Consider the following 280,357-nt stretch of genomic DNA (forward strand, 5'->3'; position numbering starts at 1 on the left):
CAATGTATTACCTCTAAGTAATGATGATTGTTTATTATTTGTATTTTTTCTGTTCCGAATTTAATTAGTGTCTGGAGTCACGTTTCGAAGCAATTGCACATTTACTAACTAGTCACGAGCTAGCCACGTAACTAAGAGGCGGTATCTGGTGGGAAAAGCAGTAATTAGTAACAGCTTTCGCAAATCCAGAGAGTAGTGAAGTTTACCGAGAATATTGGTCGAAAGTGGTGGTTTTGTGATAAAGTACGTGATAGAATACGGGTAGGGCCACAGTTCTTTTTTTTTCCTTAATATTTATCTCTCACTGATGGGGGTATTCGGCAGAAACAAAAAAAGTGGTTCGCATTCCACGTTCACCTTTTCATGGTTAAAATCCATATTGCATATATTTGAAAAATAGACGGTCAAATACTGGTCTTCCTTTGTGATAAATAATACAATTTCACTAACAAAAAATTGTAAGATGGCCGATTTTGAAAATCGTTGATGTGGGTCACATGTATCGCACGAACCTAATTAGATCCATGTTTTCACGGGAACCTAGGATTTTTGGGGTTAAATTTTTAATTTTAGAATGATTCTATCATGACGGCAAACGTGAAAAAGTAGTATACGAAATCAGTACCAAATACATTTGTTCGCCTGACAATGAAATAATGAAATATCGCACACAATTTTTCAACGTAACACTAGAAGATGGCTTTGACATACCACACGCCAATGTCTTCTACATACTTCGAAATTTTATGGGGTATATACGTCGCACTACATACAAATTATCTACAAACCAGCATAATGACTGAGGTTTGTAGTGATGTTTAAAAACAATATAAAAAAATGGTTCAAATGGCTGTGAGCACTATGGGACTTAACTTCTGAGGTCATCAGTCCCCTAGAACTTAGAACTACTTAAACCTAACTAACCTAAGGACAGCACACACATCCATACCCGAGGCAGGATTCGAACCTGTGACCGTAGCGGTCGCGCGGTTCCAGACTGTAGCGCCTAGAACCGCCACCCCGGCCTACCCGGCCACCCCTGGCGGCAAAAACAATATCTATGACGTACGAGAAAACACAGTTATTTACTTCAGATATTTGTGGAATGGAGAAGATGTGATTTTATCTTATTCGCGTGAAGCAGACGCACTGTACCACGTATAAACAAATGCCGCCCCATTTGATCGTTCACAGCCTTCTACATATCCATCCCGTGGTTCTTAGTATTTTCCCAACACTCAAAACTACGTGTTACTACAGTAGACATATGTGTCTCATTAACCACGCCGGGGCAAACTATATGTCCCATTTCCACAGCTGGATAAGAGGGGTCGGCTAGGAACAAGGAAGTAGCTGAAGTGGCGTCCATGTCATTTAGCCACACGAAATTATTATTACCATCTGTACATCTGTACGTATCTTCATCTTCTATACATAAATTAAAGTCCACCGCCGCGATATTTTTTGTGTGTATGTGAAGGCTTACGTTAGCAATTACTGAAAAATTTTGATACGGTTTTCACCTATGTACTGACTGATTCACGAGAAAGGTGTACATAATTTATTACTGTTACTCCAGGTAAGCTTTCGTCCGCATACATTTAGCGTTGCCTATCCGAATGCGGGTCGAATCGACACTAAAATTATAGAACATGATCACTCTAGCGTCATTTAAAACTTTCCCGGCGTACAGATTGTTCTATAAGATTTCGGAAAGACTGCCGGATGTCTGTAACTTGCTGGTACGTTATTTCGGCTCAGAGTCCTCCGTCCATCTTCAGGTGAATAGCGACGAGCAGTACACTAAGCTCCCCTATTTTAGATCCCGCCCGCACACGCATGGTTTTCCAAGTTGGCATTGCGCATGCGTTGCTTGAGCGCATGCGTCGCTTGAGCGCACGCGTTTCTGCTGTAAGTCTGTGCACTGCTCTTCGCGCCTTCAGCGGTGATAGCTCGTCTTTTCAATATCTAAGTGATTGCCCTACCACGGTAAGATCGCAGGACGACGCCAGTTACACACAGCACGAAGTTTTCCTATAATCGTGTACCATGCAGAATTTAACTGGAAACCGCCGTCTCGGTTCATAAGGGATTGAGACAGTCATATTTCCATTGAGCCATTCGTGATTGACCTCTAGAAGTTTGACTTAAGGGCCACAGTCTGTTTCGTTACATTTCATCAGATGACTAGCGGAAATACAGTGTCCAGCGATAGCGGAATTATTTGCATGGAGAAGACGAGTATGCCGCTGATGGTCTATATTGCGATCCTTCACAGTGCTCATCGTTTGCCCTATATAAAATTTGCCGCATTCACACGGAATCGTGTAAACACCTGCCTTGCGCAACGCTAAGTCGTCTTTAACAGATCCTAAAAACGCTGATATTTTGGAAGGACGTCAAAAGCATATATATTGGAAATGTTTCAGGTAAAATAGCCAGAATATTAAGAAGATATAAAGTTAAAGTAATCTTTCGGTCTCTTTCCAAAATATCAGCGCTGTTGGGCTGTGTTGAAGACGACTTAGAGTTATACAAAGCAGGTGTTTACACGATTCCGTGTGAATGTGGCAAATCTTTTATAGGGTAAACGACGCGCACTTTATAGCATCGTATTCTAGAACATCAGCAGCATACTTACCTTGTGCAGGTAAATAAGTCTGCTGTCGGTGAACACTGAATTTGCGCTGCCGGCCGTTGTGGCCGAACGGTTCTAGACGCTTCAGTCCAGAAGCGCGCTGCTGCTGCGGTCGCAGGTTCGAATCCTGCCTCGGGCATGGATGTGTGTGATGTCCTTAGGCTAATTAGGTTTAAGTAGTTCTAAGTCTAGGGGACTGATGACCTCAGATGTTAAGTCCCATTGTGCTTAGAGCCATTTGAACCATTTTTTGAATTTGCGCTGATGATTCGAAGAAATATAATGAAACAAAAATTGCAGCCCATCTGGAGCTCAGTCATCAATGAATCAGTGGATATAAGACTGTCTGAACTATTTACGAATCGATACGGTGGTTTCCAGTAAAATTCTGCATGTAACCCGATTGTAGAAGAACTTCGTGCACTGCGTAACCGGCGTCGTCCTGCGATCTTACTGTGTGAAGACAACCGTTTCAATATTGAAGAAGCGAGTTTTCATCGCGAAGGGCGCAGAAGAGCATCAGCTCAAGCAACGCGTGCAAGATGACAACTAGGACACAACGCACACGCCGGCGGCATCTTAAATAGTGGAGCTTAGGGTACAGCTCCTCAGCCTCACCTGAAGACGGGCAGAAGACCCTGAGCCGAAATGTCGTATCAGCAAATTACAGATATTCGGCAGTTTTCTCGAAATTTTATAGAACAAGATCACTGTCCCCAAAGTGGAGGACAATCAAACAATTCAAAATCAAATATGGTAAAACAGTCTATATTAAACTGAGTGAAAGTCCAAATCCGCAATAGCTGTTTATTGTTTTTTCCGGTGTGACGACCGGTTTCACACCCTGGAGTTATGTCTTCAGGTGATATAAAACTAGTACTTCATGTGCCACGACTTACAAGATGTAAAAGCGCATAAAAACATGTCACTCCTCGGTAAAACCATACATGAACCGGCATCCGATCCTAAATGCGGATTTTGACGAAGGTTTTATCCTGTCAGACGTGGATTGTCATGTGCTGTCCGGGATCGTCTTTTGACAGAGTTATGGAGATGTTTTACTTATCATGCACGGTTTGGATCGGATGCCAATATGCCGATTCATCTATGGTTTTAGCGAGGAGTGACACGTTTTTATGGTGCACTTGGACCTTGGAAGTCATGGAACATGAAGTATTAGTTATATATAACCTGAAGATATACCTCTAAAGTACGAAGCCCGTCGTCACACAGGGAAAAACACAATAAACAGCTATTGCGAATTTGGACTCACTTTAATAACTTTTCGGGGTGCACTCAGCCTCGTGATGCCAATTGAGGAGCTGCTCGACCGAATAGTAGCAGCTCCGGTTAGAGAAAACCATCATAACGACCGGGAGGGCGGTGTGCTGACCACAAGCCCCTCCTATCCGCATCCTCAACTGAGGATGACACGGGGGTCGGTTGGTCCCTATGGGCCACTTGTGGCCTGAAGACGGAGTGTGTGTAACACTATTTTACTATCCTCGATTTTAAATTGTTTGACAGCCCTTCACATTAGGAAATTTGGAAATTTGTGGTATGGTCTTATGGGACCAAACTGCTGAGGTTATCGATCCCTAAGCCTACACACTACTTAATCTAACTTAAACTACCTTACGCTATAGACAACACACACTCCCATGCCTGAGGGAGGACTCGAACCTAATTCACATTAGGTACAAGTTCTTTAGCTGTGTTTACCCTACCTGTAAGGTTATTTGTAAGAGCGCTGTTATTTTCCTTGCGACGGAATTCGTCTTTCTGTAAAAATGTAACATATATTGTGAAAAGCACGATGGTGGGGGAGACTATATGGAAAGGCGGCTGGGTGAGGGAGGGAAATAAATCAGATGTTTCTGCCAGGAGCTCAGGATCACTTCAGAACGGCTCGGCTGATAGAAGACAAACAAGCCTCTCCCACAATGAGAACAAGTTTCGTTCGCGAAACGGCGCACACTGGTGAGGCAGATGTGACGCCACGTGGACCGATGGAAGTCACGCCGACGCGGCTGCACTCTCCTCGGCGAGGGGTGGCGGCGGGCACCGGGGGAGGGTGTGAGGTGGCGCCAGATGCGATCCAATTTGGGCCGAGATCCGCCCCCGTGATCCGGCCGCCCGCCGCCTCGTATCAATTAATACGGCGACGGCCGCTAATCTGCGCCGGCCCGCATTGTCATTCTAATGGCGTTTTCAGCCCATTAAAGCGACTGCCGTCCAGGGGGCGCCGCCGCTGCGGGATTACGGCACTCTAAACGCAAACATCGGTGGGATTTGCATGCTGCAGTTTCTGATGATCTGCTGCCACTCTTCCTATTTTTAAAAGAACGGCAGTGGGAGACCGAAATGGTCGTTTCCGGAGCACGGCGCTGATAAATGTAAATTGGCGCGTCCGGTTCGTTTTGTCGGTTGCCCTTTCTGATGAACACCGCTCGCACGACGTCAGCGCAGTAAGATATAATTTATCAGGAATGTTTCGCTAATGGCTGAGAAGTAACTGAGTGCGGCCCATGTCCACCTGACGGTGCTCTCCGCTCCTTCTCTCACCTCTGGTAGAGGTGAAACGCTACGTATAGACCTGGAATCTAAAGATAGCGAAATACTTCCAAACATTTTTCTAAGACGCGTAATTTATTGTTTCTATCCGAAACACAACGGAATCAGCTATTCAGTAAAATAAATAAAAGTGCTCAAGTACGTACTTTGAATTCGAGCTCCTTACATTTTTAATATCTAATTTACGTGTGTGGATTCTGTATTTATACGTATACTCTGCAAACATCTTTGAAGTGGATGGCTGAGGGTACGCCCCATTGGACCAATTTTTAGGGCATTTTCCCGTTCCATTCATGTATGGAGCGCGGAAAGAATGATCGATCGAAGGCCTATGTGCGCCCTGTAGATAGTCTAATCTGTATTCGTGATCCCTCTGGGTGTGATACACAAGAGGTTTTGGTGTATTCCTTAACTTAATACTTGCCGGCCGCTGTGACCGAGCGGTTCTAGGCGCTTCAGTCCGAATCCGCGTGACCGCTACGGTCGCAGGTTCGAATACTGCCTCGGGCATGGATGTCTGTGATGTACTTAGGTTAGTTACGTTTAAGTAGTTCTAAGTTCTAAGGAACTGAAGACCTCAGATGTTAAGTCCCCTAGTGCTCAGAGCCATTTAATTTATCACTTAACGCTGGATCTAGTAAATTTCTAATCGGGCTTTCACAGCACAGTCTCTGCCTATCTTCAAGAATATGCTTGTTCAATTAGTTCAGTGTCTTTGTGGCAGTTTCCCATGCACCACACACTCGTCACCATTCGTGTTGCCCTTCTTTGTAGCCGTTAAGTATCCCCTGTTACTGCTATTTAGTATCGACTCTACACACTTGAGCAATGGGTTGCACGACTTTTGTAGGCAATCTCCTCAGTAGATGGACTGCCTTTCTGTATTCTACCAATGAACCGCAATCTCTCACCTGCTTTATGTACGACCGTGTCTATGTGATCGTTCCATTTCATATCCCTAAAAACTGTTACATCCAGGTATTTGTATGACCGGGCCGATTCCATCTGTAACTCATTGATATTGTATTCATAGGATACTTCAGTTTTTCGTTTTCTGAAGACCACAATTTTAATTTCTGGACATTTAAAGCAGGGCTGTAAATTATTTACTTGTGTAGCCAGTACGCTGAAATTAGTGAAGATAAGAAATTAAGCCCCTCTAACAGTTTCTCAATTCGTGCACGTACGTGAACTATAAATCTACCAACCTGTGGACGCAGGTGAAACCCTCTCATGACTCACTGTTAACCTTTTCTCCAACAGAAAGAAACGATTAAAAACAGAAATTCAAACAGTCTTGCTGGCATTATTAAATATTTATTAAAATGGTAAGAGGTTTCAATCGATTATCATCATCTTCAGACCAACCACTGAAATATAGATGATGCTACAATGTTCCACTAATGTTTTTGGTAATTAGAAACAAGCGAACCAAATTATTTTTTCTTCTGTCTTTTAGCGTTTATTTGTAGACACCGGAACTCGGTATTCGGTTCTTTTATTTACAATGCGTATAGTATGCAGCTATGAGATATAATGCAATGCCTGAAACGTTAAGGACAATTGAATCAACGTTCCTCGCAAATACGAATTTCGTTCCTCACTGATAGTCGAATACTCATGTTATACCTTTGTCCAGATTCCAACTCCAGCTCGACATTAAGTTTTAATCTACCAGAAAGTTTTATTCTGGGAACTTCAGTAATGCACACCGTAGAAAGATAGGAAACGAGTGAATGTAATTTGATGTTAACAAATAAATAGAAGCAGTATAGCGAGAAGAAGCAATATTTGAGACGTGCTACAACAGGCGACATTTCGAATATTTATTCAAACAGATATCGTATGAAGATATGTATTTTACGTAAACAAATATGGCATCTTGGTCAGATTAATTCTACCTAAGGAAAGATGTATGACATAGAAATTTCCTGCAGAACATTTTATAGAAATGTCATTTTTCCGACACACTGATATATGCGCATAAAATATTGGGAATTTGGCTCCTGCGTTCACATCTTTGGGTTAGTATCAGCGTAAATACTTTACTGATAGTACCTTATAATGGATCCTATTGGCGGCAGGTTTCTGTATAAATATTGAATAAAATATTAGTTCATAAAAATATTACTCCTAGATGGACAGATACAGATACAGATAGCATGAAATTTACAAGGAGATCATTTTATGTATGTGAGTGGTGACCGTAAGTTAAAATGTAATATATGACGCTTGATTAAAGAGTAGCAGATCTGGATTGAGAAGTTCATTTGCTTTACTCGGAAATTTTGTTTGCTGGATAACGAATAATTACCAACTTATAGCAGCTAATTCAATGTTAATTATAGATTAATGCTAAGCAGTTTTCAATGCCGTGAACCTAAATGGAAAATGTGTAGCTGATAAAATAATTGATAAGACTGAAGAAAATTTCAGTTGCCTCACTAATAAAAGCTACCACGTGATCATCAGTTTGACGCTAATAAGAGCGACCAGACTAAATTATATTCTTTAGTTTCTTATTTACTTTCCTTCTTTCATGTATTGTTGAAAGGCTGATTTGGTTTGTGAACCTAGCGTGTAATTATGTTTTCTGGAACAACTGGTATGAGAATTCTTATCCAATGAAAACTGACCAAATCATACCAGTGACACCTGAAAACATTAATTCAGTATGCCTGAAGAAAAAAATATTTTTAAATTATGAGTTGAATATCCCCCACAGTTGTTATCTCAACAATTACGACAATAATTAAAGTTTTCTGCTGTTACATTACCGCTGCTTGAAGCATTTCGCTTAAGACGTCAGTTAAATCAACAATTAAACAAACGTAAAGACTTTTAATTACCATTTTCTAAAGAATCACAACACCAGAAGCGTATGGAAGCTACAGTTTTTGGTGGAATGAAAATTACATATGAAATAAGGATCTAATCTCTAGCAAGGGTTTTGAGTAAAATACGTAAAATATTGCTGTCATATAAAGAACACAATTAAATAGGAATAAATTAATATATTTTTATGGAAATTTCGAAATAACTACGGGACTATGCCTTGGATGGCCGATGTCTCGATACAATGCCAGAGAAATTTTGCTTTGTTGGTGTCCAATTGCCGTATCGGCTATTCTGTACTTAGACACATGTCTTGAGTCTCAACCAAGTCCAAAGATTTAAGTAAGATGTTCAAATGTGTATGAATTACTAAGGGACCAAACGGATAAGGTCATCGGCCGCTAGACTTACACACTATTTAAACTAACTTTAACTTATGCTAAGAACAACACACACCCCATGCCCGAGGGAGGACTCAAACCGCCGGTCGGAGGAGCCGCGCTATCCGTGACATGGCGCCTTAGACCGCACGACTACCACTCGCGGCGCCGCCATATGAAGGAAAGTATGAATACGTGCGCAGTCCCACAGTGAGAAACACAATTTCTAGTACCAGTAAGAGCTGGTTTACGCAGTTATAGATGACAGCTACGTGTTGAGTCTGATAACTTAACCGTAAATGGTACTTAAAATTTAGCAAAACCCAGGGAACATTAAAAAACAGATAAATAAATAAAAAGAATCGTGGAAGCTGTGATGAAGGCACGTAATGAAACGCCTACGTTACTATATAAAAGCAAATAGAACAATCATTTGCGTCAATCAAGGGATAATAACACCCATGAAACGCTTCGACTGGTTATGTACTGGAATTATAAATGACTGGTAACGTGTACATCGAGCACTGGACCGGCTAACTGCCTTTTATCGTATAATAATACACAAAAACGGCCTCCGGTTCAAGACTGACTTGCAGCAAGGTGTACTACCTGCTACAAATCCGAATAAGTTTTAAGAATGTTTGGCGGCACAGATATGAGGTCCAACTAAACGGCATGTGATACTTGTTTGCCTGCGCTTATAATCCCATTCTGCGCTTATGATCCCATTCAGTGGATTCCCAATGATTCTTCATTATTCTGTTGTTACTAAGGAAAATCCGCAGCACAGCTTGACCTTTTAACATGCAGATTTGGTGACCTGTTCCCGGTCACCATTCTTCTCAAACTCAAAATACCTTCGGGGCTACACTCTTTCCTGCTTATGTTTACGTAGTACGCGAAGTAAAAAACAAAAATGATAATGCCATAATCTGAGCCATGTGCTTTGAAGGTTCGAACACATAGCTTGCAAACAAAGCGAAACTGACACATAATGGCCGTCTTCCTCTTTAGGAAGTGAAAGAGCTCATAATAATTTCCATCTCCTAATATCTAAGACAGCTATTTTCTTCGCGAATAATCGTATTTTTACTGTCGAAGTTTTCAATAGTAAACAAGAAGAAATCAACAGTAAAGGCCACAATGGTGATACTAGTAAAAACTCATCGGTAAAGCAAGTACTGTTCTTTTTTTTACACTTAACACGCCATCATGCATCACTGTATACGAGTATTTTTTCCCTTCTTGCCGAGACTTCACAATTGGTTTGTAGAAATACGCAGATCGCGCTGCATGTGTAGAACATCTATTCTTGTGTTGTTATGCAATTCTTGTAACCAGCGGCACTACTCGTCCACGTGTTGTAGGCTCAAGACCATTTTTTCTCAGCTACGCCTAAAATGAATAAAAAATTGATAACTTTAGCTCTTTGACATCTTATCATATATGTCGCATTATTGAAGTATGGGTACATAAACAACACATTTATGTTTTCTCCTTATCTACACAGAAATGAGCGCTTGTAGCCACGTTAATTACCATAAATGATGAGAAGAGTAGCTCATTAATACGCCTACGAGTAGCGAGTAGCCGTGAAAGGAAATACAGAGATATGCAAATGTCAACACCTCGTAAGAATGCAGAGTCTCAAGGCGGTAACATTTAATAAAAAGTATACTACTTGACTATGGCCAAGGAGTGCTTGGCGAAAATCTCGTGTAATTTTCATCACTTGACACGGCTGGAAACGAGAAAATATTTTATTCGAAACAGATCGTGTTCTAAAGCATATAGTGCAGTAATCAGTTTGACGTGCGCTAAGAGCCTGAACGGATCCTAGATGGAACTGAGCGGCTGATAAACGCGTAAAAGAGCATCGAGAATGGTGTGCACATCTCGTTTCTTCTGTCTCCTGGAGCATTTTTCCCTACATTCGAACTGTTTTGAAAACTTTTCCCTAATTCCATTAGTTATCGATCGTAATGGACTGCATTTGCAGCGATTAACAGGTTGAAGCGAACGCCTAACGTAAGAAACGCGCTATTGTTCATGTCACGCAGTTAAAGATTTCAAGTAATACTAATCCCATTAGCGTGAAAAGGTTTGTTAACGCTATTAAAAAGAGTGTTTGGCTTACTCTCAAGGGAAATAATTCTTTTTCAGTCGATCGTTAGTAAAGAATGCTCTCTGAAACAAATCTTGAACTTTGGCCTATTTTGCAATTTTTATTCTACTCTCACACAACATGTTTTTACAGCACTAAGGTACTTCCCGCTCTGTAGCATCGTACTGCCAACACATAAGCTCCTCAGCATCTTATATCCTATTAAATTCGACTCTAGCGATATCCGGCATTATTCTAATTTTCGAGCTTCTGTGTACCTGGATCAGTACTTTGAACTTTGGTCGTTGTCTGCTCCGTCTTAATAAAATATCAGGGAGGTCACATGCATTTTATTGCAGACTCATTGTTTAGTGTCTTCTTCTACTTTTATATCGCTCTTCTGCTGTATTTTGAGTACGAGCGCCACAAGAAAGTTCTCCACTTGGCAGTGAAAGACTGTTAAAAATTAATCTATTTTGGGACATTTTTAGTCCACTATGTTCGACATTTTTCTCCCAAAAATACAAATATCGTTAGCATACCCTTTTCATTTTACACAATATGTGTTGTCGCTGTAGTTCGCGTGCTTAGCTCAGTGGTTACGCGTTTGCCTCCCATGCAGCGGACCCGAGTTCGATTCCTCGCCGGGTTGTAGATTTTCTCCCCCGTGGACTGGGTGTTGTGTAGTCCTCATCACCGACACGCAAGTCGCCCAATGTGGTACCACCTGAAATAAGACTTGCACTCGGCGGCCGAACTTCCCCGAACTGGGGCCTTCCTGCCAACAATGCCACACGATCATTTCATTTTTTGTAGCTATAACGTTATTTAGTAGAGGGAATATATGTTTGTCTGAATGTGCCAAATCTGGCGAGTGGAGCTGATGTTCGCTCTGTCCGTGCTTGATACACCTTAGTTTCGCAATTCCTGATGGAACATAATTATCTCTCTTTTGCACTCAGGTCTCAGGTATTTTTCTCATATAGTTGATACTGAAGAGATATTGGTCTGTTATTGTTTTACCCTTGCAGAGTAATCAACAAGGTATATGGAAATCCTTAACGTATATGGAAATGTTTTTACTCTTTCTGGTGCAGAGCGAGCATATAACGGCCATGGCTTTGCCCGCTCTTCCGTGTCTGCCGTGAAAAGAGTGACTCAGTTTTCGTCTACAGAAACAAAGTAGTGCACGAAATGAGTCAGATTCTTTACAAAATTCACCAAGCAATGCTGACAGTTTAGAGAAATGTGATCCCCTTTGGAGACGATCTGTGATTATGATATCCAAATAAAATGTTGAGCTCGTGGTCATGGACACCTTTTGATTTCTTGAACAGATTAACCGTTTCGGCTATATAGCCATCGTCAGATCTTATAAAGTCAGCCACAGACAGGACACGCAGTCCTTAACGATCACTCGACGTCTGTCACCCTGCCTTTATGGGATCTGATGATTGAATAGCCGAAATGTGTTCAAGTACGTAAATGAATAAAAGAAATTAAAACTAGAGCAAGATTGCGACTTCTACGTCTGACAACTGCGTATTCACATCTGCATTTTTGCATTTGCTTTTGGCGCCACCCACCTTGTAGATACGTTTCGCACAGCTGATGTTTTCTTGTAAAATGCACCTGAAATTATCTATTGCACGCACTTTTAATTGGATTTCATTCGAACCTATGTGATGTTCTTTTACAAAGTTTCAATTTGTGTGTACGTATTTGAAAAGTCCTCCGAATGGATCTTTTTTCAAGTGAATGACGGCCAAGGTTGAATTTAGCCGCCCATTCCTTAACTAACGTAATTAAAGGATGATACTCCTTATAAATCATCACCAAATTAGGATCAATTTTTCGTTGCCGAAAGCGTCCCTGAAAAAATAATTTTTATGGTGGTTAGATAGTCTTGTTCATCAATTCGAAAGAAAATCACACAACATGACTGAAGTAAATGGCAGCACACAGAAAACCGTTAGTGGGGTCAAGTTTATGTATAAATTCATTTATTTATACACGTATTTCATCTGACAATATTATGGTCTTCAGGTCCTCTCTTACATATGACAAGAAATACTTTAATAATTATTATCATTACTCTTATGTTATTTGCATTTATATATGCGTAGTACACGAACTGGGTATAATAATAAAAATAATAGTAATAATAGATGTAGTAAAGAATAAATAGCACTCCAAAAATCTGTCTAATTGACAATATTAAGTAAATGCCTCATAATTTTTTGTCAAATGTGGATAATTTCTTGAAACAGAAATGTGTGACATCATTACAGAAGGAATGAAATGTAAAGTTGATGTGCCCGGAAAAGAACTAGAAGTAATAGGGTAAGGTTGGAGGTTCAGATGCGAGAAAACAGGTGCAGAGGTAATGAAGGTATGTGGAGTGTTGACGGTGTAACAGATATACTGGTTCACTGTTGCGCAGAAGGAAGAAGCCAGCTGGGGTATGACGCGGTGGAGTCCACACCAATGCTAACAGCTGAGCCTATAATTTGTTCTGGAATGCAGAATTCTTTCGGATAAGACAGAGTGGTACATCTGAAATGGAGAAGAAGATGGAGAAAGATTTTTGGTATTGAGCATAAGTACAGCCATGCTGCTGTATTTCATTTATGGAGCTATAATATGCATGAAGTGCTGAGAACACACAGTTAAGAAAGTGTACCAACATGAAAGAAATATAATAATATTAACAAATTAACAGTACAGATAGTCTGCAAGAATCAGCAGAGTCTTCTAATCGGGGAGGTATCGAGAATGGTGTCCCACAGGGTTCAGTCTTGTGTCATCTATTGTTCTTAGTATATATTAATGACTTGCCACTCTATATTCAAGAAGATGCAAAGCTAGTTCTTTTTGCTGATGATGTAAATATAGTAATTACATCCAACGAACAAGAATTAATTGAGGAAATTTTAAATAGCATCTTTCACATAATTATAAAGTGGTTCTCTGCAAACGGACTCTCACTAAATTTTGAGAAAACGTGGTATATACAGTTCTGTACAACAAATGGCCTAACGCCATTGATAAATATAGATTTTGAACAGTAGTCTGTGGCTGAGGCAGAATATTCAAAATTTCTGGGTGTTTGCATTGATGAGAAAGAAAGGCATTGATGATCTGCTGAAACATTTAGAAAATGTTGAAATACGCGTGGATTCCTATGGGACCAAACTGCTGAGGTCATCGGTCCCTAGAATTACACATTACGTAAACTAACTTAAACTAACTTATGCTAAGAACAGCACACACACCCACGCCCAAGGAAAGACACGAACCTCTGACGGGAGGGGCCGCGCAGTCCGTGACATGGCGCCTCAAACCGCGCGGCCCTCAGCGCGGCTGAAACATTTAGGTTCATTACTTACGCTATTGGTGTTATTGCACATTTTTGTGATAAACATAACAGTAAATTAGCGTACTATGCCTATTTTCATTCACTGCTTTCATATGGCATCTTATTTTTGGAGTAATTCATCATTAAGAGAAAAATTTTGATTGTGCAAAAGCGTGTAATCAGAATAATAGCTGGAACCTGCGCAAGTTCACCTTGAAGATATTTATTTAAGGAACTCGGGATATTCGCAGTATCTTCGCAATACACATATTCACTTACGAAATTTGTTATTAATAACCTATCCCGATTAAAAAATAACAGCAAAGTGCATAGTAACAACACTGGCAGAAAGGAATATCTTCACTGTTCTGGGTTAAACCTGACTTTGGCATAGAAAGGAGTCCATTATGGAGCCACAAATATCTTTGTTCATTTACCAAATAGCATTAAAAGTCCAGAAAGAAATTATCACTCTGCAGTGGAGTCCTGGCGGACTAAAACTGTGTGTTAGACCGAGACTTGAACTCGGGCCTTTATATTTCATGGACAAGACTCACGACTCGTCTTCACCGCTTTAATTGCGCCAATACCTCGTCTCCTATCGTTTAATATCAGCGCACACTCCGCTGCAGAGCGAAAATTCCATTCTGGAAACATCCCGCAGACTGTGACTAAACCACGTCTCTGCAGTATCCTTTCTTCCAGGAATGCTAGTTCTGCAAGGTTCGCAGGAGAGCTTCTGTGAAGTTTGGAAGGTAGGAGACGAGATACTGGCGGAATTAAAGCTGTGAGGACAGGTCGTAAGTCGTGCTCGAAAAGCAAAGGTCCCGAGTTCGAGTCTCGGTGCGATAAACAGTTTTAATTCACCAGGAAGTTTCAGCATTAGAAGTCTTGCACATAGCCACTCACCATTTAAAAATAAATTTAAGAAATTTCTTAATCGCTACTCCTTCTACTCAATCGATGAATTTTTACTATGAAATAGTAGTTGTAGGAAAAAAGATCATATCGCGCAAAGAAAACTTGTGTTAAACTGACACTTTCAATATCATTACGATAAGTCGTATTCATAACAAGTGCTAATGTAATGTAATCTCTTAGAAAGGACATGAACCTTTCACATTAGCTTAGTCCATCACGCAGTACTCAACACATGATCTAGCCTAGTTCGGGGTACGCCGCGCCTGAAGCTTTCTGGCTTTGAGTAAGGAGGCAGTGTTCTCTTCATCGGAGAGTTAGTGAGTGTTTATGACAGCTGAGGCCTTCGTCTTCCAGCTGCTGTGCGATCCTGGGAGGTGGCTCCTTGTTTCCCAAAGCGGGCGGCTGCAGCAGGTGCCGTGGCAGGTGGTGGGCACGAGCGGCGCGGAGTAAACGTGTAGCCATTAGTTCCAGTGAAGCGCGGTAGCGGCTGCCGCTTGTAGCGTCGGCGATGGCCGCGCCGAGACGAGCCGCGGGCCTCGCTGGCTGGCCTGCCCACACGCCACTTCCGCGGCGGAAGCGGATTTCACGCGCACGCAGATCGTGCCGCGTTTCGGCTGTTTAATTACGCCCGCAGGTGCTTTAGGGCGTCATTACCGGCGGAACGCGGGCGCGCACTGTTTTACTACCGTGCGGAGAACAGAACAGCGCGGCGCGTCTTCCGCGGCGCTGCGGCTGGATTAGCTGCGGACCGTAATTGATATCCAGAGGGCCGATGCGCATGCCGAAGGGTGACGAACGGCGGCGGACCCAAGGCGAATACGGTCGCGGCCGCACAACACTGTCCGTCACTGACTCTTTATGTGGCTTACGACACCCCTACAGGTTTGCTATCTACATTCCGCAAGCCATCTTGCATTGTGTGTCACCCTTTCTTCCAGTCATGAAAAATTGGCGGGAAGAACGATTGCCAGTAAGCTTCCGTGAGGGCCCGAATATCTCTAATTTTATCTTCATGGTCCCATCGAGAGATGATATACACAGAGGTGATGAAGTCATTGCGTAACGATATGCGGTAGTATCGCTTACACAAGGAATAAAAGGGCCGCACGACGGGAATTAACAGACTTTTAACGCAGAATGGCAGTTGGATATAGACACATGGGAGATTCCATTTCGGAAAACGTTAGGGAATTCAACATTCCGCGATTCACAGTGTCAAGAGCGTGCCGAGAATGCCGAATTTCAGACATGACCTCTCACTACGGACAAACAACGGCCGATGACCTTCACTAAACGGCTGAGAACAGTGACGCCGGCCGGAGTGGCCGTGCGGTTCTGGGCGCTACAGTCTGGAGCCGCGTGACCGCTACGGTCGCAGGTTCGAATCCTGCCTCGGGCATGGATGTGTGTGATGTCCTTAGGTTAGTTAGGTTTAAGTAGTTCTGACCACAGATGTTAAGTCCCATAGTGCTCAGAGCCATTTGAACCAGAACAGTGACGTTTGCGCAAAGTTGTCGGTGCTAACGGACAAGCAACAGTGCTTTAAATAACCGCAGAAATTAATGTACTGTGCGTGACGAACGTGTCCGTTAGTACAATACGGCGAAATTTGGCGTTAATGAGGTATTGCAGCAGACGACCGACGCGAGTGCCTTTGCTAAAACCACGACAGCGCCTGCAGTGCCGCCCCTGGGCTCGTGACCATATCGGTTGGACCCTAGATGACTGGAAAGCCGTGGCTTTTCAGTGAGTTCAGATTTCAGTTGGTAAGAGGTGTCGGTAGAGTTCGAGTGTGGTGCAGCCCCCCCCCCCTCCCCCCCCTCCCCCCCTCCCCCCGCCACGATTAGACACACAATACAGTTTGTAAGGAAATGGTGCTTACAAATTTCCTGTCCTTAGATTAACTGTCGCCTGTGGCGACAGGATTAGCATCTGGTCACAAAATTAAGATAAATTTGTCAAGTCATGAGAAGCAAAGTACCCTTAACGTTGGAATAAACGCTAAGAAAGAGTGGCAGTATTGTAAGAGACAATACTTGTTCATTTGCAAACATTCGTAATGTCGCTTCAAACAGCGTTTCTTTAAGACAGAGACACTTTCTCCGTTAGGCAAACGTAGTGGGATATTCTCACATTGTCCTAAAACGTATCTCTGTGACCATAGTTCACTGAATATATTGCGCTCGTCTGCTGTTTTGCTGCTGATAGATGTCTTCGACTGAGATTTTGTTTTTTTTATTATTTTGAGTTTTTCCTCATTACAGAGGCTTATCTCCAACATAATAATTTACTTGGAAATTACAATACAAACAATAAACGTTCTTAAACTATATTTTCAAAATATTCGTCCAGGTGTTTCGATCTTGTGTGTCCTCTTCCTCTGCGCCCGTTCTCCTCATTGTGTGCTGTACATTTTGAACCGAGATGGTCATAGGTCGTCCTCTTCTTCTTCTCCCCTCCGGTTCCCACTCCAGTATCAATTTTTGTATTCTGGTTTTCTCCATTCGTCGTACATGCTTGTACCACTGTAATTTATTCCCATCCATTACGTCATATATTCTTTCTTTTATTTCCATTCTCCTTATTATTTCGGTGTTACTTTTTCATTTTTTATGCGTCCATATTGGCGAATGTTAGGAGACCAGAAACGTGCGAAGTGATTTTTGCTGATCTCATTGCTGCGACAATTTTAGTATCAGTAGTGATGCGACAATTCAGCCATATGAAGGACACGTGGGATACCATCGAACTTCAATCCAGAGTTCATAAACCATGTTCTGGTAATCACAAATATTAAAGTCTATGTTTTAGACATCTGGTAACCCGTATATTTTCTATGGTAACTCTGACAAACTAGGTTCAAATCAATCTTTTCGGTTTCCTGTTTTATGTTTGCCACAATTTCTCAAAATCCGTTCAAGGAGCGCCATGCCCTGTTCCTACTGGTGTAGTGTTTTGCCATTAATGAGTTCGACGTCGACACGTCTTTTAAGTCTAGGCTTCCTTTCTTTTTCGTTGCGGTTGCCTGAGGGCCGACGACAAGAGTACTCCGTGGGGTAGGTCCCTGCCCCTGTTGTTTTTCTGTGAGTTCCTTCAGCACTTCCTCCTCGATGTTTTTTTTTTTTCTTTTTTCCAGTCGGCAGTGGCGCAGGTCCGTCATCGGCGGATAATGTCATTAGCGGGCAGGAAGCGCCGGCCAGTGCGATTTCATTAGGTCTAGCGGGCCCGGCTCCTTTGTTTACACGCCGCTACGAGTTATGATTGATGGGCGGGCGGCGGCCCGCGGGAGGCCTGTAGGCGGCAAAAACCCGCGGCGGGCAGAGGAGAGGAGGAGCTGCGGCCCCGGGACCAACCGCAGCTGCCGCCACCGGCCGACACGCCGCGCCAGCTGCCGCCGTCTGCTACTCTCTCTCTTAACACTTACAGCCGCGAGCCCTAAACCAACCCACACTCTCCAGTATCACAATAGTGGGCCATCTTGAGCGATATGGCAGGAAAACGCAGAAAACGAAATGATCGTTTGCTATTATTGGGTGGTGGCCGGGAGACCTCTTCTAGGGTTGTTCGACAGTCTGGCGCTGGTCTTCCTTTTAGACGCCACTTCAGCCGACTTGCCCATCGACGAAGATGAGTAGAAATGATGAGGGCAACTCAAACAGCCAGTTCCCCACAGAAAGAAAATCTCCGACTGGTCCGGGAAGGGTGCTTGCCCTTTTCTCACGTGGTATACTATGTATGAAAGGTAATAAGCAGATTCGATATTTCTAGATTTCCGAAAAGAATTTGACACGGTATCTCACTGCAGCTTGTTAAGAGAGATACGGACATACGGGAAACGTTTCCCGATATGTGAGTGCCTTCTAATGGTTCAAATGGCTCTGAGCACTATGTGGCTTAACATCGGAGGCCATCAGTCCCCTAGAACTTAGAACTACTTAAACCTAACTAACCTAAGGACATCACACACATCCATGCCCGAGGCAGGATTCGAACCTGCGACCGTAGTGGTAGCGCGGTTCCAGACTGAAGCGCCTAGAAACGCTCGGCCACTCCGGCCGGCTGTGAGTGCCTCGAAGACTTCTTAGGTAATAGAATCCAGTATGTTGTCCTCGATGCCGAGTGTCCATCAGAGGCAAAGGTATCGTCAGGAGTGCCCCTGAGAAGTGTGACAGGCCCGCTGTTATTTTCTACATACGTAAATGATCTGTGTGACAGGACGCACAGCAATCTGCGGTTGTTTGCTGATGATGCTGTGCTATACAGTATGGTGTTGAAGTTGAGTGGCATCTGTGGGCACAGTATCACGAGGGATCAAATGTTCAAATGTTAGTGAAATCTTATGGGACTTAACTGCTAAGGTCATCAGTCCCTAAGCTGACACACTAATTAACCTAAATTGTCCAAAGGACAAACACACACACCCATGCCCGAGGGTGGACTCGAACCTCCGCCGGGACCAGGCGCAACTAGATTTGTTACCGGTAGGTCCAGCCAGTATGCAAGTGTTACGGATATGCTTCGGCACCTCAAGTGGCTGGAGGCAGGAAGACATTCATTTCGAAGAACACTACTGAGAAGGTTTAGAGAACCAGCATTTGAAGTTGAATGCCCGCATCTCGTGGTCGTGCGGTAGCGTTCTCGCTTCCCACGCCCGGGTTCCCGGGTTCGATTCCCGGCGGGGTCAGGGATTTTCTCTGCCTCGTGATGGCTGGGTGTTGTGTGCTGTCCTTAGGTTAGTTAGGTTTAAGTAGTTCTAAGTTCTAGGGGACTGATGACCGTAGCAGTTAAGTCCCATAGTGCTCAGAGCCATTCATTTGAAGTTGAATACAGAACGATCCTACTGCCGCCAACATACATTTCGCGTAGGGATCACGAAGATACGGAAATTACGGCAAATTCGAAGGCATATGGGCAGTCGTTTTTCCCTCACTTTATTCGCGAGTCGAACAGGAAAGGAAACGACTAGTTGTGGTACAGGGCACCCTCCGCCACGAACTCCATAGTACCTGACGTGGTATGTATGTAGAAGCAGATGACCACCGGACGCCACGATCTAGAGGCGGTGCCGCTGACCACTAGATTTCGGGATCTGGACAAAAAATGTAAATGACGTCGTAGCAAATTATGACATAAAAGTAGTAAGGTTTCAGTTCTGATACCTTGAATGAAAATATCTCTTTCTCTTGAATAAGATAACAGTGTAAACTGTAAGTTTCCACGACCGCGAATGTTACACTTACTTAAATATACGCGGCTATTATGTCGTGATGTACAAGGTGGATGCACTAGGGACTTTCGAAGCCATTCGAGGAAATTTAAAAGCAGTCCAATGCCGAAAAGGGTGCCTATGTATCTTCAACCCTCCTGTGGCGTATTCACTGTTGGGGGATGGGGAAGGGGGGTGGCGGTCTCAGGCAGGCTACTCTGTTACTCTGCAGAATCGGATGGGTACAAGGGGTAGCCGCCTGCAGGGCCTTAGGACCCCGTCACTGGTTGTCTCGGTGCAGGTACAGGTATAGGATGACACAGAATAACAGGAATGTTTGAAATGAGTAGTGGCAGCCATGGGTAGGTGGCGGCACTGCGGGTTTGTGACAGTAATCATGGATCAGTGGAACTAACAACAACGTGCGTTAGCCACAAAGATGTTTTACAAAAGCAATGACAGTTTGGTAGCGGTGCAGAGGGAGTTTCGACGTATTTGTAATTTAGGATGCCCTGATGCCGTTCCTTCGAAACACGCGATAAAATGTTGGATTAACAACTTTGAAGAGACTGGATCTGCCCTCGAAACCAACAGGACGACCAAGAAGTGTGGGTTCTCCAGCGGAGATTGATGTTGTACGCAAGTCTGTGTTACAGAGCCCACGGTCTTCAATTCGTAAGCAAGCAGCAATGGTTGGATTGTCCTGGAGGGGAGGAGGGGGCGTGTTCGCAGAATTCTTAACCTTGATTTAAAATTCCATCCGTACAAACTACAGATGGTGGCAGAATTGAAGGACAACGATTAGCGATTACGATTAGGATTCTGTCAACAACTGATAACAAAAGTAAACAATGACGATGAATTTCTAAACAAGTTGTGGATGTCGGATGAGGCACAATGTCATCTCAAAGGTTATCTGAATAAACAGAACTGCCGTTACTTGTCAAACAAAAATCCTAATGACGTTTATCGGCTATTAAAGTGACAGTATGGTGTGATGTTTCATCGCATGGGATTATCGGACAGTATTTTTGCGCACATGAACAGGGAAACATAACTGTCAATGCCGATCGTTACATGGAGATGTTACGAACTTTCGTTACACCTGCATTAAACAACTTTACAAACGTTCATGAGGCCTGGCTTCAACAGGACGGAGCGAAATCACACACTACACGGCAATCAGTGGCATATGTGCGAGAACTGTTGGTCGAGTCGTGCAGACTGTTCTTTAGGTAGCCCCACAAGGAAAAACACAAATGGATAAATCTGGCGATCTAGGGGTCCACGGAATGTTACCGAATCGTCAGATCACACGCTTACCAAAGAACCCTGAATCAGTTAAAACAGAGAATTCGGGATGCAATTCACAGCATCCCAGCTGAGATGTTGCAGCGGTCAATGAGAAGTCACAACAGCAGATCTCACGAATGCTTTCGTACAGGAGGACGCCACCGAAGTTCGTAATTTTTCAAAAACGATAAATACCATCAACGTTCCGTAAATGGCAAAGTTGTAAGATTTTAATTACTATGAATGCAATTTCTTTCCTTCATCACTTCTAGTTTTATTGGGTTGTGGAAATGTTCACGATTTTCTGTGTCGCCCTGTACAACACAGTGGTCTTAGAGCGATCCTTTGCTGTTTTATTCATGCATGTGTGAGTGTTTTACACCTACGTTATTGCGCCACAGGAGGACTAAAATAGGTTCACAGTCAAATTTCGTAGAATAGTTTTGAACGATCCCTACCGTTTCATGCTATACATCAGAGCAAAAATTGCGGTCACACTCTAGACCAAAAGGGGGGGGGGGGGGGCGATCACGTTCAGAGGGGTTGCTAGCTCACGATGTCCTTATGGGTTGAATCACCCAGTATGCGTCAGCAGAGCCGGAAGTTGTCAAGAACGTCATCCTGTTGCTCATCTCACTGCAAACTGTCGTTTCCGCCCGCGAAATTTATGGAATTCAACGACCCAAGGATAGGGATCGTCTCATTGACAACATTTATGCCACGCCCTGATGCCTTTCGTACCGATTCTAAGTGACTGTGTGTCTGAAATGTTTTCCTTGGTTTCCACAAGAGACACATGTGCTTCCAAAGCTGGGGGTCGCGGTGCTGACCTTCATCGCAGAGGCGTCAAATGAAGGACTCTGGCCTTACCTTCCGACGTGTCGACGCCTCGGTGTATGAAGCGTTGCCGAGCGTGAGCGTGACATCGCAGGGTGCAACGCTTTTACAGAGGAAGAGTGTAGCGACTTTTGAACCAAATTTCACATTCTGCGTCACAATGGGAGACAATTACGGGGTTTCAAAAAAGTGACTCTTTAACTGTGCTGCACAATGTATTATCACCACATCTTGAGAGAATGGCATCACACATTCCCAAATCAGCTACAAATTTAATTATGTGCCCTCCATACTATACAGGGTGTTACAAAAAGGTACGGCCAAACTTTCAGGAAACATTCCTCACACACAAGTAAAGAAAAGATGTTATGTAGACATGTGTCCGGAAACGCTTAATTTCCATGTTAGAGCTCATTTTAGTTTCGTCAGTATGTACTGTACTCCCTCGATTCACCGCCAGTTGGCCCAATTGAAGGAAGGTAATGTTGACTTCGGTGCTTGTGTTGGCATGTGACTCATTGCTCTACAGTACTACCATCAAGCACATCAGTACGTAGCATCAACAGGTTAGTGTTCATCACAAACGTGGTTTTGCAGTCAGTGCAATGTTTACAAATGCGGTGTTGGGAGATGCCCATTTGATGTATGGATTAGCACGGGGGAATAGCCGCGGCGCGGTACGTTTGTATCGAGACAGATTTCCAGAACGAAGGTGTCCCGACAGGAAGACGTTCGAAGCAATTGATCGGCGTCTTAGGGAGCACGGAACATTCCAGCCTATGACTCGCGACTGGGGAAGACCTAGAACGACGAGGACACCTGCAATGGACGAGGCAATTCTTCGTGCAGTTGACGATAACCCTAATGTCAGCGTCAGAGAAGTTGCTGCTGTACAAGGTAACGTTGACCACGTCACTGTATGGAGAGTGCTACGAGAGAACCAGTTGTTTCCGTACCATGTACAGCGTGTGCAGGCACTATTAGCAGCTGATTGGCCTCCACGGGTACACTTGTGCGAACGGTTCATCCAACAGTGTGTCAATCCTCATTTCAGTGCAAATGTTCCCTTTACGGATGAGGCTTCATTCCAACGAGATCAAATTGTAAATTTTTACAATCAACATGTGTGGGCTGACGAGAATCCGCACGCAATTGTGCAATCACGTCATCAACACAGATTTTCTGTGAACGTTTGGGCAGGCATTGTTGGTGATGTCTTTATTGGGCCCCACGTTCTTCCACCTACGCTCAATGGAGCACGTTATCATGATTTAATACGGGATACTCTACCTGTGCTGCTAGAACATGTGCCTTTACATGTACGACACAACATGTGGTTCATGCACGATGGGCTCCTGCACATTTCAGTCGAAGTGTTCGTACGCTTCTCAACAACAGATTCGGAGACCGATGGATTTGTAGAAGCGGACCAATTCCATGGCCTCCACGCTCTCCTGACCTCAACCCTCTTGACTTTCATTAATGGGGGTATTTGAAAGCTCTTGTCTACGCAACCCCGGTACCAAATGTAGAGACTCTTCGTGCTAGTATTGTGGACGGCTGTGATACAATACACCATTCTCCAGGGCTGCATCAGCGCATCAGTGATTCCTTGCGACGGAGGGTGGATGCATGTATCCTCGCTAACGGAGGACATTTTGAACATTTCCTGTAACAAAGTGTTTGAAGTCAGGCCGGTACGTTCTGTTGCTGTGTGTTTCCATTCCATGATTAATGTGATTTGAAGAGAAGTAATAAAATGAGCTCTAACATGGAAAGTAAGCGTTTCCAGACACATGTCTACATAACATATTTTCTTTCTTTGTGTGTGAGGAATGTTTCCTGAAAGTTTGGCCGTACCTTTTTGTAACACCCTGTATACGCAAAAACTATAAAATTTCATTACTTGCTAGCCTTCCTGGCGTTGCGGTTCTAATATCTAACAGCATACTATCAATGATTTTGTTGTTCTTGGTACAACATTCGTTGGGACAAAATCCGCACCTGAAATGCAGATAGTGGTAGTGTTGAGCGTGAGAAGAGTAACGTCCGACGCGATACGGCTGTGATTGCGTGCCGCGGTGAAGGCGTCGGCGTCGATGAAGCGAGCGGCGATTCTCGGCGCCGGCCCATCGCTCGCAATTAGGAGCCGAGCCGTCACCCTTAACTCCAGCTCGGCGTCCCACCGAGGCAGCCGCGCCGCGGCGCTGTCCGCCTACTGGCCGGCCGTGAAGCCGCTGTAGCGTGGCCGTAATGACACAGACGTGGCGAGCCGTAAGGCCGTGTTTTACGGTGCCCCGCGAATTAATATTGTGGAGTTAGTTAATTGCGGGAGAGGAGTGCAAGACGAGGGAAGGCGCGCTCGCCGCATCCGGCCGCGCCGCCGCGACGCCGCATTACGAGGCAATGGTAGCGGGTGGTTTGCCGCGCTTATTAGTGCTGGCGGGTTACTGTCCGTGGAAAGGGGACATGTTGGACTGCGAGTACTGAGCCTGGCAGTTCCTGCACATCCTTACAGACGTTCCCACACTGATGGTTGGACATAGCTGGTCAAACGAGCTAGATGTCCTCTGGCTTAAGCCGTCCTCTCACGGGACGTGAAATCGTACGTGGACGAGAAGCGTGCCACGTCCCAGAGAGCTATTCCACGTTTCACCACTTTGCGAAGCGTGGAATTAAGAATCTACCATGTCATATTTTTGCTTCGTGGAGAGGAACGTGGCCAATTAAATGCGGCGTCGGTTTTACGTCACTAGCAGAACCAGGACCCGCAATATTGTATGAAGATAAACTCAGTATTTGGTGGCTTCTTTTGCTACAGAGTAGTTGTTATGAATGTTTCAAAGTATCAGCACATTGAGGATCTCTCGAAAACGCGTCTTTCTACGTAAAATTTGTTATAGCAAAATGAAAGTAAACTACATATCAGGAGTTAAAACCTTCCCGTGTTTGATGCTTTTAGTGTTATAACGTGTGCCATGAAAGTATATCGATTCGATGCTACGGAACAATCATCTATGCTAACGCTGTCATTTTAGGAACCATTTGTCGCATTTAAATATCAAATAATGACATTTTTAGATACATGTTTCACACAGTGTATACCATATAACTGAGACAATCCAGCCATGTCAAAACTGTGGAGTTGCTGATAGGGCCGAGAACAGTAAAGAGCGAGGTAGCAAGTTTGCGTTTAGCTATTTCGATTTTTTTTCTTCACCTTCTGTTTTCTGAAAGAGAAATAGTTCCAAAAATGAATTTTCCAAAACATGTAGGTACCTTTCTCCCGTCAATCGCTGATATTAGACCTATGTAAAGGTACCGATCATGCACAAAACATTATCCACTGAAGCGTGTGTATTTTCCCGTGACCATCGATGATTATTGCGTGTGTTGTTTATTCCATGTCGTGAAAACTAGGCTTCGCCAGTAAATAGTATGCATGGAAGCTAATGACTATTCTCAATTACCCAGTGACAGAATTGAAGTCGTTTGGCACTTTCGCCAACGTAGAGATTTTGGACACGCTGTATGTGAAATGGTTACAGGTTTTCCGTATGTAATGTTTCCCAAACACGTGACTGTGGGACATGGATACGTAGGGACATTCTTCGTATGTTCGTACCGGGACTTGCGCTAATTTCTTCCTGTTCTTGCAAAGTTTGTCGACGTGCACGCTTGGACGAAAAATGTCTACTTGGAAGACAGCCTGTTGCACGCAGCCGGCCGGTTTGACCGAGCGGTTCTAGGCGCTTCAATCTGGAACCGCGTGACGCTACGGTCGCAGGCTCGAATCCTGCCTCGGGCATGGATGTATGTGATGTCCTTAGGTTAGTTAGGTTTCAGTAGTTTTAAGTTTTGGGGGACTGATGACCTCATATGTTATGTCCCATAGTTTTCAGAGCCATTTGAACCATTTGTTGCACGCAAAATTATATACACTTTGGTGAACACCATGCGATCAGGTAATCGTCTTGTAGGAAAACGCCTGTGGTATACTTCTCTTGCAGCGGTAATACTACCGTCGCAGAAGCCATAAATATACACCATATCTGCGTATTCCTCATTACTGTAGATGTGTTGCATTTTTAGCAGCGCTTGTACGAACACAGTTAACACCATACACTACACAGCTAACTGATCCGTTGCCGGAACACTACACAATGCGGCTTACACGGCACAACTGCACAAACAAAGGGGGACTGTACTACGTGCTACATACGTCACTTGACCATAATACGTGGTAGGTTATATAGCATAAACGTGGCATGTACCCGTGCATTGTTTGCAAGAAAATGACGTTACGGTCCAGTTGTATTGCGTATACGCTGACATTGTCCACATAAATTTTGCAGAATTAAAGTTCCTTTCAATACCGACACCTTCCTAAAGAAGCATTTGCGGACCAAAGTTCATATAACATTTTCTGTTCATAATTACTTATACTACCACTGTTTAAAATATTATCCTTTCCTCCCCAAACATCCTGTATACAGGAATCTCTTAGTTTTATGGACTGCCTCATGTTTGTATCTTGCCAGTAAATATCTTTTTCAATGATGGTGACCAGTTTCGGAAACATCTGCTCTACCATTCGAATAAAATGAAGAAATGAATCCCGACCTTGATACCTGCGTGAACTACGGTCCTTTAGAGTGATGGTAGTCAATACAACATTCGAGAACATGGATATTATGCATGTGCAAACTGATTTTTTCTTTGTTCTTATTTCATCCTCCTTTATCACATGTGGACGAGAAACACCAAAAGAACACTAAATACCTGAAAAAATACACTTGAAAAACACTGAGAGAGACAGTAGATAGACTGACCATTCAAATGGAGAATCCTGCACCTTTCCTAAAACTGGAGAAGGACATGCCCTGGGATAGTATACATATGAAAAGAGGGGTAGTCACGGAGGTAGATAGAGTGGTGGTGATGAGGGCTGAGGACTGGTAAAGGGTGGTGAAGACGCAGTGGGGGCTGTAGGAGACAAGGAGAAACCGGTAACTAGTATTTGTTTCTATAGATTCGAGAGAAAAAAGGGTTGAAAGGGCCGACAAGAAAGGGGAGAGGACGAGAAGGGAGTGCTTGGATTGGTGGTTAGGGTAGGGTGGATTCAGAGTTGATAGGACGGGCAGATGTCGGGTCAAAGTTTGTGGCCCGGGAGAGGCAGACGTTTGAAATTTCTTCGGGAGAGGACGTGGGGGGTGTGCAGGTAAAGGGTAGGTGGGATGTGTAGGTAGAGGAGGGGCAGCGCACTTGGATTGGAAGGGAGAGGGGACACAATAGGATTGTTGGAGTCGAGTTTACAGATGGTGTAGGTTATTTGGAGACGTTCAATGTGAATAAGGAGATGTGTGCATTTTGTGAGTTGGTAAAGGATCCTTGTGGTGGAAGGTAAGCGGATGCGGAAAGCTAGATGGAGAGCATGGCGTTCGTGGATATGGAAGGACTCACAGAACCTAGGAGGGCGGGTATCCATGCAGCATTTGCATAGCAAAGAATGAGACGGATCAGGATTGTGGGATTTTTGTTGGACGGTCAGTGGGTTACATCTGCACATTAGTTGCCAGTCGAAGGTTAATACAAGATATTTTAATGTGCTAGTTGGCTGGATGGAACGGTTGTAAATGGTGAGGTAGAAGTCATGCAGACGGTATGTGGGGGGGCGGGGGGGTGCGTCCTACAGTTAGTGCCTCGGTTTTGGAGGGATTAATCTTAAGGAGCCATTGGTTACACCAGGAGGTAAACAGACTGAGGTGGATTCGGAGGATTATTGGCGAGGAAAGCGGTGTCATCAGCATACTGAAGAAGGTGGGTGAGAAGAGCCGGTTTGGGCATATAGGAAGTGTAAATGAGGTAAAGGAGAGGGGAGAGAATACAACTTGGGGGCACTCCTGCAGTGTTGTGGAAGATACGGGAATTGGTGTTGTTAACAATGAAATAAGATGGGTGATTGGAGAGGAAGGAGCAAACTAATATTTGACACTATACTTTAACTATATTCAATTTAAAACCGAAAATGAGATGAGATTCAGTTGAGTTAACGAATAACTTTAGCTAGTATGTATCTAAGATCGTTCTGCAGCATTATATAGTGTTCTTCTACCAACAATTCGCTGTTCAAGCTATCGACGAATTCAGAATCTTTTCCGCGATTTCCTCTACTCTTCTCCGACTGTGTGATTTGTCTGCCAGATGCTGCCAAGAACTACCGCTGGAGAGCGAGGCGGTCGGAAACCACGATGACGAGCAAAAATGGTTCAAATGGTTCTGAGCACTATGGGACTTAACTGCTATGGTCATAAGTCCCCTAGAACTTAGAACTACTTAAACCTAACTAACCTAAGGACAGCACACAACACCCAGCCATCACGAGGCAGAGAAAATCCCTGACCCCGCCGGGAATCGAACCCGGGAACCCGGGCGTGGGAAGCGAGAACGCTACAGCACGACCACGAGATGCGGGCAGATGACGAGCACGTTCCGTGAGACGTAGCAGGTCATCGCAGGAAGCACGACGGACACCGCGTCTTGCGTGCTTTCCTATGAGAAACGCGTCCCGTGTGAGGATGGCTATAGTTGAGGTCTCTTAAGTGTGCGCTGGTGCGGAGACGCTCGAATCCCAACGATGAAAGAAATTTGTGGCAACGGTATTTTCCCGGCAATGTGAGGGCAGAGGCAACATGGAGTTCATATCCAGCAGTCTGTATGCCACTGTAGAGAGCTAAATCCGAAACCTCTTCTGAAGTATGTGCACCTCGATCTATCTTTAAGGTGCGAAACTTTAAATAAGAGTGCGCAGGATCAGACGAGTAAATAGGAGAAGTAATAAGGATGTACTGAATCGACGGGGAGGAAACAATTTACGGAACCACTTGGAAAAGAAACTGGTTGAGGACACATCATGATCATTAAGAAACAGCCAATTTGAAAGCGAAGGGAAGTGGGAAAGGTGTGGCCGTTAAAAACTGTACAGGAAGATCAGGGCGTGTTTAGGACGATTGTTGCAGTAGCTACGTAGAAATGAAGAGCCTTTTACAAGAAGAGCTGCATCAGACCAACCTTCAGACTGAAGACCACAATTCGGCAATAAATAATACGATAATCAGGTTTTGTAATGTAAGCTGCTCTGGCTTCATAATGTGTAGAAGTAGCACTGAACATTCCGACGTCGGTACGTGATCGTAATGATTTACCATTAGTTGTGGAATTGTGGATTTTATGTCGTGTGAACTGCACGAGAAACTAGTTCAGTATTTGTTGCCGTGCTTCTCGACTTCCTGATCTGTGAATACCGTCATGGGGTATTCTTAGAAATTTGGCCGAACAAGTCTTAATTCTGCCATTCTTTTCGCTCTGTCTCAGCCAGGAGTAGAAGTTACACTCCCACAAGGTTGTACGATGTCAGAAAATTGGAGACTGGTGGCGACCTCCTGTCGTCGGCTGTGGTTGTTGAGGTTGTGTCCCACTGTAGTGATATTCGAAAGTAATAGGTCATGTGCTGAAACCTCTTCATCACTCCCCAGTCCACTATCCATATAAGACTACGCTGTACAAGCAGTCTTGCAGTCATCTATATGATACATCTATATACTCACACCATACTATTAGAAAAGGAAAATTCAAACCGATGACTAAGGACATAATTTTTTGTGGTTTCTATTTGGTAGAAATCTGTCTACAAGCATTGGTTAACAAACTCGAAGTACGACACATCAAAGCAGTCCATGGGTGCGATATTAGTAAATGACAGAGACCTATACAGTGTAACTCTTCGTCAAACTCTGTCGATCTCGTGTCTTAATCCGTTGTCTTGGCATGAATTCTTCGATAACAGTGACTGCCTTTCCCTTCCCTCCTATTGTACACATCTCAAAATTTTCAGTAATTTTAGGCATTTTATAAATTATTTAATATCTTTAGGTATTTTAAATAGATAAACGTCACCTACACCTTACTATGTAGTAACGGTAAGTTATACGTGGGCATTCAAGAAGTAATACAACATTTATTTCTCGGACAGTTTTGGTTGCAAATACGCAGAAAAGGTTGTGGAACATCGTGGAATACACCCGCTTCAGCCCGAAAAGTTTCATGATGTTCCGACAGGTCGCGGCACTATTCGTAGCCTTGAAAACGTCGCCTATAACGGAGGTAAGTTCCAGGCAAAGAGCTATCACTGAGTTTCTTTTGGCAGAAAACCAGAACATGGCAGACATCCATAGGCGTTTGCAGAAAGTGTACGGAGACCTGACAGTGAACAAAAGCACGGTGAATCGTTGGACAAGGCGTCTATTATCATCGCAAACCTGTCCGATCTCCCGCACGCGGGCCGGCTGCTCACAGCTGTGAGACTGAAAAAACGACTTCACCGTGTTCGTCGCCACAAAAATTCAAACCAGCTTCTTCTTGTCCACAACAACGAAAAGCCTCACACAAGTCTGCGCACCCGAGACGAGCTCTTAAAACTTCATTTTAGTGTTCTTCCTCATCGACGCTAAGGCACGGATCTTGCACCTTACGTCTTCCGTCTGTTTGAACCAACGAAGGATACACTCCGCTGGAAGCAGTACGCAGATGATGGGGAGGTTATTGATGCAGCACGACGTTGCCTCCGACGTCGACCAGTGTAGTGCTACCATGCGAACATACGGGCCTTCTCAGTAAGATGGCGTAAGGACCTCGCACTGTACGGAGACTATGTTGAAAAATAGGGTTTTGTAGCCAAAGGACTGGGGAATAACATGGTCTATTGGAATCCTGAATAAAAAAATGTGGTGCACTAATTATGGAATCCCCCTTGTATTGATAGGCTGTATCGTTTCAGTGCAAAGAAAAAGTATCTACAAATAGTCTACCAGTACCATCGTATCGGTATATTTTGTTCTTTGATCTTTATGATGTAATTAAATCAATTGTGTCATTAGCTGATATGTTAATTATACTATAATTATTTATCTATGAGGACCTTACGTCTTCTAATTTCATTCTGTGAACAGCTGAAGCGGTCCTACCCATCTGTTGCTCGAAATTTTTCTATTCTCCGTAAAATTAAATCTTTTAACAGTGCGCTTTCCAACGTTGATTTCATTCATTTTCTTCCAGATAATCTTCTGTTTAGTCCCAAGCGGTCGGTGGAATGAAGGGGAAACAGTGTTCGGCTGCCACTGTGAATATAGTAACGTAGATTGTACCGTAAAAGCTCCGTCCGAACAGACCTTGGAAGGCCCCCACGGTACCGACCGGCCGCCGTGTCATCCTCAGACCACAGGCGTCACTGGATGCGGATATGGAGAGGCATGTGGTCAGCACACCGCTTTCCCAGCCGTATGTCAGTTTACGAGACCGGAGCCGCTACGTCTCAATCAAATAGCTCCTTAGTTGGTTTCACAAGGGCTGAGTGCACCCCGCTTGCCAACAGCGGTCGGCAGACCGGACGGTCACTCATCCGAGTGCTAGCCCAGCCCGACAGCGCTTAACCTCGGTGATCTGACGAGAACCGGCGTTACCACTGCCGCGAGGTCGTTGGCAGATTGTACAGTGAACTTCCGTATTGTCAACCATTGCCTCAGCGCGTTGCACATTGTGATAGTAATGTTCAGCATGAACATATCCACAGTCATCGCTATCGAGAAGTGTTTACTTGCTTAATATCGCCGTGAGAAATAGTGTAGAATACCGGAGCAAATTCGTTTACTGTGCAGTTTCTTCTTCCGTTGGTTCCGCTGGATATAAGGTAGGTAAACTCAAAGACGCGCACAGATAATGGTTTATTGTAATGATGACCCTGAAGGAATGAGGGAGGAGGACAAACTAAACTTTCTCTTCAGGCGCACTCCTCACTTTGGAGTACAGAGAGGAGTACTGGAGGAGTCAGCCGTGGCACAGCCACAGCCGCTAGGTGCTGAGCGTCTTGCCACGGTCTCTCGGCTGTCCCTCCTCACGGGCTACGAGGTTGGAGCCCGCTGACTTACGGACACGAATGACAATCCAGCCTGTATGCCCCTCACAGTCGATTCATCGCCTTCTCGCTCTTTCGGCAGGAGGCTGGCCCCTGAGTGAAATCGAAAGAAGAGAGGCGGGCCGATGGAAGAGGAGACGGAAGGAAAGAAAGGGGAAAGTGGCAGGAGCGGCGGCACCATTTCGTGTTCTATTTAGGGGGGCTGTTCCCGGCTTAGTGCTGCCGTCCGGCCAGATTACGTGATCAATACAGCGGCGGCGCCCTTCTGCCGGAGAACGGCCCCGCCGCCTCACAAGTCTCCAGATAACCAGATGGTTGCACCACCGCTGCTCTGGTGGTTATAGAAACGTTTATGTCATCTGTGTTCCCAAATCTGTGAGGAGCTACGCAGTATTGTGCCAATTTTACAGAGCGCTAGATGGCGTGTTTTGTGTTTCTTCATGCTATTGGCTAGTTTTGGACAATCCGATATCTGAGAACTCGGTGTTTCCGAAAACTGATTAGAATAAGTATGACGACAGATGTCGAACGAATTTAGAAACTCGCTTCTAGGTTCGTAACAGGGCAGAATAGATTGTGCTGAAGTATGACAGAAATGCACGGGGAACTTAAATGGGAATTCTTGTAAGAAGACGTAGTTTTCACGAAAGCCTGTTGGATAAATTTAGAGAGCATCTATTTCAAGAACACTGTGTGATCACCTGCTTTCAGCAATCATCGTATATCTTGCGTAGTGAACGCGATCATATGAGAGATTGGGGTTTGTACGGTGTAATATACGCAATTACTTGCCTCACGCTCAACATGCAAAATGGAATAGGACAGAAAAGTAGCTAACATTCCGTCAGTTCTCCCTTATCAGTATCGTCCAGGCCATTTGTGTCATTTAGTTAAACTAATGTCTGAATAAACTATCATCATACCAACTTTTTATAATGCTCTACCCATTCCTTCTCTCCTTGATATGCATACGGAAACTCTAAAACCTAGAAAGAGTAGGAAAGCTATTGTTTTAGATGGTGTTAGTATGGAACTGTGGAAAGATGGAGTGTTATCTTACATCAAAAGCTTTTTCACAGTTTTGATAAATAGTTGAGAAGTGAGAAGGTACCAAAAGACTGGCTAAAACCCAAAGTAATATCAATATCTAAAAAAGGTGACAAAAATAACCGTAATGAGTAGAGAAGTATAAGTCCCTGGATTCAATCTATAAATTATTTGCCAAAATTCTGAAGGCAAGACTAAATAATATCATGGAAAAACAAGTATATCCGAAGAACAATCAGGTTTTAGAAATGGACGATCAACTACTGATAATGCTTTTATACTACAACAAGTTAGAGAAGAATTCAACAGGGAAGCTCATATTGCTTTTACAGATTTTTAAAAGACATTTGAAAATCTGAACAGAGAAGTGCTATTGAATGTAATGGCTGAATTCTGTTATCCATATCATCTCATCAATGCTGCTAACCGTCAATACACAAACACCTAATTTGTTAGATACATGGGAAACATAATCACAAATCCGCTGAACACAAACCTAGGTTTAAGACAAGGAAGCTGTATTTCCCCGACACTCTTTACTAAATATATACATCAAGTGATGAGTAAATGGAAAATGATGACTAGATAGAGTAGTTTGAGATCGTGATACTAGACTAAATGCGATACTGTGTGCAGATGATCTAACATTGACTGCAGATAATGAAGATGACCTTCAGATGCCAGTCTAGAAGCTGCTGCAGATGACCTCAGAATTCAACCTAAAACTGTCTTTTGATACGACGAAAGTTTTGTTATTTCATGGCATACAACCAGTAAAATCAAAAGTACTCTTCATGAATGGAATTATGGAGCAAGTTAAACAGTTTAAATATTATAGGATGCGACATCACAAATGAATACAACGATGATGTGCACCAAAAATTAAATAAATTTGCTTCCATGTGTCGCACGACAGTAAAAAATATAAAGAATAAAGGTAGCAAAGAAACCCAGCTGAAGTTTCATAAAACCATAGCAGTACCAATCCGTACTTATGGAAATGAAGGGAGGGTGACAAGAAGACATCAAGAAAGTAAAATAAAGGCTCAAAAAGTTGGGTTTCTAAGAAGAGTGAAGGCATGCACAAGACCTCCAAAATAAATGAGGATATAAGGATTTAGGAATATATAACCCAAACGTAAAATAAAACTTTTCGTTTCACGTTTTGGCAGTCGAGACGCGAAAGCGAGAATACTTGTTGGCTGTTCACGCAAAAGTTCTCGGTTCTCGGATGCGTATCTATTTCTGTCTGTTTCCAGGTTCTTCTTACTAACGAATTCGGAAAATAAATTTCGCGTGTCCATCTGCAACATTGAAAGATGTACTTAAAATAACAATGCTGGTTTGGCTTGCACACATTTCACAATAAGCGAAAGAATCAGTTTTTTTTTTTTTTTTTACCAAATAGCATCCTTAAAATCTCTTGAGAAAGACAGCATAGCTAAGAAGTCGTACTAATCCAAAAACAGTGGCGTTTTTGTTTACACACATAAAATAGTCATCTGAAAAACTAGCTTTGAAAAAGGCTGCAACTTTCCTTTATTTAGATAAAACTATTTTCCTTTGAAGCACACCTTATGAAATGAAGTCGCACATTATGCACGCAGGCTCGCTAAATAGACACCCGAGGACCTCAGTTTCTTTTACTGCACGAGGGTACAGATCTCCAGTCCCTGAAATTACAGCTTCTATCTATCATCGAAGTGACTCAGCTGCAGAAAAGAACCATGCATTATTTTCCGACATGGCGTACCTAAAAACGAGGAACACAGACTTCTTGGGTACATGGTTACTGGTAGGGCTTGATTTGTAAAAAATAAGGTTCCGGTACTGTGGGCTTCCGGGGGGGAGGGGATGTTTTTTGAGGTTTAGGCTTCTTAAACGTTATTTTAGTGCTTTTCCTGATTATTTTGACAGTGTGAATTTGTACTTGTAAAAATAAAACTGCAATATGCATCAACAATCTTTTATCAGTATTGGTTAAAAGCTGTTTCTCAGTTTACGATTTTCTACAAAAAGAAATTACTGTAAGGTAAACACACGCAAATTTAAACTATAAAGGGGGGAAAATTTTAATGTTTTTACTTTCAGTTTATAAAACTGCCCAAAGCTTTGAAAGGTTTTCGTGGCATGTCCCTCTTTGTACGCTTGCTGTTGGTGTCCATAGCAGAGTGCCGTCCACGAAGCAGCCAGAATTCCACTTATTTTCAAAGGTCAAAACGAGTCACTGGTGGGCCATTCAGCTTCGGAAAAGTAGTGAAGAAACAGTCTTTGTTAACAGAGACTCTCTACTGTGAATAATAGATTAATTTGGGAAAACTCTCTTTCACGTTCACTAGATGGCACTAGAATTATTTTGATGGTATTTGTCAACGGAAAGTAATTTGTGGGATACTTTGTTTTGTTTCCACAATTCCCACTAAAGTTCTCACAGCTGTCAAGACATAATCACGAAATGCTTTAATCTTACCTCGTTTGTTCAACTGCAAGCTAACAGAAAGTGACTCAGCACCGTTTTACCATAACGTTCTGTCGTACTACATCTCAAAATCTGCGGTTCTGATTTTTATGCCGGTCGCTTCAGTCTGGAACCGCGCGACCGCTACGATCGCAGGTTCGAATCCGGCCTCGGACATGGATGTGTGTGTTGACCTTAGGTTAGTTAAGTTTAAGTAGTTCTAAGTTCTAGGGGACTGATGACCTCAGATGTTAAGCCCCATAGTGCTCAGAGCTATTTGAACCATTTGATTTTCATTCGTCAGCGGTACAGTCCGTGAAATCACAAATGAAGCATTGGTCGCTGATAAATCCGACATGCATCGCTCACATTTAACGAATAGACTTCAGTCAGTCGGGCTATAACTGCAGCTAAACATCTTACGTAAACAAGTGCGCTACCTCGTAATAGCTTGACAGAAAGTACACCAAGTTTGTCTCTAAAATAATTCGCCACTCTCTGAAAATTTTCAGTTACAAGCACAAATTTATATTCGTAACTGTATAATTAGAAAATTGGCGCCACTTTAAACACATTTCACTAGTTTATATTTACTCAGTGACGAGCATTCCAATGTTGTCCCGTTGGTGTATACCGTAAGATATCGGGTGCCTTAAATTAGTTCCTCAAACAAGTCGTGAAACTAGTTAACAGAATCGTGGTTCCTGTTTGTAACTGATTCTTCAACAAAATTGTGCCACTAAAAACACACTTAGCTGTATTATCACTCATTTATGAGCATAACAATATTTTACACCCCCCATCGCTTAAGTCAGAATATTTTTGAGTTGACTGTAAGTCATTATAATATGTTGCTTCTGTTAATGGGTGAAAGTACCTGAGACTACTCTATCTATATCCGAATCCCGCTCTAGCTACTGCCGGGTTTGGGTGCTGACGAGTCCTCTCCATTTGGCTCGGTCCTCCCACCACTTTTCTTCCTCCACTTGTTGCCAGGTCACACCTCTCCTTTCTACAGATATTCTCACTCCCATTTTCCACCGTGTTCTTAGGTGCCCTCTACGTCTTTTCCCATCCATCTTTAGTTCTTCCATAATTTTGGGGAGTCTCTGCCCATGCATCCTCTTAATATGCTCATGCCATCTTAATCTCTTTTTTTCAATTTCTTCTCTCATACTGTCTTGTTTAAGGTCCTTTCTAATCTCTACATTCCTTACTCTGTCCATTTTTGTTTTTCCCTTAACTGCTCTGAGAAATTTCATTTCCCTTGCTTGCAGTCTGCTCCAGTGCCTTTCTTGAAGATAGGAACAATGTCTCCTGTTCTCCAATCGTCAGATATTGTACTATTTCTCCACAAGCTTGATAGTACTCTATACAGCCACTGCATTCCCACTGGACCTGCTGCTCTTATCATGTCCACTGATACTTCATCAGGTCCTGGGGCTTTCCCCCCATTTATCTTCTTCACAGCTTTTTCCATTTCTTCCGGTGTAATTTATCCTAATTCTGCTTCCCAACTTCTCTCAATTTCTCCATTATTTGTTGTTTCCTCATGTACCTGCGCCTCAGCGTTTAACAGCTTCTTTTAAGAAGCCTGAGACTACTAATACCTGTAAAATTAGCGTAACTTAAATGAACGAAAAATTTGACGCGACCGATCGACCAACGATTCTGTGAAACGTAGATATAGCAAATTCTGCAAGTGTTTCCACAAATCACTTTAAACACTGTCACACAATGTTGTCCCTTAATGACCCGTGGAATAAACTACCAGTAACTTTGCTCCCTTTACACTCCACAAGGAAGCAGAGCTCTGGTACTGGCTGCTCTTCCTAGGCAATAATCTTCGAAAAAGTGTTGTACAACAACGCGGTGCCGGTCTGTTCATCAAACCCTAACAGATCGTACGGATGATGGCATGCAAACTTCCCTAAGCCTCCTACACAGTGAAATCTTAGGTGAAGGCTGTGACATTGTGTCCCTAGATGTCCACGTAACATGGAAAGCTTCCCACGGATTGAAATTTCCCATCTGTCCACGAAAGACAGCCAACGAAACATGCAGCGACTTAGGAAATTTCGTTCCGCGGTGTCCGACGTTTCGGGCTGTCCACGTGAGTTCGTCGTCAGGGAGAAGAACGGTCCGCCCGCTGCAGCATACGGCGTGCGTGACGGCCGGCTCTGTGTCTCAATTCCCGCCGACCGCCGGCGCTCGCTCGCAGCGCAGGTACAGGATACACGGAACGTGGCTCACTTTATCAGAATTAACCGGTCACACGCCACTCTGTTGCCACAGAATTTGGCGTTTCGCCGCGCAATACTTTGTGATTACAGCGCATAACTCTTTAGCGCGAACAGATACCAGGGCAGTTATATGGTTCGGGCGAACTTAACACCGCATTTTATTGTGGGTTTTAGGAACTTTAAATAGGAATCTATTCAGTGCCGGGTTTACGTGTCACGTGGTGGAGCAGGCGGCCGGGAGTTTGCGTCACGCTAGCACAGAGGGGGAAAAAATGTGAGAGCAAGTTACTAGCGACATTTATTGCCGTGTGCCTTTCCTTGTGAGTCTTATGCTTAGATGCTTTTATTTAATTTTTTTTTAAAGCGCGACACTGTTATGTAGTTGCCATCGGTATCACTTTTCCAGTAGTGGCCCCTAAATGAATCGTCATCTGCAGATATGATGTCTTCTTTGCCTCCTCAAGACGAAGATTATTTTCAGTGTATAACGTAGGGGCAAATACAGAGGTCTTTGAGGATATATTACTGTCGAATGTACGGTATTACCGAGAAAGGATATAGTGATGGCTTTGTCTATCGCACCTAGGCAGAGGTAATATAAAAATAATGTCTCGTGGGACTATCGAGAGGGACAAACAACCTAACGGCAAAAAGTTTCTTCCTTCGCGTGCATTGGTAACTTCCAGTGATTTGGAATTAAGCTCTGAGCACAGATTTAGACTCTGCCGACGGACCTTTGAATCGGAATTATTGACGAAATACATGACGAAAGTAAAAGGAATTGGCTAAGTGTGTGGAGTATGTGGACTATGCAAATGACCGAGTTATTGGTGTAAGGCTGCAAGGAACACAGAAAGATTTACTGATCGTCCAACTTCAGAACATGATGACCAAATTGTAGAGGAAACGTACACTGTAATAGACAGAATAATGGACGAAAATAAAAAAATGCTGCAAAACAGTAATGGGAGACTGGAACGCCATTGTGGGAAAAGGGAAAGAGGGAAACATACTAGGCAGTCATCGTCTTGGAAAGAGAAATGACAGAGGTGAATCGCTAATTGACTTCTGCGTGGAAAGGCAGTTGATAGTTGCAAATACATGCTTCAAGAACCACAAGAGGAGGCTTTACACTTGAAAATTACCAGAGGATAAATACAGAAACCAAATCGATTTTATATTGGTAAAAAAAAAAAAAAGATACAGGAATGGAATCAAGAAGGTGCACACATTACAAGGTGCAGATATTAATAGCGACCACAACTTACTTATGCTAGAAATAGAAATAACAACGGAAAAACCGAAGAAGACAACCATGGGGAAGCAGTGGGATCTAGAGAAGATAAGATCCAACAAGGAACAAATTACAGAAATGCTGTCACTTGAGTTTCTAAACACATTACGAGACAAAGAACCACCTGATAATGTCAACGAGTACTGAAATATGCTGAAAGCAGGACAGCAAAATATAGGATATGTAAAAGGGAAAAGAACAAAAAAACCGTGGGTTACATAAGAAATGATTTCCAAGATGGAGGAGAGAAAAAAATTTAAAAAAAAAAAACACTGAAGATGCAAGAAAGATGTACCGAATGTTGAATAATGAACTGCGAAGAGAAACAGCAGGCTAGTAAAAAATGGCTAAAAGAGGAATGTGATGCAATTGAAGAACTAGACAGGAAGGGAAGATACGACTTCCTATACAACCGAGTAAAGACTATGACGTGGGATCAAAACAGAGCAGGAAGTGCTACTACGGAAATTTTGAGTAAAGACCAAGAGGTAGTGTAGAAAGATCGTGACGATGTTCTCCAGAGATGGGAAGAATATCTAAAAGAGCTATATGACACAGATCGCAAACCAGAAACTCTGGAACTTGGAGCACTCAGCAGTGTAAATGATGACGAGAAAGGACCAACCATCATAATGGAAGAAATAAAGTCTGCCATAGCTGCAATGGAAACTGGTAAAGCAGTAGGTACAGATACGATACCGGGAGAAATGTTAAAATGCTTGAACCAAGATGGAATAAGAGAAATATTGAGGTCATTTAATAAAATATATGATAGTGGTGAATAGTCTGAGGACTTCCTGACAACAGTAATGATTCCATTACCGAAAAAATAAGGAACCAAGAAATTCAGTGAGCACAGGACAATTAGCCTTATTTCACATGCAGCCCGAGTGATGTTAAGAATAATTAATAACAGACTTGAAAAAGTAATTGAGGAGCATCTTGCCGAGGAGTAGTTTGGTTTCAGACGGAATACGGGCACCAGAGATGCAATAGGGCTCCTACGAAACTTGGGAGAAAGGTTTACTGAAAACGGAAGAGACCTCTAGATGTGCTTCATCGATCTAGAAAAGGCATTTAACAATGTGGCTTGGGACAAGCTGGCGACTATAATGAGGGAAACAGAGTGGACTGGTAAACCAGAAGACTTGTAAACTCATTATATCTGAATCAAAAAGCCTCATTTGAAGTGAGAGGAGAAAGTACAAACTGGATCGGACTAGGAAAAGGAGTAAGACAAGGATGCTGTCTATCACCTACCCTTTTCAACCTACTTGAAAAACATGATTGACCAATGCTCATTAGATGACAAAGGAGTAGAAATTGTAGGAAGAAGAGTAGGGTGTTTGATGTTTACTGGTGACATCGTCCTTCTAGCCACAGGAGAAAAAGGAATACAGGATTTAGTGAACACCATTGAAGTTAACGGGAAAAATTATTGAATGAAAATTAACTCAAAGAAAACAAAGGTATTGGCACTAGGAGGAAATAAAGATCAGGAATTATGCTGAACGGACAAATATTAGAACAGGAGCAAAATTTAAGTATCTTGGAAACAGGATAGACACCGACTGGGAGAACAGCACAGAAATTAAAACAAGGATGGCAAGGGCAAAAAGAGGCATTTTATAAGAAAAGGAGAATTTTCTGCAGCAGTCTGGACAGAGAACTGAGGAAAAGACTCATAAAATGTTTTGTATGGAGTGTTCTTCTGTATGGCGCTGAAACATGGACTTTGAGGAAGAGAGACAGAGCAAGGCAGGAGGCTTTTGAGATGTGGACATGGCGAAGGATGGAAAGAATAAATTGGATGGATAGCGCAAAAAATGAAGAGGTACTGAGAAGAGTGGGAGAGAAAAGACAGTTACTAGATGTAAGAAAAGGAAGGAAAGAAATTGGATTCTGCATATATTAAGAAAGAATGACGGACTGATAAAAACAGTTTAAGAAGGTTATGTAGAAGGGAAATGGAAGCGAAGAAGGAAGAGATTCCAGATACTGGATGACGTGATGGACGGTACAACATACAGCAGCCTTAAGAAGGAAGCAATACATCGCAGAAAATGGAGAGGCAAAGGACCTGCTAATATAGCGGAAAACTGATTATGATGATGATGACATGACGAAACTACAAAAGATCAAATAAAAATGACTGCACAGCCTTTTTTTTCCTTTTTTGTTTTAATTTCACTTCACCGGTTTCAACGAATTAATACTTTAGTTTCAGAATTTTGATAAAAACTTAACTGATAGGTAGCCGAGGTCAAGTAGAAGTCGGACGATATGGACGTCCTTCGTTAAAGAACTATAAACTATGTTATACAATATACACAATAAGTACGTAATACGTGCTGTGAACAGCAATAAACACCGCACGTATCGTATACATTTTGCATGTGACACAGTTCATTACTCTTTAACATTGGCTTACCTGTTCCTTAAGCCCGTATCACACTTCATATGACAGATTAGTTTTCTTGAAACAGGTAAAGTGGAAAAGTGGAGCTGATTTTTATTTTCGTGAAAAGACTCTCCCAGTAATGGATGTACACTCTATGATCTCTTTGTTGGCTATATTGCATTCCTTGATACTGGCCATCCGAAAAAAATATACCATTCTTTACCGTTCGCTCTCTGGTAATTCTCGTATAGTGGTTAGGTGTCAGCCACCTCACGACACAGGCTGAAATGCCTGTCCAGAACTAGCAACATATTGCCTCTTTGCATACCGTTCACCAATTGACTATGTCTGTACAGTTGTGCTATAATATTTGACAATTTCACTGACTCCCAAGTATTAGTTAAGGGAAAGTCACTGATGTACGAAAAGGAACGGACATATTATCCGCGATGTACCATCCGAGCAGGTAGTACTACGGTTTTGCATAAAGGAGGAACAGGCTGGGAATCCACTTCCAAGCAGATACAAGCCGAGATGGTTCCTCTAAAGAGGAGATGATTTCCTTCCCCGTCTTTATGCATTCTGAGGATATATTATATCGCCTCGTTGTTAACGGGACGTGAAACCCTCACCCTTGGTTTGCAGCCGAGGATATGCAAGGCGAACATCGCATAACTGTTGTCCTTCTCATTGCGTAACAGTACCACGAAACAAAGGAATGTAATTAGTCGGTAGCAAAGAGTACCGCTTATTCTTACATACATGGAGAACACGCCAGAACTTAAATAAGGTATTCGCGAACCGCTTCGTCGCTACGGGCCCTCTAGTAGGAGGGTAGGGAGGAATGCGTACACTGCCTGCCATCCTGGTAGCGATCAGAAGTGGAGCGGAAACTGACGTTTAGTCGTCATTTTATAGCGTCTAACGTAGGAAACAGTACCAATATAGATACACTTTACATTGAAAGATTGCTATCGTTTAGCTTGATGTGCAGTGACTGTGAGCATCTATGTAAGTTTGTGAACTGCTGTTTCACACGCTCGTTCTTTGTTCGCTAGCAGCTTTTTCTCTGCTTCTCAGACAATGGCGGGTAATGCGACAAAATTGTAGTTCTGAGGAACACGCAACACGTAGTCGCTGAGTTTTAGCTTGTGTCGGTATCTTGCGTTTCAGCTTCGGTAACGACATCAAAGACTTATCGCAGTTGATTGCTTGTTATTATATCACTGGTAGGTAATTTCTTAAGACTATGAAATAATAAAGCTCTTTAACCCATTTGCCACCATACCTGAGCGTAATTGCTTATTTAACGTGTAACAACGATGGAATTCCAGAGGTATGTCATATATAGGATGTTTCAAAATGAACAGAACGGTTTTACGGCGTTGTAGCATTTATTACGTTCAACTTACAATTTTAAATAGTACACCAAACGAAAGAGCAGCTCAAACAGTTTTGTATCTATACCTGTGCCCACTGGGAAGAGTGTGGAATGACGAAGAGTGACTGAAAAACGTGTTGAACAAGTGCGAGTCTTTCACGCTTAGCCCCAAGAAATATCCCCGCGGAAAGTTTATGGGCCTTTCTTTTTCGGTGAATCAACTATAACTGATGTTTCTTATCTTGATATTCTGCAGATATGGCCCGTACCCCAATGGGAAGAAGCTGAACAACACGTCTTTATTTGGGAGCAAGATGGTGCGCGCCTCACTGGCATAGCTCAGTTCGCGACTGGTTAAACGACGTTGTGTCCGACCGGTGGATTGGGCGCAAGGGGCCGGTTGACACAGCATTTTATGCGCGACCACCACGTTCACCCACAATCTGACTGGATCATGTGTTTGTGCCTCCGATACCAGCTGATCTGTCCGACTTTAGAAACAGACTTATTGCAACAGTTACTCCTGACACATTGATCAAGGTATCGGAACAATTCGCCTGTCTGCTCGATGTGTGATCGGTTTTCACACTGAATAATTGAACGAAAACCTGTTTGTGTTTCTCTTTCAAATTCAAATGGCTCTAATCACTATGGGACTTAACATCTGAGGTCATCAGTCCCCTAGACTTAGAACTACTTAAACCTAACTAACCTAAGGACATCACACACATCCGTGCCCGAGGCAGGATTCGAACCTGCGACCGTAGCAGCAGCGCGGTTCCAGACTGAAGCGCCTAGAACCGATCTGCCACAGCGGCCGGCTTTCTCTTTCATTTGGTGTATTGTTTATAATTGTAAGGTGAATGTAGTATGTGCTACAAAGCCTTAAAGCCCGCATATTCATTTTGAAACACCATGTATTTTTGTTTTTAAGATTTTTCCATTGCTAGGAAAAACTGGAAAATATCCCAGGTGATTAATCTTAGTGGGCAAGAATCATGTTACTATTCCGAATTGTGATTATTTTTTATCGTCACATAAGGGTGAGAGAAATGAGTCTGTTTGAAAAGATTATTAACGAGTCGTCCTCTTTGAGAAATTCACCACACCTTCCACGACTGGAACAAATATTTTCAAGCCATTTGAAATTAATTAACATCCCCTTTCCGGCAACAGTTACCACAAATTTACGTAGAAGCCCACTCCTGAGTAGAAGTGATTAATTTGATCGCTGAAGACGACGATCAGCTATGAAACTTGGAATATATTTATCAATCCTTAATTTTTTTTGCAGCGGTGGTCCTACACATTGGACACCAGATCGAACGAAACAGGGAAGAGGATCATACCAGCGGATATTCCTTACTGTTCTCAATGGATGTCCTTTTATTTTTTCATGTATCGTGTACGCATTCGTAAGCTGCCATCGCGAGAAGTGCTCACTTTCACTCTTGGTGTAGATGTCTTCAGGTTATTCATACCGTGCAAAGCACACTAATAAGCTCTTTTGGGACACGACCGAGGTTCCTAGTCACAAGTAAAAACAAGTTACACTATGCATCAACCCTTGCCATTGTACCAAACCTCATTAATATTGTCAGAGTAGTGTTTGTCTTCACCAGTTTCGTCAAGTATGGCACCGTAGCCGTATATTTTTAGAGGACATTTTGAAATTGTCCACCTCGGCTGTTTTCGCAAGTATTCAGTTTATCTTGCGCGATTGATCAATTTCCCCTTTACAGGATGTTTTAAAGTGCAGTGGATGTACAGTTACCCCATTACTAAACGGCAGTGTAGCCGATCTGAAAGCCGTTTAGTAACAGGATAATTATACAGGGTGATTCAAAAAGAATACCACAACTATAGGAATGTAAAACTCTGCAACGACAAAAGGCAGAGCTAAGCACTATCTGTCGGCGAATTAAGGGAGCTATAAAGTTTCATTTAGTTGTACATTTGTTCGCTTGAGGCGCTGTTGACTAGGCGTCAGCGTCAGTTGATGCTAAGATGGCGACCGCTCAACAGAAAGCTTTTTGTGTTATTGAGTACGGCAGAAGTGAATCGAAGACAGTTGTTCAGCGTGCATTTCGAACGACGTATGGTGTTAAACCTCCTGATAGGTGGTGTATTAAAAGTTGGTATAAACAGTCAACTACCTGAGGCGATGGATCGGCCGCCAGGCAGCCCGTGACAGAGCACTTCATCACTGGCCTCCAAGAAGCCCTGATCTTACCCCCTGCGATTTTTTCTTATGGGGGTATGTTAAGGATATGGTGTTTCGGCCACCTCTCCCAGCCACCATTGATGATTTGAAACGAGAAATAACAGCAGCTATCCAAACTGTTACACCTGATATGGTACAGAGAGTGTGGAACGAGTTGGAGTATCGGGTTGATATTGCTCGAGTGTCTGGAGGGGGCCATATTGAACATCTCTGAACTTGTTTTTGAGTGAGAAAAAACCTTTTAAAATACTCTTTGTAATGATGTATAACAGAAGGTTATATTATGTTTCTTTCATTAAATACACCTTTTTAAAGTTGTGGTATTCTTTTTGAATCACCCTGTACAATACGTCGACACCTACTGCACTTTAAAATGGCCTATAAAGCAGAAATTGGCCAATCGTGCGAGGTGGAAAACTTCAAAATGATCTTTAGCTGCCTTGTTCTGGAAAGTTGACTCTTTGCAAGATTGTCAGTAGCAGCTTGTTGCCTGCGGTTACAAAAGCAGTACTGGGTTGTAGTACTGGCTAATAATGACTAAGACTGACGAGGATAGGGTAGAAAATCAGTATGACATTCATAATATAAGTAGTGCTCTACAGCGCATAAATCTTGTCAGCCATTTTGCTAATCAGCGAATTTCTTTTGTCGATGGGCGACCGCTAGTAAGATTGTGTCATCACTAACATCAGAACTGAAACGGATAAACAAATACGGTTGTAGAAGCTAGACGTTCCATTAAAAGTGAGTGCGCCAACGAGCCGTTTACGAGATAATTCCGACATTCTGACTTTAGTGTGAAATACTGTCTTAGTACAATTGTACTTGTAGGGGAAGTTCTAGATTAAGTCTTCATCAAACTGGGCTCAAATATCACCCATTACCTACCTCAACAATAAGTAAAATACTACTTCAGTACGTTATATACTACAATTTTCTGAACACTTCTTGAAGAACGTTAACACGTGTCGCCCCCATATTTAAACACAATGCTGCACTCTTACTGCAATGACTTACGAACTCTTTCAAACACCCACATATCATCTTCTATATCTTCACAAGACTGTAGAGTACGCTGCTCTAGTTCTGCAGCCGTATCAACGAGAATGCCCCCATCTTTCAGGTGACCCCCAGGCGGAAATGCGCAGGACTGACGGCAGGGAATTGTAAGTAGGCTGTTTAGGTTTTTATGTTGGTAACGCCACGTAGCGCTCTATATGAAAATCACTGACTGTGCTGTGTGAAGTCTGTGGCTGATTTGCATTGTTGGAATATTTGCTATTGTAGTTGGGCAGTTGGATGTGAACAGCGCGTAGCGTTGCGCAGTAGGTGAGCCGCAAGCAGTGGTGGATGTGGGGAGAGAGATGGCGGAGTTTTGAGAGCGGGAGCGGATGATCTGGACGTGAGTCCATCAGAGAGAGAAATTTTTTAGATCGGATGTCAAGAGCTGATAAGTATATTATGACTTTTGAACACTATTAAGGTAAATACATTGTTTGTACTCTATCAAAATCTTTCATTTGCTAACTATGCCTATCAATAGTTAGTGCCTTCAGTCGTTAGAATCTTTTATTTAGCTGGCAGTATTGGCGCTCGCTGTATTGCAGTAGTTCGAGTAACGAAGATTTTTGTGAGGTAATTGATTCATGAAAGGTATAGGTGATTGTTAGTCAGGGCCATTCTTTTGTAGGGATTATTGAAAGTCAGATTACGTTGCGCTAAAAATATTGTGTGTCACTTTAGTGATGATCAGAATAAGTAAAGAGAGAAATGTCTGAGTACGTTCAGTTTTGCTCAGCTGTTTGAAAATGAAATAACGTAAGGGGTTTACCAGCACAGTAATTCATTAATTTTTCTAAGGAGACGTTTCAGGATATTAGCGGCCAAGTCACAGACCTTCCACAGCCTTTGATCTTGGACCATACTGCTGCGTTACGTGTTGTCTCAAATCAACAGTAAAATGTACGTTTGCACAACATGCATCTAACACATTCCTCAGTCATAGGCCATGGGTGAAATCTGAATTCATTACATGGGGTCATAAGTGCAGAATTTACTCTGACCTTTTCTTACAACCTCCGATAGGCCATTAATAAATGACAAGCGTATATAAAAAATTATTTTATTAATATTGTTACGGTTACTTTTCGACATAATGATCGAGACGACTAAGGCATTTGTCGAATCTGTGGACAAGTTTTCCAATACTTCCTTCATAAAATGTTGCCACCAATGAACTGAAACTTGTCTTGAAGCTCTTCCATTGTTTGCAAGTTGTGTAAATTTACAACCTTTGCGGAGAGCCATTCAAAACGAAAAAAGGTGGACACTAGCTTTTGGAATTTTTCTGATCCATGACAGCACCCGTCCTCACAACGCAGGTGTAAGCTAATGGGTCCTTGAGCAATTCCAGTGTGACATTTTCGATCAGCCGCCGCAAAGCCTGGGCTTAGAGCCAGGTGATCGCAGCTTTTCCCTACACTGAAGAAGTGGCTAGAGTAGCTCCATAACAAGTAAGAAAATAATTGTTTTATATACACTTATCTTTTATTTATGGCCTGTCGAAAGTTAGAAAACAAAAGGTCCACGCAAATTTCAAATACATTTGTATCAGCTATGATAAAGCTTGATACTGCAGTCAGTAATACCTAATAACATTAGCAGTTATCTCGCCAACGGTTAGTTTGTGACTCCACCTTTACTGGAACGTTTTTGCTACTGCTACTTCGTACGAGGCCTATTGGGAAGGGACTGATGACCTCGCAGTTTGGTCCCTCCCCCCCCCCCCTCCCTCTTTGAAACCAATCAACCAACCAGCCTATTCCGAAAGTAATGTGTGGTCGGGCGTGAAATGGAAATCACAGTGATCATCCGATGAAGCTTTGCACAATTTGTTGAGCAGTGTCTCTGGTATTCCCGTCGGTTGCGTCACGCCGCTTTTTTCAGTTCTGAGAGCACAATGATCACGTAAAGATGCCTAGAAAATTGTGTCTCCCACCAACTATGAGGACCTGGTGAGAGACATCGCCTGATGTCATGCAGCCTGCATAACACAACTGTCATGCACTTCCTTCTTGATGACAGTTCTCGGCCGCACCCTGCAGAGGCAATGAAGATCCTGCGGCGTTTTTGTTTGGGAAGTGTTTGATGACCCACAATACAGCCCGTAATTTGCTCACCCTGAGTTTCATCTCTGCACATAAACCGCTGGCTATGAAGAAAACATTTTGGCAAAGACAACGAGCTGAGACCAGCGTAAAGAATTGGCGGAAAGCCTTCTATGCCGAGGGTATTGGAAAGTTGGTACAACGCTACGACAGATGTATTAGTAGGAGCCGTGACTAGGAAGAGTTGTAGCTGGAAGGTGTAGCTAACTGTTACAAATAAAACGATTTTGATTTTCACAGTGATTTCCATTTCGCGACCGATCACAGGTTACTTCCCGAATAGCCCTCGTATATTCACTGAGGTGCGAAAAGTCATGGGACAGCGATATGCACATGCACAGAATCGCGTACACAAGGTGTAAAAGGGCAATGCAAGGGCGGAGCTATCGTTTGTATTCAGCTGATTTATGTGGAAATGTTTCCGACGTCATTATGGCTGCACGACGGGAATTAACAGACTATGAACGCGTAATGGTGGTTGGAGCTAGACGCATGGGTCATTCCATTTCTGAAATCGTTAGAGAATTCAATATTTTGAGAAGCACAGTGTCAAGAGTGTGCTGAGAATACCACACTTCAGGAATTGTCTCTCACCACGGAACAACGTAGTGGCCCACGTCCTGCATTCAACAATAGAGAGAGTGCTGGTTGTGTAGAGTTGTCAGTGTTGACAAACCAGCAACAGTGCGTGAAATAAGAGCATAAATCAATGTGGGACGTACCACGAACGTATCCAAAGCGATATTTGGGGTTAATGGACTATGGCAGCAAATGTCGCGTGTCACGGCCTTTGCTAGCAGCACGAAATCCCTTGTAACGCCTCTCCTGGGCTCGTGATCAATCGGTTGGGCTCTGGACGAACAGAAAACCGTGGGCTCGGCAAATGAGTCCCAGTTTCAATTAATAAGAACTGATGGTAGCGTTCGAGTGTGGCGCACATCTCACGAAGCCATAGATCCAAGTTGCCAACAAAGTACTGCGCAGGCTGGTGGTGGCTCCATAATAGTGTGGGCTGTGTTTACAGGCAATAGACTGGGTTCTCTGCTCTAACTGAACCGATCGTCCAGTGTAAATGGTTATGTTCGGCTGCCTGGGGATCATCTGCAGCCATTGATGGACTTCATTTTCCGAAACAACGATGGTATTTTTTTTTATGACAATGCGCCATGTCAGTAGGCCACAACTGTTCGCAAGTCGAGCGAATGATGTCGTCCTTCAGATCACCTGACATGATTCTCATCGAACATTCATGGGACGTTATCAAGAGGTCAGTTCGTGCATAAAGTTCTGTACTGGCAATACTTTCGCAGTTATCAACGGCTACAGAGGCAGCGAGGCTAAATATGTCTTCGGATGCATTCAACTACTTGTTGAGTCCGTGCCACGTCAAGATGCTGATCTGCGCCGGGTAAAAGGAGGTACGACACAATACCAGGAGGTATTCCATGACTTTTGTCACCTCACTGCAATCACACTGTGTCACATTTCGCTATTAATTACCATACATCCTCTACAGGCACAGATGCTTGAAACTCACAAACTAAGCTAAACAGTAAATGCCGCTGGCTCCAGCCAATACTGCGATCACCCTTTATATGACTTCTCCACCACAGAAACCTGGATCAGGCATCTGTTTTTCGTAACCAAATTCAGGAAGAATAGACTTTGATGTGACAGAAAGTGTCGTACAGTGTTCTTAAGTACATCGCTCGCTTATAGTCATTTAAGTTATTCATTAAATGAGAATTAAGTATGTGAAGGTTTCCGCAGTGTGTTGGTCCAATAAAATCCTCTCCATCTACTAAATGTGTCTTCGCGTGGGATTAGGAAGTGTAGGCGGAGAGCGGAGAATGTTTCTCGTAATATCGAGGACGTCCTCAGGGGTGACGCGGTTAGTTACCCGAGAAGATTAAGTTGAAATATTGAGCAATCATTTACTTCTTTAGTGGGGGTTCCTGTTTACAATTATTCCGACACGTTTGGCGCCGCTCTTGCCCGGAGTCTGACGACGTGTCTCTCGCGTTGCAGAGAAGCTGGTGGAGACGACGACGACGCCGACGCCTACTCCATCGTCGGTGGGCAGCAGCGACGCGGAGGGCCGCGAGACGCCGCCCGAGATCTCGTCGTCGACGGCGGACGGCGGCGTGTGCACGCCCACCGGCAGCGGGGGCGGCGGCGGCGGGGGCGGCGGGGGCGGCAGCGGCGGCAGCAAGAGCTCGTCGCCGCCGCCCACGCGCAACCCGCTGCTGCAGGAGCGCTGCAACAGCGAGGAGCTGCGGCACGTCGTCTGCCACCTCGAGACCAAGGAGCTGTGGGACAAGTTCAACGAGCTGGGCACCGAGATGATCATCACCAAGTCCGGCAGGTGAGCCAGCCTCTCACTTAACGCTGCTTGGCTGCAACGTTCTCTGACGTGCAACGTAACGTATCCATTTCGAACAAAATGACCTTTTTCTGGGAAACTATCATCGATTCCAGGAAAACCGACCAGACTTAATTCAGCTCGCGCTATTGATTCAAGCTTTCCATACAGTTAACGATAGAGGCAATGATAATAATAATAATTTCACGTCGCTCAATGGTCTGATGTAAGTCTTTCAATTGTACACCACTTTAACGCCTTGCGTATCCCTAACCTATCACAATAATCCTACCAGGGAAACAGACATTGCAGTTTAATGTAGAATTCGAACTATGTATGGTTCGTGGAGAATCTTCACGTCATTGTGAGGTTAAGTGTAGATTAACGGCGGACTGAAAAATTTCTGTGATTGGACCGGGATTCGGTCTTACTTCACCACTAGACCACCAGACTCGACACAACAGATGTAGCGAGGTGTGTTTGATGTATCTAGGCTCAGCAAAATTTCTTGGCAATTGCAGTTTGCGTGTTTTAGGTTGTGTCACAAGGAAGTGCGCAGCACAAGACGTAACAGACACTACTATTTGTGACTTCAGATCTCTCCCAATTGACGCGGTTACCTCTGCTGAAGTGTTATCCGATAATCATGATAGTATGTTACTCATAAGTGAACAAAAAGTCAGTGCAAGAATATTTTACCTTGCCCTTCACAAAAATTTAAAAAAAAATCAGTAGCCTTTGGTTGCATGATTTATGAGTAGCACCTGGAGTCTAGAGTCATTTAAACAATGCGTGAAGATATGGAGCTAAGCGATCACTTAGGCTAAGTTGTATGTAGGGTAAGTGGTAGACTTCGGGTTATTCAGAGAAAACATATTCTGAGGAGGAGTCATGCTTTTGTGTATGACGTTGTCTGACGGCTCGTCACTTAGTGAGGTTTTCACAAAGACAGAGTTGCTAGGACACGACATGAGCTGTCTCCCTGAAACATTAATAATGTAAAAGAAATCGGTATCACCTACCTGTTTTGGGCGTTCAGAGATTTCAGCCGCTGCACTTGAATATTTGTGCAGGGCCAAGGCTCGAACCTGGATGGCCTGCTTCTCTAGAACGCTTGCCTTAACCGGCTCGACCACCCGGACGCGCTTCACGTCCGACCGAAATTCCCAAGTGCTGCTCATCACTGATACTGTGACCCCACAGATTTTCCAGATTGCTTGCAGCCTAACTGCAGTCCCTCAAGGGAACGACCGATGGTACGCATGCGCAATCAGATAGTCGTATGCTGGTCGAACCTTATCCGAGGTAGCTAAGACAACCGTTTTAGAGAAGAGGAGCATCCAGGTTCGAGTCCTGGTCCGATACAAATTTTCAAATGAAACTGATGAATTATTTAAAATGCTCGAATCAGCTATGTTATACCAATTTTTCTTCAATAATGATAGTAACACTGGACCCACCAAGATAGCCGAGAGCGCTAACTCGCTGCTTCCTGGACTCGGGCAGGCGCGCCGGCCCCGGATCGAATCCGCCCGGCGGATTAACGACGATGGCCGGTGTGGCGGCCAGCCTGGATGTGGTTGTTAGGCGGTTTTCCACATCCTACTAGGTGAATACCGGGCTGGTCCCCACGTCCCGCCTCAGTTACACGACTCGCAGACATTTGAAATACATTCACACTATTTCACGATTTACACTAGATGCAGACAGCTGGGGTACACTGATTCCGTCCCGAGGAGTATGTGGTGGTGGAAGGAAGGGCATCCGGCCACCCCTTCAACATTAAACATGCCACATCCGTACTTAACCCTGCCGACCCTGCGCATAATGCGGGATAGAGGCAGTAGCGAAAGAAGAAGAAAGAAGAATGACAGTAACACTGGATAAGTCGATCATGGGTGTTTCTCTAAGAGTCATAAGGTGTTTCTTCTCTGCTGTTTCGGCAGATATTTACAATTTCGTTTTCCAATCTGCAGCTGGAGACATCCCAAACAAAAACTGCTCATCACATCTTTCATATGACGTCTAGTGTGGACGGAAAGCATCGGTTCGTCTCCCGTTACAAACAAAATGATTTTTAAAGCGAAATTTTACCTGCCCATTCGATACAGCGGTCCCAAATTAACACGGGCAGGGAAATACGAAGAATAACCAGTAGTCCAGCAGCGACTGAGCAGCGCTGCTACTGCATGGCGACAGCGGTCAGCGCGAGCCGGGGCAGTGCTGTCGATGCTAAAGTACTAGGTATTCTTCGTGCTTTACTGCCTTTGTTAATAGACAAATGGCCGTTAAAATTGCTACACCACGAAGATGACGTGCTACAGACGCGAAATTTAACCGACAGGAAGAAGATGCTGTGATATGCAAATGATTAGCTTTTCAGAGCATTCACACGAGGTTGGCGCCGGTGGCGACACCTACATTGAGCTGACATGAGGAAAGTTTCCAACCGATTTCTCATACACAAACAGCAGTTCACCGGCGTTGCCTGGTGAAACGTTGTTGTGATGCCTCGTGTAAGGAGGATAAATGCGTACCATCACGTTTCCGACTTTGATAAAGGTCGGATTGTAGCCTATCGCGATTGCGGTTTATCGTATAGTGACATTGCTGCTCGCGTTGGTCGAGATCGATGACTGTTAGCAGAATATGGAATCGGTGGGTTCAGGTGGGTAAAACGGAACGCCGTGCTGGGTCCCAACGGCCTCGTTTCACTAGCAGGGCATCTTATCCGCATGACTGTAACGGATCGTGCAGCCACGTCTCGATCCCTGAGTCAACAGATGGGGACGTTTGCAAGACAACAACCATCTGCACGAACAGTTCGACGACGTTTGCAGCAGCATGGACTATCAGGTCGAAGACCATGGCTGCGGTTATCCTTGATGCTGCATCACAGACAGGACCGTCTGCGATGGTGTACTCAACGACGAACGTGGGTGCACGAGTGGCAAGACGTCATTATTTCGGATGAATGTAGGTTCTCTTTACAGCATCATGATGGACACATCCGTGTTTGGCGACATCGCGGTGAACGCACATTGGAAGCGTGTATTCGTCATCGCCATACTGGCGTATCACCCGGCTGGATGGTATGGAGTGCCATTGGTTACAGTCTCGGTCACTTCTTGTTCGCATTGACGGTACTTTGAACAGTGGACGTTACATTTCACATGTGTTACGACCCGTGGCTCTACTCTTCATTCGATCCCTGCGAAACCCTACATTTCAGCAGGATAATGCACGACCGCATGTTGCAGGTCCTGGATACAGAAAATGTTCGACTGCTGCCCTGGCCAGCACATTCTCCAGATCTCTCACCAATTGAAAACGTCTGGTCAATAGTGGCCGAGGGAGTGGCTCGTCACAATACTCCAGTCACTACTCTTGATGAACTGTGGTATCGTGTTGAAGCTGCATGGGCAGCTGTACCTGTACACGCTATCCAAGCTCTGTTTGACTCAATGCCCAGGTGTATCAAGGCCGTTATTACGGCCAGAGGTGGTTGTTCTGGGTACTGATTTCTCAGGATCTATGCACGCAATTTGGGTGAAAATGTAATCACATGTCAGTTCTAGTACAATATATTTGTCCAATGAATACCCGTTTATCATCTACATTTCTTCTTGGTGTAGCAGTTTTAATGGCCAGTAGTGTATATATCGATTACACGAATATCGCACTAGACTTGCTTGGAATTGCTCTGTTGAATCGGCACGTAAAATTCAGCTTTAAAAATAATTTTCTTTCTAACGGGCGGCGAACTAACACTTTCCGCGCACACTGGATGTCGCACCAAGACTTGATTGACAGTGTTTTGTTTGGGCTGACGCCATTTGCACATTCAAAAAACAAAATTTGCAAATATCTGCCGAAAGACCAGAGAAAATGCGCCTGGCGGCTCTCTGGAGAGACACCCCGTATAATTGTATTAACTATTTGTTGTTAATATTCTCGGAGTTTATATTCATTCCATATGGACCCTCAGATTTTCGGGAACATAACCGTATGTTATTACGGAGCTTGTGAACTAAATGACAAGAAGTGCTCCTTCCAGTTGGGGAGCGTAATGGGGGATAAATTATTGCGTGATGGGAGAGCAAGTGCCACGATCCCCGCCCCGACAAATGGGGCTGGAGCTGTCAGAGTAGCGGAGCGAAGGCTGTTCCATTTGGCGCAGTCCGCGGCGCGGCGCCTGGAAGAGCGCGCCTCTCCAGACACGCAGCCAATTACTGCGCTACTCGGCACAGGTGGCGCGCGCCCTGTCAGCCGGAATGAGCAGCGCGGCCGGCTCGCTCCTGACGGCGTGGGAGCCCACACCTCGCGCCGAATCGCGCCTTACTGATTCACGGGCAATCGATAGCTGCGCTCGCACCTCGCCTCGCGCACACCTCGCACCGCCTTCTCGCACGAGGATTAGTTTCCCGCGTCGGTCGATAGCGAACCGTCGTAGACTGCGATGCGGGCAATTTTCCTTTATTGGATCCGTCCTCGGATCGGCAAATGCACACTCGTCAGGCGGCGACAAATGGTACACAATGATTTGTCTGCTGAAGTTATCGACGCTTGAAAGGTTATTGCGGTATCTACATTACACGTAACTAGAAAGGTTTACAGTGAAGTTTTCAACTAATCGGTCAGGAGAATGTGGTCAAACATCATGGACAAAATAAAACTGGCCCGGAAAAACTCTATATACATTTCCTCTATGTTTCTTACGGCTTATCTCAGACACTACAGTAGCGACATTCATACGTTTCCACAAACAGACAGACTGATTCCGGAGGAAGGTCTGTGTATATAATTTCATGTTTACAGTAATGATGACAGTATCCGCAGGAGAAGTGCTGGCAACAGCATAAGTTTTTACTATTTGTGGCCGGCCGAAGTGGCCGAGCGGTTCTAGGCGCTACAGTCTGGAACCGCGCGGCCGCTACGGTCGCAGGTTCGAATCCTGCCTCGGGCATGGATGTGTGTGATGTCCTTAGGTTAGTTAGGTTTAAGTAGTTCTAAGTTCTAGGGGACTGATGACCTCAGAAGTTAAGTCTCATAGTGCTCAGAGCCATTTGAACCATTTGAATCCCTTCGATACAGTGCCCAGAGAAGCTATGTGAGAGGCGATAAAAAGTTTCGACTACTCTGAACACTTGTTCAGTCGACTCCAGCTCTCCGTGATGGCATGTTTGGGCGCATCTGACATATGTCCTCAAACAAGCGTGTGTTTGCTCTGTATCTAGATGCCGTGCTTTATAAAACAACATCTATTAGCAATGCATTAGTAGAACTTAAACGCATATTTGAAGAAGGGCTCTTTAAAGAGTCCAGAGTACACATCGTAAGGTTCACAAGTGTCACTCAGGTTACTGAACTGCAGTATGCTGACGACAATGCTTCTGTAGCTCACACGCTCGCAGAGTTGCCAGTGTCTGTACATTGTTTCGGTACTGCATGTAAACGGCTTGGTCTGACCATCAACATCCAAAAAACAAACACAGCAAGCTCCTGCGGCTGCCTTTCCGAATTTCAATATCTCTGTTTCCAGCACACCATTAGAACAAGTAGATTACTTCCTTTATCTAGGAAGTACATCAACTACTTACTCATCGGAAAAGCTTTAGGACGTCTCCTACATCTTGTCTCCTTGAATAAAAATCTGACGCTATGCACCATACTAAAAGTGTACCGAGTAATTGTTGTTTCTACTCTGCTCTATGGTTGCGAAACCTCGACATTGTATCGCCGTTATCTTAAGAAACTAGAAAGCTTCAACCAGCAGAAGCTTACCTACATTACGTACATCAAATGGTATGACTTTATAACAAACGTTACTGTTCTTGAGCAAGCAAGGACATATAATATAGAAGCCACCGTTATCTGCCACCAACTCAGATGGGTTGGGCATGACCAGCGGATGAAAAATAACAGTTTCCTAGACAAATTTCGTATAGTAGAAGGCCTCGTGGTGCATTCTCTGAAGCGCTATATGGACCAGTTTGAGAAGAACCTAAAGCGTTTAGACGTTGACCAAATTAATTGGTGCAAAGCAGCAAAATACCATGAACACTGGCACACATCTGCGTCAGCTCCTGTCTTAAAATTTGAGCAGGGAAAACGGGGACACGAAAATGAAAAACGTCAGAGATGCAAACTTTGCCACGGCCTCCACCCTCTATTATCGGTAATACATATGGCGACATGTTTCATGCCATGATTGTTCTATTAAGCCAAAGGCATCTCCATATTTGAACTGCGATGCAATAATAGAAATGCAAGAGGAAAATGAAAACTCGGATACGGGTACTAGCCGAATATTCTATAATCAATTGGGGTTTGGAGTAACAGTCACCGCAAATCCAGAGAGCTACAAAAGCTTGATCAGAATCTGCAAGGTGTTCCAGGGATATGACAAGAACGATCATTCGAAGTAAAAACGTCTTATTGACATGCCTCTCAAATGCATACCTTAAGAGCTAGGAGCATATCTTCATCTTCCATACCGTGAAACAATCTCCTCTGCCGCATGTTCTCTGTTTTCCATATTCTTTTGGAAGAGGTACTATGGATCAAAACAACAGAGAAGTTCAGTAAACTTGGGCTCTATAGGGCAAATTTTAAGAGCTATGAGGACTCGTTCATCTTCGCTACTGTGGAACGAATTTCTTCTGCTGAACAACTGGTCACAGTTCTCAAGCTATGCATTTAGGTCTTATGTTTAACAGACAGCTTTTTTCCGTGTTTTCGTCCATCCTACCTCCTTTCAGAATGCGGGAAGCAAAGAACTTGCAATAGAGGAGATTTGTTTTACAGTATCGAAGAAGAACTCAGACCTCTTAAGATGAGTATTTTACAGGTCTTGTGTACTAGAATTCTTGGTTCGAATGATCGTTCGTTGTCATATCCTTGAACACTGACCATTCCTCCAGGGACACGCTTTATACATATTGTAAATTAAAGTCACCGGCCGTGTTTTTCTTCCCATGTGTGAAGACTAATCTCGGAAACTACTGTAGGAGTTTTCTTACGGCTTTCGGTAATAAACAGAGTGATTCACGAGGGTTTGTGTCTATATTCAAACAAGTCATCAGGCCGTAGATACGAAACCGGGTCGAGTTGCAAGTTTACACTATGACTGACGTGGGTCTAATCCTTGTTAATGAAAACCATGCAGCATGTTGCAAATGACCACCGTTGATGTCAATGCAGCGATGTACTCCATTTTTCAAACTGTGAGACAAGCCTAGCAGCTGTCCGTGAGGTATAACAGCGAGAGCGTTTTCAGTGTTCTGATGTCGCTCTTCCAGAGTGGAAGGATTATTTGATTACAACTGGCCCGTCAGTTAGCCCTTAGGTAAAGACCACAGAGAGGCGATCGAGGTGGCCAGAAGACGGCACTGCCTATGATGATTATCATTCCCTCAGCGAACACCTCACGCGCTCGTAATATGGTTGTCAATGCGGCGTATGCTATTGCTCTGTCTTGCTGAAAATATCCATAGTCGTCTATCTTAAGTAATTTGATCCACATATGGATTAAATGGTTTCTGGACGTACTGGTTAGCATCAACAATTTGATGAAAGAATCGTATTGCGATCCTGACGCCAGAAATTGTACACCAAACACCAATCTTGAGATTATACAACTACTCTTCAAATTATTTTTGGTGATTTTCTGATGCGTAGTCAGTCATGTGCTGTAAGTTCACAATCCCGACAGGCTGAACCAAGAAGAAATGGAAAGACCTAACTCCACTTCACTCCAGAAACTACCGGCAGAACTCAACACCGAGCGAGGTGGCGCAGTGGTTAGACACTGGACTCGCATTCGGGAGGACGACGGTTCAATCCCACGTCCGGCCATCCTGATTTAGGTTTTCCGTGATTTCCCTAAATCGCTCCAGGCAAATGCCGGGATGGTTCCTTTCAAAGAGCACGGCCGACTTCCTTCCCCGTCCTTCCCTAATCCGATGAGACCGATGACCTCGCTGTCTGGTCTCCTTCCCCGAAACAACCAACCAACCAGAACTCAACAAGCGGCCGGCCGGAGTGGCCGTGCGGTTCTGGGCGCTACAGTCTGGAGCCGAGCGACCGCTCCGGTCGCAGGTTCGAATCCTGCCTCGGGCATGGATGTGTGTGATGTCCTTAGGTTAGTTTGGTTTAATTAGTTCTAAGATCTAGGCGACTGATGACCTCAGAAGTTAAGTCGCATAGTGCTCAGCGCCATTTGAACCAATCAACAAGCGAAATATTTTCTAGTCGCCTTAACTCAAGCACAGCAGTAAATTAGGAAGGATGCAGATACAGCACCTTTGTGGTAATGTGTCGACACGATGATCCCTTAATTCCCATTTACATAGACAAACGGCGTTGAAATTTCGTAGGACTTTATTCCAGACTTTTCTTCACTCGAGCAACGGTTCCGTGTGTCCAAACCTTCTTCCGATATTTGCCGTTTTTATTCGCCACAGAGCCTGTTTTATGCCACTTTACCACGAAGCTTTACATTGCAGACTTTGCTGAAGGTTTTGCCAAAACGCCGAAATCACGTTTTCCTGCATTTTCTGTGATGGACCGTTCTCCCATTAGTTTTCCCGTTAATTAACAAGGGCCAGTTCTGTGTGAGTCTTACAAATATTTTCTGGGCCAGATTTATTTTTCCCACCATATAAAATGCTTGACAGCTCGGAAGGGCAAGCAGAGGGGACGGAAGTCTCTGTGATGTTGCTAAAGAAATCATCCTGTTAACTTTCTGAAGTGATTTAGGGGAAGATGGGAAACCCAAATGAGGATGGCTTGTCCAGGGCTCTACTGCCCATCGTTCCGAAAGAGTCCAGTGGCTGAAGCTTCTGCACCTACATCTATGTTTATACTTACCATCAGACGTTTCGGCTAGAGACGGACAGTACGTCGTATACCATTACAGTGTCCCATGCCCTTTCCATCTCGACAGCGGTGCAGAAGTTTGTCAGGCATCGTCTATTGGCGGCGGAACGGGCCTTTGCGGTGCTGTTCTTACTATTTTATGGCGTTCCAAATGTGACATGTCGTTGAAGTTCTCTTCGAAGGCACCGAAGTATCTACGTCCAAATCGGTATGATTTGTGCTTGCTGTAGGGTTCATAGAACTACTCCAGAGGAGCACATGTGAGCTCTGATTTCTATTGTTACATCATGACGGTCATTTCTCCTTATGCAAGTGCGAGTAAAAAAATAGTACTGGCATTCGGAGAAGAAGGTTGGTGTTTGTAATTTCGCGAAAAGATCTCGCCGCAATGAAAACAGTTTTTGCTCTAGCAATTTCCACTCCGACTCGCTTATTTGGTGATAAAGCAAAACGCGCTGTACTTATTTGTATTTTGTGTCCCCTGTCAGTACTGTCTAGTAAGGATCACATTTCGCGTAGCAGTACTACAGGAGAGAAGACGGACAAGTGTAGTGTCGACAGTGCCTTGACTAGATTCGTTGCACTTTCCATGTGTTCTGCCGGTAAAACGCAGTCTTCAGTTAACGTTCCCTGCAACGATTTTTGTGTGAGCGTTCCAGTTTAAGTTGTTTGTAATCACTAGATATTTAAGTGAACCGACAACATTCAAATTTTTATCGAGCAAGATGGAGCATTAGTTAGTACACAGGAATCGCATTCGATGAGAATGTTCAAAACTGCGTCAGGCCATCCTGACTTAGATTTACCGTGATTTTCCTAAATCGCTTCAGGCAAATGCCTTCCCTAATCCGATGGGACCTATGATCTCGCTGTTTGGTCCCCTTCCCCAAATCAACCAACCAAAATTCAAATTTTTGTTATTCGTCGTTCAAAAGAAATTAATGGAATTTTTTTAGATCTCATGTGGAAGACATCTCAGCTTTTATTGTTCAGGTTCAATTTTCAGCTTTGCATCATGGAGATATGTTGCCTAATTCTTTTGTAAAAGACAATATCATCTACAAACAATCTAAGAAGGATACTGCGGTTGCACATACAAGGGACGTTCAATAAGAAATGCAACAATTTCTTTCTGAAATCAGGTTAACTATGCTCCAAAACCCTGTTTTTCAAAATAATCTCTGTTCAGTGCGAGGGCCTTACGCCACCTGACTGGGACGGCCTGTATGCCCACATGGTGCTATTCTCCTGGTCCACTTCGGAGCCAACGTCTTGCTGCATCAATAAGCTCCCCATCACCCACGTGCCGCTTCCCGCAGAGTGCACCCATCCTTCATTTGGCCAAACAAATAAATGGTTCAAATGGCTCTGTGCACTATGGGACTTAACTTCTGCGGTCATCCGTCCCCTAACTAACCTAAGGACATCACATACATCGATGCCCAAGGCAGGATTCGAACCTGCGACCGTAGCGGTCGCGCGGTTCCAGACTGTAGCGCCTAGAACCGCTCGGCCACTCCGGCCGTTGGCCGAACAGATTGGAATCGGAAGGTGTGAGATATGGACTGTAGGGTGGATGAGGAGGAACAGTTCAGTCAAGTGACGATTTTCGAGTAAAAATTGTGTAACCTCCTCGTGATAATTACTAAAGACAATACTAATGAAAACGTGTGTCAAATGTTGACTTCCCACAAAATTAACGCTAAAATGAACCTGATAAATTTTATAAGGGCAGCTGCGCTGACCCTCGGCCCTGTGCAATTATTAAATCTGAACAAAAAAACCAAAATTCTTACATCAGTAAACTCCCTCAATATCTGCTCTTGTTTTTCGGCACAGCTCCGTGCAATGCTGGCGTATATTTAATTCTGATTCTTGGAGGAAATGCATAGGAAAAATTCTTTAAATGGAAATGATTGCTTTTCTTTAGAAGATTTACTTTATAAAAAATTATTATTGGGGCAATTCTTCAACAAATTAATTACAATTAACATATGTTATTAGCTGAGCGCAATGCTGCTTCATTACCTTCGATAACAATATACCTCGTCCAGAACCGTGACCAGAGACCCATGTCGACGCCCGCCGACTCCTCACACACAACTACTGATCCTCTCAGACGCTCTACTGCTCTCCAACTGAACTACATGCTCTCGCGACTCGCTACGTACAACTACTGCGTCCAACGCGGAACTGCACACTCGCGCGGTCAAGCGCAGACTAGCAACGATAGATAAATAACTCTCTGGTCAGAGATTCTGTCATGCCTCGCCATCGCTGGTTGAAACGTACGCGTTTCAATTGTTACGATCAGCTCGTAACGCGTAAGTAATTCCGCACATATGGTCCTTAATGATAATTGTCATCTTAATGTTAATTTTAATGTTAATTGTGATCCGTCGATCGCCTCGAATGAGAGTACACGTACTTTCGAACGATGCAGCTGCGTGAGACCGGCCGGCACGCGGGAGGTAGGACAGGTTTGCGTGACCTTGTTGTGATGGTGACAGACTCACAGACTCAGACAACGACTGTCTGTGCTTTTGTTCACTGCCTGGTCTCAGTAGACATTCTGCAAGCGCCTATGGCTGTCTACGGTGCTCTGGTTTTCCGGGAAAAGAAATCCAATGACAAAACTCTGTTTGGAACGCACCTATGTTACAAAAGGCATTTTGAAGGTTCCGTATGGTGCTGTCGCCTGTCGGAACTTCACGAAACTGTAGGGGCTGAAAAGGGAACATTCTGCGATGTCGCACAACAAATTCCGCATTTTTCAACCGGAACTGACCGAGAAAAAAAGTGTTGCATCACTTATTGAACGCCCCTAGTAGCTTCAATTTTTAAAAAGTGAATTTCTTGATTTGCCAGCTATAAGCATTAAAAATTACTTGCATACATCAGAAAAGTCTCCACGTTGTCTGTTATGTCTTGACAAAAATCTCTCCTTCACATATTTACACGTTCTGGATGTAGTCTGTCTCGCCTGCCTCATCTTAGGTGTATTATGACTTCAGTCGCCATGCTTCAAATTGTTCGTTATCACGCTGTTGATTAACCGGTGTTTGGCGAAAATATGTTGTTTTTCTACTCATCCTCCGCTTTCGGTCATTGTGACAAGGGGAGGCCAAAAAAGAAAATCGTGAAGTTTTAATTTCCTGCCTTTTGGTGTCGTGGTTGCAATAGCGACTTTGCCTACCTTAAACGAAGGATTAACTGAAACGTTTATTATTAACTATAATATGTAACATTAACAGGTATAGCTTGATCAATATTGTGCCTGGATTCGTTGCAGATTATCTTTACTATTTATGACACTAATTTTTAACGGATTTCATTCTCTTAGAATTCCTCTTTCTTTGCGCATCGGAACAAGTGACAAATAAGCAAGTATTTTGTTTCCGCCCTCTCCTTTGACAGTCTTGCGTAAGAATGCCAACAGAAGCGGCGGAATGAAGCGACGAAATGAGATCGCTCTGCTGCAAAGGCTGTCGCAAGTTTGCCACGCACTTTTCAGTCGTAAACGTCGTCTCCCTTTCACGTCAGACCGATGAGGATTCGCGCGAGCCTTTGATGTTCGCGGAACTGGATGGCTGCAAATCAAGAACGCGTCGCAAGAGTTCGTTTGATGTGCTGTGTAAGTTCGGCGTGTAGAGGTTGCACACATTCGCATACCTGAGCGGTGCCAGGCGTTTCCTTGCCGAAAGGCCATACCATTTCAATGTCCCTTCAGTGCCCTGCAGCTAACAACCAGGTCCCGGAGAGACTGAAGTGCGTCGTCCACACACGATTGCGTGCAGCACCTCTCCGGATCGAGTTCGCCAAGAGGTCACAAGCAAATACTGACCTAGTTGTAATTTACTTATACTTAATTTCCCTTTGTGAAGACTTGAAACGTCATTATCACAATCTTGGTAAACTTCTCAAGGTCATATTAGCCAGCGATATGCCACAGTTGCAGCGATATAAATTATGTACCGTGACAATGGAAAATCCATGGCAGAGCGCCGTTCGAAACCGGATGTCCTGGATATCACGAGAATGCTTCCAGGACTGACTGGGTCAGTGATGTTTCCTCTTATTGAAGTAACGAGCTCAGTGAACTGTTTACATTCCTTTGATTTCAGTGTTTGCATTGATATTAACATGGATGTATCTGTAGTACAGCTCGGCGCCTCCCTCAGTGGTTCCCAAGTACCTCTGGCTGGCAACTTATATGTTGCCCGCCAAAGGCAAGGTTCATAGTTTCGAGTCCGATCCATCAAGGAATTTTAATCTACCAGAAAGTTTCAAATCAGTGCATTCGGCGTTGCAGATTGAAAAATCATTTCGGAAACAGTTTACTAGTTTCGAATCTAATGAGTCATTATCAGAAGCAGTGTCTTGTTACAAACAATAAAACGTCGAGCAGTCAACTAGTGCCCAACTTCCACACCTGACAACTCTGCTGACATCCAAGTGACCAGGCTGAGCGCTAGCTGACGGTTCGAAGCGTTGATTTTGCAACAAAATACTGTATCTGATGATGATTCATAGAACTGAAATCGGTAAACTGCAGTAAATTCATCCAATGCAATGTAGAGCATTATGCATAAAAAGTATATTTCGAAACAGCTGCGTGCTCTAATAAGACCGTGAGAAATTTTGTGGTGGCTTCTGTTGACATGGATTCGTCCACAGCGATAAATTTCTACAGCACCGCGTAGTTAAAGCGCGCGTATCCCCTTGTCGTTCTACAACTACACGACTACTCTAGAAATCACACTTCCGTGCCTGGCAGTGTGTTCTTTGAACCACCTTCAGACTATTTAATTATCGTTCCACTCTCTAACAGCATGTGGGAAAAATCTTTCTGTGAGAGATCTGGTTTCTCTTATTTTATTAAAGTGGTTCAAATGGCTCTTAGCACTATGGGACTTTATATCTGAGGTCATCAGTCCCCTAGAACTTAGAACTGCTTAAACCTAACTAACCTAAGGACATCACACACTTCCTTGCCCGAGGCAGGATTCGAACCTGCGACCGTAGCGGTCGTGCGGTTCCAGACTGAAGCGCCTAGAACCGTTCTCCCACTCCGGCCGGCTCTTCTTTTATTATGAGTATCATTTCTCCCTACGTAAGTTGGCGATAGTAAAATACTCTCACATTCAGAGGAGAAAGTTGGTGATTGAAATTTCGTGAAAATATCTCGCGCAACGAAAAACGCCTTTGTTTTAATAATCACCGTCCCAACTTACTCATCATATCTGTGACACTCTCTCCCCTATTTTGCGATAATACAAAACGAACTGCCCTTCTTCGAACCTTTTCGATGTCCTTCGTCAGCCCTATCTGGTAAGGAGCCCTTACAGCTCAGCAGTACTCTAGCAGAGGACGAACAAGTGCAGTCTAGATGGTCTCTTTAGTAGACCTGTTGCATCTTCCAATAAAACGCAGCCTTTCCCACAACATTATCTGTGTGATCGTTCAAACTAAAGGTATTCGTTATTACAATTCCTAGGTATTTAGTTTATTTGACGGCCTTTAAATTTGTGTGATTTAACGTGTACCCGAAATTTAGTGTATTTCTTACTGTAGTCTGCTCACGTGGATGACCTCACACTTTTTCCAATTGAGAGACAGTTGCTTATTTTCGCGCCATTTAGGTATCATGGTTAAGCCATTTTGCAAATGGTTTTGATCTTCTGACAACTTTACTGGACAGTAAATGACAGCATCATCTGCAGACAATCTCCTAAATTATTTACGTAGATTAGGAACAGCAGAGGACCTAAAACACTTCCTTGGAGAAAGCTGGATTTCACTTCTGATTTACTCGACGATTTTCCGTCGATTACTACGTACTGTGACCTTTCTGAGGGTAATTCGCCGGATCCATTCGCACAACTGAAGCGATACTCCATAGGCACGTCATTGGTTGGTAGTTTCTTGTGAAAAATGGTGTCAAAAGACTTCTGGAAATCTAGAATTATGGAATCCATTTGAGATCCCCCCTGCCGCGCGGGATTAGCCGAGCGGTCTCAGGCGCTACAGTCATGGACTGTGCGGCTGGTCCCGGCGGAGGTTCGAGTCCTCCCTCGGGGATGGGTGTGTGTGTTTTTCCTTAGAATAATTTAAGTTAAGTAGTGTGTAAGCTTAGGGACTGATGACCTTAGCAGTTAAGTCCCTTAAGATTTCACATACATTTGAATATTTTTTTGAGTTCCCCTGTCGACAGCACTCATTACTTTGTGCGAATACAGAGCTGAATCCGTCCTCGCCGTGTGTCAATAGATCGTTACCTTCGAGATAATGCATAATGCTCGACCACAGTATGCGTTCCCAAATCCTACTGCAAATCGACGTCAGTGGTATGGGTCTGTAATTGAGTGGATTACTCCTATTTCCTGTCTTCAGTATCTGTGTGTTCTGGCAGTTTTTCATTCTTTAGGTACGGATCTAATGTCGAGCGAGCGTTTGCACATGACTGTTAAGTAGGGGGTAATTGTGTCAGCATACAGTGAAAGGAAGCTAATTTGTATGCTATCTGGACCGGAAGACTTGCCTTTGTTAAGTGTTTTAAGCTGCTTCGCTAGACAGAGAACATCGACTCCCAAGTCACTCATGTTGGCAGTTGTTCTCGAGTCGAATTCTAGAATATTTACTTCGACTTTTTTGGTGAAGGAATTTCAGAAAACTGCTTATAATATGCAGACCTAGTACCCTCGATGAAGATGAAATGGGATATATGATACTGTGTGAAGAGTTTGACAGAGCACTGACAGATCTGAGTCGAAACAAGGCCCCCGGAGTAGACAACAGTCCAATAGAACTACTGACAGCCTTGGGAGAGCCAGTCCCGACAAAACTCCGTCTGGTGAGCAAGATGTATGAGACAGGCGAAATACCCTCAGACTTCAAGAAGAATATTATAATTCCAATCCCAAAGAACGAAGGTGTTGACAGATGTGAAAGTTACCGAACTATCAGTTTAATAAGTCACAGCTGCAAAATACTAACACGAATTTTTTACAGACGAATGGAAAAACTGGTAGAAGCCGACCTCGGGGAAGATCAGTTTGGATTCCGTAGAAATGTTGGAACACGTGAGGCAGTACTGACTTTATGACTTATCTTAGAAGAAAGACAATGAAAGGCAAACCTACGTTTCTAGCATTTGTAGAATTAGAGAAAGCTTTTGACAATGTTGATTGGAATACTCTCTTTCAAATTCTGAAGGTGGCAGGGGTAAAATACAGGGAGCAAAAGCCTATTTACAATTTGTACAGAAACCAGATGGCAGTTATAAGAGTCGAGGGACATGAAAGGGGAGCAGTGGTCGGGAAGGGACTAAGACAGGGTTGTAGCCTCTCCCCGATGTTATTCAGTCTGTATATTGAGCAAGCAGTAAAGGAAACAAAAGAAAAATTCGGAGTAGGTATTAAAATCCATGTAGAAGAAATAAAAACTTTGAGGTTCGCCAATGACATTGTAATTCTGTCAGAGACAGCAAAGGACTTGGAAGAGCAGTTGAACGGAATGGACAGTGTCTTGAAAGAAGGATATAGGATGTACATCAACAAAAGCAAAACGAGGATAATGGAATGTAGTCGAATTAAGTCGGGTGATGCAGAGGGAATTAGATTAGGAAATGAGACACTTAAAGTAGTAGATGAGTTTTGCTATTTGGGGAGCAAAATAACTGATGATGGTCGAATTAGAGAGGATATAAAATGTTGACTGGTAATGGTAGGGAAAGCGTTTCTGAAGAAGAGAAAGTTGTTACATCGAGTATAGATTTAAGTGTCTGGAAGTCGATTCTGAAAGTATTTGTATGGAGTGTAGCCATGTATGGAAGTGAAACGTGGACGATAAATAGTTTAGATAAGAAGAGAATAGAAGCTTTCGAAATGTGGTGCTACAGAAGAATGCTGAAGATTAGATGGGTAGATCACATAACTAATGAGGAGGTATTGAATAGAATTGGGGAGAAGAGGAGCTTGTGGCACAACTTGACTAGAAGAAGGGATCGGTTGGTAGGACATGTTCTGAGACATCGAAGGATCACCAATTTAGTATTGGAGGACAGCGTGAAGGCTAAAAATCGTAGAGGGAGACCAAGAGATGAATACACTAAGCAGATTCAGAAGGATGTAGGCTGCAGTAGGTACTGGGAGATGAAGAAGCTTGCACAGGATAGAGTAGGATGGAGAGCTGCATCAAACCAGACTCAGGACAGAAGACCACAACAACAACAACAGTACCCCCGATGACGATACCGGGAACGCAATGTAATTTAGCCGCTTTGAAGCGTCGCGACACTTGTCAGTATTGTTCGCAGCAAGTGCGCGCTTCGGTCGGCACAGGGCGAGCAGAGCGCGTGTCGCAGAGGGCGGCGGCCTGGTCCCACCTGTCGGCGTGGCGGCGCGTTTGTTTGGCGGCGTCGTGGCCACAATATTGATCTGCGCCGACGCGGCTCGTGCCACAAAGCGACCGCTTTGTCAAAGTCGCAGCCCCCACCGTGGGAACATCTGCTGGAAACGCTCACAAACTGCACGCTGCGACGCGGAATTGCTGACCTGTTGACAGAGGCGCTGCAGTTGGTTCGCAAAATAAGTGCGGCACATTTAAGTTGCCCCTCTTGGCTGGCCTTTCATTGCATCCACTATCCTTCAATAAAAGACTGAATTGTCTTTTTCTCGTTCACGTCAAACAGTCAAACGTCCTCAATTATTCAAAGGGCTCTGAGTACTATGACGCTTAACTTCTGAGGTCATCAGTCTCCTAGAACTTAGAACTACTTAAACCTAACTAACCTGAGGACATCACACACATCCATGCCCGAGCCTGTGACCGTAGTGGTTGCGCGGTTCCAGACTGTAGCGCCTAGAAACGCTCGGCCACCTCGGCCGGCTCCTTAGTTATTCGTTGGATGTATTCCAGTCTGTCTTCTCCTACAGTTTTTAACCTCTACAGCTCTCTCTAGCGTCATGGAGGTTATTTCCTGATGCCTTGATTCATGCCCTGTCCCTTCTTCTTGTCAATGTTTTCCATATGTTATTTTCTTCGTCGGTTCTGCGGGGAACGTCCTTGTTTCTTATATTTTCAGTCCACCAAATTCTCGGCATTTGTCTATAGCACCAAATCTCCAGCGCTTTGATTCTCTTCGGTCTTGGTCTTCCTAATGTCCATGATTCACTGACATACACGTACATTTGATACTAGTCGACTTCTTTTGGCCAGGAATGCCCTCACGCCTGTGCTAGTCGGCTTTTTCTCTCCTGCTTACTTCATTCGTCGTAAGTCATTTTTCTTCTAAAGTTCCAGAATTCTCTAATTTCATCTACTTTTTAATCGCCTTTTGATGTTAAGTTTTTCTCTGTTTTCAGCTTCGGGAACTGCTCACTACTTTTATTTGTTACCGCTTTGTTATCAGTCCATGTAATCATTAGAGCGTCCGCCGGGGCTAGCGCGCGGTCTCAGGTGCCTTGTCACGGTACGCGCGGCTCCTGCCCGAGGTTCGAGTCCTCCCTCGGGCATGGTTGGATGTGTCGCCTTAGAGTACTTAGCGTAAGTTAGTTTAAGGTAGATTAAGTAGTGTGTGAGCTTAAGGACCGATTACCTCAGCAGTTTGGTGCCGTAAGACCTTACCACAAATTCCTAGAATTTTTTTCCTTAGAGTGGTCATTCCATTCGGCAAATGCTGTAATAGCAATGTCATCGGCGAATCTTATCGTTGATATCCTTTCACCCTGAATTTTAATCCCACTTCCGAAGATTTCTTTTATTTCTGTCATAGCTTCTTCCCAGCCATCACTGGAAACAAAAATCTATGGACACACTAAAATTAAATGTAATGAAATTATTGACGTTTGAGCTAAGAGCGCACTTTGAAATATTTACTTTATATAAAATAACATTACGCTAGTGGGGAGACGAATATCGTTTATCGAAAAGCTAGTATTGCAGCAAAAGTCGAACATATCTTCGAACCCTAGTTCACATCCTTAAAGTACATAGTAAATTTAAAACTATAGCCGACATGTTCGTCACAAGAGAATATATATATATATATATATATATATATATATATATATATATATATATATATATATATATATATATATATATATATATATATATGTCTTAGATGTTTCGTCAGACATTCGCAATTCGACGGAAAGCATCGATTTGTTTCCTGTTACAAACAAAATGATTTCTAAAGTTGAATTTTATATGCTCATTCGACTGACTGTTACCGCCATGCTGCTCGGTCGCTGCTGGAGAACTGATTATTCTTCGTGTTTTACTGTTGCTGTTAACACATGTCGATAAAAAGAGAAGCACATTCGACTAATTTGGGACCGCGCCTTCGAATGGGCGTATAGAATTTCATTTTAAAAACCATTTGTTTGTAATGGGAAACAAACCGCGCATTCCTTCGGCGCTGGGCGTCGTATGAGAAACGTAATGAGCAGGATTTCATGCTTGTTTGTATAAATACAAGTGAGGGAAATATTATTTATGCCTCCTATTGCCACATTTGCAATAAGAAATGTTTAGTCCGTGTATTACATGTGGACGACTGGGGAACGATCCGTGATTAAATTTCATGCAATTTATGGAATTTATAAATTTGCTTTTTCTTTAATTTTTTGTGTTTCGTTTATTTATCGGTCCCAGTTGCACCATTTTTGCAGTATGACGAGTTTCGTGGTCCCTGGACAATCTTCAGATCTAGAAACAGTGTAAAACGAAACATGCACTACCAATTATTTTACAAAAAATGGAAAGGATATACTTTTCATTTTAATAATACATTTTTACGTAATTTTACTCTCTTTTTTTACGCAAGTTACTGTGACGTTTTACGGAATGTAAATCCGTCATGCTCATGACATCTATCCCTGCCCCTTCCATGTTTTCTCTTCCCTCTCCCAATCTCCATCACTCCACTTTCACTCCTGTCCCCTCCCCCCTCCCTTTTCCATCCTTTGCCCCCTCTCGCCTCCCTCCTCTACTTACCCATTTAAAACACAACCACAACAGCACAGCGCAATAACCTGACGCGGGAACACTAAGAGATAATAAATTAATATAAAACTGTGCATGTGCTCTGATGTTAATGGCGCCAGCGCCGACCGGAAGTTAATGGCTAAACTTTTTCCCTAGTGCCCCATGAAGACCTTCCTCCTAATCCTGAAAATGAAAGTGTAATTATTTATAAGGAGAATGAACTTGTAGTTCTAGTTTTGCACCTTCGTATTCCGCTGGATGGATCTTACCTTTCTACAAAATCTCTGTCGTTCCCTTTAGACATAGATTTTATGTTGAGGAAGACAAAGGTCTTGTTAAATAAACTCCAGCATCAGTTACTATATTTTCATCGATTAAAGTGTTCGAGAATAATAATCGTTGAAGCAGATTTTGAAGAATGACATGACGTCGATGTCATTAGAGACGGAGCACAGGTTCAGTTGGAAGCACATGGAGGAAGGCAGCGTCACCTTCTGGGGTAAGATGAACTGTCATAGGAACTACACGAGAAATAACGATGTACCATACAATTAAATACAGCAAACGAACCACTGCAGTACATTCACTATAAATAGTGAATTATTACAAGGAACTTGTTTATCATTATTTTTTATGCACAACCCCATGTCAACAAAGTGTTTAGACAATTAAGAACATTCGTTACTTACATAGGCTTAGACTTGTCATGTGATGCCATGTAGGCGATTTTCGAGTCAGTTATGACGGTAAAAAGATATGGACAACCTCCGAAGTGAGAAGAATCCTCCGACCTAGCTAGGAATCGAACCCGGGCCCTTTCGGTTAGTAATCTGTCGTGCTGCGCCCGCATCTACGGAGAGGAACAACGTACAAGTTTTAAATCAGTGTAAAGGAGCAGAAGGAACTATTGGATTATGGTCTGTTGATTTAGGATGACAGTACAGGCACGTCACTAAGAACAGCAAGTAAGAAAATTACTGCTTTAAGAGAATACCGCCATTTATTACCGTAGCTCGGGTTAGAAATGCGTTAACAGTTTCATCTGGTACTTCCATGGCGTCCCGTACTATGTGCGTTGCGAAGGTGAAGTACATGCTATCTGATGCGGAAGGGGATGCGTGGCAGGTACTAATGTCTGGCTAGGGCCACACCATGTCGCACTTAAGCTTCATCAAGTGTCAGCTTTCTAATTACGTCGCGGGCCAGGGGACGGGAAACATGAGTTATACGTTTGGAATACGTTTACTCTTCCCAGCCTGCGCCCCTCCTCGTCTGCTTACCTGCCAGCTTACGCGCACGCTCCGAAGCTTCAATTAATTCACACGTCACAGCAATAAATTCTCCAACTTTGTCCACTGACTTGTGCGCTATACAGGCACCTCATTTACGACGCACCCAATCTTCTTAATCATTTTCGCTCCATCTTCCGTATCAGATATTACATCCACGTCTTGGCACCTAACAGGGTTTCTGCATAGTACTGCCGACAAATTACGATTACCATGCGCAGGTGCCGACTTCACTGCTTCGATTCTTTTCGGATTTATTTGACCATGTACAACTGCCAAGGAGAGCAGGATATTTATTTGCTACGTTGACTCTGATTGGTATTCTCGAATATGAACACACATCCGCACTAGTAAGATTTGTTCTTGAGTAGTAATGTCGCAGTACCGCACCTGTTCCTTGTGTAGACTCATAATCCTCATAAAACACTTTATTCTGTAACTCAGCAATACATATTCTCCGTATCGCATTGTATCGTATATGAAATCCTCCACTTTAGACAGAAATACTTATGGCATTTGTAATGAGCATCTTATTTTAGGCACCCAAACGCACATAAATCGAAGCTAATCACCACACTGTCTTTCATGTGTACTTTTACAACTAATACCAAAACGTAAGATCGTGTTTGAGACACACTGCACACCTAAAAAGGCAAAACGCGTTATGTCATTGTAACTCCAGGCACTACTTCAGCGTGTTTCTTGTATTTACTTTACTGAGCGAGGTGATGCAGTGGTTAAAATTCTTGAGTCGCATTCTGCAGAAACGAGACTGAATTCCTTGTTCAGACACACAGACTTAGGGTGAAATGGGTACAAAATAGTTCAAATGGCTCTGAGCACTATGGGACTTAACATCGGAGGTCATCAGTTCCCTAGAACTTAGAACTACTTAAACCTAACTAACCTAAGGACATCACACACATCCATGCCCGAGGCGGGATTCGAACCTGCGACTGTAGCAGTCGCGTGGTTCCGGACTGAAAGCGCCTAGACCCGCTCGGCCACCGCGGCCGGCTGTGAAATGGGAAGACAAATGCTGTATGCGGGTTTATTAGACGAATTGTAAGGAAGTATAGTTCACAAACGAAACAGATGAATGACATCGCCGTCTTTCAGATAGTTATTGAATAATGTTAGATGGTCTGGGACCAGTACCAAGTTGTATTATTAGAGACGAGACAAGCTTTGAGCTTCTAAACAGGAACGAGGTCAGATACTATGACGAAAGTAAAGACGACAACAGAAAGATAGAGCAAGACGAAGTAAGCTTTTCGTCAAAGATCTTGGCCGCCTGTAGAAAACATTTAAATGACTTCGAGGAAAATATTTCGACGGCAGAGTTGTACGGAAGTGACACTGTGAGAAAATCTAAAGGTAAGGAACTGGAAATGACGCGAGTCAAAAATCAAGTGTCTACTTCAGGTTAATCAGAACATTATCGTAAAACATTATGTAAAAAGAGACTGTTTATAATTCATTAACATCAGTTATTCTATACAAGTCTATATGCCGTCCACTTTAAGGCGACTAAATACATAGGAGCTGAATTAAAAATATTAATCCGCTACTCGTGACTGCATCTTCTGCATGAATGATGATAAAAGCTTGGCATAAATTTTAACTTGCACATTGGACTAAATAAAAGTTTTATTTTCAAAAGCAACTTCCGATTTTAGAAGGGTAAATCTTCTACATGCATACGAATACAACCTTGATGTACTTTTTGTTTTTGTTTGCCTTTCACTTGACGAGTGGCAAACATCCAGACTGCAGTTAAGCTCGTCCCATACTTTTCCGAACGTGTCTTGCGTTATGACCTTCATTTCTATTGCTGTCCGGCGTTGCAGGTCGTTCAAAGCTGTTGGAACGGGAGGTAAGTAAACGGAGTCGTTCTCAAATCCACACAAGAAATCACGTACCTTGAGAACATGTGACCCCGGAGGTCCGATGGTGCAATGGGAGATCCTTTCACCCGTTATGACAGATCCATCACTGACGCAGCCCTTTGTTAAGAAAGGATGTTGAAAAATGAAACACCTTCTGTTGCAGTGTTGTCGCCAGCTTCCACTCATTAGATAATTAACGAGAGAACGAGTCACCGAGCAAGTTACAGACAACTACACGAATCGGCAATTAACAACTGACGCCAAGAGAACTTTTAGTTTTTAGTTTCGACGCGTTAGTCAAAATCCACACAAAGTTATCATCTTTATTCATGTCAAAGATATAGTCTTGTAACATGGGATGGGTCCTTTTGGAACTCCAGTTTATTTAGGAAACAGCAAAGTTATGAAAAACAGAAATTACGAGGGCTGATCAACAAAAGGACTGAGACTGAATTTACTCTAGCTTCCTATTTGTAACATGAATATTTGGAAAGAGCGGGTTCTTAAGTATAATGTCCATTCTTGTATGGGTAGGTTGGTAGTAATACTATGTTTTGTAGACGCTCTTTGCATTTCGCATACCAAACAATGGAGGTGATGCGAGAGGAGCAGTACGGTGCAATAAAATTCTGTGTTCGTTTAAACTACACAGCTAATGAAACTTACGATAAGGTACAGCAAGCGTACGGTGAAGACGCACTACCTTGTCCAACAGTGTTTAGGTGGTTCAAATGGCTCTGAGCACTATGGGACTTAACTTCTGAAGTCATCAGTCCCCGAGAACCGTAGCGGTCGCACGGTTCCAGACTGTAGCGCCTAGAACCGCTCGGCCACACTGGCCGGCTGTTTAGGTGGTTCAAAGACTTCAAAGAAGGCGGACTTGTCTTTGTCAAGCAAGGTGGGCATCATGTTTCGCTTTCTGATGTCACTGAAGACAACATCAACACAGCTACTGTGATTGTCCGTGAAGGCGGATAACATTACGTAACCTCGATGAAAGGCTGACAGTTTCAAATCGTGATGTCTTTACGATTATGCATAAACAACTCCATATGACGTGTTTGTGCCCGTTGCACGCCACGTTTGGTGACTCCCGTAACAAAAGACTGTGCGAATGGAGAAACGCCGTGAAGTGCTGCGTCTCTATACTGATAAGAGGGGACGTGTTTCTGGAATCCATAATCACCGGTAATGAGTTATGGTTGCACCATTACGATACTGAAGGAAAACGAGCCAGCACAGTCTGGAAGGCGGAAGTTGTTCCATCTGCAGGGAAAGTGATGGCGATCACATTTTTTATAGCCATGGATTGTTTTACCAGTATGCAGTTCCACTTCACACTACTGTTACAGCAGAATGTCACACGTCAGTCTTGGCTAAACTGAGAAAGCACATTCAAGGAAACAAACAGAATTTGCTCGGACTGGGTAGCGACTTCATCACGGCAATGCGCAGCCTCACGTTGAAAATCGAGTGTTGCAGTTTCTGGCTCAATTCAACATTACATGTGTACCGCATCCGCCTTACAGCCCCGATTTTGCACCCTGTAATTATTCTTATTTTCCATCACTAAAGGCAAAGCTTCGGGGTATACGATTTAAGAAATCTGAAGCAGTTCTGGAAAAGTGAGGCGGTTCTCAAAGCCCTGACAAAGAATGGCCTGCACCAAGTATTCGAGGACTGGAAGAAAAGCTGTACAAAAGTGCATTGAATTACGAGGGGTGTACTTTGAAAAAGATAATGTAAACACTGAAATGGAGTGAAAAAAAACAATCTCAGTCTTTGTGGAGAAGTCCTCATCATTTTCAGTTCGCTCTAAGAGAAATTTAAAGTTCTCGCGGATTTTACGTCATTGGATGTTCTTCGAAAAACGTTTATCGTCACTTATTTTTCTCTACATTTTGGACAAAAATCATCCGTCAATTAAGAATAATGAAGGACGGAATGAAACGGGTATACGGTATTAGATGACAGGGCGTTGACCCACGATTAAATCTACTGTATCTTGTGGAAGATAAATTTTTCGCTTGCAGCGAAGGTTGGAAAGAACGTTTACGTTTATTCGTCCAAAATATCTCTTACCATTACAAAGTAGGGGTTAGTGCAACATGCGTAGAGGCATTCACGAATAAGCTGTGCATCGTCATCAAAACGCTGCATAGCCAACCACTTCTTCATTGCTGGGAATAAGTGGAACACTACAGTTGGACAGAATCAGTTGACCCGCCAGGTTAGCCGAGAGCGCTAATGTGGTGCTTCCTGGAGTCGGGTAGGCGCACCGGCCCCAGATCGAATCCGCTCGGCGGATTACGAACGTGGGTAGGTGTGCAGGATAGCCAGGATGTGGCTTTTAGGCGGTTTTCTACATCCCCCTTGGTGAATACCGGGTTGGACCCATCCCGCCTCAGTTACACCACTCGCAGACATTTGAAATACGTTAGCACTGTGTAACACCTCCGTTTTTATCCAGACCTGATCTGATCGAATAGCAGTCCAATATTTATTATTAACATGACCGTGAACCCAATGGGGCTGGTAATCGTAATTGACTGCTACGGAAGTTGTTACTTTCCAGTTCGTCCTGTTCAATACTATAATACTGAATGTATGTTAATAAGGAACACCAACACAGTTTTACTAATTATGAACTTATATTCTTCTCAAAACACAAAACGGAGACAGCCACTGCCTTCGTCATACATATCTAATTACGGCAAATCTCAGCAAAGGCTTTCTTCATTTGCCATTATCGTCACACGCTAATCCATCACTGCATCCAGCACTGCAATCCAAGGTAAGGGCGGCGCGGTAGACGCGAAACTAAATATCAGCACTAGTAACGTCACTGATCACTTTTATAAAGATACTTCATCACTTTCCCGGTATGTATTTATTATTTAGGGGTCTAACCACGGCGATGGTGACACCCTTCTCGGTTAAAATACCTGTATTTGTATGGCCTCCACACACTCACACCATTCCCGCCAACCACTCTGGCGCATCTCGACACTCGCTCTCGCAACTCGTCACAACCGATTGTTCGCCCTATCGACCTGTGCCGAGTGCAAAGTTATAGTAAGGGCCTACGGACCCCTTACAACTGTATCATAGTTTACACTAGACGCAGACAGCTGGAGTACACTGATTCCGTCCCAGGGGGTATGGGGTGGCGGCAGGAAGGACATCCGGCCGCCCCTTTAAATTAACCAAGCCAAATCCGTTGTAACCACGCCGACCCTGCGAAAACTGCGGGACAAAGGCGCAAGCAAAAAGAAAAAAAAAGTAGGAAAGAGTCAGTTGCGTGGTAGGGTTGATGAGGGAAGGAAGGGGGCGAGGTGGAAAGGGGAGGAGGGATATATTGCAGGAACAAGCAAAGTTCAGAACATGTAAAAAAGAAAAGACTGTCAAGGACGTTGAGTGAAGTACCTTCGCAGATGTAAAAATGTGAGTAGAGAACATAAAAGAATGTAGACTGTAAACAAAACAGAAAAATAACAGCTCTCTTCAGCATGACGGCAGTCATTAGTTACACATACCGTGACAGTCGAGTAGTGGGATGGAGGTCAAGTTCAGAGACAACCTCTTTAGCAACAGCGGCGGCGCTCGGGCATAGTGACGGAGATGCCTGGCTGGGGATGCCTCGCAGCACAAAGCTGAGCGCGGCGCCAGGTGCGTGCAGAACGCGCGACCTTTCTACCGAGGCGGTGACGGCGTCGCCGGAGGCCTGGTCGCCGACCCAACAGGTGACGACGGCTGTCCGGACCACCCCGGCACCGCTGCCAGCCCCAACAACCGCTGCCACAATTCACCCGCTACCTCTGGCTTCCACTAGCGCATTTCACCCGGTAACACCGCCGAGAGCTATCGTCCAGGTTGAAATTTACTTTAAGAGATGTGAGTGGATTCGGACATTTTGAGACGCCCACGTTCGCATCCCGGCTCACTCGCCACTGCAGTTTGTGTCAGCTTGAGAGAAGGTGCAGAATTCGTTGCAGGCACGTGACCCGTACAGCTGCTTTTAGGCGGACAGAATCAAAGGGATTGTTCTGCATCTAGAAATGGCAGCGCTTAGGCGACGAAGGAAGAAACAGACAAGGGCTCAGATTCCAAAGATGGCGTTGTACTATAACTAAAATACAGCCTGGGAAATACGATAAAATGCAACTCTTCAAAGAGAAAGAACCGCGTTACGGATATATTTACTTACAACACGATCTCTCCAACATGTCAGTGAATAATGAAGATTATCGTGAGATAGAAGTGGGAATCCATTTATGTGGGAAACCATTGCGAAAAAATACCGAAGAGATGTAGGACAAAAATACTAGCTGCTTCAAATTGTGCCGCGAGGTCTATCTATAGGGCGTATCACAATTCCTGGTACAACCTTCTAACAGACTTAGTAGATAACATTTTGATAAAGAAACCATATAGGGAAATGTACTATTTGGGTATATAAGGAGCGATCAAAAAATTTTAGTTTCAGAGTTTTGCTCCAGCGTATGTGCAACGTAGCCCTACTCCGATGCGGGTATATAAGCACCGACATGTAGACAGGCGGTTATTGTGGCGTCGTGTCTTGCCGAAGCGCTTGCGGTAAATACAAAACGTGTACTATGGCGACGTTGTTACCAAATGTGTCCAAACACGACCGACGTGCTATTTTCTTTACTTGGCTACCGAAGGTGAAACGACAGTAGACATCTACTGCAGAATAAAGAACGTGTGTGGGGAAAAATGTCTGTCGAAATCTTCCGTTATGGAGTCATGCGCCAAGTTGCGTGCTGGTTGCGTTCAACACAAGACCGCGGTTGATCTGGTGGGCCATCCTCATCCTAGTGTCTCCCACTGAGGAACGGTAATGCGCAAGCTGTAGAAATTATGGCGTGCAATCAAAGCGGAACCGTGAGGAAAAAATTGCTGCTAGGGGTGGTGCTGCTTAATGATAACACACGTAGTCATATCGCAAGTGTAATCCAGAAGTTACACCAACTGAAGTGGGAAACGCTGGAGCACCCGAAGTATAGTAGTGCGATTTCTCCATGCTGTTATCACGCCTACGATCCCTTGAAAACGGCCTGGATTAGTCAACGGTTCCTTACGGAGAGGACGTGCTGCAGGCAGTTAGGGTCATCTTCAAACAGCAGGATACGGTGTTTCTACTCTAATCTGTTGCGCCGTTGGGATGATTGCGTCAGTGTTCACGAAAATTTTACCTGATTGGTATACCCATTTTGAACTGTACGACCTTCGAACGGAGACTTTTTAGAAGTCCCTAATAAAATAAGTTTGACAATCAGATTGCTTTCAAATTTTGGGGCTTAAACGTACGATACGTAATGGTAGACCTGCAAAACGCACGTATCGAGAACGTTTTCTGGATCGCTTCAGTCCAACTTTTATGATTTTCGTCCGACTACTTTAAAAACTGCGAGAAACCGGTACGTTCACAACTACGAAGGTTGATTGTGATGTTCCACGGCGCACCAGGGTTTGTGGACCATGTGAATGAAAGCACGCGTCTCAGATACACCTCGTACCCTTCGTGTACATTTCCGGATATGGGTCCCTTATCAAAACTTTATCTACGAAGTCCCCTCCACAATCCCTGGAAGCCTCTAATAGAAAATGTGAAACATCGTTTATGCATGCATCAGACAAGTGAGTTTCTGTGCTACTTACACATTAGTACAGTTTTTTGTGCAACTGTAAAAACTGAGTTTTTCTATTGCATAAATAACAAATGTTGCTTGGTATCTGAATGTTACTAACTCTTTTGCTTACGTACATATTCCTTTCAAAGAATTAGTGAGACGAGATAAGGAATATCGTTGAAAAAATAAATTTATGCCTGAATCCATAACGTTTCTTTAAATTTGTTTGTGTTAACCACAACAAACTGCGCTTACAGAAATATTTCTTTAAATTTGTTTGTGTTAACCACTACAAACTGCGCTTACAGAAACGTTTGTTGATATTTCAAACTCGTCATATGAAATTCCTCAGGTTTCTTTTTCTCTTACTTTTCCAGTAAAAGCAGGAAAACATTATAGTACCAAGAGGACAGTAGTCGTCTTTCTTCCCTATTCTTATCCACAGACACACCGTGACAACGCCTGAAAATGATTCTGTTCCTTCTAATGCTGTCCATAGGCAGATCATTGTTACAATGAAGAACAGATAAGAAAATAACGGACTGCAATAACTTAGATTTAGCTCAAATATTCCGTAAATTTACAGTTCTTCTGTAGCAGAAACTTGTGTGTGTGTGTGTGTGTGTGTGTGTGCGTGCTGCGTTAAGCAGAGTCTTTATATACAAGCCGTATTAGGGTTGCATATACTCTACAGTATTTCACGAATACAAACAAACAACGTTCCGACAAAATTACACGGGATTTTGGACGGCACCACTATTCCATCGATCTTTCAACACAAGGGGAATAAAGAGCCAAAAACTAATGTCAGCTTCAATAAATGTGCATCTTGATGTGAACAGCCGTCTGAAGATGAGCCTGTCCGTTCGAAATCGGTTGCGGCGCTATTTACGCAAATAAGTAGCGCTATCAGTAGTGGCTGTTCGCTTCTTCTTATTTGAGAGAAACAGCCTTTATTTTCTACACGGCAACGGTCTCAATACACCAGTTTTCGACAAAATGTTATCCTGTCTGTTCGCTACTGCTTTGCAGAGGGAGTTATGAGGGGAATCTAGCCTAAAGTTAAATGTGAGTAAGATTTTCATCTAAGCGGGAACCTACTTAAGTAAATGTTCAAAATTAGGATAATCATTATGAGACTTCAAGTGATCCGACAGAAAATTACACTTCGATGTAATGACAAAAGAGCTATCTGAAAACCGATACAAACTTTGGATAGACTTCTTACAAATTTCTGAAGCTACTTATCATTTTATTTTTTTATAGAGATAACCTTTTTAAAGGCGGCCTGCACACTAGTTATGCCTTTTTATTGTTACAATAGCGTTCTCTACAATTTTAGATTAAACGTTAAGTTAAAGAGAACTGGCTGCTGGACTATAGAAATCTCAGCACGCGACGTTTCAATTTGGGCCGAGGCCTGCTACGTTCTTGGAGCTGCATTTGTGGTCCGTTTTAAATCTCCGAAAATCCTCCGATATTAGTCTCCAGTCGACGGACGGGATCTGGGTTTTACTATGTTCGAAGTTACGAACAAGTTTATCAGGCGAGCAGCCCATTTTACGTCCCACAAATAAGCTAACCGTAAAGCTCCTTTCTCGAAGAATTCCCGACTATAATTTCATTTAATGGACGAACATAAAAATACTTGAAATCCCTTCAAAATGGCTGCCGATCCTTTCGGCGAAAATAAATGCAGGAGTGAAATTCTTTTCAACGGCAGCAGACCATATAAATCTAGGTAACGAGCTACTGTTACGGAGCGAAAATAAAATCGGAAAAAAGCCAACATTCAACGTGTTAAAGCGTTAACGATTTTATAGGTGAAGCATCCGTTGTCAAGAAAAATTTATGTTTGTGTGATTTACTGCAAGGCGGCAGTGGCAGTGCAGCGTAATATTTATGACCGGAGCTCCATCAGTGCTGTGTGCTAAAGTAGTCAGCGAATAGGCTCTTCATCGTGCATACAAATACATCCCACGGCGCATAGACAGATGAGATGGGAAGCATTTTCCTATAACGTGCATAGGCAGTTTCTATTCGGGTTCTTCGATGTGACTCCGAAAAATCACTGTGCCACAGTGAAGAATAATGGAAGACCTTTTACGCATAATGTTGGCCAGCACCGTTTTCCTTGTTCGAAAACAGTGCTATTGTAAATGTAGTGTTTTAATAGCACGCATGGTTAATATTAATTAATTTCTGACTCAAATGTAAAACTAACTGAGGAAATTTTGGGATTTAAGTTACGATCGACTTTCACTGACTAAAGCTAATTCTTTATACTACGTATAAATTTCAGTGCGTTGATTTACACCGCCAAGGTCAGTTTTTACAACATGACGCCGCCCTTTTATATTAAATAAAAAACCTCAGATGAATGATATTTTATACCTGTTTCCCTCCGCCGATGTGCGCATTTAATGTTATGATTACGTCTTTATTCTTTAAGACAGCGTAATACTCTTGGTCACTCCCTGGCACGTACGGAACATTGTAGTAGTTTCACAGCAGTATCTTCAGAAATTATACAAGCGGCGTTCAAAAATTTTAGGTTTGAGTGCGTTGATACAGCGTCTACGCAATGAAGCGTGACTCCGATGCGCATGTATAAGCACCGACATATGGAGAAGCGATTGGTGGGGCATTCGTGTCTTTCCGACTTGGGTGCGGCAAATGCAGTAACGTGTATTATGGTGACGTTAGTACCAAATGCGCCCAAACAGGACCAACGATCTGTTATTCATTTCCTGGCTGCCGAAGGATGTACGGCCGATCCCGGCGGAGGTTCGAGTCCTCCCTCGAGCATGGGTGTGTGTGTTCGTCCTTAGGATAATTTAGGTTAAGTAGTGTGTAAGCTTAGGGACTGATGCCCTTAGTAGTTTAAGTCCCATAAGATTTCACACACATTTGAACATTTGAACTGCCGAAGAAATCCACCCATTCAGCACTTACGTAACACGAATGTCAACAATAAAATGCCACTCGTAAATTTCAAAACTGACGTTTGTAAATGCAACGTAGAACTCGGAAAAAGTACACCTAATTCCTTCCCATTATGTTTATCGATGGGCCTCCCTCGGAGGATAAATAATATGGGACATAAAAAAATATGGGACAGGACATCCGTCGAGAATCACGGCTATGAAATTGTCCTGATCTCTCCCCATGCGATTATCAAGCGTTCGGTCCCTTAAAAAACTGTCTCGAATGGTCGACAGTCCTTGACGGTCAAAGAAGTGCAGCAGGCAATTACGGACTTCTTCACGCAGCAGGACAGGACGTGGTGTATTACGAGACGGGTGTCTTCAACCTGGAGCATCAGTGGGATGATTGCCTCAATGCCTGATTGGCGTACCGGTTTTGGACTGTACGGTCTTGTAACAGAAAGTTTTTGATCGCCCTTTATGTTGTGAAGAAAATACGTAAGCGGTAAGAAATGTGCGTAAGGAGTAGAGAATGGGATGCAGTAGAGCGTACATGGGAAGAACAATGCCACTTATCGGCAGTTAAGGTATTATTGCAGAGAAGAGTTTCCTGCTATGTACCACTATCGGCTATCTCTCTCTCTCTCTCTCTCACTCTCTCTCTCTCTCACACACACACACACACACACACACACACACACACACACACACACACACACACACATACATACACACACACACACACACACACACACACACACACACACACACAGACAAACAGAAACAGAGTTGATGACAAGCGATAAGGTAAATCCTGCCGGACAATTGTGTCGAATCCATTGCACATACCGGTCATGGGAAAGGCTTTTCCATTTCTAAACCAAACGAATTCGCCTCTGGGACGGACGTAAGATTTCAAATAGTCACTGGCTCCTCTCGATAACTTATTTGCCATCTATGTAAACTTTACATGAGTCCTGATTCAGGTATTTCCAGTGATTTGGGTCAGTCATTTAAGTCGAATTCGATTGGCCCACTGCACAAGACCTAGACCAGTCTCTCGCCCCCCCCCCCTCACCTACTTGTCCATTCGTAATGAATTATACGACGAGATAAGATTAAACCCATTGCATACTGGACATACTGCTATATTAAGAATTAGAATGGAAGAACCCTCTTTTCTTGTCACACGTATTTCGTATCTCGTTCTTGTCATTACATGCGAATCACAAAACTGGACTCTGCAAAACCAAGAAAATAAAATCAAAGTGACTACAGGACAAACAAAAGAAGCACGCTAAAAATAAATGGTAGAGTTACAGTGGCGTTGAATCGTGCACAGATACGCCACAGAACTTTCCTTTAACCTCGTGTGAGGTTATGACATGAAGATGGCAGCTAGACTGAAACTGGTTGTTTGTGTATAAACAGCAGCATTTTTGGTCCCATGGTGTCATTCTTTACATATATGTACGTGATTCCACGTGGCTTCAACTCTATGCCAGAGTCCATCAATTACAATGTCCAGTATCCTGGCAACCTACGACCAGTTGTTTATTGTGAATAGGAGATCTGGAGAACATGCTGGCCAAGAGAATCAGTGGTACACCGTCTGTGTCAAGGCAGTAGTCTGTAGTCTGTAGTTCAAGGCAGCAAGGGAAACTTGCGATCTTGCGTTATCCTGTTGAGAGATAACGTCACGGAGACTTGGAAGAAAGGCCACAGCCATCTACCTCACAACATCAGAGATGTAACGGTGGCTGTCTAAATTACCGGTTATATCAACCAAAGGTGATGGCGTAATCTGCCCAATATTACCCGACACAATAATTCCAGGTCCTGGAGCAGTATGATGATAACGAAAGCAATATGGCGGTTTTCGTCCTCCTCCGAGCTTCTGTACATGACCATGTCCATTGTGATGCTGTACTCAAGATCGGGACTAGCGGGGGAAAAAAATATGGTGCCACTCCCGTGTATAGTGTTGTTGGGCGCTCACTGTTGGCATCCCCCTCTCTGCTCTCCACGTAGAGCGAAACCGAAACAATGGTCGCCGTGCTGACAGTCCATGGTGCTCCAAACGTCATCGTATTGTCCGTGTGGATACCTGTTTTCCTATAAACAAGTGGACGTATGATCTTGTACGGTCAAGCGAATAATATGTATGTCCTCTCGGGTGCCAGTAGCGCGAGACGTTTGAGATCCTGCACGATGTTATGGCCGTCTTGAACCCTACGGTTCCAATTCTCATGACAGTTGTGGGAAGCAGAACAACGCCAGCAGCGATATCGCGGAACGATGAACTACAGTCTGGATAAATAAGAATCCTAGCGCTGTCGATTTCAGACACGTGCTGGTAAGAATTCCTGCTTCTTGCATGACCTCCTCAGAAACACTCAACATTAAAATGCGAGTTTTGAATGATAAACCCGCTGCATAATCTTTGCTCACACATAAGATGTGTAAGCGCAGTCAAAGGAAGACGAGACAAATGGTTCAAATGGCTCTGAGCACTATGGGACTTAACATCTGAGGTCATCAGTCCCCTAGACTTAGAACTACGTAAACCTAATTAACATAAGGACATCACACACATCCATGCCCGAGGCAGGATTCGAACCTGAGACCTTAGCGGTCGGGCGGTTCCAGACTGAAGCGCCTAGAGCCGCTCGGCCGCTGCGGCCGGCGAAGACGAGATAGATAGAGAAAGTAACTAAACTGTTTCTTATGTCAAAAGTAATGGCCGTAACTGCTGTTTTTTATCCTACTGTGAGAGAAGACGGTCAATCCATCCGCGGGAAAATGTCTGCGGTTGCCTACGGAACCATGATTGTACCCTGGCGTGGGCCCACCCATATGCTGTCAAGGTTGTTTCGACTACGCTGCAAACTTCTCGCTGGGAACCCTTTACGCACTCTCCATACAATCTCCATCCCTCCCCGTGCGGTTTCCATATTTTTGGAGAAAGGCATTCGTGGTCGTCGGTTTGCTTCGGACAAAGAGGCGCACGCCTGGATACAATCACGGTTCCGTAGAGAACCGCAAACATCTTTCCAGGAAGGCTTTGACCATCTTGTGTCACAGTAGGATAAAGCTATGAACAGTTATGGCTATTACTTTTGAAATAATAAACAGTTTACTTACAGATTTCCCATATGTCTAGTCTTTATTTGAGTGCCCGTCACACGAGCCGTTGCTCCTATCCATTCTGTGTGGCCGCTCTGAAATGCTAATTACTTGCATATCCGAGAATTAAATATACTCAACTGGCATTTGCAGCTTGCTGTCTTCATGGTATAGCAATTTTAATGGCTAGAAGCATATAAATAAACGGTACGTGGCTCTGCGGAGCTGTAAGTGTAATAAGTCGACTAGCTTATGATAATCATTGGAAATGGACGCGATTGCGAACGACTCTGGAATACGAAGCGGCGGAGGGTTGAGGAAGCCCCCGCTTCGCAGTTGCGACTGAATATTACTTGCCGGCAATTTTCGCTCGCAGCGCGCCCTCCGGCACTTGTCCGGACTGTGCGCGGCGCGGCCCCGGAACTCGAGCGCTCCTCGGGAGTTCTTCTTCTCGCCGGCGACTGGCTCGCGGGCCGCGGCGCCAGTTTAATTGAGTTGGCGGCAAGTTGGGACCTCGAGCAAGGCGAAGGCGGCGGCATTATCGCCGCAGGGGCAAGTTTTAATCACTTCCCGGCCGGCGCACCGCAACTTTGCAAACGGACCCCGCTAGGCTTCGGGAGGTCTCCGAGACGGCAGGGGTGGGTCGCTCGTGTCTTAGCGACACGGCACTGGCAACAGTCAGCAGGACGAGGCAGGGGGCGCACTCGGCGGGAGGCGTTTCTGACAGCTGCCTGCGAAGCGCGATTACTGCCGAGGACCACCAAAGACAAGAATCCATCCACTCAGCACTTACATAACAACACGAATGTCAACAATAAAATGCGACTCGTTGTAAATTTCAAAACTGACGTTTGTAAATGCAACCTAGAACTCGGAAAAACTACATCAAATTCCTTCCCATTATGTTTACCACTGTACAAATAATTGTCACTTGATCACCAACCTTTCGTTTTAACCGATCTGACACCACACAACACATTATTCTCATTTCGTCTCACGAGGCTGAGTGAAAGTTCCCAGTTTATGATTTTCCAGTGCCTGGGTTATTCCGAATTACGATGCGATGTTCCTTTGGACATTCATTCATCGTAATTTGCAATAACATAGGTACTGCAATATCGTATCTATCCGCCGATATCGGGCAAGCGACTCTAGTCTGTACGGGAATATACGTAATGGATGTACGAGTAAAGGTTGTAGACACATGGATGACGTCATATGGAAGTTTGGGTCTGGCATTGAGTCGTGTTCGGATAGCCCAATGGTAAGGCGACAGCTCGCAATAAGCGAGGAATTCGGATTCGAGTCCTCGTCCGGTACAAATTTTCATTCTCGTCATTACATTACACACTGATGGGTCTCCTTAGTTGTAGTGGCGAATACATTTAATTTAGTTCCTCATTTGGTCTCACAAGGCCGTGTACCCACGGATAAAAAATATTACGCAAATCATCGCTTTAAAGTTATTTGTTATTGTTTCGATCACATGCGGTCTATGCCTGTTCAAAAATTAGACCAATGTATTATCTTGCTATGGAGAACAGACTATTCTCTTAGTATTATTATTTCACTGAGCTGTGTTTATCTGCAATCGGGCGAAGCGACAACTGCTTTAACTTCCGGCAAAGGTGTGATGTAACACCGCAAGTACGTCCTGCTAATGTCCCCTAGCAAGCTCTAGAGTCATATTTGGAAGGCTCTAAAGTTCATCTACAAATGAGAAGATGACACGCATTGAGGGATGTTAACGAGATATATTTGGGGTGCTTTATCACACCTTTGCCGGACGATGAAGTCGTAGATGCTTCAAAATCTATTGCAAATGAACACAGCTGAGAGTAAAAAAGTAATAAGGCAATAACTTCTTTTCCCCCTAACAAAATATTTAATAGCTGACGACCCATTTTGCAGCGCAACGAAAGCAGCAGGGCTATGTGTTAATTGAGTGGTGCAGGATAGAATCCTGTCAGGCGACAAATAAAATTCATTAACACGTTCAGGCCGGAACTGGAAATTGTATTTCTCACTGTAGGACGGCGCACGTATTCATGCTTTCCTTCATATGGCGGCGCCGCGCGGGGTAGCCGCACGGTCTCGGGCGCCTTGCCACGGTTCGCGCGGCTCTCCCTGTCGGTGGTTCGAGTCGACCCTCGGTCATGGGTGTGTGTCTTGTCCTTAGCGTAAGTTAGTCTAAGCTAGATTAGGTAGTGTATAAGCCTAGGAACCAATTACCTCAGCACTCTGCTTCCATAGGAACTTACCACAAATTTCAAAACAAAAATTCATATCTCGGCGCCGCTTCTCTCGTTTGGCTCCGTGGGGTGGTTGTGGTATTCAGACGCCCTAGGGTGCTATTTTAATATATTGACTTTTTATTTTAAAAAAATCAGATATCATATAAAATAGTTTTACACTAAATCAATAACAAATTACCTCATATCTCATTTGTTCGGAAAGTTCTCTCGTTGAAGGGTCACACAAAATTATGTTGAGATCTATTCGTGGCGCCTGACTGACAGGCAACACGTCACACATTATTGTTTCGTAACAGTATAACTGGTACATCCGAGCGTGAACCAAAGGTGGTAACGGCATCCTATCGGATTGTATAGCGTTAGCTACCTATCACACATGCCGAAGTGAACTTCTTAAAGACGAGAAGCACTTGGTTTCTGCGTGTGGGATTTCTGTGTATGGCAGTGGGCAGAGAGCGGTGGAATGGTGGGTGATGGTGGTGGTGCTGGGGTGGCGGGGGGGGGGGGGGGAGAGGGTGTGGGTGCGACCGCCTAGCAGCACCATTTGCAGATCACTGATTCTGGGAAACGACTACACAGAATGCAGAACATTGGTGTAGGTGGGTTTCCGCAAGTAGCTAGGACACCTAACGATCCTTCACGGGGGCCGCTAGCAAAGAATGCGAGCCAAATACTGTCTTAGCTAATTATAGAATAGAGGTAGCTGAAATAACACATTAATAAGTAAAACTAACGTTTAGAAGAAATAAGTAGAAACTTTAGAATAGAGACAAGTCTGACTAAGGCAAGGAAACTATGACTGAGTACAAACAAATATTAAAAATAATAGTAAAAGGAGACAGAGTGTGGCGACGGCTGCCGTCCGAGCGCCTGGCATTTCTTGAAAAGTGTTAAGCAAGCAGAATGTGCCATCCGCCCAGTATCCTCTCTCACATCGCAGGAAAGCGTGGTGCAGTTAACTGCTGGTGCAGATTAGGTGACTTTGACATCCCACGTAGGTTCGATGGAGTGAAAACGGCCTGGTGTTGTGCCGTTTTGGTAATTAGTAGTGCTGCGGAAACTCATTTTTGTTCTTAAAATTTAAGTCATCTTTATATTTATGTTATAACTGTAAGGTTTTTGTGGATAGAGTTACTGTACTATCCAGTCACATTAATGTGACCCCCTGCCAGTAGCGCGAGTAACCCCTTTGGCATTGTGGACGTGTAGGAAGGGAATCAACGAGGTTCTGGAAGGTACCGACAGGGATGTGGAGCCACGCCGACTGCTGTACCATGGCCAGTTGCGTAAGGTTTCTCGGTTGAGGACACATGACGCGAACAGTCCAATCAAAATAGTCACACAGATTCTTGGTTTGGTTTAAATTCAGGTAGTTTGGTGGGCATGGGAGTACGGTAAGTTCATCTTTGTGCTCTTTGAACCACGCCCGTAGACTGTGAGCTGAGTGACACATTACTGTCCTACTTGTAGATGTCACCGCGCTGAGGAAAAACAAAACTGCATATCAAAATCTTAAAGATGCCTGCGAAACAGCATATCGAAACCTAGGTCAAGGGCTAATAAAGCTTTGTTTTCAACTAGTTGGCTGATTTTTCAACCTCGTCTACATTGCATATAGGAGTGCATATGGTCCAGAAGGATAGATGCATACTTGTGTTAATCCATTGTGCCTCAAACGATCGTTGTATGGGCGTAAAACCAACGGCCATCTGTTCGATGGAGCATACATTTGATTCATCCGAAATGGCTCAACAGTTGCATGTCTATTCCTCCAGTCTCCAAAGCCGAAGTTCACCCCTCTCATCTATGGCCCATGGTACATCACAGTTGCCTCGACGCAATTTTCGAGTCCGCCGCTCGTGGTCTCGCGGTAGCGTTCTCGCTTCCCGAGCACGGGGTCCCGGATTCGATTCCCGGCGGGGTCAGGGATTTTCACCTGCCTCGAGATGACTGGGTGTTTGTGTTGTCCTCATCATTTCATCATCATCCAGGAAAGTGGCGAAATTGGACTGAGCAAAGATTGGGTAATTGTACGGGCGCTGATAACCACGCAGTTGAGTGCCCCACAAACCAAACATCATCATCATCATCATCAGCCATTTTCGAATAGTGCCATTTTGCCATGCACAGTATACTTTAAACACGGCCGCACGCGAACGGTTTACGAACCTAATCGTGTCGGTAATGTTTCCGTTCTTGGCCCGAAAGCCAATGACGGTGACCTACTGGACGTCAAATGAATCGTGCCGTGTTCGCATTACAGTACAGTACAGGAGGTTCGGCGCAGAATCGGAAAGGAAAGAAATATGTGGGAAACACTGATAAGGAGAATGGACAGGACGATAGGACAGCTGTTAAGATATGATGGAATGACTCCCACGGTACTACAGGCAGCAGTAGAGGGCAAAAACCGCAGAGCAAGACAGAGATTGGAATAAATTCAGCAAATAATTGAGGACGTAGGTTGCAAGTGCTAATCTGAGATGAAGAGGTTGGCACAGGAGATGAATTCGTGGTGGGCCGCATCAAATCAGTCAGAAGAGTGATGGCTCAAAAAAATAAAATTACTGTCGACTATACGTTCAGCCAACTTCCTCTCGTTGCGTATCGCCAGTTGTGGCCAACCTAGATATAAGTTGCCCGGAGTGGCCGAGAGGTTCTAGGCGCTTCAGTCTGGAAGACTGCTACGGTCACAGGTTCGAATCCTGCCTCGGGCATGGATGTATGTGATGTTCTTAGGTTGGTTAGGTTTAAGTAGTTCTAAGTTCTAGGGGATTGATGACCTCAGAAGTTAAGTCCCAAAGTGCTCAGAGCCATTTTGAACCTAGATATAACGTAGACACAAGCAGCTTGTCTCACCCAAGCCATTTAAATTTACGGTAGACTTTCGAAAATTCAGACTTATGATGATGGGAACATTTCGCTGAAAGTTATATGGGTATAAGTAGAGTAGTGAATGTATAATTGGAGTGTTTTTGCTGCGGTTTATTGGTGTATAAATGTGGTAGACACCTGCTCTCATAAACAGCAGATGCAGAAGTGGCGGAGCACGCTGAAAGCCTGACTGACGCCTGCACAAAAAGAGGCGCGATGCGCGCGCAGGGAGTGCCCGGCGGCTCCTCCCCCGGCCGCGATAAGGCGGCCGCAAGAAGCGCAGCTGCCGGTGGGCCGCGAGGCCCGCCTCGTGAAATATTCGCTCCGCCTCGGTGCCATCCAGTGCGCGGGAGTGGCAGCCCGGGCAAAAACAACGGCGCGTAAATCACCGCCCGGCGGACGTTAATGCGCGCCGCCGATGGAGCCTGTTTACAAGCCGCGCTGTCCATTAGGCTGCCCTGTTGACAAAGACGCGTCAAAGCGCGCACAAATTCCGCGCCACCCGCCGCAAATCTCGGCTCGCTGGCTCACTGTCCGCGCCGTAAAGTCGACCCAAATAGCCGGAGGAGCTCCGGCGGCAACCGGCGAGCTGTGTGTGTTACCCGTTGCCCAACCTGACAGCTTCTCTCGTTTCCGTGACGCGCCCGAGCAGCTGACTCACTTCCGTATCTCCATTTCGTGTGGTGGCGCTTGACCCGGGCTGGAATAGTGGTTTTGGAACAATTTACAATACTTCAGGATCGTCTGGGGACCTGCCATCAGACAAGATGTTGCAGATCAGAAACGCAACAGCTATATTATAAAAAGGAATGAGGAACTCTTGCTTAAGCTGAATTCACTGACGGTTAAGATATTCAGTTTATGAACTGCAAGCCTACAAGAGTGAGAGACAACCAAGTACAGGCCATACATCCGGAAGCAGTGAGGAAACGAGCCTCGCGGAGATCTAGGAAGGATTTCCTGAATTCCTGGCAGCTGTCCCCTGGCACTGAGTGGCGTTGCAGCGCAGCCCCTGTGCACCTCTGCGCCCTGGGGGATAACCATCAAAAAATGGTTCAAATGGCTCTAAGCACTATGGGACTTAACATCTGAGGTCATCAGTCCCCTAGACGTAGAACTACTTAAACCTAACTAACCTAAGGACATCACACACATCCATGCCCGAGGCAGGATTCGAACCTGCGAACATAGCAGCAGCGCGGTTCCAGACTGAAGCGCCTAGAACCGCTAGGCCACATCGGCCGGCGGCTAACCATCCAGACATATGAGAAATCCAGTTTAGTTCTGATACCAAGTACAGTGTAGTGTTGTATAGTTGTGTAATTTAGAATTATAAATTACGAAAAGTGTGCTCTACCAACGCTGCATAATGTAATAAACCAGTAGCGTGCGTCTTCTGGATTCTGGATGAAGAGATATCTGTGTTCCAGATGGCCAAATGGTAGCATGCAGACTATTTTATGCAGTTGCATTTTTTAGGTTTGTTACCTGAGTGGCCGAGCGGTTCTAGGCGCTACAGTCTGAAACCGTGCGACCGCTACGGTCGCAGTTCGAATCCTCCCTCGGGCCCGGGAGTGTGTGATGTCCTTAGGTTGGTTAGGTTTAAATTGTTCTAAGTTCTCGGGGACTGATGAACTCAGAAGTAAGTCCCATAGTGCTCAGAGCCATTTGAACTATTTGAACACTGCTTTCGAAAATAATGGTTTTCTATGCCTCTCTGCGTAGCTTTCCATCTGGAAGGACCTATATTGTGTATATTCATATATGCTTTATTATGTTTTTACCTATTTCTTAATTTATTCGTTATTATCTGAATTTTACATTCGCCGGTATCACACTGTACACACGACGGCAGCGCCGCATATTGGCTAACATTACTACTAGTCCAATGTTTAGCATGAGTTCCTGTCATTCATATGTACGCACTACATGAACACGGATGGGTCTCTCGAGCCGTTCTCGTGTAAGGCTGCGTTTACAGTTTGCGCGGGAGCTCCTGTTCTGCCCTGTTCAAATGTTCAAATGTGTGTGAATTCCTAAGTGACCAAACTGCTAAGGTCATCGGTCCCTAGACTACTTAAACGAACTTATGCTAAGAACAACACACACACACCCATGCACGATGGAGGACTCGAACCTCCGGCGGGAGGGGCCGCGCGATCCGTGACATGGTGCCTCAAACCGCGCGCCCACTCTCCGCAGCTTCTGCCCTGTTAAGGCCATCGTCACCTCCATGAGGTAATACGCCTTTTTCGGTTTCTCCTTCGTTCTCTACTCATAACTGATCCCGGTGATTTTATTTCATTAATTTTCATATTTTTTTCCTTATAGGTTGCCTTTTAGTACGTTCTTTTCGGTATCTTGCCTTCTTGGAGGATGCTTTTTCTGATTTTTAGCATAAGTTACGATTCTCCATATAATTTTATTCGGTCAGTTTCTGAAGCTTATATTGTTTTTATGGTAGTCCAGGATCGGACAACGCCGGATTTATTGTAATGTCGTCGTCCTCTTATATTTTCAGATACCCTGTTGATACCCTATGCAAAATGTGTTGTTGTGAAGTTAATAAAGAATACTGCGCAACGTACAAACGTTTTTCAATAATAGCAACAGAAGGTTGCTGTACCACCATGAAAATATGGAATGAAATAATTTTCTTTAGATATTTTTTTCTTTTTATACTGATATTCTATGTAGTTTCTTTCCACCCCTCAAAAATCATAATGCTTAGTTATTACTAATACATTTGAAATTATGCCAAAATGTTATGTGCTATATTCATGACAATTCCTGTGCAACATTCGGTCTGTTCGTTTACACAGGTAACACAATGAAAGAAAACAGCTAACAAATAAATAAATAAACACCTCAGGATAAGAAAGAAAGGTGTTCCTGATCATCACAGGCTGGAGTTGTAAAGCTAACATAGGCTACCATAGACTACCGTAGTTTTCCTAGAACGTTGGTCAGCTAAGGTTGTATCCGCATTACCTGTTAATTGGGTGTGTTGCATACCTATCGAGCGTTAGCTTATAACGATAGCTTTCTTAACATAGGCAACCAATGTCTTACTATGTTCTCCTAAAAACCGGAAGCAGTGAACCGTTCAGAAACTGGGTGAGTGTATATAAACGGCGGGGTAACCAGTGGAACATTTTTGTTCTATACTGTATAATTATCTTTCTGTCCTTTATTTAAGGATAAACAGTATATATAGCAAAACTGATATTTTCAGTGTTAAATTCAGGTTTTATTCGAAAATTGTTGATTTGTAACTTGAAACAGACGGATATTGTAGCAAAAACAAAACAAAAAACAAACAAAAAATACAGTTTTACCACACAGCGCTAGAAAACGCAGCTTTCTCAACGAAAAGGTAAAATAAAAGAAAATGTAAAACAAAACTATAACAGACATCGCTTCAATATTTCGTTGAATAAAACATGTTTCTGTTAATCATACAAAACTTTCGCATTTATCAGTAATAACAGGAAACTCTTACGTTTGCTGATGGTGAAAAACATTCTATTGAGTAGAAAACAACGATAATAATTATACATATATTTTACCTTTCTGCTTAACTGTAGTTGCGTCGAAAGTAATTGCTTTGGTTGCATAAAAATACAGAAGGTATGCGTTCAACTAATTTTTATTACTTATAAATTGCTATTTATTATATTCTGTAAGGATATAAAATACACAATGGACTAACACTGAAACTTGTGCGAGTCTAATTATGTGAAGAAAACGCAACACTAATAGAGGCTGTATCATTGTCCTGGGTTATGTTCCAAATACCTGTGCGTTGTGTCAAATAACGAGCATTTGTCAGCTGTAGGACATGCAAGGGGCAGACTTCAGTTCATTGGCAGGGTACTGGAAAATGCAAACGGTTCACAAAAGAGATAAGAAACAGAACACTCATGCTTCTTATCCTAAAATACTGATCGAGTCTTTGGGCCTATATCAGACAGAACGTACTGAACACACATAGGGTGTTCAAATAAAAGTATCCGATATTTTGTGAGGTGGTAGTATGGACAAAAATAAGAAAAACAATGTCCAGAAACCTAGGCTGTAAAACAAATGCCTTAAGAGATGTGAGTACTTGCTCATCCACACTACTTTGAAACACATGTCTTGCAAGCTGTCTGCTGTTACGAATGACCTACAGAATGCATTAGGTAAATGGAGACACACTCCTCTGTAACTTTTCGCTGTGCAGTAAACGTCTGTTCCCATTATTACTGTAAACCGTATTCGCAGTTAGCCGTAGGTGCAGCGCATACATTACCTCTAATGGAACTAGTTTGCGTTTTGATAAGTTTGTAAAATGCTTTTACATACTAATTTTATCTTTGCACTTACTAGCATAATGGAAGAGTATTATTCCACATGGTAAGTGGCGGACATGACCGTCTGTTATCGTCTGGAAAATGAAAGTAGCCGTGCAGTACAATAATAGTAGGCTTCCATTACACTGGCAAGTGGAAAAAAAACACAGAATTGTGAAAACATTTCACAGAGATACCAAAACACAGGCTGGTTTCATTTGAACTAATGTATCACAGCACGCTGTATCTATGGAGTGGATCAGAGCAATGTGTCCTCATTTGTGTAATACATTCTGTAGATCGTCCGTAATAGCAAAGAGCTTGCAGCAGAAGAAATTTATTTCACAGTAGCGAAGATGAACTCATGCTCATAGCTCTTAGGTGTACAAGGTGATTTCATGATGATGTTACAAACTGTCAGGGACGATGGAGAATGCATCAATACGAGGTAAGGGTCCCTGGTTCTGAAACGACCGAGTCGAAAGTTACAGGAGAAAATCGTTCTTATACCTTTGACAGTGGACCTCTTCCACTGTAAGTTCTTCGCTTTCTGTGTTTTGGGAGGAGGTAGTATGGACCAAAACGACAAGAATACGTCCTGCATACAAGGGATGTGAAATGGGTACCTCACGCGGTATGTGCACTTGTTCATCTTCCCTGCTGTGAAACACGTTCCTCTTTTAAACAGGCGCCCGTAGCTCTTAAGATAGCTAGAGCCCATGTTTACCGGACAAAATTTTCTCATGTTGACCGTACTACCTGGTAAAATATGGGGAGCAAACAGCTTTCAGTAAAAGAGATGCTCTTTCAGAGGTATCAGAACGCTTTTTGCTTATAACTTTCGACGCGTTCGTTTCGCGACGAAGGTTCTTCACCTCACACTGATACATTTACCATTCTCCATTGTTCCTGGAAGTTTTTAACATTATCACAGACTGACGTTGCGCATTTTACAGCGCATGTTTAATGGAGATTTTAATTTTGTGTTGGTCTGCTTCAAGACTGCTTGTGTCGCAGTTATAGTCATATGTTATTCCAAACTTTCTTTAAGTTGTCAAGGCTGTACGCCTGTTTAGTTAGGAAGAAGTTGAAGTTTGTGATGCCTGAAGATGAGTGTAATCCCGAAACGCGTAACATGTTCTAATAAAAGAGTCAGTTGAACATCTTATGGCTTTATTGCGATTGTACAGCATTAGTTGCCAATTATTAACGTATCCATTAGGACAGTGAGACGAAATTTGGCTTTAATGAGCTGTGGCAGCAGACAACCTACGCGGGTGCCTTTGCTAACAGCACGACATCGCCTGCAGCCCCTCTCCTGGAGTTTTGACTATATCTGCTGGACCTAGACGACTGGAAAACCGTGGCCTGGTCACATGAGTCCCGATCTCAGTTGATAAATGTTAGCAGTGTTCTACTCGGAGCAGATCCCATGAAACCACGGGCCCAAGTTGTCAACATGGCACTGTGCAATCTGATAGTAGCTCCATAACGATGTGGCCTGTGTTTACATGGAATGGACTGAGTTCAAAAATGGCTCTGAGCACTATGGGAATTAACATCTGAGGTCATCAGTGCCCTAGAACTTAGAACTACTTAAACCTAATTAACCTAAGGACATCACACACATCCATGCCCGAGGTAGGATTCGAACCTGCGACCGTAGCAGTAGCGCAGTTCCAGACTGAAGCGCCTAGAACCGCTCGGCCACTAAGGCCGGCAATGGACTGGGTTGTCTAGTCCAACTGAACCGATCATTGACTGTAAACGGTTACGTTCGGCTACTTGGAGACCATTTGCAGCCATTCATTTACTTCGTGTTCCCAGACAACGATGGAAGTTTTTGGGTTGACAATGCGCCATGTCACCGGGCCACAATTATTCGTGATTGGTTTGAAGGACATTCTGCACTATTCGAGCGAATTTTTTGGCCGCTCAAATCGCCCGACATAAATCCCAGCGAACATTTATGGTGCATAATCGAGAGGTCAGTTCGTGTACAAAATCCTGTACTGGTAACACTTTTGCACTGCGGACGTGTAAGGGCAGAATAGCTCAATATTTCTACAAGGGAATTCCAACGACTTGAGTCCATACCACGTCGAATTTCTCCACTACACCAGGCAAAAGGAGGTCCGACACGGTATCAGGAGACATCCCAAGACTTTTGTCACCTGTGTCCATAATGACAAGGGAACCTCCCCATCGCACCCCCCTCAGATTTAGTTATAAGTTGGCACAGTGGATAGGCCTTGAAAAACTGAACACAGATCAATCGAGAAAAGAGGAAGAAGTTGTGTGGAACTCTGAAAAAAAATAAGCAAAATATACAAAATGAGTAGTCCATGCGCAAGATAGGCAACATCAAGGATTGTGTTAGCTCAGGAGTGCCGTGGTCACGTGGTTAGCGTGAGCAGCTGCGGAACGAGAGGTCCTTGGTTCAAGTCTTCCCGCGAGTGAAAAGCTTAATTTTTTATTTTCGCAAAGTTATGATCTGTACGTTCGTTCACGGACGTCTCTGTTCACTGTAATAAGTCTAGTGTCTGTGTTTTGCGACCGCACCGCAAAAACGTGCGATTGGTAGACGAAGGACGTGTCTCTCCAATGGGAACTGAAAACATCTGATCGCAAGGTCATAGGTCAACCGATTCCTTCACAGGAAAACACTGGTGATGGCATATGCGTCACATGACAGGAATATGTTGTCGACCCACCTAACTTGTACACTTGGCGGATGGGTAAAAAGATTCTTCTACCTTGTCCGATTTAGGTTTTCTTATGGATGTGATAATCACTCCCTAAAACGTGATGAAAACATAAGAGTTTGTACATAAACTGCAACAAATGAATGCAACAGTTTCACAGTCGCACAGTTTTCCCTGTGCTCTGTCATAAGTTATGTTTTTAACGTTTTCAAATTTTTCCGTGTGTAGACCGTCAAATCCTGCATATGTCCAAGCAAATCCGAACATGTCCTAGAATTTTGGAGAGGGAAGTTGATTATGTGTGAGTGCCTGAACTGAAAATCGTCTGAAAATAAAAAAATTAAAACTTCTCACTCGAGGGAAGACTTGAACCAAGGACCTCTCCTTCCGCCGCTGCTCACGCTAACCGCGGGACCACGGCACTCCTGAGCTCACATTATACTTGATGTTGTCTATCTTCCGCATGGACTACTCAGTTTGTATATTTTGCTTATTTTTTTCATAGTTGCATACAACTTCTTCCTGTTTTCTCGAATGATCTGTGTTCAGTTTTTCAAGGACTATCCACTGTGCCAACTTATAACTAAACCTGACTGGGGTGCGATGGGGAGGTTCCCTTGTGAGCAAGGCTTGTTCGTGATCGTGGTAGCCTGCTGCCACGACGGTAGACAACCTGGAGACGTTCGTAGCGGCTCTCTCATTCCGGAAGGCGCACTGACAGCGGGAAGAAGCACGTCGGGGCGGTTCCAGAGGCAGGGCCACACGTTTAATTGAGGGGTCCGCCACGCGCCGCTGTCACTAATGAGGCGGTCGCTCGCACCGAATCATCCGGCGATGAGCCGCGTTTGATGAAGACGGCAGGCGGCGGCGCATCGCGGCGCCATCTGTCACGGCGGCGGGGCGCGCGCAGACTTATTTAGTGGCCGGCGCTGGCGTCGCGACGCTCCCTGCCGTGATGGACGGCGCGCCCGTTATGAGCGCTCGCCGGCCGCCGACTTGGCGAGAGCCGCGATGACGTTGGCGCCCCGCCGTCGTCTTTTTCTTTCACCAGCAGCCTCTGCTACAGCCGCTGGCAGCGCTCCAGGCGGCGGCGGCAGCGATGCATCGAGCGCCATCAGCAGTCACTAGCGGGTGTGGAGCAAAGCGGCGGCGGCCCTCTTCAAGATGCCACCCTGTGTAACACTACTCCTACACCACTGATATACTTATTTTTGTATTCTGTCCGTCACATATGCCAAACGAGAGTCCCGCAACGCGGTGCTCGGGTTCACGTCGAAAACCACTGAATACTGATGGAGTAGCTGGAGTTGCATTCGGTGTTTAGTACCTGCCCGGAAAGGAGATGGCCGGGGTAGGGGCGCCGGCCGGTGTGGCCGAGCGGTTCTAGACGCTACAGTCTGGAACCCCGCGAACACTACGGTCACACGTTAGAATCCTGCCTCGGACATGGATGTGTGTGATGTCCTTAGGTTAGTTAGGTTTAAGTAGTTCTAAGTTCTACGGGACAGATGACCTCAGCTGTTGAGTCCTATAGTGCTCAGATCCATTTGAACCATTTTTTGGGGTAGAAGTTTCGAGCCAACTGTTCCGTAAACAAAGCAAAGTCCGTCAACAGCAGAGAATGAGCAGTCCGGGGAGAAATCCACAACAAAATACATGTACACACAGCGAGAGGGCTGTCCTAACAGGCTAGAGGATGTGGCCAGCGGCATGTAGCGCTAAACGCGACTTCCGTTGGTCTCTGGCTCTCCTATGTCACTCGTATCGATATCCAGGAGGTAGATGAAACATTTCAGCACCGTAATCGCTGCCGGATGAGGATGTAATACTTTTTACGCTTTAATTGTCGTCAACATCTACATTTTCCTCCCTTGCCGAGCATTTCAAAAATGGTACATGCGAAGCAATACTGTTTATACTGAACCACAATAAGCTGAAATTACTTTGATTTTAATTTTACCGTCACTTTCTCAGGATCGCCCCACCCATGTCCTATCAGTTCTTGCAGATACTGGAATGCCATGCACTTTGCCTCGTTTTCCGCATCCGTTTACCTTCCCTTACAAGCATCCTTTACAAGTTAATTAACTTTCCGCGTCTCCTCGCAGCACTTTCGAACAATCTACACCATCTGCAAACTCGACTCCAGTAATTCTATCGCTTTCCCCTCTACTTTCCAATCCTCATATGCTACGGAACATTTACCGACACATCCCACCAATCCTCCACTTACACACCCTCAGATGATGGACTCCGTCCCCACATTTACCCCACTTACCCTTCCTTACAGCTATAGGTCCATCCTATCCAGTTCACCCTATCAGGGCTTCCTCCACTCCCCACATTTCGTTACCTCCTTTTTACCCCATCGATCTTTCTATCCCCACCCTATTTTCCCAACAACTATTAGTGTCAGCAGTTCCCCTCTCTACTCCACCCCCTCTTCCGTCCCAGCAACCATTCCAACCACATCGCTGCTCTACACCAGTCCTCCATCCTTATATCACCGGACTCCTACCCTCCTCAGCAGCCAATCTTTTCCCCTTCACCAACTGTCTATTCCAAGCATGTTCTTCCAGTTTCTAGAGACAAGAAAATGCTTTTTTCACATATCTGTGTTCTGACAACATGTTTTAAATGTTTTGAAAGTGCGCTTATTTTGTTTAATTTTACCTTTTATTATTAATGTTTTAACTGCCAGTGTAAGAACCCATCTATTATGTATCTAAAAACTTTCATTAGTTTTTCATATTCAAAAGTTTTAAATTCATTGTAAATATCTCCACTAGATGTCTCTTGTTTTGCGTCTCATTTAATTTTAGATTGTCAGTTGTCTGAATCGCGCGTTTGATGAAATACCACTAAAAAAAAGGTCAGTTTGGAAGTGCGCCCTCGATGGATTACAGATAAGGCTTCCTGCTGATGTACTGCGCCTTTCATATGCACTGAAGAGCCAAAGAAACTGGTATACCAGCCTAATATCTTGTAGGGCACGCAGAAGTGCCGCAACACGGCCTGGCATGGATTCGATTAATGTCTGAAGTAGTGCTGGAAGGAACTGACAGCATGAATCCCGCAGGGCTGTCCATAAATCCGCAAGAGTGTGAGGTAGTGGAGATCTCTTCTGAACAGTTCGTTGCAAGGCATCCCAGATGTGGTCAATAATGCTCATGTCTAAGGAGTTTGGAGGCCTGCGGAAGTGTTTAAATTCAGAAGAGCGTTCCTGGAGCCACTCTGGACGTGTGGGGTGTCGCTTTGTCCTGCTGGAATTGCCCTAGTCCGTCAAAATGCACAATGGGCGTGAATGGATGCAGTTGACCCGACAGGATGCTTACGTACGTGTCACCTGTCAGAGTCGCTTCTAGACGTATCAGGGGTCCCATATCACTTCAACTACACACGCTCCACACCATTACAGAGTCTCCACCAGCTTGAACAGTCCTCTGCCGACATGAAGCGTCCAAGGACTCAGGGGGTTGTCTCCACGCCCGGACGCGTCCATCCCCTCGATACAATTTGAGACGAGACTCGTCTGACCAGTCATCAGCAGTCCAATGTCAGTGTCGACGGGCCCAGGCGAGGCGTAAAGCTTTGTGTCGTGCAGTCATCAAGGGTACGCAAATGGACCTCCTGCTCCGAAATCTCATATCGATGCTGTTTCAATGAATGGTTCGCACGCTCACGCTTGTTGATGGACCAGCATTGAAATCTGCAGTAATTTGAGGAGGGGTTGCACGGTTCTCTTCAGTCGTCGTATGTTCCGTTCTTGCAGGATCTTTTTCCGGCCACAGCGATTTCGGAGATTTGATGTTTTACCGGATTCCTGATATTTACGGCACACTCGTGAAATGATCGTACGGATAAATCCCCACCTCGGAGATGCTGTGTCCCATCGCTCGTGCGCCGACTTTAACACCACGTTCTAATTCACTTAAATCTTGATAACATGCCATTGTAGCAGCAGTAATCGACCTAACAACTGCGTCAGACACTTGTCTTAAATAGGCGTTACCGACCGCAGCGCCGTATTCTGTCCGCTTACATATCTCTGTATTTGAATACGCATGCCTATATCAGTTTCTTATCGCTTCATTGTACAATGTTGTAAGAGAACTCGTTGAGCTTTTCATTAGCCCTCTGGTGCTGCCTAAATGAATGTGTGACTAATCCGTTAGCTGTCTTGACGCTATTCCCTGCTGTATCCATTTACATAGCCGGAAACTGGCACACAATGATCGGTCTATTGGGGTTTTCGTGGGTGGCGCCCTCGCACCCCATGTTATATGAAGACAGTGCCCTGAATGTGTTGACTTCATATCCGTGGAGACTTTAATACGCAAAATAGATCCTTGCTTTATTGTGGCAACGTTTAATGGTTCATGACCAGCCGCACAGTCCACGACTGCAGCGCCCTAGACCGCTCGGCTAATCCCGCGCGGCGAAGGACATTCTCTTCAAATTAGGATATGCGGCGCGTGCGTGTAACACCACACTCAACCTTCGTGGTTGCGAAAGCATTTCTCGTAGCCATTGTTGTTTGTAGTCGGACGAAAATGGTATGTGATGCCATTAATTACGGCGGGGTCTGACGACGGCGTCCTTTTCCCATGTGCGTACCGCTAAGCGTCTAGGTTTGCGTGTGATTCAGTCTTTAAACCTATTTTATGCCGAAACGACACATATCCATACATAGACTTCTTAGCAAAACCTTTATCTACAAAGCAATCCCTACAGCCTCTGAAGTCTGTAACAGAAATTGTGAAACACCCTGTATATTGTTTCTCTCATTTTAACTGCAATGAGTAATTGTTAGCTTTTTTTATATTGCATGGATGTCAGTACCTCCAGAAAAATTGCATACGTACGACGATATTGCGGTGGTGAAAACTCGGCTTCTTTTTGTAGTTTTAACAGTCACGATTCATTTCTATTATGGAACCAATGAAATCGTAGTGGCTTCATAAGTTAAAAAAAAACTGATAGATATTAGCTACACTTGTTTCACAAGCTGCGACATGGTCGCGAATTAAACAGTGACCCGAATATAGAATAAATTTCCTTTATTTCACGTCTATGGTCACAAATTTTTTGTCATCAGACTACTGGTTTCGGTCTATAATGACCATCTTCAGAGCTGTTTTGTAAAAACGTGTCCTAATACACTGGAGCCATAGTGGCATCGTCAAATGCTAAACACAAAATCAGGGCCGGCATCATCAAATATATATAAATAACAGTTATTTATATACATTTGACGATGTCGTCGCTTACTTTCTGTTCAGCATTTGACGATGCCAGCACCAGTAAATTAGGACATGTTTTTATAAAACAGATCTGAAGGTGGTCATTATAGACCGAAACCGGTAGTCTCATGACAAAAAAATAAAAATTAAATTGTGATCTCACATGTGAAGTAAAGGAAATTGAAGCTAGACGTGTAACATTAAAAACCGTTTATACACGGAGTCTTTCCAGTTATATAGTGACTGACACAATGATTTCTGGTCGTTTTATTTTACGTCGAAATGGTGCGTGTATTCGGAAACAGTTTTTTTTTTCTCCCTTACATTCGTGAATGTATTTAGTGGCAGATTTGTAGAAATATACTCATAATTAACTTTTAAATTTTGCCCTAAAAGTTGAGATGATTACAAAAAAAGAACCGTAGAGAATAACTAATGCTCTGAAATTGTGTAGTTTCCGCAGAATTTCTAATTTAAATTTTAAATATGTTCGGTGATTTATTATTTCGTTCCTGTTTTTCCCTCAGTTTCTGTTTTAATATCTCTTTTTTCACCGATTGAAGCACATTTATTCGTTACGAACGAAATATGAAAACAGTTTATTTCCCACCTTCGAAATCAATGGGCCATTTGTGAAAATGAATGTTTCGCATCGGAGAGTTGGCCCTTGGCAATATTCGCCAGCAATATACGGTTACGCGGCACGGAAGCCGAAAATAGCAGGACAGCCGCGATCGGGAGGCGGTGCAGAAGCCATCCGTTCCCGTGGGCGTTCAGCAGTCTCTCCATTAGGTAATGAGAGGGGCTGGCGAGTGCTTCAGGAGCTGCGACGGACTCGGCGCTCTTTCGGCGCCGCCGCGGCAAGTGGCAGGGGAGGCAACGGCGGCCCGCGTTCCGCGTATCAGCGCGGCTGAAATATTGAAGCTCGCGACTCGCCAGGCCGGCCTGCCGGAGTAACCCCGCGACGTGGGGGTGGCGCGTGTAGCCATAGTTACGGTCTATCAGCGCGCGACGCCTCCGGAGCGGTCGATACGACGCGTCGGGATTCCGCGGGCGAACGCCGTCCGGCAGAGGAATCCGACTGCGCCGCGCGGGGGAGTGCCGGCCGTCGAGCTCCCCCTTCGTGCCAGCACATCCGACAGAGGAACGTAATTAGCTGGTAAACGCAGCAATACGCTAAGGCGTAACGCAATAGGTAATTAATGGGAAGCCAACACACCGTGGCCACGTACGAGTGTCTTTTTATACATCAACATAATTCGCTAGTCACTGTACATTATATGGCAGAGGATACCATGTACCAGGTGTACCGGTATGAAATGAGCGTCTTTTTGTGAAAATTTTGAATTGAAAAGTAAAAAAAATTTATTCAAAGTACTGACCATTGCTTTCTATACATTTTGACCACCTTTCTGGCAATTTGTGGACACCACGCCAATAGAAATGTTCGTCTTTGGACGCAAACCAATCAGACAACCAATTTTCGACTTCTTCGTAGGAATCGAAGTGTTCCTCAGCCAATGCGTGTCCCATTGATGAAAGCAAATGCAAGTCGGAAGAGGCCAAGTCTGGTGAATACGGCAGGTGGGATAGCAGCTCCCAGCCAAGTGTTTTGATTGTATCGTGAACCAGTTTTGCTTTGTGTGCAAGTGCATTGTCGTGTAAAAAATTACTTTGCCATGTCTTCTGGCCCATTCTGGTCTTTTTTCGATCAATGCATAGTTCAAATTGATCATTTGTTGTCTGTAGCGATTAGTATTCACAGTGTCACCGGATTTTAGAAGCTCATGGTACACGACACCTTTCTGATCCCACCTAACACAGAGCATTGTCTTTTTGCCGAATCGATCTCGTTTTGCAGTTGATGTTGATGGTTGTCCCGGATTAACCCATGATTTTTCCCGTTTAGGATTCCTAAAATAAATCCATTTTTCATCGCCAGTAACAATTCGATGCAAAACTGATTTTCTTTCATGTCTTTGAAGCAAAATTTGACAAATGGTTTTTCGGTTGTCCATCTGTCTTTCATTCAATTCATGTGGCAACCATTTTCCACACTTTTGGATCTTGCCCATAGCTTTCAAACGGTCAGAAATTGTTTGTTGTGCAACATTTAGCATTGCTGCCATTTGCTTCTGACTCAAAGTATCATCTTCATCCAATATTGCTTGCAATTCGGTGTCTTCGAACTTTTTTGGTGGTCTTCCACGTTCTTCATTTCTTACATCAAAATCATTATTTCTGAACAGTTGTATCCATCTTTTGCATGCTGCTTCTGATAGAGCATGATCACCGTATGCCTCGACAAGCATTTGATGTGACTCTGCAGCACTTTTTTTGAAATGAAAACAAGAAATTAATGCTTTCCGCAAACCATCACTTTCTGGTACAAAATTCACATTGTTAACACGATGAAAACATATGATGTTGTTTGTTCCAAGACTTGATGTACACTAAATATCTTTGACAGATGTCATACCAACCAAACAAAAGAAAATTAAGGCTCATTCACAACAAATGTTCCCTATCGACACGTTTGTATCTTAACGCTCATTTCATACCGGTACACCTGGTATCGTGACTAGTCATTCCCGTTCTTGTACCACTCGCAAAAGGAGCGAGGGAACACGACTGCCTAGACGCCTCTACATGCGCCCTAGTCCATACATATGTTCCACATATTCTGCAAAGTCAGTGGGCCTGTGGGACAGCGGTTTAATTATTTTATTCGCTGTCTTTACAAGAGCCGTAAAACTATTTTTGCGGTCAGACAGAAAGCGCTGGAGAACATACTGACCATTATTTCCAGTCTGCAAGTCCACATTCTTGTTGTGCTCACTGAAAGGAAACGTTCCTACTAGCCGTTTACACAGCGCAATCAGGAATTATGACTATAAGTAAAAGTTTTGAGTTCTAACTGATTAATACGTGGGGTGCCCAGAAAGTAATGCACGGCATTTTTTCTTTAACAATTCTGTATTGAACATAATGACAATTACACACACGAAAGAATGGTTTTCTAGCCGGCCGGTGTGGTCGAGTGATTCTATTCGCTTCAGTCCGGAACCGCGCAGCTGCTACGGTCGCAGGTTCGAATCCTGCCTCGGGCATGGATGTGTGTCATGTCCTTAGGTTAGTTAGGTTTGAGTAGTTCTAAGTCTAGGGGACTAATAACCTGGGATGTTAAGTCCCATAGTGCTCAGAGCCATTTGAACCCATGGTGTTCTATCTACACACCCTATTTTTGTGCGTAATCTCCATCCAGTTCTATGGTCTCCCTCCAGGGTGAGACAAGGGCGTGTATACCATGTCGGTACGAATCCTTGTCTTGGTGGCGGAGCCAGTGTTTCACTGTGTGAACTTCCTTTGCTGATTGACAGATGCAGCGCCAACTGCCGAGTCGTAATGCGTCTGTCCTCGCGAATGACATCAGCTAGCTGCAACATGTCAGGTGTGACAGCCGTGGATGGTTTTCCCGACCGCTGCAAATCTTGAAGCCTTCTGATGACCTCACCCTGCGTGCCCAGCGACTAACTGTACTACTCTCGGCAACAGATGCTCCATAGACTTTGCACAAGCGTTTGTGAATATTTCCCGCAGTTTCTTTCTCTGCAGTGAGAAAGTCAATGACGGTACGTTGCTTGTAACGTTCATCAGCTACAGACGCCACTTTGAAAGCGTCCTGCAGCTACGCTATCTGTCGGAAGTGACGGAAACTTTTCGCGCTCACTCAGCAGACTTCAGATAATACATAACGTAATTGTGTTTCGCATTCGTAGCACTGTTTTCGGCTGAGGAAAAGGATGCGATGCATTACTTTCTGGGCAACACTTGCATATTCAGTAAAAGTTCACACGCAAAAAATTATAATATTCCTGATAATAATAACGACGTCCTTATCAGAAACAGCATTATTAACAGTTCAGAGTCAATCTCTATTCTAAGTTAAAAGTAAAATGGTCTATCGTCCTGATTTCTAATCATCAAAGTTAATTGCTCGCCACAATAGTGCAAAATAATCTCATCGCTTGCCACCTAATTCTGTCAATATTACGGGCGGCACACAAACAGTTATTTCCGTAAAGTCTAGGTGATTCAGGACAGCGCTGTCCTCGATAGTTCACTTCCTACTATTACCGAAAACGCGTTTGGTAGTTACCTGGCTGCGACGTCATATGAGGTAGAGCGTATGCCGACGTTTGAAGGATGCGGACAGATTGGTAGCTCGGTGCCAAGTGTCTCCTCACTGTCTTTTTTTCCTTTATTGCATTTCAATTCCCCATCGGGGCGTCTCCTCACTGCGTCTCTGGCCGTATTTATACACGGGCGCAGCGGACCGCCGATCGGAACATTTGCTGTAAACCGATCCAGGCACATTCAGCAGCCCCATTATTTAATAACTCTGTTGTGCAACAATTTACAATCTTCGTATTTTTCATGTGAACGAAGTTAAGTTGGCTTTAGTTACTGCAAAAGTTTCAGCTTGACTGCATTTAAATTTTGCCGGCTAGAAGTTTTAGAACTGAACCGATAGTAGAACATGACCTCTGATCTACCACTTAAGAGTCCTAGTATTGGCTGTTATTTACACTAAAGTTTTGAAACTTGGTACAGACGTATTATTTCCTTAATATAATCGAGTACTATAATTGGAACTTTCTATCATAAGTACAAATGACAATCTATTACGAATTAGGACGTTTCTGTTCTAAATTTAGTTTTTGTAAATTTCTTGAAGATTATTGGAGGTAGCTTAATGGAGTCACACAGTTAATGTTTTTATGTCAAACTGATGCTACATGCCGGCCAGTGTGGCCGAGCGGTTCTAGGCGCTTCAGTCTGGAACCGCGCGACCACTACGGTCGCAGGTTCGAATCCTGCCTCGGGCATGGATGTGTGTGATATCCTTAGGTAAGTTAGGTTTAAGTAGTTCTAAGTTCTAGGGGACTGATGACCTCAGATGTTAAGTCCTATAGTGCTCAGAGCCATTTGAATCATTTTTTTGAGGCTACATCCGAATTTTCATCTTTCTAGGTCGGATTGTTAGCACCCTCAAATTTTCTTAAAAATCGCTACTTTGACTAAAATATTGTACCGAACAAGTTGAGACTTGTAACTTTTGATCGTGACATACATTTGCACATTCTGAACTAGTTTTAGTTGTCTAATTGCATTATTTAACATCACTTATTTCTTTCATAAAGTAATATAGTTAGCAAATCTTACTCATCTGATCATTCTGACAGTTAACAATTTAACATTACTATAATGAAGCATATATTGAAAAAGTTTGAAAAAGCTATTTCAATTTTTAATTTCGCACTTGGATTTTGGCGCAACAGTTTGTATGCCACATACAGGCGCGTTGTGATGACGTGGCGACTGTAGCATTAAACCGATTTAATTCCCGGCACACTCGCTCGCCTCCGTATTTCTCACAGTGATACAGCGTTTGTTTCACCAGAGGCCGACTTCAACCAAACGTGATACACTTATCAGTTACAATCTGGAGAGAATCGCTGCGGGCGTAAGAACCAGCTACCCATCAAAAGGGTGGAATGGGGATGAAAAAGCGGTGCAGACCATGACGCGCGAATTCACTCACTTTAGCCATCCACTATTTGAGAATGTAAGAACATAGTGACTTGCAACAAACTTCACACACAATTTCAAACCCTTACGAAACTTTTTATCGCTGATAACCCCCCCCCTAAATGATAAAGGAAAAAATGTATCACTCACTACATCTCCGCTCTCATGCTGTATAACTGCAGCAAGAGGCATAACGTTTTAATTTATTACTTATTTATTACTAACTTCATCACGACACAGTTTACACACAGTATTTGCCCATACAACTGAAAGTAAGAGCAAATTACACTCCTGGAAATGGAAAAAAGAACACATTGACACCGGTGTGTCAGACCCACCATACTTGCTCCGGACACTGTGAGAGGGCTGTACAAGCAATGATCACACGCACGGCACAGCGGACACACCAGGAACCGCGGTGTTGGCCGTCGAATGGCGCTAGCTGCGCAGCATTTGTGCACCGCCGCCGTCAGTGTCAGCCAGTTTGCCGTGGCATACGGAGCTCCATCACAGTCTTTAACACTGGTAGCATGCCGCGACAGCGTGGACGTGAACCATATGTGCAGTTGACGGACTTTGAGCGAGGGCGTATAGTGGGCATGCGGGAGGCCGGGTGGACGTACCGCCGAATTGCTCAACGCGTGGGGCGTGAGGTCTCCACAGTACATCGATGTTGTCGCCAGTGGTCGGCGGAAGGTGCACGTGCCCGTCGACCTGGGACTGGACCGCAGCGACGCACGGATGCACGCCAAGACCGTAGGATCCTACGCAGTGCCGTAGGGGAGCGCACCGCCACTTCCCAGCAAATTAGGGACACTGTTGCTCCTGGGGTATCGGCGAGGACCATTCGCAACCGTCTCCATGAAGCTGGGCTACGGTCCCGCACACCGTTAGGCCGTCTTCCGCTCACGCCCCAACATCGTGCAGACCGCCTCCAGTGGTGTCGCGACAGGCGTGAATGGAGGGACGAATGGAGACGTGTCGTCTTCAGCGATGAGAGTCGCTTCTGCCTTGGTGCCATTGATGGTCTTATGCGTGTTTGGCGCCGTGCAGGTGAGCGCCACGATCAGGACTGCATACGACCGAGGCACACAGGGCCAACACCCGGCATCATGGTGTGGGGAGCGATCTCCTACACTGGCCGTACACCACTGGTGATCGTCGAGGGGACACTGAATAGTGCACGGTACATCCAAACTGTCATCGAACCCATCGTTCTACCATTCCTAGACCGGCAAGGGAACTTGCTGTTCCAACAGGACAATGCACGTCCGCATGTATCCCGTGCCACCCAACGTGCTCTAGAAGGTGTAAGTCAACTACCCTGGCCAGCAAGATCTCCGGATCTGTCCCCCATTTAGCATGTTTGGGACTGGATGAAGCGTCGTCTCACGCGGTCTGCACGTCCAGCACGAACGCTGGTCCAACTGAGGTGCCAGATGGAAATGGCATGGCAAGCCGTTCCACAGGACTACATCCAGCATCTCTACGATCGTCTCCATGGGAGAATAGCAGCCTGCATTGCTGCGAAAGGTGGATATACACTGTACTAGTGCCGACATTGTGCATGCTCTGTTGCCTGTGTCTATGTGCCTGTGGTTCTGTCAGTGTGATCATGTGATGTATCTGACCCCAGGAATGTGTCAATAAAGTTTCCCCTTCCTGGGACAATGAATTCACGGTGTTCTTATTTCAATTTCCAGGAGTGTATATTATTGTACGACACGCTAGTTCCGGAGATATGACGTTATGAAGACTGAGGTGAATGAAAAACTGCCACATCTTGCACAAGGTTATTTATTTCTTTGCTACTAACTCTGTTCGCAACACACTGAGCAGACAGTATCCGCATTTTCTGCTCAATGTACCCGCAAAATACTTCACTGTAGTACACATCGTACAGTAGATATGACGTCAAATACTGAGATCATAGAAAATTGTTCAAAAATGGTTCAAATGGCTCTGAGCACTATGGGACTTAACTTCTGAGGTCATCAGTCCCCTAGAACTTAGAAGTACTTAAACCTAAGGACATCACACACATCCATGCCCGAGGCAGGATTCGAACCTGCGACCGTAGTGATCGCGCGGTTCCAGACTGTAGCGCCTGGAACCGCTCGGCCACTCAGGCTGGCTTGGGCCCCTATGTTAGCCTCAGAAGGCAAGTAGTAAATCTGCTGTTATGGTATAACTTGTCGTGTTGATGAATTCCTCTTTCGTTGCTTACAAGAGAACCTCCCCATCACCCCCCCCCCCCCCCGCCAGATTTAGTTATACGTTGGCACAGTGGAAAGGCCATGGAAAACTGAACACAGATCAATCGAGAAAACAGGAAGAAGTTGTGTGGAACTATGAAAAAAATAAGCAAAATTTACAAACTGAGTAGTCCATGGTAAGATAGGCAACATCAAGGAGAATCTGAGCTCAGGAGCGCCGTGGTCCCGTGGTTCGCGTGAGCAGCTTCGGAACGAGAGGTCCTTGGTTCAAATCTTCCCTCGAGTGAAAAGTTTACTTTTTTTCGCAAAGTTATGATCTGTCCGTTCGTTCATTGACGTCTCTGTTCACTGTAATAAGTTTACTGTCGGTGTTTTGCGACTGCACCGCAAAACCGTGCGATTAGTAGACGGAAGGACGTGCCTCTCCAATGGAAACCGAAAACATTTGATCGCAAGGTCATAGGTCAACCGATTCCTCCACAGGGAAACACGTCTGATATATTCTATACGACACTGGTGATGACATGTGCGTCACGTGACAGGAATATGTTGTCGGCCCACCTAACTTGTACACTTGGCGAATGGGTAAAAAGATTCTTCTACCTTGCCCGATTTAGGTTTTCTTGTGGATGTGATAATCACTCCCAAAAAAGTGATTAAAACATAAGAGCTTGTCAGATAATAATTCTCCGAAAATAAAAAATTAAACTTTTCACTCGAGGGAAGACCTGATTGAACCAAGGAACTCTCGTTCCGCAGTTGCTCACGCTAACCACGGCACCACGGCGCTCCTGAGCTCACAGTGTCCTTGATGTTGCCTATCTGGCGCATGGACTACTCAGTTTGTATATTTTGCTTATTTTTTTCATAGTTCCACACAACTTCTTCCTGTTTTCTCGATTGTTCTGTGTTCAGTTTTTCAAGACCTATCCACTGTGCCAACTTACAACTAAATCTGAGGGGGGTGCGATGGGGAGGTTCCCTTGTGAGCAGGAGAATCACTCGTTCACGGAATAAAAACACAAACTGTGAATTTTCTACCGTTTTTTTAACCAGTTTACGGCATAACAAGGTCATCGGTAGTGTGACAAAAAATATATTACAGCGGAAATACGTGTTTCAAACTGCAGTGTTGTTGAGAGTCAGTCGACGGGTGTGATAAGCCAGTGAGCGGCGGCGCTTGCAGCAGTTAGCGGCAGTGCCGTGTTGTGGCCGCACGGTTTCTCGGCTTCCGGCACTTCGCGGAAGGCTGCCGCCAGAGTCCGCAGTACGCCAGTACGCGGCGGCGCAGCGCACAAACAGCGCCGTGCACAGCTCGCCATAGCGCGCCACACAACGGCCGTGCGCTGTTTACTGCGAAGGTATTTCGGGAAATTCGCTTTGGCGGCGCTGTCTGCCACGCGGCGCAAAATAAATGTGAGACTTCTTTGCAATCGACCTCTTTGCTTTGTACTTGTTTCTCAGCAGCAGTTGTGTCATCCTCTGACGGATGGAAACTTCAGCTGCAGGAAACCCTCCTTCAGCCTGTAAGGTGCAGCTCTAACGTAGGGTGAAATACGCTGAACAGATGTTCCTTAGGGCAGTCTCATGTACTCAGCTCGTCTTTCTGAGAGTTTACGACTTCCGGAAAGAGAACCGCCACATGGGAAGGTAGAAGAAGGGGCATTCATAAAATAGAAGAATTCAGTGTCAAATGAAAACATGTGGAAGGAGAAACAGTTGTGAACGAACGCCATTGTCAGACTAAGACTGAGAAAAAACTTACTAAAGAAGAGGCACAAGGGAAGTTTGCGAAAGCACTAAGATACTTATCTAAACATTCCCAACACAAATGAGGCACTTGTCATGTTTACATTCGTGTGCCACTGAACAGTGCCATTTAGGACTGTAACCAATTAGTCACATATGGTTATTTATCAGCTTAGCCAATTGTTAGTCGGCTATAGGAGTTGGAGTCGTTTTAATGGCACGCAATATTTCCTTGCCTAATCGCTGACGATTCGTCTTGCCGAATCTATTCTTCCAAGAGGGGAATTCCCTCACATTTTCAACCCATTGCGTTTAACTCAGCAGAAATATCTCTCATGCCAAGCGTTCTGCAACTTAACACGACATGACTCCGTGCCACCCCACATCGCCTTGTATTCTGCTTCACGCCAAGAAATGTTGCGTCACATTTCTTCAGTCCTTATAAAGATTAACGGAATTAATAAGCGATACCACTCCCTCTTGTGGCGTGGTATCTGAGTTTAACAAAGGTTAAATTGATGAGGGACATGAAAGGGAAGCAGCGGTTGGGAAGGGAGTGAGACAGGGCTGTAGCCTCTCCCCGATGTTATTCAATCTGTATATTGAGCAAGCAGTAAAGGAAACAAAGGAAAAATTCGGAGTAGTTATTAAAATCCATGGAGAAGAAATAAAAACTTTTAAGGTTCGCCGATGACATTGTAATTCTGTCAGAGACGACAAAGGACTTGGAAGAGCAGTTGAACGGAATGGACAGTGTCTTGATTAACATCAACAAAAGCAAAACGAGGATAACGGAGTGTAGTCGAGTTAACTCGGGTGATGCTGATGGAATTACACTCCTGGAAATTGAAATAAGAACACCGTGAATTCATTGTCCCAGGAAGGGGAAACTTTATTGACACATTCCTGGGGTCAGATACATCACATGATCACACTGACAGAACCACAGGCACATAGACACAGGCAACAGAGCATGCACAATGTCGGCACTAGTACAGTGTATATCCACCTTTCGCAGCAATGCAGGCTGCTATTCTCCCATGGAGACGATCGTAGAGATGCTGGATGTAGTCCTGTGGAACGGCTTGCCATGCCATTTCCACCTGGCGCCTCAGTTGGACCAGCGTTCGTGCTGGACGTGCAGACTGCGTGAGACGACGCTTCATCCAGTCCCAAACATGCTCAATGGGGGACAGATCCGGAGATCTTGCTGGCCAGGGTAGTTGACTTACACCTTCTAGAGCACGTTGGGTGGCACGGGATACATGCGGACGTGCATTGTCCTGTTGGAACAGCAAGTTCCCTTGCCGGTCTAGGAATGGTAGAACGATGGGTTCGATGACGGTTTGGATGTACCGTGCACTATTCAGTGTCCCCTCGACGATCACCAGTGGTGTACGGCCAGTGTAGGAGATCGCTCCCCACACCATGATGCCGGGTGTTGGCCCTGTGTGCCTCGGTCGTATGCAGTCCTGATTGTGGCGCTCACCTGCACGGCGCCAAACACGCATACGACAATCATTGGCACCAAGGCAGAAGCGACTCTCATCGCTGAAGACGACACGTCTCCATTCGTCCCTCCATTCACGCCTGTCGCGACACCACTGGAGGCGGTCTGCACGATGTTGGGGCGTGAGCGGAAGACGGCCTAACGGTGTGCGGGACCGTAGCCCAGCTTTATGGAGACGGTTGCGAATGGTCCTCGCCGATACCCCAGGAGCAACAGTGTCCCTAATTTGCTGGGAAGTGGCGGTGCAGTCCCCTACGGCACTGCGTAGGATCCTACGGTCTTGGCGTGCATCCGTGCGCCGCTGCGGTCCGGTCCCAGGTCGACGGGCACGTGCACCTTCCGCCGACCACTGCCGACAACATCGATGTACTGTGGAGACCTCACGCCCCACGTGTTGAGGAATTCGGCGGTACGTCCACCCGGCCTCTCGCATGCCCACTATACGCCCTCGCTCAAAGTCCGTTAACTGCTCATACGGTTCACGTCCACGCTGTCGCGGCATGCTACCAGTGTTAAAGACTGCGATGGAGCTCCGTATGCCACGGCAAACTGGCTGACACTGACGGCGGCGGTGCACAAATGCTGCGCAGCTAGCGCCATTCGACGGCCAACACCGCGGTTCCTGGTGTGTCCGCTGTGCCGTGCGTGTGATCATTGCTTGTACAGCCCTCTCGGAGTGTCCGGAGCAAGTATGGAGGGTCTGACACACCGGTGTCAATGTGTTCTTTTTTCCATTTCCAGGAGTGTAGATTAGGAAATGAGACACTTAAAGTAGTAAAGGAGTTTTGCTATTTGGGGAGCAAAATAACTGATGATGGTCGAAGTAGAGAGGATATAAATGTAGACTGGCAATGGCAAGGAAAGCGTTTCTGAAGAAGAGAAATTTGTTAACATCGAGTATGGATTTAAGTGTCAGGAAGTCGTTTCTGAAAGTATTTGTATGGAGTGTAGCCATGTATGGAAGTGAAACATGGACGATAAATAGTTTGGACAAGAAGAGAATAGAAGCTTTCGAAATGTGGTGCTACAGAAGAATGCTGAAAATTAGATGGATTGATCATATAACTAATGAGGAGGTATTGAACAGGATTTGGGAGAAGAGAAGTTTGTGGCAAAACTTGACTAGAAGAAGGGATCGCTTGGTAGAACATGTTCTGAGGCATCAAGGGATCACCAATTTAGTATTGGAGGGAAGCGTGGAGGGTAAAAATCGTAGAGGGAGACCAAGAGATGAATACACTAAACAGATTCAGAAGGATGTAGGTTGCAGTAGGTACTGGGAGATGAAGAAGCTTGCACAGGATAGGGTCTCAGGAGTGAAGACCACAACAACAACAACAACAACAAGAAATTGATGACATGGGCTGCATGTCCTGACATATTATTGTTCAGAAGATAGCCTTCACGATCAAATTGAATTATACTGCGATTATTAATTTCACATTGTTTGGGGAGCTGCGCTTTGACAACACGATTACTGCTTACCTAATCTCGTTCCAAGTTTTCCTCAAGGGGCTACATGGATTTCCCTTCAGTCCTCCAAACAAGTACAGCTCGTTTTAGTAGTGCTATAGTACTACTGTCTCGCTTCCTTTTTCGTTGAGATTGATCACTCCGCTACGAACACGAAAAGTAATGCCTCCGTAATTTTTATATAAAAATTCTTAATGTTCTGGCGTAACCACAAGTGCCGGAACGAACATGCGGAGAGCAAGACCAGAGAAGGCGGCGAGGAAACGTCGGCCAATGGTGCGGCCGGCCGAAGTGGCCGAGCGGTTAAAGGCGCTACAGTCTGGAACCGCACGACCGCTACGGTCGCGGGTTCGAATCCTGCCTCGGGCATGGATGTGTGTGATGTCCTTAGGTTAGTTAGATTTAAGTAGTTCTAAGTTCTAGGGGACTTCTGAGCACAGCAGTTGAGTCCCATAGTGCTCAGAGCCATTTTTGAACCAATGGTGCTTGGAAATGGACCGCCCCGCGCCAAGAGCGACACCTGGAAGAAGTGAATACAAGCGCTGCTCCTGCTAGCATCAGCCTCTCAGATCCCAAAAGTCTGCAACGGATATTAGTGCTACGCTATCACATTGTTGTGATCCTTATCAAGTGCTTACGGGGACGTTATGTACAGCAAGAACTTTACTGTTTTCATGTCGCTAGCGACAATTGCTGTAATCAAAGCTAAGTATTGTCAATTTGCTTTATAGAAATAAAACTACTAAAATTATTTGTTTGAACTGTTGTATAACATTTCGAGAACGCTGCATCCCTTAGGCACCCTATTAGCGATGAGTGGGTAAGACCCCACACTTAAAGCTTTTTCAGATAAAAACTTTATTAACATCTTCATGTGTACATATTTATTTCTCAACAGAGTCACCCTGGTGGTGAACGCATTTCTTCCAACGGGAGGCTAGTTTAATGATACCGTCTCTGTTGAATGTTTCGCTTTGTTGACGGAGCCGCCGGCCGCGGTGGTCGTGCGGTTCTAGGCGCTGCAGTCCGGAACCGCGGGACTGCTACGGTCGCAGGTTCGAATCCTGCCTCGGGTATGGATGTGTGTGAAGTCCTTAGGTTAGTTAGGTTTAAGTAGTTCTAAGTTCTAGGGGACTGATGACGTCAGATGTTGAGTCCCATAGTGCTTAGAGCCATCTGAACCATCACCTCTACTTGCACCACTTCATCGCTATCAAAGCGAAATACTGGAAAGTGTTCTGTAAGTTATGGAGACAGATGAAATCGGATGGGTCCAAGCTGGGACTGCGTGGAGGATGATCGATGAAAGTGACCCTAAGGCGTCGGACTGTTGCAGATGTCACAGAGCTCGAGTGTACTCTGGCAGTGTCATGCTGAAGAAGAAGGTGCTTCACATATGGGGGAACTCTTCAAATTCTGAACTCGATTACAGCACTCTGTTTCTCACGCATTGGTGTAGCTGCGTTGCACACGGCCATGTTACACGCTACAATTCGGAGCCCTCTAACGGCAAAGGCTACAAATAAGTAGACATGAAGAATGAAAATGCTGAATGTTAACAACGTTTATTTAAAAAGCTTTAAGAGTTTTCACATAAACTAGGAGGCATTGCTTTTCAGTACTCCCTCCTACTTACGTTTAGTTTCAGTAGATGGCTACATGCTAACCATTTCCTACGCAACACACTAGCCTCAGTTTAACATTACTTTTCAGTCCAGTTCATGCAACTACATTTAAAACAAGTCTTTTTCTTACTTTTTTTACAGGCTACCAGATTTTAAATAAAAATTGCTCTCTGGAGTAGTAGGAGAATTTTGTTAGATTTAAAACTTGCTTTTCCACTTGTCAAACGTCTTACGTTATAGAGAAAATGATCAAAAACTTTTGATTATATACAGGGTGGTCCATTGACCAAATGGTGGTGGTCCGAGCCAAATATCTCACGAAATAAGCATCAAACGAAAAAACTACAAAGAAGGAAACTCGTCTAGGGCGGTTAAAATTCCAAAATATTACAGAATTGCTCAAACAATTATGTTCAGATACTTTTGCTCTTCGTACAATTGCTAGTCTTCGAAACACACCACACAGTCATATATTGTAGTATATGTTTGCATGCTAACACCACGTAGTATTTTGAGAGATAACACCACGCATTATTTTTACTGCTCGCCTCTATATAGTCATACCATCTTTTTAAATGATGAGTTACCCCAGAAAATTATTTCATAAAACATTATTGAGTGGAAATATGCAAAATATGTTATGACGTTGATTCCTTTGTTTCCAGGGCTAACAATTTTACGAAAATCAATTTCTGAATGTGTTGGTTTGAGCAGCTCAGTAAGAAGTTTCATCTAATCCATGTTTTCATCATCTTATATACACTGACACCTGTTCACGTGCTAAGAAATTGTCCGTGTTAATATTTGTTGTACAGCACTGAAAATAGTGTGGTTTCTCAAAGTCAAGGGCGAGTTCACGTTCAGAGAACCATTTAACACCTCAGACAGATTTATTATCCGTCTTGATTGCATGATTTTGAAGAGTTAATCAGTCTTGGCTGCAAAAAAAGGCTTTCCTATTTTATATTTTGCCAGTAACACGTTTCGCGCTGTTTAAGGCACATTCGGATTGGTTGACATAACAGGGGTTAAACACATAGGCTGCCGTCCCTGCAAATGTCTTAGCAGGCAAACACCATTTCCAATATTTCAAGAACATTGTGTGCTGCTCTGATATAAAATAGTACTCACTACATGGGAAGTCAGGTTTAAAATACATAAAAGACATCAGTAAGTAGTCACCCTCGTCGAGTTCTAAGAGGCTTCACGCAGCGCAGTATATGGTACAGTCCAAAAGACGCCAAAAACTACTTCAGGCCTACAGAAATCCATTAAGAATGTGAACACTGCATTAATTTTATTTTAAATAACATGTTTCGATTCAACAGGAACAAGGGAAATTTTATTACATGACGTAACACGAAAATTTGCGGGTGCTGGATGGGTTACTCTTTTAACCCGTATGTTCAGATCTAAGTATGATTCATGTTGAACCGAAATCGTTCATCATTTAAAAAAAAAAAAGATTGCAATTAAGGGAAATCATTAATGTGTCTCAATGCCAGTGATGGCGGATTTGTTCTCCGAGGACATTATGTCAGTTTTTGCATTTAATTATATATGTATCATCCACATGTACTGTGCAGTAGCTTAGACAATACGTATGTAGCTGTAGGAGTGTGCAATATACTGCGCTAGAGGTTTCATCCTAAGGCTATTGAATAATCGCTAAAAAGAGATTCAGGCGCTATAGACATTTTCTAACAATTTTCTTAGTCTCCTGTCTAATTTCTACAACAAGAACAAAGAAGGAATTTCACTGTAGCCGACAAATTCGTCTTGTGAGAAACAGCAACACTATTGATACTTAAGATCATTCTCATTTTTAGTTTGCCCTCAACTCTATATTTTTAGTTAGATTACATGTTTCGAGCGTTTGGGATTATCTTTAGATCTAAGTAGTTTCGTCAGCAATCTCTCTTGTCTATTCAGAATCACATGGATGATCTACTCTGATATGTGGTTTTGAGTAGACAAGATAGTTCGCTGACGCTATGCTTATATCTGATGCTCTACTTAGATCTGAAGATGATCCTGAGTGATCGAAACATGTAATCTAATTAAGAATATGCAACTGAGACGGAACAGCAAACGAGAATTTTTTTGAAGTTATTTCACGTGGTGTCAGATGTGAGCGATGCTCGTATGAAGTACAAAGGAAGAGCGGCAGAGGTACTCAGCTATTCGTGTAGCGCAGTACTACACTCGCAGCCCGCTGCTGGCGCGGGGGTGGCGCCGAGCACGCGGCGCAGCTCAGCTCGGCGGCAGTATATGGCGGCCGTTAGCTGCCACTGCCGGCAGCCGAGGGCCGGGGGAGATTTCACCGCCACGCCGCGGCATCAATATTTATCAGGCCCTGTATATTGCACGCGGTCGCTGGCGAGCGCTCCGACCACCGCTCATTCAGACTTGTCGCTACTCGCGCTTCTGCACCCGCAGGTACGCTCTCTCTCTCTCTGTCTCTGTCTCTCTCTCTCTCTCTCTCCCTCCCTCTATCTCTCTCTCTGTCTCTCTCTGTCTCTCTCTCTCTCTGTGTGTCCTCCCACCTTGTCTCTATCTCTATTTCTCTCTCCCTCTCATTTTGAAAGGGAGTCAGATGGAGGAAAAAATGGACATGCAGCGATGGGGACCACGTCGCTGTGGATTATGTACGGCTGTGCGCACAGCGTATCACATTTGCATAGCACATCGCTATGCCGCGTGTTGACTCTGTTACGAAGCTACTTCATGGATTTCAGTGCCTCACAGCCGGTACAAAATTTCTCTGTTCACTTCCGTAAGGGGTGAATCTTCCTTTTGAGGGCGTTGTTCCAGCGTATAAGCAACGTAGAGCGACTCCGACGTGTGTATATAAGCACCGACATGTAGACAAGAGATTAGTGTGTCGTTCGTGTCTTTCCGACGTATGGGCAGTAAATGCCGCAGTGTGAACTATGGCGATGTTATTACCAAATGTGTCCAAACAGGACGAACGTGCTGTTATTCTTTTCTTGGCTGCCGAAGGGCAAACACCGTTAGACATCCACAGGAGAATGGACAACGACTATCGGCCAGACCGTCTTTCGAAGACGACCGTTGTGGAATGGTTCGGCATATTCAGTGACGATCGCGATTCGACAAACGACGTCTGTCGATCTAGGAACCCGAGGGACCTGCTCTATACTCTGTTCTCATACCATGCAATTATTCCGCCTTCGGTCCATTAACGAATCTAAAAGACTAGTGAACACAAGTCGCTATAGAAACAATACAGACCAATAGTACCAGCAATATACATGAGTAGTAAAAGACGGTTCTAGGCGCTTCAGTCCGGAGCCGCGCGACTGCTACGGTCGCAGGTTCGAATCCTGCCTCGGGCATGGGTGTGTGTGATGTCCTTAGGTTAGTTAGGTTTAAGTAGTTCTAAGTTCTAGGGGACTGATGACCTCAGATGTTAAGTCCCATAGTGCTTGGAGCCATTTGAACCATTAGTAATAAAAGAGGTATTATTTGCCGAAAAGTAAACACTTTCTTGAAACAAGTCCACTACTGACACAGCCATATTGCCGAAAACAGAAGTTCCTGATTTGTCGCACATTCTTTCCGTCTACTAACAGGTATATTTTTTCTTGCAGGTGTTAGGCTTTTGGCAAATGTAACCTTGTGTATCTGGCGGCAATAATTGTCTTATTTTGTATTGTTTCTTCAGCGCCTTGAGCTTTTAAAGTATTTAGTTTCATTAACGAACAGACATCAACGGCGCAAGAAAAAAGCACGTAAATGAGCCTGATGTGTAATAGAACAGACACAACTCCAAATTTTAACGTCATTTTTATTTATCTTCAGCTATTCGAACAGTAGTTCTTGTAATAGAAACGTGAGACATATTTATACAGGGCGTCTCTCCTCAGAGTCGTTCAGGCGCATTTTCTCTGGTGTTTCTGCAGATTTTTGCAGTTTCGTTTTTCCAGTGTGTAGCTGGAGACACTCCAAACAAATATTGATCATCTCGACTTTAAAGAGGTGCCCAGTATCAACAGCAAGCGTGTTTTTTTCCCATTACAAACAAAATGACTTTCAAGCGGAAATCGACGTGCCCATTCGATAGAGCGGTTCCAGATTGGTCTAGTGCCATACTCGTTTTACCGATATGTATTAACAGGGACAGTAATATACGAAAAATAGCCAATACTTCAGCAGCAATAGCTTTGCCCTGGTGCACGCTGATGCTACCGCCATGCAGCTGCAGTGCTGGTTGATTTTCGTGTTTTACTGGCCCTGTTATTGCACATCGAGCCAACAAACATCGCACTGGACTAATACGGGACCGGTACGAACTGGCACGAGAAATTCCGCTTTAAAAATCATTTTATTTGTAACGGGGTACAAACCGAAGTTTTCCATCGACACTGGGCGTCTCTTGAAAGACGCCATGAGCAGTTGTTGTTTGGACTGATTGCAGCTGCAGATTGCAAAAAACGAAATTTTAAATATTTGTCGAAACACCTGAGAAAATGCGCCTGAAGACTCTTAGGACACACATGTGATGTGTTTATACAGTGGAAATTTTCGTTTATTGCTTCCGTGAACTGTGTCGTGAAGTTTCAAGGCATCAGTCTTTTATCGTCTGTGTAGATGCACCAAACAACGCTGTATGGATGGCCATTATCACGCGCTCTAGAGTAAACATACATCGAAAGTCCTTCGTGATCAATAGTTACTTCTCCAACATGTCCATCAGAGTGACGAAATTTGAGTAGTTATGCACTGTAAATCAAGTACAGGAGAATAAAATCACATTCTTGCGATATTGTATTATTACCTACAATTATGTCCTACCGCCACTGAGCATGCAGTCCAAGCCGGCCGCTGTGGCCGAGCGGGTCTAGGTGCTTCAGTTTCGAACCGCGCTGCTGCTGCTGCGGTCGCAGGTTCGAATCCTGCCTCGGGCATGGATGTGTGTGATGTCTTTAGGTTAGTTAGGTTTAAGTAGTTGTAAGTCTAGGGGACTGGTGACCTCAGATGTTAAGTCCCATAGTGCTTAGAGCCATTTGAACCTTTTTTTTCGACTCTCAAGATTAGTTTTTCGAATGAATATGCGAGAACGAAAGCCTACGAAACAGAAAGGTTCCTACGAGACGAAGTTAAACTTGACTACAACGAACTTATCGGAATACACCTCTCCATAGTGAGCAGTGTCGTTTACGTCAAGCTGATTAACGATGCAGTATGTGACAGAATCATCAGAGATACTAAACATGGACTCAAATTTCGTCACTCTGATGGACATGTTGGAGAAGTAACTATTGATCACGGAGTACTGGGATTACGAAGTATACGTATTTTCGAACTTCCCTTCGAGGTTCCGTCTGACTTGGTCATTTACGCCTTACGCCCATATGGAAGAGTGCTTAGCCACGTCGAGGAAAAATGGTCCAACTTCACGACTTACCCCGTTCTCAATGGGGTGCGTCAAATCAGAATAGAACTACACAACATGTGCCCTCGTACTTGTTCAAATGGTTCAAATGGTTCTGAGCACTATGGGACTTAACATCTTAGGTCATCAGTCACCTAGAACTTAGAACTAATTAAACCTAACTAACTTAAGGACTTCACACACATCCATGCTCGAGGCAGGATTCGAACCTGCGACCGTAGCAGTCCCGCGGTTCCGGACTGCAGCGCCTAGAACCGCACGACCACCGCGGCCGGCCCGTACTTGTTCATCGGCGGATGTAGAGCTATAGTCATCTACGATGGACAACCCAAAACATGCTCAGGCTGCGGGAAAGAGGGCCACGTCTGTTTCGAATGTATGCAGCGGAGGATAGTGCAAGTTCCAAACGGCGAACCCGTGCCTCCGTCCACGTTGACGCCGCTGACACTAACGTAATGCGGACGCATTTCGAACAGATCCCATCCCGAAGAATGACCAGCTACAGAATCCTGACAGCTTACAGCAACCGACTGCAGCAGAGAGCGCCTACAGTGACGAAACGACGCACACTTCTCCCGCTCCGGTGCCGACGACGCCCTTAACAGAGCGGAAAGGATCGGTAGGAGGTATGGAAATTGATCCTGTGGTTGTGCCGACAGCTGCTTTCGTCCCTGAGCACCGGGAGTCACTTCCGCACTCGAATACGGAGGCGCACACGCGCAAACAACGATCGCCGAAGCGCCACAAGAATCGACGGCTAGCGCCGTCGGATACCTGCTTACTGCAGTCCACGTCAGACGGACTTGAGTGTAACGTCGATTCAGTGCATCCGGATGCGCAACGGGAGGTTCTACCTCCCACACACCAGTACGACGCGAATCATGCTAGACAGGGGTTGAATACAGACACACCGGACGGAAAGCCGACGGAAGGAGTCTCTCCACCCACCGCAGCAACGCCACCGCCTTCGGTCAGCCAGGCCGGAGAAACACGACGGGAACTGGACCTCCAGCACAGGAACTGGGCCGACGAATCCGATACTGACCCACAGACCGACGACGCACCCGCAATGGCGAGTGCTGCGTCCACCGGATGTTAACCACGCAGAAGATGCAGACCGACGCACAGACAGCAGGTCGCCGAGCAGCAACACACAAATTAACATAAGCGTTCATGTGCACTTTACGCACTGAGGAACAGCGGCAGGCATATCGAACAGCCTCTATTAATATTAATACGATCAGAACGCCTGTCAAATTGCAGTTATTACGAGACATGTTGCATGCGTCAGACGTCGACATCGTTCTTCTGCAGGAAGTATGTGTTGAGAGCTTCCCCGACCTCTATGAGTACGATACGTACATTACACCTACTACCGACGGCGGCAGCGGAACAGCGATACTCCTACGTATCGGCGTAGTAGCCGAGGACGTGATGTACGTGCCGTCAGCGCGAGGACTGGCGCTCACAGTGCTGGGAGTACGGGTCGTTAACATTTACGCACCGTCGAGGTACGACAGACGGCGCGACCGATCCCGATTTTACGCAGAGCAGATTGCAACACTATTCTTAGGTCGGTATGAACATGTCTTATTTGGAGGCGACTTCAACTGCGTGCTCGCACCAAGAGATCAACACCCACGTTATACTTCATGCCCGGAGCTGCGGCAACTCATACAGGACATGAATCTCATTGATACATGGGAGACGATACAAGGCGAAAGACGTGGATACACCTACGAGTCACTCTGCAAGTCGTCTCGATCGCATTTACGTAACACGTCGTCTCGAACCTGCGATCCTCGATGCGGAATTGTGACCTGTCGCCTTTTCAGATCACATAGCATATATATGCACGGTCTCCCTGCGTCGTCAACAAGTGTGGAGGAGTCGCAGTGTTTGGAAACTGAATACAGCACATCTCAGGGACCTGAATGCAGACGCTTAATCGAAGAAACTTGGCACGTGTGTGAACGAAGCCTCCCGACATATCCGACGACGTTGCAGTAGTGGCTGGAATGCGTTAAGCCTGCATTGCGCCGAGCGTTAATTGCATACGGAAGAGAGCAGATGATGTGGAGGCGACACACGACGGAATTTCATTTCACGATGCTCCGCGAACTTTCTGTACAAGCACCTTCACAGGAGCGTCGGGCCGGTATAAAGCGAGCAGAGTCCCAAATAATTTCCATAACGCGCCGCCGTCTGGAGGGTGTCGCAATCCGTGCAAGGGCCTTTGAACGAGTCCGTGGAGAATCACCGTCGATGTATCACGTTATCAGAGAAAAACAACGTAGCCGCAGCACCTTAATACAGACGGTCGTACTGCCAGATGGTCGCCGTATGACAACGCAAAAAGACATTACCAACGCATTTGTGGAACACTGCGGTCATCTCTATGAAGAAGCGGAACACGATCAGGCAGCCTTTCATGAGGTCCGACGTACGCTCTCTGCGTGTCTCGACGAGACGGCCAACCTGGAGTTAACAAGTGAAGTCACAATTGACGACGTAATGGAAGCGATTAATAAGGGAGCGTCGCACAAATCGCCGGGGCCCGACGGGTTTCCGTTAGAGTTTTATCGTACGTTTAAAGATCTCATGACTCCACGATGGACCGCCATGTACTGCGAATTGATGTCTCCCAACGTGCCTCTTCCACCCTCCTTCGTGGAAGGAATGATCATCCCCATCCACAAACCATGCGGCGGCACAGGGGTGCAGGCCTACCGGCCACTGACCCTTCTTAATTGGGACTACAAGATCTACACCAGGATACTTGCAGCACGCTTTAAACACGTAATACGCCAAGTGATATCACTCGACCAAACCCAGCTAGGAGGAGATAGCAATATACAAACGGCACTCAGCGACTACCGCGATGTTATCGCACTGGCATCAACATGTCGTCTCCGGGGTGCATTGGTATCGATAGACTTCGATCGCGCATTTGACAGGCTGAGCCATGCTTATCTCACGGACGTGATGATGCAAATGAAGTTTCCGGAAAGTTTTGTCACCGTCGTCATGAGACTACTCCACGGAGCCGCATCCAAAGTGCTCATCAATGGACGCTTGGTGGAGCTCATCACCATCTCACGATCGGTCAGACAAGGGTGCCCGCTGTCAACGATATTGCATGCCATCGCTGTCGAGCCGCTGCTCTGCGGGCTCCGGAATCGACTTCAAGGAATGACCATAAGGCACAACAAGTTTATATGCAGAACGTACGCGGATGACGTAGTGTTTTTAGCACGGTCAGCCGACGAGGCAAGAGCGGCCTTACATTGGATTAATTTGTATTGTATCACTACGGGAAGTCGCCTGAACATGGCAAAGTCGGGAGCGATGAACATCGGGAGAGGACTCCAGACAGGAAGTGCAGCACCATTACAGCCGATCAACAAGATGAAATGCCTAGGAATTATCTTCATTACAGACATTCGACGCACGGCGGCACTGAGTTACGGACATCTTCTGCAAACAATTCGTGCGAGTGTCCGAAGTCACAGGTTAAGGGCACTTGATATGATACAACGGGTCACCTTTGCCAACACTTATCTGGCTTCTCGCATCCCCCACCTGGCACAAGTTCTTCCTATGCCGGTGGTGTTGGCCCGCCGAATCCTGGCGGCACTAGGATATTTTGTGAGCACAGGTCTGCTTTTTAAGGTAGGATACGAAACCCTCACCCTTCCTCGTAGTCGTGGAGGTCTTGGACTAGTCCACGTACGCGACCGAGCAGTGGCTCTTTATGTAACCACAATGATAAAGATGTGGACACGCCACCAGACAAGTCTGACGGGCACCTTGATAGACGAACTCGCTCCACCTTCTCGTTCGGCTCCGGTAGCGGTGTCTCACATGTCACCATCGCTTGCCCATATGCGAACCTTTTTTGTGGAACGCAGTTATTTACATATGGAACTACCGACTACCAGGACGGCAACGGCACGTGATATATATCACATCTTACCTTGACGACGGCCGAATAATGCCGTAGAGCGCCCCTAACCAACAGTTACGTGGTCAGTGGTATGGCGTACAGTGCAACACCCACACCTTGATACGGGAACGCGCGCACTGTGGTATCAGGTGGTGAATGGGAAATACGTGACTCGTTCCAGGTTGCATACAATTCATATGGCGGACGAGCCACTGCGTCCGCAGTGCAATGTTATAGACACAGAGGAGCATCGCCTGATATGCGGACCTTCGGCGGACGTATGGTGTTTGGTCAAAAAAATGATCACCTTCCTCCTTCGGGTGGGGCCGCAAACAATAGCACCACGGATACTACTTCTCCCAGATAGGACATATTATCCCCGAACAAAGACAAACGCAGTGACTTGGATTCGAGGTTTGACTGTGCGTTATCTTTTCCGAGACGGCAGTAAGAATGTGCTCGACTTTTGGGCCTTCCTACAAGAAAATCACTCACAGCTTAAGATACATCCGAGATATCGAACATATTACGTAAATTTTTTAGGGAGTGCCTTGCTTGATCCCCCACCCAGTTGGGGTGTCCCGGATAGGAGAATGTAATTATTGCCTATAAGTATCAGAACAAGAAAGGACCAGGACAGTGGAGAGGATCCACAACCACACGTGAAGACGTACCCGACACCAACGCGAGGTACAACGAGATTAGCGAGGTACGCACCCAAAAGAGGAACGTAGACCGTTATTGTTTTGTACTGACAGAAGCAGGATTTTTTCACTATTATGTAAAAAAAGAAGTCCATTTATTTACGTTTCCCAGAAATATTTTCTTTTATAAAGGTCATCGTCTTATTAAAAAAAAAGTGGTCAGCGCGACAGACTGTCAATCCTAAGGGCCCAGGTTCGATTCCCGGCTGGGTCGGAGATTTTCTTCGCTCAGGGACTGGGTGTTGTGTTGTCCTAATCATCATCATTTCATCCCCATCGACGCGCAAGTCGCCGAAGTGGCGTCAACTCGAAAGACTTGCACCAGGCGAGCCAACGGGAGGCCCTCGTCACACGCCATTATTATTATTATTATTATTATTATTATTATTATTATTACCGAGAGCTCTGGACCTGATGGGATACCAGTTCAATTTTACACAGAGTACTCGAAGGAACTTGCCCCCCTTCTTGCAGCGGTTTACCGTAGGTCTCTAGAAGAGCGTAGCGTTCCAAAGGATTGGAAAAGGGCACAGGTCATCCCCGTTTTCAAGAAGGGACGTCGAACAGATGTGCAGAACTATAGACCTATATCTCTAACGTCGATCAGTTGTAGAATTTTGGAACACGTATTGTGTTCGAGTATAATGACTTTTCTGGAGACGAGAAATCTACTCTGTAGGAATCAGCATGGGTTTCGAAAAAGACGGTCATGTGAAACCCAGCTCGCGCTATTCGTCCACGAGACTCAGAGGGCCATAGACACGGGTTCACAGGTAGATGCCGTGTTTCTTGACTTCCGCAAGGCGTTCGATACAGTTCCCCACAGTCGTTTATTGAACAAAGTAAGAGCATATGGACTATCAGACCAATTGTGTAATTGGATTGAGGAGTTCCTAGATAACAGGACGCAGCATGTTATTCTCAATGTAGAGAAGTCTTCCGAAGTAAGAGTAATTTCAGGTGTGCCGCAGGGGAGTGTCATAGGACCGTTGCTATTCACAATATACATAAATGACCTGGTGGATGACATCGGAAGTTCACTGAGGCTTTTTGCAGATGATGCTGTGGTGTATCGAGAGGTTGTAACAATGGAAAATTGTACTGAAATGCAGGAGGATCTGCAGCGAATTGACGCATGGTGCAGGGAATGGCAATTGAATCTCAATGTAGACAAGTGTAATGTGCTGCGAATACACAGAAAGATAGATCCTTTATCATTTAGCTACAAAATAGCAGGTCAGCAACTGGAAGCAGTTAATACCATAAATTATCTGGGAGTACGCATTAGGAGTGATTTAAAATGGAATGATCATATAATGTTGATTGTCGGTAAAGCAGATGCCAGACTGAGAGTCATTGGAAGAATCCTAAGGAAATGCAATCCGAAAACAAAGGAAGTAGGTTACAGTACGCTTGTTCGCCCACTGCTTGAATACTGCTCAGCAGTGTGGGATCCGTACCAGATAGGGTTGATACAAGACATAGAGAAGATCCAACGGAGAGCAGCGCGCTTCGTTACAGGATCATTTAGTAATAGCGAAAGCGTTACGGAGATGATAGATAAACTCCAGTGGAAGACTCTGCAGGAGAGACGCTCAGTAGCTCGGTACGGGCTTTTGTCAAAGTTTCGAGAACGTACCTTCACCGAAGAGTCAAGCAGTATATTGCTCCCTCCTACGTATATCTCGCGAAGAAACCATGAGTATAAAATCAGAGCCCACACAGAGGCATACCGACAATCCTTCTTTCCACGAACAATACGAGACTAGAATAGAAGGGAGAACCGATAGAGGTACTGAAGGTACCCTCCGCCACACACCGTCAGGTGGCTTGCGGAGTATGGACGTAGATGTAGATGTAGATGTAGCTCTGCTGTGGTCTAGGAGTGTCTTCTTCCTGGACAAGCCCTGAAAGCCAGCGCCGCTCGAATGCACTTAGAATCTGAGATGAGTAAACTACTCTTTTTAGAACACAGTGACCAAGTGATCACTAGTGGATTTGTATATTTACGTTAGTACTTTTTATAGAAGTTAGAAATTTATTAACGGTAAATGTAATAAATGTTGTGACTTAGATTCGATTCTGTCATTCTGTTATTGTGTATCCACCTTGATAAACTGATATAATAACTATAGTGTGCAATACATCATATGGGATGACAGTCCCCGGAATATCCAGCGGTACCGACCGACCACCGTGCCATCCTCAGATGGCAGCCATCACTGGATGCGGATCCGGAGGGACATGTGGTCAGCACATTGCTCCTCCGACCGTTGTCAGCTTTCATGACCGGAGACGGTAGTCACAGCAGCTTCAATACTTTGGTGTGGGCCCTATTATAATCGTCTAAGATGTAGACGTAATTTTTTTTAAAGGGCTTGATCGAATGAATTTTTCTGAGACATCTGATACAAATTAAGTCAACATTCACCTATAAATAAGTGTGCTGCTTCACGCCAAATTCCCAGTGGTGACCAGTCAAATGCATGACAGTTTAGCTAGCAAAATTGCTAAGACTTTTAAATGAATTATCAATGGAATTTTGGCAGTCTGAAGTTATATTATGAGTAACTCGAAAAATATGAAGTGTGGGGGCAAAACTTATAACCAGTAAGGTTATTTAAAACTTTTATTTTAATTATGATTGCTTGGGAAATTATTCTGTGTAAATTAAGTTTAAGTTGATTCTTGCTCTCCTTTTGATGTTGTGCATATGCCTAAAGAAGATGTTTGCTTATAGTTACAAAAAAAAAAAAAAAAAAAAAAAAAGCTGTCTGGAGCGCTGCAGTCATGGACTGTGCCGCTAGTCCCGGCGGAGGTTCGAGTCCTCCCTCGGGCACGGGTGTGTGTGTTTGTCCATAGGACATAGGTTAAGTTGTGTGTAAGCTTAGGGACTGATGACCTTAGCAGTTAAGTCCCATAAGATTTCACACACATATGAACATTTTTTAAAAGTAGTTTATCTATTGCAGGTTTAAAAATTATTTTGCTTGTTCTGTTTCCATTTCTCACCTGAAAATCGCATTTGTAGTGAAAATGCATTTTCTACAGATCGATATTTTGTGCCGTTTTCGTGGTTTTGACAGCAGGTCATCTACAAAGTATACATGAAGAAATTTTGTGCATTTTTGAAGTACCATTTAGTTGGTAGTGGTTATGTATGTGGCTATACTTACATTTTCCATCTTGTCGTGTTATCTCTGGTGGATATCCCTTTTACTGCTATTGAATGCAATATTTTCACAAGGTTTTTTCGTTTTTTACTCTTTTTAAAAATAATGTCACTCTCACGTTTACTGCCGACGTATTTTCCACAAAGCCTGATTTGAGCAGACATTTCTGTCCCCATACTCGCTGAGAGGCACTATTTTATTGTCGCTTGTCACTTTGCTCATTTGTTCACCGTTTTGCCTTATATTTAGTGTGGAGTTAATTCTCAATGTTTCGTGAGAACTACTGTGGTATATCTGCTGGGTGGAATTTATGTGATGTGACGTTTGTGTGTGTTTGTTTGTGTGTGTGTTTGTGTGTGTGTGTGTGTGTGTGTGTGTGTGTGTGGGTGGGTGGGTGAATGTAAGAAAGAGAGAGAAATTGAAGAATGAAACAGAACAAGAGAAAGAAGAAGAAGAGGGAGTGAGTACGAGAGAGTGCGAGACGAGACTTCATTTGTCGCGCCTTACGTCAGTATCACAGCAGAGAGCGACCAGCGATGTCCACCGTCAGACCGCTAATGCAAAGTGTCGAGCGGAGAGGCGAGCGACGGCGGCTTGGAGATACGTCAGGTAGGCGGCTTATCGCAGGCTGGCTAGGCGGTCTGGCAATGCCTAGGCGCCGCAGCACGCCTCGCCGCTAATGGTGGCCTTGAGTGGCCGTTCGGCAGCAGATGGACCGCTATTTACATACAGCGGCGATAAGGATGCAGCCGTAGCCGCAGGCACAGGCGCCACCGTATGGCTGATGTGTGTGTGTGTGTGTGTGCGTGTGTGACATACGGAATAACCAGAGCTTCTCGCTGTGCTGCTGGCACGAGAGCACGCACACCATCTCCGGTAGTGTTCCTTCCTCCCTTCAGTCACTACGACGACATACTGAGGCTCGAGAAACGTGTCTGCAAGCGAATTATCCGCGGAAACAGAAAATTACTCTGCTGTCGTTTTTACTACACTGAATTTCATCTCACGTCTCTGTACAGCATGTTGATTACTTCGGGAGTCCCACGTACCACATCGACTACTAACGAAGATGCCAAGATACGGAGTATCTTCGCTGATATGTCGTTGGATAATAGAACCAACAAAGCCCAGAACGTTATACAGTGCAGCGACTGTCCAACAGAAACTAAAGTAAAATCGTGTGAGCCCAAAGGTATTGTCCTCGATAACTAATGTTCTCACTGTACATAAATATAAGGGGCGATCAAAAAGTTCCCGTTTGAGGGCATTTCTGCAGTGAGTATCCAGCGTAGCGACACTCCGATGCGTGTATAAAATATGTAGACGAGGTATTATTGTGCTGTTCGTATCTTTCTGACGTGCGTGCGATAAATGCGGAAAGGTGAGCTATGGCGACTTCACTGCAAAATGCGTCCAAACAGGACAAACGTACCTCGTCTCCTACCTTCCGAACTTTACAGAAGCTCTCCTGCGAATCATGCAGAACTAGCCATCCTGAAAGAAAGGATATTGCGCAGACATGGCTTAGCCACAGCCGGGGGAAGTTTCCAGAATGAAATTTCCACTCTGCAGCGGAGTGTGCGCTGTTATGAAACTTCCTGGCAGATTAAAATTGTGTGCCGGACTGAGACTCGAACTCGGGACCTTTCCCTTTCGCGGGCTAGTGCTCTACCAACTGAGCTACCCAAGCACGACTAGTTCTGCTAGGTTGTCAGGAGGGCTTCTGTAAAGTTTGGAAGGTAGGAGACGAGGTACTGGAAAAAGTAAAGCTGTGAGGACGGGGCGTGAGTCGTGCTTGGGTAGCTTGCTTAGTGCCGGCATGGTACCTCAGCTCAGCGTGGCCTCGGTAATAAAAAAAATGAGTGGAACGATCTACAAAACGAACTTTAACGGATGTCATGTGACGTCCACAACGACCAAACACAACGATCAAAAATAAATAAATAAATAAATAATTAATAAAAGTTGGTAGAGCACTGGCCCGCGAAGGCAAAGGTCCCGAGTTCGAGTCTCGGTCCAACACACAGTTTTAATCTGCCAGGAAGTTTCATATCAGCGCATACTCCGCTGCAGAGTGAATATCTCATTGTTTGTGTTAGGGGCGCTCAGCGAAAAGTAGCAGAAAAGAATGTGGTTAAAACGTAGAAAATTCGAAAAAATGAATAAAAAGCAGCCTGATATAAAACTGGACCCACTCTCTCCCAATCATATCCATGGTTGCCCGCATACTCATACTAGAACACTAATGTAAGACAGCGTTAAATGGTAAGCCGTTCTGAAACCTTCAATTAAAACATTAGAGAGACAAGAAGAAAACTAGATTCACAAGAATATGCGGCTGACTGATTACTTTAAAATAACTGGATGAGGCAGTCGTCATGATAATACATTGAAAACTTCGCTCTAAGATTTTAGGGAACAAGTCGGACACTGTAAAAATCTTTAAAAGGAGTACCCCATTCGTGTCATTGTCATTTAAAATATAGTTTAGGTGTACCACTCATACACAATAGGAAAATGTTTATGACGTTAATTTAGTACTAACGTGAAGTATGACAGGCTTTGAATAGCTGGAAGTACGCTGGGAAGGCACAGTGCAACCGTAAAGTAAATTATAGTAAGACGGTAGTGCAACCTACTCTTTATAACTGTTTAAGCACTTGGAATCTGTCTCACGTAGGAGGTAAAAATAGTCTTCGAAAGAATGCAGAGGCGCGCTGCATAACAGTTCGGTGTAAGCCATATGAACGTATAACAGAGACTCACGCGGAACTTGACTGGGATTCTTCGGAACAAGGACGTCGTAGTTTTCGAGTAACTCAGTTGAAGCAAGCTTAGAGAACCGGTATTCGAGAAACGCGGTGCTACTTACCTGCTCCTAGCATCGTATATACGGTGCTTCACAATTCCTATTACAGGCTTCTATGGTTGTAGAGGGGACTTAATGGATAACATTTTGACAAGGGACCCACGCCCGGAATTGTAGGTTTGGATATAAAATAAGTTTGAAGACTGAATCACTTTAAATCTCCAGCTTCACGGAACGTGTACAAACTGAGAAGAAGGCTCACAGTCGCTGCTACAATATAGTGACACCATTTTCCATTTTTGTCTGACTAGAGCAACGGTACTCTCGACTTTTGAAGAGGACGTCGTTCTGCACTCAAAAGAGAACCTGACGACGGGCACTCCAAACTGCCTATGCCATGGGCTCCCATATAGCACCCAGGCCAAAGATTACTGCCTCCCCTGTGTGCGTACTGTGACTCGGGAAATTTGTAAGTGAGCTGGTCTTCAAACTTATTTGGTATATACCTGGACATGGATTACTTATCAGAAGCCCTTCTACAACCCCTAGAAGCCTGTAACAGACAATACGGAACAACCCGTATATCACGTAGGAAACATGTGAATCAGATAACAGAGTTTAGGTTGCGAACAGTCATATATGTCATTTTTTTTGCTTACTGTTTCACGAATGGAATAGGACAGAAAATCACTAATATTGGAACGAAATACTCTCCATCATGCACAGTACAGTGACTTGCCGAATATCTACAGTATGTCGTTAGCTGCATTTTCTCTAGTGTTTCAGCAGATGTTTGCAATTTCGTTTATGCACTGTGTTACTGGAGTCAAGCCAAACAAATACAGCTCGGCACGTCTTTCATGCGACGGAGGCGTCGGTTTGTTTCCCTTTACAAACAAATTGATTTTTAAACCGATATTGAAGTCCCCATTCGATAAAGCGGTCCCAGATTTGCCTAGTCCGTTAGTCGTCGGCAAAACTGTCATGGCCCGCGCTGACTGCCATCACCAAGCATCCAGCGACAATGAGTCGCTCCTAGATTTCTGTTTATTCTTCCTGTTTTACTGTCCCTGTTAATACACATCTACAAAACGAATATCGTATTAGACTAATTTTGGAGCACTATATCAAATGGGTACGTAAAACTCCGCTTTAAGTAAACTCTCCGTATTTACGTAACTGGAAGAGGAAGATAGTGTTACAGCTAAGAGAAACACAATAAAGACACTATTTGTCTCTCACCATATTGGGATATATTTTTGCTTACATTGTGATTTCCGAATATTTGCGACATGTTAATAGAATTTCGTTTCTCTACGATGTGAGAAAATGTTACTTCTGTCGTATCATACACACAATAAAACATAGAAATAACTTTACGGATGTTAAAGAAACGTTGTCAATGTGGTATTCGAGAAATTTATGGAGTCTCTCTAAGGAAATAATGCAATGACATCATAAGCGCAAATCACTTACGCTGCTTCCTTATGGCTACAGTTTGAATAGTAACAACTTTCTGAAATATTTTGTAGTAGAATCACCGTCAACGAAGATCACAGATTTACGCTGATGACTCGTTGTTCAGCATGGAAGCGGCATCACTCTCTACAAGACAGTAGTTTCCAGTAAATTAAACACAATTTCCATCAGAGGAGCTTCAGGGCTCATATAGTAGTTGCGTTATGACTGTCTTTACGAGAGCTCTTATGGCCACTGTGTTAGTTTCCTTAGAAATAATACGCACAACTGTAAAAGTTAGGAAGAGAAATCTTGTCTCATAACTTACTACATTAATGCAGTTTAAAAAATGTAATTAGTCAAATGGATGAGCTTATCCGACACATAACTCTGTTTAACAGCATTGTTCAATACTCGAAGCTTCTTTTTCAACGCTTGAAATCACTTCTACAGCAAGAGAAGACAAAAGCGGGATATGAAATAGTCTGCCAGTCTGGAAGCTCGTAAACGGGACTGACATAAGCCGTTGATCTAGTGATAAGCGCGTGTACAATCGTATGCAACGCGCCCTTAAGGCAATGAAGTGCAAGACTGTTTAACATACTGACGAGGTGAGACTCACCTTCCGGCTGTCTGGTATCTTTAAGTAAGGAGAGTGACCAGTGGACGAATCATGTGCTTGGAATCATGTGAAAAAGACGCGTAGTGTAAATTGATTAATACTGCCGCTAATTGATATCAAGAGTGTATACTTAGTTAAGAAAATCAGGTTGTGCAAAACATTCTCAGTGCCATGAAAATTTCCACTACATCAAAACATGTGAGGATCTTCATATTCTCTGCATATAAAGTCTGTTTACAGAAATGACACAGCAGGGGGTTTGTTTTTTGCTCTGTGGTGCTGGCGTGACACAACTATAATTTATTCTGAGGACACTGCAGTAAACAGGGAAACAGAACTTCGGTGCAAGGCAATGTATTTTCAAACGCATCCAAACAGACGAGCAAGATCCTTTGCGTAGAAACCCAAAATTATGCATTTTTCAGGGTAACCCAAAAGTTCGTTAACATTTGAAAATAGGCAGAGTGGTAGAACTTGGCACACTTGCCTGAAATGATATTAGGTTGTATTGAAACCAAAAACGAGTGAAAAAACCGGCCAACAGATGGCGATAGACAACGGGGTGCATCAGCGTGACGAGCCGAGGTACGCCGATATGTTAACAGAATCGCATCATACCTGGCCTGGCTGGTAAACACCTGCTGGATGGTACGATTTCTATGCAGAGCGGCGCTCCACCTCTTATTTTAAACGTATCGAAGATCTCTTGCGCACGTCGTTCCGTAAGGATAGCGTACTGAGCCGCCACTTCCGTCATGCGTGACCTCGCCGATCCGCAGACCTCAGTGCCTGTGATTATTGGTCGTGGTTTTATGTGACGTCACAAGTCTACCACGATCGTCCGATCTTATTCGGAATGTTAAAAGATATCATCCGGCGGCAGTTTCTCACCATACTTACTCATATGCTATACACTGCTGTTCACAATGTTGTTCCTCGACTACAGGTATTGTTGATGAATGACGGCCGACATGCTGAACATTTGGTATAAAGAATATCGTCTTTGCTAAAAATCATATGTTATGCTAATTATTGATTAAGAAGCGCCATCTGATGGTAATTGTGTTCAACTTTTTGGTTTCAATAAGACCACATGTGATGTCAAGCGTGTGTGTCAATTTTGTTCCCGTCTAATTTATTGCATGAAATATTGCGCTTTCAAACTAATCGACTTTTGGGTCACCCTGTACAGTCTTTCCGTCCCTCCCCCCTCCCTGCCTCTCTCCTTCTCTCTCTCTCTCTCTCTCTCTCTCTCATTTCATCATGCGAACCAAGTAGTTTTCGCATCACAGTCGATAATGAGTGGAACGACATCCAGAGTGCGCCCGAGCCTGCCAGATATGGCTGACCCGGATGGTCCGTACGTGAAGCATTGCATTAGTTGTGTCATTAAACGAAATGCCGAAGCCACATTCAGGATGTCGAGTGCGCCAAGACAAAGAATCTCGTACAGGAGATTGTTTGGCTTTCAATGTGTGAGACGCTGTGGCAGAGGTAGACGTTGTGTGGAGTTTAAAACCTATGTAGTCGAAAATGGTAGAACTCCAGTCAATCTTTGCTGTAAAAACTGATTTACATATTTTCTGGCCTCTCTGCAATATATTCACTGTCATACTTTGAGGAGACATCCTTCGTCGTTTTCATAATAATATCAGTGTATTTTAGTCACTAATTGCCAAAACAATTAATTTTCGCAACACAAAATTTGTTCGGAACTAGATTGAATCAGGAATGAAAACTCTAATATGTGGCTCTTCAAATCGAAACTATAAACTGGAATCTATAACGAATGGAAATATTGTTTCAGGAATGTAAACAAATACAGAAATATTAAGTAACCTAAATCCATGTAGTGTTTACAGATGAAAATAGCTCCCTCACATACGCTGGCTTTACGTGCAGAGCACAAAGACTCTATCCTTCCTCAGGAATGTTGTTGTTCTTGGTTTTCGCTTTACAGATATTTGCTTCATATGATAAGTTCCTGAAGTCATTGATATGTTGCTATAGTGTCCATCCGCTCCTCCCCTCCTATCCTCTCCCACTTTACCATTCTCAGTATTGTGACGATATTTCAGAGTCAGAACGCATAAATGTGGCAGTGACAGTGACAGTTTAGCGAATTACTGACCTAACGATTTAGAGCTGTAGGGGCAGCGGATTTGATTATTATCTTCCCTTTCGATCTATTAAGCTCTTATGGTGGATTTCGTAAAGCATTGTCCTTTAATGGGATTTCCCCTACGACAGTCACAACCAGTCCATTCCTACAGATTTCTCTCTGATACAGTCAACATATCTCAGTGCAGCCGGTAACAGAAATAGCGGAGCTGGTACCTTCACGTGTATACTCGGCGTCGATACGGTATTTTCCACGGAGACGTTATCTCACACAGGCCGTTTAATTAACGAGCACGATTTCGAGGAAGACAGTTGCGTAACAATCTGTCGTAACATAAGGCCTTGTCTTTCGAAAAGAGATGTATAATTTCGCGCCCAGAGGGAAACTGTCAGCAAACGTGGTACATAATTTGGCATATCACGTTTCCAATTGTCACGAGCGTCTGGCCACGTTTCGAGAAACGGAGACGGCAGTTACAAACTGCGTACTGTCGGCCGTACCAATGACACGTCGCAGTGCGAGCTGCCCGGCAGAAACGAGCCTGTCTCCCAGAGCGTAAGCCCGCGCGCTGGTCATTGGCGGCTCGCCTTCTGGCGTCGCGAGCAGAAGGCCTCATGTCAAGCATAGTGTTACGTTATAAAATAGGTAATCTCGACGGGTTGGAGAGGCAGACAGTGCAGCTGATGAGAAAGAACGAACAGTAGCCTCTGACACTCCAGTTCGATGAAGCTACTCTCAGCCGACTTTATTGTGAATGTGTATTTTTCACCAGACATTCGTTTCGGGAGGTTTGCGGACCGTATGCCCGAGTGTAGCCCAGAGAAATCGTTGTGAATGCAGCAGCCCATAACATGGGGTGGACCAAAATTACAAAGTATTAACTGTTCCCTGCCACGTGTTGCTGTGGCTCTGTCTGGTTAAACAGAAAAGAAAGAAAAGAGAGACCATACGTTTCTAATATGCTTGGGAATCTCCTTCTCTCCCCTGTCTCTGTCCATCTCCACCTCCCTTTCTCTTCGTCCATCTCCTCCTCCTCCCCACTCTGTCCATCAGCTGCTCTCCCTCTCTCTGTCCATCTTCTCCTCCTCCATTTCTCTCCATATCCTTCTGTGCCTTTCTCTCCCTTCTTTCTGCCCGTCATCTCCTTACTCTTTCTATGTCCATTTTCTCCTCATCCCTCTCCTCTATATTCTCCTGACCCCTCTATTTCGTCCTTTCTGCTATCTATTTCCATTTCCTTCCATCCCTCTGTCCATCTCCTCTTCTCCTCTCTCTGATCTTGAGTATTGTTTATCTTTATTGCATGTTCAGATTCTGTAGTAATATTCTAATCATAAGCCAGTAAGCCTTATATACAACCTCCTAACAACGTTTCACTATTTTATTTGTGTAGGCAGCGTCTGTGCAAATGTTCATCAGAGAATTAGAGAACTGTGTAAAAATTTAAAATAAATCGGTCAGTAACTTTCCGAGATTTTTTGTAATAACAAAATTGTTCAGATGGCTCTGATCACTATGGGACTTAACATCAAAGGTCATCAGTGCCCTAGAACGTAGAACTACTTAAACCTAACCTACCTAAGAACATCACGCACATCCATGCCCGAGGCAGGATTCGAACCTGCGACCGTAACGGTCGCGCGGTTCCAGACTGAAGTGCCTATAACCGCTCGGGCACAACGGTCGACTTCGTAATAACGTTTCCCCTTTCTATATTACATATCTTTAATACATTACATATATTAAAAATATATATATACAAATACGTACGTATTCGGATGCAACGTTGTGTCAAAATTTCAAAGCAATCGGTAAAAAACTTCCGGGGATTTACCGTTTTGTACAAACAAACATTTACATTTTATTGATTCGTACTCGAATTATACATATGTGACGCACTAGTAGGTATATAAAACACGTGCGTATTCGAATGCAACGTCGTGTCAGACTATAAAAGGAATCGGTGGAGAACTTCGGGAGATTTAAGAATTTGAGCAAAAGAACATGGGGTTTTTGCTAACAACGTATCCTTTTCTGTATTTTATATATATTTGTATACAAACCGCATGGTACTCCAGTCGGTATTAAAAAACATGCTAGTATTCGAAAGCAACATTACGTCACAATATCAAAGTAACCGGTGAAGAAGTTTCAGCCATACGCGATTTTGAACAAATGGACATTTACATTTTTATTTGTTTGTATAATAGACTAAAGGTTTTAATAATAAGAAATGAACAGGAAGTTAAGATTTATCAAAAAAATGGTTCAAATGCCTCTGAGCACTATGGGACTCAACATCCTAGGTCATAAGTCCCCTAGAACTTAGAACTACTTAAACCTAACTAACCTAAGGACATCACACACACCCATGCCCGAGGCAGGATTCGAAACTGCGACAGTAGCAGTCCCGCGGTTCCGGACTGCAGCGCCAGAACCGCTAGACCACCGCGGCCGGCTAAGATTTATCTTCCAATGACTTGGCGTCATTACAAACGAAGCAATATGTCAGTTGCATAAACACCTTTCTTTTTTTTTAGTTCGTTTTGTTATGTAGCACGCGTAGTAGAGCGGTCTGTGCGGTATCTCATTCAAGAGGCCACTGCCTTTCCGCCAACTGGCAGGCGAGTTGGCAGATTGCGGGAAGGAGCCTCAGTTGGTAATATTTGGGAGCAGGTTTCCAGTTCTGGCCTTTTGTTATTACAATGTATGTTTGCGTATGTAAGGAAGTCGTTGACTTGTTCAACATGTAAATTCTACCTACCATATTTCATCGGCAGATAGGTATGCTGTTCTTTTCACCACCAATATTTAGCCGGAAAGAGAAGTGAGATAGTACTTTGGAAATTTGTGGTAAGTTCTTATGGGACCAAACTGCTGAGGTCATCGGTCCCTAGGCTTACACACTATTAATCTAACTTAAACTAACTTACGCTAAGGACAACATTCGCACCCATGCCCGAGGGAGGACTTGATCCTCCGATGGGGAGGGGGGAAGGAGGGGGGAGCCGCGCGAACTGAGGCAAGGCGACTGAGACCGCGCAGCTACCATGCGTGGTGGAGACGGTACTGTAAAGTTCCACATCATCAAACTCTGAGCCAGAGTCCTAGATTAAATTACGAACTTCTCAGCAGCGTCTCGTGGATTGAGCGAATGTGACACTGTTCTTGGTGATTTGACTGTCGCGTGGGGATTTATTTCTTTTCCTGTCAGTGGTGTGATGACAAGCAAAAACTGGAATCAGATTAGCCAACTGAAGACAACTTTGGCTTACAGTAAAGTAAGGTACCCAAAACATTAAATTGAAATGAAGTGGAAGTAGTGCAACTGGACACTGTAACAGCGAACCATGGTACAACTAGTTCATATTGGATTAGCAACGTCGTTGAGGGAATCTGTAAGGCCTAGAACGACGCATGTGGTCTTCGAACACCCTCAGGCAGCTCTCTCTACCTCGACAGCTCCGAACTCGGCCTTCAAGCTCGCCAGGAAGCGGATACGAAGCGCATCACTGCCTGCTCCGGCACCTCGCCCGCTGCTCTGGTTCCAGCTCCGGCTCCAGGACCGCTGCCGCCGCCGCCGCCACCGCCCCTGCCGCCCCCGCCACCTGGCGGCTGCCCCCGCACGCCGTTTATGAGTCGTTAGCCCGCGCAGCCCCGATAATACCCGGCGTCGCACACCACCGTAAAAATGGCGACCATGCTGGCGGCCGTGGCTGGGGGCAGCCGTAATGGCGGCCATTACGCGTCGCCAATCGCTTTACTGCTCCGCGCCGCCGCCCTACTCTCGGCTGGCGCCGCCCCTGCCGCGTAGCCTGTACCGCGAAACGCATCCAAGCCGGCGCAAGGCAGCAGCGAGCCGCGGCGTGACAGACCTACAAGGAGTCATCGTCAGTGCGCAGTCATCAGTCACAACCGGGAAGCCGAAATGCAGTCTGGAAGAAAATGCAGTCAAATAAACCATTAGGACGGTCTTGGATCTGCTTTGAAATATTAGGGTCTGGGAAAGGAACATAAGAAAGTGGGAATGTGCCACGATTCGCTCTCCTTCATTGTTAAAAGCTTGAAAAACCTAAAAAAAAAAACAAATATAAACTTGTTGCTGTTCTTTTTACAACTCTTAAGCAGTTACAATTTTCAAAAATACGTTCCTCAATAACTATTGTGAAATGTGAAATTCTCATCGTTATGTTCATTTCCAAATTTTTGACAACAAAGAAGAGCGAATCATGACAGATTTTGCAATTTATCGCAGTTATTTGTGGCAGAATAGTGGAACAAACTGCTGAGGAGTTGCTTATCTGTACCCTGTCGTAGAGACGATTATTTATATATGCATATTCACTGAACATGTCGAAATCGTTGGATTGTACGAAGAGGACCTGTATCTTGGAAGGCCCAGTCACCACATTTGAACATTTGATACCCTCAGATTTTTTTTTCTCTGGGGGAAAGCTAAAAGATACCGTTTACAAGGGCACATCGACTACACCAGATGGTACAGAACGACGTATATTTGCCACCTGCGCTGAATTTCTGATGAAAAGCTAGAATATGGGTATCAGTCTCAACATATCAGACTGGATTCCTGTATACAATCAGATGATCGGCATTCCGAACATCGTCTTTGAACTCCACAAAATTCAAAGCATTTCATTTTTTTTTTTTAAGTTAGTGGTGACACATGTTACGAAACAACTGCCGGAATTTGGAATCTTCAAATTGCGACTGATCGTGGATCACTAGTATTAGAATTCTGGGATAAACATTACCATTCAGTTTCTGATTTACTCTCGCTTCATTTTGTTAACGTCAATAGGTATTGACAAAATTTTTTCGGGCTTTCACCCGCGTGCAGTGATTTAAAAACCACTGGAAGCCCGAGAAAATTTTATCAGTGTATATCGCCGCGAAACTATGCATTCGTATATGTCAATGGGTATTTTTCCGTTTAAAAATATAGCTTTCTAAACTAAATACGTATTATAGTGGTCATTAAAATCCCGTATACGGGATAAATTGTGGGTTATGGTTGCACTTCATTTCTGTGACAACAGCACAGCAACAGCATCTTCAGCTTCAAATTAACCTGGGATGGAACATTTAGGTGATTCATATTGCTCATACTACAGTGAGTACGTTAGTGTTTATATGTTTGTACGGATATTTTTCTTCTTTTCAGTTGTCCTGCTTGCTTTTCTGGCAACATGGCCTGGTTGCAAAGCTAGTGGTCTGCCGAAAACAGTAGTGAGCACATCTCGAGGAGACACTTCCTGCTCCCAATAGGAATATCTCGGCAACTGTTTGAGCAGTCGCCATCTGAAGATGACGTCAGTAATGCACGCTTGGATGTCATCAGTCAACCCGGTTGTCATCGATTAGAAACCTGGCGGGGGAACAAATTTTCATAATTACTGTTCCACCGGGAAAGTAGTGGTGCATGTTCATTACTGAGCGTCCTAGGTCTTGGTTAAAATAGAAAGTTGACCGGAACATTCCTATAACAAAATGTTTCCTTACTATTCTGCCTAATTGAGACGAAGGATGGCACTGCCCACATGTGGGAGGAATGCCCACAAACAGTTCCTTCTCCTCCTAATCATGTTACGGTACATAGAATGCCATAATGAATCTTCCGACTGAGCAAGAACTCTAGAAACATTCTATTAAAGTAATCTTCCGGCCACCTACAAAGACCTATGCTCTTCTCGTATCGGTACTGGATTACTTGGGTTTGCGAAAGGATAGAGTCTACTGGTTACCAAGCCAATCTTACAAATCGTGCATTTATCAAATCGCCCATACAATACATGAAAAGTGCATGGAACATGATCGCCACAGTCACCTTCAACAAGTCAGCCAGAGCCAACTATTGTGTCTCCACAGGACATTCTACGTATTATTCTGCCACGAAAATCTTGTTCACGACGATACTCTTCTGGGGTTAAATAATTAAGGTATATGTGGATATACGTTTGGCAAAAGATCTTACTACACGTAAAAGCGGTTTTCAAATGGATAAATGGATAGGACGTGAGTAATGGTGATTCCTTCAATACCTTCAGATAGACAAACTTTTACGCTTATTGACACGTCTAGTGACAGTTAATTATTTTACTGTGAACACTGAATTTTTATCGCGGGTCCGTAATACGGTAGAGGGCATGTGCGGAATTTTAACTATGCGCTGGCGCCTTTGCACTCCAGACGAAACAATATTCGATAAAGGGCACCAAGTTACAGAGGCCAGTTAGGCAGCGGTAACTCGCACATATGCGCCACCGCTCCAAGTCATTGAGGTGCATCAGCAATAAGCAATTTAAAACTCACCTAAAGATGACTGAATGGTTTTTAGACGCAATATCGCGGAAAGATGTCGACATCATTCAACTGCAATCTCGAAATCTCGTGGAGAACGAAAGTTGTCAGATTTTATTCGCCATTGTTCGTACGGGCTCAGCACCTGGGATGACGACATGGTATCCATCTGGGTAAACGACGCGATCACCTCTGGTTTCCTTCCGCCCCGATAGCTGAGTGGTCAGCGTGACGAATTGCCGTCCTACGGACCTGCGTTCGATTCCCGGTTGGGTCGGGGATTTTCTCCGCTCAGGGACTGGGTGTTGTGTTGTCTTCATCCTCATTTCATCCCCATCCGACGCACAGGTCGCCCAATGTGGCGCCCAATGTAATAAGACCTGCACCAAGGCGGCCGGACCTGCCCCGTAAGGACCTGCCCCCGCCAATGACGCCAAACGCTAATTTCCATTTACCTCTGGTTTCCGCGGCCAGCGTATCTGACCTATTAAGACTGGTGTCTCTGCCCTGTTTTCGAGGAGTCCGTAACATTGTCTTTCAACAAAATAACACAATGCCACATATTGCCAGTGCTTTCTTGGCCTATCGCCATACAGAGATGCTCAACTACTGTTCTGGCCAGCGTGTTCTCCAAATCTCTCGCTCATTGTTAATATGTTGTTACGGCTTGCACTGAGACTGGGGGATCACCACACGCCAGCCACTAAAATTTACGAACATTGGCGTAGAGTTGAAGCAGCATGAAATGACGTATCCTAATCCCTCATTCAGTGTCCAGTAAGGTTAGAGCCAAGTTGCTGCCAGAGGTATGAATTGTGTGTACTCCATTTTGCATCATCTATACTGCGATTCACGTACAAATTAAGTCACGTTTTCCTACCTGCTCTACAATGTACGCTTAAGTTTAATTTTTTATTTGCTGTCCTTAGCGACATTCAAAATTTATTGGCCTGCATTGTAGATATGGGGTCATCTGTCTCTTCCAAAGGGCAAACTAACTTCATATCATGGAGGATTATATCTATGCCCTCTTTAATATCATGCCGTGGTTTTTAAAGGGTCATAGGGGTCATAAATACGCTTAATTCTCGAGTTATACGTAATGTACATTATTGCAAACTTACTCATTTGTTGTGTTATATAAACTTTCGTGGCCATTGAACTGTACACTATGTGATAAAAGTATCCGGAAACCCGCAAAAACGTACGATTTTCATATTAGGCGCATTGTGCCAGGTACTCCATATCAGACATCGTGAGAGAGAAGAATGGAACACTCCGTGGAACTCATGGACGTTGAACGTGGTCAGGTGATTGGATGTCACTTGTGTCATACGTCTGTACGCGAGGTTTCCACATACCTGAACATCCCTGTTTCCACTGTTTCCGATGTGACACTGAAGTTGAAGTGGAAACGTGAAGGACACGTACAGCACAAAAGCGTACAGGCCGACCTCGTCTGTTGACTAACAGAGACCGCCAACAATTGAAGAGGGTCGTAATGTGTAATAGACGTCTATCCAGACCATCACACAGAAATTCCAGACTGCATCACGATCCCCTGCACGTACTATGACAGTTAGGCGGGAGGCGAGAAAACTTGGATTTCATGGTCGAGCGGCTGCTCTTAAGGCACGCATCACGCCGGTAAATGCCAAACGACGCCTCACTTGGTGTAAAGAGCATAATCATGGGACGATTGAACAATGGGAAAACGTTGCGTGCAGTGACGAATCACAGTACACAATGTGGCAATGCGATGGCGGGGTGTGGGTATGGCGAATGCCCGGTGAACGTCATCTGCCAGCGTGTGTAGTGTCAACAGTAAAATTCGGAGGCGATGGTGTTTTGCGTGGCACTACCACAGCACATGCCTACATTGATGTTTTAAGCATCTTCTTCCTTCCCACTGTTGAAGAGTAACTCGGGGATGATGACTGCATTTTTCAACACGATCGAGCACCTGTTCATTATGCATGGCCTGTGGCGGAGTGGTTACACGACAATAACATCCCTATAATGGACTGCCTGCACAGAGTCCTGACCTGAATCGTAGAGAACACCTTTTGGATGTTTTGGAACGCCGACTTCGTGTCAGGTCTCACCGACCGATATCGATACCTCTCCTCAGTGTAGCACTCCGTGAAGAATGGGCTGCCATTCCCCAAGAAACCTACCAGCACCTGATTGAACGTATGCCTGCGAGAGTGGAAGCTGTCACCAAGGCTAAGGGTGGGCCTACACCATATTGAATTCCAGCATTACCGATGGAGGGTGCCACGAACTTGTAAGTCATTTTCAGCCAGGTGTCCGGATACTTTTAATCACATAGTGTATGTGTTGCTTCTGGACTGCACCAGGGTGCAATCGTTTACGAAACACGATATTTCTGTAGCTTTCAATGCCGTCATTTTCAGATGAACGGAGATCTAGCTACGCTGATTCTCCATTATACTCTTATGGCACTCAAACCCTTCCCTCAGCACTCTACCTTACGCCGTTTCGGTTGGCATGTTGGGGAGGACGTGATCGGCAAATACGAGCGCCAACTCTCGTCCCTCATCCACTTCTGCCGTTCCCATCGTGCTTGAAAGTTGCTCTGGGTCGATGTTGCGAGCCCAACAGGCTCAGCAATAGGTATCGCGATTACTGAGAGTCAAGAAACTGACGCTTTTGAGTAGGCAGCCTCCTTTACAACACAATTTCAAAACGAGGTCTGTGTTTCACCGTATCTAATAGTGCACGGTTTTTGTAGGGGGACAGAAAAAGCATTTAATTTTATGCTGAGCCAAGGTTCTACCAATTGTATTCGATGTTTTGCTAGAGTGCAACAGATACGCCATTGTCTTATCCTCATCGTCGCGTTCTATTTCCTGGGTTTGAACTTTTTGCTTGACAGCGCGCCGTACTCTTTCTTCTTGAATGCATCCTTCAGGCAGTTGAGGTCTCTTGGTGGGTTTTCTTCGCTCAGTTTTCTACGAGCCCAGTGCACACACAACGACCTCACGCTGTGAGGAATGTAGGCAGCTGGAGGTGTGCAGGTACAGCTCCATGTGTGTGGTTTTCTTGTACACACTGCGCACCATAGTGCCGTCCACTTCGTGCTTGGCTAGGACGTCCAAAAACACGATTTCGCCATTGTCTTCCAAGTCTATAGTGAATCTGATACTGGGATGAAGAGAATTCACAAGTTGTAGGAACTGTTGAACATTTTACGCCCGTCTAGCCAAACCACAAATGCGCCATGAACATATGTTCGAATCCGTCCGTGAATAAGTTTGCCACAAATGGTGATGAAGGGCACTGCGTACAACCCGATGTCTTAATGACGCTCATGCTATAAGTACACTACTGGCCATTAAAATTGCTACAACACGAAGATGACGTGCAACAGACGTGAAATTTAACTGACAGGAAGAAGATGCTGTGATATGCAAATTATTAGCTTTTCAGAGCATTCACACAAGGTTGGCGCCGGTGGCGACACCTACACCGTGCTGACGTGAGGAATGTTTCCAACCGATTTCTCATACACAAACAGCAGATGACGGGCGTTGCTTGGTGAAACGTTGTTGTGATACCTCGTGTAAGGAGGAGAAATGCGTACCATCACGTTTCCGACTTTGATAAAGGTCGAATTGTAGCCTATCGCGATTGCGGTTTATCGTATCGCAATTTTGCTGCTCGTGTTGGTCGAGATCCAATGACTGCTAGCAGAATATGTAATCGGTGGGTTGAGGAGTGTAATACGGAACGCCGTGCTGGATCCCAACGGCCTCGTATCCCCAGCAGTCGAGATGACAGGCAACTTATCCGCATGGCTGTAACGGATCGTGCAGCCACCTCTCGATCGCTGAGCCAACAGATGGGGACGTTTGCAAGATAACAACCTTCTGCACGAACAGTTTGATGACGTTTGCAGCAGTATGGACTATCTGTTCGGAGACCATGGCTGCGGCTACCCTTGACGCTGCATCACAGAAAGGAGCGCCTGCGATGGTGTACTCAACGACGAACCTGCGTGCACGAATGGCAAAATGTCATTTTTTCGGATGAATCCAGGTTCTGTTTACAGCATCACGATGGTCGCATTCGTGTTTGGCGACATTGCGGTGAACCCACATTGGAAGCGTGTATTCGTCATCGCCATACTGGCGTATCACCAGCCGTGATGGTATGGGGTGCCATTGGTTACAAGTCTCCTTCATCTCTTGTTCTCACTGACGGCACTTTGAACAGTGGACGTTACATTTCAGAGGTGTTACGACCCGTGGCTCTACACTTCATTCGATCCCTGCGAAACCCTACATTTCACCAGGATAATGCACGACCGCGTGTTGCAAGTCCTGTATGGGCCTTTCTGGATACAGAAAATGTTCGACTGCTGCCCTGGCCAGCACATTCTCCAGATCTCTCACCAATTGAAAACGTCTGGTCAATGGTGGCCGAGCAACTGGGTCGTCACAATACGCCAGTCACTTCTCTGGATGAACTGTGGTATCGTGTTGAAGCCGCATGGGCAGCTGGACCTGTACACGCCATCCAAGCTCTGTTTGACTCAATGCCCAGGCGTATCAAGGCCGTTATTACGGCCAGAGGTGGTTGTTCTGGTTACTGATTTCTCAGAATCTATGCACCCAAACTGCGTGAAAATGTAATCACATGTCAGCTCTAGTATAATTTATTTGGCCAATGAATACCCGTTTATCATCTGCATTTCTTCTTGGTGTAGCGATTTTAATGGCCAGGGTGTATCTCCCGCAGATGATGGTAAAGTACGGTGTCGAAATATTTGAAGCGTCATTAATTTGTATCCCATGTTGAGTGGTTAGCGTTGAAACGTTAGTAAAAGTTGGGATGATAGGGAAGGGTGGCGTAGACGCAAGTGGCTGCCCGTTATTTTTATCCCGCGCGGCGCATGCTGGTGCTCGCAGACGACCGCTATATTTAGTCAGAGGCCAGGGCGCTAATGACGGCAGCCTCACACCCGCCCCCGGCCGTGCAGCCCGGCTGCAGCAGCCCTCTTGGCAGACGTCGGCGTCGGCGTCGGCAGCGTCGTCAACGTCGCGGCGCTTGCCGCGCCACGCCACGCACCATTTGCCGGCTGGTGAACGGCGCGGGCAAATTGCTCTAATGGCCGGACGCCGGCACAAAGGCCCTCGTCGGCCCGCAATTAAAACGAGCCTGCGGTGCGGACGCCGCCTGGGGCAGGCCAACGCCTCCGGGACTGTGCAGCTACCACTTGCCCGCAATGCGGCGGACCATCTCAAACTCACAGAGTGGAAGTCCAAGAAAAGAAACCACGTTTCCATATTGCCTGTAAAGGACAATTATTTTCCCCTTATCCTCTTGCATTCGCTGATTAACGGGCGAGGTGAGGCTGAATGAATCATTTCAACTTTTAGTGCCCCAAAAAGGTAGCAAATATTTTACTACGTATGTTGAATTGTAATGGTGAATAGATGAGAGTTAAAAGTTTTACTATATGATAAACTTTCATTGCTTCGAGATGTAGTCCTCTTCACGGTAAACAACAAAATTTTAGATGTGGGACAACTGAAAAATTAAAAACTGTGAGCCTGTTTGAATCGAAAATGTGGGCTAAGTGATTCATTGTAAGATGTCATACAGTTATACGCAGTATGAAAGATTGCGCTTTTTAGCAGTTCCAGTAACCGTTACATTCATTTCCCACAGCAGAAATGTTTACGACTAGCAGCTCCCACATAGATTTCGTGAAACAGCCCCTAGCACGTACAGTATCACGTCTGATCCATTCCCCTTCCTTCACAGTTCTGGGGCCGTAATGTTTGGTGCTGGCAAAAAATGGTTCAAATGGCTCTGAGCACTATGGGACTTATCTTCTGAGGTCATCAGTCCCCTAGAACTTTGAACTACTTAAACCTAACTAACCTAAGGACATGACACACATCCATGCCCGAGGCATGATTCGAACCTGCGACCGTAGCGGTCGCGCGGTTCCAGACTGTAGCGCCTATAACCGCTCGGGCACTCCGGCCGGCGTTTGGTGATGCAAAAACAACAAGGTACGTTTTCTTCCTGCTACACAGCTTCAGGTGATGAAGAATCTTCTTTCGGATTGAAGATTTGTCTTCAACATCCAGCCCTACTCTGCAACTCTTGCGATTTTTTCTTTGACTATTCTAAATGCAATTGTCTCTTTCCTCTTTCAAGATTGAGGTGAACTGGTGAAGTCAGGTGGCAAGCTGAATTTTTCTCTCTTCTCCTACGTGTGGTACCGTTGGCTTTCGTTGGGGTTGGAAAAATACGAGTGATGTTCAGTAGGTAATGCAACACATTTTTTTCTGAAAGCAGATTGGTTCCATTCAATATTCTAATACACCATATTATTCCCCACTCTTTTGGCTGAAAAACCCTATTTTTCAACATAGTCTGCGTTGATCGTGACGGGCTTACGACACCTTACTGTGTGAGCCTGTATGACAGCATGGTACCACAATATTGCTCGACGTCGGAGGCAATCATACATGTACTGCTTCCCGTGGAGTGTATTCTTCATCGCGCCAAACAAATGCAAAGCCGAAGGGCGTGAGCCGGGGTGTAGGCAGGGAGAGGAAGGACTGTCCTTTGATGCTTTGTGAGCTCGTCTTGAGTGCGCAGAGTTGTGCGAGACCTTGCGTTATCATGGAGAAGAACACAAAGTTCCTTTGCATTTTTATGGCGATGAACATGCTGGTTTCTTCAATTTCCTGAGGGGCGCGGCCGGCCGACACGAGAGAGATCAGAGAGTACTGCCCGACCTTGTTCCGATGACGACAGGCGACTCGCTAAACGACTCATCCTGCTTTTGGTCGCTGTCAGGTCTCCGTTTATATTCTGCAAGCGTCTGTGAATATCTGCGATTCTCTGGTTCTCTGCCAAAATAAACTTAATGACAGCTCTTTGCCTGGAACGCATCTCCGTTACGGAACCATTTTGAAGGTTATGCGTAGCGCCGCCACCTATCGGAACTTAGTGAAACTATGAGGCTGAAGCGGCAATATTCCACGATATCCCACAACAAATGCTACACTTTTTCTGCAGAAACTGGCCGAGAAAGAAATGTCCTGCATTACTTGTTGAACGCCTCTCGTAAATGAAAATGATGGTTCAAATGGCTCTGAGCACTATGGGACTTAACATCTTAGGTCATCAGTCCCCTAGAACTTAGAACTAATTAAACCTAACTAACCTAAGGACAACACATACATCCATGCCCGACGCAGGATTCGAACCTGCGACCGTAGCAGTCCCGCGGTTCCAGACTGCAGCGCCAGAACCGCACGGCCACCACGGCCGGCCTGAAAATGATGAAGGCTATGTTGCTGAGTTCTGACTTTCGAATTTTTTGAAGGATTAAAGGAAGTTGCCGGGCCTGGGCTTACTTCTAATTCAGTGGTAATAGCTCTCAGGAATGCGGACGAAGGAATGAATCCGTATTATGGTATTTTGTTTGGACTGAAGGGGAAAATTCTCGTGCACTCAAATCCCTTCACAGTATTTCCTATATTGCCTCCACGTCTCCAAACGACGCCGAAAATTTTACCAACAACAAATTTTGTAATGGAGGCTGATTGATTATTGTGTACAGTTAAGCTACGTCAATATTTTAATAAAGAAGAAATAATACATACTATATAATCTAATTCAGAAAGTCCCACAAATGCTCATTCGCATAACCCCACTTCGTTATTATTTTTTAAATATAATCAACTGTTCAAATTTATAACAGATGTCGCTCGTTGCTCTGTTGACCAATCTAGTGCTTCCTAACAACTCGTAGCGGAAATATTTACAATTAGCGTTCATGTATTTCAACAATATATTTGATTTTAAACAGACTTAATATTGCATGGCGGATTGTTATAAACGGTACTGTCTTATCTCTTCTATACGCTTATTGATTATTGCTGCTTGGCTTAAATATTGGGATGGTGCATAAGTTCATAACGATTTTGTTTCGCATGTTGGTATTCCTGTTGCTATGGGTTTATTTACCGATTTTATTTTTAGTTCACTGTTTCTATTTGAGTTTACATATCTCCATTTTGTCATTTGGAGATAGTGGGTGGACCTGTGGACGCTAGAAAATGCAGTGCCAGATGGATAAATTGGAACATTCCCGACATATGTTGCTGTTTGTGCATGGTGGAGACATGACAGGAGCCAAGGCAGCCAGAAACTTTTGCGCCGTGTACGGGATAATAACGGCGTGGTGTACTACGAATTGCTTCCCCGAGGTGTAGTCATCACTGCTGATATTTATTGTCAACAACTGAGACGTCTTGCAAACGCATTCCAAGAACAAGGACGAGGACAACTGCGTGAAGTGATGCTACTCTGTGATAACGTCCGCCCACATTCTGCTAGACTGTGAAGAAACACTGTACAGGAGTCCTGCACCCTGATGGCGTCCGAATTGCGTACACGGGCGGCGCAGTAGAATATTACCTTATTTATATCCACAGAGCCTCATGATTGAGAAAACCTCGCCCTACCCTACAGTATGTGCCCCTCTTCAAAAATTTTAATTTCTTTAATTTTGCTGTAGTGCTCATTATGAAAGACAAACACCGCTCTTTGAAAAAGTTCCGAGACTAATTTTATTCCTGGCGTATAAGCTACGTCAGCGCTGTAACTAGGCAGCTTGAAATATCAACTGTAAACAAAAGATATGCATTCGACCAGTCAGTTGTGAGCAAGTAGTGGACGGGCGTTCGTAGGGTGTCAGCATTTTTGTGCCACAAATTGCAGTCTCTAAATCAAGCGTTGAAGACTTTCTCGAGAGTGTTTTGAAGGAGGGGAAAAGTGTATGCGAAACTGGTCCCGATCACCTTGACTCCTGAACAAAAACAACGACGCTACGTTGAGAAAAAAACACATAAACATGAAGAATAAAAGTGTAGAATGTTAACAAAAATTTGTTTTATTTAAAAAGCTTTAAGAGTTTTCACATAGAAATACGAAGGCATTACTTTTCAGTACACCGTCGTATTTACATTTAAGAGAGCTGTCAATCTTTGCAGGAATTGTTCATCGTCTAATAGTGTATTTAATAACAATTTTTTTACTGTGGGTTTAGTCCAACAAGTCTCGAGCAGCTTGGCTTATAAAACTCAGACAGCCCGGGACGCTGTAAAAATACTGGCAAAAGTCTTGATCCAGATCCATTCATAATGTACCAAGAAATTCCTTGTCCTCATTCGGTATGTATTATTTCTTTACTGTATTGAATGTAGGAAGGTTTCTTGCACAGAGATCTCAATCACTACTGCTACTCTACTATGTAAAGAAGGCGGCTGGTTTGTACGTGAAACCGCGCCAATGCGAGATTACTGCCTGATTTTGACACCTAAGCGGATGCGAGATAAGATGCCATTGTCTTGGGACGGTGTTGCCCTTTCGTGGACGCGAATATTACTGCAAGGCGTTATTTAGTGCTCAGAGCGCGCATAATGCGGAGGCCGTAAAAACAACCGCTGGGGCCGAGGTGAGGCATGCACCTGCCGCCAATGGGTTCGCGATCTTTACTGTCCGCGGACCAGGCACCGTAACGCGCTATTAATGCCGCGCCGATAAGACTTACGACGAGATTAAGGCCGGCGTTCTCGTGATTATTGACCTATTAATTTAGTCACCTCACCTGTTTATGGAGGTCTTGAGAAGTACGGAACGGTGCGTGGTGAGCACCGAGACGGATTTGCCTTGTGGTCTGACCTGGTAAACTGTATCCGTGTTTCCAGATCTTTGTCTTAACAAGCTATTAACTCACGTCTGTTACAGCAGACCATCTCGCCTGCTGTAGCGAGATGTTTGTAAGCGTAGCTGCCTGAAGTTTTATAAGTTTTACTGAACAACTGAAAGTATGTAGCAGGTAGAGAAGAGAATAGAAGCTCTTTAAATGTGATGCTACAGAATAATGCTGAAGATCACATAACTGATGAGGAGTTACTGAACAGAAATGGGGAGAAGAGGAATTTGTGGCACAACTTGACTAAAAAAAGGGATCGTCTGGTAGGAAACGCTCTGAATCATCAAGACATCTCCAATTTAGTACTGGAGGAAAGTGCGGATGGTAAATATCGTAAAGGGAAACCAAGAGATGAAAACACTAAACAGATTCTGAAGGACGTAAGTTGCAGTAGTTACTCGGTGACGAAGAGGCTTGCACAGGATAGAGTAGCATGGAGAGCTGCATCAAACCAGTCTTTGGACTGAAGACCACAACAACAGCAACTGGTGGAACTGACATTTGCAAATTTCGCAAAATTCAACGGGTACAAGGAGAAAAATTTTCAGCAATAGCTTTCAGAAGATATCATGAAGGTATAATTGCTCAAAATGCTCTAGAACTGCGTTCATATCAGACGAATATCCCGGCAGGAGAATCAGAACTGCGAATAACAACTGATTGAACTGGGAATGTTTGGGAGACGTTATCCAGTTTCAGCACTGGTCGGCTTGGGGAATTGAAGCTAGTTAAAGTTATTTCTGGGAGAATGCTGCACAGCACCAAGAATCCTGGAAGCTTAGCACAAGATAGAAAACCTAGCCAATTCCCGTTAAATATGTCGTTAATTTATTGTTTCTCATGCAATCGAAAATAAGAATGCCTTTAAGAACAGAGAAATAGTTGAGGGTTAGGCCCTCTTGAATGTATGAGAAATAGGTGATTTTCGTGTTTTTTTTTCAAATGAAATAAAAGCTAATGCTAAATCTGATGATACAGTGTTATTTCTTACACTTTTGTCTTGAAGAAATCGTTTTTGTGTCCCCTTGGGACGCCCCCTGTAACCCCTGCACCGGAGGGAAGGAATCTTTGCAACCGGAACACTGAGGAACTACGGCAATTCCCGAAGCCCTCCTATTGAACCTGTAACAAAATAATCTTGTAAAAGTCATTTTAAATATATTTTATATCAACTTTCATAGGGTAACAGAAATATGTTAAGTTCTAACAAAATGGTGATATGTTGAAACAAATGTCATTTCCTTCGGCCACAAAATCGAGACAAAAGCGTGTACCGAAAATAAACTTTTGAAGACAACGTAAAACGGCTAAGTGCGCTGATATAGAATTCAATTTAGAGTACCAGCATCAAATTCAGATAAAATTCGAACGTCCTGTCCTCAGGTTATCTTTCCTGTCAATTTGAAAAACACCGTTTCGAAAAAGACTCTTTTAAACTTTACGGTTATATTTTTGGTAGTTGAGTTAAAAATACTTCTGGTTGACCATCCCTGGACCATACAGTAGTTCTTCCAGATACAAAAAGTGATCCTCCTCCACATTCTTCGTGCCTATTGTGGTCCTACGGGCCTTTTTGGCAGCTTTTATCATCCATCGCTGTGCTCGCTCGACACGCTTTTCGTCCGTTTTTGTGCAGAAGTTGTAACAGCTGCTCAACTCTAAGGTTCGAGCACGTTCTTGATTTCAATAGTGCATGTTAGGCTGTCGTTGAAGTGATAATTATTATTTTTCACGCCTCGAATGGTTTTCAGGGACACTTCTTCACAAGTCGCCTTGTAGCTTGATAATAGAGTTTCTAGCGAACTCGGGATGGACACTACAATAACATATTAAGCCTAAAACAAGAAAAATAGAGTTAAAACATCGGAGAGTAAGACTTCCTCAAGGAAGAAATATGCGGAATTCCGACGAAATATGATGAAACTATGAGATACAGAGACGGTCAAAGTTCATACTAGCATTACCAATTTACAAACTTTATTTTCACGTTGCCGTTTACTTAAATTAACAAACCACTTCACCATCGGTCTCTTCAAGAAATGGTGCATTTATTTTAAAGAGAATGAAACAAATATTTTTATGTTAAGTGCTCTTTTTCATAGAAACCCATCAATCAATTAAATCCTACCTGCTCTCCTCTCTCTCTTTGTTACCGTTTTTTACGCACATACGGGATCCGTTGCTCTGCTACATCGCCCTAATTTCGCTCGTTTGTTGACATCTCCGTGATTTCAATCACACATTATGTTGTCGGTCTACTACTCTGTTGACCTAAGACGTGTCTGTGCCTCCAGCGAACGAGTGATTTTTCTCTGCTTTTTCATCTCTGGACGGCATTCTGTCTGTTTAATGCCTTCTCGGCGGACAACGTCTTTTAATCCTCTACCATCTAAAGGCAGAAACTTAAAAGACGATTGTGTGTTGGAGGGGTGAGGGGGTATCTTTGTATCTTTTTATCCCAGAGGATTCTAACTTCTCTACTTGAGCCAAGCTGGGTACACCCTAGTCCAAGTATCAGAGGTGTCATCCCGTACAACCTAGCCATTCAGAATGGATTGTCTTCTGCAGATCTTGATCATAATGCCATTGCTCCGTGAGTCTCATTCCAGGTATTCAGCCTTAACTCATAATTCACTATAAATTTAACGAAAGGGAAACTTAAAACCTCCAACATCTCAGAATAGATTGTAAATACGCTAGACCATCGTATTTCTCTCATACCCAAATTTCTTAAGGTTGGTTCACTAATAATCTTACACAATTTTTTTAAATTAGTGCCTACAAGAAGAAATCGAGCTGAGGACGTAGAGCGTGAAACGTGGATGTAAAAAGTAACATATAAATACACAATAAAAGGTACTGTAGCATACAGCCAGCAGAAAACCATTCAAATTGACTCCAATTTGTAGAGTTGATAAGCTTGACTGGGATACACTCCTTGAAATTCTGAAGGTAATAGGGGCAAAATAGAAGGAATGAAAGGTTATATACAACTTGTACAGAAACCAGACGGAAGCTGTAAAATTCGAGGGGCAGGAAAGGGAAGCTTTTTGAGAAAGAAATGTGGCCACGGTGCAGCCTGTCCCTGATGTTATTCAATATATACATTGAGCAAGAAGTTCAGAAACCAAACAAAAATTTGGAGAAGGAATTGAAGCTCAGGGAGAAGAAATAAAACTTTGAGATTTGCCGATGACACTGTAATTCTGACAGAGACAACAAAGAACTTGGAAGCGCACTTGAACTGAATGGACAGTAGATATAAGATGAACATCGACAAAATCAAGACATGGGTAATGGGATGTAGTCAAATTAAATCGGGCGATGTTGAGGGAATTTGATTAAGAAAGTAGTAGATGAGTTTTGCTATTTGGGTAGTAAAACAGCTGATGATGGCTGAAGGAGAGAGGACGAAAAATGTAGATTGGCATTGGCAAGAAAAGAGTTTCTGAAGAAGAGAAATTTGTTAACATGGAATATAAATATAAATTAAGAAGTTGATTGTGTGGAGTATAGCCTTGTACGGAAGTGAAACTTGTACAATAAACAATTCAGACAAATAGAGACTAAGAGGTTTTTAAATGTGATGCTACAAAAGAATGCTGAAGATCAGGTGGCTAGAACATGTAGCTAATGAGAAGGTACTGAACAGAACTGGTAAGAAAAGAAACTGTGGTGTGACCGAGCAGTTCTAGGCGCTACAGTCTGCAACCGCGCGACCACTACTGTCGCAGGTTCGAATCCTGCCTCGGGCATGGATATGTGTGATGTCCTTAGTTATGTTTAAGTAGTTCTAAGATCTAAGGGACTGCTGACCTCATAAGTTAAATCCCGTAGTGCTCAGAGCGAAAAGAAACTGTGGCATAACTTGACAAAAAAGTAGGGGTTGGTGGGTAGGACACATTCTGAGCCGTCAAGTTTTCACCAACTAAGTACTGGAGGAACGTATGGAAGGGGGAGAGGGGAGGTGGGTGATCAAAATTGTAGAAGGAGGCCAAGAAATGGATATAGTAAGCAGGTTCAAAAGGATACAGATTTCAATCAAACTTGGTACACATGTCATTTACCATCCGGGAAGAATCGCAGTGGCGGTAAGAACCACCTTCCTGTCATACAGAGCAGCGCAGATACGAAAATGAAGTGTAGCCAGAGACACGCGAGTATTCAGACTTTGTAAATCCAGTATTTGACAGTGAGAGTACTACTAAGTTTGCAACAAACTTAAAACATAATTTCAAACCTTAACGTCTTTTCTCTGAGAACGGCCACAAAATGACGAAAGGATAAACGCTTATTGTTTACTTCATTGTCGCTGCTCGTACAATAAAACTTTCACATCAGGCAAGACGGTTTCATTTTTTATTTCTTCAATATTAATTGTAACTCATTTTGCAGGCGGTATTCACGTATACCACTGAATGTAGCTGCAAAATTATATCCGTGTATGACACATAGTGCAGGAGATATGACGTCATAAACATTGAGCCGCGTGTAAACGAAACCTCAGGGCAAAATCTGCTGGAGGTACAGCTCAACTATGTCTTCCAATCTATGTGAAATATGTTAAATAAATGTGACATGCACGTACGAGGGCAAAGTCACAGGATCGATTTCAACCAAAGCTTATACACCTACTATTTAGTACCTGGAAAGAGGTACTGTGCGGGTAAGAATCAGCAACCTCATACTGGGATGGGAGTGATAGCTTGGAAGTGGGAGAGAGTAGGTTGGTTCAAATGGCTCTGAGCACTATGGGACTCAACTTCTGAGGTCATTAGTCCCCTAGAACTTAGAACTAGTTAAACCCAACTAACCTAAGGACATCACAAACATCCATACCCGAGGCAGGATTCCAACCTGCGACCGTAGTGGTCTTGCGGTTCCAGACTGCAGCGCCTTTAACCGCACGGCCACTTCGACCGGCGGAGAGGGTAGGAGGAGATGAATGAACAGAGAGGGGGAGAAGGAGATGCACAAAGATAGGAAGCAGGAAGAGATGTACACGGAGGGGGAGAGGGCAATGGACAGAAAAAGAAGAGGAGGAGAAGTTGGATAGAGGGAGGGCGAGGAGATGATGGTTGGACAGAACGGGGGGGGGGGAGATGGACAGAGAGAGGGGTGAGGAGGAGATTGATGGAGGCGAATAGGAGATGGCCAGATGGGAGATGGTCAGATAATCAGAGAGGTGAGGAAGGAGGAGATGGATTAATTGAAGATTGGAATGAAAGCATACCCTGCTAAGGCCAGGTACTCTCGTGTGTGGTTGTGTGTGTGTGTGTGTGTGTGTGTGTGTGTGTAAAAAATGTTGAAATGTGTGTGAAATCTTATGGGACTCAACTGCTAAGGTCATCAGTCCCTAAGCTTACACACTGCTTAACCTAAATTACCCTAAGGACAAACACCCATGCCCGAGAGAGGACTCGAACCTCCGCCGGGAACAGCCTGTGTGGCTGTGTCCATGACTACAGCGCCATAGACCGCTTGGCTAATCCCGCGCGGCTGTGTGTGTGTGTGTGTGTGTGTGTGTTTACGTTTCTGTCCTTACGTAGAGAGTATACTATGTACGGACTCATGATGATTATGATACCTAGGATGAAGTACCCATGTGGAGAATTCTCCTATTCGCCTGGAGATTCGTGTGACGATACAGCAGAGGCGTTGCTGGAAGAAACGGCGGGCCAGTTGATAGTCAGCACGTGAGCTGTGCGTCGTGTGAGGCAGCAGCGGCGGCGGCGACGGCGTTACGGGCCGGATAATGTGTGTTATTAGACGGCTCGTGACGTCGCTGGCCGTGCATCCATTAGCGCGCTGCGCCAGACGGCAAAGTATCGCCTCCAGGCCTAAAGTGGACCCTAATGTCCGGTGAGACATACTATCATGGGCGGAGAAAGGAGGACTTTCAAAGCATTGTCGTCGACACATTGTGCGTGAAAGACTAAATAACACATGTGGCTGTCCATCGAATATCCTACTGAGCGTTGGCTAAGTCACCATTCATACTGTAGTTAAGCAGTATAAATGTCATACATTTGCAGTGTTTCATGCACGGCAATAACTCTGTGAAGTAAGGATTTGTGACCACAAAACACTAATAGCCCATGTTAATAACCGAAATTTGAAATTTATGATGTGAGTAGAGAATGAATTAAACATTAGGAATAACAATATACGTTAACTGATTTTTCCATTTTGTCCCGGTAGAACAACTCCATAATCATAAATAAAAAACACTGTATTGTGAATGTTGCACGACAATCACAATATTATTAATTAATTATTATTAATAACCTTTTATGTCATATTTCATCCCCAGCTACACTGCTGAGGTGATATTGATGCCAACATTAGCAGGGTACTAGCTCTATGGGCTTTATCTCTTTTACAAAGAAATAAAATGAGTGGCACGTTGAAGGCCTGATTTGGTTCATGAGACACATCCTGACACAATGTTAGCTTCTCTGAAATTTTCGTGTTTTCTCCACGCGAAACATAAGAAACATTTACGGGTGCCCAAATAAAACGATTTTTTTCAAAAGAGAAATGCAGTCGTTAACCTGCTAGTGATTCAAGAAAAAATATATTGGCTCTGATCACTATGGGACTTAACTGCTGTGGTCATCAGTCCCCTAGAACTTAGAACTACTTAAACCTAACTAACCTAAGGACATCACACACGTCCATACCCGAGGCAGAATTCTAACCTGGGACCGTAGCGGTCGCGCGGAAAAAAAAATATTCTCCACCCATATCACTCCAACTGCAAACGCCCCATACCATTATAGAGCCTCTACCAGTTTCAAGTGGTTCAAATGGCTCTGAGCACTATGGGACTTAACATCTATGGTCATCAGTCCCCTAGAACTTAGAACTACTTAAACCTAACTAACCTAAGGACATCACACAACACCCAGTCATCACGAGACAGAGAAAATCCCTGGCCCCGCCGGGAATCGAACCCGGGAACCCGAGCGTGGGAAGCGAGAACGCTACCGCACGACCACGAGCTGCGAACTCTACCAGTTTGAACAATCCCCTGCTGACATGCAGGGTCCATAGATTCATGAGGTTGTCTCTGTAACCGTACAGGTCCATCCGCTCGATACAATTTGAAACGAGACTCGTCCGACCAGGCAAAATGTTTCCAGTCATCAATAGTCCAGTGTCGATGTTGACGGACCAAGGCCAGGCGTAAAGCTTTGTGTTGTGCAGTCGTCAAAGGTACACGAGTGGCCCTGCAGCCCGGAAAGCCTATATCGATGATGTTACGTTGAATGGTTCGCAGACTGACACTTGTTGATGGCCCAGCATTGAAACCCACAGCAATTTTCGGAAGGATTGCACTTCTGTCACGCTGAACGATTCTCTTCAGTCGTCGTTGGTCCCGTTCTTGCAGAACCTTTTTCCGGCCGCAGCGATGACGGAGACTTGATGTTTTACCGGATTCCTGATATTCACCGCATACTGGTGAAATGGTCGTACGGGAAAATCCCCACTTCATCGCCACATTGGCAATGTTGTGTCCATCGCTCGTGCGACAACTGTAATACATCGTTCAAACTCACTTATATCTTGATAACTGCTATTGTAGCAGCAGTAACCGATCTAACAACGGCGCCACACACTTGTTGTCTTTTATAGACTTTGCCGTCCGGAGCGCCGTAATCTGTCTGTTTACATGTCTCTGTATTTGAATACGCATGCCTACATCAGTTTCTTAAGCGCTTCAGTGTAGTTACTGTCATCAATTTGTTTTTCAAGAAATCCCCTTCGTTTTTTAGCTACTCTCCGCAGATTCGCTGTAGGTGTGACGTACTTTGTACGTAAGGGTTGCGGCGTGCGCTGTTGCAGGCGCATGTTCCCGACGTGCCGCGTGTCGTTCACGGGCGTGCGCGCCGAGCAGCGGTACGCGGTGCTGATGGACATCGTGCCGGTGGACAACAAGCGCTACCGCTACGCCTACCACCGGTCGTCGTGGCTGGTGGCCGGCAAGGCGGACCCGCCCGCGCCCTGCCGCCTCTACATGCACCCCGACTCGCCCTTCACCGGCGAGCAGCTGCGCAAGCAGGTCGTCTCCTTCGAGAAGGTCAAGCTCACCAACAACGAGATGGACAAGCACGGACACGTAAGTCTCCTCGTCCAAGAGCGTTCATCTCTACTGCACGGGTTGAATCGTGGGCTACTGGGCGAGTAACTGTTAAGTCTCTAGGTGAACTGTCTCACTACTTCGATACGAGCGCCCTCAAGCCTAACACTCGAGGGCACGGCCTCCAGCTGCTTAATTGTAAAGCAGGTAGTTTCGAACACGCTTGTTCGAGATCCCGCAAAAATGCGCTCAGCGTCTATTAAACAAACAATGAAATAGCCACAAAAGAATGCGCAGTTCCCGGAACAACGTAAACTAGGCGAGTCGATGTGAATAGCCAAACGTGATGAGAGAAGAACTATACCAGAAAGTCCTTATCAGCACAGCAATAAATACGAGGGTTGATCAGCAAATGTATAGACTAATTTTTCACAGATGTTTACTTCTACATTTCAATGTTTACATGATCTTTTTCGAAATGCTCCCCTCCTACTTGAACGCACATTTTATAGTGTCTCTGCCGCTCCTGAGCTCTGTTCGAGTCGTCTCAAATCGAATGCTTCGAAGCCTTGCCTTTAGTGATGGGAATAAAAAAGATAGAAAAACCCCAGGGAGCAAGATCTGAGCTACAAGGCGGATGCATGACATGATTTGCGAGATGAGGTCGCGCATTGTCATGATGAAGCCGCCACCGAAACCGAGAAAGTTCTGGTCGTTTCCTAGTACTGTGCTTCCTCAGTTTAGCCGTGTAGTATGCTGCTGTAGCAGTAGTGTGAGGGGGAGCTGCAAGCTTGGTATTCAATCCATGACAGTAAAAAAAAGTGATCACCATCACTGCCCTTGCAGATGCAAGGACTTCAGCCCATTTTGGTGTTGGAGAACCTGGCTATTTCCACAATGTACTGGTTCGTTTTCCTTCAGGATCATAATGATGCAGCCGTGACTCCCCACCGGTGATAGTTTTCCCTCTATCGGCAAAGAGGCGCAGCACTGCACTGCTTATCCCCATTGACACAACCTTTTGTTCGGGAGTCAACAGACGTCGCGTCCAACGGGCACGAACACGGGTCACAAGGAGATGATCATGCATAATCGTACAGATGCTGCCCCGTGAAATTCTCAACAGTTCACTGAGCTTACGTAATGCTATCCGCCTATCCTCACGGACAATCACAGAAGATGTGTTGATGTTGACTTCAGCCACGGAGGAGCCGAAAGACCAGACCCACCTTGCCTAACACAGACAAGTCAGCCCTCTTGGAACTCCTTGAACCACCTAACACTATTGGAACAGGTTGTGCATCTTCACCGTACGCTTGCTGCAGCATTTCGCAAGTTTCAGTGGCTGTATGGTTTAAACGAAAACAGAACTTTATTGCGCCGTACTGCTCTTCTGGCGTCAATACCACTGTTTGGTATGCGAAATGCAAGGAGCGTCTACGAAGTATAGCATTATTACCAACCTGCCGATAGGAGAGCGCTTCCGTCTATGGGCATTATACATAAAAACACGCTCTTTTCAAATATTTGCGGTACAGGTAGGAAACTATCAAGGAAGCTACGGAGAAAAGTCAGTCTCAGACTTTGCTGACCAGTCTTCGTAGTTCTTAGAGCATTGAGAAGTCTAATCCGGTAGCAGACAGCCAAGTGAGTCTCGAGGTTGAAGGGTACAGTCTTTACTCGGCGAATGATGTACGCTGGAGCTCCCAGCCGCTACTGCCAATGCCTTTAGGGCTATAGGTGGCGTCTGGAGTGCCCCCTATCGTGATCTGCCTGTCTTTGCCACCTCTTTGCGCCTCTAACATCGTCATTTTCGTTGACGGTATCAACGTTGCTTTCCAACAAGAAACAAGAGATAGGATGCTGAATATAAAACATTATCCATTACGGGCCGTAGAATATTATTTGCTGTTGACCAATATCGACTTTTAAGTCATTATCAGGCACCTTGTAAACACACCAACGCGCAGACAGAATAAAATATTTAGTGGGCGTAAAAGAACTTAAACGAAAGAATAAATGGCAGAGGTGTCAAATTAACATAGTATACAGCCTAGTACGTACTTTCAAATAATCTCTATGTAACTTGTACCAACACATATAGCATGCAAATGAATTAACAAGCCTACAGGTCGTTACAAAGTCAGGTAAGTGAATATAATCACAGCCTACAGCTGTGTTTTAAGACGGCGTGCCACCAAATTTTTTACGCGAACACTCTTAAAGATTCCTAAATAAATCAAAAGCTATTTACATGTCCACATATTTATAGGACTTTGCCGCTGGAGGGCTACGACTCTGGCGTGTAACATGACGGTGTGTAACATAACTATATCGGTGCTTGAGAAACAGCGTGCTGTAATCGAATTTTGAATTCCATGAGTTAGTCCACACAAGGAGCACCCCCTCCTTCAGTACGACACTGCAGTGAGTGCTGCGACACCTTCAACAATCCGACGCCTTGGGTGCCTGTCATCGATCCTCTTCCATACAGTCCCGACTTGGCCCCATCCGATTTTCATCCGTTCCAAAATTTAGTGAACGTCTTCGAGGACTTCACTTTGATAGTGATGAAGCGGTTCAAGAATAGGTGAGGTTATCGTTCCGACAAAAAACATTCAACATATAAAAACTCATTTGTGTCAGCATTGGGATACAGTTACATACACTACGTGATCAAAAGTATCCGGACACCTGGCTGAAAATGACTTACAAGTTCATGGCGCCCTCCATCGGTAATGCTGGAATTCAGTATGGTGTTGGCCCACCCTTATGCTTGATGACAGCTTCCACTCCCGCAGGCATACGTTCAATCGGTTGCTAGAAGGTTTCTTTGGGAATAGGTGCTGGAAGGTTTCTTGGGGAATGGCAGCCCATTCTTCATGGAGTGCTTCACTGAGGAGAGGTATCGATATCGGTCTGTGCGGTCTGACACGAAGTTGGCGTTCCAAACTATCCCAAAGGTGTTCTATAGGTTTCAGGTCAGGAATCTATGTTGGCCAGTCCATTACAGGGCTGTTATTGTCGTATAACCATTCCGCCACAGGCCGTGCATTATGACCAGATGATTGATCGTGTTGAAAGATGCAGTCGCCATCCCCGAATTACTCTTCAACGATGGGAAGCAAGAAGGTGCTTAAAACATCAATGTAGGCCTGTGCTGCGATAGTGCCACGCAAAACAACAAGGGGTACAAGTTACCTCCATGAAAAACACGACCACATCAGAACACCATCGCCTCCGAGTTTTACTGTTGGCAATACACACGCTGGCAGATGACGTTCACCGGGCATTCGCCATACCCACACCCTGCCACCGGATCGCCACATTGTGTACTCCACACAACGTTTGTCCACTCTTCACTCGTCCAATGTTTACGCTCTTTACACCAAGCGAGGCGTCGTTTGGCATTTACCGGCGTGATGAGTGGCTTATGAACATCCGCTTGACCATGAAATCCAAGTTTTCTCAACTCCTGCCTAACTGCCATAGTACCTGCAGTTGATCCTGATGCAGTTTGGAATTCTGTGTGATGGTCTGAATAGGTGTCTGCCTATTGCACATTACGACCCTCTTCAACAGCCGGCGGTCTCTGTCAGTCAACAGATGAGGTCGGCCTGTACGCTTTTGTGCTGTACGTGTCCTTTCCCGGTTCCAATTCTCTATTACATTGGAAACAGTGGACCTATGGATGTTTAGGAGTGCGTAAATCTCGTGTACAGACGTATGACACAAGTGACACCTATTCACCTGACCACGTTCGGAGCCCGTGAGTTCCGCGGAGCGCCCCATTCTGCTCTCTCACGATGTCTAATCACTACTGAGGTCGCTGATATGGAGCACCTGACAGTAGGTGGCAGCACAATGCACCTAATATGAAAAACGTATGTTTTGGAGGGTGTCCGGATACTTTTGATCACACAGTGTAATTTGCGTATGTCTGAAAACCACTAATCTGACATCCGTGTTGCAAAACATGAAAGCGCACCAGTCCAGCTGAGGAGGCTAAATCGAGGAAACAAGGAAGGAGTGTGTGTAATCACATGTATAAGTGAAGACCTCCTGTGCGTAAACACAAGGAAGACCTATGACATAATACATCTTCACATGGTATCATGCAACACAGGAGCTGTTGTAAATAAAAAAATCTATGGAAATCAGATAAAGCTAACTCAAGAGAAGAAGCATGGTGTACAGCAGAAAGCACGTCCATTAGAACCCAACTCACAAAATCTGAGACACCTCATCACCGAGGACTTCATGCTCGCTGCTTTCGTTCTTTTTAGCTAAATCCGCTGTTTCCTTGTGGATCGCATCATTTCACGCTAAGCATGCTGACACAGCCCTCAGTTAACAGGTGCACCTCATTAATGAATGTCTCAAGCTAGCCTCAATCTACCGATTATCCCCCCGACCCCCTCCCTGCTGGCCTCACTCCACCTAACGTAATGATGGAATCTGTCGCGGATACAGAGACCTATCACGCCCTCTCTATCGTCAACCAGTTGACTAAACAATAAAAAGTGTAGTCCTCCACATGAGTACGATAAAATTTTCGTTAAGTATAGGTTACACGATAAATAATAGATTTTAAATATTTTAGATTAAATACGTAGGAATTGCAGTTACAAACAACTTAAACCGGAACCATCACGGAACAAAATGTTGTGGGGAAGGTGAACCAAAGGCTGTGTTATTGGCGGCTCACTTCGTAAGAAGGAATAAAACTGCTAAAGAGACTAGCTTCATTACTCTATCCGTCAGGTATTAGAGTATTGCTGCGCGTTATGTGATCTTTGCCAGACAGCACCGACGGAGGACATCGAAGAAGAACAAAAAGGGCTATCATATTTTGTATATCGCGAAGTAGGGGAGACAGTGTCACGGGAATGATAAGGAAATTGTGGTGTCAATTAATAAAACAAAGGCATTTGTCGTTGTGCGGGAGACCTTCTCATTAAATTGGAATCACAAACTTTGCCCTCCGGACGCCGAAATATTTTGTTTACTCCTATCTAAATAGGAAGAAACGATCGTCTAATAAGAGATAACAGCGCTCGCACAGCAAGGTTTAGGTGTTCATTTTTCCCGTGCGATATTTAAGTGTGGAACCGTTGAGAAATAGTCTGAAAGTACTTCTATGAACCGTCTGCCAAAACGTTAAGTGTGAATTACACAGTAATCACCTACATGAAGAACCACCTACACCCTATCTCAGTTCACGCCCCATATTTTTTAAGGACAATAAAAGAGCCTGTCAATGTGGCTCTGCACAGAGTAGACGCTGTGGATATGTTGTGATACAGATTAATGACTTGTAAAAATGCTTTCAGATCTTTCGTGTGCCGATGTTGCATAGTTAAAATATTCTCGCTGATGAGTGTATTTCACTGTTTTGAAGCTGTGGGTTCATATTGCTTGTGTTCGATTTGAGGAAATCTGTGGTGCTGTTGGCAGCTGGTGCTGAACTCGATGCACAAGTACCAGCCGCGCATCCATCTGGTGAAGCGCAGCGAAGCCAACGCCTCGGTGCCCATCACCGACCTCGAGAGGGAGGAGTTCAAGACCTTCATCTTCCCAGAGTCCGTCTTCACCGCTGTCACTGCCTACCAGAACCAGCTGGTAAGTGGCCCTGAGAGCAGACAGTTGCACTTTTGACAACACTCTGTTCTGTAGCGGCAGTTGAGATTTACATTCAATAATAACTGTTTTTCGTATTCGTTACTGTAACGTCGTGACTAAGCCTGACAGAAAACTTTACAAGACCACGAAATGGCCTACAGAAAACTATTAGGACCAGGTATGGTGGTGTTATGTGGAAACGCAGTGAACATCTAAATGGAAGGTTTTTGGAGTTCTTCAAGACTGAACTGAGATAAAAAAAGTATAATTAAGAGAACAACATCGTGATGTGACGCCTTTCATCAGCACCTCTGCTGTTCCCGGTACCGCCGCAGCTGCTACGGAACCCGACGCCTCGCAGCTGTGATACTCGCTTTGACACGAACTCCGTCGCGCCAGGACGGCGTGCTGACACACGCTACTACTGCTGTCGCTCCTTTTGACACGAGAAACTTCCGGAGTTGCATATGCCGTCGGTTCTAAAATTTGTCAAGGGATGCCAAGGACGGACGAGATAGTTACAGGTGACAACAGTATAACTACGTTGAGCGGGATGGGCTTTTTAGCAGAAGGACGCAAGGTCGACAGAGGTGGAGGCAACCTGCTACTGCAATACGTTGTCCTGAGTGATGACGGCGACAACGTTTTTAAGCATATACAGGAAAAATTAAACAATCTTACAGGAAATTCTGAAAGTCACTTGTTTCCAAGTTTACTCATTCTAGTGCAGAGAAAACGTAGCACAACTGATACTAATGAAATGTTTTCAAATAACAGCTTGATGTACTAGTTTCATGCTTTTCGTTTGCATTCGAGATATCTGTTGAGTGAAGATAGGGTCTTTAGTAACAATAGTCCAGACAAAACACGGCATACCTGAAAATGAATAAAATATATCACAGTGTAATAAGAATTATGGTTTCAAAAAAATCCTAACGACTATTTCTAATTTAGTAAGGATTTAAAATGAAGAGTTACTTTCAAAGGAATCAGTCGGACGATACCGTTCTTCGACGGTATACTGCTCTACACTCTCAGAACTGAGAACTGGGGAACACCTTTCTGTTGATGTATGTTACATGGACATACATTTTGTTTTGCAACAAGAAAGAAAACACGGTATTGACTAAGAGTTTCCTGCAGAAAACACATGATAATTCAATTCGTTTGCCCATAAAAGAGTGTTATTTGAAAATGTTATAACTCTCATATTGTCGATTTTGAGACACTTGCGTTCCATCCTCAGACACCTGCAAGTAAAAGGAACTCTTTCAGTGTCTAGAAAGGAACATAGAATAACAACACACTCAAACAGAAACATTGATGTATCCTATTAAATGGTCAACACACAGAACAAAAGTTCAGTCCACAAGGTACCGTGACAATTTCCAGTGTATAGGAAGAAAAAAATCGACTAGGATACTTCCTTAATTTTTCTCTTAACCATTTTCCAATCTTTTCTAGACCATTTTCAGTTCTATTAATGACGGATTATTGCGAAGTGCAGGTAGTCAGTAGGCAAAGAATCACTTGAAACGAATTATTCGATTAAAATAAAAAAGTGACCTGGACGGTGTTTTTCTTTCTATACATTCTCATTCGCTTATGATTTCCACATTACATTTAATAAGTGTATTGTTCACGTAAATTTCTGAGAGAATAAATGTCCCAGAGATGGAAAACGGAGAACTTCATATATATTCTATATTTTAGTTTTTTATTGGGGTTTTCTCCATACGTATTTGTACTACACTGTTGAAAGGGTATGTAGACGGTAAGTGAGTCTTTGGCTTAGCTATATTAAAAGTTTACTTCATTTATATCTGATTTATTTTCCTTCTATTCTTAGATTATTAGGACTATGGTTTCGTCTAAGTTGTTTCGTATTACGGAAATGTGTTTTCTATCTAAAATGTACGCTGTGCTTTTGTTGTAAGTTGACTGCGCAGTACGATGTGAAATGATTTTAGATATGTAGTTTCTCTTGCCTGTTCATTCGAAGACACTGAAATACAGTGTTACAGAAGGTACCTGAGAAAAAGTTTTAAGGTATCCAGAACTCGATTAAATAGGAATAAATACATTTTCAAGACACACAACTGTAGGAGCTAGCAAACTGAATACACAAAGTTACCGCCTTTCTAACTTGCTATGGAATTCGCAACAACGTACCATGATACTTCATTTGTATTTATCCACTTACGATGTGTAGAAGAAGATGCTACATGTATCCCCTCCTCCAGCCACTCGATTATTTCTAGCAGCGTTATTCCTGTCAGTATCTCATCTCCTACCTGTCAGACTTAACACACGTTATTGCGAACCTCAAGGGGCTAGCCTTCCTGGAAGAAACTGCCCTGCGGTAAAATACCTTAGCCACAGACTGGGTGGTTGTTTTCAGAATGAATTCTCACTTTGCACGCAGTGTGCACCGATTTGAAACCTCTGCGATGCCTGGTCGTGAGTAATGCTTGGATGGCTCAGTAGAGCACTTGTTTGCAAAAGTGAAAGGTCTCAGATTTGAATCCAGATCTAGCACACTTTTTTAATCTCCAAGTAAGTTTCAGTTGTTACTGCTTTTGTCGTGGCGTTTTAGATACTTTAAGAGTAAGTCCATGATACACTGATCCTCTCTATGAAGTCTACCAATGGAGTTGTTTGGGAATGCTCTTGATGCTTTCGCACTAACTGAACAAAACACGGAACTCTCTGTTGAAATTCCCCTAATTCTGTAGTTCATGTACCATTTGCTAGCTGGTAACAGCTACAGACTGACGAACAGTACTCGCGAATCGAGTGGATGAATACATTGTCGGCAACCCGCTCGAGGGCGTGCTGAAAAACAGTGCCTCCGAATTTTTTATTCTGTTCTCAGTACCGGTTGAGGTATTATATGTCATGCGTATTACTCGCTCGACCTTCCCGCTTCGCTAGAGGTCCACGAACTGTAGCGTGTAACGTGGCATTGTGTAGCCTAAGTATGCTGGTGAGAGAGAAACAGCGTGCTATTATGGAGCTTTATAACCGCAGAAAATTGACTCCAATTGAAACAGAGGAGACTAGACATATTTCAACAACTTATTTTACGTTCTCCACGTCAGACTGATGAGTTCCTTAACAAGACTGTGAAAGGCGAAGAAAGCTGGCTCGCCATTTTGATCCCGATAACAAGAGAGCATCAATGGCGTACCTACTGACACAAAGGATCACTGACGACAAAGAAGTTCAAGATCGCGCCACCAGCAGGCAAACTCATGCTCACTGTGTTCTGCGGTGTGCAAGATGTGGTGCATTTGGAATTCATGCCTAAAGGAACCACTATAAGCTCTGGAAGGTTCCGTGAAATTCTCAGAGAACTAAAACCACGACTTCGAAGAGTTCGGCCACACTTGGAGCCCCCTCTTACTCAGCGTGACAATGCTAGCCACACAAGAGCGCTGCGACACGTCCAACAATCCGACGCATTGGGTTCATTGTCATCGATCATCCTCCATACAGTCCCGACTTGGCGCCATCCGATTTTCACCTGTTTCCAAAACTTAGAGGACACCTTCGGTGAGTTCAGTTTGGTAGTGATGAAATGGTGCAAACAGAGGACAGGTTCTGGCTCTGTCATCAGAGTCAAACATTCTATAGGGACGCTATCAACAACCTGGTCTCCCGCTGGGAGGAATGTATTCGTCGCCAGTGTGTTTGTATTGAGAAACAGGTATTTAGACATGAAAAATAAAGACGTAAAATGTTAATAAAATTACACTACTGTCCATTAAAACCGCTACACAAAGAAGAAATGCAGATGATAAACGGGTATTCATTGGACAAATATATTATACTAGAACTGACATGTGATTACATTTTCACGCAATTTGGATGCATAGATCCTGAGAAATCAGTACCCAGAACAACCATCTCTGGCCGTCATAACGGCCTTGATACGCCTGGACAATGAGTCAAACAGATCTTGGATGGCATGTATAGGTACAGCTGCCCATGCAGCTTCAACACAATACCACAGTTCATCAAGACTAGTGACTGGCGTATTGTGACGAGCCAGTTGGTCGGCCACCATTGACCAGACGTTTCCAATTGGTGGGAGATCTGGAGAATGTGCTGGCCAGGGCAGCAGTCGAACATTTTCTGTATCCAGAAAGGCCCGTAGAGGTCTTGCAACATGCGGTCCTGCATTATCCTGCTGAACTGCAGGGATCGAATGAAGGGTAGAGCCACGGGTCGCAACACTTCTGAAATGTAACGTCCACTGTTAAAAGTGTTGTCAATGCGAACAAGAGGTGACCGAGACGTGTAACCAATGTCACCCCATACCATCACGCCGGGCGATACTGCAGTATGGCGATGACGAATACACGAGTCCAATGTGCGTTCACCGCGATGTCGCCAAACACGGATGCGACCATCATGATGCTGCAAACAGAACCTGGATTCATCCGGAAAATGATGTTTTGCCGTTCGTGCACCCAGGTTCCTCGTTGAGTACACCATCGCAGGCGCTCCCGTCTGTGATGCAGCGTCAAGGGTAACCGCAGCCATGGTCTCTGAGCTGATAGTCGATGATGCTGCAAACGTCGTCGAACTGGTCGTGCAGATGGTTGTTGTCTTGCAAACGTCCCCATCTGTTGATTCAGGGATCTAGACGTGGCTGCACGATCCGTTACAGGCATGCGGATAAGATGCCTGTCATCTCGACTGCTAGTGATACGAGGGCTTTGGGATCCAGCACGGCGTTCCGTATTACCCTCCTAAACCCACCGATTCCATATTCTGGTTACAGTCATTGGATCTCGACCAACGCGAGCAGCAATGTCGTGATACGATAAAACGCAATCTCGATAGGCTACAATCCGACCTTTATCAAAGTCGGAAACGTGATGGTACGCATTTCTCCACCTTACACGAGGCATCACAACAACGGTTCACCAGGCAACGCCGTCCTACAGCAGTTTGTGTATGAGAAATCGGTTGGAAACTTTCCTCATGTCAGCACGTTGTAGGTGTCGCCACCGGCGCCAACTTTGTGTGAATGCGTCTGTAGCACGTCATCTTCGTGGTGTAGCAATTTTAATGGCCAGTAGTGTACTTTTATCTAATAAGCTTTAAGGGTTTTCGCATAAAAAAATTCGAAGGTATTACTTTTCAGGACGCTCTCGTATAATGGCTAGCGGAGAAAGGGCAGAGGACGGCTTAAGAATCTCGTATACATAAAAACCGCCTCCGTAGGATTTATCTGAGGTGGGGAGGTCTGGAATAAGGTCCACTCACTGAGAATTGTTTGAATATAAAAGCAGGGCCATCATGAGAGTTCATCTACAGGCAATAACGGTTGGAGGGATTGGCGACATGTTGATCACACGTCCTACAATCGTAGATGCCTAAGGCCTAACCCTCTGTGATGTTCGCGTTTTACATTTAACACAAATAGTGAGTACAATCTCTTTGTACAGAGGACTCGTTAAGTACAGTTGCTGATTTTTATTTCTTGGTTGATAGTTCTTGTTAACATACACTACTGTCTCTGACGACTGAAACGGATCTTTTAGGAAACGCAAGTTTTGGTAACCAGAGTTTTAGAACGTGCGACAGTGTACGTAATACCAAGCAAGCAGGGAAAAATCTGATTCGGTAACGCCTCCTGTGTTGACGATGTACTTGCCGTATCCGCCTGGCCGCGGCCGTTTCACACGGTGGTGATTGCGAGGTCCACAGAACGAATTTACCGCGTCGGTGGCGGGCGTACCTGGAACGCTTATGGGCGGGGTACCGGCTGCGCGGTATCAGCCGCACACACCGGCACATAGTGGCGGCCGGCCGTATAAGCCGCTATCTTTACGCTCCATCTGCGATGATAGTCGTGACGAGAAGACAATTGTCCTGCGCCCGCGCGCCGCCTATCTCGCGGCCGCTACCGGCCTTATCTTAATACGATTTAATGCCCGCATTAAGCGCCCGCAGCCGATTCCGCCGGCGCCTCCTCCCCCGCTCCACTCTGTTCCGCCTCCCTCCACCCCCTCCGTCCTGCTTTTGCCGCCCCCGTCCGGCTTTTTTCCCGTTTCCACCTTTCCGTCTTCTTCCCCACGCCGCCAGTTAGCGGCATGTGCGGCCTCGCCTCGTCCGCTCGGACGCGTCTCGGGAGGTTTACACGGGCGAGAGCTGCTCTCCGTAGCGACTGTCGGACGCTAACTACCTCTCTCCCCGCGCTGCCAACTGTGTCCGCTTGAATAAACAGGTTTATGGCAGCGGCATGCCCGGCGCGTTAAAGCCAGCAGCGCGTGTAACGTTTAGCACACTGAGCGCCCGCCCTTATCGGGCCGCTATCGCGCGCCGCCGCTGTTTTCAACTCGCGCATTCGGGATGCTTCATTATCCCGCATTGCTGTGGCGGCTGCTGCTGCCCGCCCGTCCGCAGTCGGCTCGCACACCGCGTGCGCGCGTTCAAAAATTACACGCTGCCTCCTCCATCGCTGCCGCTTCGGCTGAGTGCAAACAAAACGTGGCTTCTTCCCTTTTTATGTTACCGGCAAGCACTGCTAGTGTGGAAAAGCAGAAGGAATAAGAATACGGTTCGCTGCCTCGAGATCGTGCCAATGAGACAACGGTACAAAGAGAGTTTGCTTGCAGTTCTGGGTTCTTGGGGAAAATTTCACTCAGATCTTTTCGTTCCGAAAAGTTTTCTCTCAATCTTGGGCATTCATCACGTCCCTCTGCGGATGCTCTCCATCCGCAGAAAATACGAAGGGTGTCATTGGATTTTAACTAGCACCTCGAAAAAATAATGTTGCGTACGTTAATTAATCTTATTTAATTTATAAGTAAATGTCTGCGGGCCGGGTACTCATTGAAATCGCCGCTGAAGGAGGAAGAACAAAATCGCACAACTCACTGATAACGCGGTACATCATGTGATGCTTCGTTTTTGGTAATAGATGACTTCTTCAGTCGTCTGTACAGTTGCAACATTCCTGCTAACGCCGAAAATGAATTACGTCAGGTGGAATGTAGAAAAGCGCCCGGGTAACCGCGCGTATTAACGCGACCGCTTTCGGAAAACTAAGGCATACAAGTTTCGAATCGAATCCTCCACGTAAATTAACGGTGATGGGTCGGTGTGCCGGTCAGCATTGACGTTTTTAGGCGGTTTCCCACATCACAATAGGCCAATACCGTGTTACGCCTCAGATAGACGCTACGCAAACATTTAGGACACATTCTCACAGTTGCACACATAATTTACGCTATACGCAGGCAAATTGTGTATACTGCTTCTGACCTGGGTGGTGAGAGGAGACTGGCAGCCGTTGCTGTTGGGTCTCCTTAAACACTTAAGCAGCATCAGCGCCAGAAATTTATGATCACGTGAGACAGTACTTACCGTAGTACTTATTTCAGAAGATGGATTGAAGAAAGGCAAACCTCCGTTAGTAGATTCCCTAGATTTAGACAGAACTTTTCAGAACGTTGACAGGCCTACAATTTTCGAAAATTCGAAGGTATCAGGGATAAAGAGCAGGGAGCGAAATGTTTTCTATAGCTTGTACAGAAACCGGACTGCCGAGTGAGGTAGCGCAGTGGTTAGCATACTGGACTCGCAGTTGGAAGGACGACGCTTCAGATTCACGTCCTGTCATCCGGGTATAGATATTCCATGATTCCCGTGCTCCGTTTATAATGACACCTTTGTCGGCGGGACGTTAACCACCCAATCTTCCTACCATGCAGATGTCAGACTCCAGTTACAAGAATTGAAGTACTTTAAGAGGAGAAGTGTTTGAAAACGGATTGACAAAGGATTGTAGTCTATCACCAATGTGGCTCAGTCTGTGCCTTGACCACTAGTGAAGGAAATCAAGGAGAAATTTGGAAAGGGAATTAAAGTTCAGGGAGAATTAATAAAAATTTAGAGGTTTACTGGTAGCACTGTAGTTTTGTCACAGACATAGAAGGACTTGGAAGCGCAGTTGAACGGATTGGTTGGCGCCTTGAAAAATATATTGCAAGATGAACAACAACAAAAGAGAAACAAGGGTAATGGGACACAGTCGATTTAAATCAAGACATGCTGAGTAAATGAGATTAGGAAATGTGGCACTGAAAGCAGCTGACGAAGTTTGCTATTCGAGCAGCAAAATAACTGATGGGGACTGAAGTAGAGAGGATATAAAATGCGGACTGGAAATAAAAAGAAAAGAGTTTCTAGAAAAAGAGAGATACTTAGTAACATCTAATATAAATTTGAGTGTTAGGAATGTTTTGTGAAACCATTTGTCTTGTTGTAGCCTAGTGAGGAAGTGACAGTAAATATTTCTTTAAAGTCAGTACCGTTATTAGACTGTTGTTTATTTGCAGTGTTACATTTACACTTACACAATCATGATTTCGGCTTCAAAGTGCCATTATCAAGTGTTTTAAGTGTTATACAATGCCTAAGATGTATACAGTGCCTAAGGTGTATAACACTTAAAACAGTTGATAATGGCACTTTGAAGCCGAAATCATGATTGTGTAAGTGTAAATGTAGCACTGCAAATAAACAACAGTCTAATGGCGGTACTGACCTTAAAGAAATATATTACGACTGTGGCTCCGCATTATGAAAAAATTATTGACGGTAAACAGGCCATGCAAGAAGAAAACAGAAGTATTTGAAATGTGGTGCTACAGAAGGATGATGGTGATTAGATGGGTAGATCAAATAACTAATGTGGAAGCACAGAGTCGAAACTAACTAAAAGAAGGGACCCGTTGATAGTATGCATCCTGATACATCAAGGAATAGACAATCTGGTACTGGACGGAAGTATGTGGGGGTAAAATTTGGAGAGCGAGACATGAAAGCGGTAAGGAGGTTCAACTAGAAGTAATTATAATAGTTACTCACAGATTAGGAGTCTTGAACAGGACACACTGTCGTTCAGAACTGCATGACACAGGTCTTAAAACTGAATACTGAAGCAACTCTCCTTCATCATTGCATTACATTGTCTTGGTTCCTTGCTGATAGTTAATACTTCATGACAACGTCTCCTAGCTGTCTCCTTTTGGGACAAGATCCTAATTACAAGGAGACTTCTCAGGTTCTTCTCTACCTGCCAAATTTGCTACCTATGTGTTTCATCGTTGTAACAATGAAAAAGTCAACCGCTGAGCTTCGTTTCGGGTGAGTGGTGTTAAACCGACTCAGGGAAAGTTTTTTCTGTCTAACACTTTCCATTGACTATCGTTAAAGCTATTACCAGACTACATAAATTCCTACAGTGACGGCATGATAATTATGAATTTTACGAATTACGCTGCTTGGAACCATTAATGATTATTTACTAAATTATCTCATGTGCCATGTTTCGGTTACTGCCATCTCCGGCGCCAAATGTGAAACTTCCGAAAAAGGATTTACTGTATAATGACACAGGATATTTTGCAAGTTGCAAGTTGGATTACGATGATGAAAGTAACCAAAACATGATACCTTAAATACGGTTAGAAAAAATATATATTCAGTGACCGAGGCACCATCATTAATTAAGTGCATGAATTATATTAAATAACTTTGCTTACGTTGGTAACAAAGTTTAGTCTCCAAGCATGTATCTGCAGATAGCTCGTAAACCACTTCAAACGATACCCCAAAGTTCGCTTCTTTGACATGAGCATCAGATAATTTTCCTGTGTAAGTGGAGTGTTACATTATCTGGAAGCAAGCAAGCAGAAGCTATCATAGGTTGACTACGTTCCTTGAATTTGTTTAACGGAGAGAAACGTCAATACTACTTACTTCATGAGTACCGTACGCATTCCACTCATTGACATACCTATTACTTTACTTCATTCTTAAGATTAGACTGGCCCATTATAGTGGGACTGATTCATACTAGTAAACTGATTACAACAAATTTCTGCATTGAATGTTGTCACTGAGAGCGTAGGGCTTTTGATCTTGTAGCTTTTATAGTGATGGAAAAGGTGGTGACGTCAGATGTAAACTTTTACACGGTGAAAGATAAATACTTTTTGTTCCCTCTTCAATTCTACATTCAAATAGCTGTATCTGTTGCTTCCCACTTTAATTGCGATTAAAGCCGTTACATAATGATTTCTGGAACATTTTAATCGGCGGAAACTTGAGTAACATTAAATTTTTGTATTCTCAAAATGCAGCAGAAGACTATTAGTTCGTTAGTCTGGTGTGGGCAGCTTGCATTCCGATTATACTCTCACAGTCATCTGTTCTTCAATTCGCAGACGAAAAGCGAAAGTCATAATTGTCACTAAGACCCGTATGGAAATTTAAGTTACTTCGTGTCAGCGGAGGTAAGAGTTGCTACATATTTATCTCTTGTACGCGGCACGTTGGGGAGTCGCGAAACCGCGTCGCGCAGGTTGCCTACAACGGTCTCGACAGGCTGTGGCTGCCTGCGGGTCACGCCGCTACCCGTCGTCCGATATCATTTCTGTCGATTAAATCAAATATAAAGATAAATCCTTGTAAAGCTGCAACACGCTGTTTATAGACAACGGCGTCTAGCTCATTGTGACAATTGTAGGACTTGTACAAGGAGTGTCATGAGTAAATGTAAATATTTTACGAGGGGCGTTCAATAAGTAACGAAACACTTTCTTTTCCCTTTTTTTCTGAAAGCAGGTTGGTTGTATTCGGTATTGCGTTACACCATATTATTCCCAACTCTTTTGGCTACAAAACCCTGTTTTTCAAGATAATCTCTTTTCAATGTGACGGCGCTGTACCACCTTATCTGGAGGGCCGGTATGCCCGCATGATTTCACTCTACTGGTCGACGTCAAAGCCAACGTCTTGCTGTATCAACAACCTCCCCATCATCAACTTACTGCTTTTCGCTGAGTGCATCCCTCGTAGGGCTACACACACATGGATGTCGGGAGGTATGCGATCCGGGCTCCAGGGTGGATGAGAAGAACAGTCCGATGAAGTTTTGTGAGCTTCGGTCGGATGCGCAGACTTTTGTGAGGCGTTGCGTTGTCATGGAGAAGGAGAACTTCGACATAAAAGTTTTCTGGTTATCGTACCGCGTCATAATGTAAAAAACTACTGCTGCTGGAGAAAAACCAAAGTTTCGGCCACGGTTGCAACGGCCTTCTTCTGGGTCTAATGGTGCGTTCTAGCTATGCAGTGTCCTTTATATTTTGTTGTTACTGTTCACTGCACATGTCATTACGTCATAATTTTAAAAAGGTAGTTAGTTTCATTGGTCACTTAAGGAAAATGGAGAGGGAACTTTATTTTAATAAGTTATTACGGTGGAGAGAGAGCGTTACCTCTGTTGTCTATTGGCTCTTGAGTTATGTAGCATGATTGGTGGCCACCGTCGAATGAGAAATTGGTTGCTGTTTACCAACTGCTGGACGTCGGCCGCGCGGCGGCAGTTACTCGGCGGTAGTGCTCGTGCCTCGTGTTGGCAGTGCGGTCGGTTGAGCTCTGATGGCTAGCCTGAGTCCATCCTCCCTGTTCATGTTATTAGGATGTTTAAGTATTTAAATGGCCCCTCTGATTTTGCGTTTGGTCGTAATTGGCTGCTTGGCCAACACACAGGCTTCGGTGTATTTTATTTCTTTTCCGCAGTCTTGCTGATGTTCTGCCATTGCGGATTTGTTGTGTTGCCCTACACGAATGTAGCGACTTTTCAGGTATTCAAAAACCGACTAAAAATGGGAAAAAATAGAAAATGACCTGAAAGTTATTGTTGTTCAAGCCGACGAGCTACATTTAGTGCGTTGCAACACATCTGTTCCTGTCACAAGTGTGACACGTTTGTTCTGTTCTATGCGACTGTTAAATCTTTTGATAGCGAAAAATAAATAAATTATATAAGTTTTTGCTTTTACTTACTGCTTGGGATTCTTTTTCTTTTCTTTTTTTACAAAAAAGAGCAGATTCTAAATGTGTAGCACTAATGTAAGTATCGAATACTGTATGTCCGCGATGCAGTACTACTTTAAAACGTTCACTAATGACTTGCATGTAAATAATCACAACTTCATTATTGATATCTACACTTTTGGTGTTCAATCATTCGGTCTCTGTAACAGCAGCCTGCAGTTAAGTTCTTTAATAGAAATTCGTTACTTCAAAGATTATTACAATTACAAAACATAAAAATGTTGATGTCCTTCTTTACGAACAAAATATTTCCTCCTTTCAGGAACAAGTGAGGAAGGAAGATTAGAGTTTAATATTCCGTTGACGACGAGATAATTAGTGACGGAGCATAAGTTCGGATTAGGAAAGGATGAAGAAGGAAATCGGCCGTGCCCTTCCCAAAGGAACCATCCCGGCATTTGCCTTAAGCGATTGAGAGAAATCAAGGAGAACCTAAATCAGACTGGCTGACCAGGGATCTGTACTGTCGTCCTGCAGATTGCGAGTCCATTGCGTTAACCACTGAGTCACACTGTGCCACCTCGCTCGGTTCCTCCGTGTTTCGTTAACCTCTCCTATGAACTTCGTGTGGAAGCGAGTGTGTGTAGGTCTCCTACTATTACATTTACGGTAACAGCATTTCTTTTTCTCTTCGTAGGTATGTACGGTGATTTACGTGCTAGCTTCAGTACTCATTTTATACCTTACCAAATCATTTTGTGAGGAAATTGAACCAAAGACTGTGTAGAACACTTCGAAGATGCAAAAAATCCACTAAAGAGCTGCCTGTATTGCGCTTGCCTGTCCTTTGCTAGAATACTACTGTGCGGTAAGGGAACCGTAGCAGATGGTTTGACGGAGGAAAAAAATGGTTCAAATGGCTCTGAGCACTAAGCGACTTAACTTCTGAGGTCATCAGTCCCCTAGAACTTAGAACTACTTAAACCTAACTAACCTAAGGACATCACACACATCCACGCCCGAGGCAGGATTCGAACCTGCGACCGTAGCAGTCGCGTGGTTCCGGACTGCAGCGCCTAGAACCGCACGGCCACCACGGCCGGGGCTTGACGGAGGACATCGAAAAAGAATGGCAGCTCGTTTTGCACTGTCGCAAAATAGCGGAGATAGTGTGGCGGATATGGTACTCAGGATCGGGTGGCAATCTTTGAAACAAAAGCGTTTTTCGTTGCACGAGATCCTTTCACGAAATTTCAATCACCAAGTTTCTCCTCCGAGTACGAAAATACTTTGCTACCGCCAACCTACACAGAGAGAAATGATCATAGTAATAAAATAAGAGATTATAGTTCTCATGGTAGCAGTTAAATGTTCGTTTCTCCTGCGCTCTGTTCGAGCGTTAAACGGTAGAGAAACAGTCTAAAGGTATGACGTCTATTCAGAAAGTAACGTTCGATCGGTCGCGAAATGGAAACCACAGGGAAAATCAAAAATGATTTATTCGCAACAATTTGCTACACCTTCCAGCTACTTCTCTATATAGGCGTTCGCTCCGACTTAGACATTGGTCGTAGCGTTGTACGAACTTTCCAATATCCTCGTCATGAAAGGCAGCTGCCTGTGCTTTCCAACACTTCTCTTAGCTGACCTGCAATTCGCTGTCAGCGCGTAAATGCCAAAATGTTGTCTTCGTAGCCAGCACTTCATGTAAGCAGAGATGAACATCGAGGGAGCCAAGTCCGGAATGTATGGTGGGTGGTTAAACACATCATATCGAAAAAGCCGCAGAGAGGATCGTAATTGCTCCTGCAGTGTACTGCCGAGAATTGTCATGAACAAGGAAATGTACGACAGGTACATTATGTAAGGTTGTGCGAAATCAGGCGAAACCATGCAGCGGGCACCCATACTTCGAGAGAGGCGCTATTGTTTTAGGCATCTTTACGTACCTATTGTTTTCTCAGGACTGAAAAGAGCGACGTGACGCAATCGACAGGCATACTAAAGATACTGCCCAACACATCTGTGCAAAGCTTCATCGGATTTTCAATGTCGGTTCCATTTCACGACCTGTCGGACCTTACTTTCTGAATAGCCCTCTTAGTTTAACGAAATCTCTGTTAAGCGAATAATTGTGAATGGCAGAGTAGTCACGTAGATGTTGATGTATATGTAATTGTAGATGTAGGTAACTGAATCTTTGAACTTATTAGTCAGAAAAATGTTTTTTTATTGCTCTCCGTAAAGCATCTCGAACACCAGAGCTCATCTTCATGTGCTGCTTACATTTACATTTTTACGTCTGGTCTTGACAGCTGCTTTGCCTATTTCGGGAAGAAAACGAGATTACTGTTTACTTTCACTTTCGAAAGTTCATGAAATAAATTTAAAATAACAGTTGGAGATACAGTTTTTCTGTGTTTTTTGTAACCTTTGCGGACACAGACACACACACACACACACACACACACACACACACACACACACACACACACACACCGCCAATCCGCCATTGCAGGCATTAGACTTTGCGCAATCCACGCTGTCTGACTTAGCTACTACGAATATTTATTTCCCTTTACAGCTCCTTTTTAAAGATGCGGGAAGATCCGTAAGTTTAGAAGTTTTCTATTCTAAAAAAAAAGCTTTTTTTGTAATGAAGGTAGTATCTGATGATCGCAGAATAAAAAGGATGAGCATTATCAGAGGTAACAAAGTGCAATATATTATTAGGTAGAACTAGGATTTTCAGAACGAGAACGCCGCTTAGCGTTCTGGTACTTCAGTCGTAGCTGGCACGTCATCGGAAAAAGTGTCTCTTCCAGAGAGAAGGATGTGCTAGCAGAGGCGCAGGGACAAGAACAAAATTAATTCCCCGCAACTACGACAATTTATATTCCGACGACCGGCGCGTTTATTATGCAGATACGATTCCGTTTTGCCGAAGTTTAGGGTGAGGTGCCGCCATTCCTCAAATTCAGCGCCCGGCCGATAACGCGGGATGTAAATAAGGCCTGAGAAGCTGTTTGCACGCCCTACGCATCAAGATACAGACGGCGTTACGGGCGAGCCCAGAGTTCAGAAGACGCCGGTGCGGCGGGCGCTGAGCGTAGCGGCGGGGGAGTGGGGCGGCACAGATAAGCGGGCGTCGGGGCGGCGGAGACGCCGAGGCAGGGGGGAGGAGAAGAAGAAGAGGAGAAGAAGGAAGAGGAGGAGAAAGAGGAAGAGGAGGAGAGCGCAGGCAATCTGAAGCGGCCGTGAGTGTCGCCATCTTGGCGGCTGCATGGCGACAGTTTATCGACCGCCGTCGCGCGGCGGCTGTCAGCAGCAAGGCCCGTTGCGTGGGCGGTGGCGGGGCCAGCGGGGGCGGCGGTGGCGGTGGCGGGGGCGGTGGGGGAGGCGTTCTGCGCAGGCGCGAAGACCGCCTGCGTCGCGCGCAGCGTCCTCTGGTGCGCTGCCAGCCGCACTCGCAGCTCCGCTTTCGTACAATGCTTGACACCAACTAAAGGGCACGTCATCACAAGCTACCTTCATTCTACACCACGTCCGAAACGTCCTAAGCCGTTGGCAACGTCGCAATAAATTATGAGAATTTGTTTTTGGCTCTTTCGGTAAATCACATTTTCTTCTTGTCTTGATGCACATGTCCTCTGGCACCACGAGTACAAACATAAATTTGTTCAAACATAACTGATTAAAACCGGTCCACTACGAACAAAGATCTGAGCGGGAACGAATTTTACATATCTGGAAATTACGAGGGGCGTTTAATACGTAATGTAACACATTTTTTCAGGAAACAGGTGGGCTTCATTCAGGATTCCTATACACCATAATAGCCCCCACTTCTGTGGCTATAAAACCCAGTTTTTCAACACAATCTTCGTTCAAAGAAACGGTCTTAGGCTACCTTACGGATAGGGCCTATATGTCTCCATTATACCACTCTGTTGTTCTGCGTCGGAACCAACGTCTTGCCCCACCAACAACCTCCCCATCATCCACTTACTGCTTCCCGCGAAGTGAGTTCTTCGTTGAAACAAACAGATGAAGTCGGAAGGTGTGAGACCCGGACTGTAGGTTGGATGAGGAGGAACAGTCCAGTGAAGCTTTGTGAGCTCGGCTGCGCGGACTTGCGTGAGCCCTGGCGTTGTCCTACAGAAGGAGAAGTTCGTTTGCATTTTTGCGTTAACGAACACGCTGAAGTCGTTTCTTAAATTTCACAGCTGTGTGAGCCTAGGCGACACGCGGGAGATCGGACACGTTTGCGCGAGGTTGTTGCGATGACGGCAGACGGCTCGCCCAATGACTCGCCGTGCTTTTGTTCACTGTCAGATCCCCGTAAACATTCTGCAAGCTTTTATGAACATCTGCTTCCGTCAATAGACGATCAATGACAGCTCTCTGCGTGGAACGTACCTCCGATACAGATGTGAGATGACATTTTGAAGGCTACGTATTGCGCCACCGCTTATCGGAGGGTCGTGAAATTATAGGGACAGAAGCAGGAACACTCCATAATGTCCCACAAAAAGTTCTGTATTTATTCAACCGAAATCACCCGAGAAAAAAAAGTGTTGCATTACTTATTGAACGCCCATCGTAGAACAGCGCGATCATACATTCTTTTGGCGAACGAGTCCTCTGTGCTTTGGAGAATGACAACTGCTTGTGATAATGTTCATTTCCGTTTTGGGTTTTTGTCCGAATCGGTTCTCCATAACATTTACAATTTTGTGAGTAACTTGAGAAGACTAGAAAGACATTCATACATTCGGCTAATTAGTGTCGGCTCTATTTCCCAATCAAAACTGACAAGAAAAGTAAAGAAAGGCAAGCATTCAACCAGAACAAACTTGTCTATAGGCAAAATTGGGAAATGGGCAGACGGCATTTATTGAAGTAGCTTCGTACAAAGCTTCACTGTTGTCATTAGCTGAAAATATTTTTTGAAGAAACATATTTCAAATCGAAATTTATTATTACAGTCTTTACTTTCTTTAAACATATCGTCGTCTTCCTTCTATCAGTTACGCTATTTACGATAATAATTTCTCTTTTTTAAGGAAATTTGTCGCGAAATGTAACAATACGTTTTATATTAACATTGATATATTCCTAACGTATAAATTACTGACGTGTTGCTGGCAGTATCCAAGAAAAAAGTCATGTATTCAGTGCTAGTTGCAGACTTCAGATACTATCGGCAATTGCAGTTTTTGAATAAGTTCGCGGGATTCGGGTATGGAGCAGATCAGAATTGAGGAGTTCGTGCCAATTCGTGTTTATTTATAGCTATGAGGTGATTAATGGTATTCAGAATATCTTCTCAATTTTTTGGATACAGATAAGTTGTGTACAAAAAGAGATACTCACTTTTTTCATGATGAACATATCCGCTCCAGTTGCACTTGACTAATCCTCTGTTTGGATAAAATGTTACACACGACCCGGGTTTCAGGATGTAACTCTGCAGTTACCATGCCACTAAAAGAAATCTACTGCTCCATTATTCTCTGACTTACTACGTTACATCTGATATCCGTTGTGTGTTGTGACTCAAACTTTACGTTATTGTTCTCAGTTATATATTCTCAGTAATACCTTAGGGTATAAGGAACCTCATCACTGACGCACGTTTCAGGGAACTGCACATTTTTTTGAGTGTAATGTCGTTCACGTCATTAGGAATAGCAGAGTCTTCTCGTGTGTCTCGTATATTCCATATCTGGCAGCGATAAGATACTTGTTAACTGTTGTCAACCTTGCTTCCGATGCAACTTCTTATTAAGATATTGTTATTCAATATACACTCCTGGAAATGGAAAAAAAAACACATTGACACCGGTGTGTCAGACCCACCATACTTGCTCCGGACACTGCGAGAGGGCTGTACAAGCAATGATCACACGCACGGCACAGCGGACACACAAGGAACCGAGGTGTTGGCCGTCGAATAGCGCTAGCTGCGCAGCATTTGTGCACCGCTGCCGTCAGTGTCAGCCAGTTTGCCGTAGCATACGGAGCTCCATCGCAGTCTTTAACACTGGTAGCATGCCGCGACAGCGTGGACGTGAACCGTATGTTCAGTTGACGGACTTTGAGCGAGGGCGTATAGTGGGCATGCGGGAGGCCGGGTGGACGTACCGCCGAATTGCTCAACACGTGGGGCGTGAGGTCTCCACAGTACATCGATGTTGTCGCCAGTGGTCGGCGGAAGGTGCACGTGCCCGTCGACCTGGGACCGGACCGCAGCGACGCACGGATGCACGCCAAGACCGTAGGATCTTACGCAGTGCCGTAGGGGACCGCACCGCCACTTCCCAGCAAATTAGGGACACTGTTGCTCCTGGGGTATCGGCGAGGACCATTCGCAACCGTCTCCATGAAGCTGGGCTACGGTCCCGCACACCGTTAGGCCGTCTTCCGCTCACGCCCCAACATAGTGCAGCCCGCCTCCAGTGGTGTCGCGACAGGCGTGAATGGAGGGACGAATGGAGACGTGTCGTCTTCAGCTATGAGAGTCGCTTCTGCCTTGGTGCCAATGATGGTCGTATGCGTGTTTGGCGCCGTGCAGGTGAGCGCCACAATCAGGACTGCATACGACCGAGGCACACAGGGCCAACACCCGGCATCATGGTGTGGGGAGCGATCTCCTACACTGGCCGTACACCACTGGTGATCGTCGAGGGGACACTGAATAGTGCACGGTACATCCAAACCGTCATCGAACCCATCGTTCTACCATTCGTAGACCGGCAAGGGAACTTGCTGTTCTAACAGGACAATGCACGTCCGCATGTATCCCGTGCCACCCAACGTGCTCTAGAAGGTCTAAGTCAACTACCCTGGCCAGCAAGATCTCCAGATCTGTCCCCCATTGAGCATGTTTGGGACTGGATGAAGCGTCGTGTCACGCGGTCTGCACGTCCAGCACGAACGCTGGTCCAGCTGAGGCGCCAGGTGGAAATGGCATGGCAAGCCGTTCCACAGGACTACATCCAGCATCTCTACGATCGTCTCCATGGGAGAATAGCAGCCTGCATTGCTGCGAAAGGTGGATATACACTGTACTAGTGCCGACATTGTGCATGCTCTGTTGCCTGTGTCTATGTGCCTGTGGTTCTGTCAGTGTGATCATGTGATGTATCTGACCCCAGGAATGTGTCAATAAAGTTTCCCCTTCCTGGGACAATGAATTCACGGTGTTCTTATTTCAATTTCCAGGAGTGTATTTTTCGCCTGAAACGAAAGGATGGACTGCCGAGTGGTGTTTTCCACACTGAAGCGCCAAAGTAACTGGTATAGGCATGCGTATTCAAATGCAGAGATACGTAAATAGGCAGAATACAGCGCAGTGGTCGGCAACGCCTGTATAAAACAGTTTTCTGGCGTAGTTGTTAGATCGGTTACTGTTGCTACAAAGGCAGGTTATCAAGATTTAAGTGAGTTTGAATGTGGCGTTATAGTCTGTGCACGAGCGATGGGACACAGCATTGTTTTTTTTTTGTTTTTTTTTTTGGAGGTAGCGATGAAGTAGGAATTTTCCCGAATGACCGTTTCACGAGTGTACCATGAATATCAGGAATCCGGTAAAACTTCAAATCTCCGACATCGCTGCGGCCGGAAAAAGTTCCTGCAAGAACAGGACCAACGACAACTGAAGAGAATCGTTCCTGCGTCAGAAGCGCAGCCCTTCCGCAAATTGCTGCAGATTTTAATAGTGGGCCATCGACAAGTGTCATCGTGCGAACTATTCAACGAAACATCATCGATATAGGCTTTCGGAGCCGAAGGCCCTCTCGTGTACCAGTGATGACTCCACGTCACAATTTTTTACGCCCATACTGGGCCTGCAAACACCGACATTGGACTGTTGATGACTGGAAACATGTTGCCTCGTCGGACGAGTCTCGTTTAAAATTGTATCGAATGGATGGACGTGTGCGGGTATGGAGACAACCTCATGAATGCATGGGCCCTGCATATCAGCACGGGAGTTTTCAAGCTGGCGGAAGCTATTGTAATGGTGTGGGACGTGTGCAAAAATAACTGAGTCAACGAAAGAACCTAAATGGGTGTCATCGGACGTCCGCCTCGAAAAAATTGCACGAACAATATAGCACAAAATGAGATTTAAAAAAATAGATGGATAGAGCGTCTGCCATGTAAGTAGGAGATCGCGGGTTCGAGTCCCGGTCGTGGCACACATTTTCAACTGCCGTTTTGATATTTATTAACACCTGTAAGCAGGTAAAGGTCTGGATTTCATTGTAATTTTATACTTCAGACTTAAGTCGAGTCCATGACATGTCGTGTTGCAGCACTTCTGCGTGTTCGCGAGGACACTACACGACTTTAGGCAGGTGTATCAGTTGGTTTGGCTCTTCAGTGTATATTGTGAAGCCACAACTTGACACTGACATTGACTTGGCTTGTGTTACACCGTGGTGTAGGGGGGAGGGAGCTCGGCTTTCCTCGCAGGTGACGACGACGACAGAGCGGCTCACACGGTGACACCGGGGCGTCTGTCAGCTAGCGCACGCGCTTCTCCGGACACGCCGCGCCAACAGTGGCAAGTGTCTCCGTCTGCGCGGTATAGGGTTACTGCTTTGCATTTGTCATTCGCCCCCGCTGCAGTTCCGTAATGGTGTCGTTCTGCGCTGTCCGCACGCTCTTTTGATCACTGGACGTCGTTAGTCGTCGGCCGTTGCCAAAGCCGGGACAGCTTTGTCAGTGTCTGGAGGAGCGCCAGCGGACAGGCAGGCTGCCAGAGTTTTCCACGGGCTTTCCGAAATATTATTACGACACTAAATAGCACCGCACGCTTTGCGAACCTAAAGATACAATTTCTTCACTTACCGCCTTGTTTTAGGCTGTATTCCTTAGTAAACTGTAGGACTCTCACTTCGTCGTGATACGAACGTTTTGATACCACACAGTCGGACGTGCGCTAATGAGGCAATATTACGTATTTACAGATGCACCTACAAAACAGTCAGCTACTCCAGGAAAAGCAGTACTGATTCAAAGAAAACCGTGCGACTTCATCTGGCACGAAGTACGGTGTCATATTGTAAAAAGGCTATTACTGATGAAACTAACGATTCGGTCACGGATACAGTGACCTTTTTCGGGGTCTACTGGTGTGTTTTTTGCCTCTCGCAGTCACTTACACTCTTGTCATCATTTACTGTCGTAGTGTTGAAAACATTGATATAATTGATCTCTTTATGGTAGAAAGAGCGGGACCCGCCAGGGTAGCCGAGACCGGTAATGCGCTGCTTCCGGGGCTCGGGTAGGCGCGCCGGCCCCGGATCCAATCCGCCTGGCGGATTACCGATGTGCTGGCCAGTCTGGATATGGTTTTTCGGCGGATTTCCACATCCCACTAGGTGAATACCGGGCTGGTCCCCATGTTCGGCCTCAGTTACACGGCTCGCAGACGTCTGAACACATTGGCACTATTACATGAATTACACTCGACGCAGACAGGGGGGGGGGGGGGGGCTACGGGGTGGCGGCAGGAAGGGCACCCCTTAAACATTAACGTGCCAAATCCGATTAACGATGGCTGAACCTGCGAAACTGCGGGACAAGGCTCAAGCGATAGAATAGGTAAAATGAGTGGGAAACTTTATTTGAACAGGTTAACCTGGTGGAGAGAGCATGGATCTGATGGCTTTTATTGCTTTGTACAGTGTGTGCCATGACTGGTACAAGAAGCAATAGGATGTAGCAGATTCGCACTCCCTCCATAACAATAATATATTACAATAAAGTTTCTCACTCCTTCTGCTATAAGTGATCAGTGACATCAACGTTCTTAAAACTATGACGTGATTTCAAGCTCAGTAGAGCACTCATGAAAAAATATAACGCGGTACCATACCCAGAAACCTTTCATGCTAACTGACTCTGTCTACAGAACCCTACGTAATTACATTGTTCTTGTATTTGAACGCGAAAAAAACGGAGAAGGACAGAGACTTAATGCTTGTGTTTTTAGATCTTTAAAACGGAAGACCACACAGGAAAGCCTAACAAAGAATCATGCGCCCGCAAGGCTAATTCACAAAATGCTTTACGAAGCTACTGCAGCTGCGAGCAGACAGCGAATAGAAACTCTGATTGGTTCCGAACGCCTAAAGGAATTCAGTAAGGCTGTGCCATTTTCCCGTTACCACTTCCTCACTATTTCAGATGGAGCTCTGGAAGGAATGGAGGAGAACACAATAAGGACATCAACGTACTTGCAGATCAAGTAGTATTCTGGAGTAATAGAGAGAAAAAAGTCCAGGAGGGCGTAGCCACCAGGCATGAGCATCCAAAAGCATACGGATTAACAATAAATAAATAAAAAACGGTTGCAACGTTAATGAATAGGCAGAACAAGAAAGGAAAAATACGGCTGGAAAATACACAGCTGGAAACGTTGACCACTGCAAATATTTCGAGTGCATCATTACAAGCAATAAAAGGATACAGCTTGAGATCAATAACTGAATTTCGAAATCACATCAGTTTTTCCATCAAGTTCGGAATCTGCTGAAATGAACGAGGACCCTTAAGAGCAAAACAGTCACACCTTATCCCCGTAATAACATGTGACCAAGAAACCTACACAACATCCAAACAAGTATACAAAAACTGCAAGCTGCAGAATTGAAATTCTTACGTACTATGGTCCACAAAACTAGGAAGAATAAGGTTCAAATGGCTCTGAGCACTATGGGACTTAACATCTTTGGTCATCAGTCCCCTAGAGCTTAACACTGCTTAAACCTAACCAACCTAAGGACATCACACACATCCGTGCCTGAGGCAGGATTCGAACCAGCGACCGCAGTGTGGCGGCAGGAAGGGCACCCCTTAAACATTAACGTGCCAAATCCGATTAACGATGGCTGAACCTGCGAAACTGCGGGACAAGGCTCAAGCGATAGAATAGGTAAAATGAGTGGGAAACTTTATTTGAACAGGTTAACCTGGTGGAGAGAGCATGGATCTGATGGCTTTTATTGCTTTGTACAGTGTGTGCCATGACTGGTACAAGAAGCAATAGGATGTAGCAGATTCGCACTCCCTCCATAACAATAATATATTACAATAAAGTTTCTCACTCCTTCTGCTATAAGTGATCAGTGACATCAACGTTCTTAAAACTATGACGTGATTTCAAGCTCAGTAGAGCACTCATGAAAAAATATAACGCGGTACCATACCCAGAAACCTTTCATGCTAACTGACTCTGTCTACAGAACCCTACGTAATTACATTGTTCCTGTATTTGAACGCGAAAAAAACGGAGAAGGACAGAGACTTAATGCTTGTGTTTTTAGATCTTTAAAACGGAAGACCACACAGGAAAGCCTAACAAAGAATCATGCGCCCGCAAGGCTAATTCACAAAATGCTTTACGAAGCTACTGCAGCTGCGAGCAGACAGCGAATAGAAACTCTGATTGGTTCCGAACGCCTAAAGGAATTCAGTAAGGCTGTGCCATTTTCCCGTTACCACTTCCTCACTATTTCAGATGGAGCTCTGGAAGGAATGGAGGAGAACACAATAAGGACATCAACGTACTTGCAGATCAAGTAGTATTCTGGAGTAATAGAGAGAAAAAAGTCCAGGAGGGCGTAGCCACCAGGCATGAGCATCCAAAAGCATACGGATTAACAATAAATAAATAAAAAACGGTTGCAACGTCAATGAATAGGCAGAACAAGAAAGGAAAAATACGGCTGGAAAATATACAGCTGGAAACGTTGACCACTGCAAATATTTCGAGTGCATCATTACAAGCAATAAAAGGATACAGCTTGAGATCAATAACTGAATTTCGAAATCACATCAGTTTTTCCATCAAGTTCGGAATCTGCTGAAATGAACGAGGACCCTTAAGAGCAAAACAGTCACACCTTATCCCCGTAATAACATGTGACCAAGAAACCTACACAACATCCAAACAAGTATACAAAAACTGCAAGCTGCAGAATTGAAATTCTTACGTACTATGGTCCACAAAACTAGGAAGAATAAGGTTCAAATGGCTCTGAGCACTATGGGACTTAACATCTTTGGTCATCAGTCCCCTAGAGCTTAACACTGCTTAAACCTAACCAACCTAAGGACATCACACACATCCGTGCCTGAGGCAGGATTCGAACCAGCGACCGCAGCGGTCGCGTGGTTCCAGACTGAAGCGCCTAGAACCGCTCGGCCACAGTGCCCGACGAACAATAAGGAAAGAAACGAAAAAAATAGGGAAGAAGGAACAGTGCAATCACTATTGAAACTGAAAGTGGCAGGAGCCCTTCTAGATGGTTTGCCGACGTCAGACAAATGGACGAAAGAAGAACAGCAAGCCAATGGACACAGGGATGTGATTTGTGGAATACAGGTAGGAAGACCATGGAAGAGACAGCCGGACCGAGTGAAAGACGACATATTAATAAGAAGAGCCAGCCGGGATAGAGGCTTGATAGAAGAACGGTACATGGACACACACTGGCGGGAGCGCTCGTAAACCACACCCGTCAAACTGGAGTGGAAAATCGGTGACGATGATGAGGGGGGAGATATCGGAGGAAAAGCGAGGCGGACACTTGCCGACACACGGACCTTGGTTGCTCATCGGGACGGCTTTGCGCAATGGCCGTTTCTTGGGACAGTAGGTGAGAGTGAGGCCGCCAACTTGGAACTAATGAGACGAAGGTGACGTCAGTTACAGGCCTTGTGCAAAATGACCTTGTCAGGAAAAGTAAAGTAGACAAATTCTTCTGTCTTTGCTGAGAAAAGAGCGTACCCACAAGACGAATTGAGTTGTCAACATGGAAGTAGCCATTGCAAGAGATTCTCGGAAGCCAACCGCGAAAGAAAACAAAAGAGGTTTCTTCTAGACTGGCGGTGTTAGAGAGGAGAGATGTCGTGTGTCCTCACCGTGAATGATGAGCCGGTGCTTCCGACGCTAGGTCCGTACACCAGTGAGGTAAATGTCGCGGCAATAAAACACGTTGCAGTGTGCAGGTAATCTGACCGGCGTATAAAAACAGTGGCGTAGTTCTCTCACGCTCAACGGAATTCGGTACGATTTTCTGCACTGGAGATCAGTAAGAACATATTCTTTTTGATCCAAAGTATCTGGAGACCTCTGTGTAATGCAGAGATGACAACTGAAAATCACGAGAGGCGGGCCCGCCGCTGTATAAGGAGACCTGGTGTATTACAATGTCAGTAAATAAACAGCAACAGCAGAATGGCTCTGTCAGGACAGCTCAGTCTCTTCGGACGTGGACCAGTCATTCCTCACTGGCGTTTCCACCCTCCTAAAGCTGCCAAAATCGACTGTAAAGTCGAAAAGACTGAGAAACAACTACAGCTAAACCAAAATCAGGCTGACCTCTTGTTCTGACAGTACAGTTGAGCATTGCTGAGGGTCGGTGAAAAACTTTGTGTGAAATAAACGCAAGGAATCACTCTTGAGTTTCAAAGTGCTACCAGGAGTCCAACTAGCACAATGACTGTGCGCAATGAGTTAGAAAGAATGGAGTACGATGGTCGAGCGGCTCTCCCTAAGCAACACGTTACAATAGTCAGTTCAAACCGACGCATGAGGCGGTGATAAGACGACACCACTGGACAGTGGATGACTAAAAACAAGTAACGATGAACTACGCTATGCACTGTGGCTGTCCGACGGAAAGGGTTTGGATTTGGCGAGTGCCTCGACTGTGTTACCTGCCGCCATAAGTAGCGCAACACTGAAGTGCGGAGGAGGTGGTGCTACGTTCTGGGAGTGTCTTTCGTGCTTAGGTTGCGACCCTTTTATTGTTCTTAAGAAAACGCTAAATGCGGAAGTATATGAACATATTTTACAACATTGTGTACTGCATACGGAAGAGGACCAGTTAGGAGGCGATGATTGTATCAACATGACAATGCGCCCCATTATAATAGAGCCGAAGTGAGGCAATGGTTTGTGGACAATAATATAACTGAAACGGACTCGGCTGTCATAACCGAGTCCTGAACCCAGTGGGGCACATTTCGCATGACTTTCAGTAAGATCGGGAAGATGCCGTTTGATTCAGATAAATTGACGACTCAGCTGCAAACCTCAGAGTTCAACGTTACCATATCTCTGGTTCGGCTCTTGAGGAAGAATGGGCTGCCATTCCTTCATTGACATACAGTCACATTGAACGTGTCCCCAGCAAAATTCAACTCATCATGAAGATGAAGGGTGGACACCCCCACATAAATGTCTACTAATAGGTGTCCTGTTACGTTAGACCAGAGAGTGTGTGTAGTGTTTACCAGGCTCCCTATGTTTATTACATGCTGTGTGTTGCTGTCTTTGTTCATCTTGCAGCTCTTTAATCAATCCGTGGCCACATTACCGGTCTAGCACGGTTTCAGTAAGATCGCACAGATGCCGTTTGATCCAGATAAATTTTGTGAATACTACACTGAAGCGCAAAGAAATTGGTATAGGCATGTGTATTCAAATACAGATATATGTAGACAGGCAGATTACGTCGCTGCGGTCGGCAACGCCTATCTAAGACAACAAGTGTCTGGCGCAGTTGTTAGATCGGTTACTTCTGCCACAATGGCAGGTTATCGAGATTTAAGTGAGTTTGAACGTGGTGTTATAGTCGGTGCGCGAGCGATGGGATACTGCATCTCCGAAGTAGCGATCAAGTGGGGATTTTCCCGTACGACCATTTAACGAGTGTACATGAATATCAGGAATCCGGTAAAACATCAAATCTTTGGCATCGTTGCGGTAGGAAAAAGATCCTAGAAGTACGGGACCAACGACGACTGAAGAGAATCGTTCAACGAGACAGAAGTGTAACCATTCCGCAAATTGCTGCAGATTTCAACGCTGGGCCATCAACAGGTGTCAGCGTGCGAACCGATCGACGAAACATCATCGATATGGGCCTTCGGGGACGAAAGCCCTCTTGTGTACTCTTGATGACTGCACGACACTAGGCTTTACGCCTCGCCTGGGCCCGTCGACACTGACATTGGATTGTTGACGACTGGAAACGTGTTGCCTGGTGGGACGAGTCTGGTTTCAAATTGGAGACAACCTCATGACTCCATGGAACCTGCATGTCAGCAGGGCACTGTTCAAGATGGTTGAGACTCTGTAATAGTGTAGGACGTGTGCATTTCGAGTGATACGGTACCCCTGATACATTTGGATACGACTCTGACAGGTGACACGTACGTAAGCATCCTGTCTGATCACTTGCATCCATTCATGTCCACTGTGTATTCCGACGGACTTGGGCAATTCCAGCAGGACAATGCAACAGTCCACACGTCCATGATTGCTACAGAGTGGCTCCGGGAACACTCTCCTGAGTTTAAACACTTCCGCTGGCCCACAAATTCCCCATACATGTCCGCAGCTCGTGGTCGTGCGGTAGCGTTCTCGCTTCCCGCGCCTGGGTTCCCGGGTTCGATTCCCGGTGGGGTCAGGGATTTTCTCTGCCTCGTGATGACTGGGTGTTGTGTGATGTCCTTAGGTTAGTTAGGTTTAAGTAGTTCTAAGTTGTAGGGGACTGATGACCATAGATGTTAAGTCCCATAGTGCTCAGAGCCATTTGAACCATTTTTTTGAACATTATTGAGCATATCTGGAATACTTTGCAACGTGCTGTTCCGAAGAGATCTCCACCTCCTCGTACTCTTACGGATGTAGGGACAGCCCTGCATGATTCATGGTGTCAGTTCCCTTCAGTACTATTTCAGACATTAATCGAGGCCATTCCACGTCGTACTGTGGCACTTCTGTGAGATCGCGGGGACCTACACGATATTAGGATCTTCAGTGGATTTGGATGTATGGGAAGGAACAGCCTTTCATAGGAGTAGTAGTAGTGCTTATCTGGCGACAGTGTTATACTCAATTATAAGAGGAGATCAAAATGTTTCCGTTCCATGGCCACACTCACCGCATCAGAGTCGCGCTTGGTTGCATATAGGCTGCAGCAGCGCCCTCAAATGGAGACTTTTTGATCGCCTCGTACATTTCAACGAGCCATACGGGAGACACATCGGTCGATTTAATCAGTGGAGCCATGGGCTATCAATCTCAGGCAGAGACTGCCCTACTTGGGGCATGGGGAGGGGAGTAGGGCTGAAGGAGGCCTTATTTGATTATGCCATTCATGGATTTTGATGATTCCTGTTGTAACATTTTAATTTTCGTTTTCACGGCGTACACACTCAGTACCATGTTACAATCGAGTTTCTGTGCGGCTGGGAAGCCAGGCGCCGACACACAGCAGTACAGTACGGCCGCCGCCGTATTTCCGGCGGCAGGGCCCGCGGCTGTGTTTTGTGGGCGACTTGCCCGCGCGGCGCGCCGGCTGTTAATTGACAGATGAGTGAGCGCGCGTGTGTGGGCCACTTGATGAGGTGCGAAGCGACGCCGGGCAGCCATTAGCCGCCGCGCCACGCCACGCCACGCCGCGCAGCACGCTCCGCCCACGCGGCTGGTCGCGTCGCGGCCGATACGCCGCTCTATCACAGCTGCCGCTGGAATTAGCCGCGCTGATCGCCTGGAGGACCGCCACGCCAGCGTGTCAATAAATATGACGCGCTCGGCCGCCTGATGGCGAGTGACCGATGACAAGCGGCCTTCCGACGCGCCCGCCGTTGTTTCGCCACACGTCGCCGGCTCCATTAGCTTAACACGTCTGCTCAGCCGTAAGTCCGTGCGGTTGCCCCGAGGCAGCTGCCTGGCTTCTGTCAATTGAACCTACCGATACCGAACGTCTGTTTCCACCCGTGACTTAATGATCGGTGTGGTGTGACGTCATACGTGCACAAATTGGAAGAGAACTGCTCTGGAACGTTCTCAAGTCTGTAAGTTCACGCTCCAGGATAGTGCATTGGTATCCAGGGAGACGTCGCCATAAAATGCGAGTGTACCTTCCAAAATAAAATGACGAGTGAATGTGTGACTACTAAACGAGCAAGATTTACAGTTACTTTGATTTATACCAGTAAAATTATTGATAAGCAGTTTGTAACCCGTCGCATCATTAATAGAATCATGTGACAAAAGTGAAGGGATAGCTATATGTACATATACAGATGGCAGTAGCATCGCGTACACAAGGTGTAGAAGAGCAGCCGGCCGGTGTGGCCGAGCTGTTCTAGGAGCTACAGTCTGGAACAGCGCGACCGCTACGGTCGCAGGTTCGAATCCTGCCTCGGGCATGGATGTGTGTGATGTCCTTAGATTAGTTAGGTTTAAGTAGTTCTAAGCTGTAGGCGACTGATGACTTCAGCAGTTAAGTCCCACAGTGCTCAGAGCCATTTGAACCATTTTTTGTAGAAGAGCAGTGCATTGGTGGAGCTATCATTTATACTCAGGTGATTCAAGTGGAAAGGTGTCCGACGTGATTACGGCTTCACGACGGCAATTAACAGACTTTCAACGGAGAATGATGGAGTTAGACACATCGGATATTCCACTTAAGAAATCGTTTAGGAATTCGGTTTTCCGCTATCCACAGCGCCAAGAGTGTGCATCTTCAGTCATTAGCTCTGACCACGGATAACATAGTCGACGCCTGCCTGCACTTAAACGATCGCGAGCAGCGTCGTTTGCATAGAGTTGTCAGTGCTAACAGACAAGCAACACTGCGTGAAATAAGCGCAGACATCAATGTAGAACTTACGGCGAATGGATCCGTTAGGACAATGTTGTAATATTTGGAGTTAATGGGCTATGGCAGCACACTACCGATGCCAGTTCCTATGCTAACAGCACGACAACGCCTGCAGCGCCTCTCCTGGATTCGTGACAGTTTTGGTTTGAACCCAAACGACTGGAAAACCGTCGCCTGCTCAGATGAGTCCCGATTTCACTTGGCAAGAGCTGATGGCAGTGTTGGAGTGTGGCGCATGGACACGAAGACATGGACTCAGTTTGTCACCAAGACACTGTGCAAGCTGGCGATGCTCCATCATGATATGTTCTCTGTTTACAAGGAATGGACTGGGTGCTCTGGTCGAACTGAAACGACCATTGATTGGAAATTTTTATGATCGGCTACTTGGAGACTATTTGGAGCCATTTATGAACTTCATGTTCCCGAACAACGATGTCATTTTATATGGATGACAAAGCCTCATGCCACTCGGCCACAATTGTTCCCGTTTGGTTTTGACGAACATTCTGCATAATACGAACGAATGACTTGGCTTCTCATTGAACACTTGTGGGACATAATCGAGAGGTCATTACGTGCACAAAATCCTGCACCGGCAACACTTCCGCTGATACGGACGGCTATAGAGGACGCATGGTTCAAGATTTCTGCAGGGGATTTTCTACGACTTGTTGAGTCCATGCCACGTCAAGCTGCCGCACTACGACGAGCAAAAGAAGGTTCGGCACTATATTAGGAGATGTCCCATGACCTCCGTCACCTAAGTTTGTTATTCGAACAAAATTATAGACAAATCTATTGGCAACCTGTACCAACATTAATGAAATAAGGCCTTGGTGTAGGTGACATTGTAACGAAATTTTTTGTTTTAGCATGGTGGGGAGAGAGACTGGAATTGCTGCAAAAATATAACATTGAAAGATTATTTGAATAAACATTCTTATACCCCTGTTCCAAAGACATCAAGAACGTGTGATCATGGGGGTATCTTATTGATCACTCTGGCTTTCACCACTCAAAGATAACTTTGAGACAAATACATATGTTTACTGCTAAAACAATTTCAAATGGTTCAAATGGCTCTGAGCACTATGGGACTTAACATCTGAGGTCATCAGGCCCTTAGACTTAGAACTACTTAAACCTAACTAACCTGAGGACATCACACATATCCACGCCCGAGGCAGGATTCGAACCTGCGACCGTAGCAGCACCGTGGTTCCGGACTGAAGCGCCTAGAACCGTTCGGCCACAGCGGCCGGCTACCATTATGATCAAATTATGTTAATTACCACGCCACATTTTGGCACCATACACTGAACGTGAAACCGGGACAGCCCGGAAGCCGACAGTCATTAAGAAATAGTTTGTCGAGTGCTGATGACGATTAGATGATCGAAACAGTTGTGAATAAAGATTTGTTTCATCAGCATCTCTCACCGATTCGGCAGTACGACTCTTTTTACTTCCTATCTTTATTAGTGTTGTTATTTACTTTTCATGTAAAATTGTGTGCTGTAGGACAGTTGACCTGAATCTGTGTAGAGTACACAGTATTTCTCTGCCGCCGCGCTAGGAAGAAGAAGGGGTGCGTCCATCGTCCCGGCAGCCTTTAATGCCAGGAAAAGATCCCCAGTACTCATCTGATAACAGGCTGAGAGGGCTTTGGTCCGTCCTGTAGAGGGTGCAACGAGAAAAATTTACAGAACTCCTTGGCCGGAATCTAGCGCTCTGACCGCTAACCCACCACGGCCAATCTTTTCATATACAGGTCGTATATTGAAATGTTCTTCGATCGAGCGCCAGTGTTACGTTACTCGTACAGAATTCAAAAATAATTAAAAACGAAAAAATACACAGCGAATCTAGGACTGTTACGACAACGTTGATATATGTAACTTCTAAGATTGATGGAGGAATCTTTTCACCGGAGGTGTTGTCTTTAGTGAGACGGGCACGGAACTCTTCTAACAAGCGGTTCTTCTTCTGACGACAGAAGGAGAAGCGCACTTATATGGTGACGGGCGATTACGTAGCGGTTTATTTCCGCCGACCGGCGAACAAAATACGGGTTGTTCAATTCATTACGGGCCATTCTGGCGGTAATGGTGGCTCAGCCGACCCGGCCACGCCCACCCTCTCCGCCTTAAATCAAGCCGCTCATTGTTGTTTCACGCGCTCCGCCGCCGCCGCCATCAACGAAATTTTGATTAATGCGGCGCCGCGCGCAGCGCTCCTACCTGACAATTAAGCGCTGCGCCGCGCCGGCGCCCGCTTTGCGATCCTAATATTTCATTCGCTGTAATTCGCGTTACAAAGCGCGCGCCGCACATTCATTTTTGAGGAGATTAGCGCCTGTATTAGCGGTGGCAGCGGCGCAACACTCGTGTTGGCTGCCGGAGCTCGTGCTGTACGGACTTTCGCTCCTGACGTAACAGATTCTCCGGAAATCACAGTATCGCCTTACATCACACTTTTTTTCTTGGGGGGGGGGGGGGGGGGAGATTGTGGCTTTCTTTAGTCCTCTGATTGCTTTCATGTGGCCTGCTTCGACTTTCTCTCCTGCATCATCTCAAAATATCACTAGCACCCGGTGGCCTTATCTGTTGGGCACATTGAGTATTTGTCTTCCCCTACACGTTTCAGTCGGGAGGCAAGAGAGTATCTCAATGCTGCATATCCAGAGAGGCTCATGGGTCTTTATAAGTGAAGTGATCGACCCATTTTGGCACACTCTTACGTTTCCTTATTTCCTGTACAATGGCCCGATTTATGATCAGACGGAAGGCGTTGCAGTGCGTAGCCCATTATCTCCAGCTGTTGCAAACCTCTTCATGGAAAGTTCTGTGGATATTGCCTTAGACACAGCGCCATTAAAGTCTAGTTGTTTCTATCGATATGACAACGACACGTTCGTCATTTGGCTCCACGGACGTGAGAAACTTGACGAACATCCACTTCACCATGGAGGTATCAAACGTTGACGCATTGACCTTCCTCGACATCCTAGTCCGCCGCAAATGAAATAGGTGCCTCGTTCACATCATATATAAAAAACCCTCCCACACGGATCTGTACTTGTACGCCTTCAGCCGTCATTACCCGGCACAGAAGCGCACTGTTTTACAAAAAATGGTACATCGTGCAAGAATGATATCAGACGTTGATAACCTGCCCCTTGAGTTGAGCCACCTAAGCAAGGTCTTCAGGAACAAAGTCCATCAAATAAATGGAGTGATTTATAGGAAGACTCACAATAGGACCACCGACGAGGAGCAGGAACAGAAACTTGCTTTTTTGCCGTCCTGTGGCCCCAGTCTGGCAAGATAAGTCGCCAGCTAAAACGAGACAAGATCAAATCGATCTTCAGGCATCCGACAAAAATCCGTCATTGCTGAGATCAGTTGAAAGCGCAGCAGGTATCAGAACACCTTCTAACAACCCTACCGCAACAAAAGTAAAAAATTAATTATGATTGTAGTGTTGCTCAAGCTGCTAAATATTGCATTTTCTTGCAACAACAAAGTTATATTATGTGGCAGGTGTCATTAGAGCACAGTTAATAGAGTCATTTCTTGAAATATTGGATAAACTAGGCACTCATCGTTTCGTGTTTCCCACGCTGGTCTCGTTGTGAACTCATGGCTCAATCGTCGAAAATCTAGGTAGTGATGATTCCAAGCTGCGATATTCAAAAGTTTTATAGATGTGTTTAATAAACCATCCTTGAAGATGAAACTATTGCAAGTTAGGACAATGGTGATGTAAAAAAGTAATCAGCACTGCGAATTTAAGTTACACTTCCTTTTTATTATTTTTGTTGCAATATCACGTAACTCGTTCCAAAACATCACTTCACAATATAAAACGTACTTGAAATATCTGCCCGCATCTCGTGGTCGTGCGGTAGCGTTCTCGCTTCCCACGCCTGGGTTCCCGGGTTCGATTCCCGGCGGGGTTAGTGATTTTCTCTGTCTCGTGGTGGCTGGGTGTTGTGTGCTGTCCTTAGGTTAGTTAGGTTCAAGTAGTTCTAAGTTCTAGGGGACTTATGACCACAGCAGTTGAGTCCCATAGTGCTCAGAGCCATTTGAACGATTTTTTTTTTAAATATCTTCCTCACTGTTAAAGTTCAGATTTCATAAACTGACTACAATTTGTGTCTTTTTAACATGACGACCAAAGCTTGACTCTCTAATAACCGCTTACGCGCCCAAAAATCAGAGTTACAAGTACGTCAAAGATCATAGTGACAAAAGAAAGAATACACATAAGAATAATATCATTACAAAATATACATATCGATGCATCGAAGTACCTCTACATTAATGAAATCAAATCTGAATGTTGTCACAGAAATATGTTAACTATTTTACAGAAACACAGTATAATATTGCTGGTATCGAGAGGTTGAGGTGAGGTGCCGTAATGGTTACGTAATTCAAGTACCATTACAACCTGAGGTCTACACGGTACCTTGCGAGTGAGGCCAGTCTTACGTCGAACAAACAGCACGCCTGTGGCATAACTCAGGAAGGAGCATGAGACGTTTTATCGCCTACGATACCCCAAGAAATCTGCTTTAGAAAATGAACACCGGATACAATTTGATGAAACGCTAGCGGCTTCTGGGGTTGTGTAATTAAAGAAGCCACTGAAATAACAGTTACCGACAGCATCCTAAATAAACACGGTGGCCTGCAGCTCAGCACAGCGTGGGATCCAGCGATCGTGGGTTCGAGCGGGCGCATCGAACGCCGAGTCAGCGTATGCCTGTATGTGGCGATGCCACGGGCACCAGTGACGTCACAGCCGGCAGCTAGTGTATATAAGGGAAATACCACTGGCAGTCATACCCTTTGATAATGGCCAAGGAGTACTTGGCCAAAAGCTCGTGCCATTTTAATTACCTGGTACTGCTGGAAACCCGAGAACTTTTTATCCTGTTATAAACTGCTTCAACTGTAGAGTGAAAAGTGCTCGATAACCAATCATGGCTTAAATCACTTTGGGTACGAGGTGGGAGGTCCTCGGTGGTGACAGGAGTTCAGTGGACTGGAACTAGCTCGACCCCTCTCAGATCGTGCACCTCAGAGGAGAAATAGGAGCGGAAGAGGGTTGGGGGATTTGGGAGAGAGAGGAGGGGGAGGGCGGTGTGTGGCGGTGAGAAGATTCGCACGACCGTTCCGGTGAGCGCGGCTGTGCCGGGGTCCCGTTGCCAGGGCGTAAGGTGCACTCCGTGGCCGGACGGGCGTCGGCGGAGCATCGCGCGCAATGGCGCGTGACGTAGCTGCATCGTGACGTGGCGTGACGTGACAGGTACGGGCGGCCGCTTCCTCGACGCCGGGACCCGGTCACGCGAGCCGCCGCCTCCCTCCTAATAAGGAACTTCCGCTGGGAAACCGCTGCCATCCTCAACTTGCGCCTACTGGTACTCGGACGCCACGCCAACCATCACGTTCGCGTGCAACACAGCTTGTGCAAGGCGAATAGCGTCTTCTTTTTCTTCCTCTTTCGTGCTTTATTCCCCACATCTATTGGGGTCTGCCCTCCAGGTCTTATTGCACGATTCTGCATGTGTTTGCATCATTTCAGAGGTCGTTCTTTGGGGTTCACGTATTCGCTGGGCTTCTCGGGTCTCTTTTTCCTTCCTTTATACCAAGTACTGTTTTTTTCATTCGATTATATTCACGACGCTTGACATGTTCGTCTAACAATCAGTGCAGGCAATTGTCTTGAAGCTTTTATGTGACGTTTACTATCATAAACGGGCGTCGGAAGTGGTCGATTCTCACTCTATGTTTAAGTGGCACCACTCCGGACTAGCATCCTATTCATGTCTCTGTAACACGGAGCTTCTGTTCAATCGATTGGCGCCTGTGGAAGAGCAATATCGAATTTAGGAAACTCACTTTCACTTATATCTGTTAGAAAGTACCTTCAGTACACTGAAGGTGATCTGCTGCCAAGCGGACGCTGGAAAACGCGCAGTAGCCTACAAATTAGTAGAAGGGGTATCAAGGCATACGTTTGGAGTGTGGGAGACCATGACTCTGGTGACCGAGAAAAGGAAAAGACCAAATTCTTTTTGAGATGTGGTGTTACGGATGCATCCTGAAGGTAAAATCGATTGATGAGATCAGTAATGGCGAAATCCTTTGAAGAGTGGGAATGAAGAGAAGTTTATGGACCGAGACCGTAAAAAGGAAAAGTTCAGATTATTGGTCATGTAATGCGACGTGATGGGTTACAATAAACTATAACAGAGTTTCATGCCAATGAAAAAAGAAGTAGAGAAATACCACGGCCGTAGTACACAGCACAAATTCTGAAATACGTTCACTGCAGGTCCTATACCAGAAATGAAGAAGGTAGGAGGATGTGAAGACAGGTAATGTGCTGTCAACCAGCCTACTTCTGGATTCAGCGCTAAAAGAAGATCTCCATATTAGTTTGCTAGCACGAACAAATTCCTGCCTTTCGAGAGACAACTGCATTGCGCGAATGGTCTCTGTAAATCAGACGTTCCGATTTCGTAAGCACAGTAAAGTGAAAGCAGTACTTTCGCAATGTTTTTGATAATGACAGAAAATATGATTTCTTTAACGACGGCAGTGAACCATAAGGAAAGGAGATATTATTTAAGAAGAGATGTTTGCAAACCTTGTTCGTGGAGATTAACACGAGGGAAACTGCTCAAATATACCCACCGAGACATGCGCTTTGTGGAAGGAAATTATGAAGTAGTGACTGGAGGAATATAACTGTACTACAACATTTTCGAGACTGTGAATGACTTAAAGAATACGTTATGAGCAAATTCACAGTCCTGTCCCTGTGGAGAGAATTAGCAAATATGATTTCACCAGCTACTGGTTTCCAAAATCTTATACGCAGTGGTTCCTACACCATGAGAAAACTAAGACAGGTTGGATACTGAACTTCAGACAAGAACTGGTAGTGATTGAAGAAACGAATCGTCACTGACGCCCAACGTCCTTCTGTGTTACCTCTATAGCAACAGTACTGTGGCCCCTTTTTTCAACAGCATAATGCTCGTCAACAGGTGATACGTAACTCTATGAACTATATGCCCGATCTTGAGGTGGTCATGTGGCCAGCGAGACCCCCAGATCTCTCCCGAATGGAACATGTGTGGGACAATATGATGCCAACTCTGTCCCAGTTCCACTACCCAATTACGATCATGGAGTACCTTGTCTCAGGAGAGGAAAACTTGGTGACTGATTGTAGTTTTCCAACCTTTCGACAAACATTACGAACTAGCCTTTTCCCCACAGCTTCGGCGATGTGTGCATTCAACACAAATATTGAACACACTTCCTCCTGTCCCCTCTATGTCCACCTCTCCCCCCTCTCTCTCGTCACTTCATCCTCTCACCTGTATCTACCTCCTCCTCCTCACTCTCTCTCTCTCTCTCTCTCTCTCTCTCTCTCTCTCTCTCTCTCTCTCTCTATCTATCTATCTCATCCTTCTACTCTCATTGTCCATTTCCTCCACCCCTTCTGGCAATATCTTCGTCCCCATTTCCTCTGATCATATTCTCCTGCCCTTTTATTTTCATCTGTGCCACCTGGCCACTATCCCTCTACACCTTCCACCTACCTCATGCATCCCCTCATCTGTCCTTCTCTAGATACATTTCTGCCTCCCCATCAATCTCTCCATCTCCTGATCCATCCATCTCAGCCTACCTCGATCCATATCCTTCATCCACTGACACAGAGTTTGGTAAGGCAGGCCGATACTATTCCCACAACACAACTGTCATGCAGGGGAGGCTAAATAACAGCGAGTTGAAAAATCATTTATTTGCCTATGATTTGCAGGCTGCCACGCAAAGCAGGTCGATAAATCAGGCCGATACTACTTCAACACAACATGACTTTCATGCAGGGGAGCGCACATGTCGGGATCCTTGACATTTAGGCTGCACTGAAAAGCAGGTTGATTGGGAAAGCTGTACTGTTTCCACACGCCGGACGTTCAGGGCAGCCTACATGCTAGGAACTAAGCACGTATCTCTGCTCCTCTCGTAATTATGAAGCTGGAAACTCACAGTGATGATACCCGTTAGGCCTGCTGTTCCTGTGCCGAATTTGGTTGAAATCGGTCCAGGGGTTAAGGAGGATATGCCAGACGTAAACATATACACTCTGGCTTCATATACGTAAGAGATAAATCCTATACCGAAATTTTATCTCGCGGTCAGTGCCCGCGGAGACATGCATGGCAGGTGTGCCACCCAGACCGAATCGTTTAGCGTCGGTGTCGGTACAGAGAGCACCGCATTGAACTGTAGCCCTTAATACACGACCCGCTTTCCCTCCAGACAAGTACGCACGTCTAGACTGTATGCTCCTCGCGCCAGCTCGCTGGCGGCGTTTGCTGATCCTCGATAACCTCGTGCACAATTCTCGGCTCTCCCCGCATTTCTCCGTCCGAGCCGCACAATCGGTGAGCCGGCACAAATTTTTGCCCCGGCCGTCATTAAATTTTCAACAATCGCGCGGGCGTGGCGCGCGTGGAAATTACGCACCGGCGGGCGCAGTCCATTAAACTTAACCTTAATGGCCGCTTCTCGCGCTGGGCGGCGCTTCTGGGCGCCCAACACGCCCCATAAATACTGACGGCGCTTTACGGCCGCTCCTAATGAACACATCGCGCCGTCGCCCACGGCGCGGGGACGCGGCGCCGCCCTCTGTCAGCCCAGCCGTCTGGCCGTCTGTCCTCACACGGAATGGGAGAAACTCTTCTCGCAGGCAGCGGTACAGGTCTGACGGTATTCCACGAGGTGAGCCCAAATAGCAGCGTGAATGTTATGATTTCGTAGTCCGATTCACTTGACTTTTTCGTTGTTGTTTTGATGAAGCTGCCTGAAATGTAACATACACTGAGGTGACAAAAATCATGTGATACCCCCTAATATCGCCTATGATCTCCTTTCGCCCGGAGTAGTGTACCAGCTTGACGTCGCACGCATTCAACATGTCGCCGGAAGTCCCCTGCATAAGTTTTGAGCCAAGCTTCCTCTACAGCCGTCCGCGTTTGCTAGTGCAGGATCTTGGGCATGAACTGCCCTCTCTATTATGTCCCATAAATGCTCGATGCGATTCATATCGGGCGATCCCGGTGGCCAAATCATTCTCTCGAAATGTCCAGAATGTTCTTCAAACCAACAGCGAAAAATTGTGGCCCATCAGTGACTTGGCACACTGTCACCCATAAACATCCATTGTTGTTTGGGAACATAACATCCATGAATGGTTGCAAATGGTCTCCAAGCAGCCGGACATCCAGAGCACGTTGTCCATTCCACGTCAACAAACCCCACACCATAGTGGAGCCACCACCAACTTGCACTGTGACAATTTGAGTCCATGGCTTGCTGAGGTCTGTGCCACACTCGAAGTACACCATCAGCTCTTAAAAACTGAAATTTTTACACATCTGACCAGGTTACAGTTTCCCAGTCAATTAAGGTCCAACCGACAGGGTCACGAGCCCAAGAGAGACGCTGCATGTGATGTTGTGCTGTTAGCAAAGGTACTCGCGTCGGTCTTTTGCTGCCACAGCCCATAACGGCAAATTTTGCCTCACTGCCCTAAAGGTTACGTGCGTCGTACATCCAACATTAATTTCTGCGTTTATTTCACGCAGGATTGCTTGTCTGTTAGCGCTAACAACTCTATGCAAACGCCGCTGCTCTAGGTCGTTAAGTGAAAGCCATCAGCCACTGCATTGTCCGTGGTGAGAGGCAATGCCTAAGATATATTGAATTCTCTAACGATTTCCGAAGTGGATTGTCCTATGCGTCTGGCTCTAATAACCATTCGGCGTTCACTGTCTATTAATTCCGCCGTGCCGCCATAATCACGTTGGAAATCCTTTCGCATGTATCAACTAAGTACAAATGAAAGATCCGCCAATGCGCTGCCCTTTTGTAGCTTGAGTACCCAATACTACCGCTATCTACACTCCTGGAATTTGAAATAAGAACATCGTGAATTCATTGTCCCAGGAAGGGGAAACTTTATTGACACATTCCTGGGGTCAGATACATCACATGATCACACTGACAGAACAACAGGCACATAGACACAGGCAACAGAGCATGCACAATGTCGGCACTAGTACAGTGTATATCCACCTTTCGCAGCAATGCAGGCTGCTATTCTCCCATGGAGACGATCGTAGAGATGCTGGATGTAGTCCTGTCGAACGGCTTGCCATGCCATTTCCACCTGGCGCCTCAGTTGGACCAGCGTTCGTGCTGGACGTGCAGACCGCGTGAGACGACGCTTCATCCAGTCCCAAACATGCTCAATGAGGGACAGATCCGGAGATCTTGCTGGCCAGGGTAGTTGACTTACACCTTCTAGAGCACGTTGGGTGGCACGGGATACATGCGGACGTGCATTGTCCTGTTGGAACAGCAAGTTCCCTTGCCGGTCTAGGAATGGTAGAACGATGGGTTCGATGACGGTTTTGATGTACCGTGCACTATTCAGTGTCCCCTCGACGATCACCAGTGGTGTACGGCCAGTGTAGGAGATCGCTCCCCACACCATGATGCCGGGTGTTGGCCCTGTGTGCCTCGGTCGTATGCAGTCCTGATTGTGGCGCTCACCTGCACGGCGCCAAACACGCATACGACCATCATTGGCACCAAGGCAGAAGCGACTCTCATCGCTGAAGACGACACGTCTCCATTCGTCCCTCCATTCACGCCTGTCGCGACACCACTGGAGGCGGGCTGCACGATGTTGGGGCGTGAGCGGAAGACGGCCTAACGGTGTGCGGGACCGTAGCCCAGCTTCATGGAGACGGTTGCGAATGGTCCTCGCCGATACCCCAGGAGCAACAGTGTCCCTAATTTGCTGGGAAGTGGCGGTGCGGTCCCCTACGGCACTGCGTAGGATCCTACGGTCTTGGCGTGCATCCGTGCGTCGCTGCGGTCCGGTCCCAGGTCGACGGGCACGTGCACCTTCCGCCGACCACTGGCGACAACATCGATGTACTGTGGAGACCTCACGCCCCACGTGTTGAGCAATTCGGCGGTACGTCCACCCGGCCTCCCGCATGCCCACTATACGCCCTCGCTCAAAGTCCGTCAACTGCACATACGGTTCACGTCCACGCTGTCGCGGCATGCTACCAGTGTTAAAGACTGCGATGGAGCGTATGCCACGGCAAACTGGCTGACACTGACGGCGGCGGTGCAGAAATGCTGCGCAGCTAGCGCCATTCGACGGCCAACACCGCGGTTCCTGGTGTGTCCGCTGTGCCGTGCGTGTGATCATTGCTTGTATAGCCCTCTCGCAGTATCCGGAGTAAGTATGGTGGGTCTGACACACCGGTGTCAATGTGTTCTTTTTTCCATTTCCAGGAGTGTATATGTGTGTATATCGATATCCCGTGACATTTGTCACCTGAGCTCAAATGTACAATGTTAGCGTTGTCGGATATTTACCCTGTTGTACACCCAGTTGACGTCAGCTGTTTGTGACACATGAAAATTTGTGCCGGATAGGTTCTCGAACCCGGATTTCTCGCTCATTGCGAGTAGTCGTCTTAAACACTACAGGAGAATGTCCGGGACCTATCCAAATTTGCACATATCATGAAGTCCACAACTCTTACGCTGTCACATTTCGTGATTCTTGCACAGGGAGAGCATGTCTTAAAGAAGCAGTGTGAACGTATATGTAGACACTGTACAAGCAGAGACAGTGTGACCACCCAGAATTTACTCTGTTGTCAGCTGTCAGTAGCTTTACATGTGAGGGAAGTCATTGCTGCCATTCGACTTTACGTTTTATTACTTATTTATTTCACTATCGTGATTTCGGCTATAGAGCCATTTTCAAGTGCAGTGGTGAGAAAAAAATCCGTAAATATCAGACACTTCAGAATGACATGTTGTCGCCGAAATATTACAGAAGATATTCGTTCGTGCTTACTACAGAACGGTGTTGGCCAGTACTATCACAGCACTCTACATTATAGTGTGTCTCCGTGGGTAACGTCACCGGTAATCGCTTATTCGCGATTTTATGGTTAGATGACCGGTATTCGAGAATCAGCCGGGTGTATGTACTGTCGGCTGCATGCTTCAGGATGAAATACTTTTACTTAGGATTCTTCTTGTGGAACTCTGTCTGGTCGTTTCTACAGCTTTCTTTTTCATAAACAGGGCGTTTCAAAGTCTTTGCGCCAAATATCTGGGGGGTAATAGATCACTTACCGGAAACAACTGCTGTTAGAGCCAAAATGTTCGCTGACTCCTCGTGGAGACGCTGGGCGACCTTTCATTTGTTATGTCTCTAAGAGACGGTGGGGTGCAGACACTCTGCAATATGCGTATGCAACGCGTGTTGCCTATAATCCAGTCACCTGCTCCGTGTAAAAGGAGATATGCCAAGCCGATTAAAGCTGCTCATTCACTCCCACAACAGCTTTATCCACTTAGAGACACTCATTCTTAAGGGTTTATAGTGTAAAATCACTCTATTAATTTACTGGGGTAGGTAGAATGCAGCACACCTAGGCAGTACACCTTGCTAATTCTTTGAAATCTCGTCGTCTCGGGATCGATGAGTGGCGAAAGGCCGTCTAGCGTAGACGGTAAGCATCAGGGAACAGTTTGTCTCTAACAAAAGTTGTTCCCAGTTACGTGATCTACTACCCCTAGACATTTAATGCAAATATTTTGAAAAACAGTGTTTATGTCAACATTTGGACAATTATATGTCATTCAGACATATTTGAAATGTACTGACTTTTTTCACCATTGCAGTTTAAACTGGCTCTATAGCCGGAATAACGTTTTTTAGTAAAATAGATATATAACAGAACTTGCATTCAAAAGATGGCGATGATTTCATTCAAAAAATTCAGTGTATTGCTACTGTGGTTCCTACACAAGGAAAAATCATTAGATTCGCATATATTTTGATACCGGTAATATTGTCGTTTATTAATTTTGTATAAAATTGATTAGAGAATCTATTAAATTTTCTATAAGACGCAAAAGAAAAGTAGCAAATTTTTCGAAATATTAGGTATTGGTTTTGGTGAGTCTGCTATGAGTTAAACAAAGATTTACCAGGGGTATAAGCATTTTCGGAGAAGACCGTGTGTGCCCTGGATGTGACGAGCGCCATGGACATCCCAGCACATAATCAACATATGAAAAGGTGTGAAAAGTGAGAGGAATGAACATGTATGTTGTAGAATCACAATCACTGAAGTCGCCGATCATGGTGGTATATCGGTTGGCTGATACCATGATATATTTGATTGTTTTCGGGATTATGCGTGAAACAGGAAAATTTGTTCCAAAATTGTTGACTTTGGAATAAAAACATGCGCGATTGCGTGTTGCTTAGGAGTTGTTAGATGAAGCTAAAAGTATGCAGGGCTACTGAAGCGTGTCATAACAGGTAGTGAAACATGTTTTTACTGATATTACAGCGAAATTAAGATCCAGTTGTCCCAGTGAAGCAGTCTGTATCGCAACGACCAAAGTAAGCTCAACTCGACAAATGTGGTCAGATGTGAAGATTATGCCTACCGTGTTGTTCGATTTTAGCCGCATAGTGTAGTGTGCGTTCTTGCAACAATGTCGTACGACGAATAAGGAATATTTGTTACACACTCAACTCAGTTTGCGTAAAGCGGTAAGAAAAAAAAATCCTGGGTTTGTGGAGAAACGATTCGTGTCATTTGCCACTGCTTACATTTCGTTGGTGGTTCGTGACTTTTGGCCTACAACAATAGTATGATGATATTTCCTTCGTGGGGGAACACAGTCATATAGAATTTTTTCAAAGAAATATGTTATCTATTCATTTATTTCACACAATCATAATTTCGACTTTATAGCCATTCTCATGTGCATAGTGAACTGAAAATTGATAAAGTGTGCAAATCGTACAGTACAAAGCATAGGAACAAGCAGTTATTACGCATTTGAAAACATTACTTACATGTTAAACTTAGTCTGACCTGTCTGTGTGATGTCATCGTCGAAAAAACATATTTCTTGTCTTACAGACCATTTGTCGTATTATTAGATATGAGTAGATAAAAAGATAGATAACATGACTGACATTGTGCGCAGTGAAAAACCATTGATACACAGTATGGCGCATTCAACAGCCAGTGACTTGCATTCGTCACTTCTGTTCATCAGCTGACGTTAACACGTGCAACAGCTTTTGTATATGTCACCATCAATCAGTGAAATGCGATTTTATAATGTTGCAGCCACGCTATCGTTGTGAGATCAAGATTTTACAATGAAATGATAAACACTTAGCTACATAAATATCAACCTCCTCTTTCCTGATAATACCTCTGGTAAGACAAAGATCATGTGTCTAACATCGTGTTGCCGCTTTGTTACGATCTCTGCCACTGTTTTGACATATATTAACGTCAGCTGATAAACAGAGGTGACGAATGCAGGTCACAGGAATATACTGGCTGTTAAATACGCCATACTGTGTGTTAACGGTTTTTGACTGGCCACCATTTCAGCCGTACTATCTGCCTCCGATATCTACTCATATCCAACAATGGAAAATCCAGGATGGAATGTAACAATACCAGATAAGGAAAGTTGCTACTCACCATATAGCGAAGATATTGAGTCGCGATAGGCACAGTAAAAAGATTCACACACTTACAGCTTTCGGCCATTCAGTCTTTGTCAGCAGTGGACACACATACACACACGCGCACACACACTCACGCAAACGCAACTTTCACACACGTCTGCAGTCTCAGAGAGCTGTGGTTTCATACTCGAGTGGCCAAAACGGTTAAGATGACTGCGCGCATGAAGCAATAAATCTGCGTTCGAGTCCCTGTCCGGCACAAAGTTTCATCGGCGTCATTCCAATACACAGCCGAAGGTGGTTCATATTCGCAACTGTGAATACATTTTGTTTTAGAGCAGGGCTTCCCAACCTGTGGTCCGCGGACCCCTTAAGGGTCCGCCGGCTCTTTCTAGGGGGTCCGCGGCCACCTTTCACCAAATCGTGTAAAATAATGAGTAAAATTATTGAATGAAAAAGTGAAAATCATATTCATTACTTTTTTCTCGTGTGAAAAACATGTGTACTTTTACTTCAGGTCGTATTCCCAAGCAGCCTTTGCGGTTCCTAAGTGAGAACGTATACACAGTTTAGGGCCGGAGAATGTGGCTTCTCTGATCTACCGTTTAGCAACAATACGGGGGGTCGTTTGTGCGCCGGCTCACGGCGCTAGATGCGCTGAAACCTTTTACGCATGCGCGGAGCGAGCTTTGTCGACCAATCACAGCGCTCGCTGGCACGTATGCGGCCCCAGGCATCATTAAATGTTAAACTTGCCTTGTCAGCGCACTACCTGTTTCATAAGTCGATTTTTGACCAGTTTATTACTTCTAACATGGATCGGTGGCTGAAGTCAGGATCATTGAAGAAGGGTGCAGTTTCTCCATCGCCTTCACAACAAGGGAAGTTTCCAGTTGAAAAGAATGAGGAGGGAGGACGACCAAAGGAAGACTTTACATACATTTGAACATTTTTCTTCGGATTTCACGAAAAACCACACACACGCACACACACACCCACACACACAGACACTCACACACACACACACACACACACACACACACACACACACACACACACACACACGACTGTTATGAAATATGCATGCTTCTTACACAACAGTAGCCAAATAGTGGAAGTGAACAGACCATAAGCGACAGCTTGTCAACAGCGAACAGTTCGGACGTGACGTTGATTGCTCTTGGAGGAAGAAAGCTCCATCGTGTGAAATTTCAATTACCAAGTAATTTTAATCAGGCTATAGTGTGTTGAACAAAGGGAGTAAATCCAATAGTATGTGTCTAGATACAGTGGGAATTCAAATTGGCTCGTTAATTTCAAGTTGTTTTCATTCATCTCTAAACCAAAGACTATTGATACTTCGGGGGGGAAGGGGTGGAGTCACTGGGAACATGGCACCTGCATTAAGAAGCTTTCAGTTCCCATGGGTTTTGCTCTGTAATTTGAAGTTACTGTGCTCTTGACTGACTAGAGGTCCGCCATGGATTTTCGACTGAAGAAGGGATCCGCCAGCTGAAAAGGTTGGGAAGCCCTGTTTTAGAGATTTCCCTGCGTTTGTTGGAAACACCGACTATCAGGCGAACTACTCTTCTTGAGAAGAACCTCATGGTCCCCTATCTATGTCCATTTTGGAGGACTACGGACAAAAACGTCTCCACCTACAGCTGGAAAGTGGCTGAGGCGATTTCCAAACTGAAAACTGCCAGCACATTTGGGCGGCCAGGAAAGTATGTAGCGTGCCGTTGATAATCTTATATTGCCATGGGAGGCAGATAAGGATATTATTAGTCGGATTCAGAGTGCTAAGCTCAACAGAGTAGTGTCGAAAGACTCACCACTGCGGGGGAGTGTCGATTTCGGCGTCGGCGTCGGCGACAGACGGTGCACCGGCGCGTCGTCGAACCGGACGCATAAATACTGTCAGCGCGCGGCCGTAATGAGGCGCAGTGTGCCGCTGGGCGCTGGCACGGGACGCCCAATTACCTGCGGCGGGCGCGCTGCCCGTTCAAACAAGTTGTCTTCGCGGCCGGCCGGGTGGCGCTAAATCACCGCCGCGCGCTGACAGCCATACGGCGCCGCGACGCACGCGGGTCGCCGCCCCGACACCCGCAGAATCTCTACTTGGGTGGCAGCATCGCCCGCCTCGCCGCCGGCCACTGCTACACCGTGCTGCTGGGTCCTTCACACGCACCGACGAGTCGCAACAGTATCGTCATGTAAAGTGCGCCGGGAAGTCTCGGTATCACTGGGCCAAACAGTATATTGAACACTGGATTACTAACGTACATTAACGTGACCAGCCCTGGAAGACCTAAATATGGACCCCAAGGATAGATGCATACTTGCGTTGACCCATTGTGCCTTCCAGAAATGACGAGACCACCCAGCAAATATTCAGCAGACCATAACGCTCCTTCCTCTGGCCTTGACTCTTCTGACGATTATCGTAGGGTCTTTAATTACAGGTATTTCACGCCGTACACATCAGCGCCCAACGGAAGAATATCCTTAACTTCGTTTTGTTACAGGATTCTCGAACATATTCTCAGTTCGAATATAATGAATTTCCTTGAGACAGAGAAGTTGCTGTCCATGCATCAGCACGGCTTTAGAAAGCATCGCTCCTGCGAAACGAAACTCGCCCTTTTTTCACATGATATCTTGCGCACCATGGATGAACGGTATCAGACGGATGCCATATTCCTTGACTTCCGGAAAGCGTTTGACTCGGTGCCCCACTGCAGACTCCTAACTAAGGTACGAGCATATGGGATTGGTTCCCAAATATGTGACTGGCTCGAAGACTTCTTAAGTAATAGAACCCAGTACGTTGTCCTCGATGGTGAGTGTTCATCGGAGGTGAGGGTATCATCTGGAGTGCCCCAGGGAAGTGTGGTAGGTCCGCTGTTGTTTTCTATCTACGTAAATGATTTTGTGGATGGGGTGGATAGCAATGTGCGGCTGTTTGCTGATGATGCTGTGGTGTACGGGAAGGTGTCGTCATTGAGTGACTGTAGGAGGATACAAGATGACTTGGACAGGATTTGTGATTGGTGTAAAGAATGGCAGCTAACTCTAAATATAGAAAAATGTAAATTATTGCAGATGAATAGGAAAAAGAATTCCGTAATATTTGAATACTCCATTAGTAGTGTAGCGCTTGACACAGTCACGTCGATTAAATATTTGGGTGTAACATGGCAGAGCGATATGAAGTGATACAAGCATGTAATGGCAGTTGTGGGGAAGGCGGATAGTCGTCTTCGGTTCATTGGTAGAATTTTAGGAAGATGTGGTTCATCTGTAAAGGAGACCGCTTATCAAACACTAATACGACCTATTCTTGAGTACTGCTCGAGCGCTTGGGATCCTTATCAGTTCGGGTTGAGGGAGGACATAGAAGCAATTCAGAGGCGGGCTGCTAGATTTGTTACTGGTAGGTTTGATTATCACGCTAGTATTACGGAAATGCTTCAGGAACTCGCGTGGGAGTCTCTAGAGGAAAGGAGGCGTTCTTTTCGTGAATCGCTACTGAGGAAATTTAGAGAACCAGCATTTGAGGCTGACTGCAGTACAATTTTACTGCCGCCAACTTACATTTCGCGGAAAGACCACAAAGATAAGAGAGATTAGGGCTCGTGCAGAGGCATATAGGCAGTCGTTTTTCCCTCGTTCTGTTTGGGAGTGGAAGAGGGAGAGAAGGTGCTAGTTGTGGTACAGGGTACCCTCCGCCACGCACCGTATGGTGGATTGCGGAGTATGTATGTAGATGTAGATGTAGATGTAGTCTAATGCTGCATAATAAGTGATTCACAGGACACATGTCGCCTCTCAGTGGACGTCCAGTTGCGGTACTGGCTTGCAAGTTCCAGCCTTTGGAGCCGATTAACAGCAATCAGCATGGGTGCATGAAGAAGGCGCGTGCTGTTGCAGCCCATACGCAGCAACATTCGCTGAACTGTTTCAGAGGAGACACTGTTTGTAACCACCTGGTTCATTTCGACAGTCAGTTGCTCAATAGTTGCCCGTCCATTCGCAGTTGTCTTACAAACCTGTCACCTTTGGCCCATGGTGCACCATAGTTGCCTCAGTGCCGGTTTTGTATAGCGCCATTTTGCCATGTGCGGTATTCTTAATCCGTGGCAGCGCATCCGGCACAGAAGAACGGAGTGCTCAAAACTCCTCTGTCAGACCCCAACAGTTTGGCAATGGAAATAGAACACTTACAGTGGGTGTTCAAAAAGAATGGATTCTCATCTAGAGACATCCAGGAGGCCATTGAACCACAGGATCCACTAAGAAGAACCAGAAGAAGCGAAGAGGGTGACATACTTGCCATGTTCAACCACAGGATCCAGTAAGAAGAACCAGAAGAAGCGAAGAGGGTGACATACTTGCCATATGCTGGACCGATCCCTGCTAACTTCAGCAGAATTCTCATGAAACATGACATCAAGAGCGTATTTTGCCCACCCACTAAGACTGGGACAGTGTTGAGGAATGTAAAGGATGACCTAGGTTTACCGAAGCCAGACATTTACTACATACCATGCGAGTGTGGGATGTCATACATCGGCCAGACCATCAGGACGGTGGACATCAGGTGCAAAGAACACCAGAGGCACACCAGAGTCAGAAGGCAACCAAATCAGGCATAGCAGAACACTGTCTAGAGCTCAGTCACTCGATGATCTACAGTGACACCAAGATTGTCACACAGACTCCTAGATATTGGGACAGTGTCATAAAAGAGTCCATCGAGATCAACATCACGTAGAATCTCATCAACGGTGACACTGCATACCAGCTCAGCACGACCTGGGGTCCGGCTCTTGAACTTCTAAAAACTCAACGCAAAACGCACCAAGATTTCACAAGAAACAGGAGTGGGGACCGAGAAAACAGCCAAGGGACAGAGCACCAGACACTACAGATTTGTCCTGACACACCTGAGGTGACGACCACGACCCTAGAGCACGTCCAAGTCGGACGCCAACATCAGTCGGAACGCCAACGATCAGAGGGAACCATTGGAGCCGCGCCTGGCGGGCGCGGACCGTAGACGGAACACTCGACCCGGTGCGGACCGATTACAGAGCGCCCAACTAGAGACGGAAGTGGAAACCGAGGAAACAGCAGTAAGACAGAACACCAGACATTGCAGACCAGTTTTGACAGACCTCAGATGACGACCACTACCCCAGAGAGCGGCCGAGCCGGGCGCGGACGGCAGTGGGAACACCAGCGACCAGAGAGGACCATAGGAGCCGCGTCTGGCGGGCGCGGACCGCGGAAGGAACACCCGATGCCGCGCGGACCGACTAAGGAGCACCCTACAGGCATAAAAACTGGGACGATCCACCCAAGGACCATTCTCGGGGAACACCTGAAGAAGACAGCGAGTCACGCCGTCGAAATATCGTGCGAGAACGATGCGAACGTCCGGCAGAAGTCCCGTTTTTTTTCAAAATGTCTGGTTGATTATTTTTATTTTATTTGCTGTCATTTACAAATTACCTGCAACCTTGTTACTAAGTTAGGTCGTGTTTTCACAATACGGAACTGTACATGTACAGAATGTTTATTTGATTTTTTCTCATTTTAACTAAGTTTAACAATCTTGCAACTCTAAGTAGTTGTAAATTTAAAACTGATTAGGAAAGGGAAACACTAGAAATAAACAGTTTATGTATTAAGAAGATAAAAATGTAAATGTCGTGTGATTAGAGCCTCCCGTCGGGTAGAGCATTCGCCGGGTGCAAGTCTTTCGATCTGACGCCACTTCGGCGACTTGTGCTTCGATGGGGATGAAATGATGATGATTAAGACAACACAACACCCAGTCCCTGAGCGAAGAGAAATCTCCGACCCATCCGGGAATCGAATCCAGGCCCTTAGGATTGACATTCTTTTTTTATCTCATTTTGTTCTATCTTGTTTGTTGAATCTGTTCGTGGCGGACGTCCGATGACACCCGTTCAGGTTGTTCGTTGATCGGTTCACTCACTTTTTTTTATTACAGAAGGTAGCTAAACCCTCTGACCGAACACGCTGAGCAACACTGGCGACTGTTATGAAGATAGAAAATTAGAAAAATAAGAAAGAGTTCAGATTTATAGAACGCTACCACAGATGCTGTCCAGTTGGGTGGGGGTCTCAGGAAGGTATCGAGCCTCTCGCTCCAGGGCCGCCACTGCCCGATCTACTATTATTCTTTACATGCTTTGCCCTACGCCCGCTTCTCTCTTACAGTCTAATATTAATGTCTTAAGAACAATTGATTTCCTAACACTTCGGTGAATATACATTTAGTCCTTATTCTATGTTGTCTGTTTCGCTTGTGCCAAGGTTGACTGTGCTGTCACTACTGTGCTACCACTACTACTGTCATCTGTTTCCCTGGTACTGTCTGTGGAATAATTTGTTGCCTTTGCTCATTGCTGCTCGTACTCCTACCTTGCAAGTAGTCTTTATCAAGTGCTCTAAATATTCTGTGTACGCAGTCGTTGAGATCGGGCCACAACGTCTACTCTCTATGAAATATCGTCGTGTGATTGCACTAGTCGTCTGCCCTGTGAACAACGGTCATAGTACAGAAGTATGTGTTCTGGGGTTCTTTGTCTCCACAGCCTCAATCAACCTCCTCACCGAGATTTACACACAGCAGATGAGTGGAGTATGGCCCATGGCCGATTAAGAAATGAACCATGCCTGCCTGTATTTAACATGTTTCATTCTCAGTCGCTCCCAGGTATTGGGGAACGATGCGTACAACCTACGGCCTTTTGACAGTTTTCCCACTCCCTTTGCCATGAATTCACTCTCCAGCGTTTGAACACTCTCAGGGTCCGAATTTCCTCCCCTAGGAGGTCTCTTACTGTTTCTGGTATGCCTGTTTTCAGTTAATATGCTGCCACTCGATGCATAATAGTTATTCTATCGGTATATCCAGAACACCATGCATGAATAGGTCCTGAGGAGAGGAGGTAATCTACCGACTAGAAAATACATACTGCCATTTAAAAAGGAGCAACTCCTCTTCATGTCTTTGTAACGAATAAAATTACAAGAAAGCCAGTCATGCTATTTTCTGTCCCTTTGGTAGCTAAAGACATTTGCTAGAACATTTTTTTCTTCTGGACAAAAAGTTATTTGGGATGGTTAAAATAAATGCAATACCTTATATTCAACATGCTGATGAAGCTTGTACGTTGCGCTGCCGAAACTCTCTGCAAAATCCCCGATAATCGTAAAGAAGTGGATTCTGGAATTTTTCCATGGCAACTCGATGAAACTATCACTGTAGGAACAAAGAGAAGAACGAAGAGTGGGTTGAAAATACAGTTATGCAGCAGTAGACCTATCAGCCAGTATTTCACTTAGTCAGGAGTCGGCGGCTCTCGAGAACGAATGGAGGCGCGCGCGGAAAGAGGGAGAAATGAGCACTTGTTGTGTCGGGGGTCCGTCACGGAGACGGATTTGACGTGGCTGCACGGCGCGGCCCACTTGCCGCCCAGCGGGCCGGCACTAATGGCGCCAGCGTCGCGGCGTACAGACTTTGTCGCGCGCCGCCGTGATTTAGGACCTGCTCAGCACCCGCGGCTAAGTATAGCCGCCAGTACAGCGGCCACGGCACCTGGTCACGTATCGCCAGCAAACCATCGGCCGGTGTCCAGTAGCGCTCGGTCAATCAGACAACTGCCCAACCATCCAGATTTAGGTTTACAGTGGTTTACTTAAGTAGCATTGGCCAAATTCCGGGAAGATTCAAATGTGTGTGTGAAATCTTATGGGACTTAACTGCTAAGGTGCTAAGCTTACACAAAACTTAACCTAAATCATCCTAAGGACAAACACACACACCCATGACCGAGGGAGGACTCGAACCTCCACCGGGATCAGCCGCACAGTCCATGACTGCAGCGCCCCTGACCGCTTGACTAATCCCGCGCGGCCCGGGAAGATACTTTTAAAATCGGGACGTTCGTTTCCTTTCCAGTGCTTCTCAAAACCGAGCTTGTTACCCATCTCTAATGGCCTCGCTGTTAAACACTAATTTTCAAGATAATTTTTCTGATAATTTCCAGGTCTATGGCACAGGTAACATGTTGTAAGCTTTGACCTCACGTCTGATAACCTCCTTCACACCAGTTTCAGCCAAACTGTCACTCGTGGATTCCTTCACTTTCCCACTGTTGTTAACGCCGTCGGACAGCGTAGTCGCGATGGTTATAGTAGCGGGCTGTTTAACTACGATGCGGTTTCCAAAAGTTCGCGAAAACCATTAATTAAAATTACTAAGTCCTACTCAGAAGTAATTCTGCGCCATCTTCATCAAAGTAGTTCCCTTGCTGGAGCGTACACCATTCTCAACGTTTCTGCCATTTTTGAAATGTGTCCTGGGAATCTTTGTTTGTTAAGGTATTTAGTTCACTTGAATCTCCTTTCACCGTATCAAATCTTCATCCTTTCACTTTGATTTTCGTCTTGAAGAAGAGGAAGAACTCAAATGCAGCTAAGTCTGGTGAGTACGGCTAGTGGGGAACAACTGTCATTGGTGTACGCCTGCAGGCTTTTTTCATTGGCGTGTTCAGTCAAGCGTGGACACCACAATATCCTGAAGAAGATCCCAGCAGGGGAGCCAAAACGTCGATGGAATAGAAGAAATAAGACGCGGCCTATCAACCCAGAAGCTTTTACCTGCAGTTAACTATCACTGAGATTCTAGTCAAAACTTCCTGAATAAAGTAGACCGTAGCCGGTAGAGGCTGAGGACCCAGTCGTTCGTGCACCACTTTCGTGGAATTTCCTTATTCTGTGTATTGCTAATAAAGAGTTCATCCCTCTTGGTCAGGATTTATGTAATGCCTGACAAAAATAGTAAAGAATATGCAAGACAACATCGGCTGGCAGTATAACTTCATATACGTACACATCATCGGCGATAACAGTTGCATTTCTCTGTGACGCGGAGAACGGTCACCAGTAGTGTTCAGTGACGCTACTAGGCCTCGTGGGGTGTACAAAGGACGTGAACATCATGAGATGTTCAGCGATCATTTTGAACAACACGGAGATCCCACGTACTCGTCTGAGACACCATTTTCAGCAATGGACAGAGTTTGAAACGGGCCTCATTGTAGGTCTCCATTTCGCCACCTGATAGTATCATGCAGTATCCAAATTTATGGGTCATTCGGACGTGACAGGCGCCCCATGTTGGACTGTGTGGGAATGTGAGGAGAATGTTTCAGTCGACCACGTCTGGCCAAAATTACGATTTGTGAACCAGTCACATCGTAGCCCCTTCACATATGCGGCTGCTATCCTAGATCAAGTAATGGACTCCCTGCAGCCGTTTAGTGTCGTCTATCACCATTAGGCGGAGTGTGGCGGCATGCACACTAGTGAATTATATCCTATGTGAAAGCTGCTGTTAACAGGACAATTTGTATTGACGCCGTGACCGAGGGAAATGAATGGCGGTGCATTGTACTCAGCAATGAACAGAGGTTTTGCATTACGCCGGATTGCCATCCTCGACGAGAATGGCGACAACGTGCGGAGAGGTTTCATTCTTCCAATATTTTGGAGAGGCACCGCAGTACGGTATGGGGAGTCATCGGGCGGACTTCACGTCACGTCTGGTGGTGACTGAGGTAGCTCTGACGGCACGAAGGTATGCGTTATCTCTCATATTACAGCATCTTGGTGCCATTTTTCAACAGGACAATGCTCGTGCATGCATCGCACTTGTCAATATGAACTGGGGATGATGCTGACGTACTCACGTGGGCAGTAAGATCCCCCAGTTCTGTCCCTGTCGGATTAGCTCAGACGCCTACTCTTTTCCAACCCAGTATCCGCGATATCAAGGACCACATACCTCAGTTGTGGGACAGCTTGCCCAAGAACAGGACACAACAGCTTCAATGGCACGCTTCCCAACCACACCAGCACGCGAAGGGAATGGTATGCTAGACATTCGGGCGTCACACATGCACATCATCAAACGGAACAAATTTTCGTTTGAATTTTGCCTGCTGAGTTTATTCGCAAGATACGCTTTCACGATTTATACTTCGCTTGAAGTATAATTTGTGAACGTTTACGTACGAGTCGCGAAATACACACAGCGTCGCGGAGCTCAGCACCCCAGACGCCGTGACTTGGCGGGGGTCAGCAGGCCGCACGAGTTGGCGACCGGCCGGCGGTGCTGGCGGCGCCCGCCTCCCCCCCCCCCCCCCCCCGCCCCGGAGATTTACCGCCTCCTTAATCAGTGGCTCCGCCAGCTCCTGCCGCGCTGTATTTGTTGTTTTACTTTCGGCGCTTCATCGTGCACATCGCTCGCAGGCGCGAGCCAGCAAAACAGCAATAACGAGCGGCAACAAAACATTGCGCAGCCGTCCGTCTTCGCCGCTGGCTCCCCTCCGCGGGCCGACTTCCTCTCGTTTCTTTTTCTCCATGTGTCCTCGTTTCCTGGATACAGCTGCGTCCGCGCCTCCGTGTTCCTGCCGTGGCAGCACCCACTGTTCTTCTTGCCCGCTCCGCCGAGGGTGGAAGAGGAAACGGACAGAGAAAAACGCGTCTGCGTGGTGGCAGACGGCCTCTTGCGTTACTTTCGGCAAAAAGAGGGCTTAGGTGGGGCACGGAATACTCGAGTGCAGTTCGAGGCGTCCTAATAGAACGCCTACACAAATAATAGCGCCTTAATTATATGTATTTCGGAGCTGTAGGTAATACGAGTGTTTTTACACCTGTTAGATCCCCATTTTACGAGAGCTAAAGCACGACCAGTGATGTTCGTCTGTTTTAGATATTTCTCCAGTTTTTCTCTCGTATCTTTGTGACCCACACGTTGTGAGTATATCCCCATCCTAGATTTGGAATTGCTGTCATTATGTGACAGAATGCTATTCCTAGCCCCACATCACTTTCCTCATCTGCCTGCGAATCGTGTGAATTTCTTCTATTTGCGTCTTTTAGGTGTTCCTTTATTGTACGTCTGAAGCGGAAGTAGTCCATTCGCTATGAACTTGTAACGATGTAGCATAGGGATTTGACCATAGGAATCGCTCCTTCCCCGACCTTCCCCCACACGTTCATTACAAATTAGAAACAGAGCACAGTGCGCACCAGTATAGAAACGAAAGTCTATGAAATATTTAAAGTGAAAGTCAGGTGCAGTTATCCAGGAGTGTCGGTTGTTGACATCTCTGCCCCTGTGCACGATCTTTGCTGCGCCCTCCTAAGATGTGCCAGGTCTTGTTGTAGGTTCTCCTGCGTTGCAGGGAGTGAAGTAATTTATGATTAGCTTCTCATGGTTTTTCAGCTCGGAGTGTGTGATCAGCCATCGAACCAGTGTATGAAGAGTAATTCATTCAGTAACAGATACGCCGGTCGTTGTGGCCAAGCGGTTCTAGGCGCTTCAGTCGGGAACCGCGCGATCGCTACGGTCGCATGTTCGAATCCTGCCTCGGGCATGGATGTGTGTGTTGTCCTTAGGTTAGTTAGGTTTAAGTAATTCTAAGTTCTAGGCGACTGATGACCTCAGATGTTAAGTCCCATAGTGCTCAGAGCCATTTGAACCATTTTTTGTAACAGATACAATGTACAATCGTTGAAGTGTGGATAGTTGTCTCTAGCAAACGGTAAAGCAACCTGACATCGGCTAATGCTCAATAACAATCCCCAGGAATAAAATGAGTATAAAATATGAACCTGCTTTCCTGCGGAACCAAATGTTTCGTCCAATCGGACTGCCGAACTTGATATTACAGCATTTTTCATTGGGTTAAGGTATTCGGGTCAGTCGTTCATCTCAAAGAAGGCAGTTCTATTTCATAGCTTCAGAAATAAATGACGTTTATGAGGAGTTCTCTTGTATTCCTTTCTTTTATATTGTATGATAAAACAAATTAGTAATTGCGTAAGAAAACTGTTCTTTTTTTATATATTGGGAGGCATCAACAGACGGTTACGTTGACAATCCTAACCGTAGGTCATCCAAACCAGACCATAAATTAACTAATTTATATAATTATAATTCTGACAAGCAAGCACTTCGGTTACTCTGGGCTTTTCATAGTCGCTCAGTCGCCCAGTATGACACACAAAGCCGGCCGGAGTGGCCGAGCGGTTAAAGGCGCTACAGTCTGGAACCGCACGACCGCTACGGTCGCAGGATCGAATCCTGCCTCAGGCATGGATGTGTGTGATGTCCTTAGGTTAGTTAGGTTTAAGTAGTTCTAAGTTCTAGGGGACTTATGCCACAGCAGTTGAGTTCCATAGTGCTCAGAGCCATTTGAACCATTTTTATGACACACAAATGTCTTCAAGAAATTTCACCCCTAAGTTGCCACACACACCTTAAAAAGTCGTCACTGTTATTTATTTTCGGGAAATCAGCGATTCCGCAATTTAAGAACACATTTGTTACTTAAAACTTACACGTTTTGGTCAAACATTTACAGCAGTTTCTAGAACGAGCCTCTCACTCTTTCTTCGTGGCAGATTTCACCTTGATTTTTCGCGGGCAGTCGTCTTACGAATTGAGTCATCCGTCACGACTCGTGACTCGCCCTCACAGCTCCGACTCTGCCAGTACACCTGCCCTACTTCACAAATTTCATATGTTCCAATATGTGTGAATTCCTAAGGGAGGACTCGAACCTCCGGCGGGAGTGGCCGCGCAGTCCGTGACGTGACGCCTCAAACCGCGCGGCCACTCCATGCGGCTCACAAATTTCACTGAACCTAACTTGTGTATCTTGCAGGACTAGTAATACTGGAAGGAAACAACAAGGCGGAGAAACTGATGGAACTGATTAGCCGCAACTAGAGAGGATACCGGTATTGGAAAATCTGGCGCTGTGAGGGCAAATCGTAAGCCGTACAAGTTTAAGAACTTCGCCTGTGGATGCTTTAGAGGCCTGGGCTGACATTATTTTAACCTGCCCTGAAGTTTCAGTGTCAACAGTGTTCTGCACCAAAGGGAGCCTAAGAACTGTGCGATGTCTTCAACCGGTACGAATCGGTCAAGACAACTAAGAGATCAGAATGTCTGGGACGACAAACACGAAAGACGATCTTGTTACTTGTTTCTCCTTGCTGTCCCTCAGTCGTGAATTTCTCTGATTCGTGTGATAGGCCAGTGGAATTCACACGCTCGTCGTGGCCCGTATCGTGTTGTCAGCGTGCACCCGGGTGGGCTGTTGGTTTGCGAAACGGCCCGGGTGAAGAATCTGACGCCACAGGAAGCGTAAATAAAGGCTGCAGCAGAGGCGGCGAGACGGGGCCACCCAGCGGGCGCTAATTGGCAGAGCGGGGAGCGGCCGGCACCCCGCGGGCCCGCCTGACGGCTCGTTAGCGACCTGCGGTGGCGGCTGCTGCTGCTGCTGCTGCTGCTGGCCCTCTGACCCGGCCCCGGAAAGGAAATGTCGCACGGCAGAAGCGCGGGGACTGCCACGCCCGGTTATCACACGCCGGGAGTGCCAGTTGAGTGGAGACCATCACACTTCAGTTCAGTCGCGCCGCAGAATTACAGCGAAGAGGTCCTGGCTCTGATCCTCAGAGGTGTGATGTCACGCCAACTTATGTAAATTGCAGGAGGAGAGGGGGGAAAGAGAAGGAACTGATGGTATCAGCTGCATCGTAACTTTATGCGGAATCAGCGTCGACGAGTGAAAATTTGTGCCAGACCGGGATTCCAACCTGGGGCCTCTCGCTTACTAGGCTGTTGCGTTAACCACTGCACCACCTTGACACATTGTGAATCGCAAATGTGCGGACTATCTCTGCACGCTTCCCAGCCGAATCACGTTCCCACCTAGCGCCACCATTTATCCACAGTGTCCGTCCATGTCCAGCATTTTAGATTACCGCTGGAAGTCGAACGTTGTTGAGCTGATGGTTGTGGATTCTTAGCCCATCAGTTATTTATGAATGCGTGGTGTCTGCTCTTTCGGTCACTTCCGCATTCAGATATAATAGTCATGCGAAGTCACACGGGTGAGCGGCCGGAATCCACTAGCTCCTAGCGATGAGCAGCATTAGTGTTCTGGTGCAATTGGAAGGCACTTTGGAGATTCAAGTATCCCTACCCCACGCTAGTAATCATACGAGAGAAAGGCTACAAAATCGTCTCGCTGAACTAAAGTGATATAAAAGTTCATCAGTTTAGCTGTGATTCTGTACAAACTGGTGTACAGTGTAACTGGTCATACCTTCCCACCCGATACTGCTTTAGTTAATCTTACTCTTTCGTAGACTGTCTTAACCAATTGGCGAATGGGATTTCCTCCTACCTGGTTTCTGCGAATCTTTCGTAGACATTGTCCCCCCCCCCCCCCCCCGGAGTAGTTCTTGTAGGGCATTGGATTCTTCAGAAAATGCATGCAGGTTACATACGGATAGCGCTTTTAGCTGAATTAAGTACCGGGATGACATTAGGATATATGAAAATAGTAACTGTTCTCGAAAGAACAGATACCATTGATGACCGTGCAGCTTCTCTAGAATAAATAATAATTAATTCAAACCCTCAGCTGCCGACTAGGCAACGGCCTTGCTGCAGTGGATGCACCGGTTCCCGTGAGATCACCGAAGTTAAGCGCTGTCGGGCGTGGTCGGCACTTGGATTGGTGACCATCCAGGCCGCCATGCACTGTTGCCATTCTTCGGGGCGCACTCAGCCTCGCGATGCCAATTGAGAAGCTACTCGACCGAATACTAGCGGCTTCGGTCAAGAATACCATCATAACGACCGGGAGAGCGGTGTGCTGACCCCACGCCCCTCCTATCCGCATCCTCCTCTGAGGATGACACGGCGGTCGGATGGAACCGGTAGGCCACTTGTGGCCTGAAAACGGAGTGCTCAGCTGCCGACTGGTGTTGTTGACATATCATAACTCGTAGTTATCATGCTGTTTCATTCTCCGAATGTTAGCATTGATGAACTGAATCAGGATAGCTCAGAAGAAATCAAGCGGCTAGAAAACCAGGAAACTGATCTGTAAATTTCTCCTTTTCTTTATTTTACTGGTTGTCTGTATTTTTTGTTTGTAATAACTGTCAATGTACTTACGATTATCCAAGAATACAATACTCAGCACAATACTGGTAAACAGGTGCAAATACCACCTGCAAGTTTGCTCTTGTAGCTACTACTCCGGTCATAGAGTGAGTCATAGCGTGTGTCAGTGTGAGGCCGAGAGAATCGCCGCCTTGTGTGAGTAGCGCCTGAGATGGGCGGGAATGCGCCGGGCACACGCCAGCCACAGCTCCTGGGCAGCGAGCGCCCCTCATCGCATCTTCCGCCCCTGGCGACGCCGCGCTGCCCGCCAGACGGTCGGCTTTTTCCCGCGGCCCCCAGCAATACGTTCTCAGGCGTGAAATTAACATCCTGCGTGCGCAATACATTTAAAGCAATCAGACATAACAGTTAGGAGCGCGGCCCCTTTCCCCGGCGCGGTCGATATTGCTTTGCTCCCGCCGATGGAGTGATATAGCAGCGCTGCCCGAGCCCGCCGCAAATAGGACTAACGGGAAATGCCCCACGGAGCCGCTGCTTTGTTCCGCTGTCTGACGCCGCCCCGACACGCCGCCCACAGCGGCGCCGCTGTTCTCCTCATTCAGGATACGGTGATCTGTCATTTGGACGAGAACATCTACTTGTTACGCGACACTTGCAAACTGCAAGTGTTCCGTATCTGTTGGTACTGGTAATTAGAACCTGACATCTTCATCGTTTCGAAAGAATAATTAAGGATTGTCCAAACAGCCGTTACCATTTAAATAGGATTCACTTTTATTTTATTTATTTTAATATAAAAACCCACACAATGTGTAAGTAGGCTGTTTAGGTTTTTATGTTGGTAACGCCAAGTAGCGCTCTATATGCAAGTCACTGGCTGTGCTGAGTGCAGTCTGTGGCTGGTTTGCCTTGTTGGAATTCGCCATTGTAGTGTTGGGCAGTTGGCTGTTAACAGCGCGTAGCGTTGCGTAGTTGGAGGTGAGCCGCCAGCAGTGGTGGATGTGGGGAGAGGGAAGGCGGAGTTTTGAGAGCGGATGATCTGGACGTGTGTCCATCAGAGACAGTAAATTTGTAAGACTGGATGTCATGAACTGATATATATATATATATATATATATATATATATATATATATATATATATATATATATATATATATATATAATGACTTTTGAACATTATTAAGGTAAATACATTGTTTGTTCTTTATCAAAATCTTTCATTTGCTAACTATGCCTATCAGTAGTTAGTGACTTCAGTAGTTAGAATTTTTTATTTAATTGGCAGTATTGGCTCTCACTGTATTGCAGTAGCTCGAGTAATGAAGATTTTTGTGAGGTAAGTGATTCATGAAAGGTATAGGTTATTGTTAGTCAGGGTCATTCATTTGTAGGGATTATTAAAAGTCAGATTGTGTTGCGCTAAAAATATTGTGTGTCAGTTTAGTGATGATCAGAATGAGTAAAGAGAGACATGTCTGAGTACGTTCAGTTTTGCTCAGCTGTTTGAACATCAAATAACGTAAGCGGTTTACCAGAACAGTAATTCACTAATTTTTCTAAGGGGACGTTTCAAATGTAGACAATTCTAAAAAAATGCTAATTTTTCATTTCTGTCCAATATTATGTAAACTGAAGGTGGAGGAGGCAGGAAGGAAAGGAAAGAAAAGGGAAGGCACTTATAATATCAGCTGCATCGGGACTTCAGTGGAATCGGTGGTGACGAATGAAAATGTATACCAGACCGGGACTCGACCCAGTGATCTTCTGCTTCTTAAGCAGTTGCATAAACCACAGCTTCACCCGTGCACAGTTTTTACTACAACTGTGCGGCCTATCTGGGCACACCCATATTCCCACCTACCGTCACCACTTATACGTTGCCCCAGTCCATGTCCTGCTTGCTCGCTAGTTTTAGATTCCTGCTGTAGGTCGAACATAAATTTGCATCTGCATGATAGTTATGGATTCATAGCACATCGAAGCATATCAGTTGTATGAATGCCTGGTGTCTGTTCTTTCGGACAGTTACGGTTTCATAGCTTCATAGCCGATCGAGACGTTTCAGTTTATAAGAGAACAAGTTGTGATGAATTGGAAGAAATGCATTGAGAAGATATAAGAAAATGGTTTGGCCAAAAAATGGTTTTGAAAGAGGATATGAACAAAAAAGTAGGGTTTAGGGACAACAGGTTAGGTAGGATTTTCTTGGAAATAAATGATGAGGTAAGATAATGGAAAATAAATAATGAGGTAAGAAATATGTGAACATATAAATGCAGAAAGCATGCTTGGATAGGATTTTTTTGGTGCAAACAAATGTTGAAATAAGAGGAAAGATCTATGGAATGAAGTTTTGGGTTGGACTGCAGTAGTTCGAGTAACGAAGATTTTTAGTGAGGTATGTGATTCATGCAAGGTATAGGTTATTGTTAGTCAGGGCCATTCTTCTGTAGAGATTATTGAAAGTCAGATTGCGTTGCGCTAAAAATACTGTATTGTGTCTGTTTTGTGTTGATCAGAATAAGTAAAGAGAGAAATGTCTGAGTACGCTCAGTTCTGCCAGGCTGTTTGAAAATCAAATAATGTAAGATGTTTATCAGCATAGTAATTCATAAATTTTTCTGAGGGGACGTTTCAAGTTATATGAATGAGTTGTGGCTGTTCTTTCAGACATCACACATTGACACAATCGATACGCCTCGCTGGGCTATGAACACCGAATCATCAGTGCAGATGCAGATTTACGTTCGAACTCCAACGGGAATGTAAAATTAGTGAGTACGGAGTGCATGGACAGGGATTGCGAATAAGTGGTGTCTCTAGATGGGAACGTAAGTCGGCCAAAGAGCGTGCATTTGCGGTTAACACAACTGCCTAGTAAGCAGGAGAGCTCGGTTCAAGTCCCTGTTCAGCATACAATTTTACTCATCACAGCTGATTCGGCACAAAGTTCCGATGTAGCTAATATTATGAATTCCTTCCCTTTCCTTTCCTTTCTCCCTCCTCCATTGTCAATCACGTAATACATATCAGAGCTCCGGATTCTGCGTGGTGCCTGTTCCTTCGGATAGAACACAGTAGACAAACTGTATCTCTGTCTTTCTTACTATCAGCTCCTCTTTCTTATTGTTTAAGGAATATTTTGTTGATGCAAGCAATGCATCGCTTATGAAAATCTCATCCGATCATTTTATGAGTATTGTTCGAGCGCCTGAAATCCTTACGAGGTCGCATTAACAGAAGAAGGTTGGTTGGTTGATTGGTGAAGGAGACCAAACAGCTAGGTCATCGGTACAATCGGATTGAGGAAGGATTTGGAAGGAAATCTGCCGTGGCCTTTCAAAGGATCCATCCCGGCATTTCCCTGAATCAATTTAGGGAAATCACGGAAAACCCAAATCAGCATGGCCGGACGCTGGTTCGATCCGTCGTCCTCCCGAATGCGAGTCCAGTGTGCTTACCACTGCGACACCTCGCTCGGTACAGAAGAAGGAAATGAGCTCATCTGAGACGAAATACTAGCTCAGCTGGAGGAGAATGTTGCAAATGAGAGCCGTGGCTGTATGAAGAACGGATGAAAAACGAAGATCAAGATTTAAGGTCCTGTTGACGACGATAGCTTGTATAGGAAACCACTCTGGCCATCGCCGGAAATTATTTAGTGGAATCATAGAAAAGATGATCCAAGAGAGTTCCAGTGAGAGACGCCACAAGCCAGAAACTGTGTAACACGAAGAGATTTCGCCTTAAAGTTGTATAAGGCTGTACAGAAAATATATAAATTTTCATATTACCAAAACAATTGTTAGAAGTTGGTGAATAGCTATTTCTATGAAAATGCAGCGACATAGCATACATTCCTTCTGGAATGTACAGAGTTTACTGGTTCTGAGAGTGATAAACTGTGTCGCTGGCAACCTATTAGCGTAATTCAACAACAGAAGCTACTTTTCTAATGTGAAAGCTACATTAAGTGCATCGTAAAATTTCCAATACTGGTTCAAAAGTTGTCCGTTTACTATCTCATTAATTGAAATTCACTCCCACGTATAGATATTACACTAACGTTTTTTTTTTCAGTCAGTGGATGTCATCTTGAAAGCTGCACAGCTTAGAAAGCATCAACAGTACATTTATGATGTTTGGTTTCCTATCTTATGGCGTAAAGGCTAAGAACAACTATAGCAGCTTCAGCTGTTATCCAAAGAATGAGTATATAGCAAAAAATACACGCAGTGTTGTGAGGTCATTTTGTTTTTGTGTTTCAGATTACGAAGCTGAAGATTGACAGCAATCCTTTTGCCAAAGGCTTCCGGGATTCGTCGCGACTAACGGAATTCGAAAGGTAATATTTATGAAAGATTTTTATCTTCTCTCTTTGTATTTGTTTATTTGTCTCTCTCTCTCTGCTTGTTATTCTGTATGTGTGTGTGTGTGTGTGTGTGTTCGCGTGTAATGACACGGTGAGGGATAGTATTACCAAGTTATTACGACAGAATAATTGCGCAGACAGACAATGGGTGAGATAGCTTTAGAAGTCACCTAGTTCTTTTGACCCGTAATTGCGCTTTAACTGCAAATTAATAATCCGAGGAAAACGGCGCGTCTGAGTTCGTAGTATTTATTATTACCATTTTGGAAAACATTTCCGGAGTGACAGACGAGTGAAATGATAGACTACAGCAAATCAGTAACGGCATATCTTAAATAAATGCCGGTATCAGCGTCGCATGCCACACGAAAAAACGATTACTGGCAATGGTAACCATTCATCTTTGGTTTATCAATTGCATACATTCACTTTTGATTAGAGCGCTCAACATAATCCGATTGCAGAATGAAAAGTAAATACAGATACGAGAAAATTGCACCTTCATTTTGTAAGACTTGTCGCTGCATTGAGCACGCGAACTTCTTTCATTCGGGTTGGTTGTTTGTTCCAAGAGTCATTACGATTGAAACTGTTCTCCACAATGTATACCTCAGGCAATATTTGAGAGATGTAACACCACGAGGTTACATACTGTCAGAGAATCAGCTGCTCCACCTCATATGTTAATGGACAGTCTGACAATTAGGATTTGTGAGCATGAATGCAATGGCCTGGTAAATTATTCGGTGTGTAAGGAATTTGGAAGGGGCATGTGTCACATTTCTGGACTGAAAGACATCTTCTTATTTTGATTAATGTGGTACGGTTGAAATTTGAACTTGTGTAGCGTCACTACTTGAGAAGCGTTAATTTCATATAAGTACGGCTACCGCTTGTGATGGTAACTGACCTTTACTTCCTACAGTAACGTCCCCAACGAGCAAATGCCGTAAAAATACTGGTGAAACTCTTCGAGTAATTTGTTCCTTATTTTTGAGATTTATTAGTGAATGTTAAACTAACAACCATCTTCACTTCAGCATGTAATTCAAGCAAATTATTACCTTAAATCTTAAATCACTGACTTGGGCTGTCATGGTCTGTAGTGTTCCGTTGGGTGGACTTCTTACCAAACTGCTCCTTCTTTGAAATAAGTGACAAGTTTACACCACTGGAATTCCAATCTTCTTCTCGAACATTTGTATTCTCGATGAAATTCTTTGCTAGATGCAAAGGTTATGGCTAAACCTCGCAGCTTTTCCTTCAAATCACGTACCTCATCGGAGTAGACAGTAATTCTTCCCTGTACACGTTGTACGGTTCTTATTCATGCAGGAAATCTTGTCAGTCACTTACAGATATAATTAATACAACTTCTTTCCATCTTCCTCTTTTAAAAACCATGCTAAACTTTTGACCACTTACGTAATGATACGATATATTATGAGATTTCAAAAGCAAATCAAAAGGAGTACTCCAGCCGATGCGACATGTTTACGTTGACGGCAACATGAAAGATGGGACACCCATATTTATTTCCTTGTTTATTTATTATAATCAATTTTCTGGATGACAGCAATGGACCGTTACATAAAAAGTCACAGTTCTTTGAATTTTGCGATCATTTGTTTTTTCCCTATTATTTTCTGTTTTGAATATTGAACAAACTTTTCAGTGTCTGTCCCACTATTTTTCCTTATTTTACCTGTTTCTACTACTATCGCTCTAACATGTGGTATCCTATTTTCATATGGCATCTTGCTTTCTACTCTCTGTCACGTGATCTTTTGTTGTGACAACAAAAGAGCCATTGGTTTTCGTTTTTTCAAGCCATTTTGCCTAATTTTCCAGCTTTCTTTATCATCTTCTGCTGCTAGTACTATTACAGTGGCATAGTCTATTGCTAAAGAAATAAACGATACAACTTTTATTACTATAAAAAGGCCCTATTACTACTAAAACACACATACACACAGACAGGCACGCGCGCGCAGTTTACTACTGTCTGAATATGTCTAGGTTTTCTGTGCGATCTGCACCGGGTTGGTCACGCTGTAGGATCCAGAAATGCTTTATTGTCTCCAGACCGCATAGCGAAGGGTTGGAGAGCATCGGTTAGCCTTCACTAATGCTTCTCGTTCTTCTTAGCTTATGCTTGTAGCCACTTCCCTATACTCTTATGTTACTGGGTCAAACGGTCGTTCCCAGGGGTAGTCTGCAGGACTTCACCGTACCTGTTCGCGGTACCGACGTCCGGGCGCCCTCTGTAGCGACTGCATCCGCCGGCCCGGCCGCCTGTCAGATCGGCCACGCTTTCCGCGCCTCCTCGCCCCTCGCGATCCCAGACGCGCGTCTTCCTGCGCGCGAGCTGACGGTCGATTTGAAATTGAGATTGCTGGCCAGAACGGCGTGGCGTTTCCTTCCTGCCGCGGCAGCGCCTCTGGCCGCCCGCGCTCGCACCGCCCGTCTAATTGTTGGCGAGAACAATGGCGGGACGGATGTCTGGATTTCGCAACGCGGCCGGATCGCCTGTTCCACGGCAACCGATGGTTGCCCCGGCTAACGACTTCTCCCGTCTCGCCGGCCGGTACCGTACAGTACCGAGCATACCGCAGTGAGAACTGCGCCCGCCTAATTGTCGCTTCCTGCGCGGCCGGAGGCTTCCAAATCCGTGTTCAGGCAGCGTCACGGGCGGACACGCAGGCTTCCACGGCGGCACTTTACGAAATGAGCTACCATTGTTTGTGATCACTGCGCATAATCACTCTTTCAATTCTGCCACAACACACGAAACCTATAATTTTGCGCTGCTGTGTTTCATGTGAACTGAAAGCGAGCATTTTCATTTGCACCTAACCGTGATAGCGGTGAATATTAATGAAAATTTCTCTCTGCTAATTCCAGAATTCACTCCAAAGCGAAGTTTGCGCTGATTCGCAACTTCCTGAATGACTAATCCTATGTGTCTGAACTCGAAACTGGGACCTTTGCCTTCCGCAGGCTGTTACTCTATCGACTGAGCTACCCAAACACGACCCTATCCCTCCCCTCACATCATTACTTCCGGCAGTACCTCTCTCCTTCCTTCCAAGGCTACTACTAATTGTTCACTCCAACTAGAGTCACTCCCTAGCCGTGAATGAGTGCAGCCTTTACTGTTCTTAAGAATCTCATTTCGGTAGCTGTGTGTTGTTTTTACCATGTTTTATCAGGTAGGGGAGTGATTCAAAGGGGTCACTACTCTCCAGCGCCCTCCCCCCCACCCTGGAAATGGAAATGAGCGTTCGGCGTCATTAGCCTGGAGGCCCCTTGCGGAGCAGGCCCGGCCACCTTGGTGCAGGTCTTGTTACATTCGACGCCACATTGGGCGACCTGCGCGCCGGATGTGGATGAAACGATAATGAAGACAGCACAACACCCAGTCCCTGAGCGGGGAAGATCCCCGACCCAGCCGGGAATCGAACCTGGGCCCGTAGGACGGCAATCCGTCACGCTGACCACTCAGCTATCGGGGCGGACTGCACCCCCTCCCCCTTACCCCCTGCAATCTGCACCACACAGCTATTTTTTTTTAATTACAGAATTCTAATACACTTCTAGACCTGATATCCTGTGATTCGCCTAAACATCTCGTTTGAGCAATTCTAGAATTACGTGGCTGATTGCAGTGAGACAGTACTCATTTGCACACATCAACAAAAGTTTTGCATCACCCCTTTATTTCGAAATTCATGACACAGACGGATAAAAATGGCTCTGGGGCATGCGCATATAATTGTAATGTGTCCATACCGCAAGAAAGAGAAAAGTTTAACAACCAAGTCGACTGATCGCAGTACCAATTGTGTTGGGAGGGAGCTTCTAAGCAATGCCAGTACGTGGTAGAACGTCCCATTCCTCGGGTGCAGAGCACATTATGAATGGGATCTTCAAGCCAGCCGTGATCCAAAGTGGCGAATCTGCAGACGTCACGCAGAGGACGTGCTTATTGACCATTTCCGAAGGGAGCTCGTTTCAGTCAATCCTACACATGTTCAATAGGGCTCACGTGCGGGAACAGGCAGGCCACTCTGCTTTGGTGATGTTAGCATGCTGGAGAAACGTGATCACGCGAACAGCCCAATGAACACACGAATTTTTGTCCAAAATGTTGGCTATACGGTGCCATTATTGGTTGTAGAATCTCGTCCCTGTACTGTAGAGCAATGAGACTGCCATCAACAACCACGAGAGGCGTACGGTGACTCAACAGAATATCACTCCACCACCAAGCAGTTGCACACAGTGTTGGAGGCATTCGATTTTACCGGGTTGTCTCCAATCATGTTATCTTCCATTATCTGCGTACAAATAGATCCGAGTTTCATCCGTAAACAACACCCGACGCCAATCCTTGGGCGACAGTTCTGCATTATCTCTTGCCCTTCTGTAATGGGGTCATGGCGTTTTGGTGTATGACGTAGAGTTTGTCTTGGTAGTCGGGAATGGAGACGCCAAATTCAGTTCTGGAGCACTTAGCCCATGGTTTTTAAGTCTCAAAAGTCCTGTGCACCTTCTGGATGTGGGTGGCCTGTGTGGCATTAAGTCCTCAACACTACCTGTCAAATGTAACCGATTGATTTCATGTTCATTGCACATTTCGAGCAATTTGCCTGACTGACAAGCTTTCTGCGCGTGATGTGATGATGCGGATACGATCAATGCTCGCGTTTGTATTTAGTGGCGTGATGGGTGTTCGCTCTACTGTTCCACAGACATCTCTAATGCGTTCCGAATGCTGCTTTACTTTCAATTGAAATGCTGCACTCCATTCGAGTGTGGCGCTCTACCCGTAGGTAAAGCTCATGGTAACTGTGCGTATATTTACAAACAACGTCAGGGGCGACCTTTTGATCAGTACAGGAACAATCACAATAGCATCAAACGTGCACGACGTATCGGAATGATGCAATTTTTTTAATGTGTCTTTAAGAAAACTGCGAATTTAGAGTCTTCCCCAAACCGCCTAGATAAATTTCTGCAGATGCCCACTTTTCATAACACAGAGGATCTTTCCAAAACATGTTCATTCACAATTCATTTTTCATAACTGACACTACGGAAATAGTGTATATTTTAGAAGACCTTATAATAAAAGGATGCAGCCAACAGCCGGGAGTGAGATATAGGATACCGTCGTGTTCTGTATTATTGCTTGTATGGTGTGTGTATGTATGTATGTATGTGTGTGTGTGTGTGTGTGTGTGTGTGTGTGTGTGTGTGTGTGTGAGTGAGTGCGCGCGCTCGCTCGCTCGGGTGCGTGTTCGAGTGAGTGTGTTAGTGAAAAGAGAGAAGACAGTATAGTGAGAGAAATAGTACGAACTTTTCCACTATGTTGCTGTTTCCATTCATGTATATCATTTTAAAAACTACGTTATGTACAATAAAGTACAAGTAACTTAGGAAAGTCCATAATTTTCAGTTTCATTACGTGAGCTTTATTTTTGTTTTCCTCCGATATGGTGGATGGAGGTGGAGCACTGTCAGATGTGGCAAATAAATGGCAAACCATAACATCATAGGAATCATTCGACATTCCCTACTGGATAGAGACTCCTTCTAGACACTTTCTTGCATTATATGCATTTTCTAAGATGTATGAACGGGAAATCTACTGACAAACGTCGACGGCTCATGTAGTGTGCCGGCCGGAGTGGCCGTGCGGTTCTAGGCGCTACAGTCTGGAACCGAGCGATCGCTGCGGTCGCAGGTTCGAATCCTGCTTCGGGCAAGGATGTGTGTGATGTCCTTAGGTTAGTTAGGTTTAATTAGTTCTGAGTTCTAGGCGACTGATGACCTCAGAAGTTAAGTCGCATAGTGCTCAGAGCCACGTAGTGTGTCTTGAGCAACAAAATGAGAATAAGAAATCATGGTCGGAAACGTCAGCATCGAAGTTATAAGAAAGAACGCCTGCCGCTAGTCCACCACTCCGCCAGTTAAAACTTTGTTGAGCTGCAGTCCGATCGCAAGCGGAACTCCTCTTAATGGGCCTGACAACATTCAAGACATTAGAAACCACAAAGCGCTCTGATGGCAGAGGCGTCAGTGTCTTAGAAAACTGACATGATTAACATGCCCTATTCAAATTAGAAAATACGTACCCATCAAAGTTTTGCTAAACGCTACCTACGGGTTAACAAGGGGAACACTTATTTTGCACAACGGTTAATCTGTGAGAACCACTGAACGTACCTTAACTGTCAATTTCCCTACCAACGAGTTAATCACCTGACTTAGAGAGTGTGTAAATGCCCCATTTTACAGGCAAAGCATGTGCAAAAACCAGATCTGGCTCCCAATCGTCATCTAAATACTTTTACACACAGAGCCTTAAAGTATTAGATATTAGAATAAATAATGAATGGATTCTGAAACAAGTTATCTGTGGCTGCTGCGAAAATCGCAATGCAACTCACCTTCGAAACCTGAAAACTCATACAAAGTCGTTAACAATAATGTTTTTGCTGGTTCAGTTAGTTGCGACTGTGCAAGCAGCTGTTAGTGAGTAAAAATGTTTGCTGCAGGCAAATGATCATATCAGAATCACTGTTGTTGTTGTTGTGGTCTTCAGTCCTGAGACTGGTTTGATGCAGCTCTCCATGCTACTCTATCCTGTGCAAGCTGCTTCATCTCCCAGTACTTACTGCAACCTACATCCTTCTGAATCTGCTTAGTGTATTCATCTCTTGGTCTCCCTCTACGATTTTTACCCTCCGCGCTGCCCTCCAATACTAAATTGGTGATGATGCCTCAGAACATGTCCTACCAACCGATCCCTTCTTCTGGTCAAGTTGTGCCACAAACTTCTCCCCAATCCTATCCAATACTTCCTCATTAGTTATGTGATCTACCCATCTAATCTTCAGCATTCTTCTGTAGCACCACATTTCGAAAGCTTCTATTCTCTTCTTGTCCAAACTATTTATCGTCCATGTTTCACTTCCATACATGGCTACACTCCATACAAATGCTATCAGAAACGACTTCCTGACATTTAAATCTGTACTCGATGTTAACAAATTTCTCTTCTTCAGAAACGCTTTCCTTTCCATTGCCAGTCTACATTTTATATCCTCTCTACTTCGACCATCATCAGTTATTTTGCTCCCCAAATAGCAAAACTCCTTTACTACTTTAAGTGTCTCATTTCCTAATCTAATTCCCTCTGCATCACTCGACTTAATTCGACTACATTCCATTATCCTCGTTTTGCTTTTGTTGATATTCATCTTATATCCTCCTTTCAAGACACTGTCCATTCCATTCAACTGCTCTTCCAAGTCCTTTGCTGTCTCTGACAGAATTACAATGTCATCGTTGAACCTCAAAGTTTTTATTTCTTCTCCATTGATTTCTCTTTTGTTCCCTTTACTGCTTGCTCAATATACAGATTGAATAACATCGGGGAGAGGCTACAACCCTGTCTTACTCCCTTCCCAACCACTGCTTCCCTTTCATGTCCCTCGGCTCTTATAACTGCCATCTGGTTTCTGTACAAATTGTAAATAGCCTTTCGCTCCCTGTATTTTACCCCTGCCACCTTTAGAATTTGAAAGAGAGTATTCCAGTCAACATTGTCAAAAGCTTTCTCTAAGTCTACAAATGCTAGAAACGTACGTTTGCCTTTCCTTAATCTTTCTTCTAAGGTAAGTCGTAAGATCAGTATTGCCTCACGTGTTCCAGTATTTCTACGGAATCCAAACTGATCTTCCCCGAGGTCGGCTTCTACTAGTTTTTCCATTCGTCTGTAAAGAATTCGTGTTAGTATTTTGCAGCTGTGGCTTATTAAACTGATAGTTCGGTAATTTTCACATCTGTCAACACGTGCTTTCTTTGGGATTGGAATTATTATATTTTTCTTCAAGTCTGAGGGTATTTCGCCTGTCTCATACATCTTGCTCGCCAGATGGTAGAGTTTAGTCAGGACTGGCTCTCCCAAGGCCGTCGGTTGCTCCAATGGAATGTTGTCTACTCCGGGGGCCTTGTTTCGACTTAGGTCTTACAGTACTCTGTCAAACACTTCATGCAGTATCGTATCTCCTATTTCATCTTCATCTACATCCTCTTCCATTTCCATAATATTGTCCTCAAGTACATCGCCCTTGTATTGACCCCCTATATACTCCTTCCACCTTTCTGCTTTCCATTCTTTGCTTAGAACTGGGTTTCCATCTGAGCTCTTGATGTTCATACAGGTAGTTCTCTTATCTCCAAAGGTCTCTTTAATTTTCCTATAGGCAGTATCTATCTTACCCCTAGTGAGATAAGCCTCTACATCCTTACATTTGTCCTCTAGCCATCCCTGCTTAGCCATTTTGCACTTCCTGTCGATCTCATTTTTGAGACGTTTGTATTCCTTTTTGCCTGCTTCATTTACTGCATTTTTATATTTTCTCCTTTCATCAATTAAATTCAATATTTCTTCTGTTACCCAAGGATTTCTACTAGCCCTCGACTTTTTACCTACTTGATCCTCTGCTGCCTTCACTACTTCATCCCTCAAAGGTTCCCATTCTTCTTCTACTGTATTTCTTTTCCCCATTCCTGTCAATTTTTCCCTTATGCTCTCCCTGAAACTCTGTAAAACCGCTGGTTCTTTCAGTTTATCCAGGTCCCATCTCCTTAACTTCCCACCTTTTTGCAGTTTCTTCAGTTTTAATCTAAAGTTCAGAACCAATAGATTGTAGTCAGAGTCCACACCTGCCCCTGGAAATTTCTTACAATTTAAAACGTGGTTCCTAAATCTCTGTCTTACCATTATATAATCTATCTGATACCTTTTGGTATCTCCAGGGTTCTTCCATGTATACAACCTTCTTTCATGATTCTTAAACCAAGTGTTAGCTATGATTAAGTTGTGCTCTGTGCAAAATTCTACCAGGCGGCTTCCTCTTTCATTTCTCTCCCCCAATCCATATTCACCCACTATGTTTCCTTCTCTTCCTTTTCCTACTCTCGAATTCCAGTCACCCATGACTATTAAATTTTCGTCTCCCTTCACAACCTGAATAATTTCTTCTATCTCATCATACATTTCATCAATTTCTTCATCATCTGCAGAGCTAGTTGGCATATAAACTTGTAATACTGTAGTAGGCATGGGCTTCGTGTCTATCTTGACCACAATAATGCGTTCACTATGCTGTTGGTAGTAGCTTACCCGCACTCCTATTTTTTTATTCATTATTAAACCTACTCCTGCATTACCCTTATTTGATTTTGTATTTATAACCCTGTATTCACCTGACCAAAAGTCTTGTTCCTCCTGCCACCGAACTTCACTAATTCCCACTATATCTAACATTAACCTATCCATTTACCTTTTTAAATTTTCTAACCTACCTGCCCGATTAAGGGATCTGACAGTCCACGCTCCGATCCGTAGAACGCCAGTTTTCTTTCTCCTGATAACGACATCCTCTTGAGTAGTCCCCGCCCGGAGATCCGAATGGGGGACTATTTTACCTCCGGAATATTTTACCCAAGAGGACGCCATCATCATTTAATCATACAGTAAAGCTGCATGCCCTCGGGAAAAATTACGGTAGTAGTTTCCCCTTGCTTTCAGCCGTTCGCAGTACCAGCACAGCAAGGCCGTTTTCGTTATTGTTACCAGGCCAGATCAGTCAATCATCCAGACTGTTGCCCTTGCAGCTACTGAAAAGGCTGCTGCCCCTCTTCAGGAACCGCACGTTTGTCTGGCCTCTCAACAGATACCCCTCCGTTGTGGTTGTACCTACGGTACGGCTATCTGTATCGCTGAGGTACGCAAGCCTCCCCACCAACGGCAAGGTCCATGGTTCATGGGGGGGGGGGGGGGGTATCAGAATCACTACTGCAGCTTAATTAGCGTAGTGAATGGCCAGATATCATACTAAATAGAATGATTAAATTTCAGCTATCAATTTAATAGAGGATAAAACCTAAATAAATTCAGAAATAAGATGTTGAAAATCCTGATTACTTCAGCTGAAAAGAGAGCTCACAGTACGTCGAAAAACACATTTCTGCATGAACCATGTGGCGTTCTAAAACACTGCCTAACAAAGAATTTACCCACAAATATTCGAGAAACCTACGAAAATATCAAGAATCGTTAGATGAATGAGAAAGTGATGTATACAGGGTGGTCCATTGATAGTGACCGGACCAAGTATCTCACGAAATAAGCATCAAACGAAAAAACTACAAAGAACGAAACTCGTCTAGCTTGAAGGGGCAACCCAGGTGGCGCTATGGTTGGCTCGCTAGATGGCGCTGCCATAGGTCGAACGGATGTCAACTGCGTTTCTTTAAATAGGAACCCCCATTTTTTATTACATATTCGTGTAGTACGTAAAGAAATATGAATGTTTTAGTTGGACCTTTTTTCACTTTGTGATAGATGGCGCTGTAGTAGTCACAAACGTGTAAGTACGAGGTGTCACGTAGCATTCCGCCAGTTCGGACGGTATTTGCTTCGTGATACATTACCCGTGTTAAAATGGACCGTTTACCAATTGCGGAAAAGGTCGATATCGTGTTGACGTATGGCTATTGTGATCAAAATGCCCGACGGGCGTGTGCTATGTATGCTGCTCGGTATCCTGGACGACATCATCGAAGTGTCCGGACCGTTCGCCGGATAGTTACGTTATTTAAGGTAACAGGAAGTGTTCAGCCACATGTGAAACGTCCACCACGACCTGCAACAAATGATGATGCCCAAGTAGGTGTTTTAGCTGCTGTCGCGGCTAATCCGCACATCAGTAGCAGACAAATTGCGCGAGAAACTGGAATCTCAGAAACGTTGGGGTTGAGAATGCTACATCAACATCGATTGCACTCGTACTATACTTCTATGCACCAGGAATTGCATGATGACGGCTTTGAACGTAGTGTACAGTTCTGCCACTGGGCACAAAAGAAATTACGGGACGATGACATATTTTTTGCACGCGTTCTATTTAGCGATCACGATCAGTGGACCACTCTGTATAGATGGCATATGATTCTTGTGTTGTATAGAGAAACCAGTTTCTGGCCCGTATGAATCAAGACTGATTACCTCACAGTACAACGAATGTTGAATCCTCTCAGTCGTAATGGCTCAGAACAGGAGTGAATTCGTTGCACAAAATAATACGATTAGTTGCACTGTCCGTTGTGTTATCTCACTTGTAGCAGGAAACAAGAGACCGGAGGAAGCCATTCTAATTGCAGGTTTGCACAACAGTCTTCTCCAAAAGAAACGTGCCAGCATAAAGCTTGCATTTTACACGCCCAAGCTGCAACCACAAGCCAGACTCTTTCTTCCGACTTCCAACCTACGACTTCTTCCTCCTATAAGGCCAAATTCTGACTGTTTTGACCCCATTCGAACTCAGACAACGCCCTACCTGTTGAGGCCGCTCTGATGTCTTAATAGCCGCGACACTGCGCGCCAAAGAACGTCACTCAACCTACCCATCTTGACTGAGCAAAGAATGTCTTCACCTAAGATATCGATTGCTGGATGCAGAATATGTTTGCAAACGCGGTAAATAGTAGATAAAAGTCCGCAGCTCGTGGTCGTGCGGCAGCGTTCTCGCTTCCCGCGCCCGGGTTCCCGGGATCGATTCCCGGTGGGGTCAGGGATTTTCTCTGCCTCGTGATGACTGGGTGTTGTGTGATGTCCTTAGTTTAGTTAGGTTTAAGTAGTTCTAAGTTCTAGGGGACTGATGACCATAGATGTTAAGTCCCATAGTGCTCAGGGCCATTTGAACCAGTAGATAAAAGCTGAAAAATGACGTATGTGGCAAGCAACTTTCAAACTTAGGTTTGTTGGTGAAAGTATCGTGTTAATCACCAAACCTTTTCCCCTCTGTAACGTCACTGGATGACGTTGTCGATCATGGGTTCTTAACTTCAAATTTTTCCTGAAGGAACCATCTACATCCCCTAGAAATTTCCGGTAGAGTTGAGTTTTACCTGTGTGTGGTAGTGTGGCATGTCACTTACGCTTATATTGTTTTGAGGGGGAGCAGAGTTGTGTATTAAATAAATGTACAGACGTAGACGAGCATGTAAGTCCAACTGGAGAGGGCGGACCACAGCGTAGGCTGGTGTGGCAGGGAGACGATGGAGTCGATGCTGGCGGAGCAGCAGTACCTGCGCGCGCCGCTGCGGCCCTTCTGCGAGCTGGACACGCACAACAACAACCTGACGCTGGAGGAGAAGGCGCTGCTGGCGGCGCGCAGCCAGCTCTTCCTGCGCGCGGCCGCCGCCGCTGCCGCCTCCGCCGCCGCCTCCGGGGGCGCGGGCGCCGCCGCCGCCGTGGGGCCGTACGGCCCACTGGGGCCCGCCGTGTACGGCGCCGGCCCTCTCTGGGGGCAGTGGGCATGCCTCGGCCCCCAGCTGCTGCACGCGCACCAGCTCGCCGCCGCCGCCGCCTCCGCCTCCGTCTCCTCCGCCGCCGGCCAGCAGCTGCCGGCGCTGCCGCGGCCCCTCTACCCGGGCATCGCGCAGCAGCACAGGTAATGCCCGCGCTCTAAATACTACTCCGTAATCCACCGTACGTTGTCTTCGTGAAGTACACTACTGGCCATTAAAATTGCTACACCAAGAAGAAATGCAGATGATAATCGAGTATTCATTGGACAAATATATTATACTAGAACTGACATGTGATTACATTTTCACGCAATTTGGGTGCATAGATCCTGAGAAATCAGTACCCAGAGCAACCACATCTGGCCATAATAACGGCCTTGATACGCCTGGGCATTGAGTCAAACAGAGTTTGGATGGCGTGTACAGGTACAGCTGCCCACGCAGCTTCAACACGATACCACAGTTCATCAAGAGTAGTGACTGGCATATTCTGACGAACCAGTTGCTCGGCCACTATTGACCAGACGTTTTCAATTGGTGACAGATCTGGAGAATGTGCTGGCCAGGGCAGCTGTCCACCATTTTCTGTATCCAGAAAGGCCCGTACGGGACCTGAAACATGCAGTCGTGCATTACCCGCTGAAATGTAGGGTTTCGCAGGGTTCGAATGAAGGGTAGAACCACGGGTCGTAACACATCTAAAATGTAACGTCCACTGTTCAAAGTGCCGTCAATGCGAACAAGAGGTGACCGAGACGTGTAACCAATGGCACCCCATATCGCAGGATCGAATGAAGGATAGAGCCACGGGTCGTAACACATCTGAAATTTAACGTCCACTGTTCAAAGTGCCGTCAGGGCGAACAAGAGGTGACCGAGACGAATAACCATATCATTACGCCGTTGTGATACGCCAGAATGGCGATGACAAATACACGCTTCCAATGTGCGTTCACCGCGATGTCGCCAAACACGGAAGGGACCATCATGATGCTGTTAACAGAACCTGGATTCATCCGAAAAATGACGTTTTGCCATTCATGCACCCAGGTTCGTCGTTGAGTACACAATCGCAGGCGCTCCTGTCTGTGATGCAGCATCAAGGGTAACCGCAGCCATGGTCTCCGAGCTGATACTGTTCGTGCAGACGGTTTGTTGTCTTGCAGTCGTCCCCATCTGTTGACTCAGGGATCGAGACGTGGCTGCACGATCCGTTACAGCCATGCGGATAAGATGCCTGTCATCTCGACTACTAGTGATACGAGGCCGTTGGGATCCAGAACGGCGTTCCGTATTCCCCTCCTGAACCCACCGATTCCATATTCTGCTACCAGTAATTGGATCTCGACCAACGCGAGCAGCAATGTCGCGATACGATAAACGGCAATCGCGATAGGCTACAATCCGACCTTTATTAAAGTCGGAAACGTGATGGTACGCATTTCTCCTTCTTACACGAGGCATCGCAACAACGTTTCACCAGGCAACGCCGGTCAACTGCTGTTTGTGTATGAGAAATCGGTTGGAAACTTTCCTCATGTCAGCACGTTGTAAGTGTCGCCACCGGCGCCAACCTTGTGTGAATGCTCTGTAAAGCTAATCGTTTGCATATCACAGCATCTTCTTCCTGCCGGTTAAATTTCACGTCAGTAGCACGTCATCTTCGTGGTGTAGCAATTTTAGTGGCCAGTATCGCATTTTCGCCTTCCCCCTCCTCCCTTTCCCTCCCACCTCATGCTTTCTCTTGATCATGACTAGAATTGTAAAACTACGGTAGGCTGTCGTAGAATATCATAAGTAAGAACCAGTGGCCGATCCAGAAAATCCTCAAGTAGGGGGCGCTAAGGATATCTTCAGCTGCCTTTACTTTTACCGCAATAAAAAATAATCAAGTCAAATGCACAGTATAAGAAAGTTTTATTTAAACTGATTATACACATATACAAGACAATACCATCTTATGATATAAAAAGTTATAATTGTGGTTCTCTTCCTTAAGTGATGAATTCTATGCATCTATTCTTCCTGGAAAATTGGTTAATGACATCGTCAATGTCACAGAAAGTTTTCAATAGAACTAAGCCATCAAGTCGATCCTCCTCGTTGTCGACCTCAGCCATGTTTCTGTACGCCGCAATGTTGAAAAACTTCTTTCTACTGTAGCAATAGGTGCAGGTAGGCAAGCAAATATTTTGTACAGCGAGTGCAAAATAGGATAGTCAGATCTAAGACAAACAGACGAGGCTTGCATAACAGAATCACGTTCATTCTGGGCCTTCACACTAGTCACAAATCTAATGGGTGCTATGAAGCCCCGTGTTCTAAAGATCGCCCATTTGTCTTTTTGAGGATCCATGTGTGGATCGTTGTCCTCCACTGCGAAAAGCTTTTTGGTAGACCCAGGATTGAAGAGTATATTCTCTTGCATGTCATGTACCAGTAAATAAAAAATATGTCGTGTGACTAGGGCCTCCCGTCGGGCAGACCGTTCGCCGGGTGCAAGTCTTTCAATCTGACGCCACTTCGGCGACTTGCGCGTCGATGGGGATGAAACGATGATGTTTAGGACAACACAGCACCCAGTCCCTGCGCGGAGAAAATTTCCGACCCAGCCGGGAATCGAACCCGGACCCTTAGGATTGACATTCTGAGTGGACATGTACCAGTGATTCACTGTTTTAATATATTTTATCCTGGTTTAGACTTAGTTATACGACCTTCGTGGACTCATATTTTAATATGCACCTGAAGACGCGACATATGTTCTGAAACCGGCTAGTACTTCCTTTTTATAAATGAATCATCGGAGTTTATCATTGACAACGAAAAACAGTTTTTGTACATCCATTCTTGTGACTCGGGGACTTCGGCCGTTCACTTATGTAAGAAAATGGAACACCTACACCATCTTCAGGCCTTAGCTGAAGCTCAAGGATTTAACACCATCCGTATACAAGATGCATTAGTGGCCAATATGTATAATTGGTTTATGCGATATTGAACAACAGTTGTGGATGTCCCTTGAAGAGAAAAGTGTGCCGAATGATTTTAACTGTTGTCTGCATTGAAAGCGAAGATCTCAAGTTTTAACATACCTGACGTTGCTACACGTGTTCTTCTAATTACTTTGAACAGTGTAGTATTATGATGTTGTCCTACTGCATATCGTCATGAAGTATCCAGCTGATAGCGCGAGATGGCATGCAGTGTTTCACCAACTGACAGCCGGTGCTCTGTTCTCAGGTTCTCGCCGTACCCGCCGCCACTGCCCTCGGCCGCCGCCGCCGCAGCCGCTGCCGCCGCCGCTGCCGCAGCCGCTGCGTCTCGCCCCCAGCGCCAGGCACTGTCGCCCGTCTCCTCTTCGCCCGACAGCCTCCAGGACGCTGACCTCCACCCCCCGCCCCCGCACAGCCCCGCACAGCAGTTGTCCTAGTGTCGGCGATACCTCTACCACTCGTCATCCAACTCTGCGCTCTCCGTGAAGCCGCAGGCTGTTGGCTCACGTCTGGACGACCACTGAGGACATTAAACTTGGCCGTGTCTTCGAGCTCCCAATCGATCATCCCGAAGAACGGACTTCCCGAAAAAGCTGTTCTTCTCCGACTGCTACCTGCGGCACTATGATCTTACTGCTATTGTGATTCAACTGTACACAGGTGCGCAGTGTCCGAAGATACTTCTCAGGATCACAATAGCGATGCGTTGCAATACATATGAAAGGAGCAGTACAAATCTAGGCATTTGATTCCTGTGCCTCCCTTGTACAAAAGTACTCCGATTGTGAGACGTTAGTTCTTCACTAAAACAGAAAACGTTTCTTCGCGACTGACTGTCTTATTGATAACTACTTTGAAATGTATGACGCGGAAAATTCATGTTTGCAACATTCCCTCTGAAAGCCCCTCAGCCTGGAATGCACTAAAGGATCACTTGAAATTATTTTCAGTTTCATTTGTAATTACCAACATTCTCAGAAGAGTCAAGCAACTAGTAAAAGAATCAAGCAGCATCATCAAATAAATGAAGTGCTCTATTGGAGAAGTTGTACAGGGACTCCTGTAGCCAAGTTATTCCTCCTGTTCTCCGAAAAATAAAAGTGACAGTAAAGAGGTATCAATAATAACGAATAAGTTCTGTGAGGCCGAAAGTGCAGTTAACACGTTATATCAAGTAATCTGTGAACCTTGTGACTGTTCACTTAAATCCATATTTACGAGTATGATCCGATATTTTCGGCGTATTAAAACAAAAAAAATAAATAAATAAAATTTATGCAAGACAGTGCATAGTGCAAGTGACTACAAAACCGTTTGTGGATTACTTAGTTTTTAGTTACCACTTGTACAAAAATATGTGGCGATACTACCTATTGTTTCATGTGGAGTGCAATATTTGAAGTAGAAAAACTCTAGAAAGTGTACTGGACCCCAGTGGCATGTGTATTACGAATTATTTATTTCAAGGTATTGTTTTACAAACGAAGTTAGAAACACGAACATTTAAACGTCGCCTTTCTGGAAACAAAACTAAAACGAGCCTGAAGCAAGACATAGTAATCGCTGTGCTCGCCAGTACTTTCCAGTAAGACGATGAAGAATAAAACGTGTTGCGTCGCCGTATAAGCAAAGTGTGATGATTCCTGTGCACAAAATTTTAAGAGATTGAACAAGTTCCAAATCTGGAAAATAATTTTACGATAGGAAAGTAAACAAGGTAATAGATTTATACTACTTTCTTCCAAGAACATTGTTGATTACCCAGAGCAAATACGGAGGCAGTAAAACAAATTATTTATTTTGTGAGAGTAATATTGTTATGTATTAATCGATCAGAACACTCACTTGTCCTAGCAGACGCTGTGTGCATGTAAAGGAAGTGAAATGGAAACTATTCAGATATATATCAGTGAGATAGAATTCCACAAGAATGACTATTTGTACCGTAAAATTTAAGATTTTATAAAATAGTTCCTAGGCTGTTATTGTAGAAATTATATCTGTGCCAATAGCTTAAAATTTTTGAAAGAAACCTTCTACGCCAAAGATGCGCTTCAGGACCATAGTTCGGTTTATTAAGGTTGTTCTCCGTTCGTTCCCTTTCCAGAACGGTATGACGGGAATCATTCCAGCATATTTTCCGGAAATGTGATGAGAGCTTGACTCTTAACTTTCTCATCTAGAGATCTCTCACGAATCTGATCTGTCGGAAATATGTGTATGGAGCAGGCGCTCGGAAAAAATAAGACAGTAGGAGACATTTCCTCCATAAGATATGATTCTAGCATTTGACTAACATTCACTTCTCGATATGAAATGTAATACGCAAGGTGCAATTAAGATTATGGAAGCAGTATTTGCACCACTGTATTAGACGAATGCTAATCAGACGTCACTAAACATTATCGTCTTTTTATACAACATGTCCCAACGGGAGTATAACATACGATACAAATGTAAAACCCGAACTTGACTGAGTGTATGTATCATAAGTTTATGGCACTCTCTACAGCGTTAAATTTTATTAAGCCCTCCCCATCTTTGGAACAAGAGCTTTTCATTTAATGTCCTTGAGATGTATGGCTGATATAGTAAAGAAATTTCTTCAAACACATGTTCATAATTGTACAGAGTGTATTTGTAACGCTTTCTAGCGAAATCATAAGCGTTCTGTATCAGTTATACTTTAATCCAATCACTAAGTGTTTAAACGATCATGCCGCAATGGCGAGGAATATTATTAAGTGTCTTACATTAGAATTTGTCTTTTGTGAGATTTATATATAGTGTGTTTCTGAGAGCCAAAATACGTCTTTTTTGGAGTTTCGGTATTGTGACCAAAAATGAATTGCGTACTCTAGCGATAAATCCAGTACTAAATTCTAAACACGATAAATTCTAGCTGGTGTTGGTGATAGGACCATCCAAACTAGTAAGGAATATAATGTATTTTAACTGATGCAGAACGTCTTTACATTTGGGTTTAATGAATCAGTTGGAGCCCTTACAATACTGTTCCTTAATGGTCGGAGTGACACGTGTTGTGATATGCGGCTGGAATGTTTCCCACCATACTGCTTCACTATTAGGAGCCTCCTACATATCTTGGATTATAGTTTATCCATCGCTGAAGTTACAGGATAACATCACACACAAACACACACACACATACACAAACACACACACACACACACACACACACACACACACACACACACACACACACACACACACTAACACTTATTGCACGTCGTGCTGCAGTACCTTATATGTAAATCACTGTTGATATCTATTTATATGTAAGCTCTGTGAAACATATCTTGCATTGGTAACGAATAAAATGCATTAGAAATGTGAAGAACCCACTGCAGCGCTGACGGATTCTTTATTGAGTTTCTGTGATTGTATTTTATGTAAATACTGAGATGCAAATACAAAATGGTCTTTATTCTGTCACTGTGTTTTGTTTCCAATACGATTTCCAGTGATGTCGCCATATTATGATCTTCTGCTCAATGACAAGATAATTCAGCGACAAACTACGAGAAATTTCCAGTCACCATTGAAAAGGATAACACAAGTAAAATAGATCTGTGCGCTGATTCCATCAACTTTTATGCTTAGCTAATCCGTAAAATCATACGCAAATAAGAAAAAGAGTTGAAAAACTGGAAGCTGCGCATACATCTCTTATTTTAAATTATTACTGACTTATTGATGATAGCACCTATTGTTATCTTTGTATAAAGTACGTTAGGGTAGTTTTATTGACTAAAATACGCTGTGTCGTTCGAATTTGCATTAAAAGCAGAAACACAGAATTTTTCCAGGTCCTCTTAGGTAGCTGCAGAAATCGGCAAGATGGTTAAACTAAGGGGAAGTGCATTCAGATGATTTAGAACGATGTCAAGTACAGTCGGGGACAGATTTCGCGAGACACTCGCCTTTTTCTTACACTGAACTGCAAGTTTAACTGCCTATTGAGCAGCGTAACAAGTTAGAATACACAGTGCTACCAACATACTATTTAACAAAACCTCCAGTTTCCTCTGCCATAATGACAACGGATAATTGTCATCTACGATCATCACAGTCAGTAATAACAAACTTTCTCATGACGCGCCTTTTTTTTAATAACATGTCAGTAATCGATTTTATTAACTGATTTGCAACTCTATATTTCCCATTACATTTTAACACATTGACTGTCGGCCACATAAAGCTTGCCGTTTGGTAGAACGCAGACCATTTTTATGGTTTTTGAATATTTAAGAAGACTAACTAACAATTTAAGAAGAGTAGCTAACAATAAAGATCGATTTACCCCGTCTGAACTATCGCAACACCTCTCACACATTTCTCACAAAAATTAACATGTGTCACTTTGGTACGCTTTCTGGACCGGCGCTAACAGCACTTATTCATTGGATAGACAAGAGGAATCCTTTCGTACTGTGTAACGCATTAGGAGAGGCACAAATTTTCATTGCCGTGATTCCATTCTACAGCTAATGGTTGTCCCTATTTAATATACTGTTTGGTGCGGACGGTTGCTGGATGTTTTTACTCGAAAGAGAATAGTTCATTCCAACTGTGCTATCCACTACTTTTTAAACTTGCTATAGGCTTAGCAACTAAAATATTGATTTCAGTCTAAGACAAACATGAGTTAGCTGTAATCTAACTGAGACAACTTTTTTATGATAGAGAAAGACAGTCTACTCTGGTGTAATATTCCACAACATTTGTTATTTTACGTACTGACTTTCGGCTATGAAGATATCGTCAGGTGTGGCTGCGAAATTTTTGTGGGATCAGAGATTTTAAAATACTGCTTCTACAGCATATCACAGTTAGCTTTGAAATATGCTAACTGCTAATGTTGGTTGTGGACTAAAAGTGCGATATAAAACTATTTACCTTACACAAAATAATATGTGACACATTAAGTAAGGAAGCACATGACAAATTACTACAATTGTCCTCAGAAGAAAAAATAGTTGAACAATATTCAGTAAACTTCGGTGAATTGTTATGAGGGACTGAATTAACAAGGTAATCTGGTCCTTAACAAGTCTTTATATTATAAACTGGTACAAAATATTGCTAGTGAAATTGAACAGGTAAGTGAAACAATGAACAAAATAAATGAAGTAATGGAAAAATAAGACATATGAGTACGAAGGGTAATTTACAAAGTGGTCTGGATGTGATTACTAGCATTGTCTGCAGTTGGTAAGAGAATTATATCGGATCATTCAGTACTAAGATTTGGCCGTTGGGCATATGTTAAATAATTTCCTTTATTTCAAAAAAGTTCATCTCTCCATTTGTGGATGTTATGTAAGACTTCGAGTTGCACGTCGCAATTGTGTCCTCTTTCAAGCAGGTGACCTGCAAAAGTTTCCTGTATCGATACATTAATATTACAATAACCTACAGAGCGTCATGGATCGATGTGGGAATGGTGATTCTAAAGGAACCCGAAGGAATGTAAGAAGTTGCAGGTTGCAGTGGTTGTTAGTGTTACCAGTAGCACATCTAGAGAGTGAACTCCTAGAGAGACGAGTTATCTAATTTTTGAAATGGGGGAGCCCAATTTAAGCCTGATTCTTGTTCGCAATTCTCATATATTAATACCCACAACTAAAAATGTTGATAATAGAATGTGAACCTCTACTTACTCAGCTAACTAATATAAAATCAGCATTTAATTCATATAATTAATTATGATCATTTGACAACATATCGGAATCTAATAGCAACATATACGATTTTTTAAAATGACAACTCCAAGAATCAAAGCACTAAAAAGAGAAGCCTGTTTGTTATATTTTTCCAGTTGACATAGAACTGGTCAACAGACACAAACATTGGTAACTCGTGCCCTGCCCTTATCATTTTTTCTTGCGTTTATGTACATTGTTCATTACGTTTTCGCCATCACAAAAGAACCGTCTACGTAATTTTAAAAATACTGAAGAACCACCACCACTACGGACAAAATTTGGATTCAAGCCTGACTCGAACATGAGACCCTCGGAATGCTGTCGAGAACCAATACATCAGACCACCCGAATCCGCAAACAAGACGTGAAGAAATACAGGTTTGTCGGCTATTGTCCTACACTGAAATTATTTTGAACCACATTTCGTCTGTTAAATATGTCAGTCTGATAGAACCTCTCATTGTAGTATGCCAGTAATAGAGAAACCCTTCCAAAAAGGTTCCCACAATTGAACTCGCGGCTACGTGTGGTAATTATAATACACTAAGCAAAATATTAAAGGGTAAGTTTTTTTAAACCTCCTCACTCTTCCCCATTACGACACAGAACTTCGATATTTGACGAAAAGGTGCCTACAAACTTCTTCTGTAATGTTGTAAAAGTGCGGCGCCCTGTGACCTCATCTTCGGGTTCAGCGACGGCTCAAACAGAAAGGTGTCGACACGTACTGAGAAAAGGCCAGATCTCGTAAGTTTATGTGATGTTTGAGGAAGGTTAATGAAGTCATATGGTATCAAATATCGCCACAGTTCTACCCAACGCTATCGCATGCGTGTCACACGATGGGAAGGTTGTCACCTCCCCCTGGCTGAGGACACGCTGTCGCTCAGAATCGGCATGAAAAGGCCTCAGAATGTGACGTAAGGGGCATAGATGAAACCACTCCTTCCTTTGGGGCGTTTATTTACACACAGTTCGCAGTCGAAAACGACAGATTTCATTGAGATGTGTAACAGAACTACGTTCTTGACAACCTTCGATATTTCTGTGCCTCGTGATGACTGGGTGTTGTGTGATGTCCTTAGGTTAGTTAGGTTTAAGTAGTTCTAAGCTCTAGGGGACTGATGACCATAGATGTTAAGTCCCTAAGTGCTCAGAGCCATTTGAACCAACTTTCGATATTGCTGACATTCAACAAACGATTAAAACCCTTCTTTAAGGACATAATGGGGCTGCAAACCCACTGAACGTGATTTGGAGTGTAGCACGATCGCAGGTTTTGCTCTGGGATAAGGTGGTAGCTGTGATCTTATTGATGATAATTTCTACCTGGTGTAATTTCCTTCAATATTTATTATTTTGCAAATTGGTTTTTGGCTGTTACGCCGTCGTCAGATACAAAAATAAATACTCGTACGTGTGGCTGTGAAATTTTTGTAGAATCACTAGCAGCCGTTCAAAATGTTTCGACGAAAATTGAACTTCATCCGAAGCAGCTAAGGATGTTTACGCTTTATCAGCCTCCTTGTTTCGCGTCCTCCTGTGGCGCAGTCATGGAGGGGGGGGGGGAGGGGCACGGGGGGGAGGGTCGACATAGATATATGTAAGAATATAATCGCAAAGGGTCCCTCTAAGGCCCCCTCGTTCGGCAACACACTTTTGGCCACTCGCCAACTTTGTTGACCACTTTAAAATGTACATGTAGAGAAACAACCCTTGCCCGAGTCCTAGGTGTCCAGGGACAGGCGACCCCTTCGTCACTCCCCAGATTTCGCATGCTCGCAAGCAACGGCGTAGCGCCACTCAGCCGAAGAGTGTCGATGAGGTTGCCTGTCCCGCAGGCAACAGGAATCGTTGCATAGTTGTCCTAGTGCAAGTACATTTTTAAAGTGCTCAAGAAATGTACGTGGGTAACACTAAGGGTGTCGTCGAACTGGAGGGTCTTGGAATCTTTTCCGTTGTATTCAAGCCACGCCATGTGAATATCGCACCCTGACCCTCTCCCTCTTTCACTCCTCCCTCCATCTTTCCCGTAATCACTCTCCAGGATGGCGCGAAACAGGTCGGCCGAAAAAGTATAAACACGCTTTGCTGCTTCGTATCACGTTCATATGTCGTCGAATCGTTTTGATCGGTCCGTAGTGGTTCCACCTAGTATACTAGAACTAAAATTGGAGTCACGCTACACTTCAAACCACATTGCAGCCCCGTGACGTCCTTAAAGAAAAATATAATCTTTCTAGGAGTGTCAACAACGTCGAAGGTTACCAAAGATGTCGTTCTGTTGCAGATAGCAGTGCAAGTTGTCGTTTTCGATCATGAAATGTGTGTAAATGAACGCCCCAAGGGAAGGGGTGGTTTCATTGACACCATTTATGCCACATCCTGACGTGTAGGTTTCTAAGAGCGGTGTGTCTGAAATGTTTCCGTCGGCCACGCCTAAGGAAACCGCGTGATTTCAACGCTCGGCGACGTGGTCCTGACCTCCATCACAGAGGCGTCAAGCGAAGGAGTGACATGTGGGTAAACTGGTCTGTGCAGCCCTCCATCGTGTGACACGTCCACGATAGCGTTGGACGGAATTGTGGTGAAATTTGGTGCCGGTGTGACATCCTTAAGACGCGATACACCTCACATGAACTTCTGGGCTCTGGCCTTTTTCTCCCCGCATTAAGCGTCAGCGAGCCCGTGCTTTTCCATCATTACAGAGGAAGGTTTTAGGCACCTTTGAACAAATTACAAACTCCTGCGTCGTGATGCGAGAAAAGGCGGGGTTTCAAAAAGTGACCTTTCAATTCCTTTACGCATCTGCACAGAATCTTCTCTGGATGCAGCACTAGACAACCACTGGCCACCGGACGCCAGCCATTGTCCGCCGATGTGCTCGCGACTCTTCGCACGTTGTGCCAATGATCTACAGCGCAAGGTGCTGCACTCTCATAGACCAGCATAAGATTATTTATTAATGTCTTCTGAGTTTCCTCGCGAAGTGTCTTCGCTAAATCGAGTGAACACTGTGCAGTAATAACAATGGTCCGACCACTGCTCATTCAGCATGGCCGTGAGGAATATCAAAATATGTAATCCACAACTGCCAACAAATTTTACCTGTAAAAATGGTAGGTGCATACATTCCTGGCGCTTCTGGTCGGCGTGTAAGTCTTGCAGGCTGTTTAGGGCTGCATATTTCAATTGCCATTCCTTAATTGAGGTTTTAGTGTTTTTCTTGTAGTGACATTATAGGGTTGCGTATCAGAACATTAGAAAATCAGGAAAGTCTAACTTTGTGACTTTTCGCTCGCTTTGGGTACTGATCTTCATTTTGTGCGATGCGGGGTCTTGGAGGGGGGGGGGATGGGTGTGACGGATGTCTCATGCAGTTTGAAACATTTGCACCGTTTTAAATAGATCGTGTTGATGTGAATTATTGTCGTATCCTAAGGGCAAGGTTTAAAAGTTGAGGATAAAAAGAAGGTATGAAGATAGGTTTAATTTCCTGTTAACAACGAGGTTATTAGAGATGGAGCAGGTAGGATGAGGAAGGAAGTTGACCATATTCATTCAACAAAAACTTACCAGTATTTGCCTTTTACGGTAAATCTGAAACAACATGGCCAGATGGTGGTACTTCTGAACATGGGTGTAGATGTACTGCGTGTTGTAACCGAAGAAAATCAGTGGATGGTAGTGTATGCAGTTTTGCCTGAACGTTATTAGCTGCTTCCTCGAGCATACCTGTAGGATATCTTAAATGGTGATGAGATTTGGTGTTTTTATGTTAACTAAATTGAAAGACGTTATTGGTTGAGCATTAACAAAAAAGTATCTCAAACAAAGCTCTAATTTACTCGACAGAAGTTATGTTATATATTTCGTGGCACAAAGACGGTGCTGAGCACTATGGACTGACTACAGAAGTATGTCCATTGCCGCTGGCATTTGTTGTCAAAAACTGACACTTTGCAGTCGCAATGTAAGGAAAAATACCAAAAAGATTGCATCAGATTTTGATACTGCACTATAAAGCCTGTACAATTTCGAAAAAGAAACTATCGTGAAGCTAGATTATTCCTTTGGTCTTACATCCTCAAAAGTTTACCTTGAATGATCATTTTCAAGAAATTATCAGAAAAACTAGCTTCAAACTTGGTTTGTCGCCATCCTTAACTGCATGTTAATATGTTCCTACATGCGTGAAATCGAAAAACTCTCAGAGTACTGTCAGTCTGTTTCAGATAATGCGAGAGAATATACTGATTATGTATCACTTCTCTCTTATGTTTATCTGCTGTGTTCAATAAACTAATAAATAACACTATAAGCATCTAATATAAATGAATTACAACTTATTGTCATAACTTTATGACGAAAGTTGATTTTTATAAAACAAGGTATCCGGATTACCAGCCTGCACAAATCATCACAAAATTACCAAGATATTTAATACTTTTGTCTTTGAAATGTTTTGTGTCAACGTGCAGTGCGCAGTCATATTCTAGTAGCGGTAAAGGACTACGACGAAAGTATGGAAATGTGGCAGTGGGAATAGTCACATAACGAAACCTAGTTAACAAATTATTCAGTGCCACAATTTAGTTAGCAGACGTGTGTATTAGAACAACTAAAAGATAGCCCAGGAGAAGAAGAGAACTTCAAACTTCAACAAGTGTGCACGTGTTTCACCTTCAGATCTGCTCTGGGTACTGATAGGTAGTGATAATACCGAGGAGGGAGAAGTTTCTTACGATTTTATTACTGAATGTCAATCACGCTGCTTGTAGCAATATTACGCAAGAAGAAAAAATTTCTGCAGTCAGACTGGAACCAGAGCTAACAAAGTTTTTCCTTTACAGCGCAACTACGTTACTGTAAGACTACCGAACATCTGTGGCAGATAGTCCTTCTTTATTGCCACATTAACGGCTAAGACTGTTAATTCACGAATTAAAAGACAAAACTGATTGTAGTTCCTGCTTGGAACGAGCTTCCAAGACTGAAAACCATAAATCTATTAACTCAATGTTGGCTTTTAAGTGAAAATTATTAATAATATTAAATCAAAATGAGAAGAAAATGACAAGTGAATATGGAAGGATAATTGTCACTCACTCCAGGAACTAAGCCGAATCACAGAGTTGCTAAACAAATTACGGAGCCTTGTCACATGTAAGTTACCCCAGGTGCAGGCAGGCCTTAATTTCGCTCCTGAGCTGTTTCTTGTACTTCGAAGAAGCGGTGTAGGCACCCATCGAGCTGATCAAACAAATACGTCAGTGAGTTTTGTTTGTGTAGAGAGGTGTCGGATCTAATGAGTCATTACGAATAATACTCAGATTCATCCACTGCTTCATGAACATCATACATTAATAGCAGAGTGAGACAACTGAGTAGCTATCCTCTTCTGCAGGTGCCACAATTGTTTTCTTTTTTAGGTCTTAAGCAAACTTGAAACGGAAAACACATTCGTCAGACGCAAGTCACTTGTTTATAATTTTCTAGTAACATCAGTAGCTATACTGTAAACATTGTTGATAACAGTTTTTTTTTCTTTTGACCATTAAGGGCTTAAAAACAGTTGTTGTTAGGAATGCTTTATTAAGATGAAGTGAGCTCGAAAACTTGAGAAGACTTTATGTAGTGCAAATCCTATTCCAGCCTCTGCTAATGTGAATGGAGAAGTTGTTGTCATCAGAACATGCAAAAAGAACACAAAACACTGACAGCATTGTGTAGAATATGTTTTCAATAGGGACAACTACCGGTCAATCCACAATAATTGAAAGAACGCAAAATATCGTCTACTTGTAATGATTATAATATGACTGTTGCTAAAGCTTTGTTATTAAAAGCAAAGTGCTTCTGATGAATGAGCTTGTCAACCTGCAGTACGCTTTATAAGGAGGGAAAATAAATGAAAATGTGTGTAACAAACTGGGCGTGTGGTGGAGTGTTCGCAGAGTGCCTCACAATTGGCGATGTCTCCTCTTAATTTCTCTTTGATTTCATGGTAGCGGAGCCTTGAGGCTATCAAAATAGTTATATGGGACTTAGTAAGGTATAATTGTTAGAACAGATGTTAAATAGTACCGTACGTGTGGCTGAATATGACTCAACCGGCAACACTAACATTAATTTCATTCTATATGCTGGCGACATGAAGAACGAGTTCTGAACTGTTCTGAATGTTTGTTACTTGTCTCGTGCAAGTTTCCAAGACTGTGCTGTGTCTGCTGATACTCAGAACTGATTGAATATATACTCAAAGCTGTGACTGTTGTACAGGTTTATTTAATCTTAGAAGCTCGCTACAGTAGTTCGTAAAGTAACACAGGGTTCCTTCTGCTGAAGGCACCAATGACTGCAAGTTCATAAGTAAGAAAATAAAGAATTGGAAGATGGAACAACGTCTACACTCAGGACGAGGCAGTAAATCAGTGTGGCGGTACAGGGGAGAACTCTGTAAATCTTTGGAATTACACAAGGATCTAATAGTAATTTTTTTCACTTAAAGGATTAGGTAATAAGCCTCTTCAGACTTCAAATTTTTAAGGCTGTTTCTTTCTCGGCCTTCCAATGTCTCTTTCTTCTGAGTGCTTCTATTTGTTTACAATGCCTGGAATTCTGTTATCATCCACACGTTTAAGATGTTGCCTCAATTTCTCCCTATATTAATCCTCTTAGTTGTTTCAGTTCAATATTTCTAATTCTTTTCCTATATTCTCATTTCACATAAGACCCCTCCTTGACCAACCTTTGACAGATCCTAGAAATCTCATTTTAGCCGACTGTAAGCTGCTTTTGTTTTCCTGTTCGTCTATCCAAGATGCACTGCCAAAGAACAAGATAGAGACAGCAATTGTTTTGTAAAATTTTAACTTTGTGCCTTTCCCCGTCTTGTTCTTTAAGGGCCTGTTTACATTATTCTGGTTCTTGTTCGGTTTTACATGCAGGTATTCCAGTTGCAATATATTCATTTATCGTCTGTCATTTTCATTTGTAGTTCACTATTGCTGTGGGGTGTATGGGTAGCGCATGCTCCAAGCCAAAGTGGCCATATGTGTATCTCTACTTGCTCGTCATCAACTCGCTCGTGACAACACTGACCATTCCTATCCTGTATATTGTTAATGGTGACGAGAAATGGTGTCTTTATCCTAACATAAGGAAAAGAAAGGAATGCTTGAGCCCAAACAAAGCAGAAACTCCCCGTACAAAGACTTGCGCACGTCACATGTTATTCATCTGGTGGAACGACGACGACGTGGTGTACTACGAATTGCTTCCCCGAGGTGTAGCCATCACTGCTGACATTTGCTGTCAACAAATGAGACGTCTTGCAGACGCAATCCGTGAACAACGACCACGGAGACTGCGTGAAGTGATGCTGCTCCTCGATAATCCCGCCCGCCCGCATTCTGGTAGAGTGACAAAAAAGCTATACAGGAGTTGGATTAGGAAGTCATTCCGCACTCACATTATTCACATGATCCAGCGCCTTCAGATTTTCATATTTTCCGCTCTCTATCGAACAACCTTCAAGGGACTCCGTTTCTGGAGAAAAATGTACTCCGAACATGGCTCGTCGTGCTTCTGCCTCAAAACCACATGATTTCTACAGTCGCCGATTCGAAAGATTACCCCAGCCTTGGCAGAATATTGTAAATAGTGAAGGACACTGTATTATTGACGACAACAGTCTTTGTTATGAGTATTGTTGTGTTTATTAAACCATTATAGTTATTCAAATTGATACCGCACCCTAAATGTCTAAAACTGGATACTTGTTCCAGAGGCTCGTCTTCAATAATAACTTTCGATCCGGCTGGGTGTTTTCCATAGCAAGCCATAACATTAGATTCATTGGGATAGTTTTGCAGGTTGTAGTACTGTCTTCCTAGTTCATATACGAGTACATAGAATGTTGTATTTTGCTTCCTTATTCTGCACAAAGTCTACATCATCTGCATATAGCACAGCGTGCAGATGATAGCTTCGTTTCTTTTATACCCGTTTATGTACTCCATTCTTCCATTTTCTTATGAGATACTCAGTACAGACGTTAAAGAGTGTTAGTGACAAGCTATATCCTTGCCTAATGCTTGATTTATCATTATCTCTTTTAATTTTCGAGCTGTCTGTGTTTATCATTATTTTGGAATAATCCTATAAGTTTTTGATTCCCTGTAGCCCCATAAGATACTTGGGATATGCTCTTTCTTCCATTATTGTTCATAGTTTACCTCTTGTGATTTACTCAGAAACTTTTTCCAAGTCAATACAAATAACATGTGTTTTTCATTGGCTTCGTGTCGTTCTTCCTGAATTCTTTTAATGCTGAAAATATTATCGTTTGGGGAGCTTTTCACTAAAATTTACTTCATTCTTCTGCTAGGAATACATCTGCTATTTCTCGCAAGCGATTATTTAATACTTTGGAGCAATTTCTATAAAGTGTATGTAAATGACTTACATCTCTGTAATTTGTCACATTCATTTCTCAATCCTATTTCGAGAATAGAGATACTTTATAGCTTCGTCATCTTTGATTGAATAAATGTAGAAGTCTTCACTCACACAACATCCTCTATACTTAATAAGATCGATATTTACTCCATCTGAGCTGCACGCTGTATGACTTGAATTCTTTTTAAAACCTATTCAAGCTCGTCTAATGTCGCTGAGTCAGGTTGTAACGTTTAAGTCTAAAGTAAGGTGTGATGTTTGTATCCAACAAGGAACAGTTCATCAAGTGGTGTGCTGACTGCGTATCTGATTGCGTGTATCTTTATATTTACCTGACCCTGTTTTATACAATATATTAGCAAGAAAGCAATACCAGTGAATCCAAACTAATTAAAACCTGTGCGCGATAATCACAAATCAGAGGTAAGTACATTCAGTTCCACTCGATCTTATTACAGCGCTGTAAATCTGAATACGTACAAAAGTGGTACCTGTACGAAAATACACAAACTGCGTGAAATAAATTTCTCATGTCGTATTGATGTCGTCTTGGATATCACCTTGGATAACGCGTTGTTCTGCTCTCAGCACTACTAAACTAACTACAGTTGCAAAAGACAAAATGCAAGAAATTTGACTGAGAAACATTTAAAATTTGTTTAAATAACAAAGACTTGGAATTGGGGGACGGAACATTACCGAGCAGAATGACTGTAATGTCTTACTTGAAAATATTACTTTATTGTGAAGCAGACTTGCAATTGTTAAGTCATATCAAAAAAATTACATTTATGCAAACAAATGATCTTTACAAACAAAAGTACAATAAAAAACTTGCTGTTATGTACAAATCTGGCCTCTTCAAATCCGTTATACAGCAAAAACGCATAAATACATGAATATTGATTATCTTATTGTAGATCGATGTAACAATATGTAGAAAGATTTTTCATCAAAATTTCACAATAATATTTGTAGCATTTTCTTAATTAATGTTACTTCAAATCTTATTTCTTCCATATATCCTTAATACACAACACTGACGTTATTACACTGAATATTTAATACCAAGCGACTGCCCACTCCGGAGCATCACTACGGAAACTGCCAGCTTCTGGCGCGCTACTCCTACCACTCCCGAGAAACAACTGCTTCCTACCGCCCGGCCTAACGTTTAAGCTCTTTGTAACACATACTCTGCCTCAGCGATAGCTGCCTCGCAGCGTTCTTTCACACATACATCTTCGTAATCGATATATAGCTTACGCTCTTGTATAATACGTTGAAATTTACAATCATAATTATATATACTTGTTGTACTGAGGTGTCACGGGTTCCCTGTGTGTTGCAGATGTTTCATATTCCAATGGTTTTTTTTTTAATGTTTCATCCACTGTTCTTCATTGATTACATTGCTACTGGCAACTTTTTTTAAGTTTTTAAAGGTTTTGTAGGCAAAATTCTGCCTTCCATGTTTTTTAAGTTCAATGTTTGTAATCAATGAATCTTGCTATGCTTTCCTTATTACTTGTTAATCTTGGTTTCGCTTAGTTTTGTGTTGATGCTATGTTTCTTGTGTTCTGCGTAGTAAAAGAAGTTCATATGCTTTTTATTTTTCTTCTATGGCTTGCCCTATCTCTGAGTTCTATATCCTCAACTCACTTTCCTTTTCTTCTTCCCAATGCTTCGAGCGCTGCTTTTTATGTACAGCCTTAAATGTTATTTCACTCAGTCTGTATCATCAGCTGTTGGAATGGTTAAGAGATACTGCAGCAATCTGTGTTGGTAGAGTTATCTATTACTTTCTTTCTGCAATAAATACGATTTGAGTACTTCCTCTGAGGAACTGGCTTCCTTTTTACAGAATTTCTTCCATTTAGATATTAATATATGTCTTTTCCCCTTTAAACTCTTACACACCGTAACTGAATTATCATTTTTGAGTTGAGAATAAAGAAATCTATTACATACTTAGTGCAACTCGTGCGACGACTGGGCAGGTGCCTAGTAGTGTGTAAATTCCTTTGTCGAACTATGCTGAACAGCCCCTTCAGGGATACCGGCATATTTGTATTCAGACGTTATATCCGTTATTCTTTGATGGTATTTACGGAATAAAAAGGTCTTTTTCGGATCGTCTGATACTTATATGTCAAGCAGCACGAAACGCAAGAAAAATGTTTCATCGAGCTTTTATCCTCACCATGACTTCAGAGTGGTGTCCCGTTTCTAATGCAAAGTTTAGAATTCTCAGAAAATAAAAAAGTCGCCAATGTTATTTCTTATTACTTCTGAAAATACTACTGTGGTGCCAAAAATGTGTTCATTCCCCCCTGTCCGGGCACTCTGAGTGTGCTAAAAAAAGTACAGACACTTACTGTTAAGATCATGACGGTGGTTTTTTCTGGAATGAGTCAATGAAAGTAATTGCGTGAGTTCGATCAGGAGTTGGCTGTACAAGTTCGTTTGTAATCCTGGAGAGGTAGTAGCTCTGACATCACACACAAAAAAAAGAATGATCGGAGTTTAATGTGCCGTTGACAATGGGGTAATAAAAGGCGGTGCGCAAAACCGGATGTTGCAAGAACGGAGAAGAAAAGCGATTTTTCTCTATTTCAGATGAACAATTTCGGCATCTTCCTTAAGCGATTTAGTTTGAAAACCTAAATCAAGATGGCCCGAATCTAACAACTCCCAGGTACTGGTTCTGTTTCTTAACCACTGCACCGTTTCGTTCGTTGAGAGCGGAGACGTATTCGGGTAGTGCAAGCGATAATGCACTGGATGCAGAAGGCGGGTTTCCGGGTTCCCGACACAGTCTGGCTCACACTATTTTCTTGATGTAAGTGACCGATACGCAACGTATACCGCAAAGGAAGGAGGAACCTCAGCATACAAATCTGGATCAGCCATTTCAGAAGACTACCGTTACGTTTCAGGTATGGAGATGGGTGACACAAAGACCCATCATTAGGTGACTGATCCGTTTACAGAACAAAGTGCAGTTAAGTGCTCGCTTTTCTGTTGGTATAGCTACCTACTAACCAGAGCACTTAGTCAGAAAGTTCTAATTTGTTTACATGTATGGCGTCATAAGCTACGCCATGTTGCATCATCATCCTTAGCAATGACGTCATCGTCAGGCGACAGGCTATGCCCCTCTCATCCATTCACATACCTCTCCGCGCGCAGCTCGTGGTCTAGTGGCTAGCGTTGCTACCTCTGGATCATGGGGTCCTAGGATCGATTCCCGGCCGGTTTGGGGATTTCCTCTGTCTGGGGACTGGGTATTTGTGTTGTCCTCATTATTTCATGATCATTCGTGAAAGTGGCTAGACTGGACAGTGTCAAGATTGGAACTTTGTACGGGCGCTGATGACTGCGCAGTTGAGCGCCCACAAAACCAAACATCATCATCATCTTCCCTCTCACCTCTGCTCTCCTACAATTAGAGCCTAGTAGTTTAGCAGCAATTAATATGAAAGAGCCAATCACAAAATAGCCCCAGAGGAGCCATTGTAGCTGTACTCAAAAGTATTCAAACGATATAAATGTTTTTGTCATATTCGAAGAGATTTACCCAAAAAGTTACATAAAGTGTGCAAGTAGCAGAATTTCTACATATAAAATATGTTAGCAAAACAAACACACACACAATGTTTCTACCATGAACATATATCTTAAACAGCACTAGCGAATCTACAAAAGTCGATTACTATACCAAACATGGTGTAAGGCACTGTGGACACTCAAATTAATCTATTTCGTCATCCAAATTGTTCTTTGACGTTTGTCACGTCTCACTTGATTTATTGAACGTCTAAAATGTATGCAAAAATACGTTAGCAATACGAAAAATACAGTGTTCATGTCAAATTCACAATATTATTTTCCATAAACGGCTTTGTAGAAGATTAAAAAATGTGTGCTGGACTGGGAATTGGACGTAGAATCTTATCAGCGCTGTTACTGACTAAACTACCCGTGTAGGACACATGACCCGATCTCACAGCTTTATTTCCACTTACTTATCTCCTACAAACCAGACCATACAGACGCTTTGTGGTTCCCTTGTTGGACTCCTTGGAGGAAGGGTACTGCATAGAAATGGTTTAGCCACAGACTATGGGACTGTTTCTGGAATGAATATTACAGTCTGCAGTGGAATGTGTGCTGTTTTGAACTTTTTAGCACATTAAAAATGTGATCCTAACCACGACGCAAACCCAGTACCTTGCATTTCGTGGGTAATGCTCTCATCTACTTTACTTTCACCAGCACCTCTCTCCGACTTCTAAATCTTCAAAAACACTGTGAGGGTAGCTCGTCAGTCGGGTCTGGATGCTCAGCTGGTTAGAGAATTGCCCGCAAAACAAGTTTCCGTGTTCGATTCCTGGTCCGGCACTCATTCGTAAGCTGCCAGAAGGGTTCATGACTGCTTATGTAAGCATGTTGCTTTCATAATCCACTGATCACATGAGCAAATGTTCAGTGGCGCTTATAGGAGTAGGATAAACACCGTCATTTTTAGTATGGTAATGAAAGAGTGTTTAATCGAGTTCTGATCTCATTACACAGTGGCGCTCTGATGGGAGAATATGGACCTGGAGACTGCAGAGAGAACAGTGTTGACACTGAGTGTTGTGGTGATAGTGACATTCAGTGTATGTCGTGTGATGTCTGGTGCTGCCTTTTTCTAGTGATGGTTCTGTCAATTAATTATAAATCAACATAGGAGTTTCTACGAGAAGTACTCGGGTTGTATCATGGTACGTTGAAAAACATGCTGTTTCGCTGGAAAAGGGTGCTCAAGACTTTAATCTGAATAACATGGAACGTCTTTGGGAAGAACTGGAGCGTCGTTAATGTCAAATGAAGTCATCTCAGCATCTAGTAACTGCTAAAGGTAATTCTAATGGAATTTCTCTCATAGTGTGGAATTTCTCTCCTACGGTACAAAGAACTTAGCGCACCGTCTTTCTTGATATTTAAATGCTGTAATAACTCAAAAAGAAAGCTCCATGCATTATTAATTGAGTTGTTAGTGTCTTTGGAACTAATAGCAATAAGCATCATCACATATTGTAGCTGATATAGAGGTTCTTCGGGTTAAAAGTATTTTTAAAAGTCGAAGAACGTTTCAAGGAACGCTGCCTATATGTTACATCCACCCTGTCAAGTAGCTGTTTCAGTAAGTGGATCCCAAAGAAAGGTATTCCATTCCGTGTGGCCTCAGAAGCGTATAACTGATCCTACTTACAGGCACGAACCAAGCAGTCAGTTGCTACATCGACCAATAAAAGTTGATCATGGGACTGTGAATGAACAGAAGGGGCCACACGCAGCAATCATAATATCGGGTAAAGCTTACATTCGAGTCTATAACAGAAACGAATTATAATTTACAACAAACATTTACATGTCCGTAAGAAAAGCACTATAATCGGACGAAAACAGTGAGTTACTACTGGTTACCAAAAACATCAGTTAAAAAAAGAGGTTGAAAACAAATATCTTCTGACATTTAAGAAGTTATTATAGGGATGAGACAAGCTGGATAGAGATATGCGGGCAAAGAGAAGTGGCAGTGGAGCATGACGCCGTGTTATCCAGTCTGAACAATTTCGCGACCCTTGAGACTAGCCCCAGGTCCACCATGATAGACGTTTACTACTAAACGTGGACAAAAACGAGCAATAAAAGTGAGGCTGCGTGATCTAGACTTTGTCCCAGCAAGAAAACAGCCCACAGAAGTGGCTGAGACTATTTTCTATCTCCAATTTGAATAGAGTTTCTTACAATACAAGCGAGTTCTGATGTAACTCAATAAATCTGTAAGGTTGTTGGTGGTTTTTTACGTGAAAACTTTAAGACGTTTTTAAATAGAACAAATGTTATTTTTACATTATACATCGCCATGATGGACGTTTACTACTAAACGTGGACAAAAACGAGCAATAAAAGTGAGGCTGCGTGATCTAGACTTTGTCCCAGCAAGAAAACAGCCCACAGAAGTGGCTGAGACTATTTTCTATCTCCAATTTGAATAGAGTTTCTTACAATACAAGCGAGTTCTGATGTAACTCAATAAATCTGTAGGGTTGTTGGTGGTTTTTTACGTGAAAACTTTAAGACGTTTTTAAATAGAACAAATATTATTTTTACATTATACATCTTTATTTTCCATGTCTACATATTTGCAGCCCTCTGTCGTACAGGGCTCCGAATTGTAACGTGTAACGTAGCGGTGTGTAACGTAACTATGTCAGTGCGTGAGAGGCAGTGCGGTGTAATCGAGTTTCGAATTCATGAGTTCGTCCACACATGGAGCATCCTCTCCTTCAGCATGACAATGCCGGATCACATATGAATCTGCAACAATCCCACGCCTTGGATCCACTATCGTTGACCATCCTCCATACAGCCCCGATTTATCCCTATCCTGCTTTCATCTGTTTCCAAAATCTAAAGAACACCTTCGAGAACTTCACTTCGATAGGGATGCAGCGGTGCAAGCAAAGGTGAAGCCAAACATTCTACAGTGACGGTATCAACAAACGGACGTTTTGATGGGAGAAATGTGTTTATCACCTAGATGACTATGTTGAGCAATAAATACGTAGACACGAACAATAATGATGTAGAACGATAAAAACGTGTGTTTCATTTGAAAAGCCTTAAGAACTTTCTCATAAAAAATTCTGAGGCATTGTTTTTCACCACACCCTCATATTTTCCACACCTCTATCATCGCAGGAAGTCGTAGAAGTAGTTATGTAAATATTTGTAATCATTAATTAATGATATATTTGCTGAATGAAGTATCACATTTCATTTCATTTTACTGTCCCTGCACTTTACCTATACAATCCAGTTAAAATCCTCACCTCACTGTGTGTCACATTACAGTGTCTCTTAATCGATTTATATTACTGTACGCCCCATTGTATCCAGTTTAATGAAAAACAATACATTTTCTTCTGAAATAGAGCGACATTAAATTGTTAACACTTTCAAATGGTTCAAATGGCTCTGAGAACTATGGGACTTAACTTTTGAGGTCATCAGTAACTGTACTGCTGATAATAAATACAGGGTGGTCAGAAATAGCACGAAAAGGTTGTAAGGATGTTTCAAGGGAGGATTGCTGAAAATTATTCTTAAGAAAAAATTCGATTCGTGGCGCTGTTTCCGACTTATTCAGCATTGAAGTCAGGCAGTCATGTCGTTGGGAGCACATATTCAAACAGCCTGCAAAGGCGATGTCGCCAAACATGTACGAGTACTTTGTTTGGTTTCCTCAAACCGAACAAATGTAGCTGTAGCTCACCTACCTTAAATCCATCGTTCCGAAAAGGCACATTTTAACTGGTAATGAGTATGTCAACAAGTGGTAGCTCACGGACCTACAGATGGCTGTGCATTTTAGAGCGCGCAAGCGCTTGAATCACGCGCGCAACGACCTGGTTAGCTAACTTCAACGCTAACTAACTCTGGTATGTCGTACGTATCGAATCTTTTTCCTAACAATTACTCCTCTGCAAAATCTCACCTGAAACATCCTTACAAGTTTTTCAGACTGTCTCTGACCACCCTATACATATAGAGAGAAAGATAAAGTAAGATAGAGAAATTGAAGGGTGACGGGATAAAACCTGCCTCTTGCAACCAGGCTACTGATCAAGAATTTCACTAATAAGGAACCTATTCAGTGCGAGGTCGCAAATTCAGTCTTTAGTAAGGCTCATTTAAAAGTGTTGTATTAACAATTATGACATCATATGTATCAGGACGGCGACAAGAAATGAGTGGTCGGGAGGTGCAGAGATCATTCTTTTGTTGAATGTATGTTTTACACATCCCAAAATGGACATCGTCTATATCCAGAAATGTTGAAAAGAAACCATTAACTAGCACCGTGAAGCCCGAATGAAAAACGGCGCGCCACAGTGATCACAAAGATTTACCCCATCAAGATCGAAGGCGAACTGCTTGGCAACTGCGAACCGTGCAAGACGTTCAGATAGGTATCTCTTAACAAACACATATACAATCACATTGGCGTAACAGGTTGATGGGATGTGATGGCATGCATCAGAATGCGAAACAGTCTGTCGTGGAGCTTTTCGTAAAAGTGGCTATCCTTTAAGGTGTAGCTGCAGATATTGCGATAATATGATATATAGCACGGAAAAAACAAATATCCAAAGGTTGAATTTGTCCATTAGTACCAGATAGTATGAAATGCAATTCACACACTTTTCAGGAGAGATAGTTCGCTGTAAAGCAGTATGATTTTTACATGCAGCCCAGGAATCAAGCAAAAGTAGGTTCCTTTGACCAGTTATTGGCAAAAAGTAGTACTATACCATAGTTTTAGTTCTCCTAAGCCCATTTTCCCACTTTTGCTTGCAGTGACGTAAATATTTCCTATTGCCCTTGCGACGTCACTCACACGAGAAAGAATCGTAGGGGGCAGAGCACCACCAACTTCTAGCAGCACAATAAATAACATTCCTTCCGATTTACCATCTACATTAACAGTCGACATAATTGTTTACGAAGGCGTTAAGGCATTGATGTTAGCTGATCTTGATACAACACTCTTGCTACCTCTAATTTTCAGAGTTCCTTTCATATGCATTTCTTCTTCAAATCCCCATTGGTCGGAATTTAAAACAAATTTCTTATGAACGGTGGGATAAGTTCGTTTATCTGATCTGCAAATTTTCGGGCCGGTTCTGCAGTTTTCTGTCTATCGTCAAGTAGACGCTCTGTTTGAAATTTCATTATCTTACGCCTTCCAATTCTGTAGCGCTCTTCTAAGGTATACAACCAACCACTGTTCCGCTTGAAATCACAGTAATCTTTGTCGCTCGCAGTCTTATGTGCATAACATACTAGGTTACTACCATGCCCATCCTGTAAATCGTATCGAGCATTCTTAAAACGCGGAATCACCAGCTTCTGTAACAAGTGCGCCTTGTCCTTTCTTGAAAATCAATAGTTTTTACTATGTGCTACACGGTCTCATGGCCGCGGACTTATTCGAAATGTATTCATATCTTTTTTTTTTTTTTAGTATGCTGCGGGTGAAGTTCCATTTACGTAATTATCTTTAGTACCTGTTCCTTGAACAACGATAATCCTTTACTACGTTCCTCTGGAGACAGGATTTGTGGTTGCATGGTAGACAATATGTGGGGCATCGATTGCCATAAACACCATTAGCCTATTGCGACCTCGCTTTCAAGGGCCTCCTTTGTAAGTAGGGGCGCCGAGTTTAGCGTCTTAGTCCTATGGACGGATAGTTGAACAGTGTGAACAGCGACAAGGTTTTCAAAGAAGTGTGTTTTTTCCTTTTGTAATAAATATTTTGTAGACCTTGATGGATACCACAAACAAAAGTCTCATCAGTACTGTTTAAGGTTTAATGCTGCGTATATTAGCACTTTATAGAAGCTGTTTACTTCTAGTAAGGCATTCATTAACTTTAAAGTGAAGTATGCCAAGAGAAGGGCAGTAATATTACAAGAAATAAAGACATCACACAGACCGAAACTGTAACACAGTTGAATAAGATCGTAGAAAGCAAGTAGACTTGAATGAAGCATGTAGCCAATCATAAATGTAGGCCAAGAATTCTAGATTATGCTTTGTTGCCTATTTCTCCGGCACAGGTGTTGAGCACTGTAGAAGTTGCACTCCTACTTGTTAAGTGATAACACTGTTCCTGAAGTGCTTAATGATGTTGCAGTTACCATCAGGAAACAGTAATAAACAATTTTACTTTTGGACACATGCCAACGTACAACTGCAACTCGGCAGAGAATGCATTCCATAATATTTATAGAAGTAAAGATCATTTTGATGGTTATAAATAACTATAGGCTCGTTCTAGATTTTATCAGGCACTCAGTCTATTCCGCAATATTTTTATGAGCTGTATAATCTAATCCAACAGCCGTATTTTGGAGGACACCATCAGCATCATCTCTTGCAACAGCTCTAACCTGAAATTACCGCTGTACCGAATCCAGGTTTTTGGTTGCATTAAAATTGCCTGATAAGTGGAATATAACTACGCTATATTGCCTACAACACATGTAAACATGATACACAAAACACAGGTAGAGATTCTTTAAGCGAGTTACGTCAGCAAATGAGGATTATTAATTTTCTTTGTTTAGAAAAGTCACTACGAAATATCCGCTACACTTATACAGTTATTTCTTGACTTCTGTGTTTACACTACCAGGTTTCAGGAACAGCTCACCTTCAAATGTATCTATAAATAGTAAGACGAAGCGTCCATGTCACACTTAACTTACATCTGCCGTACATAGCTCATCAAATGTGAAACTACTAGCGAGGATTTAGGTGAGCGTAAGGTACCAGGCCACAGAATAGTTTAATTAAAATTTTTCCACAAACTTTTATTTCAATTTTTAATTTAGCAAACTTCGCACGTAACAGTAAAGGTCGCCAAACTTCAGTGAATTGTTTTCAAGACATTCATTATAGCAGTTCGGTAGCCAGTTCAATAGCCGCCTCTGGTCATGGGTACAATTGTTCACATGGTTAACTACAGCTCCGTAATATAACAAGAACAGAGAAAAATTTACACTGTAAAACAGTCTCAAGATACAACTTACTAATGAAAGTGACCATGGAGCAAAAATAATCCTTACACGAAATCAACCACTTAAAAACAGAGTGATTATCCAAGCAGAAAAGTAATTTCATTTTAATGTATCTCCTTTAATCAACGATTATCCATAAGCCTTTCAACCTTTAAACATTAAAGTATCAAAACCATTCTAATAGTATATACGAGATGTTAAATGCATTTATAACAAAACTAGCAAAGCTTTAACTGTTCATATAATGCACTTAGCTTAGCGTACAAAATTGTTTTATAAATCTTTTCTTCTCTCATTAGCACAACAAGCAGCGCTAACAGGTAGCGTACTGTGCAATACCTGTTTACATATGCCTCTAATTCCTTATAACTACTTACCAGAAAACTCATGACAATATGAATCATGCTTTAAAACGAGAAAATATATATACTTGTTAACAATTCTATTTTGTAGGATATGGTTCTGCAAAAGAAATTAACCTTCAGTTTTACTATTAATATACTGATGCATCGAACATATGCGACGCTCACTATATGAGTGCACTTGAGTGTCTTCACTAAAATGCTTAAATTATTTTCAGAACCTATCCCAGTTATCAACTGCCAACGCGCAGCAGATTGTAAACGGCGTAAAATCGCTGCACACAGAGCTGGGTAAACCGCTCGCTCACTGGAACTTGCTTTGCTCCACTAGACCTACGTCGTATCACATAAATCATCAAATGATGGCGGATATGTGGATCTATACTGTAGTTATAAGAGGTGAACCCTCTGAAGGTAGGAGTCTGCAGAACACGACCACAGCATCTGACAGGCGGCTCAAATGAAAATGTCACTAGGCCACTTACAGACTTGTGTTTTAACTGTGCTACCAGTAAGCATGCGCTATCAGATTATCAGTCTTAAGCAACTAGAGATAGGCAAATAGCTACGAACATAGCTGTTTAGTTTCAAACCTACAGTGAACTGCTTCTTGAAACAAAATCTCACTGACATAATCAGGTAATGCAACATAAATTTACAACAGATTTGGTGGTAGTCTTATTACAGAGGGATAACTATCAACAGGTTAAACAGTAAGGGGTAAATGGCATTTTTAGCTTGTGGCCACTATTCATCGTTTTGAACACTCAAGAAGCAGTTAAAGAATTAAAGGGAAACTTTAGGACACAAACAAAAATTCAAAGGATACAAATGCTTGTCGAGAGGTTTGCTGTCAATATAATCCTACTGACTAGAGTTCAGGAAGACATAGGAAAAATGTTCGCCATAGACTGTGTAAACCAAATTTGAAGCAAAGACGAAAACGATACAGAAATATAAATAGGAGAATTTAAAATCGCGAAACATCCAAACTGGAGATCATACTCAAAGGTCTGCATGTTTTTGCATATGATTCAACCACTCTCATAGGTGGTGATAAGCAATGCCTGATGTTTTACTGAAATACCTTATCCCCACGAAAAAGTTTCCGACGCTAGCTCGAATAAACATCTCTAAAGTAGTCACACAGCAAGTACTTCCATATAAATGAGTGCAACGGTATGGTAGTACACACATAAATAACTTCTTGAATGCAACTACTACTAATACGTTTTGGATTCTCGCTTATAATTATCAGTCATTCACTGGGGCTGTTTACTCAAGCATATATTCATCAGTTCACAGTGAATGCAGTCGTTATTCATATGAAAAAACATTCAACAGAGTTACAACGTATCTTGTGAGATGAAATAATAATAATTAAGTGACTCAGTGCTACCACACATAACACACCAGGGACCAGCCAAATGAAAACATATATCGACTTATCTTACGGTTGCAAGAGGTTGTACTAAATTCATCTGTTTCCAGTGATGCATCATAACATGTGCCTTAATCATTAGAATGAATTCTACCTTATTTACAACTTCGTCAAACCTCCGGTCAATCAGATGTCGCTACCATGTTTTACGTAAGTATTCAAATAAAGCATCAACGTCGTGTACGATCTGCCTAGTAAATCATTATCCAACACATGTTGTTAATAAACAGTTGCTTTATTCCTCATAAACCGCAACGCAGTTTACTGTCTCACAGTGTGAATCGTATTCATAAAACTGTTTACAAAACCAAGCGTTTATCGTAAGAAATATAATCACATACCATCCACAAAACAGACGTTGCACTTCTCTGAAATTTTAACATGGACGAACTGAATACAAAATAGTATGAAATGAGCTTAGAAATTGTGCAGTAACTAGTCTCTAAACTCGCAGTCTCTTTAAGTCCACACCACTGCATATGAATATGAGGACTAACACCAGTGCACAGAATGATGCAAAAGTGTGAGTAAACGGGGACATAGGAGAAAACGAACGAAATTTTTGGTGTTTGAAAGATAGCAGAATCAAATTTTGCAGGTGAGGTAATTATGTTATGGGCAACATTCTGGAATGAAACTTCCTGGCAGATTAAAACTGTGTGCCCGACCGAGACTCGAACTCGGGACCTTTGCCTTTCGCGGGCAAGTGCTCTACCATCTGACTACCGAAGCACGACTCACGCCCGGTCTCACAGTTTTACTTCTGCCAGTATCTCGTCTCCTACCTTCCAAACTTTACAGAAGCTCTCCTGTTTCAAGTTTGGAAGGTAGGAGACGAGATACTGGCAGAAATAAAACTTTGAGACCGGGCGTGAGTCGTGCTTCGGTAGCTCAGATGGTTCAGTCTGCCTTCGGCAGGGCAACAGAGCGGACGCGTACGTGTTGACTTCGTGCGGCGCGCGAGCTCGCCTTGTTTACTTTCTGACGGCCGTTGCTTAAGTGCCGGCTTACTTTGTACGATCCATGGCGAACCGTTACTGTAAATCAACACTCCGATTTACTTTCTGCAACGATTATGCCCGACCCAAAGCACTCAAGGTGGAGCGTTTTCTGCGAGAGGAAGTGAAGATCCCAGCGACCGATATTATCGGCATACATTTGTCCATCGTGAGCAGCATGGTCTGTGTGAAAATCATTAACGACGCGGCGTGCGAACGCATACTACGTGAGACCAAACAGGGGCTCCGCTTCTGTCACGCTGATGGCAATGTGGGGGAGGTAACCGTCGACCACGCAGGCTTAGATATGCGAACGATACGCATTTTCGAATTGCCATTCGAACTTCCACTGAGGAAGTCGTCGCGGCACTACGCCCATACGGCACAGTCCACGGCCACACTGCGGAGAAGTGGACACAGTTTCGGACGTATCCTGTCCTAAACGGGGTCCGACAGGTCACCATAGATCTCCGAAGCCACGTCCCGTCCTACTTACAGATCGGCGGATGCCGTGCCATAATTATATACAATGGCCAGCCTCGGACCTGTTCCGGGTGCGGCAAAGAAGGCCACCTTAGATCCGAATGCCTACAACGGCGAATTACGCAACTTCCAGCTGCCGACAAACCACCCACGTCGCAACCTACAGTTCTACCGGTGACCTATGCCGCTGCTTTGGCTTCTCCCACCACTTTGCAACGTCGCCCGGTCACCACAAACGACGCCACCAACGAGCCCGACCAGACACCGACGGAGAGCGCCTCGGACGACCCGCCGCCTCGGCCGGCCATTGACGCCGCTCCGAAGATGCCGGCGCAACCAGACGCTGACCCTGATCTCGGAAACACGATGGAGATCGACTCGCTCATCGTTCCTACAGCAGCCTTTCTGCCAGAACGACGCGACTCCCTTCCGTCGTCGGACACGGAGGGTCGCACAAGGAAACAACGTTTCCCGAAACGTCGCAAGCGAAGACGTCGCACCGTTTCCGGCCAAGAGGAGACGTTACAAGTCGAGGAGGACGTAACCGTCGACCAGCACGAGGCCTCAGAACCCGCTACTGCTGACGAAGACGTAATGAGCGCGGAGACATCTATCGGTGTGCCTGCACCCCGTGCTGACGCTGAACTAAATCATGAACGTCCCACAGGCGACACTACACCACGCACAATTACATCATCTTCTGCAGACAAAATGGACGATACACCAGTTTCCGCTTTCACGGCGTGGCACGAGGAGGAGGTCACGGAGCAGGAGCCGTTACGCGACCCTGCGCCGTCACGGCCGCACCACTACTCATACTCTCCCCAGACTCCCCTGCGGGCCAGCGGGATAACGTTCCGCTGCGACACCCACACCCTTGCGCGGACGGCGGAGTGGACCAGCCTCCAGCAATCCGACACCAGGCCTACCGGATAGCAACCATCAACACCAACAACATCCGTTCCAGGGTGAAAATCCGCCTTATGCAGGAGATGTTCTGGGCTTCGGATATTGATTTCGCCCTTCTGCAGGACGTTCACTTGGCTAGTCTCCCGGATATCAATGGCTATACCGCCCACGTCTCCGCGAGTGATCCTATGGGCCGCGGGGTGGCCATCTACGTCCGCCACGCGATTTCTGTGACCGATGTCGCCTTCCTTCCGTCAGCTCGGGCCATGGCACTCACTGCCATTGGGACACGCATCATTAATGTCTACGCTCCCTCAAGCACCGACCGACGGCATGAAAGAGCCCAGTTTTATTCCGAGGAAATCGCTCCCCTGTTTTTAGGGCGTTATGACCATTGCCTACTAGGAGGTGACTTTAACTGCGTTCTGCATCCTCAAGATCAGATTCCCCACTATACTACATGCCAGGAGCTACGTATAGTGGTGCGAGACCTCCTGCTTCACGATACCTGGGAAGTACAACACGGCGACCTTTCTGGCCATACCTTTCTTACAAGTCATTCCGCAAGCCGACTAGATAGGATATATGTCTCACAAACTCTTAGATCTGCGATACGGGGCGCCGAACGCTGGCCGCTGGCCTTTTCCGACCATTGCGCTTACATCTGTACGGTCCTCCTTCCGTCGCAATCAGTATGGCGCAGCCGTGCGCCATGGAAACTCAATACCTCACACTTGCATGACCTGGCGTGTCGCCAACAAGTCACTGAAACGTGGACAGACTGCGAACGACGCCTTCCCCGCTACCACTCGACATTGACATGGTGGTTGGACTGCGCCAAGCCGGCGATCCGGAGGACACTGTGAGATACGGGAAGGACATGGCCGACTGGCATCGCACCACTGTTGACTTCTATTACGCGATTCTCCGAGATCTGGATGCTCAACCGCCAACCCCGGACAACCAGTTGGAACGGCAAAGAACTAAGGCGAAGATAATTGCGCTGGCACGCCGGAAACTGCAAGGGGTCGTGATACGGACGCGGCGCCACGATCGCGCGGATTTAGAAATTCCATCCATGCATGATATAGTGTCCGACAAACGAAGGCGTCGTCGGAAGATCATCAGCACTCTGACCACGCCTCATGGAACGCAGGTGACCACTCAGAATGACATCGTCCGCACATTCGTCGAGCACTACCGTCGTACTTATAGTGATGACGACGCTGAAACTGCAGCAGACGACTCCATTTTGAATTACGTCACGCGCACCCTCCCCCACACGGAGGCGGATGCTTTGACAGTGGCGGTCACGCTAGCCGAAGTCAACAACGCAATCGCCAAGGGGGCAGTCAACACATCGCCCGGCATTGACGGCTTACTGATTGAGTTTTACCGTACCTTTCGGGACCTCATGGACCCACGGTGGACGACTATGTATCAAGAACTGATAACATCTGACCAAGCAATCCCACCCGCCTTTGCTGAGGGCATCATTATACCAGTCCACAAACCAGCCCGTGGTTCGATGGTCACGAGTTACAGACCGCTCACCCTCCTCAATGCCGATTACAAGATTTTCGCGCGCTTACTGGCAATGCGGCTCCGAACTACACTCCCTCATATCCTCTCGCCAGAGCAAACGACGCCTGGCGGACAGATTAACATACAGACTGCCACAGGGGAATGCCGCGACTTAATTGCGATAGCGGCGGCCTGCAGGCTCCGGGCAGCGGTCGTCGCTATAGACTTCGACAGCGCCTTCGATAAAGTGCGTCACCGTTTCCTGTTTTCGGTGGCAGCCCGAATGGGCATCCCCCCTCCGTTTCTCGACGTCATCCGGCGTCTTTACGACAGTGCCAGTTCACGTGTCCAAGTCAATGGACGTATAGCAGGGCCGGTACCTATCTGCCGTTCGATACGGCAGGGGTGCCCCCTCTCTACCCTCCTGTATGCTATTGCCCTTGAGCCCCTTATTGGGGGCTTGACGACCAAGCTCTCTGGCCTCACCCTACGCCAACACACTTTTCGCTGTCGGGCATATGCTGATGACCTCCTCCTCCTCATTCGCTCCGGCTCTGAGATTCGGGATGTCCTCGAATTGATTACCCGTTATGGGGCTGCCGCTGGCAGTGCCATGAATGTCGCCAAATCTTCTGCAATGCACATTGGACGAGGCCTCCAGGAGGGTGAAGTGGCACCACTGCCGCTTGTGCGGACTTTCCGGTACCTGGGCATTACCTTTATCCCCACGGTCACAAGCACGGCGGCAACGAATTTCCGTCGCCTGTTACACGTCATCCGCAACGACGTCCGCCAGAACCTCTTGCGCCGCCAGGACACACTTCAACGGGTTGCGTTTATTAATCTTTATGTGGCATCAAAATTGGTTCACATCGCGCAAGTTCTCCCTCTGCCAACTGCAATTGGGCGCAACCTTCAGGCGGCTTTTGGCTATTATCTCACGGCTGGTTCAATGTTTAAAGTCCGTTATGAGACACTTACCCTGCCCTCACGGTATGGTGGCGTCGGGCTCGTCAATGTCCGTATGCGAGCTGCAGCCTTGTACATGAGTACCATGAGAAAACAGTGGATGGGCCAGGGTACATCTCTAACACGCAGCTTGCTTGAGGTCCTCCTACCTGCTTCCACCTCACCACCAGTGTCTGTCGGCCATATCGTGCCTCATTTGTCCCATATTTCGACCTTTTTCGTCGACTACAGTTACATACATACCAGTCTCCCAGATACACGCCCACCTAGGACTAAGGATTTTTACAGCCTGTTGCTGCGCTGTGTTCCCCGGAATGTGATGAAGACCAAACACCCCTCCATCCAGTGGCCATAGTGTGGACTACGAACGTCCGGGCACTGTGGTATCACATAGTCAACAGGAAATTTGCCACGAAGCAGCGCCTGCACAACATTGGCTTGTCACAATCCACTCTTTGTCTCCTTTGCCAGCAACTGGACACTGATGAACACCGTCTGACATGCGCCTCATCGCGATATGTATGGCGCTTCGTGCAGCAAATCATTGCCTGCTATCTCCGGGTGCCACCAGACACAGTCGAGCCTCGAATGTTTCTATACCCGGAGGACCGACATTTTCCCGCCGCCAAATGTCATGCCATTACGTGGGTCAAAGGGTGGGCGGTCGCTTATCTCTTTCATGAGGGACCTAAATCCCGCCTCGACTTCTGGACCTATTTACGAACAGCCCATGCAGCTCTCGAAAACACGCCACGTTAGCGAACATTATTTGCTAACTATCTTCGAGCAGTCTTTGTTAGACCTCCAATGAGTTGGGGGGTGCCTGGCACAGAGGGCACCCACCCCTCCTCTCCCGGCGGTGTCTGAGTTTCAACCGCCTACGATCTATTCTACTTCTGACCTCCGCGGATGGGAGAGCGCGTCGCAGATTGCGCGGATTTTATTTCTTTTTGCTTTTCCATTTTCCTTTCTTTTTCTTTAACCAGCATTTATATTTCTTTTCTCTTTCGCGTATGTGTTCCCATAATTTCATGCTATTAGTGAATATTACAAAAACACATGCAAATAAATAAATAACAACGCCTTCCACTACTGTTGATTCCTGTTTCTCCCACTTCCCTAAGCACCACAAGCTCGGTGGTGGTGAGGGGGACACTGTGGCCAGGCCTCAGGTTTCGACCCCTGCCCACTTTGCCCCCCGAGCCCCCACCGGTCCACTACACACACAAAAAAAAAAAAAGTGGTCAGCGTGACAAATTAAAGATGGGAAAAATAAAAAAAATAGCCCGCTGGCTAGGAAAAAAAATAAAAAAATAAAAATAAAAAAACGGTTAAGGTGTTGGGCTGCTACGCGAAAGGTTATTAGTTCAAACCTTGTGCGGTGCTTAACATTTTCATTATTTAAAAACAATATCGAAAAATAAAAATAAATAAATAAAAAGATGGTAGAGCACTTGCCCGCGAAAGGCAAAGGTCCCGAGTTCGAGTCTCGGTAGGGCACACAGTTTTAATCTGCCAGGAAGTTTCATATCAGCGCACACTCCGCTGCAGAGAGAAAATCTCATTCTGGAAACATTCTCGAATTTTTTCTATTTTTTTCTCAAAAAATTTGATAACAGCATTGATGGAAATTTTTGCAACACGTGCTATCACACAAGGAAAATTTTCACAAAAATTACTTTACTTCAACTTTCGTATTGTGTTACGTAATTCCTTGTAATCAGATAGGCAAACGTGTGGAACAGTTTTTTAATATCAGTTTCAGAGCTCTTATAATTTATTTTAAAAATTATGTGTATGAAACAAAGCAATTTTCATTTCACTGGAAAGTAAATAATTTTGACAGAAATATACTAGAAAAAATTTGTACCACAGGAAGTTGTGTTATACTATGAACAAAGGCTGCAGAAAATTTCACTTTTCTGTCTCCAATGTTTAGGGGAAAATGTTCATTATAAACTGAAAAATGAAAGTTACGGGAAATGCACATAAATGATTATATAAGTATTTACACCATAAACGTGTACCTTAATGTTGACTATAACCATACATTTGGTCACCTTGCTCTTCTTGTACCTATTTCCTTTTTATCTGATGTTTCTGGAGTGCCCTTTTGGCTATATCCTTCACAGACAGTTGAGAACGTGCAACACGCACTGTATCTATCTTCTCGGTAAATAAGCCTGAAACAAATCCCAGTCCAGTAAGGGTCCTTATTCTTCCAATATTACCATCATCAAACACCAGACATGCATCATAAGTGGAAATTTTAACACCAGTAGACGAGCTAAATGTTTTTTTTTTTTTTTTGGTCATGTGTTCCAAATGAGACTGTTGAATCTCTCATTCGGGTTTTGTGTTCCACCATGGGTACATTTCTTTACCAAAACTGGATGAGCTAGAAACAGGAATGCTAGATTTATGGTGTTTAAGACTGCTTCAGGAAGACTGTGTTTATGTGAAGAGTTTTTGTTTTCTGCTTTTGCCTGCTTGTGTGTGCACCAGGATATATCACACAATTCATGTATTGGCTTCTCATCAGTTGACAACTTGTGAAGGAATATTGCCCACACTGCCTTCTCCATTTCCTTCAAATCTGCAGTGTTTTGCCTCATTGCTTTGCCATAATATATTTGCAAATTGTCGATCTCTTTGTCATTCAGGCGTTGTGGCCCACCCAATGGCTTTCCATCTTCGCGTTTTACTCCTTTTTGTTCTCGTTTCAGTTTCAGAAGTCCCCCGTTCATCCTCTTCTG

At 44.5% G+C, this 280,357-nt stretch overlaps 1 protein-coding gene across 1 annotated transcript; it reads left to right on the forward strand.

The window, feature by feature from the left end:
* Nucleotides 1-50,551: 50,551 nt before the first annotated feature.
* Nucleotides 50,552-243,231, forward strand: LOC126154114 (T-box transcription factor TBX20-like). The gene is made up of 5 exons (XM_049916115.1): nucleotides 50,552-50,696; nucleotides 161,218-161,491; nucleotides 166,910-167,074; nucleotides 230,591-230,667; nucleotides 242,826-243,231. The coding sequence occupies exons 1-5, from the start codon at nucleotides 50,674-50,676 to the stop codon at nucleotides 243,229-243,231; spliced, it is 945 nt and encodes a 314-aa protein (XP_049772072.1). The 5' UTR covers nucleotides 50,552-50,673.
* The last annotated feature ends 37,126 nt before the right edge of the window (nucleotides 243,232-280,357 follow it).

The sequence above is a fragment of the Schistocerca cancellata genome, chromosome 2, assembly GCF_023864275.1.
Source record: "Schistocerca cancellata isolate TAMUIC-IGC-003103 chromosome 2, iqSchCanc2.1, whole genome shotgun sequence".
NCBI classification, from domain to species: Eukaryota; Metazoa; Arthropoda; class Insecta; order Orthoptera; family Acrididae; genus Schistocerca; species Schistocerca cancellata.

What these genes read in the sequence shown, in the direction of transcription:
- LOC126154114 (XM_049916115.1), top strand. Translation starts at nt 50,674, where the DNA reads ATGATCATCACCAAGTCCGGCAG. An exon ending in CTGCCTACCAGAACCAGCTG is followed by an intron (nt 167,075 to 230,590) that starts GTAAGTGGCCCT and finishes TTTGTGTTTCAG; the next exon opens with ATTACGAAGCTGAAGATTGA. An exon ending in CGACTAACGGAATTCGAAAG is followed by an intron (nt 230,668 to 242,825) that starts GTAATATTTATG and finishes CTGGTGTGGCAG; the next exon opens with GGAGACGATGGAGTCGATGC.